Source organism: Cryptomeria japonica, chromosome 10, assembly GCF_030272615.1.
Source record: "Cryptomeria japonica chromosome 10, Sugi_1.0, whole genome shotgun sequence".
Taxonomy (NCBI): domain Eukaryota; kingdom Viridiplantae; phylum Streptophyta; class Pinopsida; order Cupressales; family Cupressaceae; genus Cryptomeria; species Cryptomeria japonica.
The window spans coordinates 701,949,428-702,237,785 of record NC_081414.1 but is presented as its reverse complement, the minus strand read 5'-3'; the positions used below and the strand labels follow the sequence as shown (position 1 = coordinate 702,237,785).

General features: G+C 36.3%; 1 protein-coding gene across 3 annotated transcripts; it reads left to right on the top strand.

Annotated features, from left to right (window-relative positions):
* The first annotated feature begins 140,093 nt into the window (after positions 1-140,093).
* On the top strand, positions 140,094-252,170 carry LOC131078192 (SWR1 complex subunit 2). Of its 3 annotated transcripts, XM_058015853.2 has the most exons (13): positions 140,094-140,208; positions 140,321-140,450; positions 140,570-140,705; positions 143,983-144,052; positions 197,782-197,853; positions 197,944-197,984; positions 198,104-198,362; positions 203,082-203,157; positions 213,814-213,933; positions 214,200-214,268; positions 215,564-215,606; positions 249,522-249,587; positions 251,433-252,170. In XM_058015853.2, the coding sequence occupies exons 3-13, from the start codon at positions 140,638-140,640 to the stop codon at positions 251,968-251,970; spliced, it is 1,422 nt and encodes a 473-aa protein (XP_057871836.1). In that variant the 5' UTR covers positions 140,094-140,208; positions 140,321-140,450; positions 140,570-140,637; the 3' UTR covers positions 251,971-252,170. The 3 variants fall into 3 exon arrangements, with proteins under 3 accessions (XP_057871836.1, XP_057871835.1, XP_057871834.1); XM_058015852.2 differs by lacking the exon at positions 140,321-140,450 and having other exon boundaries at positions 140,123-140,320; XM_058015851.2 differs by having other exon boundaries at positions 140,123-140,450.
* Positions 252,171-288,358: the final 36,188 nt, after the last annotated feature.

Sequence of the window (288,358 nt, the reverse complement as noted above, 5' to 3'; positions counted from 1 at the left end):
CCTCCATCAAATTCTCTCAAAGTAAGAAACTTACTCCGGTCACCGGTCATGTGGTGTGAACAACCACTGTCTATAATCCAATCATCGAAACTATCCATGAGAGAGACTAATGCCTTCTGATCTTATGTCTCTTCTTTAATAGAAACAAAGAAAATATCCTCATTTGCATCTTCTTCAGATTCCTCATATGTAATCCCTCCATCCACTACAATGAGACAATCTCTTTTACCTTTGCCTTTGTACTTATACTTCTCATGTTTCTTCTCTTTATCTCCATTTGGACAGTTAGCAGCAATATGTCCAATCCAGTTACATGCAGAACATTTCAAAGGTAATTTGCCTCTATACTTACCGGTACCTTTGGGTAACTGCTTGGCCAACAATACTTCAAGATCAATCAGACTATCTTCATCATCAACCTCTCTGTTGGATCTAGACTCATGACTGTAACTAGCTTCACTGCTTTTCCTTACTAGTGGATTTGAAACTGAGGCTCTAAATGCAGATTCTGATCTCTGAACACTTCCATCAAAACTATTTAACTCAAATGGAGTTAATTTACCAATGATGGAGTCAAGAGTTACCTTTGATTTATCAATAGACTTGAGTTCTTGAATGGTTGTAACTCAGATAGTGTAGACCGATAGAAGGGTTCTCAACACCTTGCTAACCACTGTAGTATCCTCCACTATACCACCAACACTTTTGGTCTCACTAACTATCTCCTTGATCCTTTGACCATACTATTGAATGTTTTCACCTTCAATCATCCGCATATCATCAAATTTACCTCTCAGACTCTCCTCTTTGGCAATTTTCACATGCTCATCACTGCTATAGATATCCTCAAGTTTCTTCCACACTTCAAAATTAGTCCCCAATCCATGGACATCAACATACTCTGAATCAGACAAGGAACTGATAATGGCCTCCAATGCTTGATTATTCTCCTGTTGCTCCTTCTTTTGATCATCTGACAAAATCCCACTAGGCAAGTTATATTTAGTAACAACATGTTCCTAATATTGAATTCCTACTCTCTTGATATAGATATTCATCCTATCACTCTATATTTTTTAGTTTTCCCTATTAAACTTCGGACCTTCTTTCTTCATCATGTTCTCCTAGATCTTTACCTCAACTTGTTAAGCTTAAACACAAGAGGACCTGAAATGCTTTGATACCAATTGATGATATCATGAATCAATAAGAATCTGGTCAACTACTGAGGGGGGGTGAATCAATAGATAGAAAAAAAACTAAATTTTCACCAAACTTAAACCCAACTCATAAAAAACTTGCAAAACTAACTGATTTACATACTGTACCAAAACTGCAACTGCACTGTCAAGTTTAGTAGTTGACTAGAATACCAATATAACAGTGAAATAGGTCTGAAACTCACATACCATTTAACCAAAACATTAACCACTTTACTAACATCAGTAATAGCTCATTTCACATCACTTCCGAACATCTAAACATATCTAAGTGGCTTTAACAGTTAAACATATTAACCATATCAAAACATATAACCACAAAATCATTCACCACTTGACACGATGGTTTTTGACGTGGAAACCCAAATGAGAAAAAACACGGTGGGGATGAATACCCACAATTATTCTAAACTCTTCTGAAGTTCGCCCTGTTAGGAACCAAGCCTTGTTAGAAGCTTTACAAAAAAATGTCCTATTAGGAACAGATCCGGTTAAGGACCACCCGGTTAAGGGATTGACTACAATACCCGGTTAATGGATCGCCTAGTTAGAGGATTTAGAAAGCACCAAGCCTATTAAAGCTTACTCGATTAAGGGATTTAATTGTTGTAATGGTTAGAGAACAATAGGGTCTTTGTTGATCTAGTAATAGCACTACTCTATTTAATCAAATATGTTTGTGCTCCTATCTGCCTTCACACATTCTATAGATACTCCTTCTGGTTCGGCAATCAATCACACTAGCACACTTAACCAAATTTTGAACACAATTATAAACACCTCATTGACCTTAAAAAGAAATACAATAGGTTGGTAACACATCACAAAACCTAAGATCACATAGAGATTAAAAACATATTGGTTCAAACATGACCGTTGGATTACATATCAATCAACAAAGCATTGTTCAAGATAACTTTGACTGCTCCTAGATCACCACACATTGGATCCTGTAACTCATCACGCATTATTCACTTCATGCTACGCATTTGTTCATTCCCAAGATAAAATAGTTATCTCTACGTGCCAAAACCACTTTGAAACTCATCACGTGCATCATGCATGCATGGCATCATCATCTCTAATCACCATTTGATCATATATCAACACAATTGATTCACCAAGCTCCATCATTTATGGTTTGGCATATCAATAGGTTAGGGTTACCGGTTGATCTCTCTGCTTCAATAGTAATACTGGTTTCCTTCACTGCTCAACTATTGGTTGCATTACTGCATCACTACTGGTTGCTATTGACATCAATAACAACACTCTACTTCATCAATGCAATCTTCATGCAATGTCAACAAACTTAGGATATCAAGCCATGGAAAATTTATTTAATGATATGTGATGTAAATGCAATGTTAATCTAATGAATACAAACCTGATAATGAATGCAACAAAGCTATCCTTTCGGTTATCCCACTGTTCTTTTTTATCATCATTGAGCTTTTAAAATGTTGGAAGATAATACAAACATCAAGGTATAATTGAACCATGATGACCTGAGTACTTCTTACATGGATTTTAATTTTGCAAGTTTTACAAGCATCTCGGTAGATTAACCGAGATGACCTGAGTATTGTTTGCATTAAATAGACAAGAGTTAATCATTTTTATATATGAATTAAAAAGGTCCTCGATGATCATTTTTTGTTGATTTTGTCCTCAGATCCATTCTCATATGTCTAAAGATCAACTCACAAACAACAGACAAAGAAAATATTGTGTCCCATCCTTGCTCCTCTAGTCAATGACATCCTTGAGTTGCTTAGGAAACATGATAACAAAAATCAAGATACCGCAGATGAACATTCATGCTTATTCATGTCATTTGTCAAATAAAATCAATTCTGCTAGTTGGTTTGAAATTTTGATTTTTTTTCTTTTTATACGTGTGTTCAAGGTTCGATTTAATGTCCACCATTGGTTCTCGTGATCCTTTTTTTGTGATGTCAATCTTGTTGTTTGGTTGTGTTTGTTTAAGCTCAAAGCGGATTGCCCTAACTAAGCTCAGGATTTTGCCCCCAGTCCAGAAACAAACCTCTTATTATGGATATGTACAATGACCACCAAGCCATAGTGAGGTGTTGCTTGCAATCCCTGATTATTTACACAAGGATTTATTATAGATATGTATAATGATAACAAAATGTGAATGCATGACATATGTACCAATAGATGGAAGAGCCAATCTATCACAAATAGCACATGTTTCCAAGTTTTCTCCACTTGTTTTTATTGCACCTTTTGATGTTTTATGATTTTTTTTGTATTTTTTTGCTATTTTGATCTTTTTGTATTTTTTTCTTTTTTGTTTTTTTGGTATTTTTTTGCATTTTGCATTTTTGTATTTTTCACTTTTTACTCGTGCATTAGATGACTTAGGTGTATAACTTCTTGAGGTGGATTCTATTGATAGGCTCTTCAAACAAATCCCCTTTAGGTGTAGACAACTGATATACCCTAGATCCATATGCAAATACAATGACAAAAAGACCTAGCCAATTAGGCTCAAATTTTCCCTTCTTTTCTCAATCCTATTTATTATCAGTATTCTCCTTTAGTACCAAATCACCAACTTGAAACATTCTTGACCTTACTTTGTGGTTATAGCTTTTCCGATATCCTTTTTTGATAAGCTTTTAGGTGATCAAAAGCATGTTGGTGATGTTCATCTAGCAACTCCAACTCTTGTAGTTTGGATACCTAATACTCTTCATCTGGGATGAGTCCCTCCAATGATACTCGAAGTGAAGGTAGCTCAACCTCAATGGTTTAAGATGGCTTCTGATCCATACATAAGGGTATATGGTGTGGCTCCAATAGGTGTATGGATGCTAGTATGTTATGCCCACAATACATAGTTTAGTTGGATGTGACAATCGTGGCCCACGTCATCAACAGTTTTCTTTAGGATTTTTAGAATGGTCTTGTTTGAGGCTTCCACTTGGCCATTCCCTTAGGGATAGTAGAGAGTGTAAAATTAGTATTGGATATGGAATCTATCACAAAGTTCTTGCACATCTTGATTCTTAAAATGTCTACCATTATCGGTGACAATGGAGATAGGAATGTCATACCGACAGATAATGGAATTCAAGATGAAAGAGGCAATTTGTTTTCCAGTATTAGTGGTTAATGGGATAGCTTCAATCCACCTTGTAAAATACTCAGTGGCTATGATAATGAATTTGTGGCCATTAGAGGAAGAAGGATGAATCTTACCCACAAGGTCAAGGCCTCATTGATAAAAAGGTCATGTAGATGTCAGTGGTTGCAACTCCTGTACTAGTGCATGTATGAGGTTTCCATTAATTTGACACTTCTTGCACTTTCTAGCAAGCTAAAAATAATATTTCGCCATGCTTAGCCAATAGTATCCCATTCGTAAGAGCTTCTTAGCTAGAGTAGGACCACTTGAATTAGTACCACAAATACCCTCATGAAATTTTCGTAAGGTAGTTTCAAATTTGTCACATTCAAGAAATCTAAGGAGAGTACCATCAAGACCCCCTTTGATAAAGTGTATCAACTATTAAGGTGTATCGGGCTACTCGACAGATAAAAATTTGTTTTTGGTTTTGAGATAGATTGGGTGGAAGGGTATTCTCTTTCAGATATGTACAGATCTTCCCATAGGTTAAGGAATCAGAACCAACTAGATTGTAAATAATTTCTAAATTGGGACTACTGTATTCTAGAGTGAATAATTATTCAACCAGTCATTCGTAATGATTTTGCTTTTTCAGGAATTTGTAGAAGCGAAGCAATGGTTGTCATGGCATCTGCATCTTTGTTGTCTAACCTTGGGATTTGTTCAAACTTAACCTCAAAAAAATATTTCTTGAATTCATCTACCATTCTTGTGTATGGCATCAGCTTGTCATCCTTTGTTTGATATTCATCATTCACTTGCTTGATGACTAGCTAAGAATCTCCATAGACCTACAATTTTATGATTTTCCAATCTACTGCTACCTTGATACTGGTGACTAATGCTTCATAGTCGACCATATTATTTGTACAAGGGAACATCAACCTATAATATTTTTGAATTGTGTGTCCTTGAGGATTACAAATAAGATTTCAGCACTTGATCCATGTTGAGTGTAAGACCCATCTGTTAGGTCCCAGAAACAACTGAGAGGGGGGGTGAATTAGTTGTCTATAAATTTCAAACCAAATATAACTTATCCAAACTTAATCCATAATAACAATAAACCAAACTTTATGCCGGTAAATAGTTTTAACAGTTAGTTGCAGTACCAGTAAAGTTTAATGCATGAAACAGAAAGACAAATAACATCCACAACACATAACACATATATTTGTACCTGGAAACCCTATAAGGGGAAAAACCATGGTGGGAAACTTTACCCACAATCAGATGATACTACTATAGATAGTATGTGTGTACAATATGGAGTCTACACATGCAGAAAGGACAACTGCCTAGAGCTCACTGCTCAATCACAAAATGGAAGTCACGCTGACTACAATTGGATGGTTAAATCAAATGATAATGTATTGCTCAAGACAGCATCTTCATATGTTGGATTCAGTACCGGTTAAGTTTTGTTTTGTCTTCTTCAAACCTTCCTTGAATCTTGAATGATGTCTAAATGTATAGCTATGCTTATATTTGCATATACCTGATTATATTCCTCTTCCACAATCACACTAATCTCACAAATGAGATCTTATATATATACCAAAACCTAAGACCAAATGAGTAGGTCGGATCACTAAAGATATTACAATAAAATCAATTACAAATGAATCAATATGTGATGCATCATGTCGCTTCAATGCATTTACAATAATAACAAATCATCTTCATAACGTGTCGTGTTGATCTGGAATAGATAATGCTTGTCGGTGCATAACCTAGACCTATTTGTCGGTAATAGCAAATATGAAAACCCAATTAGATCAATGACCAAATCACCAAAACAAAGTGTCCAAACAATGTCTTCGACATAACCAAGTAATCTCCAAGTCATTCCTAATGTCGGTGAACCAGCTACTGGTGACTGTGCATAAGTCACTGAACATGTCGGTGAACATAACCAAAGATTCCCAAGTGCTGATAGGTGTTGACAAGTGTTGACATCAATGACAATACCAGTGCAACACATCCAAAATACCAACAATCTCCCCCTTTGGCATTGATGGCAACATAAAATGGAAAAACCATTAAAGTGCCAAAACAAAAATGCCAAAAACCAAAAACCAACAATCTCCAAAAGAGATCATTAACCAGAAATCAAAATACAGATACAGAGAGTAACAATCTCTCCCCCAATGAATAATTTCTCATCAAAAGATAATGCGTTTTTCCATAGATATCTCTCCCCCTTTGACATCAAATGCCAAAGCAATACAAAACCAGATTCAAATACCAACTTATTACAAAATACCAACTTATCAATTTATCCAACTATTCCCCCTGAGAAGTAGCTCTCCTCATCAAAGCCACAAAAAATATTTCTCTGTTAATCCTGCCAGTTGATGACAATCATCAATTGTCTAAGTCTCTACTGGTGGGGATATAACCCAAAGCTGCTCTCTAAGATATTCAAAAGTTTCCTTAGGCAAAGGCTTAGTAAAAATATCTGCAATCTGCTCTTTAGTATTCACATAAACCAATTTCACTTCTTTTGCTTCAACGTTCTCTTTCAGAAAATTGAATTTGATAGAAACATGTTTAGTTTTTGAGTGAAATACTGGATTCTTAGATATATCACTTGCTACCATATTATCATAGTAAATAGTTATAGGTTCTTTGCATTTTACTTTTATGTCCTTCAACATTTTCTTAATCCATAATACCTCGATGCAATTAGTTGATGTTGCAACATATTCTAATTTTGTTGTTGATAAAGATGTGCAACTCTGTTTCTTGCTCAACCAAGAAATCAATCTGCTACCAAGAAAGAATGCTCCACCAGTGGTGCTTTTTTTGTCATCTACATCTCCTACCCAATTTGCATCTGTGTATGCACATAAATCAAAATTTTCATCTTTTGGATACCATAAACCAATATTTGTTGTCCCTTGTAGATACCAGAAAATCCTTTTCACTGTTGATTCATGATTTTCTGTAGGATTACACTGAAATCTTGAAACAATACATATTGCATTCATAATATCAGGTCTTGTTTGTGTCAAATATAGTAAACCTCATATCATAGACTTGTATCTAGTCAGATTAATAGGTGTTGATTCATCCTTCAATGATAGTTTATCAGTTGTAGTCATAGGTGTGCTTACCAATTTAGAGTTTTCCATGCCAAATTTCTTTAGTAATTCCTTCAAATACTTTGATTGACATATGAATATACCTTTATTAGTTTGTGAAATTTGCAATCCTAAAAAGAATATTATCTCCCCAATCATAGACATTTCAAATTCTTCCTACATGTTATTAGAAAAGTCTTTACACAATCAATCTTCTCCTCCAAAAATTATATCATCAACAAAAACTTCTATAACCAAGATGTCATCATTAGTCACTTTGAAATATAGATTGTTGTCAGCATTACCTTTAGTGTAACCAATCTTCAAAAGATACATGTCCAATCTAGCATACCAAGCTCTAGGAGCTTGCTTTAATCCATATAAAGCTTTCCTTAACCTGCAAACCATATCTTTGTCATTTGTCAATGAAAATCCATCAGGTTGTTCAATGTAAATTTCCTCTTCAAGATCACCATTTAGAAATGCACATTTAACATCCATTTGATATACTTTATCGTTCTTGTGTGCTACAAAAGCTAAGAATAATTTGACTGCCTCAATTCTAGCTACCGGTGCAAAGGTTTCATTATAATTAATTCTTTCTTTCTGTGAATATCCCTTACACACTAATCTTGCTTTGTTTTTTATTACCTTACCATCTCCATTGAGTTTATTTCTGAATACCCATTTAGTTCCAATTACATTTTTGTCTTTAGGCCGGGGAACCAATGTCCATGTGTTATTCCTTTCAATTTGTTCCAATTCATCTTCCATAGCTTTAATCCAATGTTTATCTTCAGATGCCTCATTAACTGATGCTGGTTCAATTTGAGAAATTAGACATACCTCTTCATTTTCTAGTATTCCTCTAGTCATAACACCTTGATACTTGTTTTCAATTATCTAACTTTCAGAGTGATTCAATCTTACATACTGGGGTATTTTTACTTGCTATTGTTCTTCAGTCACTATTGAATTTTCAGATGATGTTGGTGTGACTGGATCAACATTCTATATCAGTGTACTCATTGTAGGTTCATTTGATATTATCTCTATTGCCGGTTCAGAGTCTGTGTACCTTGAATTACCTCTAAACTATTCATCAAACTTCACATTTGCACTCTCAACAATTTTTTGCAATCTCTTATTGAAACATCTATATGCCTTGCTCTTAGATGAATAACCAAGAAATATTCCTTCATCACTTCTAGGATCAAATTTGCCAACATACTCATCTCTTCTAATATAACATTTACTTCCAAATATTCTGAAATATTTAAGAGTAGGAGTATTACCAAACCATAGTTCATGAGGGGTCTTACCGGTTTCACCTTTGATGTGAACTTTGTTGAATATGTAAACCGTTGTACTCAATGCTTCTCTCCAATATACATGAGGTAGATTTGCTTCTAATAACATACTTCTAGTTGCATCCAGAATAGTTTTATTCTTTCTTTCCACAACTCCATTATGTTGGGTGTCTGAGGTGCTGATAACTTTCTCCTAATTCCAATCACTTCACAGAATATATTAAATTCCTTAGATGTGAATTCACCTCCTTGATCTGATCTCAAACATTTGATTTTCTTACCAGTTTCATTCTCTACCATCACCTTGAATAGTTTAAATTTCCCAAAAGCTCCTGATTTCTCCCTAAGAAAAGTAACCCAACACATTCTAGAATAGTCATCAATGATTGGCATAAAATATCTATCTCCTTGTAAACTTCTAGTTCTTGCTAGACCACATAAATCAGTATGAATTAAGTCAAGAACATTATTGGATTTTTTGGAATACTCTTAAAAGTTTCTCTAACTTGCTTTCCAAATTAAAATTCCTTACATACCTGATTGTGAGGTTTAACAATCTTAGGTAAACCCATACTGCCTTAGTTGTACTAATTTTCACAATGCAATCAAAATTTACATGACAAAGTCTCTTATGTCATAACCAACTTTCATCAATATGTGCAATCAAGCATGCTTTCTCATTGTTATTCAAATGAAAGATATTACCTCTAGTCTGATTACCGGTAGCAATTTCTAAGCCAGTTCTGTTCATTATTTTTCATTTACCATTCTTGAATTGTAACTGAAAACCTTTTTCAACTAATTGACCAACACTCAAAAGATTATGCTTCAAACCTTCAACTTAGTAAACATTATCAGTATTGTGCTTACCATCAAAATATATAGTGCCTTTTCCTTTGATCAAACAAGCTTTATCATCCACAAATCTTACTAGACCTCCATTGTATTCCTGAAAGGTTAAGAATTTACTTTTATCACCAGTCATATGATGTGAACATCCAGAATCAATGATCCATTCATCCTTATCTTCAATTTTAGCTGCTAGGGCTTGCTTTACCGGTTGAACAATAAGTGTCGGTTGATCTTCTATTATAGCAACAAAAACCCATCCATTATCTATCGATTCTTCATCAGAATCATCAGTAACTCCTTCATCAGCATAGTAACAAGATTTGTCTCTATTCTTCTTAAATTTGTATCTCTGATATTCAAAGTTAGGCTTATATGTTCTTTTAGCTTCTTCTTTCAATCTTGCATATCTATCAGGACACCTAGATGCCATATGAGCAATTTTATTGGAGTTAAAACATTTAAATGGTGCTTTACCTTCATACTTACTTCCAACTGGACCTTTAGGCATTTTCCTTGCAAATAGTGCTTCAAGTTCTTCCAATTCTTCATTCTCTTTTCTGATTTCTTCAAGTTCTCTTATATAAAATGTTTTTCAATCAAATTTATTTGATGATGATGATGATGATGATGATGATGATGATGATGATGATGATGATGATGATGATGATGATGATGATGTTGTAGATGATGATGATGCCTTGAAAGCTAAATATGTCTTAATTGTAGCAACAGGACCAAATTCCTCAAGTTCAAAAGCTGAAAGTTTTCCAACCAAAGTGTCTCTAGATACTGATGTATTAGGCATTGTTCTCAATTTATTTATAGCAGTTACTTTCATTTTATATGCTAGTGGCAATGCTCTTAAAACTTTAGAAATAATTTCATCTTCACTTAAGGTTCCTCCACAACATTGTATACCAAAAACAATTTCATTTACTCTTTCCATAAAAGCGGAAATCCTTTCATCTTCTTCCATTTTCAGATTTTCATACCTGACCCGGAAGCATTCCAGTTTTGCAATTTTGACTATGGTATCACCTTCGTTCAATGTCTCCAATTTGTCCCAAATAGTTTTAACAGTAGATCGGTCTGATAATCCCATGATTTATTGATCTGACAATGCACTCAAAAGTGCTTCTCTTGCTTTGCAATCATTCTCCTCATCTCTAGCCAAGGTTGGTGGATTAGGTTGACCTTGAGTAGGACCAACATAGCCATTCTTTGTAACATCCCATATGTCCTTTCCAATGCAATTCATATGTGTCTCCATTCTGATCTTCCATATTCCATAATTAGTTCCATCAAGTTTCAGACTGTCCTTCCTAAAATAGTTAGTAGACATAGGATCTCCTCAAGCTGTTAAACTTTTACAAAAAGAGAACTAGGCTCTGATACCAATTGTTAGGTCTTGGAGACAACTGAGAGGGGGGTGAATTAGTTGTCTATAAATTTCAAACCAAATATAACTTATCCAAACTTAATGCATAATACCGTTAAACCAAACTTTATGTCGGTAAAGAGTTTTAAAAGTTAGTTGCAGTACCAGTAAAGTTTAATGCATGAAATAGAAAGACAAATAACATCCACAACACATAACATAGATATTTGTATGTGGAAACCCTGTAAGGGGAAAAACCACAGTGGGAAACCTTATCCACAATCAAATGATACTACTGCAGATAGCATGTGTGTACAATATGGAGTCGGAACATGCAGAAAGGCCAACTGCCTAGAGCTCACTGCTCAATCACAAAATGGGAGTCACACTAACTACAATTGGATGGTTAAATCCAATGATAATGTACTGCTCAAGATAGCATCTTCATATGCTGGATTTAGTACCAGTTAAGTTTTGATTTGTCTTCTTCAAACCTTCCTTGAATCTTGAATAATGTTTGCGTGTATAGCTCTTCTTATATTCACATATACCTTATTATATTCCTCTTCCACAATCACACTAATCTCACAAATGAGATCTTACATATATACCAAAACCTAAGACCAAATGAGTAGGTCGGCTCACTAAAGATATTACAATAAAATCAATTACAAATGAATCAATATGTGATGCATCATGTCGCCTCAATGCATTTACAATAATAATAAATCATCTTCATAACGTGTCGTTATGATCTGGAATAGATAATGCTTGTCGGTGCATAACCTAGACCTATTTGTCGGTAACAGCAAATATGCAAACCCAATTAGATCAATGACCAAGTCACCAAAATAAAGTGTCCAAACAATATCTTCAACATAACCAAGTAATTCCAAGTCATTCCTAGTACCGATGAACAATTTAACCTGTCGGTGAACCAGATACTGGTGACTGTGCATAAGTCACTGAACATGTCGGTGAACATAACCAAAGATTCCCAAGTGTTGATAGTTGTTGACAAGTGTTGACATCAATGACAAAACTAGTGCAACACATCCAAAGTACCAACACCATCAAAGTATAGTTTCCAAGGATGTGCAGTAATTGTAAGAACGTCTACATCAGGGAATTCAATGCGCATGGGATGATCATCTTGCAATGGTGCTTCAGCTAACTGATCTATGATTACTTGACCCTTGATTGCTCTTCTATCCACATATTCAATGTCAAATTCACTTAGTATCATTACCCACTTTTCTAATTTGCCTGTTAATGTGGCTTAGCTGAGAAGATATTTTAGTAGATCAATCTTGGCTATTAGCTTGACTGTATATATCAACATATAGTGTCACAATTTCTGAGAAGCAAAAACCACTGCTGAAAATTCTCTTTCAATGAATGTATAATTAAGTTCATAGCCACTTAATGTCTTGCTGCTATAGTAAATAGCCCTTTTTTTTGCTTGTAGAATCTTCTTGTGCTAATAGAGCTCCCAAAGATACCTCAGTAGCTAATACGTAGAGTAAAAGTGGCTTTCCTTCTATTGGTGAAATCAATATAGGTGGATTCATCCAATATTATTTCAATTTATTAAAGGCTTCTTCACATTTTTTTATCCCACTTGAAAGGAGCATTCTTAAGTAACAAATGAGTAAAAGGGTAACATCTTTCGGCCAGTTGTGAGATAAATCTTCAAATAGATTGTAGCCTTCCTTATAAAGACCTTAGCTGACTGATGTTCCTAGGAGTTGAAATTTCCATGATTGCTTGAATCTTTGCTAGATCAACTTCTATGCCTTTAGCTGAAACTATGTATCCCAAGTTTTCTAGATGTGACTCCAAACACACATTTTTTTGGATTGAGTCGCACATTGAACTTCTCTAGTCGCTGAAATATCTTATCTAATATTTCCAGATGTCCTTCCCTAGTGAATTATTTTTCTAGTAGGTCATCTACATAATCCTCCATGAATATGTGCATCATGCCATCAAAAAATATAGTCATTGCACGTTGATAAGTTACCCTGACATTCTTTAATCCAAAAGGCATGACATTCCAACAATACATACCCTAAGGGCATGTGAAAGTTGTTTTTATCTTGATCTTCAGGTGCTATTTTTATTTGATTTTATCTTGAAAAACCATCCATAAGCAATAGAATAGCATGGCCTATTGTTAAATCTACAATGATGTCTATGTTGGGCAAAGGAAAATCATCCTTCAGACAAGCCTTGTTGAGATCCCTGAAATTTGTACATACTCTAATGCTCTTGTCTGGTTTGGAAATAGGTACAATGTTTGATATCCACTTTGCATAATCAATTGGTCTGATGAATCCCATATCTAACGGTTTCTTCAATTTTGTTTTCACTGGTAGAGCTATTTGTGGGTGCATCTTTCTTAGTTTCTGCTTTATTGGTTTTGTTCCGGGAGCTACGGATAAGTGATGCATTATCAAATTCGGATCCAACCCTAGCATATTAGCATAGGACCAAGTAAAATTGACATGTTTTTGCTTGAAAAAACTTGATGAAATCTAGTATTTCTTGCCTCTCAGTGATGCAGCTAGGTGTATGATCTTTGTTGTTTCTTTAGTGTTGATATTCATTTATTTTGTAGAATCAATCAATATTGAAGATCTTTCTAGATAATGTTCGGGAAGAGTGTCAAGTCTCTCATCCTTTAGTGCCTTTGCAAGGTTTTCACCATTGGATATACCCTTTCTTTTTATTTTTTCATGATTTAATACTACCATTGCATGGTTTTCGCCATTAGATCTATTGTTTATTTCATTTATTTTGCGAATAAGAGACTTGGCACTCCCCCGATTGTAAGATTCATTATTAAATTCACTGGTGGAACTTGTTTCGATATTTACAGAACAATGATAGCGAACAATGACATCATTATCTGGAAAGGTGGGTATATCAAAAGATTATTTTTGTTCCCAATTAGTGAGTTTTGGATGTACCAAGGGTAAAGAATTGTTCAGTTGGTTAAGGTCAAAGGTTGTAATGGTCATAATAGAAATGTTTTCAAGGTTTTGAATAGTAAAGTTGAGGTCTATGATGTTACTCTCCTCAATATTGTCTATCTCAATCGGTATCTGATCATCCTCACTAGAGTCATTATCAATATGTTGTGATACAAATTCAAATGGTCGAGACCGTGATCTTTGTCCCTCATAGAGTATAGGTGCATATGTTTGTACCACATCAATGCCTTTTCTTTCATATGATTCTTTAGAATCCTAATCCCATTCATTTGAGTCTGTTTCAGAACTAGCTTGCAATCTAAGGATTTGTTGATACATATTTTGGGTGGCTTCTTCTTTTATCTCTTCTTTGTATCCTAGTCATTTATTTTCTCTTGCATCAAAAGAATTAGGTTGTATTTGTTCTACAATACCTTCTTTTCTTTTGCCTATAGGACCTTTTCTATCATGTCCTATTTTTTACATGATCTTGAAACCATTACCATATTGATCTATAGGTAACTTGATATTTTGATAAGGAATTAAATAGACTTTAATTATTTTCATGACTTGAGGAACTAGAAGCAAGAGCTTCCCTATTATGTGGTACAATAACATCTTGGACTAGTTTGAGATTGTTGCAATATTGAAAAGGATTAGAGTCTACTGAAATTGTAATTTCCTAACCATTGTAAGGAAACTTCAAACATTAGTGGTATGTTGATGGTACTTGAAGAGGATAAAAACTAGCAAGGTGAATTCAGGTGGTTAGTATGCAAACAAAACACTAAAACAAATTTAAAATATGGAACATAAATCAAACCACATGAAAACATAAAGACAATGCTTATACCTTGCAAGCTTATACCTTATCCCTCAGATCGAGCTTGATGAAGTGAAGCCGCCCCTTGATGATGCTCCACTTGATATGATCCTTTGAGTGATTTGAATGTGGTTGGCTCTCCAATATTGTGCACAAATGGATGTGATGGATTAAGGATTAAAGGATGGAATGGCTAAGCATGGATGAGTGTTAATTTTGGCATGGTAAGGATGCAAGGATGGCTTCTCGGACACAAACTAGCAGCATGGATTTACTAAACTTGGAGATGAGATATGAGGGGATGGAGTCCTCAATTTATAAGAAAAGAGGAGGAGAAATGGAGGGCTAGGATTGACCCAAGATGGAGGGTCATGAATCCTTGTGAGCCCATACAAGGCCCAAGAGGAGGTGTGGAGACCAAGAGATATGCCTTAAAGGTTTTTTTTATCTCCACACTCCTCAAGGTTCATTGGGAAGACTTCCCAATGTGCCTTGGGAAGAACGAGGGATAAGATATTCCTTGAGGGATAGAGATGAAGAATTAAAAATTCTTAAAAAGGGATGTTCATGGGGATTGGAGGAATAAGGAGGAATTAAAAATTCCTTGGAGGATGGGATGCCTAGAGGAATGTGAGATTTTGAAAATCTCATATTCACCTAGGAAAAGAGCATTTAAGGAGAGTGGTTGGATGGAAGGGACAAGGAGTTGACTTTGTGGCTAATCATGATGATTAGCCACTAGAAACTCATTAGGAGAGGGATTAGAAGAAAGATTAGGTGGGATTAGGGTAGATAAGATTTGTATTCCAGGATTTGACTAGGAGAGAGAATGAGTGGAGGGAATTAAAAATTAGAAGAATAATGCTAAGTGAGTTTAGGGAGTTTCTAGAAGAATTTATTAGGTTAATGATGGATTAGGAAAAAGGTGATTTGTAGGAATCACTTAGGCTAACTAATTAATTGAAATTAATTAGTTAAGAGGAGGAATTTGAGGAGATTTAATATTGAGGATTTTTAAAGGAATAAAAGGGGATTGATTTATTAAATAAATCAATCAACAGACTATAGTGACAATATTAATTATAATTAATTAATATTGAGGAGGAATTAAAAATTGGCATAATTAATAAATTAATTATGTCAGGAACTTAAAATAATTAAAATAATTATTTTTAAGTGTCTACATTTTTCCCCTCTTTTACGCAACAGCAAGCTTGGCGGTGGGTAAAAGATAGAACAAAAAGAAATAGATGCCCCAACATAAAGCATGGGAGGTGTATGCCCCCTCGAGAATTTTGTCAAAAAATTGACGAAAAATTCTCGTAATGAAGAAGAAAGAATTTGAATGGAGGAGATAAGTGAAGGAGAAAGAGGGAGCAAATGTAGAAAAACTAGAAGAGATAGTGAAGAGAGACTGTAGGGGGAATGGGCCCTCGAGGGGGCCCATATAAGCAACAGAGGGCCCAATTAGGAGTCATTGTTACACACAAGCCTTGGAGCCAATCAGGGACTAGAAAAGAGAAGGAGAGATGGATCGCATTCCCACACATGATCATCATGCTAACAGGATCTGATGGTACGATAGACCCACCAGCTATGGACCACCAATATGTAGGACTATCCCCCCTTGTTAATTTTTTAGGTTAAGGGTAGAAGTAGGGCTTATAATGGGGCCAAGATATGGTGAGGCACATGATTTGATCGCCCTTTCAGCATGCACACCTATGGGGTAGCGCCAATGCCAGCAAACAGCGTGAGCGCTCACAGGTAATAGGGGGATAAAATAGGTTTTTGGGGGGGGCAGTGTATAGCGCGGGTGCTCGCACATCCACGCGGGTGCTCAAGGTGTTACGCGAGTGCTCAAGGTGTTACATGGGTGCTCATGTTGTTGTGTGGGCACTCATGTTGAAGGAGGTTGCAAGCAGGGGGTGTGGGCTAGGCTCTCTGGTAGCGTGTGTGCCATGGTTTTGGCGCGAGCGCAGGGTAAATCAGCATGTACGCTGGGGAGGGGAGAGATTAGAGGTAGGCTTAGAATTTTTGGGATAGGTTGAGGGTATGGCTGGACCCGGAGGGTAGAATAGGACTTGAGGACACATAAATAATAGATTGGTGTGTTGGATGTAGGTTCAGTTGGGGTCATTGACTTCGAGGGAGCATTGGCTCGCTACCATGAGTTTATATCGAGAGTTGCGGATTGATGATTTGGAGGTGTTAGCTGCTCTAGGGTTGCATTTTGTGGGCAGGTGGCTGAGGATACATGCTCATAATGTGATGATGACAGCATTGGTTGAGAGGTGGGATAGTAGGTATAACACCTTTCATCTTCCTACTAGCAAGGCGACAGTGACCCTTTTGGATGTATGGAAGATCTTGAAGATCCTCGTTCGTGATGTTATCCCAGAGTACCATTTGGATGTAGTAGATTTTTATCTTCGGGAGGCTTGTGAGTATGAGACCCCACTGATGTTGGATAGGAGTAGGATACACTTGGGTAGGGCGATTGGTTTTTGATGTATTCCTCACGTGGTACTGGTGATTTGTGGAATCTTGAGCGGGCAGCTTATACCTGATCTGGGAGGGCATGGCTTTCCTATCGGATGGAGCACTTATCTTTATTTCCTGGTTCATGATGGCATGCAGTATGCGTGAGGAGTCACGATGTTGGCTCATTTATATCATGATATGCATCTAGTAGTGTATAGGGAGTATGCTAGCTTGTCCGCAGGAGTGACACTTATCCATATCTGGGCTTGGGAGCATATTGCAATTACTCGGCCACTAGGTGTATGGGACCAGCGGGACCGTCAACCATATGTGAATAGGTATAGAGGGGCTATTGCATTACACTCAGATAGGGTCCATATGATTTTGGCATCGGATTCTTGATGAGCTTATGGAGTTTACATGGCGGCCATTTTTGGGGTGTGAGAGATGGAGGAGGGACTGGCAACTACACTTGGTTGGAGTGGAGATGTGGATATTCGGAAGATCAGTATACATTATGGAGTATTATGCACCCTATAGAGTGGTGAGATAGCTTGGGCAGGTTTAGGATATAGTGGGGGACATCCCATTATATCCTCGGATTACATGGGAGGTGAGATTTTGGGGCCCGATAGCGAGTCCATTAGAGGGCAGGACCAGTTTTTAGATATCGTCTCATTTGGTTTGGGATGAGCAGATGGGGGCGAGTGAGGATCCAGGGATGATAGGGGGATACAGGAGTTGGTGGTAGGGGCACTTGCCAGTATGTCTTACCATTCCTAGGGTGTTGGAGGATGATGAGCTACATCTGACCATAGATCGGGTAGTCGGTGGGGAGGATGACGGGCCAAGTGAGAGATTTGTGGTTGGTGCAGGGCATGGTGATGGTGGACAATAGAGGAGGGTCAGGGTTGTATGGAAGAGGGATCCTGAGAGGAAGAGGGAGAGGGAGAGGGAGCACCAGCAGGAGAGGCCATAAAGGGAGTGGCTAGCGAGGGAGAGGATTTTGTACCTATGGATGTTCTTGTTGGCATATGCACACTCCAATGAGACATTGAAGGTGATTGAAGGTTTTGTCATTGATGGCAACCTTACAATCCTATGGCACCGGCAAGGCATTCACTGGCACTAGCAAGATCAGACTCTACACCGGCACATAGACTACTAGCATTGGCAGAGATTGGAAGCATACCGGCACAAAGGCCAACAAGATTTTTGTTATATTATATTTTGTTTATTATTGTAAAAACTTTGTAAGCCGACTTGGTATCATTGTAAAATGACTCTTATATATAAAAGACCATTGTAGGACATTTGATAGGAGATAAGAAGAAGAATGTAATTAGGCAAAATAAGGCAGACCTATTATGCAAATTATAGGATAAAGGTTTATGTAAGAAGCAGAGCAGAAACCGGTACTAGATCTGGCATTATAGATGCTATTATGAAGCAGTACAAGATATTGGATTTGTATAATCCATCATTGTAAGTTAGTGAGACTTCCCATTGAGCAGTGAGCTCTAGGCACTTGGCCTTCCTGCATGTGTAGGCCCCTCTTGTAAGTAATATTCTCTTATTGGCCAGTAAGTGAATATTGTGGGTCACAAATCCCACCGAGGTTTTCCCCACACCGGGTTTCCTCGTTAAATCCTTGTGTTATGGTGTGTTTCTTATGTGGTTGCTTTCATTTCTGTTTATTGCATTATTTCTTACATACTGGTACACTGTTATAATATGCTCTAAATATTTTGAGTTAAGAAATTCTATTCACCGGTGTGGGAATCCTAACAATTGGTATCAGAGCCTGGTCCTCTATTTTCAGAAGCCTAACAGCTTGAGGAAGATCTTGACACCGGTAGAGATGGAAAATCTGATGAAGCAACTAGAAGAAGCTCTCTTAGACTATGATAGAGAAATTGAAAAACATCAAACTTGAAGATGATCTAAAGGCAGCTCAGGATATCATTCAGGCACTTCAAGAAAATTTTACTATTGCAAGAAACAAAAGAAGAGAACTTTGTGAAAAGATGCAATTTGAGAGTGATGAAAAGGAAACTCTTAATGATATGATAAGAAAGCTGAAGCAAGAGAACATGATAACAAAGAATGAGATGCAGGACATGACTATGAGATTTTGCAAGGAAATTGAAGATAGAAAGAAGAATGAAGAAGATTTGACTAGAAGATTAAGTGATGCAGCAAATGAGAACACCAGACTTAGCTATGAAAATGATTTGTTGAAGACTGATCTGATGCATACACAGAATGACTCAAATGAACTCATGAGATAGAAAGAATTCTTAGAAAGAGAATTAGATACTGCAAATCAGCACAAAGATAAATTCAAGAAAAGCTCAGAAGAACTTGGTGACTTGTTGAAAAATCAGAAACCTAATGGTGACACTAATGAGATTGGCTTTGAAGTTGGTGAAATCTCTAGTACTGCAAACACTTAGGATCATAGCAAACCGGTAAGACAACCTAATGCTTATAAATTCAATGGCAAATGCTTTAATTGTAATAAGTATGGTCATAGTGCAAATCAATGTAGATCTAGAAATTATCAGAACATCAACACACCCACCGGTCAATGTTCAAAATGCAACAAAGTTGGTCATAACTCTGAAAATTGCAGAATGAATGTAAGATGTTATGTTTGTGGAAGATTTGGACACTTATCTAATCAATGTAGAACACAAACCGGTATAGGTTATGGAAAGGCTATTTAGAAAAATAATGTGACTTGTTATGCTTGTAACAAGATTGGGCATATTGCAAAATTCTGTACAAGTAAAGGATCACCGACAGACAACAAAAGTTCTAGTTTGAAGGGAAAAGAAAAAGTTGAAGAGGTTAAGAAAGAATTCTCTAAACAATGGATTAGAAAGTCAGATAATCTTGGAAATACTCCTCCACTGGTAGAACCAATCAACACTCCACCGGCAGGACAGAGTAGTGCTCGACCGGCAGGACAGAGTAGTACTCCACCGGTAGGAAGCTCTTCATCAAATTGAAGAAAATTTTCTTTGAGGGTTTGGTAATCAAATGAGACATATGCTATTATTCCCTCGGTTAAAAGTGAGAAGTTGAAAATTACTTCTATATCGGCAGACAATGTTAAGTGATTACTTAACCGGCATGCATTTATTATGGTAGTTGGCAAAATAAAAATTATAAATTTGTGGTTTTGGCTCCATTTCACTTCACTATGAATTCAAACACTCGAAGAGCGCAAAATCTCCAAAGCAAAGGCATTTCAAAGTGAAGAAGCAAAGGATTTCAGCATTCATCTTTCCTAAGGCAGAAAAAGGTATTTATCATCATGGCATCCACCTCTGCACTTGAATATATAGCAAACCCTACTATAGTCAAGGTTATAAAATGCCCTAGGCCCGTATTTCAATTAGTTCTCGAAATAGCAAAGAAGGATGACAATGTAGGTGCATTCTCCCAAATTCCTAAAGGAGTTGTTTATGCAGAAGACCCGTGAATTTATATCCACTGTCACATAGAAGAACTAGGAGATGAAGAAGTCAAGGACATGTACAAAATAGTTATCTGTGATGATTCTGGAAATATAAAACCTGAACATAAAATTGTTGAAACCCTAGGATTTACTGAAATCCTCTGCATTCCTGAATTTCCCAAGGATGTGATTAGGATAGTTTTGAGCAGGGTACATGGTGAATTTTTCTGGTTAGATGCAATTCACAAAATTACCAAGGAAGCTGTGAAAGTTGTCATAGGGTTACCTTCCACCGGTAAAAGGCCAGACAAAACAAAGAAGGTCTCAAATGACCTAGTAACAAATCTAACTGGTGCAACATCCGACAAGAGGTCCTTGAGAGTCAATGATGTAACTAACACAAATGTGAGATTCATCAGCATGATTTTAGGGTACAAAGCAACTCATGCTAATAGACTTAACTCAGTTTCAAGATTATGCATAAAGAGTGCACATGATATGGTTAAGGATAATGCAAAGATTGATGTCTGTGAGTGGTTAAAAGATGAATTGATTGATAACTTAGGAAAAATCAAGAAGGAAAAGAAAGGAACTTTTAGATTTGGTAATCTACTTGTATGCTTGATGCTACACATAACCAAATAGGTTCCCGGTATAGGCCATAAAGAGCTTGGATTTGATATATCGGTAGGGAAACAATTGTCAAACCTACTCAACAACATGGGTGAGAACAAGGAAAAGAACATTACTAAATATTTTCAAGCACTTAAAACCAGAATGAACAAAAGGATCAGACTGTCACAGAAAATTGTCAACAATTACAAAGATGATATATGTTTTGTGATTAAAAAGGATGAGATCTAGATGGAAGCAGTAATCCCAAGAACGGTTTGGGTTACTCAGATGGGTTATGAGACCGATGATCACATCATTGAGACTTATGCAAAAGCCCTTCTTGAAGCACCCAGGGAACCAAAGGAAGAAGTATTCGGTAGTGCTAAGACCATAGAAATCCAAATTCAATCTAAGAAGAGAGTGAAAAATGTTGAGGCAATTATGAGAAGAGGCTCTAGATAGGCAAAGGTTATTAAAGAAGATGTACTGAAACAAACTGGCATCACTGAGGATGAGTTAGCAACATTACAGCCTGAAACTCACCTATCACCGGTAGCAACTTCTTCAGAGAATGACATGCCAGTAACATTCAAAAGAGTTGTAAGGAAAAGGGATCCTTCACCGGCATCCACCCCCTCGCCTAGGAGAACTAGATAGAAACAACAGGCAATAAGGTCACTGGTAAAGAAGACAACACCAAAGAAAAAGCTGACACCCAAGAAGAAGAAGAGGACTCAACAAAACATGGCCCCTCTTGACAAACTGCTAAATGAAATCACAGAGGAAGGGAAACTGAAGAACGTAAAGAAATTGTATGATACTTTGACTGCAAATGAAAAAGAACAAGTGGAAAACAGTGTTATTTTACACCTAGACATGTATAAGAAGTTTTTAATGAAAGTGGTAGATGAATTGTTTAAGAGATTGGAAGCAAGAAGACAAGTTGTTGTAGAGCTTGATAAGAAAATCAAAATAGAAAAGTTACTTGTTGTTTAACCAGTAAACTCACCAAAGGAAATAGATGACCTAATTTCAGAAGCCAACCGGTCAGTATTCTCTACTGCACACCGGCATATTGCTTTAATGGTTGGAAGAGTCAATGAGGTAACTGAGGAAACAGAAAATGCATGGGATATATTCCTAGTTGAAAAAGAAAAACAGGAAGAATACATGAACCCCAAACCAATAAAGGTATACCAGAAGGAAAGGGACAAAGGAAAAGGAAAGGTTGGTGGACCTCCTAGCATCAAGGTAAAGGATAACTTACTCCCACCACCTCTGATTACATCACCAGTAATAACAATTATTGAAAATCAACCGGCAGTTGAGAGTATGGATATAGAGGATACTAACCCTAATCCTGAGGTACTATACACAGTTAATGTTGATACTCAAACAGTCAACATTGTAGTAGACAAGGACTCAACCAGAAAGACTGACATGGCTAGTGAGCCACCAGTAACTGACAAAGTTGATAACACAGAGAAACTGGTAGTTGACTGCACCGATCAACAAGAAGAAACTCAAAAGAAGAACAAACAGGGCAACAAACAAAAATACAAACAGAGAAACAAGCAAAGCAACAGGCTCCTAAACAGGAATAGGAACATATTCATGTGGAAACAGTGCCACGGGCAACTGGTGAACAAGGCAAACCCTTGCATAAGGAAATGGAAACACAGACAGACCTACCAGAGGTCACTACTAGCAAGGTTAGTGCTCCCACCGGCGGAATTCAGAATATAGGTTCCTCCTTAGCAGGTTACAAATCTACAAATGTAACTGAAGTACTTTTGGACTCCATCAAAAGGATAACTGATTGTAGTTCACAGGCTTATAAAGCTATAGATGATACAATCCCAGTTTTGAAGATGATAGCTCCAAACTGTAACATAGATAACAAGGATTCTTTAAGTCAACCTGACACCTTGTCAAAGTACATTACTGAGAACACAGTAATGGTTAACCAAATAAAGGAAGATGCACTCAAAGAGAAGTTGGAAAAAGAAAAACAAAAATTATTTGAAGATCAAATAAAGAAGTGTACCAGAGAATTTGACACACTTCTACTAGAACTATGCAACTTACTGAAGGAATTCAAAACTCTGTACAAAGACATATGCAAGACAAACCTACTAACAGCCAACATAGATAAGCAGATGAGTAAGGTACAGGATGAAATAAATAAACTTGCAGACAGTTTTGTTAACTCACCTGATACATTATCAGTATTTGAACAGAAGATAACAAGTTTTGAGGAAGAGTTACTTAAGCTAGGAAGAGAAAAGGACAAAATAGTAGATAAGGCAAGGAATTAGAGACTAAGACTGAGTCCAAGATTGGACTATCTAGCATTCATGCGGAAGGAAATATCTGAGGCACTAGTACAGGGACAAAGAACACCGGCAGAGCATATGCAGCACCTCATCGGTATAGTTCAAAGAATAGAGACAACAATAAAGGATAGCAAGAAGTTTATGGAGAGTATAAACTTGATTTTGGCAGATCTTTTTCAAATTGTAACCACCCAGATACAAGGTTGAAGACTACAACTCTATTGACACCTTGACAACCTTTGTCATTGATGCCAAAGGGGGAGTAGTAGTATGAGAAAATAACTGACAGAAGATTCATCTACTCAGGGGGAGTTCACACATTTTTGGTTCACATATTTTTGGACACATATTTTTGGATAACACATTTTTGGATTTTCTCATGAGTGTTGCCATCAATGCCAAAGGGGGAGATTGTTGGCATATGCACACTCCAATGAGACATTGAAGGTGATTGAAGGTTTTATCATTGATGGCAACCTTACAATCTTATGGCACCGACAAGGCATTCACCGGCACTAGCAAGATCAGACTCTACACCGGCACATAGACTACGGACACCGGCAGAGATTGGAAGCATGTCGGCACAGAGGCCGATAGGATTTTTGTTATATTATATTTTGTTTATTATTGTAAAAACTTTGTAAGCTGACTTGGTATCATTGTAAAATGACTCTTATATATAAAAGATCAGTGTAGGACATTTGATAGGAGATAAGAAGAAGAATGTAATTAGGCAAAATAAGGCAGACCTATTATGCAAATTATAGGATAAAGGTTTATGTAAGAAGCAGAGCAAAAACCAGTACTGGATTTGGCATTATAGATGCTATTCTGAAGCAGTACAAGATATTGGATTTGTATAATCCATCATTGTAAGTCAGTGAGACTTCCCATTGAGCAGTGAGCTCTAGGCACTTGGCCTTCCTGCATGTGCAGGCCCCTCTTGTAAGTAATATTCTCTTATTAACCAATAAGTGAATATTGTGGGTCACAAATCCCACCAAGGTTTTTCTCACACCGGGTTTGCTCGTTAAATCCTTGTGTTATGGTGTGTTTTTTATGTGGTTGCTTTCATTTCTGTTTATTGCATTATTTCTTGCATACCGGTACACTGTTATAATATGCTCTAAATATTTTAAGGTAAGAAATTCTATTCACCAGTTAGATACTGATTCACCCCCCCCTCTTAGTATCTATGGGAATCCTAACAGTTCTTGAGGCACAAGTGGAGGGGAGGGTAGGAGTATCACAGGCTGACCTTGATAGAGTGCAGCAGGAGAGAGATATGACCCTGGCAAGGCTCCATTCCCTTGATGATGAGATACAGATAGAGAGAGCTGGGAGGGAGAGTCTGGAGGTAGAGGTGAAGCAGCTACAGTGGGAGATAGAAAATTTTATGGAGAGCCTCCATACAGGGAGGACAGAGATGGATTCTCTTAGGGAGGAGAGGGAGGAGTCTGAGTGGATACTAGAGGAGGCACGGACAGGGACAGCTATAGAGGCCCTTCAGGATGTTATCTGTCAGCAGGATGATGAGCTAGAGGAGCTATAGGATAGAGTGCAGAGAGCAGAGGCAGATGTGATGCACCTACACAGGAGAGGAATGCAACCCAACAGATGTTGGTTCCTGCAGGGCCTAGGTAGATGTACTCTGATATGATGCAGCAATGGGATAGGGCAGAGAGGGCAAACAGGGAGACAGGGTACTAAAGGGGACTCTATCATGGAGTCATACCTGTGACATAGGGAGCAGCTTCATACACTGAGAGTGTGTGATCTCATAGGACACAGAGTCAATGGCCCACACATAGCCAGCAGACAAGTGGATCGGTGGGTTTCAGGCCACCAAGAGGAGGGAGAGCAGGAGGATCAGGTGGAGGAGGTATCGAGGAGGGGGTGGAGAGACGAGAGGGGAGAGCTAGCTCCATTTTGGCTTGTGTATCATATTTTGACCCTTCGAGGTGATCATTGTACCATTATAGACATGTTCATCTTTTTGAGCTTATATATATATATATATGATTTGTGGTGATGGATGATGTGTGTACTTTATTATGATGGATTCTATTTATTTTCTTGTTATGTGATGTATGGATGGATATGTTGTGCTGACCTATTTATGATGCAGTGTGGATGCTTATATATGTATGCCTATGATATGTTGTTGACATGTTTATGGATGTAGGATGAGCGATCATGCTTTTTGATGTGTATATATGCAAATGTATGATGGATATGTAGATGTAAATGATTTGTGATGAATGAATAATTAGCATAGGTGCAATCTATATGAGAAATGAATGTAATGTCATTTATACAGATATTGCAAAGTCACCAATGGTATGCAAATGATGTGATCTAAATGAGTAATGAAATATAATATACGTGAGTGAATTGATGTCCTCTATTATAAATGGATAAATGATGTATGCAATGAAATCTAAGTGCAACCTTATATGGTAAATGTTTGTGAAAAAATGACAATCTCAATGAATAGTGTAATGAAATGAATAAGTAATGCAACCTAAATAAAATCTATATGAATAATGCCACCTATATTGCTAATTTGAATGAATAATTCAAAGAGGGAATATGACAATAGTAATACAATGATCTTAGATTAAAAATAGAAGAATATGGAATAGGAGGGGGGGGGGGTTAATTGAGGACTCCTTGGGATTATTAGATTAGGACTTTATGGAATGATGGTGAGAGTTGTGCACAAAAATGTGGAGAGCCAACCTAGTTTGATATTGCCCTGGGTGACCTGCACCACTGATTATAGGAATCAGGATGCCATGAGAAACCCACAGCGTGGACTAACTCATAGTAAAACGGGAATTCCTTACACACAGCTATGCAAGTGTTAAGAAATGCTAATACAAAGTTGTGGGTACATGCAAGGAAACCCTCAAATACATCGATACCTCTTGTACACAAGAGGGTAAGTGTTGATAAACGCTAGTACCAGGTCACTGGTTTATACAAGAGAGATCCAAAACACGCCATGCTATGAAAATATGCCCCAGTATGCACCTATTGTAAACATACTTGGATATGGAAAATCCGAGCAGTCGTAAATAGATGTAGTCATATGGAAAAAGATGCAAGTCTAAATGAAAAATCCAAGAAATCAAACAAGTCATTCACTCATGACCAATTGACACCTCTTGCCAAGAGTAGGATTAGGGTGGAGGATTAAGTTGCCAAGCGAGGGAAGGATTCATCCCTAGGGCAAAGGGCAAAGCGGGTGGACTTTTTGGATTAGGAAAGTGATCATATGGCCTTGAAGATTAACTTGTGGACTTAGGACTGTTCTCAAGACTTCATGAAGCTCACACAAAGGCACATTAGCTCAGTTTGATGGGACATTCCTTATTCATGGTTTAGGAGAAGACTCATCATCATACACATGATTTATTCAGAGGTGGAAGGGAAGGATGTTGTGATGGGCGGATTGGATAGTGAGGGTGATGGAGCACCGACCTAACAGACAATGGATCCAGTTTATTTACCTTAGCGCCTAGATGGAGGTTTTCACCAAGGTACTTGTTCATAGCGCCACAAAGTGGTTTTCACTGATGGACGAATTGATTTATTTTATTTTATTTTTATTTTTTTTTGTCATAGGGTGCCTGTTTGCCAGGTTTTCACCAGAGTGATGATCTTTTTTCAGGATCTTTTTCTCATTTTTATGTATTTTTCATGATTTTTTAATTTTTTTAATTTTTTTGATAATTAATGACTTTCTAAGGACTAGGCATGGAATCTTTTTAGGTGCATGATATTCATTGGATCGTCTAGAGGATCTCCTTCTAGAGTAGCCAACTGATAGGCCCTTGATCCATATTTTGTTGTGATTACATATGGTCCAAGCCAATTAGGCTCAAACTTGCCTTTCTCTTCTCTTTCTTGAAGGTTTTTCTGATTCTCCATGAGGACAAGATCACCAATTTCAAATTCTCGGGTTCTGACTTTCTTGTGGTAACTCATGCATAGACGATTTTGATATACCCAAAGATGGTTCAAGGCCTTGAGGCACCTTTCATCTAACAATTATAGCTCTTGTAGGCGAGTGATTATGTATTCTTCATCTGGTAGGATATTTTGCAGTGATACCCTTAGAGAGGGGATTTCGATCTCAAGGGGGAGGACGGCTTCGGAGCCAAAGACAAGGGAATAGGGGGTGGTTCCTGTGGGTATATGGATGGAAGTGTGGTAGGCCCACAAAGCAGGATGGAGTTGGAGGTGCCAATCATGACTAGCTTCATTAACTGTCTTTTTGAGGATTTTGATTAGGGTTTTGTTAGAAGCCTCAACTTGACCATTACTTTGGGGGTAATATGGGATAGAGAAGCGATGTTGGATGTCAAATTTCTGGTAGAGTTCTTTGACATCTTGGTTTTTAAATTGTCTGCCATTATCTATAATGATAACTTTTGGAATGCCATAGTGACAGATCAAGTAGTTGAGGATGAATTTGGATATCTTCTTACCAATGGTAAAAGTAAGAGGGATAGCCTCTACCCACTTGTTGAAATACTTAGGGGCAGTGATAATGAATTTATGTCTGTTGGAGGATGAAGGGTGGATTTTCTCAATGAGATCGAGCCCCCACTATGAGAAGGGCCTAGGTGTAATAAACGGCTGCAATTATTGTGATGGTGCATGGATCTTGTCGCCATGTTGCTAGCAAGGGATGCATGTCTTCACATAGTTATATGCATCTACTTCCATTTTAGGCCAATAATATCCTGTTCTCAAAATATTTTTAGCCAAGGTGAGCCCACTTGAGTGTGCCCCATAAATGCCTTCATGTACTTCACGTAATGCCCATTCCGCCTCTTGTTTATCTAAACACCTTAGGAGGCAACCATCAAAATGCCTTCTGAATAGGGTGTCTCCAAGGATGGTGTAATGAGCACATCAGTGAATGAAGGTTTGTTGTTGGGTTTTTGTAAGGTGTGGGGAATGGTGTTGTGTTTTAGGAAATTGAAGGTTTCTTGGTACTAGGGGAACTTGGGACGAACAAGTACACACACCATTTCGGATTCCGATAGATCATATATCAAAATGAATAGTTGCTCAACCAAGAACTCACACTTCTAACTATGTGTTGGCATCTGAAGGAGGGAACCAATGGTGGCCATTGCATCTGCAGCCCTATTGTTTGTTCATGGGACTTGATCAAACTTGATTATTGTGAAGTGCTTCTTAAGATCTTCAACCATGGTACGATAGGGGAGAATTTTGTCATCTTTTGTTTGATATTCATCTTTGACTTGTTTTATGACAAGTTGGGAATCACCGTAGACTTGTAATTCCCATATCCTCCATTGGATAGCCAAGTTGTTAGGTCCTGGAGACAACTGAGAGGGGGGGTGAATCAGTTGTCAATTAATTTCAAACCAAATATAACTTAACCAAACTTAATGCATAATACCAGTAAACCAAACTTTATGCTAATAAACAATTTTAACAGTTAATTGCAGTACCGGTAAAGTTTAATACATGAAACAGAAAGAAAAATAACATCCACAACACATAACACAAATATTTGTACGTGGAAACCCTGTAAGGGGAAAAACCACAGTGGGAAACCTTACCCACAATCAGATGATACTACTGCAAATAGTATGTGTGTACAATATGGAGTCTGCACATGCAGAAATGCCAACTACCTAGAGCTCACTGCTCAATCACAAAATGGGAGTCACACTGACTACAATTGGATGGTTAAATCCAATGATAATGTACTGCTCAAAATAGCATCTTCATATGTTGGATTCAATACCGGTTAAGCTCTGATTTGCCTTCTTCAAAACCTTCCTTGAATCTTTAATGATGTATGCATGTATATCTCTACTTATATTAGCATATACCTTATTATAATCCTCTACCACAATCACACTAATCTCACAAATGAGATCTTACATATATACCAAAACCTAAGACCAAATGAGTACGTCGGCTCACTAAAGATATTACAATAAAATTAATTACAAATGAATCAATATGCGATGCATTATGTTGGCTCAATGCATTTACAATAATAACAAATCATCTTCATAACGTGTCATGCTGATCTGGAATAGATAATGCTTCCCGGTGCATAACCTAGACCTATTTGCTGGTAACAGTAAATATGCAAACCCGATTAGATTAATGACCAAATCACCAAAACAAAGTGTCCAAATAATGTCTTCGACATAACCAAGTAATCTCCAAGTCCATCTTAGTGTCGATGAACAATATACCTATCGGTGAACCAGATGCTGATGATTGTGCATAAGTCACTGAACATTTCGATGAACATAACCAAGAATCTCCAAGTGTTGATAAGTGTTGACAACTATTGACATCAATGACAAAACCAGTGCAACACATCCAAAATACCAACAATATCCCCCTTTGGCATTGATGGCAACACGAGATGGAAAAACCATATAAGTGCCAAAACAGAAATGCCAAAAACCAAAAACCAACAATCTCCAAAAGAGATCGTTAACCAGAAATCAAAATACAGATATAGAGAGTAACAATCTCTCTCCTAATGAATAATGTATCTCCAAAAGATAATGTGTTTTTTCATAGATATCTCTCCCCATTTGACATAAAATGCCAAAGTAATACAAAACTAGATTCAAATAGTTCATAGAACTTATTACAAAATACCAACTTATCCAATTTATCCAACTACTCCCCCAGAGAATTAGCTCTCCTCATCAAAGCCGGAAAAATATTTCTCTGTTAATTCTGTCAGTTTGATGACAATTATCAACTGTCTAAGTCTCTACCGGTGGGGGTATAACAAGATGCTCTCTGAGATACTCAAAAGTTTCCTTAGTCAAAGGCTTAGTAAAAATGTCTACAATCTGCTCTTTAGTATTCACAAAAACCAATTTCATTTCTTTTGCTTCAACATTCTCTTTCAGAAAATTGAATTTGATAGAAACATGATTAGTTTTTGAGTGAAATACCGAATACTTAGATATATCAATTGCTACCATATTATTACACTAAATTGTTATAGGTTCTTTGCATTTTACCTTTATCTCCTTCAACATTTGCTTAATCCATAATACCTGGGTACAATTAGTTGCTACTACAACATATTCTAATTCTGTTGTTGATAAAGATGTGCAACTATGTTTCTTGCTCAACCAACAAATTTATCTGCTACCAAGAAAGAATGCTTCATCCGTGGTTCTCTTTCTATCATATACATCTCCTGGCCAATTTGCATCTGTGTATGCACATAAATCAAAAAATTTATCTTTAGGATACCATAAGCCAAGATTTGTTGTGCCTTGTAGATACTGGAAAATCCTTTTCACTATTGATTCATGATTTTCTTTAGGATTACTCTGAAATCTTGAAACAATACATACTGCATTCATAATATTAGGTCTTGTTTGTGTCAAATATAGTAAACCTCCTATCATAGACTTGTATCTTGTCAGATTAACAAGTGTTGATTCATCCTTTAATGATAGTTTATCAGTTGTAGTCATAGGTGTACTTACCCGTTTAGAGTTTTCCATGCCAAATTTCTCTAGTAATTCCTTCAAGTACTTTGATTGACATATGAATATACCTTTATCATTTTGTGAAATTTGCAATCCTAAGAAGAATTTTATCTTCCCAATCATAGACATTTCAAATTCTTCCTACATCTTATTAGAGAAGTCTTTACACAATCCATCTTCTCCTCCAAAAATTATATCATCAACAAAAACTTCTATAACCAAGATGTCATCATTAGTCACTTTGAAATATAGATTGTTGTCAGCATTACCTTTAGTGTAACAATTCTTCAAAAGATATTTGTCCAATCTAGCATACCAAGCTCTAAGAGCTTGTTTTAGTCCATATAAAGCTTTCCTTAACCTGCAAACCATAACTTTGTCATTTGTCAATGAAAATCCATCAGGATGTTGAATGTAAACTTCCTCTTCAAGATCACCATTCAGAAATGCACATTTAACATCCATTTGATATACTTTATAGTTCTTGTGTGCTGCAAAAGATAAGAATAATCTGACTACCTCAATTCTAGCTACCAGTGCAAAGGTTTCATTATAATTAATTCCTTCTTTTTGTGAATATCCCTTACACACTAATCTTGCTTTGTTTTTTATTACCTTACCATCTTCATTAAGTTTATTTCTGAATACCCATTTAGTTCCAATTACATTTTTGTTTTTAGGCCGGGGAACCAATGTCCATGTGTTATTCTTTTCAATTTGTTCCAATTCATCTTCCATAGCCTTAATCCAATGTTTATCTTCACATGCCTCATTAACTAATGTTGGTTCAATTTGAGAAATTAAACATACCTCTTCATTTGTCAGTCTTCCTCTAGTCATAACACCTTGATACATGTTCCCAATTATCTGATTTTCAGAGTGGTTCAATCTTACATACCGGGGTGTTTTTACTTGTTGTTCTTCAGTCACTGTGGAATTTTCAGATGATGCCGGTGTGACTAGATCAACATTTTGTACCGGTGTACTCATTGTAGGTTCATTTGATATTATTTCTATTGCTAGTTCAGAGTCCATGTGCCTTGAATTACCTCTAAACTACTCATCAATCTTCACATTTGCACTCTCAATGATTTTCTGCAATCTCTTATTGAAACATCTATATGCCTTGCTCTTAGATGAATAACCAAGAAATATTCCTTCATCACTTCTAGGATCAACTTTTCCAATATACTCATCTCTTCTAATATAACATTTACTTCCAAATATTCTGAAATATTTAAGAGTAGGAGTATTACCAAACCATAGTTCATGAGGGGTCTTATCGGTTTCACCTTTGATGTGAACTTTGTTGAATGTGTAAACTCATGTACTCACTGCTTCTCTCCAATATACATGAGGTAGATTTGTTTCTGATAACATAATTCTAGCTGCATCAAGAATAGTTTTGTTCTTTCTTTCTACAACTCCATTCTGCTGGGGTGTTTGAGGTGATGATAACTGTCTCCTAATTCCATTCACTTCACAGAATGTATTAAATTCCCTAGATGTGAATTCACCTCCTTGATCTGATCTCAAACATTTGATTTTCTTACCGGTTTCATTCTCTACCATCACCTTGAATAGTTTGAATTTCCCAAAAGCTTCTGATTTCTCCCTGAGAAAAGTAACCCAACACATTCTAGAATAGTCATCAATGATTAGCATAAAATATATATCTCCTTGTAAACTTCTAGTTCTTGCTGGACCACATAAATCGATATGAATTAAGTCAAGAACATTATTGGATTTTTCTGGAATACTCTTAAAAGTTGCTCTAACTTGCTTTCCAAATTGACATTCCTTACATACCAGATTGTGAGGTTTAACAATCTTAGCTAAATCTCTTACTGCCTTAGTTAAACTAATTTTCATAATGCAATAAAAATTTACATGACAAAGTCTCTTATGCCATAACCAACTTTCATCAATATGTGCAATCAAGCATGCTTTCTCATTGTTATTCAAATGAAATATATTACCTCTAGTCTGATTACTGGTTGCAATTTCTAAGGCAATTTTGTTCATGATTGTGCATTTACCATTCTTGAATTGTAATTGAAATCCTTTTTCAACTAATTTATCAACACTCAAAAGATCATGCTTCAAACCTTCAACATAGTAGACATTATCAATATTGTGCTTACCATCAAAAGATATAGTACCTTTTCCTTTGATCAAACAAGCTTTATCATCCCCAAATCTTACTAGACCTCCATTGTATTCTTGAAAGGTTAAGAATTTACTTTTATCACCAGTCATATGATGTGAACATCCAAAACCAATGATCCATTCATCCATATCTTCAATTTTAGCTGCCAGGGCCTGCTCTACCGATTGAACGGTAGGTGTCGGTTGATCTTTTGTTATAGCAACAAAAACCCATCCATTGTCTATCGATTCCTCATCAGAATCATCAGTAGCTCCTTCATCAGTATAGTAACAAGATTTATCTCTATTCTTCTTAAATCTATATCTCTAATATTCAGGGTTAGGCTTATATGTTCTTTTAGCTTCTTCTTTCAATTTTGCATGTCTATCAGGACACCTAGATGTCATATGACCAATATTATTGTAGTTAAAACATTTAAATGGTGTTTTACCTTCATACTTACTACCAACTAGACCTTTAGGCATTTTCCTTGCAAATAGTGCTTCAAGTTCTTCCAGTTCTTCATTCTCTTTTCTGATTTCTTCAAGTTCTTTTCTATAAAATACTTTCTGATTAGAATTTTTAGATGATGATGATGATGATGCCTTGAAAGCTAAATCTATCTTAATTGTAGCAACAGGACCAAATTCCTCAAGTTCAAAAGCTAAAATTTTTCCAACCAAAGTATCTCTAGATACTGATGCACTAGGCATTATTCTCAATTCATTTATAGTAGTTACGTCCATTTTATATGTCGGTGGCAATGATCTTAAGACTTTAGAAACAATTTCATCTTCACTTAAGGATCCTCCACAACATTGTATACCCAAAATAATTTCATTTACTCTTTCCATAAAAGCATAAATCCTTTCATCTTCTTCCATTTTCAAATTTTAAAACTTGACCCGGAAGCATTCCAGTTTTGTAATTTTGACTGTGGTATCACCTTCATTCAATGTCTCTAATTTATCCCAAATAGCTTTAGCAGTAGATCGGTCTAATAATCCCACAATTTTCTGATCTGACAATGCGCTCAAAAGTTCTTTTCTTGCTTTGCAATCATTCTCTTCATCTTTAGCCAAGGTTGGTGGATTAGGTTGACCTTGAGTAGGACCAACATAGCCATTCTTTATAACATCCCATATGTCCTTTCCAATGCAATTCAAATGTGTCTCCATTCTGATCCTCCATATGCCATAGTTAGTTCTATCAAGTTTCGGACTGTCCTTCCTGAAATAGTTAGTAGACATAGGATCTCCTCAAGTTGTTAAACTTCTGCAAAAAGAGGACTAAGCTCTGATACCAATTTTTAGGTCCCAGAGACAACTGAGAGGGGGGGTGAATCAATTGTCAATTAATTTCAAACCAAATATAACTTAACCAAACTTAATGCATAATACCGGTAAACCAAACTTTATGTCAGTAAATAGTTTTAACAGTTAATTACAGTACTGGTAAAGTTTAATGCATGAAACAGAAAGACAAATAACACCCACAACACATAACACAGATATTTGTACATGGAAACCCTGTAAGGGGAAAAGCCATGGTGAGAAGATTTACCCACAATCAGATGATACTACTACAGATAGTATTTATGTACAATATGGAGTCTGCACGTGCAAAAAGGCCAACTGCCTAGAGCTCACTGCTCAATCAAAAAATGGGAGTCACACTGACTACAATTGGATGGTTAAATCCAATGATAATGTATTGCTCAAAATAGCATCTTCATATGCTGGTTTCAGTACCAGTTAAGCTCTGATTTGCCTTCTTCAAAAACTTCCTTCAATCTTGAATGATGTCTATGTGTATAGCTCTGCTTATATTCACATATACCTTATTATAATCCTCTACCACAATCACACTAATCTCATAAATGAGATCTTACATATATACCAAAACCTAAGACCAAATGAGTAGGTTGGCTCACTAAAGATATTACAATAAAATTAATTACAAATGAATCAATATGCAATGCATTATGTCGGCTCAATGCATTTATAATAATAACAAATCATCTTCATAACGTGTTGTGCTGATCTGGAATAGATAATGCTTGTCGGTGCATAACCTAGACCTATTTGCCGGTAATAGAAAATATGCAAACCCGATTAGATTAATGACCAAATCACCAAAACAAAGTGTCCAAACAATGTCTTCGACATAACCAAGTAATCTCCAAGTCCTTGTTAGTTTTGATGAACAATATAACCTGTCAGTGAACCAGATACCGGTGACTATGCATAAGTCACTGAACATGCCGGTGAACATAACTAAGAATATCCAAGTGTTGATAAGTGTTGACAAGTGTTGACATCAATGACAAACCCAGTGCAACACATCCAAAATACCAACACAAGTGTAGTCCTATAATGAGTGCCTCATATTCTGCGATGTTATTGGTATATGCAAAAGCTATCTTGTATGATTTTAGGATGCAATCTCCTTGAGGTGTGATTAGCAATATTCCTGCCCCCGATCCATTTTGGGTGCAAGAGCCATCAAAGTATAACTGCCATGTGGAGGATGTGATGAGAGTCATAATGAATTCATCTAGTAGTTCTGTAAGGATTGGATGGTCACCTGGAAGTGGAGCGTCAGCCAGTTGGTCTGCAATAACTTGTCCCTTGATTTCTTTTCTATCTACATATTCAATGTCAAATTCACTTAACAACATGACCCATTTAGCGGTTATGCCAGTGAGGGCCACTTTTGACAAGAGATATTTGAGAGGGTCAATTTTAGCAATCAGTTTTGTTTGGTTGTTTAGTATGTAATGTCAGAGTTTCTATGTACTAAATACTAATGCCAAGCATGCTCTTTCAATGGGGGTATAATTGAGTTCATACCCCACTAGTGTTCAACTTATGTAATATATGGCATGTTCCTTCCCTTGATCATCTGTTTGTGCCAACAATGCCCCCAATGCCACTGCAGATGCACATATGTACAAAATAAGGGGCTTCCCAGGAGTAGGAGGCATAAGCACTGGAGGTGACGCCAGATATTCTTTGAGTTTTTCGAAGGCTTTTTGACACAAGCAATCCCATTTGAATCTTGTATATTTGTGCAACAGGTGTGCAAATGGATGGCACTTATCTGCAAGTTGTGAAATGAAGGGTCTAACAGATTGGAGTTTTCCCTGGAGGTTGCGTAGTTGTCTGAGAGTTTTCGGTGGAGGAATTTTCGTGATGGCTTTCGCCTTTGCAGGATCGACCTCGATGCCTCTGCGAGAAACAATGAAACCTACTAATTTTCCTGATGTGACACCAAAAACACACTTCTTAGGATTCAGGTGCAATTTGTATTTTTCTAATCTTTCAAAGATCTAGTTTAAGATAGGGATGTGTTCCTATCTTGTCTTTGATTTGCCTAGCAGATCATCCACATAGTCCTCCACAATTTATGCAAGAGGTCATGAAAAATTATTGTCATGGCACGCTGATATGTGTCTCCAGCATTTTTGAGGCCAAAAGGCATGACCCGGTAACAAAAAGTCCCCCATGGTGTTGTGAAAGCAGTTTTATGTTGATCTTCATTTGCAATTCTGATTTGATTATATCTAGAAAATCCATCCATAAGTGATAGCATCTCATGTCCTGCTATAAGGTCCACAATCATATCTATGTTGGGGAGCGGGAAATCATCTTTAGGACAAGCCTTTTTTAGATCTCAGAAATCAGTACAGATGTGGATGCCCCCAACAGGTTTGCCGACAGGTATAATGTTGGATACCCATTCAGCGTAGTCTATTAGTTTGATGAATTCTATGTCCAACAACTTTTGGAGTTTTGCCTTGACCAAGAGTGCAATATGTGAGTGCATTTTGCAACTTCTATTTTACAGGTTTTGCATCTAGGCAGATAGTGAGATAATGAACCACCAAGTCAGGATCTAGACATGGCATATCAACATAGGACCATGCGAAATTGATTTTTGTCTCTGTGAGGAAATTGATGAAGTCTTGTTTCTCTTGCTCTGTGAGGGACTTGGCAATGAGCACATTTTTTGGAATGCATTCGGTGCCCATATTGATACTGTTTGTTTATTCTATTAACAAATTTGACCTGTCTTGTGGAAGATAACCAATGGTAGGGAGGTCAAGTCCCTCATCCTCAAGTGCCTTTTCCAAGTTTTCACTTTCGGATACGCCCTTTGTTTTTGCTTTTTGCTCATCCAAAGGTGCCTCAGAGAGGGTTTCACCTAGGGAATCATGTCTTTTCTTTTTATTATCTTTTTTCTGTGGCTAAGGGCATTGACCTAACTACCAAAGTATCCCTATTCATGTAGTTGAATACTGTCTACTCTGTTGCATTCTTCCAAATTTTGCATAGTCAGGAGAGTAATGAGAGCATTATCATCAACGTAGATATCTAAAGTGGGTTTGTCTCGTTGGCCCCAGTCTATGAGTTCAAGATGGACAAGATGTAGCTCGTGTAAAATGGGAGGGGTTATGGGGGTGATGGCATTGATGTGAGTGTCAAAGAAGATGTCATTTTTGTATTCGTAAGGCATTTCATGGTGTATATGGTGAAAATGGATACAACAATATTGAAAGACTAAATGAATTCAAGCACAAAACCCTAGCCTAACAACAACAAAGATCCACCATAACATATGAAGATTACCTAAGACAATGCAAATCAAATGAAATCACAAATATTATACCATCACATGTCCAATAGGGTTTGAATCTTCATTCTTCCTATCTCCATTGATCTTGCTTGATATATTTGCTCTTAGATTTATGTGTGCACAAGAGCTCAACAAAGAACGGAAATGTGGTTGCAAGTAGGCTTGATCGCATATGAAAGTTTGAGTGCTAGAGTGCTTGGTTAGGGTTGATAATGAAGGAAGCATCTCCTTATATAGAAGACACTATAAGAAATGGAGGGATAAGATTAAGAGGTGTAAAAGATAAATGGTCGGCTATAATTAGAGGGTAGGTAGAGAAAATAAGAAAATAATAAAAGGGTAGGTAGTGTAGGAATTAAGAGATGAATGACATGTGTCATAGGTAGAAAAGGTTAATGAATTAATTAAATAAATAAATATTTATTTAATTAATAGAGGAAGTGGGATAATTAAATAAATAAGATATTTATTTAATTTAGGAAAAGGGATAATTTAAATAAATAAAAGTATTTATTTAAATGAGAAATAAGGCTAGAAGAGGATAAATGAATTAATTAAATAAATAAAGATTTATTTAATTAATAGAAGAATTAAGCTTAAAATAATTAAATAAATAAAGATATTTATTTAATTAGACGGGACAATTTAAGGTGTCTACACATGGAACTCCTCTTCATCAAAGTTTTCGATATCCAAAGAAGGACTTGGAGGGGCACCAGTGATAGTAATCTTAGGCACTGGGGTGTACCCCAAGCCTCTGTTGTACTTGTAGGAGGTAGGATTTATGGCTTCTTTTCTTCCTTTCTCCTCTGGTCCCAAGTCGTGTCCTTTGTAACCCATTTTTTTTACTATAGTTGATGCTTTTGCATACATTTTTTTAGGTATTTTCGTTGGGTCTTCATCTTCTTCCCGGTACAGCCATGAAGAGACATATGTGTTGAGGCTCTCCTCATCAAGTGGGCCCCATTGCTAGAAGGTGGTATCTTTGCATTGTATAACTAGATTTTGATCTTTTTTGAGTTTTTGCCAAATGACTTAGGAGATAGGGGGAGGTTGCCTATTAATAAGACATCCTCCAATTTGTATTTTCCACATCCATTATCCAGGATTTTGATTTATGGGTCTGCTTGGGATGAGGTGGAGGCAAAATTTGATGTGTCAGATGGAGGAGTTGGCAAGGGTCTATTTAGTGGGAAATGATATGGATGTTTCCCCTCTAAGAGCTTGCAATATTGAAAAGGTTGTGGATCACCTTTAGTAGTGATCTCTCTTCCATTGAAGGGGAATTTGATGCATTGGTGATAAGTGGAGGGTACGGCTTGCAAGGAGTGAATCCATGACCGACCGAGAAGGATGTTGTAGGGGAGATCAAGATCTAGTGCTTGGCAAGGGGTTTCAATTGTGATAGGGCCCACTTGAAGAGTTAAGGTGATCATGCCCTTTGAAACTCTTTCTGCATCATCATATGCTTTTATTGTGATCCTTTCTGATGTATCTACCAAGTCCTCAGAAAGTCCCAATTGTTTTATTAACTTGTATGTACACAAATTAAGTTTGGATCCACTGTCTATCAAGATATGTTTGACCTTGTGCTTATGGATAAGGGATTCGATGTGCAAAGGTTTATTATGGTCTTCATCTATAGGAGCATCATTGGAAGTGAACACAAGGTGTTGTTGGGCGGCAAGGCTTCCAATGAGAGCTTGAAATTGAGTAGCATTGATATTATCGAGAATGCGAGACTTGAGGAGGGCTTGTTCCAAAATTCTTTATGGATAGGGGAAGTCTTGAGAAGTTCTAGGATGGAGATCTGTGCGGGGGTCTTCCCAAGTTGGTCAAGGAGGTCATATCGACAGGTGGAAGACATGGGGGAGGGTTTGGTGGGGGAGGAGCTTCTTGCATGGTGATTCTACCTCGACAAGTGGTTACATTGCAGTCATTTTGAGAGTAGGAGGCAGAAGGTGTGGCGCCTTGAATGACTATCCTAGTAGGGTTAGGTCTACTTTGGGGAGGGGGAGGGTTAACTCCTTGGATAGTTATGGCATTGACATGATTGTCTGCAGGCTCAATGCGACCTACTAAAGAGTCAAAGTTGGTTATGTGATTAGTGTAGTCATAGTTCACTGCGTTAGATGATGATCCTTTTCCTTTATCATGTTTTGGGAAGGGTTCTTGGTACATTTTGAGTTTGTCATTGTTATTACCAGGTTTTGCATTTGCTACTTCAATTTCACCCCTATCAATGATATCTTGTATGTAGATTTTAAACTTCATGCATTTTACGTGTATCATTTCCCTTGATACGATGATACTCATAATATTCATTCTCATTATACCACCTAGGTTTGGGTTGATTGGGATCAAACAGGCAAGTAATCGGGAAAATCATTGTGCCTGCTTGAACAAGCTTTTGAAACACCACTTCAATGGGCTCGGCAAGAGGAGTGAAGTCTCTTGGAGTCCTGTTATTGGATTAGGGTGGTCGCCCTTGGATTGAGACATTGTTATCAGGCTTTTGGTATTGATTTTGATTATTTTGATTGTTGAATTGGCGATTGGTGGTGGTGGGTTTTGGAGGAGTGGTCATAGTCTGGACCCGTTTTGCATCAGTTACACCATCATTGACTACGTTCTTATTCTTGGACCAGAATTTTGGTTTATCATTATGATAAGAGGAAGAATTTTGACTTGATCTTTAGTAGTGTTTTAAGGTTCCTTCCTCTAACAAGACACATTCAAGGGCTAGGCTCTTATCAGTCAATTTTTAGAAAGATTTTATACATTGAGATGTCAAAGGCCTTGATAGTTTGGGCACCAAATTCTTTTGAAATAATTCTATTTGGTGTTGTTCTGGCATATCCAATTGGAATTTCTTCATGAGGTGTTGCCATCTTTACAAGAAGTTAGCGAAAGTCTCTCTGGGCCTTTGCTTTGTGTTACACAAGTCCATCATGGAAACATCATTAGCATGTTGTAGGCATAGTGAGCCACAAACTTCTCTGCCAAGTCTGGGAAGGAGATAATGAAACCTCACAGTAAGGACAAGAACCATGCTAGGGAATCTCCTATGAGACTCTTAGGGAAGATTCTTCGAAGGCATAGGTTACTATAGGAGACTTCTTGACATAGGATGTAAAATTCCTGGACATGGTCACGGGGGTCCCCTTTGCCCTCATACTTGGTGAACTTAGGGATCTCAAACCCTGGGGGGTAAGGTGCAACTGATATAGATGGGTCATAAGGAAAAGGACAAAATTACTCAAAGGAGTAAGGTTTCCTTTTTTTAGTCCCTTCTTTCATGTCCTTGATGATGTTTTTCATGTCCTGAATTTTTTTAATGAGGTCCTATTGTGGATTTTAGAAATTATGGATTGTGTTTGCCCCTAGAATCGGATGAGTCATGGAATGTGCACCACCACTAATGTATTGATATGTTGAGGAAGCAGGGATGTGAGATGTGATGATCGACGTCATAGGGACTTGAGTGACAGTCGGTTGTGACCCGCAAACTGTTGTGATAGGATTAAGTGTGGCCCAAATGAAGCTAGCGACATTGTTGATGGGAATGAAGGTTTGTGGCATAGAAATATATGGTTGAGTAGAAGAAGATGGTAGGGATGCATGTTGGAGAATAGATTAGATCAGATTTGATAGTGGTATAGATGGTAAGGGGGAAGAAGGTGGAATGGAGACCACAGGGACAGATGTCGCAGGCACTATTGATTGGGGTTGGATGATTGACGGGGCCGCAATTGATTGAGTTTGAATAATAGGTGTGGTAGTATGAGTGGGAGCGACGTCTCCTTGTGGTTGTTGACTAAGGGTGGATTTATCAAAATCAGGTGGGAGTTGAGCTCCATTTTCAAGGAGGGTCTTTAGAAGTGCACTAGGATTGTGTTGGATAAATTTCTCCAACATCTCTTGATTATAAGAGTCTACTAGGAAAGTTTGCACTTCCGGAGAGAGTTCATCTTGGTCAACCATATTAGGATGTTTTCTTTGATTTTGAATGCTAGGTTGCACACTTTGTGTAGGATCTTCATATAGGACACCAATGTCTAGCATACCATATTGTTGTTCAGCCATCTTTTTCTTTTGAGATCGAGTTGTGACCATACAAGAATAACCTTAGAAAAGATTGAAGGAGGAAATTTTTGATGAGAGGACTTAGCAAGGTTCTTGTATTTTAGGATTTGAATTTGATGAAAATGAATTTTGCTGATTGATAGGGTCCTTGGATTAGGACACTGATTTGATTAGGATTTACACCTTAGTCCTTGGATGAGGATCTTAGGCGGGAGATGTTGATGAAACCACAAGTGAGGTAATGACCAAGTTGGGTAGAATTTAGACCTTGGAATGATGATCAAAAGCCTTTCTTCCACTAAGGGTTGACTAATGACCCTAACTAAAGCAAAGACATAAGATAAGAGTCTTGATTGAGTCAAAGGATAAGGCAAAGGTGCTTGGAGAGGATTCTTCTTCAAGCACAAAGCCAAGTGATTAAGGATGACGTCTAAATGAAACTTCATAAGGCACGCAACCTTAATGTGAGGTTAAATTGGATTAAAGGATGATTTGATTTGGATTTTGAGAATTGGTTTGATAATTGAAGGTGATTGATTTTGTGATTGATTAATGTACTAAGTCCTCAGGAAAAGATTGAGGATGATTGATTGAAGAGGGGTGATAGTGATGATTAGAAGAAATTTGGTGACTAGGTTATCCTTGGCATGAGTATGACTCAATAGATGATTGGTTCGGATGGAAAGTTGTACAAAGGGACACGACCACCCTGATTTTGATGATAGTTGGTGTTAAAAGACAAACCTAAACCTTGATGGAGGGCACAAACTCTTAATTCATCAATAGCATCAAACTCATTGCTATGACCATGGACATAATTGTGGTAATGATGCAAGAAGGTCCTATGTTTAAGCAAGAGTTTGCGGTTTGTGTACCAAAATTTCTAACGTCTAATGAGTTGTACTTGTGTGAGCTTCCTCTTCTTGATAGGTCGGTGGATTAACTTCTTAGGATGCTTATACAACTTAGGCTTATGAAACGTGAGACAGACAGAGTTTTGACGTAATTAGGACTTTGTGTGGATGGTGACTAGGATGTGACTTGGGTATGACTATGTTTGGGATTGTGACTAGGACCTTGACTTGGATGATTGTTTGTTTTTAGACAAGTGCTTTTGAAAAGTGTTTGAGGATAATGATGTGTTTAGTCTACTCTTGGCAAGTAAGTATCAAGCAAAAAAAGCACAATAATCAAATGAATTTTATCTCAAATACACTCATGTTCATATACAACATTCTTAAGGCTGGCAAGGACAATAGTCATTAGATCCCAATTGGTTTCCTAGCTATGCTTACCCAAAGTGGACACTTAGATGCTTGACCCTACTGTCACCCCTCCACGGCACTCACTTCTCCAGGGCAGCCAAGCATCAATTCCCATGAAAACTCCTCATGGTGAACTTTGTGTCTCTACTAGGGGCCGTAAAAATATGGGTAGCTTCAGAGGTCTGACCTCCTGCACCAATGGCTAGAAGGTTTTTGGCCACTATACACAAGGTGTTTAATATGTCTTCCCGTTAGGAGCTACCCTTCATAGTTGCGCAAGTGCAATTGAGGCCTATGGCCCAACAAAGCACCAAGAACTTAGTAGTCACGCAAGCGTGATTAAGATCTCTAGGATCCTACTAAGCACCCAATCTGAGAGTGAACTCTCATATAGCCCCAACCATTGACCCTTTCATCATCAATGGCCTATTTATTATAGTGAGTTGGGAACCCCAGGTCTGGGTGTACTCACTTGGGTCGTTCCCCTCTCACCGGCTCAAAGAGCAAGTTGGGAGGGCAAGCCTGCTAAGGGTAAACATGCAACAAACATAAAAAGCTTGGAGGGTCTAGATTTCTGATCGTCTAGCTAGACGAGAGCATACTCTCCTACCTTTACGCTTTTCACAAACACAAAAGACAATGGTTTATTTACCCCTTAATTAGATCTAGGTGCCTAGTTAAGAAAAAAGACACAATGTTTGGTTGGAACTCCTAGGCAACTTGCAAAATAATTGGATTAGTAGTTTTTATGTTTCTTAGGTCTTGGACAGTCGAAGAAGCAGCAACACTCATAAAAAAAATATCAATAGCTACTGGCTTGCAGAAACAGCGCACGCAACTGAAATGCAGTCAGTCGTGCTGAAGCACCTGAATAGGCGCTAAAATGCCTACGTACGTGCTGAAGAGGCCAAAAATCCAAACAAATTACAGAAAATGAATGTAAACAAGACTGTTGATTTATACCTGACTATCACGTCGTTCTGTAACGCTCGCACTGAAGCGCCTTCGCATACGCTGAAACACCAAAAAAACTTGCAATAAAAATTAGCGGTTAGATTTCAAAATTCAATTTATTTTTAAAAAAAAATTGCAGAGGGCGGGATTCTGAAAATACTCACGCTGATACAATTTCTCACGCACTGAAACGCGGGCGTATGCACTGAAACGTGAGCACCTACGCTAAAAAGACCAAAAGAGTTAGCAGATTTCAAAAATGGAAGCAGGAAAAAAAAAATTGAATTTTAAAAGGCTCGCGTTGGTGCGCTTGCGCACGCACTGAAATGTCTTTCAGTCACACTGAACTCAAGTCGCTCGCGCTAAACCCGAGTCACTCGTGCTATTCTGATACTTGCGACTTGCACACTCACAAAATCTCACAAAAAACATTAGATTTAGGGATGTGGGTCCCACCGGGCGTGCCAGAGTGAAGAGGATAAAAACCAGCAAGGTGAATTCAGGTGGTTAGTATGTAAACAAAGCACTAAAACATATTTAAAACATGGAACATAAATCAAACCACATGAAAACATAAAGACAATGCTTATACCTTGCAAGCTTATGCCTTCTCCCTCGGATCGAGCTTGATGAAGTGAAGGCACCCCTTGATGATGCTCCACTTGATATGCTCCTTTGAGTGATTTGAATGTGGTTGGCTCTCCAATATTGTGCACAAATGGATGTGATGGATTAAGGATTAAAGGATGGAATGGCTAAGTATGGATGAGTGCTAATTTTGGCATGGTAGGGATGCAAGGATGGTTTCTTGGGCACAAACTAACAGCATGGATTTACTAAACTTGGAGATGAGATATGAAGGGATGGAGTCCTCAATTTATAGGAAGAGAGGAGGAGAAATGGAGGGCTAGGATTGACCCAAGATGGAGGGTCAGGATTCCTTGTCAGCCCACACAAGGCCCAAGAGGAGGTGTGGAGACCAAGAGATATGCCTTAAAGGCATTTCTTGTCTCCATACTCCTCAAGGTTCATTAGGAAGACTTCCTAATGTGCCTTGGGAAGAATGAGGGATAAGATATTCCTTGACGGATAGAGATGAAGAATTAAAAATTCTTCAAAAAGTATGTTCATGGGGATTGGAGGAATAAGGAGGAATTAAAAATTCCTTGGAGGATGGGATGCCTAGAGAAATGTGAGATTTTGAAAATCTCACATTCACCTAGGAAAAGAGCATTTAAGGAGAGTGGTGGATGGAAGGGACAAGGAGTTGACTTTGTGGCTAATCATGATGATTAGCCACTAGCAACTCATTAGGAGAGGGATTAGAAGAAAGATTAGGTGGGATTATGGTAGATAAGATTTGTAGGATGATTTGACTAGGAGAGATAATGAGTGGAGGGAATTAAAAATTAGAAGAATAATGTTAAGTGAGTTTAGGGAGTTTCTAGAGGAATTTATTAGGTTAATGATGGATTAGGAAAAAGGTGATTTGTAAGAATCACTTAGGTTAACTAATTAATTGAAAATAATTAGTTAAGAGGAGGAATTTGAGGAGATTTAATATTGAGGATTTTTAGAGGAATAAAAGGGGATTGATTTATTAAATCAATTAATCAGCGGATTATAGTGACAATATTAATTATAATTAATTAATATTAAGGAGGAATTAAAAATTGGCATACGAATTTAAAATAATTAAAATAATTATTTTTAAGTGTCTACAGTACTACTTGCATGTCATGAATCCAAGGTCTATCCAAGAGTATGTTGTAAGACAAGTCTATGTCTAGGACTTGGCATATTGTATCTTTTTGAATTGGTCCCACTTTAATTGGTAACACCATGAGTCCTTTAGAGGATCTTTCTTCATCATCATAAGCCTTTATGGTGATCTTTCTTTTTGTATCTATTGCAATTTCTGAAAATACTAATGCATAGATAAGAGTCAAGGTACATATATTTAAACCGGCTCCTCCATCTATTAGGATACATTTGAATCAATGTTTATAGATTAGGACCTCAATATGGAGTGGAGCAAGGATACGTCATCTTTCTCAGAAAATGATAGATAGTGAAGTGTGGTTAAATGTCCCACCATGGCTTGGAATTGAGTAGTATTCGAATTGGTAGGTATTGTGGTATCCAGTAGAGACTTCTCTAGAATATATTTGTGTGCAAGTGAGATTTTGAGAAGATTTGACATAGATATTGTTGGCATGATTCGCATAATTGATGCAGATGAAGAATGGTGACTGAACCGATAAAGGATTGTTTATGATGACATTGTGATGAAGAGATTGAGATTGCATGAATAGATGACTTTGATCAAGTATTTGTGTTGTCATTGATGGAAACTGATGTTTACTATGTTGTATTTTGTCATCTAAGTCTTTTTTGTCTACCGAAAATGTCTTACCAGTGTTATAGACAATGAACTGGGAATTAAGACCTTAACCGGTAAATGAGGAATGTTTTGATTTGATCTGACGATTGGTGATGATTGAAGTGTTGTGGTTTGGAATGTGAGGTTGTATCATTGTAATATGTATCTAACCAGAACAACATCATGTTCTGGTTATCGGAAATCATGTTTATGATTTCTGTTGTATTTTTGCTAGGGTTTAAGAAGGATTTAAGGACCGATGAAGAATTCTCTTAACCGTTAATGATTTTTGGTTTGGTGGTGATCTACATCAAGTTCAAATGTTGGTGATGATGTGGCACAAACCACATGAAGTGTTTGAAAGATGTTTTGGCACGTTTGGAGAGAGAATTTCATGGGAATATGCAAAGTGCTTAGCGGAGTGTTTTAAGGGTTTGAATTTGTATCGGATCAAGATGCAATGATCATTCAATGGTTGTAATTGATTTGTAATTGATTGTAACAATTCATATGATGATCAATCATGATCTGTAATGAGTTGTAAAAGATCTGGGATGATCTATGTTGTAAGTCTTAGGGTTTTGTAACCGGATAAGTTGAAAAGGTTATTTATATCGGTACAGTTGATGTTTGTTGTGTCGGTTGTTTTGAGAAAAGTGTGAAGCCGAACCAGAGTATGAGATCTGCCAGAGAGTAGCAGATTTGGAGCTTAATTGGATTTGATCAAGCAAGTAGTTAAGTGCTATACCCAGATCATTCATTGTTGTTCTCTAATAATTGAAGCAGTCAAAATCCCTTAACCGGGTAGGTCCTAACAGGTCTTACATTGTAAATCCCTTAACCGGGTAGCTCAACATCTAAGTGTTAAATCCTCTTGCGAGGTTGATCCTAATAGGGCTCATCATCTAAATGCCTTAAGCAGGTGACTCCTAACAGGGTCTGCTCCTAATAGGGCATCATTGTAAGCTTCTAACCAGGCTAGGCTCCTAACAGGGCGCATTTTGAAAGAGTGCACAATTTTTGTGGGTACCAATTCCCACCGTGGTTTTCCCCTATTTGGGTTTCCACATGAAAAACTTGGTGTTAATATGGTGAATGTTTTTATGTGTTGTTATGTTTTACTTTTAGTTTATGCATATTGATGAACACTTAATGAGTTATTATGATAAACCGGTTTAACAGTTGGTTATCGGTGATTACCGATAATGGTAAAGAGTTTATTACTGGTTTATGTTTGATTTGAAGAAGTTTTATAAGTTCAAGTTTTGAATTTGAAATCATTGTTAATACTGATTCACCCCACCTTTCAACATTAATCAGATCCTCTAAGATTAACAGATATCAGCATTGGAGTCTTTTTAAATTGATCCAATATTTTCTATTGGTTTGGAGGTGGAGAATTTTTTGATGTGGTCCCTTTCAAAATGACTTTATCTTGGCCTCTTGTTGTCACATTTACTGGTACATTTTCTTGTTTCTATTTGATTTTGATCATATTAATTTGCAGTCAGATGTTGAAAGGTGGTTAATCACATTGTCATAGATGTAGTTTACCTTGGCCCCTTTGTTTCTTGAAGAATATTCTCCTTTTTCATAATTTAGAAGAGGGTTTTTAAAGGCTCCATGTACATCATTTGTCTTATGTCCCTCAATTATTATGTCAAATCTATCTATCAAATCTTGTACCAAATGTTTTAATCTTTGACAATCATTTGTTCTATGCCCCTTGCTTCTATTGTATTCATAATAATGTGTGTCATTCTACCATGATGGTTTGACTCTTGGTTCAAAATCTCGTGTATTAGGTAGTGTTATGAGATTATTTGCAAGGAGCTTTAAAATTTGATCCAAGTGTTTGTCCCGAAGGTGTGAACTTCCTTCGAGGTCGATTAAAGGGTAGTTTAGGTTTATTGTTCTCTTGGTTTTTCGTGGGTGTGCTACCTGATAGATTTAGGATAGGTTATTTTAGTTTTACGTTGTGTACATCAATCATACCATCATTAACAATTTTTTTGTTCCCTGTCCAAAAATTTGATTTGTCATTGTTGTTGTTGTTTTTAGGATTATTAGAATAAATTTCCCCTTCTTGGAAGATCTTTTTTTCTCCTTTCTTTACCAAGGATTCTTCAATTTTGATTTCATTCTCAATGAGTTTATTGAAGCTAGGTGAACATTGCAATTGAAGTGCATAGCTCATCCCATTGTTTAGGTTGTGAATAAAAAATGTTCATCTTCTCTTGTTCGGTTATGGGTCGAGGATATTTAAAAGATAATTGTCTCCACCTTTGTATGAAAGTGAAGAAAGGCTCTCCACTTTCCTACCTTGCATTGCATAAATGAAGCATGGTCACTTCATGTTCAATGTTGTATGAGTAATGAGTGACAAATTTATCTAAGAATTTTGGGAATGATTTCATATCAAGAGTAAGCTTTGAGAACAATTCCATGGCTTGTCCTCCTAAGCTCTTTGGAAATAACCCCATCAAGTAAGTGCCTTTGTGTGATACCTCCATTCTTTCTGCACAAAACTCTCTAGCATGGTCTTGTGGATCTGTTTTGCCCCTGTATTTGTAATATTTAGGGGTTCCAAAATTAGGAGGAAATGGAATCATTTGTAAGCTCCCATCAAAAGGATATGGACATATGTCTTCCAAGGAGTATGTCTTTGTTATTCCTCTTTGCATGTCAAGCATTTGTTGTTGGAGCGCTTGAATTTGTTGAGTTAAGGCATCTAATGGATTGTTGTCAGTATTCCTTGAATCAACATCTCTTTTCCTTTGATCTTCATTTAATTTGGTTACATTGAAATCAGAGGGTAGTTTAACACCTGGATGTGCCAACATGACAAAATATTTCTCTTTATCAAATTCTAGGACCTTTTCCATGAATATATGAAATGTAGGATCATATTGAGCCTCTTGGATCAACTCCTCGATTATCTCCTCTACATCCATGTTTACCGAAGCTTGATATTTTTTAAAAGGGTTATCTTCTCTACTTTCCATGATTGGTTGTGTTTCCTTTTCCTTCTTTTTGAGTTTTTGTTTCTGAGTTCTAGTCAAAACGGGCATACAAGTGATCCAGTTGTGATTGTTTTGAATTATTTTTTATTTCAAATACTTGTTTGTATCAAGTTTACAAAGTCGGAATAGGAAATTTGATGTTTTCCTATTGAGATGACTATGTATGTCAAGGTGTTAATGAAGTTTCCTGATTTAGGATGATAGATTTGTTATCCTTATTTTTGTTTTGTGTGAAAACAAATAACCCCTACAAATTTTTCTTAAAATTCATTCTCATTTCTCTAAATTGTGAGTTTTAAAGCATTTTTTTCGCTTCACTCATCTTTGAACACTTTATGTTTGAGCTTGGAAATCTTTTCTTCCAAGTTAAAATTCAAATTTTAACTTTAAAACGAGTTTTTCCTAATTGGTGTAAAGTTGGGGTTTAAATCCAACTCTACATCACTTTTAACTTTTAAGTGTAGACTTGGATTTTAAACCCGATAGTGCACTTGATTGTCCCATTTTGGTGCAAAACAGACCTATAGGTTTGATTTACACCTTTTAAGTTGTGTTGGGTGCAAATCGGGCCTATAGGCTCAATTTACACCATTATTATGCACATATTGGCACAATTTGGCATTTATTGTTTTGAGAGTTTGATTCAAATTGGGTTTCATACTTCTTATATTATTGATTTATGTCTTATTGTTTTTCATTATTTTTGAGATTCAAGGCGCTGGTTTTCCTTTTGAGTCGGATTTTCCAACTCGAGGTATGTTATTTTTTCACCCTACCTCATGTATTTATAACTCCAAGCTTTATATTGTTAAGATTTTGATCTATATTATCATTTTTGTTGTTCCCTGATTATATATTATATGAATTTGGTTTGAAACTCAACACATACCAAAGATTTTTCTTGGATATGTGTTGGATTTCAATCTCAACCCATACCCAAGTCGTATTTCCAAGTTCCATGCCCTTCACGGTGGATGGCAGGATTGTGTTTGTCATACACCATAGCATGCTCTTTTTGGTGTGTGGCAGGCATATAGCCCCACCATTCACCATGTTTTTCTTGTTATATTTGATAGTGGTGTGGGGCGGGGTTACTAACCTGACTCCTACCACAGTCTTTGACTGTGGTGGTGATCGGGGTCATAACCTCGACTCGCAGTCTCTATTTTCTTTCACTTTGCTAGTGTCATTCCTTGGTGCATGGAGAGGATGTAAACCCATCACACACCAAAGCTTTATTTAGTGGTGTGTAGCAAGGTTACAAACCTGCCACCCACCATTTTTATTGCCTTCCTTTCCTTTGGTGTTGATCGGGTTTGAAACCCCACTCAACACCACTTGGTTATTTTAACTCGTGTTTTAGGTGTTAGTTGGGGTTGTATCCCTGACTTACACCATTTTGGTCCCTTTAGGTGTAAATCAAGGTTACAACCCTGATTCACACTATATATTATTTTTTCCCTTATGAAGTGCAGGTCGGGGATATGTAAACCCATTATGTACCTTTGGTTTTTCCCCTTCTTTCTTAGGTGTAGATCAAGGATATAAACCCAATATACACCTAAGTTGGTTTTTAACTATCTTCAAGTGAAAATCAAACTTATAAGTCCAATATGCACTTGTTATTGATTTTCCACTTAAGTAAGTCTGATTTGCACCTAATTCACACACTCACAAATTGGTGGTTTTTGGCCAATTTGTGATTGATCAATCGCATTTATTTTATCAAATGAGATTCCTATGGAGGATATTCATCTCAATATGGTGATAAAATTTTCATGTTGCAGTGTACTTATTGCAAATGACAAAGCCCTCACCTAGTAAGAGATCAATGAAGTTCAAGAAACAAGATATTCATCCAATTTTTCCTCCATCTATATCATCCAATATTGATAATATAAGAGATACATAGATTGGTCATGTGGATCTTGATGAATTTTTGAAAAGAGTCAAAGAGCCACCACTATCTTAAAAAATGGAGCCCACCATCAATAGTGGAATTCATCTGGTGGCGGCCTTTCCTATGTCAGCTCATAATCCAGAATTTGTGTTAGCTCTTGCTAACAGGTATGACCCTACAAACATATTAGTGAAGGACACAAATGGAAAGAAGACGCTCATTAAGCTTGATGAGGACTTATTTGATACAATTTTCAAGTGGCCACCCATAGAGAAGTATGCCAATATTGATATGCAGACAACTATGACCTACTTTAACAACAATTCAGATAAGTGCATGAGGAATATGAATGATAATTGGTTAAAGACACCTAGGCCTACAATTGCAAGGTGGCCAGAGACTCTCCCTCATAGTGATTTCATTGAGGAGGTCAATGATCTCATTACTCTTCTTAGTAGGGTGAAATGTCTCCCAACTTCCAACACTTACCACAAGTGGATGTATCAGTGCATTCACATTATCAGGCAAAATAAAAAGTAGATCTTTAGGGGCAAGAAAATTCCAAATGCTTTGTGTGAGTAGTTGACCAAAGTGCCCACCACCTTGAAGCTTTATATGACTTCTTATATTTTTTATACAGTCGCCTTGATGAGGCATTTTCCAGGTTTATCTACCACAAGTGATAGGAGTCAGGTTCCTATTTACAAGTACTTCACTCAGTTGACTCTCAAGGAGAGTTTGCACCATTTTAGGAGGGTTAATGATGCCATCTTTTCTCATTACATGTGTTTCTTTGACAAAGATCTTTAGAATGAGAGTGTCAGATGAGGCTTGGAAAGTGGTGAGTGAATATGGTTGTATTTTCTTACAATTCCCAATATTTACATATATTAATATTGGATGCTTTGATGGACAACCCTTCATGCTTCCAAGGTATTTTTTAGATAAGATTATTATTATGGAGATAGCTCACCAAATGATATCAATTCATGAGCGTCAATCTAGAGCTCATAAGACAGTTCTCCATCAATGTAGGGAGATATTTCATCAAATCCATCTACAAGGCTTGTGCCATGGAGGAGGAAATGATGAGAGTGACCATGAGATTCTTCAAGGCCAAAAAATATTTTGATTACAGGGGCATGAAGAACAAAATCAAGAAGAGTTACACCCATGTCCACCGAATTAAAGATGTATGGATTGATTGCAGAACCAAAGAGGACATCTGAAGACTTGATTACTATTGATGTTCTTGAGTGTCTTGAAGAGGATGGAGACATCCTTGATCCTATGTATGAAAAGAACAAAGCTTCTAGATCACCTTTGCCTCTTATTCAGTGATCCCAAAAGGAGAATACTTCAATAAGGACCAAATTCCAGAATATCATTGCTAATACTAATGTGTGGTTGAACCTGCATGGTGTTCAGTTGTAGCCTTTCCAAACTAGATTCGAGGATGAAACCATAGGACTTATGGGAAAGACTGCTTAACTAAGGACCAAGAACAGATAGGATTCTACGGCTCCTAAAGGTCCAAAATTCAAGTTTACTATTGGAAAAGGTAAGAGCTAAGGTGAGCCTTCAACTCAAGAGACTCAAGCTCATGAAAATGTTAATGAAGGAGAAGAAGAAGAAAATGAATATGAACATCAAGAAGAGGATGAACTTGAAAATGAGTAGGAACCACAAGTAGGAGAATTTGAGGAGGAGGGATTACTTGAAATCCCAAGTACTTCCTAGTCCCAATAGATGCAAGAAGGTGTTCCTCCTACATCGTGTGATATCACAGGTGCTACTTCAGTCTCAGTACTGATACTATTCCTCTAGGTTCCATTGTGTCATTTTCTTCGCAAGCTCTTGAAATTCATGTTAATCCTTCTACTTCCAAAAGTTAATCTATCCTTGATACACCTCATGACAACCTTTATACTATTTTCCTTCCCAATTTATCTGAGGTTACTTCTTCCATGTTGGAATATTTTGATAAATTCATTTAAGAAACCCAAGTTCTTCCTTAGGTTTCTATTCCTCCAAATTCACTTGCCATCGTTACCTCGACTCCACCCATTATTACTACAAGTGTTCAATCTCATGAGTTGTCACAATAAGTGCTGACTATGGAAGTGGATGATGACACATCTTTGCCATCATGGATAGTGTTTAACACTCCTAAAATAAAGAAACAATCCATCTCTCCATATGACTTTTTCAGCCAATCGGTGCTTATTAGGCTCAAGGTCACAAAGAAGGCCAAGACTTTGTCCAAATTGAGAATAGATCAATCAAAGAACAAGTATGTGGAAATGGCAATTCCTCCTCCAGATATAAACTTAGATAAAGTGCAACCTATTGATTATGTCATTAATAAAATTGATTTGGGCAAGAAAATACACGAAGGTATAGCTGAGGATTCTCAAACTTCTTTCCAACATCTTGTGGCAATGTTCAATGAAGAGAAAGTCAAGAAATATAAGTTGAAAAAATAGGTTGATTAGCTCATAGAAGTCCTAATCAAGATTACCAAATCATCAGAGGTGGTTGAGCCAGTCACTTCTTCAGGATGAACAAATTGTTAAACAAGCTAAAAAAGTCAATTCTCATGGGAGAACAATTGGCAAATGGATGGATAGATTGTTGAGCCAAGGAACTCATCTTCTATGTTCAACAGTTACTCTTGTGAACAACTTGGAGGAGGTAAAAATTAAAATTGATAAACTTTGAATTTTTTTTCAAATGAATTAGAAGCATGTGAGAAGGACTTCAACTCTTGGTTGAAGTTAGAGGATTTTCAATTGGATGTTATGGTTGACAATGGAGTGCTCCCTTCAAGGGATATGTACATTGAGCAAAGATAAATACTGAAACATCAAATAAACACAATAGAGGTGCTTATCAAATATTTAAGGAAAGCATAGAAAGAATGTGATGATAAAGGGAAAGACATCATTGAGAAGATATTAGCTCTTCCTTGTACTTTCCTTAATGAGAACCAGAAGCCCCTTCATGAGGATATTATTGTCAAAGAATTCAATGTGCTAACTGGTAAGCAATCTTTCTCATTATCCTTAATTGATAAGTTTATCAACATCCAAGTAAATCTAGTTGATCTAGCCTCTATTTTGAAAAATCACAAGAAATGCTACATGAGCCTTGGAGATTCTATCACCCGGGTCAAGGTCATCACGAGTCACACAAAAGGACCTGATCAGGAATAGATGAAATCACTTCTACAAAAATTCAAGGAACTCATGAAGAAAGATCAAAATGGAGTGTATGGTGACACTTAGTATTTTTCATAGTAGATGCATTTTTAAATAAGACTTTGACACCTCAAGTGTCATTGTGCATTTAGTTTTTGCACTTAGGAAATGCACGAGTCCGAAGTCAATTAGGACTCTTCTTTGAATTAGTCATAGTTTTTCCTAGTTTTTCTCATTGCACGTCTCCTATATATATATGAGGTTTCTTATTGTAATTTCAAGAGATATTCTTTAATCTATATGCCAAAAACTCTGCCGAAGTGAAGAGCAAAAGTGAAACTTTGTGTTCCTATTGTGATTTTACAAACTTGATGAAATAAGAAGAAAGCTTTGGCATGTAGACTTTGTGTTGGATTCATTTGTGGTTTATGGTGAGAGTGTTCTTATGTCATTTTCATTATAAATTCTTATTTTGCTCAAGTAAAGGCATGTTGAGAGAATATTGTTAAAGTGCAGAGGCAATTGTTAATTTGCGAACTGTGTCATATTTTGACTCTTGTTAATAGAATTAGGAATTGTTGATAGTGATATCATTTTGAAGACATTGTGCATCATAATGATATTTTTAAATTAAAGTTAGTTGAGATATATTAAGGTAACACTTTGAAGACTTTGTGCATTATTGTGTCATCTTGGAAAAGGAAATCATAACTTGAAGACTTTGAGCTTCATATTATCATTTCAAAAAAAATATTATTAGAAGTTGTAATTAGGAATTAGGTTAAAGACTTTGTGCATTACTTTGATTTTCTTAATTAACTCATTTTGTTACAAAAGTATTTATAAAAAGGTTGACAGGACAGCAGTGAGTTTTAAGACTTTGAGCTTAAGCACTCTTTCTCGTCGTGGAGAAGCAACAAAGGACTTTGCACCTTTATAGAAACTTTGCTTCTTTTCTTATCTATATTGTATCATTCTTGCATTCAAAGTTAATTTGTAACTGTATACACATAAAATTGGCTATGAGCAATTAAATAAATATTATATATTTATTTAATGATTATTCTTCTATTAAATAGTTAATTTAAAAAGGTTAATTTATTTAATTCATTTAATATTCTTCTATTAATTAATTGAATTGAAACATTTTATTAATTAATTCATTTATATCCTTTTCTTCTAAACCAATAAATTAAATATTTGATATTTAGTTATCTCCCATCTACTATCTTATAGTCTCATCAATTAAATAATTTCTTAATTATCTAATCTTCCTTCTCCAAATCATCTCATCTCCACATCACTTCATTTTTGTCAACTCGTCAATCATGTGGCTAAAGATATTAATATTTTAAAATATTAATTCATCATTATCTTCAACTTCCAAATCATTCTCCAAATAATGTGTACATACACACATTTCTCAACTTCCCTATATTTTCTCCAACCTTCTACATCTTTGGAGGGAGTTGAGTCCACTTGTCCTCTTATCCCTAAATATTCTCCAACTATCCTATATTCTCTCAATCTTCATCCTCAGTCAAGGTGATCTTTCTAACACTTGGCTTCTCTTCCCACCTTTTCCTCCATCCTATAGGTGTAGGAGGAACATCTTCCACCTTTATCTCTCACATCTCAACCTCTTGCTCATAGCCATCCGAATTCCAAGATTTAATCATGACCTTTGATCTCTACCACCTAAGCTTATGCACTCAAAAATATATAAATAGAGGTCTCCTAAGCCATTTTTGAAACTAATAGCTAATCTCATAGTCAATTAGGAGTCTAAATATTTGCATCTGTGAGTTCCTTTGTTTAGCATTTTAAGAGTTTTTGAGCAATTTAGCATAAATCATTTTCATAGCATAATTGTGCATATCATATCATCTATCACTCCATTCCACACTTGCCATCTTGAAAAATATCAATGCTTGTCTGAAAGAAAATCATCTGCAACCAAGAACAATGGGGTTAGTACACAATGAGACATAATCAATGAAGGTATAAAAAATTTATTTTACTTTTATTTCATGTTGTTTCATTGGTTGAAGCTTGTGTTCCTGTAGCTATTTATTTGTATGATGGACTAACAAGTTCCAGGTTAAATCTCCGAGGTGAAAACTTAAGTCAATACATTTTGGCGCCCACCATGGGGCTCAGGCCTCGCACATCATTTTTTTCTAATATCCTGTCTAATTCTTGTTATAACATAATGAATTAACGCTTTTGTAAACCTGTTTCATGCCTGTGTGAAATGTGGTAGCACTTTTACTGCCTAGGTTAACACTTTTAGTACTCAGGTTAGCGCTTTTGTTGCATAGGTTAGAGTTTTTGTCATTCAGGTTAGTGCTTTTACTTCACAAGTTAGCGCTTTTGTTTCTTAGGTTAGCACTTATGCTTGTGAAATCATGCATTTATTATGCAGGTTAGCGCTTATGCTTGTGAAATCACACATTTATTACGCAGGTTAGCGCTTTTGCAACACAGGTTAACGTTTTGTTCTGCAGGGTAGTGCTTTTGCTTTACAGGAGAGAGATATTTTGTTGTTTCAGCATTTCCATTCCTATTTTCTATAAAATTTAAAAATTTTGCAGTTTGTCAGCTAACAGATCTTTGCAGGTTCGAGTGTCCAAGAATAAATTTGTGCAAACTACTGACTTGTGTGCATGCAGGTTTATCTTGAGCAATTTGGATGCATTTTCTCACTTAGTTTAATTAGGGGTTCTTTTAGAAAGTAAAAGATCATACATGTTTCATCTAGTTTAACTAATGGGTTAATGAACAACATGCAACTTGCATCATGTGTTTTCAGTAAGGTAGTTGCACATAGGTAATCTAAAGGTTAAAAGAATCATTGTCTATCGTGTTTGTTTAAAAGTGGTAGGTGAGTATGCTCTCACGCTAATACGATTATTAGAAAGCTATGATAGTTCTGATACTTAATATAAGTACAGATCCAATAGCCAACAAGATGAGAGGGGGGGTGAATCATACAAACTTAATCATCCATAAAAACATCAGATTCAACCTCGGTAACATATATATCAGTCATATAACCAAAAACTGTCAAACATGCAAACTCAAAAGCATATGAACAATATAAACCTCATAACACCAGATTTAACGTGGAAACCCAAATAGGGAAAAACCACTGTGGGATTTCGGACCCACTAAGAAATATACTCTTCTAGAGTATACTCGATTAAAAGCAAATCCTGTTAAAGATTACAAACACATTGCTAGATGTGACCCGGTTAAGGGATTTCCCTCAGATCTGTTAGGATCTTCACTTTGTTAGAAGTGACCTTGTCAAAGGATTTCAAACACTCAATCAGAATGTCACCTTGTTAGAGGATTTGCATATAAGACTGTTAAGTCCACTCAGTTAAGAGATTTCTTGTCACTTTCACAAAATAACAGTAATACAATCTATATGCAACTTCACATCTAAAATGCTAAAGCAGATTCCTATTTGTTCAATACAATCTAGACATAGAACTAATATTGTCTATCTGTTGGGCATCAATACTTTGTTATTCTAACAGGTCTTCAAGCTTCTGTGCTCGGTAATCACTATGTAGCATCCCTGTGCATACACTTGCCCGCATACATTGTTTATCAACAGTTTCCTATTTATAAACAATCTTCTAACCACTTAATCTCCTTGATCACATTTCCCATGATCAATCATAGCCATTAGATCTTCAATCTTGTCCAGGTTCATTGTATCTTTTGATCTAAAAATGTTTTACCCCACCTTGGAACTTGCACATTCACCTTGGAACTTGTGTTAGGGTAATGCAGTTCAATTTGAGCTGTAGATCTTCTTGCCGACTTTCCATTGCCTTCGATTCATTTAACAAACTTCTTCCACGGCTTGCCAATCATTGATCCGCTCCAGCTCATCAACTTCTTTCATTAAATATCACATGTAAACATTTAATGCATTCTATTATAGCTTGGTTACAACTCGGTGAATACTAAACTTCACTCGGTAGACATTCTGTCTTCATTAACCGACTGCGATAACCTTAGGGTTTACCGACTAGGTTCTTTGCTTGATAACATAGTATAGTATTAACCTTTACATTTTACAACATATGTATGATGTTAAAACAATCTAAAACATCAAGATCTCATCATTGTCTGACTCAGTAGAGTTGCCCATTGAATAACTTATCCCTTTATTCATCATATTCTTTCATGTGTCTTTACCGACTCATTTATAATCTTCATATCATATTTCTCAAGATATGGCAACATCATACTGAATTAGAAAATCAATTTCTTGACATCAATGAAAAAATAATAATATCAAGATAGTAAAACATCTTTAATCAGTTATGTCCATAATCATCAACAACCTTCTCAATATCCTTATAATGTAATATTGCCAACAAGCTAGACTTGCTTTTATTGTATGCCTTACCTTTAGAGGGCCTACCTTCCCGAACTACCTTGAGGGGGCCAGTGAGAGGGGAACGACCCAAGTGGAAACGGGCTGATACCGAGTCCTTCTGATCCACTTTAAATAAATCATGTCTATGACGAAACTCATGGGCAACATGTGGTGATTAGTCCATACCAACACTATGTTTCCCCATAAACCCTATAGAGTGCAACCTCTGTAGGCTGGGAACCTTTTGTATTTATAGAGTTTAGAGTGTTGCATGTATGGCCACATGACTGGAAGCCCTTACTAAAAACCATTTTGTCTAATTGCCAAAATCCTTTTAAGTGTTGGCACGAGAGGTTAGACCTTTGAAGTCGCTCACACACATACGGTTCTTAGTAGAGATATGCAGTTTGCCATGAGGAGTTTTCATGAAAACTGGTGCTTGGCTACCCCAGAGAAGTGAGTGCCAAGGGTGGATCCAGTGGGATCAAGCACCTAGATATCCGCTTTGAATAGCGTAGCCTCAGGGGAAACCAGATGTGAGATTCAACAATTATTGTCTTGGCCTACCATAGGACGTGTGCTTGCTTGTGCACTTTGATTTTCCAAACATTGTGTCTTTTGTGTCTGCAAAATGTTCTCAAAATGGTCAAAAAATTGACAAATCATCATCCTGAAATGAGTAAAAAATCTGAAAACTTGCTGGAAAACTAAGAAATTCAATCAACACAATAAGAATCACGCTTTTACAATGCAGAACAGTGCTTTTACACATCAAGACAACGCTTTTTCTCAATAGTATAGTGCATTTGAACCCTAGGATCATGCATTTGTTTAACAAGATAGTGCTTTGGCTCAACAGAACAACGCATTCACACTATAGGATCTCACTTTTATAGCTACAGAGCAGCTCTTTCATTCAACAAAACAATGCATTTGTTGTGCAGGACAACGCTTCCATTTAACAGGTTAGCGCATTTGTTTTCTCGCATCTGCAATAGTGAGCACTTCCTCATATCATACCAAAATTTCAACATTAGTTTCAGATACCCTTTTTCGAAGAGGTTTGTTATCAAGTGTCATAGATCTTCAAACTAGTCAAACAATCGAGTTTATCAATCAAATAGGTTATTTCCAAAGGTTTTCATAAGCATAAACATTCAACAAGTTATTGATTCAACCATCTGAAGTAGAAAATCATTATCATCATCAGTTTCTTATCAGGATACATCAAATCCTTTATCACGAAACTAGATCATATCAACCTTTATTCATTATCTTAGATATATCATTCCTATTTGGACCTAGGTTATATGAAAATCAAAATTAAATTCACTTTGGAATCAAACAACTTGTAAATCATTTAAATGCTTATATGACTTTTCAATATCGCCTCAAGGAAGGCTATCTTGAAGAAGAGGAGATTCTTATATATCAATTGCAAAATAATGTTAAAACATAGAACATTCCTACACCGTTTTTGTAATTATTTACGTGGTTATGGAACAAAGTTTGACGAAGAAATTTTACAAGCACGTGTTTTTCAACAAAAATATGCCTTATCACAATGCACTAATAGGGGTGGTAAAATCAACTTAGCTTATCTTCCTAAACCAGTGATCACCTATTGAGTTGTATTTAGAAAATTGAACTTGGGAAGTTTTCAAATCAATCATATGCCATTTTGGACTAGAGCTCAACATGAGCAAATGAGAAGACTACAAAAACAAATGGAAGAGGAAAATCCAATGCTTCATCAATTTGGATATATAGATGTCGATGAAGAAGTGGGCAATAACACCATTAGAGACTTTGAACAAGATTCTATATTTGACAAACTAATGGGAAAACTCTTGGAAAAATAAAAGCAAAAGTATATCCTAATGTTGGAAAATTCAACAGCAAAATTGCCACAAGGTTTTAACATGGAAAGTTTGAAACAAGATGCAGAAACAAGTCATAATCAAAACACTGATGATCCCAATGACAATGATGTAAACTGAGTAAACCATGAAGAAACAAGAGGAGATAGAACAAGAAGAGACCATGATGATGCAAGGAACCAAGATGAAATAAGAAGAGAGTGTGGTGACAGAAAAACTTATGAGGATGCAAGGAGAACCCATGTTGATAATCCTTTATTAACTCTTACTCAACAAATGCAAACTTTTCAACAAAAAATACAGGATATGCAGAATGGAACAAGTTCCAAGAAATATTCATTGGAGGATATTTGTCCATATCCTTTTGAAAAAAATTTAAACATGATACCATTCCCACAACATTTTGAAATCCCTAAATACAATAAATATAATGAGAAATCTGATCCTCGAGATCACATTAGGGAATTTTGCACTATGAGTATGGAGTTTGCACACAATGAAAATTACCTGATGCGTCTATTTCCTAGAAGCTTAAGCGGACAATAAATGGAATGGTTCCCAAGATTACCATCTGGGATTAAATCTTTTGAAGAACTTGTGAACAAATTCATCTCACAATATTCCTACAACATAAGAAATGAGATAACGATGCTAGATCTATGCAATATCAAACAAAAGAATGGTGAACCTTTCATGGTTTTTCTACAGTAAAGGAGATGACTATTTAATAGGTATCCAAGGGATGTACCAGATCAAGAGAAAATGGACATATTCATTGACAACCTTACCAATAAAATGGGTTATCGTCTCAAATTGAAATGTTCTCCTACTTTTGCAAAAATGATTAAAAATGGTCTAAAGATAGAGGATGCAATGGTAGAGAAAGGAGAGTTATAACTCCACAATAGTTCCTATAACAACAATAAAAACAATTCCTATAACAACAATCATAACAACAACAACAACAACAATGGTAACAATAACAATGACAAACCTAAATTTTGGTCAAAGAATAGGAACGTTACCAATGGAGGAAATGATGATAACAACGCTGCCAAACAACAACCAATCTTTAACATATCAAGTCAAGTGACAAACAACAACGATCACGAGAATAGTAAACCCAAGTCTTTCTTCTCCAATCCCCGTAGGAAATTCACAAACATTGGGGAACCATTGGAATCAACTTTGAAAACTCTTCTTGCGAATAAAATGATTACCTTACCAAAAGCAAGAAATTATGAGCCTCAAGTCAAACCTAGTTGGTGGAATGATAATCATTTTTGCAACTATCATCGAAACAAAGGACACCAAACCAATGATTGTCAAATATTAAAACACCTTTTTCAAGACATAATTGATAATGGAACTATCACAGTGGATGGTCATAAAATGAATGAATCGCATATAGCATTCAAAACTCCACTCGCAAATTATGAAAAAGGTGAACAATCCAACTCAAAGGATGACAAGGAAAAATCCAAGGTAAACTATACTTACACATATGATGATGTGGTCAATGTCATCATTGTCAAAGACAAAATAGCTTCAAAGCCAATCAATGTCATTACTAGAAGCAAAGCAAAGGTTACATTTTCAGGTATAACCAAAGAATCAACATCTGCTTCGAGATAATACAATTTAGTGGAACAATTACAAAAGATACCTGTCCAAATATCAATTTTGGAGCTCCTAAAAGTTTTACCTATGCATAAGGAAATATTAGAGAGAGCTCTAGCAGAATCAACTATCTCAAAAGACCTGTATGTGGATCAATTTCAAAACATGGTGGGACACTTCATAGCCCCTCATTATTTATCTTTTGTTCTGAAAATGATGACGCATCCTTACAACACTCTCATAATGCTCCCCTACATATTGAAGTCACCATTCATACAACCCATGTCAAACACATACTCATAGATGGTGGAGCTGGCTTAAACATTTGTGCATTAAGTTTAATAAAGGCTTTGGGATATTTAGAGAATGCAATGGATCCAAAGAAGAAAATAACTATCAAGTCCTATGATGAGGAAGAGCGTTCTTCTAAAGGTATTGTGGTGTTGCCAATCAAAATAGGACCAGTAGAAAGAGACACATTGTGGCAAGTTCTAGATTTGAATCTATCTTATAACATTCTTTTGGGAAGACCATGGATTCATGACATGTAAGCAGTTCCTTCTACATACCATCAGTGTGTTAAGTTTCCTCATAATGGACAAGAAATCACTATATCAGCAGACTCCAGTCAATATTGCAATAATCTAAAACCAACACGAGATGCAAGGGTTCCACATAATAGAGAAGCAGTCTATCGCACTAAGGAAACAAGAAATTTTATGGCAAAACTTTTTTAAAAAGCTAAAATTAAATGATGAAGGGATGGGGAAGTACTCTTTGCATAACATACCACTTTCACCTAAATCATATGGAAAACATACAAATGCTCAACCACGGATCCCACAAAAATCAATTGAAATATTTGATGGAGCATTTGTTAGAGCCGGAACACTTTCAGAGGAAACTGAAGATGAGGACATTCTTAGTTGGTTGTACGAAGATAAAAATGAAACTATAGCAACAATTTCAGAAGTCAATATTCCCATAGAGCAATATGGCAATGGTTACAAAATCATGAAAAAGATGGGATATGAAGGAAAAGGACCAATTGGCAAGCGCTAGGAAGGTATTTCAGAACCCATTTCTCCTCACACACAATCTAAGGAAGATAAATCAGGACTTGGGTATTTTAAATCAAAACAAAAGTAGCACAATCATCAACACCCAAAGTGGAGAAAGAAAGCAATCCCTAAAGAAGAACCATGGCAAGATAGGCTACATCAAGCAGTAGAAACAATGGCCAATAAGCATAAACAAGAAGAACATGAGAGGCAACAGGAAGAGCTTGCTATCAAAAGTGAAGAAGAATCTTGCAAACAAGTCCAAGGAATACAAGCAAGCATGGAACCTGATCAAAATATTCCAGGAGTAGTGAAAGAATAGATGACAAAAATCATAGAGTTATTCTCACCATATAACATTCCTGTCAGATATAGTGGTGTGATTCTAGACTAATTTGGAGACAGATTCAAAATGAATGTGAATGGGGTCCAGATCCATTATCCAATGCATCAAGTGAAGAAAATGATGAGGAACAAGTTGTTGTTACAAGTGAAGACACTTTTCACAAAATAAAGAATAGAGCTAGAAAGAAGGCAAGAATAAATTAGATTTCAGATAAAAGAGGCACATGCAAGACAACAAAGAAAATAGAATGAGAAGGATCAAGAAGTGACAACACAAGAAAAACAAATAGTCACTAATCAATCATCAGAAGATCAACAGAATATTAGATTTATATCAAACATTGAGCAAGAAACACCAAGGTATGGAAGAACTCTAGAAGAACTAATAGAAAGTCAAACAGGAATGACTATTAGTCCAAAAGAAGTTGAGTTCAAGAGAAGGCAAAAGCTAGCAAAGAAATCCTCTACGCCATGTGCACAAGTATGTCAACTTCAAGCCACAAATGAATCTAATGAAATTGACCTGGACGGAACCTGCAGTACCAAAGATGTATGTATTGATATAATTCATTCATTTCAGGGACAAACGTCAGATGATGAGTCACTTGAGAATGAATTGCAAAATACCCATCCTAATTTCGTTAGAGCTAGTTGGAGAGAACTTGGGAGAGATTATCCTCAAGAGAGTTCTATCTATGACATCACCTACTCAACATCAAATTATGACTATTATGTCATGAACATTGAAATACCCAACGATGACGATGACTATGACCTACCCATGCTTCATCCAGAATTGATTGATTGGGACAACTTAGAAAACCATGAATTGAATGTCTTTTTCAATGATCATGACTTAGTCGTATATCTTAATTCCATTAAACCAATCACACCTAAGATATCTTCCATTGAACCAATCACACCTAAGATATCTTCCACCAATGAATCAAGTAATGCTTCTTGCAGTCAAGAGAGTGTCAAATTGTCCAGTCGCAAAATTGAAATAAAACAAGGAAAAAAGCCTAGTGCTGAAAACCATTTCATGACAACACTAGATCAATCAAGAGGAAAAATAAAGGACATATTTGACGGTGAAAACCTCCTTGAGGCACTGGAAGATGGAAGGTTTGACACCCTCCCTGCATATTTTGAGGAGAGATTTTCCATATTGATAGAGCCAATATAAGCAATAAACATTGGCACACTAAAGGATCCCAAGGTCCTTCATCCTGCTACATCATTTTCAAATGAAGAAAATAAAGACTACATAGAGTTCTTCAAACAAAGGAAGATAAATTTTGCTTGGTCCTATGTAGACATGCCAAGAATTGATCCAGATCTTATCATGCACCATCTCAATCTAGATCCAAAAGCAAAACCAGTTAAGCAAAAGCTAAGGAAGATGCATTCATGTATCGCTCTCCTTGTCAAAATAGAGCTAAAGAAACTATTAGATGTGGGTTTCATAAGACCTATTGCTTATCTAGAGTGGGTCTCAAGAATTGTGCCAATGTCAAAGTTGGATAAAAGCATAAGATTTTGCACTGACTTCAGAGATTTGAACAAAGCATGTCCCAAAGATGATTCCCACTGCCCAACATTGATATAATTGTAGGCTTATCAGCAGGTCATGAGATATTTTCCTTAATGGATGGATTCTCGGGGTAAAATCAAATAAAAATTGCTCCTGAAGATCAAGAGAAGACAAAATTCACTTGTGCATGGGGTACTTACTGCTAGAATGTCATGCCATTTGGGCTTGAAAATGCAGAAGCAACTTATCAATGAGCCAACAATTTTCCATGATATGATGTACACAATAATGGAAGACTATGTAGATGACATACTTGCAAAATCTCATACAAGGAAATAACACTTAAATATCTTGGGCAAGATCTTTGATAGGCTTGAACAATATCAGTTAAGATTGAACCCAAAGAAATGTGCCTTTGGAGTTACCTCAAGCAAACTCCTTGGGTACATTATATCAGCTCATGGAATCGAGGTAGACCCTGAAAAAGTTAAAGCTATCATGGGGATGGAATCACCATAAGCCAGTTGCGTTCTCTACAAGGGAGATTGCAGTCAATCAGAAGATTCATTTCTCAGTTAGCAGATAGATGTCATCCCTTCACTCACTTATTACACAAGAATGTTCCATTAAAATGGGATCATAAATGTGAGGAAGCTTTTATGTAAATCAAGGAATATTTGGTGAATCCTCCAATACTAGTATCACAGATCAAAGGGAAACCATTGTTGCTTTACATCTCAGCAACGAATGTATCACTAGGAGCTCTCTTAGCACAACATGATGATGAAGGAAAAGAAAGAGAAATGTATTACATCAGTGGAACATTTGTAGGCTATGATTTGGACTACACATAAGTTGAGAAGACATGCCTAGAAGTTGTATTTGCAACTCAGAAATTGCAACATTATATGCTGACTCATTATGTGAAATTGATAGCAAAAATAGATCCATTGAAGTATTTGCTAAGCACCAACTTTGACAGGCAGATTGGCCAAATGGGTTATGATACTAAGTGAGTTTGACATAGAATATGTTGATCGAAAGGCTATCAAAGGACAAGTAACTGTTGATCAATTGGCTGAAGTACCCCTGCAAGATGATACACCATTGCATATTGAATTTCTTGATGCAGACATTCTGATAGTTAACACAAATTTTTGGGAGTTATACTTTGATGGTTCCTATACGCAACATGTATCAGGTGCAGGAATCTTGTTCATAACACCTCAAGGCCACACAATTCCAAAATCATATAGATTGTGATTCTCATGCACAAACAACACTGAATAGTATGAGGCATTGATTATTGGGATCAAAATGGCCATTCAATGGAACATCAAGGAACTACATGTTTATGGAGATTCACAGCTCATAATCAACCAGATAAATGATGATTATAAAACCAAGGATGACAAGATGATGCCCTATAAGCAGCTGGTTGAAGATTTTAAAGAGTACTTTGAAGAAATATCATTCACTCAGATCCCAATAAATGAGAACAAATTGGCAAATGCAATGGCTACAACATCATCTCTTTTGCAGAACCAAGAGAATCAACAACATTACGAATTCCTAGTGGAAGATATCTTGTATCCTACTATTGAATCCTGGAATACCCACATGATTTGCCATATATCCAGAACTGATCAATCCTTATATAGCCAAACTTGTCGATACCTAAAGGAGAATATCCTTCCCTCTGACCTATCCCGCAATCAGAAAAGAAATTTTATCCATCAGTCATCCTGCTATACTATCATTGCTGATACTTTATATAGATGAGGTCTAGATAGCACTCTACTGAGATGTCTCAAACAAGAGGAATCTGAGAAAGTTCTCAACAAATTCCATGCAGGTATTTGTGGCACGCACTCAAGTGGCTTAACATTGGCTAAGAAACTTATTCGATTGGGTTATTATTGGCCTACTATGGAGAGAGATTCATTTACATATGCCAAAAAATGCAAAGAATGTCAGATCCATGGGAATCTCAGCCATGCACCAGCATAAGAACTACATCATATGGCAAGATCATGGCCATTCTCCCAGTGGGGTCTTGACCTAGTGGGTAAGATAAATCCTTCATCTTCTAATGGACATAAGTTCATTTTGACTGCTACAGAATATTTCACTAAATGGATGGAAGCAGTGCCTTTGATAAAGGTGACATGAAAGCAAATATCATCATTCATTTTGAATTACATAATTTGCTGCTGTGGAGTCCATATGACCATCATCACTAATAATGGGAGGCCATTTAAGAATCAAGATGTGAAGGAACTATGTGAGTGATTCCATATCCAACATAGGTTTTCCACACCATATTACCCACAAGGAAATGGTCAAGCTAAGGCTACAAAATGTGGCAAATGCGCTACAAAATGTGTCAAATGCGATATCAGAATGGTCAAATGCACAATAATAGTGATCAAAGTCACTATAACAGAGATCAAATGTGCTAGTAGAATGGTCAAATGTGCTATCAAAAGGGTTAAATACGTTGTCAAAATGATTAAATGCACTATCAGAATGGTCAAATGTGCTATATCAGAGATTGAATGCGCTATAATAAAGATCAAATGCACTATCTGAATGGTTAAATGCACTAATAAAATGATTAAATGTGCTAATCTACTGTGTTTCTGGGAGTTTTTCATATTTTTTCAAATTTTAGGTGAGTTTTCTAATTTTTTGGTCTTTTAGCAGGATGATTTTATGAATTCTGACAAAAACACAATAAACAGATATGAACAGTCAATGAGGTTTTCACTAATCTAAACATCAATAGTATGTTCTAGGATCTTTTCAAATCCCATTGATTTCCATGGGTTTTGAACAAATGAAGATAAATCAATTAGACTCTTCTATTCTCAAGGGTCATCATAATATCACAGCCCATAGCTTAGAATCTCCATCAGCTCAAATAGCTTTGTCACACCCTAGGGTGCGCTCGGCTTTTTGCCTTTTGTTAGAAGTTTAGCCAAATAGAATTTCTCCTCAATTGGATCATTTTCTTGGGAGCTTGATGGTGAGTGCTTGGGGGCAGATTCTTCCCCACCCTTGCATTGTGATATTATAATGTTTAGCTATTGACGCGACTAGATTCTACACTTATGGCTCATAGTAAGGCTTTTTGTTTGGTGCGTCAATGATAAACTCCCTCGAGAGACCTCCCAACCTTTAGAACAAAGGTTTTACGTATCACAAGGATACTGGGGGGTTATCAATGAACACTGCCATTGGAGGTGATTTTCATCACAATCGCATTTGATTGTAGTGGGTTGGAATAACTTGACTTTAGCCATTCCCACTTAGGTCATTCCCCTCTTACCCAGCCTTATGGGCTACTCAAGAGGGTAGGCCTTCTAAAGGTATTATCCTAATGCAATAAATTGAAAGAGTGAGTTTGGCTTTTTGGTCACCCAATTAAGGAGAGAGCATACACCTATCACTCTACAAGCATGGTAGACAATATTTAATTAGCCCTTTTATTTAAGCTATGTGCCTATTTTAAGCATATGGATAAGATAAATAAACAATTGCTTTGAAAAGATCTCCATACTAGGTCCTACAGCACACTGTCAATAGTTTGTATTCTTCTCTATTTAGCTTTTAGTTATCAGAATTTCACTTGCAAAACAAGACATAAGCACTTTATCAGAGAAATTCTAGTCTCTGTATCAAATGTGCTAAAATAACTGTTAAATGTGCTACAATATGTATCAAAAGTGTCACAAGAACTGTCACATGTGCAAAAAGAAGAGTCATATGCACTAAGACAACAATTAAATGTGCAAAAAGAAATGTTAAAAGCGCTAAAAAATTGTTGAATGTGGTAGAACAGAGATTAGATGTGCCATAAGTTATGTTGATGTGCTAAACTTTGTGCTGAATGCGCCAAAGTGAAACTCTAGATTTGTATTTGTCAAAAAATTTCAATAAAATGTTAAAAATGGAGCAATGCCCCACGGTGGGCGCAAAAAAAATGTGTGCAGAATTATGTGTCAATCAAATTAAACACTAAACACATCAATGAGACTAAATGTTGAAAAGAAAATAAGAAAATGAAACTCAATTTTAGCCTTCTTAAGAGTGTCCCATTGTCCTCTATCTCCAAGGATTTATTCAGCCATGCTTTCTCTTAGATTTATGCACTTATGGCTTTCAAAATGACAACCTAGAGAATGAGATTAAATTAAAATGCAAGAAATTCTTCCTGCATTTGTATGATGCTAAGCTAGATGAAATGCAAACTTGATTCTACATGATATTAAAATGCACTAATGATCTATGTTAAACGATAATGCTATGTTATGATATAAAATGCTTAAAGATTACTAAAAATGTTGGAAATGCTTGATGTATGCTCTTAATTCTAAATGGCTAATTCTAGACTCTAGACCTTGATTTGTGATGGTTTATTTATAGATTTTCCAAGGCTGATGTCCTAGGTGGTAGAGATGAATGCTCTAGATTCTATTTGAGAAGATGAAGGGTTGGAGATGGAGAAGTTAGAGAGAAAAGTGGATCATGTTTCCTTCAGAGGAACCAAGTGATATGTGGAGGATGGAGGAAAAAGGAATGTCAAGTGTTCCTAGTTGGTTGCAAATGCCATGTGTCTCTCTAAGTTTGTTGAATTGGTTGAAGATATTTGATAAATTAAATATTTGAGAATATTTAATTTATGAGGCACATGTTGATGTGGCATGATAAAATAAGTTGATTAGATGATGTGGAAATGATTTTACGATAGGAATAGTAAATGCCATGAATCATATAAATAAATTTAAAAAATTATTTATAGATAGAGGAATTAGACATTAGACATTAATTAAATAACATGTATTTAATTAATTTTCTCAAGCCAATTTTAGGTGTATACACAAAGTATACATCTATTGCTTAAATATAAAAAATGATAACAAAAAATTCTACAAAAATGGACCTTTTGGTTCATTTGTCTGATCAATATTCCATCCATGTTGTCCATCCAAGAGGACCCTCCTTCCATTTGATGTTTATGATCTAGTTCATTGGTTCAATAGCTAAATATTATGTTGTCATTGTTGCTTGATTAACCTATTGTTGTGCATACATTTTACTACCTTCGAGCTAAGCTATTTCATGAAAGACACCAGCGTATTCACAAATGACGTTCTTTCTTCTTTGTACGTTGCCCAAGTGTATCCATGGGAAATCTATAACAAGTATAGTCTAGTGGTACCAACTTCTATGAATCTTTCAAACTTCTCCTTTGCCAGCCTCATGACAATAGTGAGCCACATGTCAACATTGTAAAAAAATGAGTCTTCTCAAAGACTTAGTAAACAACCCACCCTTGCCTTGAAATTTCTCCTCGTTCCTAAGGGACCAAAACAACTATAGAATCTCACAAAAAAGAGAAAACCAAAATAAATTATTGTCCTTTTTAATCCCATTGATGAATCTAAAAACAACATCATGAATGAAAAACTTATCAGAAAAATTAATGCCAAACATATTCCATATTTCCTTAGCTACAACATAATCAACGGATATGCAAAATAGATTTATCAATCCTACATATGTTATTTTTATTAATGCTTTGTTGTTTATTTTTAATAGGCAATTTGTGTAGAGCAAATAACTATTTAAAACATTTATTTTTGGGCATAATATTATTGCCCCATGAATGAGAGAAAACCTTTTGGCAATCATTATTATTGTAATTCAGATTCCACACTTATTAATGTGATTGATTAAATCAATATTACTACACAGAGCCTCATAAACAACTTTAGCTTTGGTATTCATCGATGGAGAGCCATCAATCTATTTTAGATCCTTATAATTGTTTTCAACAGAGAAGCTATCCTTGGTAAAATAGATACCAGAACATGCTTCCTTTAAAACAAAGTAAGTTCTTAAATTAGATTTAGGTAGATTAAATTTTTGACTAAGAAAGCTCTAGGACACCAACAATCCATTGATAATGATATCGTTAAAACAACTATTACCTCTCATAGTCCATTGCTTGGGTGAGCATCCCTGCAATACAGCAAGAGGTTTTCCTTTGTTAGAGAGATTCCACCAAATAGATCTCTTACCACAAAGAATTCTATTATCACTATCGTTACCCTTATGTAGAATCAAGTCTCTGAAATAATCTGACACCTTCCATACAACCTTAAAGACATTAGAACTAGCAGGAGACACATGAAATTTGCTAGTAATAAGATCACTAATGAGAAGTAACTTCTAGGTTTTAGCTTTTTTGAGAATAGCTAACTTAAAATTTGTTAGACAAATCAAATAACCAGAGGACAATTGAGAGGGGGGAGGGGGGGGAGGGGGAGGGGTAAATCAGTTGTCACTGGATTAGAGAACTTTAAGCATTCAAATCCTTATTACCGGAACATATAAACTTAATACCGGAATGCATAAACCAAATACCAGAATAACTGTTATAGCAATTAAACATAAACATAAATCACAGAACAGTTACCATCCATCCATAACACATGACACCAAGATTTGTAGGTGGAAAACCCAGTAAAGGGAAAAACCACAGTGGGAAGAGTACCCACGGTCAGAGAATACTTCTGCAGTAAGTATGTGATTACAATATGAGGATCTTGCACATGCAGGAAGGCCAACAACCTAGAGTACACTACTCATCACATAAAAGAGCCTCACTAACTACAAAAACATCATACTACAATCTGGAAAGAAGAGTGAACTACAAAGATGGCATCTCCTATGCCTGAGTATAGTTCTGGTTAAGCTCAATACCAGAGGTCTTAAACTCTCTTACAAACCCAACTTGATCACCTATGATTGACCAAACCTTCTGTATACGATTACAACATTATTTGTTCCCATATAACCATAATCCCATATGCCCATGATCTACAAAGAGATCTTACATCATATTTATACCAACCTAGGACCTAAACAATTAGGTTGTCCACCAAAAAGATAATACAATAAGTTCATAACATAAACTCACAATCCAATGATCAACCAAGTCGGCTTAGGCTGAAAACAATGTAAATCAATCATTAAATCCTGTCGATAATGCATCAGGAACATTCTCCAACATGTTACAAAAATCGGTCCATAACCTAGATAACACCAAACCCAAAATAGGTCGCCATAAACCAAATCCAATGCCACCGATGAACTGGAACATGAACATGATAACCAACATCATCCTAAGAACCATCTAGAAGTCGCACCAACACCACTTATCATGTGCATCAAAAGATCTTCAACAAAGATCTGTCGGTAAAACCTTTGTTGGTGACCAAAAGGCTTACAAGAACAAATGATAGCTCCCGAGTCATCAAATCCTGAACCAACTAATCGTGATACACATCTAAATAGCATGAATGACAGATCCAAACCAATTCCACAAACCAAAGCATACCTAAGCATACCGGATCAATATCATAAACCAACCACTCTACCAGAACCAACCAGAAACCAGTAAACAACCAAAACAACCAGTGTTGCCATCAATGACAAAACACCAATGCAACACATAATCAATTCCTCCAAATTGCCAACAATCTCCCCCTTTGGCATTGATGGCAACACTAGATGTGAAAAATATCCAAGCGCCAAGAAATGCCAAACAAGTCTCCCAATGGAAGACAACCAACAATCTCCCACAAAAAGATATAGCAATGAAGCTCTAAACCAAACTCCCCCTAATGAATATATCTTTGTTAAGATCTTATCTCTCCCCTTTTGACTGATATTTTGTTAAGCTTTGTTTTTCACATATATCTCTCCCCCTTTGACATCAATGCTAGAAGTTTGACATAGACATCAAACAAAAATCATAAATCCTCTTAATCTCACAACTGACTACCCCCCCTAAGTAGTAACACCACACATCAATCTGGAATGATTAATAGCTATGATAATACATACTAGACTGATGCCAATCAACATCGCTCAGGTCTCTACCGGAGGGGCAAAAACCCCCAATCTATCTCTAAAGTACTCAAATGATTCTTTAGGCAAAGGTTTAGTGAAGATGTCTGCAATCTGCTCTTTAGTGTTCACATAAACCAGTTTGAATTCATTTGCTTCCACCTTTTCCTTCAAAAATTTATACTTGATAGATATATGCTTTGTCTTAGAATGAAATATTGTATTCTTTGATATATCAATAGCAACAAAGTTATCACAATGAATAACTATCGGTTCATTACAATCCACCTTTATATCCTTCAACATTTGCTTCATCCATAGAACTTGTGTACAGTTAGTAGCAGCAACAACATACTTAGCTTCAACATTAGATAAAGAGGTGCATGACTGCTTCTTGCTAATCCATGAAACAATTTTATTTCCAAGAAAGAAAGCTCCACTAGATGTGCTCTTCCGGTCATCAATATCTCCAGCCCAATCTACATTTGTACATGCACATAATGTAAAGTCATCATTTTTAGGATACCACAAACCATATTCAGTTGTTCCCTGCAAATACCTGAAAATCCTTTTCACTGCACTCTCATGATTTTCTCTAGGATCACTCTGAGATCTTGATACAATACAAACTGCATTCATTATATCCGGTCTAGTCTGACTCAGATATAACAAACCTCTAATCATAGACTTGTACCTTGTAGTATTTACTGGTGCAAATGCATCTTTCTTTGTCAATTTCTCACTTGTAACTGTTAGAATATTTAATCTTTACTTGGCTTAGATTTATTTGTATTTAATTTGGGATATTATGTAATTTGTCCTCTAGTACATGCGTAAGGACAAGTCATTTCTTTTATTTTCCTTTATTAAAAAATATTAGATTTCCTCCTTAAGAGGATGTGGACACATGACACACACATTTTATGAATGGTGGCATTCACAGATTTGGGAGTTACTTTGTAACTCCTCTCCTCATCTCTATTTAATAGATGTCTCCTCTCTCATTTCTTCTTAATGATGTTATTGTAAAAGAGCCTCTCTCTCTCTCTCTCTCTCTCTCTCTCTCTCTCTCTCTCTCTCTCTCTCTCTCTCTCACACACACACACACACACACACACACACACATTTTAGGAATCGCCTCATTCATAATATCACAAGGGGTTTTTTTGTTTTTTTCCCTTTTCAAAAGTTCTTGTGCCTCCTTCACATTTGGGTGATTGCTCCAAGGTTTTTGCATTTCTCTTGGTAACATTTACTTCATCAATAAACTTATTTGGATTTTTTTTTCTTTCCTCTTGTATTTCCTTTCATGGTATTAGAGTTGTATTCCTTTCATGGTATCAGAGCAGGTTCTAATCCTTGCTTCAAGTTTAGATTGATGAAGGTTACCATTTTGTGGAGTTCACCTTCTTTGAGGCATTCTTGAGAGAAGAAGTAGTTCTTTCTCTAATATTTTCTACTGTGCAGGTTTTTATTTCAGATTTTAAATTTGTTTTCAAACTTGTTAACAAGTTTGCCTGCAGGTTTAATCTTCTTAGATTCTAGTTTTTTTTTGTTTTTTTTAAAGCTTTGGAAGGCTTGCCGCCAAAGTTTCTTCTTTCTGGTTTAAAGTTGTGGCTTTGGAAGGCTTGCCGCCAAAGTTTCTTCTTTCTAGTTTAATGTTGTGGTTTTGGAAGGCTTGTTGTCAATCTCATTTTCTATTTCTTGTTTTGGAAGGCTTGCCACCAAGACATTCTCTAATTTGCTTGCAAGTTCTAACATCTCATTTTCTTGCAGTTTTCTGATAAAAATAAGTTTCATACTATTAGTTTTCTGATCTCATTTTCAGAATACTAACTCTATCTTCATTGTTTCATTTTGATCTATTTCAATCTTTGTTTATGCATATTTCAATCTGATTTAGTTGGTTTCTCTATCTATTTTAACCCTCTTCCTGTAACGCCTTTGCTATCTTATCATATTTTACTGTTATTTATGCATCATATTATAATATCATCTATGTGGTTCCTCTGACTGTAACATCTCATCCTTTCTCTTGGCATTCTGAGTTTGTTTAGGGTTGTTTACATTTTTTGTCTCTTTATCTACATTAAAGGAGGCTCACAGTATCTTCTACATTAGAGGTTTGGCTATGCTGGTCGTTGCCTTTTTGCGCACGTACTCACTTTGCTTCAACAACTCTGCAACTTCTTTAAACAAGGAATTGAAACGTCTCTGCAAGTTCTTCATAACATACCTTATTTGCACTTTGTATAACGTCTCCTTGTTGTTTGTTTGATTCACCTTTATTGTGCCTTGCACCTATACTGATTATTGCATTTCATTTCTCATTAATATTACGTTTCATTAAAATTAAATATTTAAATCATTCATGTTTCCGTTAGTTTATTAAACTTAAGTTTAAGTCCTGTCACGTATCTCTAAGTTTAGGGGTTTATATGAAAAAGTTTTAAAAAGATCATATTCAAAACTTTGAAAAGTTTTTTATATATTAAAAAGTTTAAAAGTTTTTGTTAAAAAGTTAATAATTTTTTTTTAAATAAAATTTTTGTTAAAAAATTAATAATTTTTTTTTAAATAAAGTTTTTGTTAAAAAGTTAATAATTTTTTTTTAAATAAAGTTTTCTTTTCTTCACCATTTGTATATTTTTAAAAGTCTAAACACTTTATAAAGTTAATATCTAAAGAAGTTTTAAAAGTTTATAACCTTCTTTTAATAAAGTATTTTACTTTATATAAAAACAATCAATATAATTTTAATATAATTTTTTTTAATAAAATAATTAAAGTTCTTTTAAATATAAACTTTACTTAATTTAAGTTTTTTTTTTAATTTAAATTTGTTATTAAAATTTTAAAAATTAACATTTTTTTGATAAAAAATATATATATATTTTTTAAAAGTTATTATTCAAATTTGTTTTAATTTTTAATCAGAGGGGTATCTTTTCCATACTAATCATAATTTATCCATTGTTTTGCTATCATGTCTACATTAATTTCAGAAATTAAATTAAATAGTTCAAATTATCATTCATGGAAAACGCATATCTTGTTTATTTTTCGTTTCAAACACCTTTTAGATGTTGCTACTGATAAAACCTCTAAGCCCGCTACAACTGCTCCTCAAGCCGACCAAGACAGATGGAAGGCTCAAAATGAGGAAGCACTTGGTTTAATTGGTATTTCGATGGTTCCTGATTTGTATGTTCTAATTGGAAATTGTATAAAAGTGTATGAAGCTTGGGAAATTTTAAAAACAACTTATGATAGCTCAAATGAATCCCGAAAAATTCAACTTCAAGATCAACTCAAAGATCTCAGGTATACGGATTATAAAACCATGGATGAATTCTTATCACAGTTTGATTCTATTAATAGTCAATTAACTGGTTTAGGAGTTACTCTAGCTGATTTACGTTTAATTCATCTTATTCTTAAAAAATGTCCTCCTTGTCAATTTCAACAATTTATTACGAATATTCATGCTCAACTTGCAATTCCTAGTTTAGTTACTCAATTAACTTATGATATTTTTCATAATTTATTAGTCAAGAGGAAGCTAAATTAATTCAATTTGGTACTCTTAAAAGTAGTGAACATGCTTTTAAGTCTAAAAATCAAAATCATGATAATTATTTTAGATCCAATAATAATAATCATAATCATAGTAATAATCACAAATCTTCTAATTATCAATCTCATTCTAAATCCTATCATAACAATTCTCATAATAATACGTACAATAATCAAAGGAATAATTCTCAAACAAGGCCCCATTGCACATATTGTGGGAAAGATGGACATATTACTAATAATTGTTTTAAGAAGCCAAATGGTAAAAAGTTCATGAACCAAAATAATCAAAATAATCAACAACATAAACCTCATTATAAGAAAGGTAATAATAATGGTAATTCATCTTGTCATGCATTCACATGTACTTATAATGTTTCTCAACCACTTGAGTGGATTATTGATTCTAGTGCATCTCAGCATGTTACTTCTCATAAAGAATGTTTTGAATCTTTGCATCTTGATACTTCCAATATTCTTGTTCAATTAACTAATAATCATAGTTGCAAAGTTGAAGCTATTGGTGATGTGAATGTCCCTAATGGAAAATTACATGATGTTCTTTATGTTCCTAAATTAAAATCAAATTTGCTTTCAGTTCCTAAACTTTGTCAAGATTATAAGATTAACTTTTATAGGGGCATGTGTTCTATCATTGATCCAAAAACTAATCATGTTATTGCCACTGCTAAAATGGATACTAATAACTTATTCAAGTTCTATGAATTTGCTCCTACAAAGTATTCCTTGCTTACTACTGTTGATTTTACTATATGGCATGAAAGACTTGGTCATCTCAATTTTGATTATATTTCATTGATGCAAAAAGAAAATATGGTTGATGGATTGCCTATTATTGTTCCTTCTCAAATTGTTTGCAATGGTTACATGAGTGGTGAGATGCATAGGGAACCATTTCCTCATGGTCAATCTTGGAGGACATATACTAAATTGCATCTAGTTCATAGTGATCTCTTGGGTCTCATGGAGAATCCCTCCATCCAAGGTTCAAGGTATTCTCTTACCTTTGTTGATGATTTTTCAAGGAGAACATGGATATATTTCCTTCATAGTAAGGACCAAGTGCTTGATGTGTTTACTGAGTTTCATATGTTTGTAGAAAGGCAATCTGGTTCTAAAATTAAGATTCTTCGTACTGACAATGGAAGAGAATATGTCAATAATGCATTTAATTCTTATTTGAAATCTTTTGGAATTAAACATGAGCTTACCATTCCTTATATACCACAACAAAATGGTGTGGCAGAACGGAAGCATATGACCATTGTGGAAATGGCAAGATGTTTATTGCATGCAAAAAATATGGATTACAAGTTTTGGGTTGAAGGTATGGCTTGTGAAACTTATTTAATGAATAGAACACCTACCAAAGCCTTAAAGGATAAAACTCCTAAAGAAGCTTGGTTTGGTAGAAAGCCCAATTTGCAAAATTTAAGAATTTTTGGTTCCACGGCTTATGTTCACAAACCTAAGGAGAAAAGAAAAAAGTTAGATGCTAAATCTTCTCCTTTTTATTTTGTTGGTTATGATAAAAATACCAAAGGTTATAGAGTTTACAATCCTATTACTAACAAGGTAAAAGTTGCAAGAGATGTTTGTGTTGCAGAAAAAGGCATTCATGATTGTTCTAAAGTGGAGGATGATGAACTTGCTCAAAGCAAAGTTGTGCTTGTGGAGGACCAACCTCCTTCTCTTAATCCTACTCCTAATGCATCTCTTTCTATTCCTTCTAGTGATAGTGATGATGATAATAATAAATCTACTCCTCATGACTCGTCTTCTAGTGATGAATCCATTACTTCTAAAAGAAGACCAAAATGGTTTAAATCTTTAATTCAGGATAGTGATGAATTCTTAGTTAGAATGGATAGACTTCAAGCTGGAAGAGTTAATTATTATAATTATGCTTTAATTTTTGCTATTATGAATTCTAATGATCCTAAAACATTTGATCAAGCTAAAAATTAACCACATTGGCAAAAAACAATGAACGAAGAATATGATACTTTAATTTCTAACCAAACTTGGGATTTAGTTCCCTTGCCTCATGGTAAAAATCTTGTTTCTTTTAAGTGGCTTTATAAAACTAAATTGAATGCTAATAATCAAGTTAGTAAATTTAAAGCTAGATTAGTTGCTAGAGGTTTTTCTCAAATTGAAGGCTTAGATTATACTGAAACTTTTGCTCTTGTTCCTAAAATGCCTACAATTAAACTTGTGCTTGCTTTAGCTTCTAGAATGAATTGGCGTATTCACCAAATGGATGTTAAAAGTGTTTTTCTTAATGGTGATTTACATGAAGAAATTTATATGTCTCAACCTGTTGGTTTTATTAAAGAAGGTAATGAACACTTAGTTTGTAAGTTAAAGAAATCAATTTATGGCTTGAAGCAATCTCCTAGGGAATGGTATTCTAAGATTAATGCATTCTTTCTTTCTCAAGGTTTTATTAAAAGTAAAAATGATCCTAACTTATATATTAAACATAGTGAAGATGATATTATCATTATTATCTTATATGTAGATGATTTGATTCTTACCTCAAGTTTCAATACTTTGAATTCTGATATTAATTTTCAACTTAATCAAAAATCTAAAATGACTGATTTAGGTCTTTTACATTATTTCTTAGGAATGCAAATTTGGCAAACCTCTAAAGGAATTTTCTTATCTCAAAGTAAATATGCTCAAGATCTCATAGATAAGTTTAAAATGAATTATGCTAACCATGTTTCAATTCCTATTGAATTAGGCACTAAGTTAATGCTCGATATGCAAACTCCACTTGTTGATCCTACTTTGTCTAGAGAATTAGTTGGAACTTTGAATTATTTAACTCTTACTAGGCCAGATATTGCTTATAGTGTTGGTTTGGTTTTAAGATTCATGTCTAAACCTCAACAAACACACTTTAAAGTTGCTAAAAGAATTTTAAGATATATTAAAGGAACTATTAATGTAGGTTTGTTTTATGATGCAAATTCTAATTTTACTTTAAAAGGTTTTACTTATTTTGATCTAGGTGGAGATCCCAATGATGGGAAATCTACTTGTTGTTATTGTTTTTTTGTTGGTTCAGGAGCAATTTCTTGGAATAGTAAAAAGCAACAATCTACCTCTCTTAGATCCACTGAACCTGAGTACAAAGGATGCACTAATGCTTCCAAAGAAGCCTTGTGACTTAGAAGACTACTTGAAGATTTGGGTCTACCTCAATACAAACCAACTCAATTGTATTGTGACAACCAAAGTGCCATTGCCTTGGCTAAAAATCCAGTTTTCCATGCAAGGACAAAACACGTTGCTCTCCAACACCACTTTATTAGAGAACAAATTGAATACAAGCAAGTTGCACTCCTCTATTTAAAGGGGGAAGACCAATTTTTTGATATTTTGACCAAGCCACTTTGTAAAGAGAAGTTCCAATTTCATTGTAAAAATCTTGGTTTGCAACCCATTGAAGGGTTTGATGTAAACTCCCCAAGTAAAGCTTAAGGGGGGGTGTTAGAATATTTAATCTTTACTTGGATTAGGTTTATTTGTATTTAATTTGGGATATTCCTTTGGAATCCCTACATGTAATTTTTCCTCTAGTACATGTGTGAGGACAAGTCATTTCTTTTATTTTCCTTTATTAAGGAATATTAGATTTCCTCCTTAAGAGGATGTGGACACATGGCATAAACATTTTATGAATGGTGGCATTCATAGATTTGGGAGTTACTCTATAACTCCTCTCTTCATCTCTATTTAAGAGATGTCTCCTCTCTCATTTTTTCTTAATGATGTTATTGTAAAAGAGCTTCTCTCTCTCTCTCTCTCTCTCTCTCTCTCTCTCTCTCTCTCTCTCTCTCTCTCTCTCTCTCTCTCTCTCTCTCTCTCTCTCATTTTAGGCATTGCCTCATTCATAATATCACGAGGGGTTTTTCTTTGCTTTTTCTTGTGCCTCCTTCTTCACATTTGGGTGATTGCTCCAAGGTTTTTGCATTTCTCTTGGTAACATTTACTTCATCAATAAACTTGCTTGGATTTTGTTTTTCTTTCCTTTCTCTTGTATTTCCTTTCAGTAACCATCAGAGTACTAACCGATTTACAATTTTCCAAACCAAATTTCTTCAACAACTCTCTAACATACTTAGTTTGACAGATGAAAATACCTTTATCCATTTGAGTAATTTGCAAACCTAAGAAAAATTTCATCTCCCCAATCATAGACATCTCAAATTCATTCTTCATATTGTTAGAGAATTCCATTCACAACTTATCTTCACCTCCAAAAATGATATTATCAACAAAGACTTCAATAATCAATATGTCATCATCGGCGATCTTATAATATAAATTACTATTAGAATTACCTTTAGTGAAATCAAGCTTCAAAATATATTTATCCATTATTGCATACTAAGATCTAGGGGCTTGTTTCAATCCATATAAAGCTTTCTTTAACCTGAAAACCATGTTTTTGTCAGCTGAAAGTGAAAATCCATCAAGTTTCTCAATACAAACTTCCTCTTCAAGATCACCATTCAGAAATGCACACTTAATATCCATCTAATAAACCTTGTAGTTCTTATGTGTAGCATAAGCAAGAAATAATCTCACAACTTCAATCCTAGCTACCGGTGCAAAGGTTTCACCATAATCAATTCCTTCCTTCCAAGAATATCCTTTACAAACCAATCTAGCTTTATTCCTCACAACTTGTCCATCCTCATTCAATTTATTCCTAAAAACCCATTTAGTTCCAATAACATTCTTAATTTTTAGGTTGGGGAACTAAAGTCCATGTGTTATTCTTTTCTATTTGATCCAATTCTTCTTCCATAGCTTTCATCCAACTTTCATCTTTATAAGCTTCAATTACTGATGTCAGTTCAACTTGAGAAATAAAACATACCTGATCAGCTGCCAACCTTGTTCTTGTCGTCACTCCCTTGTTTTTGTCTCCAATGATTTGATCTTTTGAATGATTCAACCTTACATACCTAGAAGTCTTCTGATTTTCTGTTCCTCTGTCCTGATCTTCAGTTACTGTTGAATTTTCTGATACTGCTGGAGTAACTGGTTCAACATTTTGTTCCAGTGTAGGTGCTACCAATTCAGTTATGATCATTTCCACTGTCGGTTCTCTCTCATAAGATCTGATTTGACTTCTGTTATGCTCATCCACCTTGACATTTGTGCTCTCCACAATTCTCTACAATCTTTTGTTATAACATTTGTATGCTTTGCTTTCATTAGAATAACCAAAAAATATTCCTTTATCACATCTAGGATCAAACTTTCTAATGAAATCATCTCTTTTGATATAGCATTTACTGCCAAAGATTTTGAAATACTTAACTATCGGTGTATGACCAAAATATAACTCATAAGGTGTCTTATCGGTATCTCTTTTGATATGAACTCTGTTTAATATGTATATCGTCGTGCTTACTGCTTCTCTCCAGTAGATATGAAGCAGATTATCTTCCATCATCATAGTTCTATATGCATCCAAGATAGTGATGTTCTTCCTTTCCACAACTCCATTATGTTGAGGTGTCCGAGGTGCAGACAACTGTCTACTTATCCCATTCTTCTCAGAATAGCTGTTAAATTCACGGAATGTGAATTCTCCACCCTGATCTTCAAACATGTCTTTGTCTCAACTTTAGCTTTAAAGATTTTAAACTTTTCAAATGCTTCAGACTTCTCCTTTAGAAAAGTAACCCACATCATTCTTGAATAGTCATCAATGATTAGCATGAAATATCTATCACCTTGAATTTTTTTTATTCTAACAGGACCACATAAATCAGTAAGAATAAGATCAAGAATATCATTAGATTTGTCTTGTATACTCTTAAAAGAAGTTCTGACTTGCTTTCCCATTTGACATTCCTTAAATACTCGATTATAGGGCTTTACAATCTTAGGCATATCTCTAACTGCCTTAGTAGAACTGATTTTCATAATGCAATCAAAATTCACATGACAACCTCTTATGTCGTAGCCAACTCTCATCAATTTGTGCAATCATACATGTATTCTCACCAGAGTTCAAATGAAAGATATTACCTTTAGTCTGTGTATGAGTTGCAATATCCAATCCAGACCTATTAATAATCTTGCATTTTCCATCCTTGAACTATAACTGAAATCCCTTATCCACCAACTGTCCTACACTCAAAAGATTATGCCTTAAACCTTCAACATAATAAACATTATCAGTGTTATGCTTACCATCCAATGATATCGTTCATCTTCCCTTGATCATGCATGCTTTGTCATCTCCAAATCTAACCAGACCACCATCAAATTCTTGCATAGATAAGAACTTCCTTTTATCTCCAGTCATATGATGTGAACATCCACTGTCAATTACCCATTCATCCTTGTCTTAAATTTTAGCAGCAAGGACCTTCTCTTTAGGTACTGGATCATCTTCCTTGATAGCCAAAAATACCCATTCCTTTCCATTGCCGGATCCACTAGCTGAATCTTGTGTTGGTTCATCATCAGAATCAGTCACACCTTCCTCATCAACATAGTAACATGATTTGTCTTTGTTTCTCCTGTACTTATGCTTGTTCTGATAATCATGGTTAGGCCTAAAAGATCTTCTAGCTCCTTCTTCAAATCTTGAATTCCTTCCAGGACATCTAGATGCAAAATGACCTATCTTATTACATGTAAAGCATTTAAAAGGTGATTTTCCTTCATACTTACTTCTTGTCAGTCCTTTAGGTACTCTTCTAGCAAATAAGGCTTCAAATTGCTCAAACTCTTCATCTTCTTTATTCATATCCTCTAGTTCCTTCGCATATAGAGCTTTCCAATCACTCTTGCCGATAGATGATGTAAATGCATGAAAAGTAGGTTCAAATTTCAGAGCTCCAGAAAGTCCAAATTTGTCAAGCTCAAAAGCAGATAATTTACCAACCAAGGTATCACTATTAACAGAGGTCTTTGTCATAGTTCTCAACTCATTAATTGCAGTACCTTCTGTTGGCATTTGATGAACCGGTATGTTGGCATATGAAGATATGATGATAATGTATGTTGTCATTGATGTCAATAAGTACAGGTGAACCAGTATGAAGATTGGAAGAAGTTGGTATTGATGTTCAAGTTGGAGAACTGGTATAAAGAGATGTAGTGAACCGGTGTCAAGGTTTCACTAAGTGTGATTATCGGTTGGTAATCTCAGCTCTAGGGTTTCCGGTTTGGCAATCTAGCTTATGAGATGCAACCGGTGATATTTTATGATGAGTTAGCTAAGAGATAAGGATAAAATTGAGATGTCACATCAATTTTGTGCACGTGAAGGATTTCCTTGAGGATCTTGCATGTGAAGATTAATTGCATTAAATGTCTACCTCAAGAATGCACATTCTTCTTAGCGGTATGTGAAGAGAGCGTGATGGGTTACTGATTTCCATATGCGGTGGAGAATAGACGATGCAAAATGACTTGTGATTTGTTTGAGATTGTTTCCATCTATGCAGACTGTTTTGTACGGTCATGATTGGACCGCTTGTAATTGTAAACCTAAATGTTTAGGGTTTAGGGTTTATGCTACTGACCTAATTGTTGTCTATAAGGTATATGATGTTTGGTATTGTTTATATTGGAAAATGTTGTGTTTGTATCTGAGTGATGAGATACTTGTCAGACCAGTGAGTGGAAAACTACAGAGTGTGATTGCAAAGTAGAGGTGAGTGGAAAATTGCAGAGTGTGATTTCAGAGTAGAGGTGAGTGGAAAACTGCAGAGTGTGATTGTAGAGTAGAGGAACTGAAAAGGATTTTCCTTACCATGTAGTGTTGTTATCAAATCAGAGATTTACCTGTTGTCTTCTAACCATTTCAACAGTTGGAAATCCCTTTACTGGGTAGCTTTAACAGGATTATTGTAAATCCTCTAACTAGGTGACTCAAGTTCATTGAGTTCTTCAAATCCTCTAGCAAGGTAACCTTTAATAGGGTTTTAACCTTTAACAAGGTATATATCCATCCCTTAACCGGGTGATCTTTAACAAGATCGGTTCCTAACAAAACCTTATTGTAAAGTCTTTAACCAAACTAGGCTCCTAACAGAGCGAGCTTCAAAAGAGTTCAAAACAAGCTTGTGGGTATTCATCCCCACAATGGTTTTTCCCATTTGGGTTTCCACATGAAAAATCTATGTGTTATGAGTTGTGCATTTTTATGTGATGACTGAGTATTCTTTATTTAGGTGATTATGAATGCAGAGCTAATAGTTATGGTATTACTGATACAACACATGTATATGTATATTGGTGAAGTTGTTATCAAGTGTTGAATGATATTTGAAGTATTCAATTTTACTGGTTTAGATGTTTGAATTCTTACTGTGTTTAACCGATATTGCCATGGTTCAGTTCAGTGATGAAGACAATCGGTTATCATTGTTTTAACCTGATAAGTTGTTGATAAGTTTTTGTATGTACTAATTCACCCCCCCCCCTCTCAGTACCAGTTAGGGTATTTATTGTTCATCATTATTCATCAATTAGTATCAGAGCAACTTTAGGTCCTCGGTGATATAAGCTTAACCGCTTGAGGTAAAAAAAATCTTGCTTTAATGATGAAGAGGGAAGGTCCTAAATTCAATAGAGATAACTTCAAAATATGGAAGGACATAATGAAGATTTATATCAAGAGTTTGGGTGCTCGACACTAGAGCTATGTTGAGAATGCCTATGTAATCCCCACTAGCACTCTAACCGATGATCAGAAAAAAGAGATTCAAGAAAATGGATAAGTCATGGAAGCCCTTATTAGCAGTTTGTCTGATATTGAGTTCATTGATGTACAAGATAAGGACACTCCTAAGGATGTATGGGACACTCTGGAAACCATTTATGGCAGTGATGAGCATGTCAAGCAAGCTAAAGAAGAGAGCCTTAGAGGAATATTTGAAGACATGAGGATGGTTGAAGGAGAGACCATTCAGCAGTATGGCATAAGGATCAAGACTATAGCTGGAGATATCAAGAGCACTGTTGGAACAATTGATGATGCTATGATCATTGTTATCGGTCTATCCAATTAGAGATGCTGCTATTCAGGAGTTAAGATCTATCGACAAGATAAAGGTATCTCTAGACTCTATTATTGCAAAGTTGATTGCATATGAGTTGAATAGTTATGATGGCAGTGTTCAGAAGACTGAGTCAAATTTTAGAGCATCTGTTGCACCAACCAGAGAAGGAAAAGAAGTAAGCACCAGCTATGAATCTAGGCCAAACATAGACATGGATGATGAGGAGATTCTGATGGAGTTTGAAGCTCTTCTTGCCAAGAGACTTCCAAAAGGCACCGGAAAATATAGAGGTAAGCTTCCTTTAAAATGTTTTTCCTGCAATAAGATAGGACATATAGCTGTTAACTATCCTAACAATGACAATAAGGATAAACCAGAGAGGTTTAGAAAGTATAAAGGAGGAGGTAGAAGAAATTGTCTTGTTGCAGTGGATGAAGGTGCTACTGATGAAGAATCTAAGGATTAAGTGAATGAGGATATAGTGTTTGTAGCTGTAAAGGAAGAAATGTCTGACAAGAAATCCCTTGTCTCTCGCATTGACAACTCAAATGAGTGGATCATTGATAGTGGGTGTTCTCACCACATGACTAGTGACCGGAGAAAGTTTCTGTCTCTGGAAGAATATGATGGAGGTGTTGTCCGGTTTGGAAACGATGCACCATATTTGGTGAAAGGTAAAGGATCCATCTCACTTAATGGAAAGAGCAGTGCGCATGATGTCTACTGGGTAGAAGGTCTTAAACATAACCTTTTGAGTGTTGCTCAAATAAATGACAAAGGACTCATTCTGGAGTTCAAAAGTGGAGTTTGCAGTATAATTGGATATGGCATAGGAGACTTTGTCATATGAATTTTGATAATATTGTAAAGGCAAGTAAGATCAAGGTAGTAAGAGGATTGCCTTTGTTGAACAAACCGGTAAATTATTTGTGCAGAGAATGTCAACTTGGTAAGATGTCTTCCTCAACTTTCAAATGTGTCTTTTTCAGCAAAGAACTTACTTGATCTTGTGCACACCGATCTGTGTGGTCCAATGAAAACTGGAAGTATTCAGGGAGATAGGTATTTCATGATTCTTACTAATGACTACTCAAGAATGATGTAGGTCACATTCCTTAAAGACAAGTCTAAGGCATTTGAAAAGTTCAAAGCCTTTAGAGCATTGGTAGAGAAGGAAAGTGGTCAAAGGATAAAGTGTCTAAGAACTAATCAAGGAGGTGAATTCACTTATGATGAATTCAACAAGTACTGTGAAAAGAACAGTATCAAGAAACAGTTGTCTGCCCCAAGAACACCACAATAGAATGGCATAGCAGAAAGGAATAACATAACTGTAGTTGAAGAGGTCAGAACAATGCTAATCCAAGGAAATATTGCTCACACTTTTTGGAGAGAAGCAGTGAGCACTGCAGTCTATACTATGAATCGGGTACTCATCAAGAAAGTTAAAGATAAAACCCCTTATGAGTACTGGACTGGGAAGACTCGCACTGTGAGTTATTTTAAAGTCTTTGGCAGTAAGTGTTACATCAAGAGAGGTGAGCATCTGAGCAAGTTTGATGCTAAATGTGATGAAGGTATATTTATAGGATATTCCACTAAGAGCAAAGCTCTCAAATGCTACAACAATAGAACTCAAAGAATTGTTGAGAGCATCAATGTTAGGGTTGATGAATCCCTTGAGAAACCTGAGGAAACCTGCAGTGAGCAAGTGGAAGATGAACCGGATGTAGCCTTCTAGGAACCGATTAAGAAAGAAACAAGCAAAGATCTTAATTTTCCTGTACCGGTAGAAGCTATAGTAGGTGAAGAAGAAGATGAAGAAGAAGAAGAAGAAGAGGAAAAGAAAGCAGAACCAGCTAGAATCATTCCTAGATATGTGAAACTAAATCATGATCCTAAGCAGATCATAGGAGATAAAGATGCAGGGATACTCACAAGAAGAAAGGTGAAAGAAAACTCTTGCATGATTTCTGAATTTGAGAATAAGACTACTAGAGAGGCACTTACAAATGAAGACTGGATTAAGGTAATGGAAGAGGAGCTAGACCAGATAGAAAAGAATCCAACATGGTCCTTGGCACCTAGGCCAGAACACAAGAATGTCATAGGTACCAAATGGGTCTTCAGGAATAAGCTGAATGAAGAAGGCACAGTTGTAAGGAACACGACAAGACTTGTATGCAAGGGATATGCTCAAGAAGAGGGAGAAGAATATGGAGAAACTTTTGCCCTAGTGGCTAGACTGGAAGGTGTTCGAATGCTACTTGCATTTGCAGCATTTAAAGGATTCAAGGTATATCAGATGTATGTGAAGTCTGCGTTCTTGAATGGAATCCTAGAAGAGGAAGTGTATATTGAGCAACCAAATGGGTTTGCCTTATCAGAAGATAGTGACATGGTGTGTAGATTACACAAGGCCCTGTATGGATTGAAGCAAGCACCAAGGGCATGGTATGAACAGTTACACTCTCATCTTGTAAAGATAGGATTTTAGAGAACAAGTGAGGACAACAACATTTACCTAAAATCTGAAGGAGATCAGATTATGATATGTGAAGTGTTTGTAGATGACATAATCTTTGGAGGAGATGATGAAATGAGTCATGCATTTGCAGATGAAATGAAGAAAGAGTTTGAGATGTCTCTGATTGGAGAGATAAAGTTCTTCATTGGTCTACAGATTCAGCAGATGAAAAAGGGTATCTTTATTACCCAGTCCAAGTATGTCAAAGAGGTATTGAAGACCTTTGGCATGGAGGAGAGCAAACAGATTGGTACACCGATGGTGACCGACTGCAAATTGACTAAGGAAGATGATTCGGCGTTGGTGAATGAGAAGGAGTATCGGTCAATGATTGGTAAGTTGCACTATGTGGTACACAGCAGACTGGATATTGCTCATGCGGTGGGCATTGTAGCCTGTTTTCAGAAAAAATCCAAGAGAATCCCACTTGGTAGTAGTTAAGAGGATTCTTAGATACCTGAAAGGGATAGTTGATTATGGGTTGTGGTACCTATACAATGGTAATTTTAATCTTAAAGTATTTACTGATGCAGATTGGGCAGGTAATGTGGACGACCGAAAGAGAACAATCGGTGGAGTGTTCTTTCTTGGTGGAAGACTAGTCTCATGGACAAGTAAGAAGTAGAGTTGTACTTCCTAGTCTATAGCTAAAGCAGAATATGTGGCAGCATTTATGAACTGCACTCAAGCAATGTGGATGAAGCATGTATTGGATGGTTTCAAAGTACCTATATTTGAACCGGTGAGTATATTTTGTGATAACACAAGTGCAATAAATATTTCCAAGAATCCAATATTGCATGCTAGAACTAAGCACATTGAGATCAAGTATCATTTCTTGAGAGAAAGGGTTCAAAACAAAGAGGTTGTATTAGAACATGTTTCCAGTAAGGAGCAGCTAGCAGACATATTCACTAAGCCCTTACCGAAGACTATATTTACCTATTTGAGAGGTGAATTAGGGGTTATGCCCCTTCATGAATTAAACTAAAGCTTTGTGCTCTACATCAGACAGGTATTACAGTGTCAAATCTTTCAGGGTGATGTGTTGAAGGATGCTACTCCATAGGGGGAGCAACATGGTGGAAAATGGAAGCTTGTGCCTCCACTTTGGCATTGTTGTCAAAGGGGGAGAAGATATTTGATGTAGGGGAGAAGATATATGATGTATGGAGGAGAAGATATTTATTGATGAAGATATATGTTATAGTTGCACTGGTCTATGTTGTTTATAGTTGCTATTGCCATCAATACCAAAGGGGGAGATTGTTGGCATTTGATGAACCGGTATGTTGGCATATGATGATATGATGATAATGTATGTTGTCATTGATGTCAATAAGTACAGGTGAATAGGTATGAAGATTGGAAGAAGTTGGTAATGATGTTCAACTTGGAGAATACTGATGTTCAAGTTGGAGAACTGGTAAGAAGAGATGTAATGAACTAGTGTCAGGGTTTCACTAAGTGTGATTACCGGTTGGTAATCTTAGCTCTAGGGTTTCTGGTTTGGCAATCTAGCTTATGTGATGCAACCGATGACATTTTGTGATGAGTTAGCTAAGAGATAAGGATGAGATCGAGATACCATGCCATTTTTGTGCACGTGAAGGATTTCCTTGAGGATATTGCATGTGAAGATCGATTGCATTAAATGTCTACCTCAGGAATGAACATTCTTTTTAGTGATATATGAAGAGAGCGTGATGAGTTACTGATCTCCATATGTTGTGGAGAATGGACGATGCATAATGACTTGACTTGTGATCTATTTGAGATTGTTTCATTCTATGCAAAGTGTTTTGTACAGTCAGGATTAGACCGCTTGTAATTGTAAACCTAAATGTTTAGGGTTTAGGGTTTATGATACCGACCTAATTGTTGTCTATAAGGTCGATGATGTTTGGTATTTTTTGTGTTGGAAAATGTTGTGTCTGTATCCAAGTGATGAGATACTTGCCAGACTAGTGAGTGGAAAACTGCAGAGTGTGATTGCAGAGTAGAGGTGAGTGGAAAACTGCAGAGTAGAGGTGAGTGGAAAATTGCAGAGTGTGATTGCAGAGTGGAGGAACTCAAAAGGATCTGCCTTAGCATGTAGAGTTGTTATCAGATCAGAGTTTTACCTATTGTCTTCTAACCATCTCAACAGTTGGAAAATCCCTTTACCAGGTAGCTTTAATAGGCTTGTTGTAAATCCTATAACCAGGTGACTCAAGTTCATTGAGTTCTTCAAATCCTCTAGCAAGGTAACCTTTAACAGGGTTTTAATATTTAACATGGTATATAGTCATCCCTTAACTGGGTGATCTTTAATAGGATCGGTTCCTAATAGAACCTTATTGTAAAGTCTTTAACCAGACTAGGCTCCTAACAGAGCGAGCTTCAAAAGAGTTCAAAACAATCTTGTGGGTATTCATCCCCACCGTGGTTTTTCCCATTTGGGTTTCCACGTGAAAAATCTGTGTGTTATGAGTTGTGCATTTTTCATGTGATGACTGAGTATTCTTTGTTTAGGTGATTATGCATGAAGAGCTAATAGTTATGGTATTACTGATATAACACATGCATATGTATATTGGCGAAGTTGTTATCAAGTATTGAATGATATTTGAAGTATTTAGTTTTACTGGTTTAGATGTCTGAAGTCTTATTATGTTTAACTGGTATTGCCATGGTTAAGTTCAGTGATGAAGACAACCGGTTATCATTGTTTTAACTTGATAAGTTGTTGAGAAGTTTTTGTATGTATTGATTTAAACCCCCCCCCCCCCCACTCTTAGTACCAGTTAGGGTATTTATTGTTCATTATTATTCATCACCTTCATCTTATTAGCCAGTGGTAAAGCTCTTAGTACTTTATAAACTATTTTATCTTCGCTCAGAGATCCACCACAACATTGAATTCCCAAAACAATCTCATCAACTCTGTCCATAAAAGCAGTAATCCTCTCATCTTCTTCCATCTTCAAGTTCTCATACCTCACCTAGTAACCATCAAGTTTAGCAATTTTAACAGTAGGGTCACCTTCATTCAGAGTTTCCAATTTGTCCCATATAGCCTTTGTAGTTGATTTATCAGTTAGTCTCATTATTTGTTGATCAGAAAGTGCGCACAAAAGGGTTTCTCAAGCTCTACAATCATTCTCAAGCTCCTTATCCAGACCTGTCGGAGGAGGATTGCCAGATGCTGAATTAAATGATGTAACATCATTCTCAGTGATCTCCCAAATCTCCTTTCCAAGACATATCAAATGAGTCTCCATCTGAATCTTCCATACCCTATACTTTGTTCCATCAAGCCTGGGAATTTCTCTCCGGAAAATCGCTGCAGATGTATTTGATGAACTTGAACTTATAGATTCCATAGGATCTTCCTCAAGTGCTTAAACTTTTGTAGAGAGGACCAAGCTCTAATACCAATTGTTAGACAACTCAAATAACAAAAGGACACTGAGAGGGGGGGCTTGAATCAGTTGTCACTGGATTAGAGAACTTTAAGCATTCAAATCCTTATTACCGAAACACATAAACTTAATATCAGAATACATAAACCAAATACCAAAATAACTATTATAGCAATTAAACATAAACATAAATCACAGAAAAGTTACCATCCATCCAAAACACATGACACCAATATTTGTACATGGAAAACCCTGTAAAGGGAAAAATGACGATGGGAAACCTACCCACAGTCAGATAATACTTCTGCAGTAAGTATGTGATTACAATATGAGGGGCCTGCACATGCAAGAAGGCCAATAGACTAGAGTACACTGCTCATCACATAAAGGAGCCTCACTGACTACAAAAACATTAGACTACAATCCAGAAACAAGAGTGAACTGCAAAGATAACATCTCCTATGCCCGAGTACAGTTCCGGTTAAGCTCAATACCAGAGGTCTTAAACCTCTCTTACAAACCCAATTTGATCACCTATGATTGACCAAACCTACTGCATATGATTACAACATCATTCACACCGAGATAACCATAATCCCATATGTCCATGATCTACAAAGAGATCTTACATCATATTTATACCAACCCGGGACCTAAACAATTAGGTCGGCCACCTAAAAGATAATACAATAAGTTCATAATATAAATTTGCAATCCAATGATCAACCAAGTCGGCTTAGGCCAAAAACACTGTAAACCAATTATTAAATCATGTCGGTAACACATTAGGAACATCCTCCAACACGTTACAAAAATTGGTGCATAACCTAGATAACATTGGACCCAAAATAGGTCGCCATAAACCAAAAAAGGCTTATCAGAACAAATGATAGCTCCTGAATCATCAAATCTTGAACCAACTAATCGTTATACACATCTGAATAACATGAATGATAGATCCAAACCAATTCCACAAACCAAAGCATACCGTATCAATATCATAAACCAACCACTCTACCAAGAACAACTGAAAACTGGTAAACAACCAAAACAACCGGTGTTGCTGACAAAACATCAATACAATGCATAATCAATTCCTCTAAATTGCTAACAAAATTATGCCTAATGAGAACCTTCCAGAACTCATTACCTTCTAGTGCATGAAAAATCCACTTTACAACCATGACAATCCCTTTCAATTTAAGATCTTTAAGACCCAGACCTCCCATATTCTTGCAAAGGCAACACCATTACCATTCAACAACATGGTAATTCTTATTACCTTTGCCATTAGACCAAAGAAAATTCCTGATCAGCTTTTGAATATTATTGATCTGATAGTTTCTAAACATCCATATTGAAGCATAATAAATCTTGTATAAGGATAGAATCTTCTAAAAAACCTGTAGTATTCTAGCCAAAGATAAATACTATTTGTTCCACTCACACGATTTATGCTCAATCTTCCCTTTAATCCATAACCACATGTCCTTAAGAGAATGGTTGATTGTAAATGGGATATTGAGGCATCTAGCCTACATTGAGGGGTCACTCCATTGATAGTTATATTTATTATACCACATGGGGGGGGGGGGGGGGGGGGTGGTCTCATCCCATCCTAACAAGATGGATTTTGCTAAGGAAATCTTGACTCCTGAGGCTTCACATAATAGATTAAGTTTTTTGAGTAAAGAATTCATATTGCCTTCTTCTAGTTCCAAAAAAAAGTGTAGGGTGTTTTGTAAACTATATGTTATTCAGGTCTTTGTTTTTGGGTAAGGAGATGCCCTTAATCCTTGGGGAATATAAGGAGTCTCTAAGGAGATATAAAATGGCATATGATGTAATGACAAATAGCACCAAAGAAAGGGGGCAACCTTGCCTGATGGATCTTCCTAGAGTAAATGTGTGTGTGCATGATCCATTCACTTCAATTTGTGCAGAGGCATCCCTTAACAAAACTTGAATCATTGATAGAATTGCTTAGGAAAGCCAAAACCTTCCAACATCATAATAATAAAACTCCACTCCACCTAGTCGTATGCTTTTCCAAAATTAATAAGAAACATAACTACATTCTAATTAGTGCTCTTGGCCCAATCCATGCTTCCTAGCTGGTTAGGAGGTTCTCAACTATGTATCTACCCTTGACAAAACTGGTCTGAGTGTTACTAATAAATTTGGGCAAGTTATCAACTAGCCAAAGCACAATAATTTTAGCCAATATCTTGTATGACACATTAAGTAGTATAATGTGCCTTTAGTTTTTTATGAGGGACTTATCCCCATCTTTAGCGAGGAGTTTAATAATACTTTTGTTGATTTTAGTTTCCAAAGACCCCTTATTAATGGTTTCATTATAGACTTGCATTAGGTCATCCCCAATCCATTCTTTAACTTCTTTGTAAAATTTAATAGGTACCACATTAGGACTAGGAGATTTTTAATTATTAAGTGTACTAATAGGCTTGAGGATTTCCTCCAGTGAAATTGGTTTCTTTAACACATTACCTTCTTCTTTAGAGATTTTCTTTGGAATAAGATTCTTGCATTTCTCTCTAGCATGATGGCTAATCAAGGAACTCCCTTTAGATGTAAACAACTCCCGATAATATAAGAGGAATTTCTCTTTAATATCTTAATGCTCAATCATCTCTACCTTCCTCCCATACCATATTTATCTCTCTTTGAATTCCTTTTGTCTCCAAAGATTAAAATATAATGTGGAACCCTGATCTTCCTGCTGCATCCAATTGATTATGGCTCTCACTTTCATTCCTTGAATCTTATTTGTATGTAATCTTCTAAGTTGATCTATACTGTAAGACAAAGAAACATAAATAGTTTGATTAGAAGGATCTAGTTGGCTTTGGGACTCACAAAAGAGAAGGTTCTCCATGAACTTTTTTTCAACCTCCTCTCATCCTTAACCTTCTTCTTGCCCACTATTTGGAAGAGGGCTTTCCAACTACTAATATTTTGGTTCCATCTATTAATGGTAGATGGGATATTGTTGGCCCATTTATTAACTTTCCCAATTATATAAATCGCACACATAATGTCTTGATCCTTCAAAAGACCAATATTAAGGATGAAATTATCCTTTCTAGGAGAGTGCTTACTAGCATAGATAATCGTGGAGATCAAAGCTTTAATAACATGGTGATCTGAGAGGGTGTAGGGACATACTCTGATCATGGTACCATCATCATTATAACTAAAAGAGAACAAATCCTCATTGGCATAAAATCTATCTAACCTACAATAAATCCTCTTCCTCCCTTGTTGGTAGTTACACCATATATACCAAATTGACTTGTAAATATTCCATTTGCCTTCTAGGGGATCAAATAATCAAATATTCTCCTTCATCTTGTTGTAGTAAAAAATTGCACTGCTCTTCTATCCCATGTCCACCCCCTAGCTTATCTTCCTAATGTTCAATCATATTAAAATCCCGCCTATGATCCATGACACTTTAGGGAGGGTAGACAACCATTTCAATAAGTCTATTCTCTCTCTATAATCGTTAGGGGCATGTAGAGAACACACTCTAAATTTGGAGTCCTTATTATTAATAACGACCTCGGTTTCCCTATTACAAGGGAAAGTTCCATTATCAGTAATCAAATTACCCCATTTACCATTAAGAAGGATGGAAACTCCATCTTTGCCTCTAGTATGCTTGGTGGTAAAATGAATTGCATCTTGTTAAGCCAATTTGGACAATTTGGTAAATAGGGGTAGAATGATGTTTGTTTTGGTGTTTTGTAGGATTTTAGGGTGTGTAGGTGGTGTTTGGTTTATCCAAGTTGTGTGGATCCCAAACCTGGTTTGGTTGACAACTTTTGTCAAAAAATGCAACTTTTGCAAGCAAAAGTGCAACATTTTGAACTTCAGTTGATGTAAGCCTCTCAATGGCTCCAAAACCTTCAAAATTTGGTTGGAAACTATTTGGAGAAGGTCTATATACCTTGTGGACATGATTCCCAAGGTTGGAGTCATTGGTGATTGAAGTTTGAAAGCATAATAATACAGAAAACTGAGTTTTTCCCTAAAATCCTAAACTTGTTGTTGTTGTACGTCATTGTACGGATTGGTTCTGACAAAATTATTCATGTAGTAGATAGAGGATTGAGTTACCTTTTTTTTGGTAATGGTTTGAGGTCTTGATCCTCTGTGAGCAGTGAGAACCCTTTGATTTACTAACTGTAACCCGGAAAAGCAGGGTTTGGCTAGGGTTTCGCCAAAAAATGGCCATATCTTGCATCTCACCCAACTAGAAGTTATTTCCTTTGGTGGAATGCAATATTGGTCAGTGTATTTTAATATTTTCATGGGTTTTTGCAGGGGAGGCTTTTTCGTGAAGAGAATGAAGCAAACCTAGGTAGGCATCTCCATGTGGCTACCTTGGACAAAATTAGGACAGTCATCCTAAAATCTCAGAGCGATGGATTCTGGGTGTGAAACCCTGGAATTAGAGGTTATTTTTGATTCCCCACATTATCATGAAGTTGGTTTTGTGTTTGAGAGTCTATAAATTGGAGTTGCTTTGTAAATTAGGCCTAATAGCCCTAATTAGGCCTCTCAGGTTCTAAAGGGTTTAGACCCTTAGATTATAGATCTTGCTAATCCCTTTTAGGGATATGTGTAAATCCATAAAAGGTATCTGGAATGGTGAATATTTTTCCAAGTTGAGTTCAATATTTTGGAGTTAAGGGCAAAATACCCGTTGCATAGGGCTACTAGCTAAGGGGGTCGGTTTCCAAAGGAAGTATAGGGCATTGATGCCAAAGTCCAAAACCAATCTTTGGAATAGTTCCTAGGTGTCATGAATTGACCAAATCCAAGGCCCCCAAGAGAAAGAGTCATGGTGAGGCATGTTGGAGATGCTGAAGCCATTTACTCATTTTGAGTAGGTCCTAGTCTTGAGTAGTGGAGAGTAGTTCAAACCCTTAAGGCGTGGAGTCCTTTTTGTAGGATCCTTGCTATCACTTGAAGGGGACTAAACCAAACCTTTTGGACTTGTCCTTAGAGGTGAGAAGGGCTCTACATCAAGTGGTATCAGAGCTTAGGAGTGTCCTTTGGACCGAAGAAGAAGACAAGATTTCAGAGGAAGAGGGATCCCAAGATCTCCCATCAAGGATGACCAATGCTGAGTTGAATGTCCTAGTGAAGAAGCAAATGGAAGAGAGTAGAGCAATCAGGGCTGAGAATCAGGCCTTGAGGGATGAAATGGACTGGTCGAAGGACAAAGTGGAGAGGGGAGAGAGAGACTTTGGAGGAGTTGAAGAAGGGGATGAAGAGGAGATCCCTAGGCAGGAAGAACCAGAGGTTCCTGCAGACCAGAGACCCCTGATGAAAGTCCTCAAGTCTATGGAAAGAATAACAATGGATGTGAAGTTGGATCTGCCAATGTTTGCATGTAAGATGGAACCTGATACAGTGATGGAGTGGATAGACTCCTTGGACAATTTCTTTGAGAGTGAAGACATACCAGAGAACCAAAGGGTGAAAATGGCCCAATCCAAAATGAAAGGGGTTGCATTGACTTGGTGGACTTTCATCCAAGATGATAGGGTGAAAGAGGGTAAGAGAAGAGTTGCTACTTGGAAGAAGATGTTGTCTTTGGTGAAGGAAGCCTATGTTCCAGTGGACTATAATGTCCAATTGCACAAGAGGAGTCAAAACTTGAAGCAGAAGGAGATGGATGTGAGTTCCTACACAAAGGAATTCATGAAGTTGTGTGTGAAGACCAAGGTAAAGGAGAGTAAGGATGAAAAAGTGGCGAGATATCTCAATGGACTGAGATTTTCCATCCAAGAAGATTTGAATCTCCACACCCCAGAGACAATCCAAAAATGTTTTTAGTTGGCACTTAAGGTGGAAGAGAAGCTAAAGAGAAGGCAGGAACAAAATAGCAGAGGCAAACAGAGATAGAAAAGAGGGGGAAGAGGCCCTTTAAGAGGCAAAGGAAATGGTTTTGGATACCAAGGTGAGTTTGGTCAAGAAGGCACTAGAGGAGAGAGCAGTTACACCCAAGGAGGAGGCTACAACCAAAGAGGGGACTTTAGGGGCATAAGACCATCCTCTAGAGGGAGATCTCAAGGTAGAGGACCTCCTAGATGCTACAACTACAACCAAGAGGGACACATGGCCAATAGGTGTCCGGAGAAGGCTACAAGCTCCATGGGAGAAAGGAGGAGCAACTTGGTGCAAGAATCTGATTGCCAAAGTGTGGCAAGTGCAAACACCTATCAAAGTGTCAATGCTCCTAATAGCTATGGCTACCCTGAAAGAGGAGAGGCTCTGATGATTAGGAGAGCAGTGACCACCATGAAGGTACCCGATAAGGAGCCCCCACAAAGAAAGTCTCTTTTCAAAACTACCTGTCGGGCAGGAGGAAAGGTATGCAAGGTCTTGATAGACTTCGGGTCTACTGAGAATTTTGTGTCACTTGAAATGGTAGAGAATCTTAAGTTGAGAAGGTTGCCACATCCTTACCCCTACAAGGTCTCATGGCTCACCCAAGGTCAACAAGCAGTGGTAGAAGAGCAAGCTTGGGTAGAGTTTCAGATTGGATCCTACAAGGATAGGTTGCTATTAGATGTAGCCAAGATGGATGCATGTCATCTCTTATTTGGGAGACCATGGCAGTTTGTTTTGAAGGCTCATCATGATGGGGTTACGAACACCTATTCAATCACTAAAGATGGTAAAGTGATAGAAATTTTACCTCTGACGGAGAATGAGATGGGACTAAAAGGGAAGGATGCCAAAGTGTTGATGGTAGAAGGAAAGCAGTTCATGAAGGAGATTGCAGAAAAAGATGCAGTTTGCTATGCCCTCATTCCCAAATCCAAGGTGACAAAGAAGGAGCAGTTTGCAGAGAAGAAAGAAGAAGGACAGAGGCACATAGACCCTGCAATCAAACAGTTGCTTGACAAGTACAAAGGCATCATCTCATATGGGATTCCAAGGTCCCTGCCACTGGTAAGAGACATAAGTCATTGCATAGATCTGATCCTTGGATCTACCCTACCAAATAAAGAAACATACAAGCTTACTTCAGACCAAAATGTAGAGATGGCAAGACAAATTAAGGAGTTGCTAGAATCAGGGCTAATTGGCAAAAGTCTAAGCCCATATGCAATACCTGTTGTCCTTGCACCCAAGAAATAAGGCACTTGGAGGCTTTGCACAAAATCAAGGGCCATCAACAAGATAACCATAAGGTATAGGTTTCCAATCCCTAGGATAAAGGATTTACTTGATTGCTTGGAGAGTGCAAAATATTTCACCAAAATGGATCTAAAAAGTGGATACCATCAAATTAGAATAAGGCCAGGGGATGAATGGAAAACAACTTAAAACCAATGAGGGGTTGTATGAGTGGAAATTCATGCCATTTGGGTTGTCCAATGCCCCTAGTACCTTCATGAGGTTGATGAATGAGGTCTTGGTGGAGTTCATAGGAAAGTTTGTAATAGTATACCTAGATGATATCTTGATCTTTAGCCACACAAGGGAACAACACCTCAAACAAGTAGATATGGTCCTCAAAAGGTTACATAAAGAGCAACTAATGATAAATTTGGATAAGTGTTTGTTCATGCAGGAGGAGATCATTTGCTTAGGCTTTGTAATCTCACAAGGTGAGTTGAAAATGGACCAGGAGAAGGTAAGTACTATTTTGTCTTGGCCAACACCTAAAACCATGAATGATGTCTGAAGTTTCCATGGCTTAGAAACCTTTTATAGGAAGTTTATAAGGGGTTTTAGTCATGTTTGTGCACCAATGTTTGACACCATAAAAGGAGGACAAAAGTGCAGGTTCAGTCGGACCAAGGAGGCAGATGACTCATTTGAGACTTTGAAAAAGAAAGTTGCAAAACAACCAGTCCTTGCCCTACCAGACTTCAACAAGATATTTTAGGTGGAATGTGATGCAAGCCACATGGATATTGCGGCAATACTCAGTCAGGAGGGAAGGCCAATTGCCTTTTTTACTGAAAAACTAAATGATGCCAAGAGGAGATATTCATCCTATGATTTGGAGATGTATGCCTTGGTTCAGCCATTAAAGAAGTGGAGGCACTACTTATTACCAAAGGAGTTCATAGTTTTCATTGATAATTAGGCTCTAAGTTTCATAAACAGTCAAGAGAAGTTGAATCACAAGCACATGAAGCAGGTAGAGACCCTACAAACCTTCACCTTCACCCTCAAGCACAAAAAGGGGGTCAAGAACAAAGTTGCAGATGCCTTAAGCAGGAGGGTCTTAACCATCAGCCAAATTAAGATGGAAAGTGTTGGTATTGACTCCTTAAAGAAAATGTATGATGCTAATGAAGATTTTGGAGAGATCTACAGGGTATGTGAGTCTTTTGGTGAGAAGTATCATGTTGAATTTTTTGAGTTTTTGATCCAAGAGGGATTGATATTCAAGGGTGGATAGTTATGCATACCTGAGTGTTCAATGAGACTGAATATTATTAGGGAGAAGCATTGTGGAGCAATGGTAGGTCATTTTGGCCTTGACAAGACACTTGACCTTGTGAAAAGACACTATTACTGGCCTAAGTTATAGGCAGATGTTAGGAGGTTTGTAGAAACATGTGTGATTTGTCAAAAAGAAAAAGGGAAATCCACCAATGTAGGTTTGTACCAACCTTTACCCATTCCTTCTAGGCCATGGGAAAGCATAAGCATGGATGTTATGTTGGGTCTTCCTAGGACAAGGAAGGGGTATGCCAGTGTCTTTGTAGTGGTGGATAGATTTAGCAAAATGGCTCATTTTTTGCCATGTAAAACCTCTTGTGATGCCTCATATGTTGCAGACATGCTTTTCAAAGAGATAGTCAGGATACATAGGTTACCCCTAAACATAGTCTCAGACAGGGATGTGAAGTTCATAGGGCATTTTTGGAGGACCCTTTGGAAGAAGCTCGGAACCAACCTAGCTTTCTCTGTTGGTATTTTGGATATGTTGATATAGTTTTGTCATTGATGTCAACACTTATAAGCACTTGGCGATTTTGTTATGTTTACCGTCAAGTTAGTGACTTATGCACAGTCACCGATATTTGGTTCACCGGCAGGTTATATTGTTCACTGACACTTGGAAAGACTTGGAGACTACTTGGTTATGTCGAAGACATTGTTTGAATACTTTGTTTTGGTGATATGTTCATTAATTTGATTGGGTTTGCATATTTGTTGTTATCGGCAAATAGGTTCAGGTTATGCACCGGCAAGCATATCTATTCCAGATCAGCACGACACATCAAGAAGATAATTTATTGTTATTGTAAATGCATTGAGCCGACATCATGCATCAGATATTGATTCATTTATAAAAGATTTTATTGTAATATCTTTTAGTGAGCCGACCTACGCAATTGGTCTTAGGTTATGGTATAAATGTAAGATCTCATTTGAGAGATTAATAGAGGTTGGGAAATAGAATTGTAATTCGATATGCGAATATAAGCAGAGCTATACATGCAGACATCATTCAAGTTCGAAGGAAGGTTTGAAGAAGGCATATCAGAGCTAAACTGGTACTGAATCCATCATATGAAGATGCTATTTTGAGTAGTACATTAACATTGGATTTAATCATCCAATTGTAGTCAGTGTGACTCTCATTTTGTGATTGAGCAGTAAGCTCTAGGCAGTTGGCCTTTCTGCATGTGCAGACTCCATATTGTACACACATACTATCTGCAGTAGTATCATCTGATTATGGGTAAGGTTTCCCACCGTGTTTTTCCCCCTTATAGGGTTTCCACGTACAAATATTTGTGTTATGTGTTGTGGATGTTATTGTCTTTTTGTTTCATGCATTAATCTTTACCAGTACTGCAATTAACTGATAAACCCGTCTACCGACATAAAGTTTGGTTTACCGGTATTAAGCTTTAAGTTTTGGTTGAGTTGATTTTGGTTTAAATTTATTGGACAACTGATTCACCCCCACCCCCCTCTCATTTGTCTCCGGGACCTAACAATTGGTATCAAAGCCTAGTCCTCTTTTTGCAGAAGTTTAACAGCTTGAGGAGATCTAATGTCTTCTAACTATTTTAGGAAGGACAGTCCTAAACTTGATGGAACTAACTATGGCATATAGAAGATCGGGATGGAGACACACTTGAATTGCATTGGAAAGGACATGTGGGAAGTTACAAAGAATGGTTATAATGCTCCTACACAAGGTCAACCTTATCCACCAACTCTAGGCAAAGATGAGGAAAATGATTGCAAAGCAAGAGAAGCACTTTTGAGCACATTGTCAGATCAACAAAACATGGGATTATCAGAGAAAACTACTACTAAAGCTATTTGGGACAAATTGGAAACATTGAATGAAGGTGATACCACAGTCAAAATTGCAAAACTTGAATCCTTCTGGGTCAGGTATGAAAATCTGAAAATGGAAGAGGATGAAAGGATTTCTGCTTTTATAGAAAGAGTAAATGAAATTGTTTTGGGTATACAATGTTGTGGAGGAACCTTAAGTGAAGATGAAATTGTTTTAAAAGTTTTAAGAGCATTGCCACTGACATACAAAATGAAAGTAACTGGTATAAATGAATTGAGAACAATGCCTAATACATCAGTAACTAGAGACACTTTGGTTGGAAAACTTTCAGCTTTTGAAATTGAGGAATTTGGTCCTGTTGCTACTATAAAGATAGATTTAGGTTTTAAGGCATCATCATCTGCTTCATTATCATCATTTGATAAATCTAATTGGAAAGCCTTTTATGCAAGACAACTTGAAGAAAGCAGGAGAGAAAATGAAGAACTTGAAGCACTATTTGCAAGGAAAATGCCTAAAGGTCCAATTGGAAGTAAGTATGAAGGTAAAGCACCCTTTAAATGTTTTAACTACAATAAGATTGGTCATATGGCATCTAGGTGTCCTGATAGACATGCAAGATTGAAAGAAGAAGCTAGAAGAACATACAAACCTAACCCTGAATATCAGAGATACTGACAAATGAACCTACAATGAGTACACCGGTACATAATGAAGATCCAGTTACACCGGCATCATCTGAAAATTCCACAGTAACTGAGGAACAGCAGCAAGCAAAGACACCTCGGTATGTAAGATTGAACCACTCTGAAGATCAGATAATTGGGAACAAGTATCAAGGAGTTATGACTAGAGGAAGACTAGCAAATGAAGAGGTGTGTCTTATTTCTCAAATTGAACCAGCATCAGTTAATGAGGCATGTGAAGATGAACGTCAGGTTAAAGCTGTAGAGGATGAATTGGAACAAATTGAAAAGAATAACACATGGACATTAGTTCCCCGGCCTAAAGACAAAAATGTAATTGGAACTAAATGGGTATTCAGAAACAAACTTAATGAAGATGGTAAAGTAATCAGAAATAAAGCAAGATTAGTGTGTAAGGGATATTCATAGAAAGAAGGAATTGACTATAATGAAACCTTTGCACCGGTAGCTAGAATTGAGGCAGTTAGATTATTCTTGGCTTTTGCACCACACAAGAACTACAAAGTATATCGGATGGATATTAAATGTGCATTTTTTAATGGAGATCTTAAAGAAGAAGTTTATATTGAACAACCTGATGGATTTTCTTTGATAGATGACAAGGATATGGTTTGCAGGTTAAGGAAAGCTTTGTATGGGCTAAAGCAAGCTCCAAGAGCTTGGTATGCTAGATTGGATAAATATCTTTTGAAGATTGGTTTTACTAAAGGTAATGTCGACAACAACTTATATTACAAAGTGACTAATAATGACATCTTGGTTATAGAAGTTTTTGTTGATGATATAATCTTTGGAGGAGAAGATGGATTATGTAAAGACTTTTCTAACAAAATGCAGCAAGAGTTTGAAATGTCTATGATTGGGGAGATAAAATTCTTTTTAGGATTGCAGATTTTACAGACTGATAAAGGTATATTCTTGAGTCAACCTAAGTATTTGAAGGAAATACTAAAGAAATTTGGCATGGAAAACTCTAAACTGGTAAGCACACCTATGACTACAACTGACAAATTATCATTGAAGGATGAATCAGAACTTGTTAATCCTGTTGGTGTAAATAATTATTCATCATGGATATTATTACACTTACTTAAGTTTACTTAGGATAATGCATTTCATAGTAGTTTGGATATGAGACACTTGGGTGTTTGTGCCACATTGGGATAGTGTGTGTAGGAGAAATTCCACCTTTTATGGTGTTGATCTTGTTATTACACTATCATATCCACTTATTGTGGAGTGATAATTCCACCTTCGGTGGGTGATCCACCTCATGTGGAATATTATATTATTTCTCCTACCTACCCACACCTATTTCCTACCTACCCTTGTTTCTTATTGAGCCACATGTCATATTTGTGTGCTCATACATATCCCTAGCCTTGCCTATATAAGCAGGCTCATCTACATTGTATGTAACAATTATTGATCATTTTCTATTGATGAGAATACAGTTTATTCTTGTCCTATATTGTGTCTCTATCTTGTACATTTCATTGACCTCTTGATCTTGGCAAAATCCAACATGGTATCAGAGCCATTGGGGCTTCATTGATTCGTCTTGAAGAGGTATTATTGCGATGTCAAGAGGCAGATTTGAGGAGCAGCATCTTTTGGAGGCGTCCTAAACCAGATCCGACCTCTCCATTGCGTCCGGAAAGCCGTTTCCATGAATTTTGGTTATAAAGTTGGCCTATTTTGGTGAGAAAAATTTTTTCTCCATTTTTGCCCTATTCGTACGGATTTTCGCAATATAATTATTTTTTTTCGAAATTTTTTTTTCATTTCTGAAATTTTTTTTCAAAAAATCAAAAATTGTAAAAATCAAAAAAATCAAAAAAAAAAGAAAGAAATAAAAAAAAAAGTTGTTTTTTGGGGGGTCCGCAGACCCCCCCCGTGCCCCGTGACTCTGCAGGTCCGCAGATTCTCTGTCGCGCCCGTACCTTTTCTGCAGGTTTGTGCGCAGTGTACGTTCCGTCTCGCGGCCCGCAGTGTACCGATCCCGCCGTCGCCTCGTCCACGACGCCGCCGCCGCCGCACCGACGCCCAACGTCCCCGCCGGTTCACGCCTGCCCGTCTACGCCGACGCGCCACCCCCCGACCTCGTGCCGGCCGCTACATCTCCTCTCCAGCGCCCTCCGCCGCCGCGCCGAGAACTGCTATCTGCGCCCACCGGCGCCCACTCCTCCACTCTGCACAACTGCGTCGCCTCCAGGCAGCGCCAGCTTCTCCGCCACGCGGACAAAAACCGGAGGACCGTGCCCGCCACGTGGCAGGCGGCCACTGGCCCGCGGGAAAACCGTATAGCACAGTCAGGTTTTTCATACGCCACATCAACCGTACGGATGCCACGTCACCTGCCGAATCAGCCTGCACAGTCAGCATCATCCGTACAGTACGGATCACACAGTCAGCCTGCCACGTAATCTGTCCGTACAGTACAGACGCCCAGTCAGCAGAGGGTGAAGTTTTGCGACGGTCATACGGCCGTCAAATTTAATCATGTGACTTGCTGACATCAGCGCCACATCAGCAGGGTTTGAAAATTTTTGGACCCCCTCTCATTTGCATTTTTGATTTTGCAGTTCAACTTCAAATGGCCATAACTTGCTCATTTTTGCTCCTTTTTTGGTGCAATTTTTTTTGAAATGGGCTAGAATTTCGTGCTCTTCGCAGTGGTGAAAGAATTTTTTGATTTTGATGCACAGATTTTTCAGAAAATGCAGTTTTTGGTGACTGTCCCTGAGTAATCCCAGTTTTTGCAACTTCAGAGGCTTCGTTTGGGGTCATACGACCTCCTTTTTAGGTGTCATTTTTTTTGAAAGTGCGTATTTTTTCATCTAATTTCACATGATGCTATCAGATTGATGTCATTGTAAGTAGAAAGTGTACTTTCAGATCTTGGCCATTTTTGGCTCTCTTGGTACTTGTATGTTTGCTTGAATCTCAATTAGATTCATTGCACTATTGATTGAAGTCTCTTGTATCTCATTTGAGAAGTCGTAAAATTTGCATCATAAGTCCACTTTGTCTTGTTTTGCAAGTGGCTCATTGTAATCGCACTAAGTATAAAGTGCCAAAATCATCACTTTAGGGGGGGTACTTTGATTGATTGAATTTGGGGGGTGTCTCTTGTGCTTTTGTGCTCTTGTGTTCTTTCCTTTTTGCTGCTATGGGTTCTTCTAAGTTTCCTCTCTTAACTCCACATAACTATGCTACTTGGAAAATTGATGCATGGAGTAAACTTATGGAAAAAGGACTCACTCATTACATTGATGGAACTATTGTTGCTCTAGTTGATCCTAAGGCTAATCCAGTTGGTCACTTAGATTGGCTCACTAAAAATATCATGGCAATTGGTACCTTAAGAAAGTATGTATCAAAGGATCTCATTTTTCATATTGAGAAATGTACTCTAATCAAGGATGCTTGGCAAAAGTTTCAAGACTTGTATGGTCAAGTTGATGAGATTAGGGGATATCAAATTGATAGTGATCTCACCATGTTAGATCCCAAGAACTTTGATACTATACAAGATTATGTCACTAAGGCAAATGAGTTGAGGGCACAACTCAAAGATTGTGGCATTGATAAGAAGGATACTCAATTGATATTCAACTTGATAGGGAAGCTTCCACAAGAATATGCAGCATTTGTTTCTAGTTTCCAAACTCATAGGATGACAATGGGTTCAAGCTACAAAATGCCTACATTTGATGCTTTCAATGAAATGTTGTTGATGGAACAAACTAAGTTGATAAGCATGGGCATTCTTAAGGCTTCTTCTAAGTCTCAAGCATTAGTGGCAAATCAAGGGAACAAAGGAAATCAAGGAAAGGACAACTCAAACAAGAAGAAATGGCAATCAAAGCCTAAAGAAAAAGCACCATCTTCTCCACAACAAGGAGATTCATCCTCTTCCAAGAGAGATAATTCACCAAAGAGGGAAAGACCTACTTGTGCTTATTGTAAAAAGATTGGTCATGAGGAGCATCGTTGCCATTCTAAGAAGATTGATGAACTCACACATATCATCAAAAAGCATAACATTGATTTGCCTAAAGTCTACAAGAAGGATGATTCATCAACTTCCACTTCCTCACATTCAAAAGGAAAAGGGCAAGCATTCATGGCTTCTACAAGTGGAAAGACTCACTCTTTTGGAACAAGAAAAGGAAAAGCTCTATGTGCTACTATCAGTCATGATTCAGAGAGATGGCTTCTAGATTCAGGGGCTTCTCATCATATGGCATCTTCACAATCTATGTTCTCTACATTTGAGCCTTGCACCATGCCACATATTTTGATGGGCAATCATACATACATGGATGTGATTGGGAAAGGATCTATTGATATTGGAGATAACTCCTTCAATGATGTGTTGTGTGTACCCCACTTGACAAACAATCTCCTTTCTATCTATCAAATCACACATGGCACAACTAAGAGAGTTGTGGAGTTCACACCTGACTCATTTTTTATTAGAGACATGGAGACTAGAGCTATCATTGCGACTGGGGTGGTTGATCATGCATCTCGGTTATACTCCTTTTCAGATTTTGTTGATGATGATGATTTCACATTTGATGATTCTACACATGATATCACACTTGTTGTGATGGTTCAGATTTTGAGGAGAACTTTGGACACTTGAACATGGGGATTCTCACATGTAACCCAGTTCTTGAGTCTTGTATTTCATCTCCTCATATTGATATCACATCACCTATTGCACCTGATGATGCAGATAGTGCGACAGTTTTGCCTTCATGTGATTCAGTGCAGCAGGATATTCATTGTCTTCCAGCTTCAGATTCATGGGATGATTACTTGACAGACATTGCAGGTTTATTTGTGGAATCCTACATTGCAGATTTGGGAGACATCATTGATGACATTCATCTTCTCTTTGATGAAGACGATCCTTCTTCGATTGTTGCGAGGGCACACTCTGACCCTCTTGTTCATTCTCTACATGATCATTCTTTCGAGATTGACATGATTGTGGATACTTATGTACAGCAGTTGGAGGAGGTCTTTTTATTTTTTGAGGAGACACATGAGTCTTTGGATATTGTTCTACATTCATCTCCACTAGATCTTGGAGTGCCTTTTTCAGTAGTGTGACACAGTTCACCACCTTTGGAGGGGGTATCTTTTAGCATCGACATGGGGACACTTGAGCAGTTTTCAGAGATTCCTTTCATCATGAGTTTTCTTCATACATCTTCCCTTCATGATTGGGGAGGCTTCATGGATACACCTTTGGTTTTGTTTCTTCCTAAGGGGAGGAATGTTGTTCGACGTTCGTGGAGCAGTTTCTTCATACATCGAGCTTCTATCATTGGTGTAGATTCTTCATTGAGGGAGGATCACAGTTTGACTTCTCTTCTTCTCTCATATGGGGGGGACTTTTTCCTCACATGGGGTTTTGTTCCTCACATACTTCTTTGAGAGTTTTTTGTATAGCTTTCATCTCTCTTTTGGGGGAGGGTTTTTTCCCATTGGGTTTTTCTCTCTTTCCCCACTTTGTGAGAGGTTTCATTGCATTGGTTTGCATGCATTTGCATTTGTTCATGGGTACCTAACATGGCCTCGTAGCCGGGACCCATCTTGCATTGCTTAGTTGCATTGTAGACTTAAGTGCATTCCCCTAAGTTGCACTTAAGGGGGGGTGTTGGTGTAAATAATTATTCATCATGGATATTATTACACTTACTTAAGTTTACTTAGGATAATGTATTTCATAGTAGTTTGGATATGAGACACTTGGGTGTTTGTGCCACATTGGGATAGTGTGTGTAGGAGAAATTCCACCTTTTATGGTGTTGATCTTGTTATTACACTATCATATCCACTTATTGTGGAGTGATAATTCCACCTTAGGTGGGTGATCCACCTCATGTGGAATATTATATTATTTCTCCTACCTACCCACACCTATTTCCTACCTACCCTTGTTTCTTATTGAGCCACATGTCATATTTGTGTGCTCATACATATCCCTAGCCTTGCCTATATAAGCAGGCTCATCTACATTGTATGTAACAATTATTGATCATTTTCTATTGATGAGAATACAGTTTATTCTTGTCCTATATTGTGTCTCTATCTTGTACATTTCATTGACCTCTTGATCTTGGCAAAATCCAACAAATCCAACTAGATACAAGTCTATGATAGGAGGTTTACTGTATTTGACACAAACAAGACCTGATATTATGAATGCAGTATGTATTGTTTCAATATTACAGAGTAATCCTAAAAAAAGTCATGAATCGGCAGTAAAAAAGATTTTCCAGTACATACAAGGCACTACAAATCTTTCAAGAGATGAAAACTTTGAATTATGTGCATACATAGATGCAAATTGGGCAGGAGATGTAGATGACAGAAAAAGCACCACCGGTGGAGCATTTTTTCTTGGTAGCAGATTAATTTCTTGGTTGAGTAAGAAACAAAGTTGCACATCTTTATCAACAATAGAATCAGAATATGTTGCAGCAGCAACTAATTGCACACATGTATTATGGCTTAAGAAAATGTTGAAGGACATAAAGGTAAAATGCAAGGAACCTATAATAATTTACTGTGATAATATGGCAGCAATTGATATATCTAAGAATCTGGTACTACTTTCAAAAACTAAACATGTTTCTATCAAATTGAATTTTCTCAAAGAGAATGTTGAGGCAAAAGAAGTGAAATTGGTTTATGTGAATACTAAAGAGAAGATTGTAGATATTTTTACTAAACCTTTGCCTAAGGAGACTTTTGAATATCTTAGAGAGTAGCTTGGGGTTATACCCCCACCGGTATAGACTTAGACAGTTGATGTTTGTCATCAACCGACAAAATTAACAAAGAAATCTTTTGTTCCGGCTTTGATGAGGAGAGCTACTTCTCAGAGGGAGTAGTTGGTATTTTGAATTGGTATTTTGTATCTGAACCTGATTTTTGTATTGCTTTGGCATTTGATGTCAAAGGGGGAGAGATATCTATTGAAAAACACATGAAAAACACATTATCTTTTGAGAAACTATTGGGGTGAGATATCTTGGAGAGACTATAACTTTGGGGAGAGATTGATTACTCTCTGTATTTTGATTTTTGGTTAATGATCTCTTTGGGAGATTGTTGGTTTCTGGTTTTTGGCATTTTCGTTTTGGCACTTTGATGGGTTTTGCATCTTGTGTTGCCATCAATGCCAAAGGGGGAGATTGTTGGTAGTTTGGATATGTTGATATGGTTTTGTCATTGATGTCAACACTTGTCAACACTTATCAACACTTGGAGATTTGGTTATGTTCACCGGCAAGTTAGTGACTTATGCACAGTCACCGGTATTTGGTTCACCGATGGGTTATATTGTTCATCGGCACTTGGAAAGACTTGGAGACTACTTGGTTATGTCGAAGACATTGTTTGAATACTTTGTTTTGGTGATATGTTCATTACTTTGATCGGGTTTGCATATTTGTTGTTACCGGCAAATAGGTCCAGGTTATGCACCGACAAGCATATCTATTCCAGATCAGCATGACACGTCAAGAAGATAATTTGTTATTATTGTAAATGCATTGAGCCGACATCATGCTTCGGATATTGATTTATTTGTAATTGATTTTATTGTAATGTCTTTTAGTGAGCCGACCTACTCAATTGGTCTTAGGTTATGGTATAAATGTAAGATCTCATTTGAGAGATTAATATAGGTTGGGAAATAGAATTGTAATTCTATATATGCAAATATAAGAAAAGCTATACACACAAACATCATTCAAGTTTGAAGGAAGGTTTGAAGAAGGCATATCAGAGCTAAACTGGTACTGAATCCAACATATGAAGATGCTATTTTGAGAAGTACATTATCATTGGATTTAATCATCCAATTGTAGTCAGTGTGACTCTCATTTTGTGATTGAGCAATGAGCTCTAGGCAGTTGGCCTTTGCATGTGTAGACTCCATATTGTACACACATACTATCTGCAGTAGTATCATCTGATTGTGGGTAAGGTTTCCCACCGTGGTTTTTTCCCTTACAGGGTTTCCACGTACAAATATTTGTGTTATGTGTTGTGGATGTTATTGTCTTTCTGTTTCATGCATTAATCTTTACCGGTACTGCAACTAACTAATAAAATGTCTACCGGCATAAAGTTTGGTTTACCAGTATTAAGCTTTAAGTTTTGGTTGAGTTGATTTTGGTTTAAATTTATTGGACAACTGATTCACCCCCCCCCCCTCTCGGTTGTCTTTGGGACCTAACATTCCCATCAGCCTACCATCCCCAAATGGATGGACAAACTAAAGTTGTCAATAGGTCCTTGGGGAACCTATTAAGATGCTTGACAAGACAACATGGAGAAAAATGGGACAATATATTGTCACAGGCAGAGTTCTCATACAATGACACCATAAATAGAAGCACTAGGAAATCTCCTTTCCAAATTGTGTATGGCATCCACCCAAGGGGTGTGTTAGAGTTGAGGGATTTACCTAAAGAAGAGTCCATTAGTGCAGGTGGTGAAGCTTTTGCCTCAACCATCAAGGAGGTACATGATCAAGTGAAGTCTCATCTCCAACAATCTGCAGAGAAGTACAAGTCTCGTGCTGACAAGAAAAAGAGGGATGTGCAGTTTGGTGTTGGGGACTTAGTATGGGTGCATTTGAAGAAGGAGATACTCCCAAAAAGTAAACACACAAAGCTTGTGCAAAGGAAGATTGGACCATGTCAGATTATGAAGACGTGTGGGCAAAATGCTTATGAAATCCAACTTCCTCCTAATCTTGGATTGTCACCCATTTTCAATGTGTGTGATCTAACACCTTACAAAGGCAATGGTAATGAAGAGGAGGAACCAATGCAGGTTGCAGCAGATGATGATATTCCAAAGCATGATACACCAAAATTGAGCAAGGTTTTGGACACTAGAGTCACAAAGAGAACAAGGAACAAGGAGTACATAGAATATTTGGTCGCTTGGCAGGGCAAACCAGACTCTGAAGCAATTTGGATGACAACAAACCAAATCTCCAACCATGGTGTAGACCTCCAAACCCTAATCTCAAGTGGGCTTGAGATATCTTCTCCTGGGGAGTATGGTGCAGGGGCACCTCTTCAACAAGCCATTCATGGATCAGAGGATGAGGAGTAGGATCTTAGGATCATTTTTTAATGTCTTTTGTTTATGCATTTTCATGTTTTGAATAAGGACCCCACCTTGTAAACCAATGTCCCAAATTAGGCATCTTGTTAAGCCAATTTGGACAATTTGGTAAATAGGGGTAGAATGATGTTTGTTTTGGTGTTTTGTAGGATTTTAGGGTGTGTAGGTTGTGTTTGGTTGATCAAATTTATGTGGATCCCAAACTTGGTTTGGTTGACAACTTTTGTCAAAAAATGCAACTTTTGCAAGCAAAAGTGCAACATTTTGAACTTCAATTGATGTAAGCCTCTCAATGCCTCCAACCTCTTCAAACTTTGGTTGGAAACCATTTGGATAAGGTATATATACCTTGTGGACATGATTCCCAAGGTTGGAGTCATTGGTGATTGAGTTTGAAAGCATAATAAGACAGAAAACTGAGTTTTTCCCTGAAATCCTGAACTTGTTGTTGTTGTATGTCATTGTACGGATTGGTTCTGACAAAATTATTTATGGAGTAGATAGAGAATTTAGTTACCTTTGTTTTGGCGGTGGTTTAAGGTCTTGATCCTCTATGAGTAGTGAGAACCCTCTGATTTATTGACTGTAACTCGGAAACCAAGGTTTGGCTAGGGTTTCGCCAAAAAATGGCCATATCTTGCATCTCACCCAACTAGAAGTTCTTTCCTTTGGTGGAATGTAAGATTGGTCAGTGTATTTTAATATTTTCATAGGTTTTTTCAAGGGAGGATTTTCTGTGAAGAGAATGAAGCAAATCTAGGTAGGCATCTCCATGTGATTACCTTGGACAAAATTAGGACAGTCATCCTAAAATCTCATAGTGGTGGATTCCAGGTGCACAACCCTATAATTAGAGGTTATTTGTGATTCCCCACATGATAATGAAGTTTTTTTATGGTTGAGAGTCTATAAATTGGAGTTGCTTTGTAAATTAGGCCTAATAGCCCTAATTAGGCCTCTTGACTTCTAAAGGGTTTAGACCCTTAAATTGCAAATCTTACCAATCCATTTTGGTGATATGCGTAAATCCATAAAGGGTATCTATAACAGTGAATAGTTTTCCAAGTTGAGTTCAATATTTTTGAGTTAAGGGCAAAATAACCAGTGCATAGGGCTATTAGCCAAGGGGGTTGGTTTCCAAAGGAAGTATAGGGCATTGATGCCAAAGTCCAAAACCAATGTTTGGAATATTTCCTAGATGTCATGAATTAACCAAATACAAGACCCCCGAGAGAAAGAGTCATGGTGAGGCATGTTGGAGATGTTGAAGCCATTTACTCATTTTGAGTAGGTGCTAGTCTTGAGTAGTAGAGAGTAGTTCAAACCCTTAAGGTGTGGAGTCCTTTTTGTAGGATCCTTGCTATCACTTGAAGGGTAATAAACCAAACCTTTTGGACCCACTCTTAGAGGTGAGAAGGGATCTACATCAATCAATTTGGTTATGTTGATTCAATAATCTCTTGACCACATATTTCGTGTCTGGGGATTCAAGTCCCCTTACATTCCATGAAATACAATTTAACTCCATAGGTCACATTAATATTTAAGAAGATCTTTGTGGCTATCCTTTTTCTTAGGTAGAGGGGAGCCCTTTCTTTTAGGCTTTCCTCTCTTCCTCTCAATCTTAGTGATTAGTCCATTCCTAACAGGGATAAACACATCATAATTATTTTTCCCACTGGTATTGCTGATGCTTTGGTCTAGAAGTTGCTCCTCCCTAACAAGATTATGATTGGCTCCAAACTCAGTGTCTTGGTCTGGTTCTATTGAGCGAATCTCTGACAACATTGTGTTGGGGTGTACATAAGTATTATTGTGCGGTACTATGGCTAGGTCATGGACTCCATTGGAAGCCTCATGACCAAATAAGGGGATTAGTAGTGATAATGTCAAATAATGCCTCATCCTTGCTATCCCCACTTTTGAAAGAGGAGGGGCGTAAAGATTCTACAAGTTCAAAGCACTGGATATCGACACCAAGGGCCATTCTATTACAAGGTTGACTAGGAGAGGACATTTGATTAATCTCAAGTGGAGAAGATTTAGTATCCTCTAATAAAGGTCCAAATTCTAAAAAATTACAGGCTTCTCAATTGGAGTATTCTCAAGAACATTGAACTTGTTAGATAAATCTAGAGCATCAGTTCTCCCCTTGGGGTTAACTAGAGTATTTAATAGAAAGGCTCTTGCTCTCAATATCCTTTACTATAGACTTCACAAGGGATACATTACCACTTTCATTCCCACTAACTACAAATGACATAGATTGAAAGACAACATTCTCCAAGGGGGAGGAAAGAACAATATCATGGGAGTCATTGGACAAATTAGCCACATCTATCTTAACAACCACATTCCTCCTAATATTCTCTAGATCCAATTGTCATGCATTCTTTCTTTTGGCCTTACGAGCCCTGGGGTGAATAAATTGGTCACAATCCACCTTCTTAGCCTTTCTAATTTGAGATAGTGAGACAAAAATGGTTGAGTGTGTTGGATATCATTGAGAAGTTTGTTGGAATGATGTGTTGTCATTGATGTCAACATATTCTTCTGTGTATTCCAGTGTTGCAGTCAGATTGGATGAGTTGGTTTGGTCAGTGTGTTGCAGATGAGTTGATGTGGTTTAAAGGGTTTTTGGTATGTTGTCTGTAGATGGTTGATTCCCATTTGTAGTGGTTCGCATGATGATTTGATTGTGTTGTGACATTCGATATTGAGGTTGTTTATTCTATTGTTAGTGTTATTTGGTATTTTGGTTTGTGCTTTGCATTGCTCAAGAATTTCTATATCTTGGTTTGTGGATCTGGCAGAGTGTTTGGGATGTTCATATGTGTCCTCAATTCAAATGGTTCATGATTAGAAAGTCCACAAGTGAATCTTTCAGTTTGACAATCAGTTCAAAGTATGTTCTTGAGGTTCTGTATATTAATGATGGAGATTCTAGTAAGTGGTGTTGTTGCAGTTGTTCCTGGTGTGATTCACGTTACTTGTGGATGTTTCTAGATTAGGTCCTATCCGTGTTGATGGTCTGCATTGATCGTTGTGCACATTATTGATCATTTTCTTGATCCGGTGTTATTCTTCATGTTATGCGACATTCATGATGATTGTAGCATGTTGCAGATGATCATGGTGTAATTCTTGGTTGCGGTATTGGTTTGGGTCCAAACTATGTCTTAGTTGATATTGTTTTGATTTGCATGTATCGTTGTGGCGTGTGAGGTTATTTTTTTGTAATTTGTATTGAGGGTTTAACCGACCTTGAAATATATGTTGATGATTTGTATAAATATATGTAATATTCATGAGAGAAATGTATGTCATGTGTGAACAATGTATTAATCATTCGACAACAGAGGATAAGTGCGAAGAAGTGCGAAGGAAGAGTGAAAGAGCATAGTTTGAGTATGTGCTTAACCAGAACTATAATCAGGCATTAGAAGATGCTACTTTCTCGGTTTATGTAATCCAGATTCTTGTTTGAATCTTTGTAAGGCAGTGAGCCTTCCTCAGGGTTGTAGCCCTTCTTGTATTTGAGCAGTGAGCTCTAGCCACTGTGCTTGAATGCATGTGCATTCCCCATTGTAATATTTACACTTACTTCTAATAGGATATTATCTTATTGTGGGTAGGTTCAAACATGGTTTTCCCTTAACCAGATTTTCCACATCAAAAATCTTGGTGTTAGGTGTAGACACCTAAAAATGTCTCATTGGTCATGTACTAATTATTCCTCTAATTGATTAAATAATTCTTTAATTCTTTAATTAAGTTAATTAATCTTATTCTTCTAGTTTCATATTTCCTCATCATCTTACTAATTATTCTATTTCTTATTCTTTCATCATTTAATCATTTTCTAAATATTAATTAAATATTTATTATTTAATTAATTTTGATTAATTCCCCAATTTAAATAATCTTTATTATTTAAATAAACTAATTATCCAATTTCTATCTCTCAATCATCTAATCATTCAACCCTCTTCTAAATATTAATTAAATATTTATTATTTAATTAATTGTGATTTAATTCCTTTAATTCAAATAATCTTTATTATTTAATTAAAGTCCATTGCTAAATAATTAAATAGTTTCTTTAAATTATTTAGTTAACTAATTAATTCTTCTAGTTCCTTCAAATTCTAATTTCATTTAATTTCTTATTTCTTCTAATTCTTTCATATTCAAATACATGTGCATTATTTCAAAAACCAAATTGAAAATCAAAGTCAAGTTCTAAATATATTCAAATGCTAAATTGAATTAATAAATTCAATTATTTGAATAAAAATCTCATGCAAAGATTAAATTGAAAATCTAAATCTAAATGCAAGCACATGCTAAATTAATTAATTAATTAAATGGTTTATCTCTCCAATCTCTATTTCCCTCTTTTAGTTAGCTTTTTTTCTAAATTAAGCTCTTTGTGTCATCCTCTCTATTTCCTCCAATCATTCTTTTCCTTCCTTCAGTTAACTCTTTCATCAATCAGTTGACTCAATTGATTTGTTCAATCTATTTTGTTTCACTCCTACAATCAGCAATTCAACTATCAATCAGCATGTGAATTCACCTGAGTTCCACCTCTTGATCATTTTGTTCCACCTTTCAATCAATCTTTTCCAATTTTCTATAAATTGAGCATCCAATCTTCATTCTCAATAATCACAAACTTTGAATCTTTGTGTCACTTGTAGGTTACCAGTGCAATATCTGAGAGCCATCATACCACAGAGAAGAGAAGAGCAATGGAAGCTATATGCAATCTTGGAATAGGGAGTTTTTGATTGATTTGATTTATAATTCCTATTTCTTGCTATTGTGTTATTTCATTGTTAGTTTGTTAAGAATTCTTTGATTAGATAGGGATTCGTGATTTCCCTTTGATTCTAATTGATTGTTTTAGATTAAAATGAATTTTATAGACGACATTTTGGTGAACCCGACGTGAACTAACAACAATTTAACCTTTTCTGTGTTTTGTGTGATTTTTGTAGATTGGACGGATTTTTCATTTTTCTGCAAGTTGCACGAATTTTGAGAAAAGATTTTTTTGTCACGTAATCGAGCTTACATCATCACACAATCGCATATATAGAATTCGACCCCTCGGGATCACGCATTCATTCTGACAGGGTCACGCATTCGCCCTATCCAGATCGCGCAATCGCCCTTTCTGCATCACGCATTCGCAGGGAGAAGTGTTGTCTAATTTTTTCTTCTATCTGTTATTTGTTTTATTTAATTCTATCTTAAATTTGGTTAATCCAGGATCAAATTACTTTGTATTTCATGATTTGATTAACATAGTTTATGGCAAGAAAAGTTCAGTTCAAGATTTCAGGTGCTAGAAGGACGAAATAACAAAGGAGAGAAGCTAAACGATATAAAAAAGTTCTCCAGGCAGAAAAATTGATACAGGATTCGGAAGAACAACTGGCCTTAGACAGATATAATAGCCTAGTTCTTTCTTATACAGTTAAATATGATCTAATCAATATTGAATGGATGATGAGGGATTTGGCTAGGGCTCCATAATTGGTTTTGCAGGTTCCTGATAGGGTTTAGTTTTCTTTTATTTTTTAGTTTCTAACTTTTCTTTGTTATTGTCTGCATTCTGTCATGCAATCGACCTGATAGTGCTATGCAATAGCCCAAATATCATCACGCATTCGGTCAGTTAGATTTACGCATTTGGTCTATCAAATTTACGCATTCGGTCTATAGGTATCACGCAATTGCTCAGGTAGTATTACGCAATCGCCTCTGTCAAGTTTTGAGTTTCTGTTTTCTATTGGTTTAATTTTACTACTAATCTTCTGTTTACAGCCTGTGGCGGATTTGCAGAGAGGATTAGATTAGTATTTTTTTTGCATGCACACTTCACACTTCATTTTTTGTGCTTAAAATCAACAACAGTTGAAATTGACATGCATGGATAACCTCACACTTCATTTTTGGTGCTTAAAATCAACAACAATTAAAATTGACATGCATGGATAACCTCACACTTTGTTCTTGGTGCTTAAAATAAACATGGGTTAAAATTGACATGCATGCATCTCACACTTGGTTTTTGGTGCTTAAAATCAACAAATGGTTAAAATTGACATGTATGCCTTCATACTTGGATTTGGTGTTTAAAATTGACATGCACATGCGTATCTAACACCTAAATTTGGGCTATAAAACGAATGTGAATCAGGCTGCATTAGATTAAATCATTTTGCTTTTTCTTAAGGTAAAGAACTTTTTATTGTGTTTGGGGTGGACCTACTGTTGCACTAACTGACTTTCCACCCGCCTTCGAGGTCTTGGGAGAAAGAAGGAAGGTGACAATGACATCCAAATTTTTCTTTTATTCTATGTAGTGAGGGGTATCTTTGACTGGGGATTTCATCATCTCACAGAGGTACTTCGAATTGGGATGCATTGGGGATATCATCTCTCCCAGCATACTCTCAAGCGGGTTTTTCGAGCCACTATATAAATATGCTGGTCAGGCGGCTAGAGTGTTGAGTGAATTCGACGTATGTGGGGGCCTTCCCTGCACTGATAAGCTCAATTAAAGTCTTAAGTGGCTTGCTTTGAGAATCTGTCATTGGATCGAGACCCCTCAAAACCTAATACTAAGAACCAATTTAGCTGCCAAAAATCCTACATTCAGTGATTTCGGGAGTGCGGATCATACCCCATAGATACCCCTCATGTACCTTACATTATGAGACAGAAATCCCTTGGTGATAAGATCTTTGAATCTTCGGGGTAAGAGAGATTGACATGCCCGAGAAGTGTGTGTCATGGAGTGGAGCCACTGCTGCCAGACTCTTTATCTGTTCGTTTTGTTTTGGTATTTTGCTGCGGGAGCCTCACTAAATGGTGTCCACTTTCCAACCTAAGATTTTATTCCATGCTTTTTTATGTATCGTTGTGATAGACCAGTATTGAGTCAGTCCTTTGGGCTATTTCAGGTCTTATCCCACGTATCTCTGAATTTTTTGAGATTGTATGCAAATTGAGTCAGTCAGCTATACATACCTACCAGCGATTGTTCTCAGATTTGGAAAGCCACAAAGCATTGTCCTACACACGAAGTTACAGAAAACAAAGTCCATTTTGAAACCGAAACTCAAAAAAATCCTTACATACTTGTGACCCTAGGAAGTCTTTTGCATAGTCCCACTTACGTCCTCATTATCGTCCTACGTCTTTTGCATAGTCCCACTTACATCCTCATTATCGTCCTACATCTTTTGCATAGTCTCACTTACGTCCTCATTATTGTCCTACGTCTTTTGCATAGTCCCACTTACGTCCTCATTATCGTCCTTAGTTGATTGTCCTATATCTTTTGCATTATCATCCATACTAGCTACATAATCCTACATTACCATTTACGTCTTCATCTAGACCTCATATACATCTAAGTCCATTATCCATTATAGAGTCATAGCATGTGCCTTCATGGGTCTCCCAGGTGATGGTTTGCTCCCTTTTGAGCAACCTAATCTAGTTCCAAACGATGGTCAATGAGAAATCATTGATGGTCTAGCGAATTTGGCTTGGGACTTAAGAAGAAGCGCACCTCAATATATGGGAGTCATACACGAAATAAACATTGAGTCTAGAATTTCCCATATAATTGATAGAGAGATTGAGGCCAAACAACTTCGTCAACAAATGGAAAGACTTGCATTAGAGAAATCTAGAAATGCTCAAAGAGTCTCACGTCAAAATCCTCAATAAAGAGTTTATTGTAGTCTTGCATACCTCATATTTATGTCTACAGTCTAGTGTCAAATCATCGTCTTGCATAGAACCATCTCATATAGTAGTTTAGATGCCCATCACAAGGTCACAAGCAGCGAAAGGAATAATGGATCCAAACAACACACAGTCTGTAAACCCTACTTGGAATATGAATATGTCAACAGGTCAACACTCAGGAACTCAGACAATGTCCAACTTGAACGAATTACAACAACATTTGACAAAGGAAGAAATAGAGTCTGCTCAACAAGATCCACATGTTCTCATGATCCTAGACGCACTTATACATAGTGATAGGGACAAGTATCTCTCATTGTTAATACAAAATGGGGCAAAACTACCTGAAGATTTTGACATTACAAAGATTTTACCACCAGGAAAAACTTTAGGTAAAGATAACAGTCAAACTCCACCCATGACACAAATACAAGCAACGACATCCATTTTTCCTCAAAACGTACCTATCCAAACAAATGTCAACACAAATGCAAACTTACAAACAAGTGCGTCACCTTTAGCGATCAATGCTAGTAAACCAATGCAGATTATACCAATCGTATCAAGTGTCTCAGCACCTATTCAAACACAAACAACAAGTGCAACCCAACCTCAACTTTCCTATTCTATGGGATCTACATATAGTCATCAAAATGCAAATCTAGGTCTTACCAATGCAACAAGTATAACTCAATCAAACGTGGGTTCGCATATCACTTATTTCACAGTACCTAGTGGAAAACACAACACACAAGGTTACAATCTTGGTACCTTCCAACAACCTCCTAGTTATGCAACCACGAATTCTTTTGTGGGACCTACACAAACACAAGGTCTACCTTTGACATAAAATAATATTATGACACAACAAATACAGAATTTGCAGCAACAAATGACAACCATGTAGATCGATAACGATAAAAAGAGCTACACAATGCAGGACTTGCGTCCTTATCCATTTGATCACACATTATACATGTCGTCGTTCCCACAACATTTTGAAATGCCTAAATTTGATAGATATAGAAGGAAGGGTGATCCTAGAGATCATATTAGATAATTTTTTACGACATGCATAGAGGTCGCCTCATAAGATACTTATCTAATGAGACTATTTCCTAAAAGTCTTGGAGGTCCAGCTCTAGAGTGGTTTTCACATTTACCACCAACCATCACATCATGGGGAGAGTTAGTTGAACAATTTATTGCAAACTTCTCACACAACATTGACACCCCAGTTACTTTGATGGACTTATGTGCCACTAAACAATATGATAATGAAACATTTGCATCCTTCATACAATGATGGAGGGCTCTCTATAGGAGATGCAAGACAGTTATCCCCGAAACAAAGCAAGTAGACATGTTCACAGAAAACTTGATTCCGAAGATTAAATATCTGATACAAATGCAATGTTTAACCACATTTAAATGAATCAAAGAAAAAGCTCTCAAATGTGAGAAGGGATTAATAGAACAAGGAATTATTAAGTATGGCAACACCACCAACAATGACAAATCTAAGTTTTGGTCAAAAAACAAAAATGTGACCAATGATGGTATTGTGGACGCCAGAACGATAAACAGAACTCAACCCGTTTTATCTTTGGGAACAAGTCAGTCATCTAATCCTCATATAGGGAACAACATGACCTCTTCAAATGTCAATGCAACACAAAACATGAACACAAGATATCCTAGGGTGAATGCTCCACGAAGAAATTACACACCTCTAGGAGAACCTATTGAGTTAGCACTTAAAAAGTTAATACAGACAAACATGATTACTTTACCTGAGGTGTGAGTGTATGAACCAGGTCCCTTCAAACCCACATGGTGGAATGATAATGATTTCTGTGATTATAATCGGACTAAAGGTCACAAAACATCCAATTGCTAGAAATTGAAAAACTTGGTCCAAGATATGATAGATCAAGGGGACATAACAATTAATATCGATAAAACCACAACAAACACGAATCATACAATTTTTAAGGATCCTTTTGTTAAGCATGACAAAGGAAAAGCTACCACATCAGGTAACCAAGACAATACAGCTAACTACACAAAAGTCTCATATGACTGTACTATTCATGCTATTAGCTCAGGAGACATAACAAACGATGATTTACAAGAAACATTTGAGCAAAATGAATGATATCATGACATTCACATAGATAATAGTCAAATTTGTATGATGTCAGAGGCACCAAGGTATGACGATGATAGAAATCTTTGTCTCAGAGACTGGGGGCATGATCAACCATCTCATCCAGGATGGTTTGAAGATGAAATTATAGAACACATTATGGATGTCAAATATTCACATAATGACTATGAAGAGGGATTTAATATAAACCTTGATAAAACAACTTATGATACTGACAAATCCTACATGTCAAACAATACAATAAGTAACTTTACAAGGAATACCACCAAGTCACTCACCAGCAGTAAGAACTTACAATGTTGTCAAACAACTCAAGAAAACTCCAGCACGGATCTCATTATTTGAGCTATTGTGTATCTCACCCACTCATAGAGCTATACTAGATAAAGCACTTCAAGATTCAGTAGTGGACAGAGATATAGATGAAAATGCTTTCCAGTCTATGGTAGGGAATTTGACACAAGGCACACGTATTGCTTTCACAGAACAAGATATCCCTAGAAATAGACCGCTTCATAATGACCCACTACATCTAGAAGCTTATGTTCATAAGAGAAGAATCAGAAGAGTACTCATAGATGGAGGAGCTGGTCTCGACATTTGCACTTTAAAGCTGGTTAAGGCACTAGGGTATTCTAAACTTCACATTGATGCTTCCAAGAGGATAAATACCAAGGCATATGATGATGAAGAGCATCCATCAAAAGGCATTGTAACACTACCTGTAAAAGTAGGACCCATAACAACAGAGGTCAACTTTCAAGTCTTGGATAGTGCCATCCACATTTCATCAGTGTGTCAAATTCCCATACAATGGTATTGAAATCACCATAAGGGGCGATCCAGATCCCTTTCAACATTGTAATTGCTTGAAAGAAAGTGTGGATAATCAGGTACCTATCAATCAAGCAACACACATCACTACACAATTGGAGGCATTAAAAACCACAGAAACACAAAAGGATATGCTTACAACATTCTCCTTACAAATAAAAGATATGGGTTGTGGAGAGTATTCTATTGCAAATACTTTAAGTGGGAAACAATTGTCTCTTTCTCCTAAGTCTTTTGGGAAACCTCAAAATACAGTAGAAAAGAAAGACAAAGGAAAAGAAATTGTCAGATACATAAACTCACTCTCTTTCATTAGATGGGGTGACTTACAAGATGAATCCCTGAATCAAGATGTTAACCATTGGGTATATAGAGAAGAAGATCACATGACAATAGCCAGGATACACACAGATTAGAATGGCAAAGGATTCAAAATACTCCAAAGACATGGATATGATGGTACCACAGGACTGGGGTTACAAAAACAAGGGAGGCTAGAGCCTATTGTTCCTAATGATAATCCAGGAAATCAAGGATTGGGATATAAGCATGTACAACATATCACAGAAGCAAGACAACGTACCCTCGACATACTAGATCGACCAAGCACACCGTCAGACTACATATCACAAAGGGATTTGTCCATGCAGGTGTTCCCACCTTCCTCACAAACAAGTGATCAGATGCCCACATCGCCTAGTGCAGAATTAGATGGAGAATGCATGAGACAACTATTGCAAGAACCTACCACTAATTTACAACATGATGCAATGAATGACACAACAATACAAGTCAATGTAGCAACAGAGGCAAGGTTACCACCACCACCGGAATCTCACCCATGGCTATTGTCACAACTCCTACCATGAGAAGCAACTCAGGCACAACCAAATGAATCAGATGAAGAGAGATTGCAAAGGCTTATGCCAAGTTTAAGAAGAGTAACTAATGTACACAGAAGACCAGTCAATCTACAACAGAATCAGAGGCAGGAATAAGAAGAAATTAGTGATGATAGCTCACATGATGAAACTTGTACGGAAAGTGAGACAGACTCTCATGACTACGAATTCTCATCATTACATGACTCTAGCCCAACAGAAAGTGTAATATCAAGGTACCAAATAAGGCTTATACAAGACGAAAATACACAAGGTCATTCAAACAATCAAGTCCTCATGTTATCAGAGTCTCATAATGATTTACCTCTAGTACATTCACACTTGATTGATTGGGGGCAAGAAGGAAAACCCACATTGGACTAGTTTGAAAATGATGAGGCAATCTTAGAATTTCTTGGAGTCAAAGAGGGATTTCCACAAGGAGATCATAAAGTAGGGTTTGTTGTATACCTGGATAGAACAACACACTTTGGAGAAGAAAGTGCTTCTACACTAGAAGATGAGGATCAAACTACCCGTAATGGCAAGAATGACTAGGGTAATCTTCCTATGGAAAAAGAAAGTTCAACATTGCTTATAGAGGAAACAAAAGAAGTAAACATAGCAGAAGGGGAGGTTGTACACAACATTCATCTGGCAAAATCACTAAGAAAAGAAGAAAAAGACAAATTCATTCATTTTTTCAAGCAACGACCTATCAATTTTGCTTGGTCCTATTCAAATATGCCTGGCTTAGACCTTGAGTTAGTGTTGCATCATTTACCTCTAATACCAGGAGTTAAACCTTACAAGCAAAAAATGAGAAAAATGCATCCAAGTATTGCATTATTTGTTAAAATAGAACTACAAAAGTTGCTGGATGTAGGATTCATAAGACCTATTGATTATGCAGAATGGATATCCAACATGGTACCTATGACTAAACCAACAGGAGGAATAAGAATCTATACAGACTTTCGGGACCTAAATAAAGCTTGTCCTAAGGATGACTTCCCATTACCCAATATTGATATGATAGTGGACCTAACAGCTGGAAAAGAAATGTTGTCCTTAATGGATGGTTTCTTAGGGTATAACCAGATTAAGATTGCACCAGAAGATGAACACAAAATTACCTTTACATGCCCATGGGGAACATACTGTTGGAATGTGATGCCATTTGGTCTTAAAAACGTCAGAGCAACTTACCAAAGAGCTATGACAACATTGTTTCATGACATGATCCATAAGATAATGAAAGATTATGTGGATGACATATTGGCCAAATCACAAACAAGAGAAGATCACCTCACAGTCCTCGCACAGATATTCGATCGGTTGGAGCAGTACAATGTCAAATTAAACCCGAAGAAGTGTGCATTCGGGGTAACAACAGGTAAACTATTAGGGTTCATAGTATCAAATAGAGGAATTAAAGTGGACCCTGCCAAAGTCAAAGCAATTAATGAGATGCCACCTCCTTCAACACTCAAACAACTCAGAGGGTTACAAGGAAGACTGCAATCCATAAGGAGATTCATAGCGCAATTGGCAGATAAGTGCCACCCATTCCAGCATTTACTCAGGAAAGGAGCTACTTTTAAATGAACAGAACAATGCCAGGAAGCATTCCAAGCTTTGAAGGATTATCTTGTCAACACACCAGTGTTAGTATCACCAACTCCAGGAAAACCTCTATTGTTATACATATCAGCAACAAACTCAGCTCTAGGAGCTCTGCTGGCACAACATGATGAGAAAGGAAAAGAAAGAGCCATTTATTAAATAAGTAGGACTTTGATTGGCTATGAGCTTAATTATACCCCTATAGAACAAGCATGTTTAGCAGTAATCTTTGCATCCCAAAAGCTCAGACATTACATGCTAAGTCATAAGGTACAACTCATTGCATGCTTTGATCCACTCAAGTACCTATTAAGCATAGCAACATTGACCAGGCGATTGGCTAAGTGGGTCATGATATTGAGTGAATTCAACATAGAGTACATAGACAGAAAGGCTATTAAAGGAAAAATCATAGCATATCAATTAGCAGAGGCTCCTTTACAAGACAATCATCCATTACTCATAGACTTTCCAAACGAATCAGTGTTTACATTGACAGCATCCCTAATGTGGAAATTATACTTTGATGGGTCATATACAAGCCATGGATCTGGAGCAGGGATTCTCTTCATTACTCCTCAAGGGGATTCTATACCTAAATCATTTAGGATAAATTTTCCATGCACAAACAATATAGCCAAATATGAAGCTCTCCTCATAGGACTTCGTACAGCTATGCAGTGGAGAATATAAGAATTACAGGTCTATGGTGATTCATAGTTGATTGTAAACCAGGACAATGATGATTATAACACAAAAGATGACAAACTCATGCCTTGTAAGAAGCTAGTGGAAGATTACAAAGAGCACTGCAACAAGATCACCTTTGAACAAATCCCAAGGATACAAAACAAGGCAACAGATGCAATGGCTACCATAGGATCTCTAATCAATATGCCTACCAATGAAACTCAATTTGAGTTTATCATATAACAATTGATGCTACCGGCTTATGAGACTCCTTCAGCAGAACATGTGTATACAATTATAGATCCACAATCTCCTTAGTACAATGAGATATATACATATTTACAAACTCAATACATGTCACTAGATCTGTCCAGGTATCAAAAGAAGACATTTATTCGTCAGGCATCTAGGTATACCATTATAGCTGATACTTTGTATAGAAAAGGTTTCGATGGAACTCTTCTCCGATACTTGGATGAAAATGAGGCACACATTTCTTTAAAGGAAGTCCATGATGGAATTTGTGGGGCTCACTAAAGTGGTCCGCCATTGTCAAAGAAATTGCTGAGAACAGGTTATTATTGGCCAACCATAGAAAAAGATGCTTACAAATATATGCAGAAGTGTAAACAATGCCAAATGCATGGAGACCTCATTCATGTACCAGCACAAAATCTTCAACCTATTACATCACCATGGTCGTTTTCACAATGGGGATTGGATCTAGTAGGTAAAATCAACCCCACTTCTTCCAATGGGCACAAGTTCATCTTGACAGCCACTGAATACTTTACCAAATGGGTTGAGGCAATTCCTCTTACATACATTACTAGAAAACAGATATCAAAATTCATGTTCAATTACATTATATGTAGATATGGAGTTCCAATGTGCTTTGTAATAGATAATGGATGTCCATTTAAAACCAGGAAGTGAAGGGATTATGTGACAAGTTCCACGTACAACAGAGTTTTGCCACACCATACTACCCACAAAGTAATGGACAAGCAGAGGCTACAAATAAAACGATATTGAAGATTCTTAAGAAAGTAGTCACTAACACAGGATGAGACTGGCATCTCTAGTTAAATCTCACTCTTTGGGCTTACAGAATAGGAGTACGCACACCTACAGGAGCAACACCGTATTCTTTGGTTTATGGTACAGAGGCAATACTCCCCATTGAAGTAGAAATACCGTCTCTAAGGGTTTCCTTACAGAACATCATATCAGAAGAGGACTACAGGGTAGCAAGGTTACAAGAACTCGAAACCCTTGATGAAAAAGGACAAACAAAGTTTAACCATCTACAAAGATATCAAAATAGACTGAGATAGAGTTATAATAAAAGAGTCCGCCCATGAGCCTTTAAAGTGGGAGATCTAGTACTTAAAGAAAATCAAAGGAATCTAGTGGAACGAGAAAGGCCAGGGAAATTCGAACCTAACTGGCTAGGTCCTTTCATTATAACAAAGGTCATAGGCAATGGGGCATATAATTTGGCTACCATGGAAGGAGATCCACTCTCCGACCCTATGAACAACATGCACCTCAAGCGATATTATACCTAAAGGTTGTATAGTTTAGGTTTTATTTTTTGCATTGCATATCATATCATTTAAAAACTTTGTATTACATATAGTTTCCTTTCAAATACATCACATTCACAAAATTTCTACATTGGCATATAGCAGCATCAATAAAACAAGGCAACTGTTCAAGTTTATCATTCGTTGCATTCAAGAAAAACAAGGGTCATCTCCTTTCTTAGATATTCAAACATGAAGTCTTTGAGGTCCTAAGGTCATTCATTTTCAACATTACCCTGTGACGACGCTTTACTTCTGGTTGGGTAATGATTTCACTATTTGAGACCTGTTAACCCACAATCTATCAATTACTATATCTCAAACACAATAAATCTCTAATTCATTCTAGACACCTACTAGTGAAAAATCTAAAATTCTGCTTCAGCGCTACTATAATTGTCACACCCAAGTAGGTTTCATTACTTACAAGTCAAGGCAAGAAAATAAAAAGAAAAAGAGCTATGCCAAATATCCATCTCAAGGCAAAAGAGCAATGATATATTACTGAAATATCACGCATGCAAGTGTGACAAAAAGCTTGACTATGGGAACATGCAAGTAACTCCATCAGGGCTATGAACACCTACTGGCAATGGAGCAATATTTGAGAAATTACAGTTTATAACCTCGTCAGAGCTCTCAAGGCTTGCTGGCAGCGAGGCTCTATTCGGGATGCTTTTGAAGTTAGGATAATCCATGTAGCTAGTCATATAGGATGCTAAGGATCTTTAGTGAACACAAGAGCAAGAATTAACTCATCTGCACACACATGTGCAAAAGAAGATCAAAGTTTCAAGAACCAATGAAGAAGTTTTCTGCGCCTCCATTTGTAAATCCTAGTCACTAAGTCTGTTGAGTTGAATGTTCCAAAGGACCTTAGAGATCATTTGACCGCTTATCTATGAAACGTTTTGCACCTCCAAGTCAATTGGTGTATTACAAATGTTAAAACAAACACGGTCAACCTTGTTCAAATAGGAAATGCATCTTTATCATGCATATTGCATTCACATAGGTCATGTCAAAAATTCATTGTCGCCACATCCATTCTGCAGATCATCATGTGCACTGGGGGCACAACTGAAAAAATCCCAAAAATCATATAAAGTCCTGAAAAAATCCTAAAAAGCATATAAAGTCCTAAAAAAATCCTAAAAACATTCATATAAAGTCCTAAAAAAATCCTAAAAACATTCATATAAAGTCCTAAAAAAATCCCCCCAAAAAAAGCATATAAAGTCCTGCAAAAATTTAAAAAACAATGAAAAAATCAAAATCCAAAAACAATGAAAAACTCAAAAATAACTAAAAAGCATATAAAGTCCTGAAAAAATCATCCAAAAACATTCACATATGGAAAACATAAAACATCAAAAATATCTGTAAAATGTCCCGAAAAAATCAATCAAAAAACATTCAAATATCGATCTACATAATCCAAAAACATCAAAAAAGCTCTTGGAAAAGAACTAAAAATCGAAAGGCAATCAATTCAAAAACTTGCAATAAAATGTCTTGTGAGAAACAAATACCCTAGCAGATATCCAGCAAACACTTCGCACGAAGTTAACAAAGGATACAACTATCTAGTCAAACATCTGCAATCAACTGATCAAACTGTCTTATCAATCGCATCATATCCATATCAACATGATCATTATCTTGTCTTAAATAGAAGAGGATACACTCGAAATCAGACAGGTCAGTCTTAAACGGGGTCCGCAACTTTCTGAGATAAGACATTATCAACCATCACATCAAGCAACTGAGAACGAAGGCACAAGGTCAGTATAGCTGCTGAATTTTGTATGGGTCAGTCTTTATCTTTTTATCATTTGGCGACAGATATTGTTCCTATGCTACTCAAGGATGTCTACAAGTGACTAGAGGAGCTATGATGGGCATTATCTTTTTCTTTGTTTGTTGTTTGTGATGTGAACCGATGAAATTCTAGGGAAATAGCTCTAGTGGGTGTCTGTGATAAGAGCCTTCACATCAAGGTGAAATCACCACACATACGTCGACCCCTAGTGTAATTCCCAGAATGGAGGGTTCACTCCTTGTCTTCTACGTGTTTATTTTCTTCAATGAGATATCTTTACATCTTGGCTCCTTATACCCTGATGTGCTAAGCTTCATTGTTCAATAATAAGGCTCAGTGATGAATATATATTGACGCAATAAAATATGTGACAAAGGTTCGTGATTCATTCAATTTCATTCTCATCTCATTTGCTTATTGATAGTTTGTTGATTTCTCATCTTCGGTCTAAATCACATTCTTTCTAACATTCCTTCTGTCATTAATTCTTCTTTCTATCATCTAACTAACATTTCTTCAAGGTATATCTGAGTTAAAGTTGGTTCAACCATTATCAAACATAAAAACATTCATTAGAGATTCGTTTAGATTCATTTGCATTCATTATAGATTCTTTTGCATTCATATACATTCATATAGATTCATTTGCATTCATTATAGATTCATTTGCATTCATATACATTCATATACATTCATATAGATTCATTTGTATTCATTATAGATTCATTTGCATTAATTGGAGATTCATTTAGATTCATTTGCATTCATATAGATTCATCTACATTCATTTGCATTCATTTAGATACATACATGTGCTGCCATTGCATTCAGAATCATATAAAATCAAATACATAAGCATCATAAAACTCATAGCATCATATAAACATACATGAGAAGAAAAACATAAATAGATCATTACCACAACCTGCATATCATGTATATATAACTAAAAAATGGTAATGTGTATGAATACAATAAATAAGCCCGAAGGCTCAGATAACATGATCAACCAACATTGCCTCTATCAGCAGGTGGATCCTATCCACTAGATCCTGCCCTAGGATGTCGAGGTGGTCCCATAACGCCACCACTACTAGTCCGTCGTGAAGTAGATCTACTCGATCTCCTCCCCATAAATCCACTGAAGTTAGGCTCTCTCTGACTCTCAGGGATGACTCTCTCATAGGCCTGTCTATAATAAATAGCCTCCTATGCAGCAATGAAGTATCTCTCTGCTTGGTTGCGCGCATCGGTACCTGCTCTAAAAAGTTGATCGAAGGCATCCATGGTAATCTGACCTCTACCCCAACCCTAGAGCAATGGCTGAAAAGCATCGAACTCAGTCGAAGCAACATGTGGTTGAATGCACACACCCCAATCAAATACCTCACAAGATACACGAGCAAAATAAGCAGTAACCACAGGTATCACCTACACCTCACCAAACTGTCTGAGAACCCGCCCAGGAAGATACATCTTAATGATCCGCTGAGTCTCAAAAGTCCTCCCAATAAGATATCTCTGCTGGCAGCAGAAAGGCAAGTGTACTGCATCATCGGGCCAACTGGGACAATCCAAGTAAGGTCTCCAAATAAAATGCTGCAAGATATCCAACTGGTGTCTCCAGTATAAGGTGTTCCCGGAACCCCTGTGTCCAATACCTGCTGTGTACCTAAACGTATAAGGCTGACCAGGCTGCAAATCAACATGAATAACAGGCCTTGAGATATAAATGTGCTCCCACGCCCAAGTCTGGAGCAATGTCACACCACAACTGATAGAACGATATCCAAGATAAACAATCCCATGCATCTGATAATATAATATGGCTAGTAGACATGGACCCCACACATACAGTCGTCGATGAACAATCATATCATGAAGCACTCTACCCCATCCAATAGGGAATCCATGATCTCGCCTGTCAGGTATCAGTAAACCACCGACAACACTGCATAACACAATGGTCAAGTCATCATATCTAACCAGGCCCATGGGATGTCATATCGGCCACTGATTTGTAAGTCCTGTATCTCACACTCGAAAAGTGCGCATAACCCAGCAATCCCATCGTCATGATCATACACAACTCTCTCGCCATGGATCGGAATACGTAGTATACGCCATACATCCTCTAAAGTGATGGATGCCTCACCATTCGAAAGATGAAATGAACAAGTCTCATAGTGCCACCGCTCTATCAACACTGTAATCATGGCCCTGTTGGCCGTAATCTCTGGCAAATGTAAAACATGATAAAGACCAAGCTATCGGATATGCTCAATCTCCTCATTCGGTAAGTCCGCACAAAGATCAAGTCCACTAGGTCTGCTCTGTCGGCAGTATAGCACTCTAATGTTCTCCTGCAATGAGAAAATGTTCCAAATATTAGATAATGGATATCGAAAATCAAAAAATATTTTCAATATGCATGACAATCACTATGCATAAAACAAATGCGTAACAATTATGACTAATGCGGAACAATAATGACTCTTGCGTGACGTTTGATGCTAATGTGTAATGATATAAGCGCATGCGTAACATTTAACACCTATGCGTAAAGAAATAAACGAATGCGGTATATTTATAGCTAATGCGTGACACTAGAGGCGAATGCATTACATTTAGAACGTTTGCGGTACATTAACAACGAATGCGTAAAAATCGACAAGCGATTGCGTGACACAATGGAAAAATTGATCATGGAATTTTTTTGGAGAATAGGCATAAAACAGGCAAAAAAAAAAGGAAAAATTTGGAAAAATACCATGCCGCCAGTCCCAGGAGGTCTCTAATACGAACGTACTCGGTCAGATAAATGCGAATGAGCTCTATAACCAGCCATGACGATCAAATACTCAGATAAAAACACACAAATTGCAGAGAAAATCAAGAAATTTCCAAAATACAAATGGGCAAATGAAAACCTAAAAATCCCTATTTATAGCTCAAAATTAGGGTTTTTTGACATCTCGACGCCCGTGGTCCTTGCCAGCTTCAAACACATTGTAGCGTACTCATTTGATCTCAAAATTGCACGAAATTGCACATGCTTACTCATTACACCATTATCGAAAACATGGTCTCAATTTTTGAATTTTTCGACCACATTTTTCGAGGGGGCACATTTACACTATACAAAGTACCAAGGCATACTGAGGCAGAATTTTTCATTTTCTTTGAAACAATGTCATTTCGACATTGTCTCAAAGAGGGGCAAATGTAGACACCTAAAAATGTCTCATTGATCATGTACTAATTATTCCTCTAATTGATTAAATAATTCTTTAATTATTTAATTCAGTTAATTAATCTTATTCTTCTAGTTTCATATTTCCTCATCGTCTTACTAATTATTCTATTTCTTATTCTTTCGTCATTTAATCATTTTCTAAATATTAATTAAATATTTATTATTTAATTACTTTTGATTAATTCCTCAATTTAAATAATCTTTATTATTTAAATAAACTAATTATTCAATTTCTATCTCTCAATCATCTAATCGTTCAACCCTCTTCTAAATATTAATTAAATATTTATTATTTAATTAATTGTGATTTAATTCCTTTAATTCAAATAATCTTTATTATTTAATTAAAGTCCATTTCTAAATAATTAAATAGTTCCTTTAAATTATTTAATTAACTAATTAATTCTTCTAGTCCCTTCAAATTCTAATTTCATTTAATTTCTTATTTCTTCTAATTCTTCCATATTCAAATACATGTGCATGATTTCAAAAACCAAATTGAAAATCAAAGTCAAGTTCTAAATATATTCAAATGCTAAATTGAATTAATAAATTCAATTATTTGAATAAAAATCTCATGCAAAGATTAAATTGAAAATCTAAATCTAAATGCAAGCACATGCTAAATTAATTAATTAAATGATTTATCTCTCCAATCTCTATTTCCCTCTTTCAGTTAGCTTTTTTCTAATTAAGCTCTCTGTGTCATCCTCTCTATTTCCTCCAATCATTCTTTTTCTTCCTTTAGTTAACTCTTTCATCAATCAGTTGACTCAATTGATCTGTTCAATCTATTCTATTTCACTCCTACAATCAGCAGTTTAATTATCAATCAACATGTGAATTCACTTGAGTTCCACCTCTTGATCATCATGTTCCACCTTTCAATCAATCTTCTCCAATTTTCTATAAATTGATCATCCAATCTCCATTCTCAACAATCACGGACTTTGAATCTTTGGGTCACTTGCAGGTTACCAGCGCAATATTTGAGAGCCATCATACCACATAGAAGAGAAGAGCAATGGAAGCTATATGCAATCTTGGAATAGGGAGTTTTTGATTGATTTGATTTATAATTCCTATTTCTTGCTACTGTGTTATTTCATTGTTAGTTTGTTAAGAATTCTTTGATTAGATAGGGATTCGTGATTTCCCTTTGATTCTAATTGATTATTTTAGATTAAGATGAATTTTACAGACGACATTAGGTGTGTTATTGATGTGGTCTTGATTTATGCTTTTATTGCTCATGATTTGATCTAAATGTAAGTTTGAATTGAGTAAAGCTTTGTGAGCAAATCAATTCACCCCCCTCTCTCAGTTTGTTGCATTGTTTCTAATAGAGTGGGGTGGGGGGGGGTGTCTGCATTAAACCCTCCTAAATTTAGTGATTTTTCCAAAATGGGGACATCAATGGCCGAGGCTATTGTCATGGCTTGCACACCATCCTTTACAAAGTTGAGTCATTTTAAAATTGGCCCTTGAACATCATTAGGACTCTCAATAGGTGCATGCGAGAGAGAATAGGCTAGACTGGAATGAAGGACCTTTGCATTACTAGAGTTTAGGGAGATAGCATTAGGGCCTCCTATGGGTTTGGCAAGTGATGTCGTTTTAGCAAGAAGAGGACAATTCCTACAATTATGCCCCTCTTGTCTGCACAAAAAAACAAGCATTGATGCCACCACAAGTTTCAATGTTACAGGTAAATGGCTGATCATCTGTGTTAATCTCAATGAACTTTGGAAGGTCCTTCCTTGAATTGATAGATATAAGCACTCTAGCATCCATGCGAGGGATAGGCATCTAGGAATTGTCAACCCTAAGGACCTTCCCCACAAATTCCAACATTTGCAAAATTAAATTCCAAAGTAAGTGGGGGAGATTCTGTTGGCATTATGTGAACCGGTATGACGACATGAACCGGTATAAGGACATGATGACATTGTATGTTGTCATTGATGTCAATATGCTGAAGAAGAGAGAACCAGTATGTTACCAAGAACCAGTATATGTGAGAACCAATATAACATTGTGAACCAGTATATGTGCCAAAGTGAAGCCGTATGTTTGTTCAAGGTGAACCGACATGTTGATATGAGAACTGGTACATGGAAGCTTTGTATGACTACCAGTTGGTAGTCTCAACTTCGGGGTTTTCGGTTGAAGCGCTTCAAGTCTATGTGACTCAATCGGTGACTTTATGTGATGAATTAGCATTGTAACGAAGAACAGATCGTGTTGCCACGTCAGCCTTGTGCACGTGAAGGGTCTTGCACGAAGGAGATTGTTCCTATCTACATCGGGAATGTGCGAAGTCTGTAAACTGTGAAAACGTGTGATGGGTTATCAGCCGCCATGAAAGCGGTGGAAAACGAACGATGGAGAACGTCTTGAGATCGGTTCAAGACTGTTGCATTTAATGCAATGTGCTCAACGGTCAGGATTGAACCGTTTGAATTGCTTAACCTAACAGGTTTAGGGTTTAGGGTTTATGCTACCGACCTATCTATTTCCTATAAGGTCGATGTTGTGTTTCTTTCTAAAGTTGCTGGCAAAAGTTGTGTGTGTGTATCCAAGTGAAGAGATACGCGATTCTTGCCAGACTAGAGGAGAGAAGTGATACCTGTAGAGTGTAAGTGCAGAAGGTGAAGAGGAGCTAAAGCGGATCTGCATTGGCATTGAGTGCTGTTACCAAATCATTGTAATACCTGTTGATCTCTAACCACTCCAACAGTTGGGAAATCCCTTAACAGGGTAGCTTTAACCGGCTTGTTGTAAATCCTTTAACAGGGTGACTCAAAATTATTGAGTTCTTGAAATCATATAACAAGGTTGTGTAGGAGAAAAAGTGACACTAAGCAAACATGCCCTAATCTCACTTTCAATCACACATTTGTGGAATACGAAAGAGCCTAGAGGTATCACACAATTGGCTACTTCTTTTTGTGGAAGAGAGAGCCACGGGCTACCTATTAGGATTTCTATTCCTTTGTTGCAATTGAAAGATAGAATGATGCAAGTTTAATTCCCAACCCCAAAGTGCAAGTATGAACTAATAACAAGATTGCAGAATTGAGATTAAACAATGGAAAGCTGTAAACACAAGGACAAGATAAGAATGCAGATGTGTACCCGGATTTAAAATCTGAGTGAAAATGTTCGGGACGGGGGCGCAGGCGCCACTGTCCTGATTTTGCTCCTGAAACTACTGTTTTACAACCTGGAAAGCTGTTGAAAATGCTAAAAATTGTTGTCTGTTAGGAGGACCAGGGCGCCTAGCACCCCTGTCCCAGGGACCAGGGCGCCCCACACCCCTGTCCTGGTCTTTTGCTCTGAAATTTGGTGTGAAGTTCTATCTCAGTCTGCTTCCTTTGGATCTGCAACTTGCGGCGTCGTCTGAATCTCGAAACCTGCACTTATATCTGAAAAGGTATGGTGGGCGGCTATATAGGGTTTTGCCTTAGTCAAACCCCCGCTTTGGTGATTTCCACCTCCACGAATAGCCAAGTTGTATTGTAAAAGTAGTGTGTGAGCAGATCTTGTGTGTGTGCAAGATCCTAAAATGCAAGTAAGCAAACTAGAGCAACCTAGAAAGTAAACCCTAATTGCTTGTAAATGATAATGTAAATGCTCCAAATCAAGATGCAAAGTGATCTAAAGCATGAATACAAATGATATAATGAGGCTTATGCAAAGACATGAAAACAACATGAAATCATACCCAACCCTCAAGGGAGGAGTACAAGCCAATCTTCAGTTGGTAATCTCCTATTGTTCTTCAATGTCTTCCAAGCCCTAAATGGATGGATGAAATTGATAAATGCTTGATAGAAGGATGTTGAATGTTGTTGAAGTCTTCAAAGATCTGCTCTTTCGCTGCATATGAGGTTCCTGAAAACAAAAATCGGATCCTTTCAAATGAAGAAAGAGAGCTCTTATATATGAAACCCTAGGTCTTAATTTCAACTTTTGGCCGACCTAGAGATTGAATCTCCTGCCAATTTCTTGGGGTTAAGCTTTATTTTATGATTGGATAGCGCTCCCAAAATTTCGGGAAAAAATGTCCAGGACCGTGTGCACTCCGGGCGCCATGGTCCCGACAACTTTTCACCAAATTTTCAGGGCCGTCGGATATGATGATTTTAGAGAGAATCCCGAAGTTACTGGTGATTTCGAGATGTTTTGACCCCCGAAATCAGGCCTTAAAGTTCAAAATAGGACCTAATTAGGGTTTTTGATTAAATGATGTATTGGAGGAATAAAATGAAAGGGGCACACTTTAATGAGAAGGGCCCAACTTTATGATATGGGAGATGATAAAATAGGACCTTAGACCTAATTAATTTAATTAATTAAGTGCTAAAGGGGAAATGCAATGCAAATGCAAAATGCGCCAAGGCGGGTGCTAAACTAGGTGTGAAATTGTACCACCCTAGCAAGTGCGTACAATTTATGATGCTACAAAGGTAACCTTTAATAGGGTTTAACCCTTAACCGGGTATTCTAGCCATCCCTTAATTGGGTGATCCCTAACAGGATCTGTTCCTAACATAACCTATTGTATAAGTCTTTAACCGGACAAGGCTCCTAACATAGCGGACTCCTAAAGAGTTCAAAAACAGCTTGTGGGTTTTCATCCCCACTGTGGTTTTTCCCAGTTGGGTTTCCACGTGAAAAATTTGTGTGTCATGTGTGGTGTTATTCATGTGATGGTTTAAGTGATCTGTGTCTGAAGGTAAATCATGTTGATCTAGCTATTTATATTTTTGATGATAGATTACCTATCCATGCACTAGGGTGAAATGGAAATGAAGTATTAGATTGTATGAAAAGATAAGTGTCAACCGGTTTATGCTTGTCTCAGTTATTCTGGGTTTTGCCGGTTGTACTCTGTTTAAGACTGGTGTTACTATTTGTTTGTCAAAGCGCAGTGTCTACTGACAAACCAGTTTTGGGAATGTGTTTTTGTCTGTACTGATTCACCCCCCTCTTAGTACCAGTTTGGTACTATTCATTCATCATTGAGTTATCAGATTCTTGACTACAATCCATCTAGGCCAGGACAAAGCCAAAATTTCATCATTAACAACCTCAAGCGACCACTTGAGAGTCCTATAGATACAATTATCTATTGACCAATATTGCCTCTCTACCACTGATGTCAACAATTTAGTCTTTGAGAAAAATAATGAAAAACCCCTTTTGAATCATTCTACAAAATGAAAACTGAAACCCTAAAGTTTTAACCCAAACATTCTTAAGCCATTTATCTAAAAATTTATGGGCCAAGCATTTACCAACATTCATAGTCGCAAGAAATATAACTACATTCTTTAATTGAGTTTTCTCTTTATTAATCACAGTAGCCATTTCAAGGTTAGGAGTAATACAAAGCCTATAAATAGCACAGGTAGGCTAGTTACCTCCTACACTATCAGGTTGTCCATTACCTTCCATCAGGGCAATAACATTGGATTCAAATTTTATTGACTCAGGAATAGAAACTGGAGTCTCAACCAAAGTCATTTTGAATGACTTAGCATCAGATGGTGGGATGCCATTAAGATTACAAGCCTCTTCAACTAAGTTACTGTCCATCCTGGCTAGTATCCTTCGACATGATACAACACATTTAATGCCCTGAATCCCACCCATGCAGACTAAAATCCACACCAACACACAACAAACAAGCAATATTTACATAGAAATGAAGGGAATGATGGGAAAATTACCTTGGTGGAGGAGCCCAAAGCCCTCCCCCACAGTGAGTACCAACCCCTGCAATGGAGTTTCCTCGTTCTCCCTCGCTTCCATATTATTTTACTTTTTATTTTTTTTATGTATTAAAATGAGATTAAGATTACGAGTAGAATTCTACTAGGAACTATGCTGATAAAGGATTATTTAAGGAGGGAGGGTTTGGAGAGCAACGAGGAGGAGGAGACGATAGTTGGCTCAAAGATAAAAGAAGAAATGGTAGAGGGTGGTGACGAGGATGACCCCTTTCATAGTGTGAAATTGCTAGCCCATGAGGATTGCGGTCCATAATGCCTAATTAGAGCTCGTGTTGAGGAAAGGAGAAGGATGAAGATGCCATAATGAACCTGGTTTGCTCTAATTTTTTGAAATGTCTTTGCATGTTGTAATAGGATAATGATGGTAATGCCTTGGTCCAAGATTGATGTAATCAAGTGAACAAATCTCTTTTTGATCTTACTTGTTGGGGTCACCTTTTGGAGCTGGTGACCCCATTTTGGATATATTTGGGTATCTAGGAATATAGATGTGCTAAGGGCACCAAATTTGATTAGTATAACAATACAAAGCTCGACCTCTGGTAATAGGATTGATAGGCGACATGACTATGAAGTTGTAAATGTAACCTTTTTTTGATAGTAATTCAAAGGGTGTTAACCATAACAACTATTAATTTAAAGTCATTAGATTTCCACAATCCATGTTTATCAATTCCAAAGCTTTTGGATTTGACTGTGTATTATTTTTGCATTAACTTTTCGAATCATACTCCATGATTCATCATCAGAATGGAGACCCAGAGAAGAGCTATTAATTTAACAAAAAAATGATTACAAATAAAATTAATTATATTTTTTTAATAAATTTTATAGTAATTATATTTAAAAACATATAATAATAATAATTATATATATATATATATATATATATATATATATATATATATATATATATATATATATATAATGCCTGGTAAAATTTTTAATGTGACTGGCGACGCTAGCATGACACGGCCTCCAGCTCCACGTGAAACGCTTTTGACTCGGAGCTATGAACCGGTGAGGCCACAACTGGGGGACCTCATCCCCACACTTCACTTGTTCAAATCCGTGAGCATAACGACCCAGTGAAGACACAAGGCCTGTGAGCACAATGGCCCAACAAAGGTTTGAACCTTGATGATCGCTTCACCAATGAAATGTTTTAACCGCGACACAACATGTCCGAAGGCAAATTATAATTATTTTAATAAAATATAATAAATTTATTAAAATTAGAATAATTTTCAAAACAATTTTTTTGCAGTCTCCCATAATCCCATTTTAACTTTTTAGAGTTTTCCTTTCGGACGGGCGCCCCCGCTCCCCAAAACTACAAAAAAAAAAAAAAACAAAAACTAAAATTTCGCTCCAAACATTCCAGATCGATAGGTAGTCGTTTTTATGTTCATCGTTCACAAACTTTTCGTTCGCATTCGCAAGCGTCTGCAAATTGTTTTCTTATTTGATACCTTTTAGGTTTTGGTCTGAACATTTATCACAGGTAAGGGTTTGAAGAATTCGCGGAGCTTTCGGCATGTTCAAAGTTTTAAATATTAGTGGGTTTAAGGGCTTCTAAATTTTATGGAGACAAATTTTTTAAGATTACCGAGCTCGCCGATTTAAACAGCGAAGTATTGTTTTTTTTTCCCTGGATCACAGAAAGAGTATATTTATTTTATTCTGTGAAAACATTTTTTAGCATTAGATGTATAGAGGAGATGAAATCTGACTACAGTGCTTTGATTTGCAGGGTTTTGCATTGCCCACAAGAGAAATTGCTGAAGTGGTGTAGAGAAGAGAGGAAAACAAAGCTGCAAAATGGCGACCAAAGAGGAGACACCTGTGCAAATTCTCGATCGCTCAATGCGTAAAACTCGGGGAAAACGGTTAATATTCTTACAACCAGAGGAACACTCGATTATTTGATTAAAAACTTTCAACTTTAATATGCGGTGCATATATAATCGACTAAATTCGTCTTAGAACTAATGACTGAGGAGTTATGGCCTGCCAGTAAAGTAAGTGCTTGTTTTGCTCACAAAGAGCTCACTCTGTATATATTATTCCCCTGTGTAAAAGCCCATTATCACGGTAAGTGATGGCGCTGGGACCTGAGTCGGGGGTGAATTAGCATTTTTTGAATTTGGTTGTATGCTTTTTAGAATACATCAGATTGGACAAAGTTATGTGTTTGTTCACAGCACTACGTACAGTGAAATGCAATGGACTCTCAATTATATGCACTGAGCGGATCCTCTCAAGTTTGCAATAGTTGTTGATGGGTTATAGTAATTGCAAGCTACTTAGTAGTTACATGGAAACGGAGCTTTTTTCTGAGAGTGATTAGGAATATTTTGCATTTAAAATTTTATGCTTCCCTTCAAAAATTTCAGAATACAAAAAACTGGCAGTACAGAAGTTTAAAAGTAATGGAAACAAATAAATCTCAAAACCATATTACTAGAGGCTTGGAGATAAATTTAACTCAAGCAAGTACCATAAACCATGTCCTTTTTCTGCAGAGCCTACTCAAAAGGTCCCTACCATATGAACTGCTGCTCCATGTTTATTGGTTAATATTCGGATTTTTTCTTAATGCTCTATTAGGAAGTTCCACGGATCATCTGCAGGGTGAAATTGGAGTAGCAGGTCGCTTCATTGCACTACTTCCGTAAACCTCCCTTTTTTAAATTTGATATCGGAAGTTTTCACACCTAATGATAGGTTCTGATGCAATGCTACACATACCTGGTTCAGGAGGACACGTGTCTCTTATCAGCTCCTTGAATTCATGGTTGCTGTGCTTCAGCTCAAGTTTGTTAATAGTTTTGTGGTCCAAGACTCTCAACATTACCTTGCTAAAATAGTATTTGAGCATGACTTATTAGCTTTTGACAACCTTACTTACTAGTTTCTGATTTTTGGATTGTCAGTTTTTTCGTATTATTACAATTGGAACTGTCTTATGGAGCTCATCAAACAGGCTGCACTTAATGAACTATAATAACCAAAGTATGGATGCAGATGGCCCATGCATAGTAAATCCTCACTATTTTGGGGTTTCAAGGTATATCAATTGAGAGATTTCAAAAAGACAGATGTATATGCAACAGAAAGAAAACACATTACATAGATTTATTCAGCAATATTAAAATTTATGAGTGTAGGTCAATAGATTTAATTCAAGTCATACCAGAAGCATTTTCTACTCTCTTTCTGCAGTTTATAGAAATATTTTAGTATTCATCTAAAATAAATGTCTATTCTAAGTTAAATGGAACAGAGTTAGTTATGGACCACACACAGGCGAGATTATAAGTGAAGATATTTGTTCTAGACTTTTTCCTCTCAAACGATCCATTCGAGTGTAACCAGAAGGGATTCTGAGATGATCCACAAATCGCAGTAATGTGAACCTGGCACGGAATTTAGGACTGTAAGATTCATTCCCCAGCACTTACAGCATTCTTCTCTATGTTTGTGACCTAGGATCATTTTCACCCCAGTGATTATCATTACAACTTATTATACATTGTGAGACCCATTGATCTGTTTTGGTTATTTGTGGAAAGTAAAATAGTTCCCTCCTTGGGGAATGTTTTAAAAGAAACACCATCTGAGGTTGGATTATTGATACACATGTATGCCAGTTCACTCAAAATTGACACAGTTTTTACACAAATTTCCCTGAATGCAACATCTCTGCCCCTAATTCTGCCCAACTGTTATTGGATTGTGTTGCCAGCAGGCCATATGCAAATTTTTGAAGTCAGCCAATTTGAAGTCAGCCAACTAGGCCCTCAGACTTGGATATGTTGTAACCACATATCTAGTGTGAATTATAGTACGATACAGCCCATTTGCATCTCAGATATGCTGGTGGTAACCACTTTATCAAGCCATCCGGAAATAAAAACACTTTAAGAGACAGAAATTCCAAATGCAGCTCTCTCACATAACTTTATTTCCTATCTACGTTTTCTATTTTTACTATTTTTAATCATATTTTAACATTTAGTAATACTAATTGAATTTCTGATGAATTTGGTATATTTTTGTATTTATATATTTCTAATTTTTAAAAATGGATATAATTGGGATAACCTACTGTACCGATAACTGTGCATAGCTGATCTGAAATATATAGCAAACAATATGGATAATTAGTGACAAACATACTTTGTTTTTGCCTAAGCAATTCATGCAACATTTAGGTGAATTGAGATGAAGTAAAATCAGATGAAATGTTCCTGATTACAATCTTGAAATGAACATATTTATTTTATACCGTGTTATCCATTTTATAAAATATTGTATTACCTTCTTGCTAGGAGTCACTGTCTTGAGAGTTAGGGAGATGCTACAATGCATGCATAATGTTTTCATACATAACATGTTATGTATATAGGCAACAGAGTTATGCTATGTGTAGAGAAATCACATCTTTCATGTGTTGAATTATCAGATTGCATATAATGCTTCTTAACTTTTAACCCCTGGAAATGATATTTGTATCTGCTGTTTTTGAATAATAATGTTCTATTCAGACATTGGGCCTTAAATTGGATGTAGTGATGCCTATTTGTCACTAGGTGATCTCATGCTATGTATAATTGATTGCATTTCTCACAAATGATTTTTAAAGGGTCAGAAAATGTCACAGTCCATTTATGAGATCCTGTAATTTGCTTTATGTTTGATGCGTTATGAGTCAGGAGGAAACACCCCGGAACAAGACCCTTTCTCTCTGGATGTATAATATTTTACACAAGGATGGTATGGTTGACCCATTTTTTTGTCTGCCAACATTTTGGATTTCAGTTTGCTTGAATTTTTATACCAGTTATTTTCAATCAGTTCATTTGGGAAAGTAGCATGATAGTTTGTATGGTGAAGATAATTTTTTTTATTATATATATTCATAATGTGTTAAGGTTCAAATTGTTATGTAAACTATACTGAATATACTGAGGTCTTCAAATGACATAATTAGCTATTTTATTGGTTTCTATTTATTGAGTTATATACCCTGACCATTAAGGTTCAAATTGTTATGTAAACTATACTGAATATACTGAGGTCTCCAAATGACATAATTAACTATTTTATTGGTTTCTATGTATTGAGTTATATACCCTGACCAAAAATCTGCTCATTTATCAGGATGTCAAACCTGGTGGATGATGAGCTAGAGACCGATGAACAGTTTTGGGGTCAGGAGGCCTTTAAAGAGGTATGGATGTTTGTTTTAATTAAATTGCATGCTGTTAATTATGGTCACTGGCATGCATTTGAATAAAATAGTGTTAACCCTCAGAATTGCAGTCTGTGCAATCTGGGAATAATCCCTGTAGATAAAATTGTCTTGTCAATTATGAAAAAAATTGACACCCTTATTTAACTCCCATGTGGTTGAGTGGGAGGCCAGACTATAATTGCATGCGGGTAGACCAACTATCGGCTGAAGAGATTCTGTATGTGAGCACAACAGCAGTAGTTGAAGAGATTCTGCAGTTTTTCTTGAATTTATCTGTTTCTTTGGCAGATTCCACGAGAGGTGATATAGAGGTGTAGTTAAGAAGTGCTGTGGTGAAGATATTTATTCTTGTATATGTTCTATGCAATGATATATAAGCAGTGTTGAACATTGAAAAAGTAAATCCTTTGTTAGGAACATGACTTAAAGTTATATATTTTAAATGCTGTTTTGTTAAGATTTTCCCTTGGGACTTGAAATTTAGGAAAAACCTATGTTCCACCAAGCTTATGGGATGGAGATGGGGATGGGGGACATGTTTTGGGGATGGACTATTTTGAGGCCATTTTAGGGGATTGCAAAGGGGATAGCTATATAAAAATATGGAAAATTTAAAAAATGTCGGGAAATTTCAAATATTCACATGGTTACATAAATAAAGCATTCATTATATAGTAATATACATTATAGTTCCTTTATACACAACATTAGAGTTGAATTGAGAGTTCACATGAGGGTCAAACAAATTAACATTTGTCAAAATTTAATTGCTCTCATAATTCACTGTCGATGTGCATATGATATATTAATATATTATATGAAATTTAAAAATACAACAAAAATGTCCAGACGTTGCAACTCTCAACTACAAAATAATGAAAACATATAAACTATGTTACTGCCCCTTATCAGCATCTGCTAGCATTGCATCAAAATTGGAGTTTGACTCTAATTCATTGCCACTCCTAGGGATTGTTTCATCCAGTATGACCCTAACCAACCCTAGTGTGCCTCCTCAACAACTTGGGTGGCATCTTCGGGATCAACATCCAATTGTAAATCTGGAGTTTGTCGATACTCAGAAGTTTGATAATTCTAGAATCACAAGACAACGGCCACCAATTTCTCTACTCGTCTAGAGGTAAGTCTTTTTCTCTTGATAGGTAAGTCTATTTTCTTTGATAGAGTGGATGAAGTTGTATGTAGACCAATTCCTTTCTACATGCAAAAGAAAGTGAATGACAAGCACTCTCAACTCTAGTGTATCGCTGTAATGCTATGTTACCCCAATTTTTTGGGACAGGGGGACGGGTTTTCAGTACGGATTTTTTTTTTGGCCATTTTTGGGGACAGTAGGGGACAACTATATAAAAAGTAGGGAAAGTTTATTATATATAGAGGAATTTCAAATATTCATATGATAACATTGATAAATTATTCATCATATACATTATTCATAGGAATTGAGTAGAATTGAGAGTTCAAATGAGAGTTGAAATTCATACATACTTACACATGATGTAACTTAATACATGAAGGGACGTCCCCCTGTCCCCGGGATGTTTCCGTTTTCGGGATGCCTAGTTTTACCCAGGAAGTGCGTCCCCGGGTAACATTGTTGTAATGCCATGTTCACCATCCAATGAGGTTAGTTTGAGCTAATGTAGCTCCATCTTTCTTCACATCTAGTTTGTTAAATGTTGGATTGCAAAGATTAGTAAAGACAAGCCATTGTGAGTGAAGTATAATTGACTCCTCACTTAATACATTTTCAAAGGGTCTTAATTTACCTATTTTTCATCTGTTCATCATTATAAGGAGGCAAATTCCTAGCCTTTTGGTGCATATCATTTGGGGCTTAGAGCAAAGGCTCCATATGAAATAGGGTGTTCATGGTGTTCCATTGATGCATCACAATGAGCTTAATATGTTACTCATATAATCATTAATTAGGATCCCTATGACAAATTGCTTGCTTCATCTGCTCAAGCATGTTGCCAAATGTCTCACAAATCTCTCCAAGACTAGGAAAGCCCATATCAACATATCTAATGACATCGACAATAGGTGAGATGGAGGAGCAAGCAAACTTGTAAACAAAAATTTCAAAAGTGAATAAGATGCAAAGTTAAATGAGCAATTAATTAGTAAAATCAGCAAATTGTTAAAAATCAACAATTTTTGACATCGCAATGGATCACCAATAATCATCATATAGCTTTTGTTTGATAGCTTTTCCTGTGGTGGTGCTTGTAATAGTTCATCTACTCCAATTAAGAACCCCAATTAGGGATGTTCAATATTCAATTTGATTTCACTCCATGCGATACCAATGGTTAGATCTTATTTCAAAATTTGTTTATCCTAACATACAATTGGCTTATCAGAATATGCAAAAATGAGTTGTAAACCCTTCGAAATGAACATAAATTCACAACAACTATTTATTCCTCATCGAAATGGAAGATCATACGTATAGTCTATGTCACAAGGTTTGTGTTTGAATTTGAGTTCAGCAAGGACAAAATTCGGATTAAATTCAGTAACAAAAAAAAATTGTGATTAAATTTGCCTAATATTAAAAAATATTAATAAGTATAACTGCTTTAAATATTTTAAATTTATTTATTAACTATTAAAATATTAATAATTAAAAATTAAACTCTAAATTAATTTTTGAATATTTAAAAACATTGAATTTCAATATATTAATTATATATTGTTAATATAATAATAACTAAAAACATTTATTATTGGCAATTGTAGGAGACCTCAAAATATTTTAAATTAAAATCAAAATAAAGATAAAGTTGTACAAAATATTTATCTTGAGCATGTGACAAATATAGTAGAGCCTAAGCCTATTCTTAATCATTGCCTTTTCTCGAAGGTGCTCATATAGCGAATTGCTAGTTAGTCCTCATGCTGTTTGCTATCTGCGGTTTGCTCAATTTGAGAAGAGCAAAATATCTAACCCCGAATGATAATAGAGTCTCTTGAGTTGTGCCGTAATGCATTATTAATATCCAATCACAAATGATAATAAGAGTCACCTGAGTAGTGCCGCAATGCATTATTAAATGGTTTTTCGGGAGGAAAGAAGATAGGTCCTTGCACAAGTGGTCAAAAATGACCTGAAAAGGGAGTGAATGATAGGGGCCCTCTCTGCGAACCCTAGAGAATTCACATTAACAAAGAACTCCTCGCAATTTTTATTTTCTCACAGAAAATAGCAAATTAATGCTTGAGATTAGTGTTTTCTAATGCAAAATCCAAAACACCTAACCAAAAACACATGGAAAAAAAATATTTTAATTTGAATGCCATAAACCCTTTTTTGTACAAATTTTAGTCAAATTTAAACGATTTTTTTGTATTTATTCAAGTTCACTAAAATTGTACTTTTTGTTTGAGATTTGTTGAACACTATGACATAGCTTATAGTTAATTTAATTGCCAAAACGAGAATAATGATATAATTATCATAAGTATAACAATTCATATCAAGTGGGTGCTATAGAAGGCATCGCCACATTACGATCCCTATTCATTGAGAGAGAGAGCCACCTAACTCGACAAATAGGCATTGACAGGAGCTGCTCGAATAGCAAAACAATGAAGCTTGGATACAATCCTTGAATGGAATTGCTTGATGTTAGATAGGGGTTTTGGTCCAGTAGCTGGCTATGGGGATTAGTGGGTTTTTGTCATCTAATATCCAATGTCAAATGAATAGGATGTCCAATTTGTTTGAAGAATAATATTATACAAATCTGATGATGTCATTGATCTTTGACTTAGACTTAAATAGGTCATTGAGTGCTCGCTTTCCCTACAAAATGCAAATTCAAATCTTCTTTTATTTGTTCAAGGAGCCCCTCTTACACATCCTCGACCAACAACACTTAAAGGAATAAAGCCTGATTACATAATACCCAAAGGGCCCTATAATCTTAAGCACACGTACAATAGGACACACCAAATTATTACAAAGTCGTTTCCTTAATTTATTTTCTCAATGTTTCCTTTTTCAAAAGAGTCTTGAAAAAAGCAAATGATGTAGTGGGTGCAAATGAACATTTAAATTTTTGTACCTTTTACCATCACTTGCTTTATTCAATTTATGTTATCTCTGTCTTTTGATGCATTTTCCCATGCACGAGCACAACACGAAGTCCAAAAGATGTGCTTGTAAGCACTCTCCAACATCATGCCAACTAATTTGCACGTGTTGAATTAGGGGCCACTTGTACACCATTTGAGGCTTCAACCTCCTCAATGACCTCTTTCAAAACGTGAAATTGGAACTCCGTATCGTTGTGCTTACTTGAACAATCAATAGCTCTAAGAAAATAATAGCTGGTTGTACATATTGTTAATGCATGGTAGCTTATGCAAGATAAGATATTTCTAACCTTTCTAGTTTTGTTATTTACATGCTTCATGTCTAAACTTATATTGCATATGATTATCGTGTTTTACAAACATTGCTTAGTAAGTTATCAGGTTATTAGCCGATACATACTTGCTATCGGGTGCATAACTATTGGCACCGATCCACATTTGTTATCGGGCTTAATACATACACCGCTTCATTTGGAATTAACAGTGGTTAACAACTGCACCAGTTGGATTACATACATCGTGCATTTTGAATCATTGGTGTTTACATGAACCGATTCATTATCTTGATCAATCATTATATTATATTACAATATGCTATCGAGGTTTTGAACCGATAAACAGACTTGTGTTAATGGTATAATTACAAAGGCACCGATCAATGGGTGCATTGATCGGTCATGCCTAAAAGGCATGACCGGTCAATACACCAATTGACCGGTTGCCTAAATAATATATATACCAATTGAAGTCATTTGGAGGAGACATAGAAAACATAAAATGATCTCTCTCTTTCAGACCTGCAGATAAAATCAGAATTATTAGACATCAACATAATTCCTCATATACATTTATAGCATACATAGTTCATAACTTGTTCTTTAATTGAAATTGAGATAACTTTACACATATGACTATGATGTTGATGGGTGGTTGATGTTTAGTAGTGTTGCGACCATCCATGACAATAGAGCAGCCCAACCTAAACCAAGTTTTCTTCATGTCCATCAACAAAGTCACCTTAGAATATTCTTTGACAAGGAGGGTAGTGTGTAGGTTCTATTCTCTACAGGAGTCAAATGAGGGACCAATGTAAGCCACATCTTTGAAAGGGTAGTGTGCAGGTTCTATTCTCTAGAGGAGTTAAATGAGGGACCAACGTAAGCCACATCTTCGAACATTTGTTTAAAATAAGAACATGCCACATGAAATGGGATGGCATGGGCATAAAAAAGTTTGGCAATGGAAGACCTTGCTATGTCTCATGCATGCATATTGAACATACCTACAATTATCTACAACCTCTCACTAGCATTTGTCTTTCACTTTCCTATTGCAAAAATATTACCACTACCACTAGCAATAGCAACCATGGATGGCATAGGCATAGCTCATTGTGTAGATTGTATTGAGTCTATTGACATTGGTGCACCCTTAGACCTTGCTTTTGCTTGCATATGCAATTTATCAATCTATACCTTCCAACCCTCCTTTATAGCTGAACACGCCTTAAACTCATGTCCTATATAGCCCAAGAGATGAGAATATATCTTGATGTAGCTCCCTCTAAAATTTGTCTTGCAAATATGACAACCTCATTCTACTAACCTTCAAAATTTTCATTTTTTTGTCTTTGTCTAGGGCTATCACAAGTCAGAGGAGATTTTTTAAAATTAAAAGGGCTCTTTGCATAAGATTTTAAGATAATGGAAGGATATTGAAATGGGTTTTGCGTACGTTCTCCTTCTCCTACAACACTCCCACACTTCGATGATCTTCAATAGAGGCGGAAAGCCTGTGACCTATTGGAATATTATTAAATAATCATTAGGAGATAAGACTTACTTGTGTAATAAAGTCACTTTAGAGAGTCAATTTAGATTAGTTTATTTCTATTTTTAATTTGCTATTTTTGAGTAGTTGTCATGCATTGTTTTTTTTCCTTCCGAATTCTGTATCATAGCAGCAAAAAATGTTTTTGGGAAAAAGATTGGTAAGCCAAAAGTATAAGATATTTTGAAAAAATGGGGAAAAAATCAGATTTAAAAAAGTAAAAAATTTAAGAAAAAGAGACAAAAACTACTTTTTGAAATTTAAGGGCATTTCCATAGTATAGAAATATAGAGAGAAAATAAAATAAAGAGGTTAACTTGTGAATTGTAGAAAACAGATTTTGGTTGTTTATATTCATATCACTAATCACATTACATTGCACAAGACATATTTCATAGCGAATACTTAAAAAATTATAACTATATGGTGATAATACAATATGGTTTATAACTTTATACAAAGTCAACCTATATACTCAGTACATAGTTCAAAAAAATCAAATGTAGCCACATAATAGAGCTACACTAGAGGTAGTGTTGATGTGTCTAAAATCGCATTGCTACGACTTCATCTGGCCAACGCATAATAGAAATGCTAAGAATCCTATCCTCTCTTGAGATAAGGAAATCCCTAATGCTGTGTTAAATTGATCAATGGGGATGACCTCAATGTTTCGGTTGTCAGATCTTGACTGCAAGATTACTCAGTGATTGATGTGATTTGTTGGGAGCACAAGGTGTCTTACGATTTTGTAACTAGCTGGTCTGCTGTGATTCTCGGGCTGCGAAATAAAAAGCAAAAGGGAAGGGTTCATGAAGTCTAAGGACAAGGATGATAACAATTGCTGCAGCGGGTAGACAAATTTCGATAAACCAGTTCTTGTTTCGCCAGAGACACCCTCACAACTAGACAAGAACGGTGCAAGCTCCAAGGGATGAAGGATTTTCAGACCGGAGACACTCGTTTTAGGCACCCAATTTTGGCGCAGCCTAAGACGAACACCTTTAGTTGAACTAAGCACAGTTTGGGTTCAAACTAACCATGCCCGGTGACCTACAATCAACAGACCCCCAATGGTATGAACCAGAAATGCATTAAATACCCCTCCACACTTCACCATTAAAATCCCTGCAGTCTACAATTTAACCAGCTGAAAGAAACCATGCAAACAGACTAAAACAAAGACAACAAACACCATATTTCAATGTTCATATATTTGCTTTAGACTAAAATCTAACCTATTCTAACTCTAAAATCTTTGTACAAAATTCTAACCCCAAAATTCTAACTGTCTAACCCCCAAAAATTCTAACCCTTTACAAAAGAAAGGCCACTGCCTTTTATAGATTTTACAATATGAATCAGAGGCTAGGATGGATTGCATCCAAGGGTTCTGATTTGCCTTCCAGAAGCTAGCATCCCTAACCCATGCCCATTAAACTCTTAGTCATCTATCCAACCACTATCCCAACTACCCACAATTGTTTGGGCATTAATTTGAGTTTATCCGGTAGTTGGACATGACTGTCCACAACTGACTTGTTTCCCCTTTCTTTCAAAATATCTGAGTGGGGCCCACAAGCAGTTTTACAATAAAACGATTTCAGTTTCAAAAACTAAACTTTTGGAATTAAATCCAGTTGTGTATTTCTCGAGAATGCCTAGACTTGCAGCGTTCAGAGTGTTCTTTGGTCTTGGGTCCCGGTGGTGGACTTTAGCTTTGTTCAGCGACATGCTTCCCAATGCTCGGTTGCTCTCGCGCTCCTGCAGTGCATTCCTACATCTTCTTCTTCAGCTTTCAGCGCTTGGCTCCTTGACGTTTCAGGTCTTCTCCTGTTTCTTTTTGATGACGTCCTGCGACCTGCAAACAATTGATTTCACTTTAATAAATTAATTTGAAAAATTAAATAATTTAATTTAACAAATATTAAATTTTATTTACGACATCTGGCTCGAGAAGCTCTTTGTGAGATGTATCTTTAAAGGTTTTTCGATTGATAGAGGTGAGATGATCGTAAGTTTTACCAAAACTTTGGGCCGCTTGCACAAAATGTGCGATTTTGGGAGATTTGACTTTTACTTCCTTTCGGCCAAAAGAAAACGAATGTGCGATTTTATTTGGCTCTTCTTGGTGTTTGCCAATTTCAAAGCATTTACCCCTTTTGCACGACTTTGAAGTCATTCAATATTTCGGCCAACTTGAGGGTTCTGCGCGAGCTTAGACATTTTCGGCCTAAAAGGCCACTTTGCAAACTTCTATAAAAATAACGCCCTTCCCTCTATCTTACGATTTTCGGGCTAGGAGGGCTTTTCGGGCAAAAAGCATATTTTTCACGATTTATGACATTTTCGGGTTATGAAAGGCTTTTGCAAATAAAGTTGTTAAAATGCCCTACTTTACACTTCCACGAATTTGTTTATTTTCGGCCTAGCAAGGCTTTTTGCAAAGGTTCAAAGTTTAAAACCTCTCTTTTGCGTGATATCGGACTGAGGAAGACCTTTGAAAATGCTTTATAAAAACGCCCTTTTACTTACTTTCGGGCTAAGAGGCCATTTTTAAAGGTTTATAAATCAAACGCTTTACCATGACTCCATTTTCGAGCTAAAAGGGGTTTTGAAAAGTTTTTGAACAACACCCCTTTCCAAACATCGCGCGAGGCCTTATTTCGGGCTAGGAAGGTTTTTGTAAAAGTTTTTAAAGTTAAATGCTCTCCCTATTTTCGTGATTTCGGCCTGGAATGGTCCTCTGCAAACTCGAATTTATGTTAAACGCTTTACCTTATCACGCGATTTTCGGCTTGTGAATACCTTTTGAAAAGTTTTATGTTTTAACGTTTTTCACTTCATGCAATTTCCATTTTCGGCCCGAAAGGGGGTTTAGATTTTAAAACGCCTTATCTTCTCCCTTCGCGACTTTGGGCTTAGGAGGCCCTTTGCAAATTTTTATAATGGTTTGACGCCTTTCTCATTACCTTCACGATTTTGGGGTTGGAGTTTGCAATTTGGCCCCAGAGGCCGAATTTGGCTTCAGCGACATTTGACTTGGGCTTTCTACCGCGAAGATCTCAGAGACGGGGGTCCCCATTTGTAGAGAATGGGGGTGAGGTGTGCAATATGCACGATAGGTAGGAGATCCTAATGATGAAGCTACTGTGTAAGAGCCTCTCCTAAGTGGTTCAATATCACGAGGTGTAATGTCCCCACTTTGAAATAGAATTTAATAATAAATATTAATAATAAAATTAAATTATTAAAATTAAATTAAAATATAAAATAATATAATTAAATATGACTGACTAAAAATTAATAAGGTTAACGAAAGGTTAAAAGACATGGAAGGAAAAGTTGTGACTCCTTCAACAATGAGATACAAAGGGGAGAAGATAACCTCATCTGAGAGGGGGATAATTTGGAAATCAGAAGTGCAGATCCGATTATGAAAGGTTGTGTCTCTTTCAAAGGGCAGAAATAATGAAGAGTTGCACTCTTTCAAAGGGTTGCTAATGGTGAAAGGGTGTGTCTCTTGCCAAAGGGCATACATGATGAAGAGGTGTGACCTCTCCCTCCATTGAGAGATACAAAAGAGAAGAAATGAAAAGCATCTAGTGACATTACCTTTGGTCAGATCAGATTAGAACTGTCATTAAGTTACAGGAGGTAACATCCTTCTTCTTGGTGGTATGCATGGGGATGTGCTTAATATATGAAGCCTGATGATGTTGTTATGCAGAATTTAATAGTAATATTAATTTGGACTGCAATATGTACGACAGTCATACTTAATTTCATATATATTCATAATGCATGAGAAGTTAGTATATTTATAGGCTAATTCTTGTTATTTCTGTCAGTACCTAAGAAGAAGGGACTGAATTGTTTCCAAAGAGGGGCAGTCTAAATCCAATCAAAAAGATGATTCCCAAGATAGGGTAAGGATCAGCGTCTCGTAAAATTTAAGGGCATGGTCCCAAGATAGGGTAAGGGCTTGGATCCGTAAGCTTTGAGGGAGCCTATTGTATTTTGGTCTCTAAGCACTTTGGTAACATAGACATCCTTTTCTTCCTTAGAACTGAAGTAGTAACAAAGGTTGACACTTGCATTAAGAATTATGGATGATAAAATTAATTATCTAGTATGATAGAATTAATTATATAGTATCTTAGATGAACAATTTACTTATCAATAATTGATAAATTAATTGATCTATGGAATATCACAGATTTGATTCATGTTAAGATAGGTTTGTCTCCTAATCAATTTAGTTTAAGTCCAAGTATACTGAAATAGATTAATTATGTTTAAAATAGGCCTATACCTAGTAGGGGATATTACAAGTGGTATCAGAGCTTTGATCTGCCACCCTAAGGGTAAAGAGAAATAAATGAATCATTCTAGTCAATGAGAAGGAATCTAACAATATGAGTATTTGCGCGTATGCTTTGTGTTTGCATATATCCATGTGTATGCTCCGCGTTTGGTTCATGCCTGATATGTTTGCAGCATGTTTATTCCATTTTGTTTCCAAAGCCATTTCATATTGGAAGACATTTTGAACACTCCATGATCATTGCTTGAGGACAAGCAATCTTGGGTGGGGTGGACTGTAATGTCCCCACTTTGAAAATGAATTAATAATAAATAATAATAAAATTAAATTAAAATATAAAACAATATAATTAAATATGATTAATTAAAAATTAATTAAGTTTATGAAAGGTCAAAAGACATTGAAGGAAAAGTTGTGATTCCGTCAACAATGAGATATAAAAGGGAGAAGAGAACATCATTTGAGAGGGGGATAATTTGGAAATTAGAAGTGCAGATCTGATTATAAAAGGTTGTGTCCCTTTCAAAGGGCAGAAATAATGAAGAGTTGCACTCTTTCAAAGGGTGCTAATGGTGAAAGGGTGTGTCTCTTGCCAAAGGGCATACATGATGAAAAGGTGTGACCTCTCCCTCACATTGAGAGATATAAAGGGAAGAAATCAAAAGCATCTAGTGACATTGCCTTTGATCAGATCAGATCAGAACTGTTATTAAGTTACAGTCTGTAATTTATGTTCTTGATGGTATGCATGGGGATGTGTTTAATATATGAAGCCTGATAATGTTGTTATGCAGAATTTAATAGTAATATTAATATGGACTGCGATATGTATGACAGTCTTACTTAATTTCATATATATTCATAATACATGAGAAGTTAGTAAACTAATAGTCTAATTCTTGTTATTTCTGTTAGTACCTAAGAAGAAGGGACTGAATTGTTTCCAAAGAGGGGCAGTCTAAATCCAATTAATTGGATGATTCCCAAGATAGGGTAAGGATCAGCGTCCTGTAAACTTTGAGGGCATGGTCCCAAGATAGGGTAAGGGCTTGGATCCGTAAACTTTGAGGGAGCCTATTGTATTTTGGTCTCTAAGGGCTTTGGTAACATAGACATTTTTTTCTTCCTTAGAACTGAAGTAGTAACAAAGGTTGATACTTGCATTAAGAATTAGGGATGATAAAATTAATTATCTAGTATGATAGAATTAATTATATAGTATGATAGATGAACAATTTACTTATTAATAATTGATAAATTAATTGATTCATGTTAAGGTATATTTGTTTCCTAATCAATTTAGTTAAGTCATAAATATATTGAAATAGATTAATTATGGTTAAAACAGGCCTAAACCTAGTAGGGGACATTACACGAGGATCCAAGTTGGCCTTAGTTAGGATCTCAAAATCCTTTGGGTAAAGAAATTCATCATCAACAACAATCTTCTCAGACCGTGGGTCAATCTTATCAAGGTCAATTGGCTTGTCATCCTCAATAGGATCTGTTTTAGTCCATGCAGAAATTAGTCTTTGCCTTACAAGTGAAAAACATAATGAATACTATTTCAATTGACTGCAAGTATATTAAAAGTCTAACCTTGAGCTTTCTTTAGCTTCAAGCGGAGGTTGTGGTGAACAAACACCAAGTCATTCAATCATTGTGTTAGGTGGTTGCATTTCTTGGAATATATGCGTTCAAAAACACTCCAAGTACTGCTCAAGTGGGCGAATTGCATGGCTGGTTCAAAATGAGTCTCGCCATCCATCTAAGATTTTTGGTTTCGTGACCAAAAAAATCCCATTATTGCGTTGATAAACACATTACATGGAGATAATATCATGTAAGAATAACTTAAAATCTTAACACATTTAATGGTCATGTCCACAAAATAGAGAGACTATCAAAAGTTTCTATAGTCCATGTGGTTAGAAGGTCTTTTTGCCTTCCACGACAACCATAGATGAAAGAAAACACCTTACTTGCTTATGCATTGGCAACACTGCCGTAGCTGCATGCATTTGTTTTGTGGTAGGAAACATTTTCTCCATGCCTATGAACAAGCCCTATGTGATCTCAGCATCATGATGTATGAATGAAGAGTGGTAGAACAACATTGGATTGAGATAGTATCCTGCAACATGGAGAGGAGAGTGCATCGGTCAATCCCATCTTCTATCAATTATGCCCCATAAATGCATATACTTGTCCCTGTTATTGTCCATCCTACCCCTCATCACCTCTATGGCTCTATCCATGGCCACATAAAAATATCTCATAGGATTTATCTCCATCCACTAGTCTTGAGACTTTTACGGTAGGCTTTGAAAATTCTACAACTTGTTCAACCACATCCCAAAATCTTGTAGAATACTTGTACTTTGACATTGCTATGCCGTCAACTTGATTTGTGAAGCCAAACTACATCTTGTTTGAAACAAACATTCTTTTCAAATTTATTTTTTGTTGGGAAAGAGTTTGTAGTGCAAGGAAGTTTGTTACAAATTTTGTATTCCTTCGTTGAACTAGCTCCTTGCCCTTTGTGTAAGAGTGCATCATACACAAAACCCTTGTGTGATTTGGATAAATTTGTAAGTGTGGGATCCTTTTGCAATACCTCTTTTACCCATTTAAGTTTTCCAATGTCCTCTAGGGTTAGATCAAGGCAATGTGTTGCACATGGGGTAAAAAACAAAGAGGGATATTTGTTTGTCAAGAGTTTACCAACAACAACACAAGTAACAACATTGTTTGTAGTGAATTGAACCACCTTCTGACCCTACATCTATGACCACTAGGTCCAACATCTCAAACAATGTAGCTGTAGTATTGATTGTATTTGATGCATCCATAGATTTTAAAAATATCATGCCAATATCACAAAAGAGAAGGAAGTTGATGAGGGTTTGGTTCCCTTTTATTTGTCCATCCATCCGACGTAATGGTGCAACCACTATTTGACCACTCTAATTGATGCTCATTAACAATATCATTATCATCTTGTATTGCATCATTCAACGTACCAACCCTCAATGTATTGTAAGATGGGGCTTGAAACTCAGAATCTGTAGTTGCAATAGCATCTACAATACCTAGCCAATATGGAATGGCAAGCTATTGTAGTACCAAAAAAATGCAATCGTCTTCTTTGCTTGTGCATGGACATTCTTTCTCCATCTTGTACTCTCCAAAGTGGTTTGTGATCCTGATGTAGTACAAGGTGGAAAGAAAGCATTGATGTTTCCTCCACTTGTGTTGTAGAAGTAAGTTTTGATCTAGATTCCTTGAAAAACTCCTGTGCACCATTTTCCTCATCCAATCATTTGTAGAATTAGAACTTGTTTTAACCTTGGTTCTTGTCTTTTTTGCCTCACCCTCAAAAAGCGCACGAAGAGCTTGTTTTCCTTGATATGTGACATTTGCAGGGCATTTTGTGCAAATGGTGGTGTTTTTCCCTGCTTCTCTTGCCAAATGCCATTTGAATCGATAAATTCCACCACCGATTTCACCTTGACACTAGTTGCATTTGACTTTTGCGGTACTCTAGCGATAAATCATGTGCAATGTGTCCACGCAAAGTCTTTTTGACATTGCATTATAATGATTCATATCAATTTCAGAGCTACCTCATTCAAATGATTTTACATTATAGTTTGACATCAAAGGCAACAAGAAAGTTTGAAGGCAAGGATAGTTTTTTGGGCAACATGATTTTAATCTTAGTCTAAACTGCAATTGCTATTGTATTCATGGCTAGGTTTTGGATCCAATTTTAAATAAAATTGTGGGTTTGCAAATGGCAAGGAAAGCGTTTCAACATATTCTTGTAGGTATTGTCTCAAAGTTTATTGTGCAAGGGGGTGTTAAGGTTTAAATTTTTGAATCATTTTTTTTTGGGTTTGTGTAAATTCTAAAAATGGAAATTTCATTGGATAAATATTCTTCCTTCAATTTCCATACTTGGTAAGTAAAAATCTAGATGCAATTGATGCATAAGAACCCATGGGGAATCATAAATGGAAATGAAAACTTACCTATAAATGTGAGCAAGCTACGAGAATAGCAAATTAGATGTGATAAAGCCAAAGCCATTTTTGGTCTTGAAATGGTAATTGCTTGAAAAACGATAGTGTATATATATGCAATTATAGGACGATGTTTCTAAATGAAACAAACATAACAAAAACTAAAATAGAAACAAGTAAACTAAACTATCCTAAATGACCATTAAATAATATAATATTACTTTAATACCCTCCCTTAATGATCATTCTATCAACTACACCAAGTTGCCCCCTAAATTATATAAACTTGTCTGGATTCAAAAACTTGGTGAGGATATCCACAGTCTGTTCCTCAGTTGGAAAATACTGCAACTTCATTGATCCATCTTCTACAAGTTTTGGATGAAATGACAATGAAGCTCAACATGTTTGGTGCACTCGTGGAAGACTAGATTCTTGGCAAGTTTCAGCACCCCTTGATTGTCATAGAACAAGGGTGAAAGACCTGCTTGAGACATTTTCATGTTAGAAAACACCTTTGAAGCCAAACTGCCTCACATGCTACTTCTACTTGTTGTGATGTATTGACACATCGCCCCATTGCAAATGGGGACCCCCACTTTTTTTCGCTTTGTAGGATAGTGTTTAGGTCGTTTGCTATTAACCTTTGCATTGGAGAGGTAGAAATGGTCAAGAAGCCAGGAGTTAGAGGAATAGCCCTTTTGTGATGTGTGAAATGAAGTAATGTGAGATGAGGAGTCAATTCAAGAGTTTGATAGAGGAGCCCCTTAGGCCAAGCCTAGTCGACTATGCAGGTGATTTCTTTATCTTTCAAGTGACCCAATTACACTTAAATGGGAGGTAAGATGCGGAGTCAAAATTTGACTAAAATTTCCTTTGCTCCAGACTGGAGCGAATTTTGCTTCCATTGCTCCCCTTTAGGAGCAAGATCCCTCTCAAGCCTTCCAAATCACCTAAAACTACCTCTAATCATCATGAGATGTCTTGGTTTGAGCAATGAATGCGATACTGGATTAGGGAAACCTAAAATTGGCTAATTGCAAGGTCATTTCCATTGCTGCTCTCCAAGAGCGAAAAACACTTCCTTTGCTCTCTTCCAAGAGTGAAAAACACTTCCTTTGCCCTCATCTTGGAGCGAAATTGCTAACCTGAGCACATTTGAGGAAAATGAGTGAGTTTTAATGCCTTTGACACCATTTTGATCATAGAAGAGGTGAAGTTCATCATGACTTTGGCTGAGGAATGGAGGGAAGATTGCAACTTAGGGTCACTTCCATTGCTCATCTCCAGAAGCAAAATTTACTTCCATTGCTCTCCTTTGAGAGCGAATTTCCTCTCATTGCTATTGGAGCCGAGCAAAATCACATTCAAGGTAGGCATTGAGGTTCTTTGGTGCATAGAGACTGAAACCTAAGTCAAAAGTGATAAGACCAAGCTAGAGGATGAATTTGAAGATCATTTCCTTTGCTCCCAAATTGGAGCAAAATCCTCTTCCTTTGCCCCAAGATGAGAGCAAAAGTCCTCCTAAGACCTCACATTGAGCATGGTTTGACATACTTGAGTTGGTAGAATGAAAGGTTGATGAGTAAAAGGGAGATAAACTTCAACTTGGAGTCATTTCCATTGCTCCTCCTTTGGAGCGAATTTCACTTCCTTTGCTCTCTTCTAGGAGCAAAATTCTCTCTAGAGCTTTCCTTAAGGCTAATTTGACATATTTACACATCATGAAGGCAAAATCACAAGGTCTAAGTTGATGCAAAGGCAAGGAATTGATAGAATCTATTTAAGAGGTGAGTTTGAGGTCTACTTCCTTTGCTCCCTGACAGGAGCGAAAATCTCTTCCATTGCTCCTTGTTGAGAGTGAAATTTGCTTCCTTTGCCTGAGTTTGAGAGCGAAATTGATCTCAAAGCCTTCTTCAAGGATGGGTTGACTCCTTCAAGTGCATAAATGGCAAAGTACTCAAATATGAAGTGATGAAAGACAAGATTGAAACCATTTCCTTTGCTCCATGAGAGGAGCGAAATTTACTTTCTTTGCTTCTTCTCAGGAGCGAAATTTGCTTCCTTTGCTCTTGGTTGAGAGCGAAATTGATTCTAGAGCCTTCTTTGGAGTCAATTTGACATATTTTCATGCATGAATGGCTAAAGAACTTAAGGTTTGAGTTGATAAATGAAAGTAGGGGGATGAAATTGAGCAAAGTGTCCAACTTGCAAGTACTTCCTTCGCCCCTTGATTGGAGCGAAAAAACGCTTCCATTGCTCCTTGTTGGGAGTGAATTTCACTTCTATTGCTCCAATCTTAGAGCAAAATCACCTTCAAGACATTTGGTGAAAGAAATTTGACAAAGCTTGCATATGAAAGGATAAATTGATGAAGGGAGAGCATGAATTTGGTTAAGTGTCACAAAATTTCCTTTGCTCCTCTCTAGGAGTGAAAACTACTTCCTTTGCCTCCCTTTGAGAGCGAAAATCTCTTCCTTTGCCCTTAGATAGGAGCGAAATTGTTTCCAATGTTCTTCTTGAGGTTGTTTTGACACACTTTCATGCATGAAGGGTAGAACTTGAGTTTTGAATTGATGGAATGAAGAGAGAGATTGAAATCTTGCTTAGTATTTAAAAACTTCCATTTCTCCTTGTTAGGAGCGAATTCTACTTACATTGCTCTTCTTTGAGAGTGAAATTCCCTCCTAGGTACTTTTGATGACCACTTGAAGCATTTCACATAAGAGAGATGATGAGCTTGAGGCATAAGATGGTGAAATTGATAAAACCTAACTAAGTGGCGAGTTGAGGGTTATTTCCTTTGCTCCTCCTTAGGAGCGAAAAGTGCTTCCATTGCTCCTTCTTAGGAGCATAATCACTTGTCATTGCTCCTTCATGAGAGCGGATTCATTTCTAAGGCACTAATTGAGGGCAATTTGATAGTTTTTACACAAGGAGACTAAAAAACAAAAGGAATGAACGAGGTACAAGAGATCAATTGATGAAGAGGTGATGAAATTGCTCCAACTTCCATTGCCTATTCTTAGGAGCGCCTCTCTCTAAATGCACTCATCAAACCTGCAAATCACATAAAATCAAAGTTTATATCGAATTAGGAGATTATATAGAAGTTATATAGTATGTATGCTTAATACTATCTTTGTTTATTATGCAAGTGGCAATATCAAGAACAATTCAAAAGCATGGAAGAAGATTCAAGACGCTGCAAAGGTGAAAAGACTTCAAACATTTCAACCAAGATCAACATGAGGAAGTCAAAACCTTGGAGCATGGAGGAGACAACTTATTTATCAAAGAAATGTTTTACAATCTTGAATTCCCTTCAGGAATCCAAGAATCAAAGTCAGTGCATTCAAGAATCTAATCCAACCAGGTGCACCATTCATCAAATATATCACGAACAAGGGAGGATCAACCAAGGTCATCACACAGTCTATATCAAGCATGATCAAGGAAGCAAATAGTTTCAAAAGAGTTAATCAAAGTTAGAAGATCATCATCATCACTACTGAAGCTGGATAATGTCAAGTATTAAGAAATGTTATTCAACATTCCTTCATGATGATCTACCAAATCTACAAGCAAAATGGGATGGCATCCTAGTCATCGTCCCAGTCACCACTCACCAATCAGAGAGGGTCCTACATCAGCATGTCTTGATTCATTGAACCGAGCTCACCCATGGGAGCGCAAACTTGAATGTACCTACTCCCACTATCTATTGGTCGAATATTCTAAAGATGACATGTGCCAAATCATTGTAATTGTTTCTTTGGCCAGAATAAAGTTTGTTGTAACAAACCCTAATTAGGGTTTCATTGTAAAATCTCGGCCATTGATCTCAAATCAATCCAAGCCATTCATTGTAAAATGAGCTCTCTATATAAAGCTCAAGCTCTTCATTTGTAAAGGTTAATAGAAGAATAGTTAAGAGTCAATAGAAAATAGTTAGTAGTTCGATAGCAAATAGCAGCTAGAGTAGAGTAGGAGGAGAAGGCAGAAATTGTTGCCAAAGTTGTAAATAAACTTCTTTTTCATTGAAGTTATGGTGGAATGTGTTGTTTCTTTACAAAGTGCATGGTTTCTTGTTGGATCTTCATGTTAGATGATGAATAATTAGATTGAATGGAGGAATTTGTTGAATGCATTTGTGTGGAATCCGTTTAGTCCATACCACTAGCCTCTTGCTAATTGTAAGTGTGCCTTGCGTGGTCAATTGGAATGATATAAGCCTAACTTCAATTGTTATACATCCATTGTTTATGCATTAACTTGAATGGTAATCAATGTTTGATGTTAATGATTTGAATATCTTTGAATTGTCCCTTAGAAGATTGCACTGAGCTTGCGTCAAATCGTTCAATTTGATGGCGAGACCTTGCCCAATAGGGTTTCATCTAATCATTCACTCGTCTTCTTGTATTCTAGGCCTTAGAATAGACTTCCTCAACACTTTTCTTTTGTCTTTTTTTTTCAACTCGAGCAAGTATAGGAGAGAAAGCATCCCATGAATGCAACATAAGATGATCAAGTTCCATCAATTCAAGCATTCATGTACAACATAAGTCCCCTTGTGATACTAGCAATCACAACAACCAACTGTGCTTATCCACACGTCGTGACCCGACATTTATGAACCTTGGAGTTGTCTCAAGTGATCCTTAAGCTAATCTTCAGCATTTGAGTAACTTTGTTCAAGAGAGGATAAGATACTTTTGGGTATTTTATTCTATGTTTGCATGTGCCTTAAAAACACATCAACACTACCGTTCCTCGATACCGTGCCTTTTTCTCGCTTCTTACTGGTCCATGTTATTGCACCCAAACCAAGACTAAATGCATACCCAAAAGTAGACATCTTGTCATCAATAGATCCTGCCCAATTTGAGTCTGTAAAACCAATCAGCCGAGAATCTTTGCTTCTGCTATGTTCTGCCTTAGGGTCTGTTATGAAATGAGATATGTAGCTCATAGCATAACTAGGATTAGGCTAGTGGCTGTAAGATAAATAAGGCTGCCAACTAGTTGCCTGAACGTTGATTCATTCATGACAGGTGAATTTGATTTGGCTGATAATTTCAGCCCCTTTTCCATAGGTGTAGACAAAGGTTTGCAAACTTGCATTGTGAACTAATCTAGTAAACTCTTGGCATACTTCAACTAAGAAATAAAAATGCTGCCACTTGTCTGCCAAACCTCTACACTGAGACAATAATGTAAAAGCCCCAAATCTGTCATATCAAATGTCTGACACATGTTTTGTTTGATTTGTTCAATTAAGTGTTCTCCACTACCAATAATGGTGATATCATCAACATAACAACTAGAAAAATGATGTCATTACTAGCATTTTTGACATAGGAGTTGGGATCCAAAGGACTTCTCTGAAAGCCCCGTGCAATGAAATGTTGACCAATTTTGATGTACCAAGCCCCGGGGGCTTGTTTTAGGCCATAAAGAGCCTTCACCAGTCTACATACCTGGTGCTCTTTGCTTGCAACCTTAAAACCTTGAGGTTGCATCATGTAGACTTCTTCCTCCAATTCACCATTGAGGAAGGCACTCTTTACGTCCATTTGATGGACCTTCTAGCTAAACTGTGTTGCAATGGCTAGAAGCAGTCAGATGGTGCTCATCTTTGCTGTAGGAGCAAAGGTCTCCTCATAGTCAACTTCTTGCTGTGAGAAGTCTTTAGCTACCAATTGAGCCTTATATTTATCAAGTGTTCCATTAGCCTTGTATTTCGCTTTATAGACCCATTTGTAGTGAATGAGTTTCTTCCTTGGTGGAGGATCTGATAGAACCCATGTTTTATTGTTTAGAAGACTATAATGTTGAGCTTCCATAGCCTTTTCCTATTTAGGTATTCCTTTTGCCTCTAAATGAGGCTAGGGCTAAAAAACACTGAATTTTGGCCATAAGAGCAAAATTCGTTGTGTTCGTCTTGCTCTTGCTTCTAGCTGATCTACTCTCAACAAGTTCATCATCATGAACATCATCAATGGTCTTTTCCCACCACTTAGGTTGTAGAGTAGAAGCACCTACATCCAAATCTGGCGTATCAAGAAGACTTGGGCTGCCTGGAACAAAATCGTTTGGATATGGATCTAGGTTTTCCTAAGGGAAATCTGGTGGTGCAATGTCATGCTTAGGAGATTCCATAACTTCAAATTCAGAATTATCAGAAACCCTCCCTTTAGGTGGAGCTAACGGAAGTCTCCTTCAAAGGCTGATTTTCAGGGCTCAAAACAAGAGAAGAGAACTGAAAAGGTCCACCTTCTTCGTCAAACATGACATCTTGATTGAATATGAGACAATTAGTGTCCACATCTATTAGCCGATAAGCCTTATGATTGTCATTGTAGCTTGTGAACATCAATTTCTGGCTCTTGGATTCCGGTTTTTATCTCTTTGCATCTGGAATCCAAACATAAGCTGTAGAGTTGAAAACCTTCAAATGGCTGATTTTGGGCTTCCTCCCAGACCAAGTTTCCTCTTGGGTCAACTTCTTAACGGACTGTGTGGGAGACCAATTCAAAAGGTAAACTGCAGTGTAGATTGTCTCAGCCCATAATTGCTTTGGAACATTTCTATGCTCCAGCATAGACTGAGCCATCTCAATGATTTTACGGTTCCTTCGCTTAACAACACCGTTTTGTTGAGGGGTATCGGGTGTGGTAAGTTGACGCTTGATTCCATGTTTAGTACAAAAGTTTGAGAAGTCATTGGAACGAAATTCCCTCCATTATTTGACCTAAGAGTGATGATGTGATATCCTAACTCTTTTTCAACTAAGGCTTTAAATTTTTGAAATTCATTAAATATCTTTGATTTCCTTTTAAGGAAAAGCACCCACATTTTCCTACTAAAATCATCAACAAATAACAAAAAATACTTGGCTCCAGTGATTGATGTAGTGTTCATTGGGCCACAAACATCTGCGTGAACCAGCTGCAAGACCTTGGATGGTCTCCAATTGTTCCCATTTGAGAGAGGAGTTCGATGCTGCTTTCCTGTCTGGCAAACTCCGCAGAACTAGACTCTCCCGGGTCAACTGAGAGAGATAGTGAACACCGAGATGACCATATCATTGATGCTAAAGAGTGCTGATGGAAGAACCTTTTGCAGTCATAACATGCTCTAACCTTTTGCAACCATAGCATGCTCTTGAGAATCTCCAATGTCAACAAGTAGTTCAAGTCTCCTTGTCAACAATGCTGCACTTGTGTGCATTGAAGATGACATCCAGCATCAAACAATGGCACATAATCTGACTGATGGATAGAAGATTTAGCTCCATGCCCAAAACGTAGTATACGTTGACAAATATCAGTTTTCTCCCTCCAGATGTAATTTGAACATTGCCCTTGCTAACAATTGTATACTCCTCACCTCCTCCAAAGATCACAGAATTGGTGAAAGCTGCTTACTCCATGAACTAATCTTGTTTCTATGTGAAATGTTGAGAAGCTCCAGAATCAATATACCATGCAAATGATTTGATGGTCTTTTGGCTATAAGCACACAAAAGGCAAACTCCTTTTGCTTATTATGCTCCAAAACATGGGCCTTCTGTTGAGATCCCTACTTTGATTGTTCGACAACCAATCACTTTCTAAATTCTTTCTTCATTTGACCAAACTTATGACAATAATTAGATGTGATATTTTTCTTGGAGCTCTCTTGTGATTTGCCTTGTCCTTTTTGTTGAGAGGACTTGCCTTTGCCTTTGTCTTTCTTCGAGGCTTTAGTAGTAAATGTTTGATCAATTGAGGGTGTACCACTATTGCTCTCGAACTGTTGTTTCCGTTTATATTGCTGTAGAAGCTTGTTGTAGAGGTTAGGAAACTTGAGATCAACACTGGTGGAAGTAATGTTGAGCGTCTGAATGAAATGCTTGTAGGATCGTGGCAAGATTTTTAGTGTAATGACCACCATATCCTCTTCTTCCATCTTGCGACCAATAGCCTCCAGTTGACCGTGAATGTCCCTTATCTTCATAAGATGCTCCTTCAGAGACATCTTCTCATCCATAATGATGGAGAACATGTTCTTCAGAAAGATCGCTCTGCTTTTGTCTGATGTTTCACGAAGCTCCTTAAAATGAGTCCATATCGCTGTAACTGTCTTGCATGACAGCACTTGAGGAAGCTGATCATCGGTGACTAATAATATGATGAGCTAACCGCTTCTCAATTTTGCTCATCGTATTTGACTTGGTCTTTTCTCGTCATTGTGGGACAAGCAGTCATACCCAAAACAACCTGATCAAGGCACTGATATTCAAATATTGTAAGCATGTGCTGTTTCCATTTGTTGTAGTTGCGGCCATTGAACTTTTGACTGCTTTCCAGCATGCTATTGGTTAATGATGCCATCGCTCCCACTTTCTAATGCACGAAAATTAAGGAAAAACAAATTGCAAATGCTGCAAAAGTTTGATGGATTGTTGAAAATCAGTCAATGCAATTGGCACATATCCCAATGCATTGCAAATTTTTTCAAACTTTTGGCACAGATCCCCAAAAATAATTCTTCTTAGGTCACGGCTCTGCAGAAACTCTAGAAAATGGTAGTTGCAAATAATGATCTGAAAAGAATCGTGGGAATGAAAAACAACACATGCAAGATGCAGAACCGACAACCCTCGTTTACGTGAATTAACCCATTGAGATACTGTCTTAAAAAAATAAAATTTGTGTCAAACCCTTCGCGAATTGATAAATACCACAAAAACAAAACTTCGACCCACGATAATGTTGGAGAATCCTGAACTGGGTTCGTGTGGAAGAAGCAGAAGTTTCGGGAAGAAATTGAGAGCAAACAGACTATACGTGGGAACGAAACCCTTGAAGAAGCTCACATGACAAAGACTTAGAAAACGGCCCTTCACAATCAGAAAATCACGATGTGCAGCAGCTAGACACGAAAAAATATCCATGTTTTTCTTTAAAAAATCGTCAGAGAGATAAATAGTGTCGAGTTGCGGGCAATCTGTAGCAGGCACCTCCATGATTCAAACACATAAAAAAACTTTGTGATGTTTAAAAAAAGCTTTTTGGTGCCCACGTTTTGCAAAACCAAAACACCCTCGATTTTATGAATTTCGCTTTGCTGGAAACCCACAAAGTTTACAGAGACTTTGATTTTTAAATAAATGTCGATTTTTAATTAAAAAGCCAAGCAAAAATTTCTGAAATAATTTCAGGATGATCATTGCCAAAAAATTTAACCTGTGCTCTGATACCATGAAATGGTAATTGCTTGAATCAATTATGACAACGATAGTGTACATATAGGCAATTACAAGATGATGTTTCTAAATGAAACAAATGTATACAAAAATCAAAATACAAACTAACTAATTAAACTTAACTATCCTAAATGACCATTAAATAATATAATATTACTTTAATAGGTCTTGCCCTCTCCAATTTAGAGTTGGCAAAACGATATAATAAGAAAATTTCAATTTGGGAAAATTTGAACACATTCTTTGGAGCAAAAGCGGTTAATGCGTAATTTTCTTTAAAGCTTTAGCTTATCAAGTTTAAGATGACTGACGAAGTCACTATGTCAAGACAAGTGAACAATTTGAGATCTCTTCTTAAAAAACTAGAAGAAATCAATGTTGCAGTGGATGATGAGGATGTTAAAGGCATTGAATTAAACAATTTATCTTCAAAATTCGGCAATGACTTCACTCTAAGTCAGCTCTCTTTTAGAAGTCTGGAAGATATGATTTTTACTTTCCTAGTTGAAGAAAAGAGAACTATTGTAGGAGAGACAAAAGGTGATTCTCAAGCCAGGGTAGCATTATACTCAAACTGTAGAAGATGTGATAAGGGCAAAAGGGGGACATAATGCTAGTATTGCAATAAAATGGGTCAGATAGCTGATGTAGCCATTAATGAAGATCCTCTAGATGTTGACAATGGTGAAGAAGTTTCTTTTTATGCATGTCAAAAAAGTCTAATTCTGTAAAGATAGGTACACATTTATTGTAGATAAAGCTCAGAATGTATGGTTGCCTAGTTAGTTTGGGAGTTTGTGGATCTTGAGAGTCATACACTTATGAGGGTCATGAGACAACTTGATGGAGATGTGTAAATGTAGCTTAGCATGGATTGTTGTCTAGTGGTGGTAATCTGAGAACTTGGGAATTCAGCTCGGGATCTACACCTTTACAAGGGTTTGAGGCAACTTGATTTTGTACTTTTTATTTTTGAGTGTTTTGCTGTGGTCCTTGCGGAGTCCTTGTGTTTTTGGGACATTTTTGGCATGGCTTAGGGCAAGTTTTTTTTCTAGGGACAACACGGAGATGCTTCGGAGGCATCCTCGTTTCCCTATAACATCCATTTATGGGGGTGAGGCAAAAATCCCACGGACATGTCCAAACGTAGGAAAAAATGTAAAATGGAAGTAAGGTGCAAGGAAAATGCTTGATTGTGTATTTTGACCTTCATTTGTGTTTTTGTTTCAATACTTCTGTCCATTTGGATTTCTCTAGCCATATAAGTCCTCCATTATAGTGGTTGGGCTTGTCCCATTGAATATGACTTCAAATGTTGTGTTGTAAAGAATTGTTGAACCCTTGCATGGTACTGAAATTTAGGATAAAATTGAGGTGCAAGGAGAACAATTAAAGTCCAAGATTTGAGTGGTTGTTTCATCTTTCAGTAATATATTTGTCCCAAAAGCTTGTTACACCAAACCAAGCAATTTTCCTTGTCGTTGAATTGTTGTCCCTGTGGAGATTCTGTCTTTAGATTTTCTGTATCAAGTTGTCTAGGATACTCAAAGATGGCTTTCATGGCAGATATCCTCTGAGGATACTCATTTTTCTCAATCACAACCATGAGATTGATGTTGGAGAACTAGAGCCCAAATTCCTCATAGACATCTTCAGCTAGAAAAAAATTAATGGAAGCCCCCAGTAGCAATGTGGGTTTGTGTCTTTTCTGCCTTTCAAAACATCTTAAGCTAAAACTAAAATTGTTCAGCTCTGATGGAAACCTTTAGTTGATTTTTACATCTGCTTTTAGGATCAGGTAACTGGTACTGAAAATAAATTTATTTTCTCTTCCAAAGAAAATTGTTACATAGAAAACCAGTTTGTCTTAATGTTTCCTTTTATTAATTGTAAACTACAGTATCTTTTACAGTATCTGATTTTTTTCCAATTGTAAACTCTCTTTCTTTCTCCATGTTTTATTGACAAAGTGTTTGCAATCTACATATTGTTGTTATCCTGATGATGGATTGTGAAGTTTGATCTGAAACTTTATATCTACTCTTTCTGTGATGTAGAACCTCTTACCCAGTTATAGCCATAAGCACTCTTAAATACTATTGTGGACTGTGGAAAGATTATGTATCTTATACATGTATATGGGTTTGATCTCCTAAGAAGCCATCAAGGTTTGCATTGTCTGCACTCTGCCATATCTTCCATGTGAGTTTTGTACATGAATAGGGAAGAAATATGCCAAAGATTAGTTATTATCCTTCTTCTACCACAATGCACTAGTGCCATGAATTGTGATCGAAATTCACAAATGTTTTGTAGCAATATTAGATAGCATTCATATGAGAGGCATCAAGCCTCAGCCTTATTCCTTCATTAAATAATCTTCATGTCACCAAATAATGTAGTCATACTTGAAGACCATGATGTGATCACTGTTGCTTGTAAAGGAAGAGTTATTATTTTCAAGGGAGGGATGCAATTTTGAATTCGGGGAGGCGCAAACTTTTAGAATTCAAGTTTATGACAGATTGAAAAACATTTGTTTGAAGACCAAAGATTGATTGCAGAATCTTGGAGTATTTTACATTGAGACATTTTTTGGGTGACATTTGAGTCATCGAATTAATTAAATGCCAGTCTTGAGTGGTATGATGTCAATTGTCAAGGTCAGGTTCTAGTTCTAGTAGTAGTAATTGTTTTTGGTTTAGTTGAAAATGAAATTTGAGTGACGTTTTTGTTGAGTTTGTGCAAGGTCAAAATTTCTTTAAGTCAGGATTAAGGTGTAATTCCAAGATGTATTTATGATGTGGGAGCATCCAGGCTTGACAGGGATTCTGCACAACCAAAAAGATTACAAATTTTGGTTTTCTTTTGTTTTGTTCCCTTTTGTTTGTGTTGGCAGGTCCTTCAGTGTGGTTTTCTTTCCTTGTTTCTGGTCTGACCTCTCTTGCTGGGCTATAGCTTCTTATGTTCCAATCCTGTTCTATAATTTAGCTATTTCATCTAATTCTGGGGTGGCTGCAGTCAATATTGAACATGGAATTTAAGGCATTTTATCATAATTTCCAAGAAAAGTTATTCCTTGCAGACTTTGGCACCTGGGTCTTCTGCAGTATTTTGTTTGTCAATTATCTTCAGAAATAACACTCTATGCTCCTTTATGATGTGACAATGCACTTGATTGGGATCATGGGTTCCCACAAAACAGCTGGGGGCACTGACACTAGTGCCTGATGTGGCTGGCAGTTATTTAATCTCTGATCTGCGGTGACAAATGACTGCTCTATTTTTGGATTATGTTCATTCATTAGGACTGGGTGGCCTAATCATCTCTGGGCTGGAACATGGGGTTGACTAGCAGCAGCTATTCCTGGATACTGGTGGCGGCTGCTAACAACATTTTCTGCTGGACGCTCTTACAGAAGAAATAACCTGAAGACAGAAGAGTGAACAATTTTGGATAAGAAAAAAAAGATTCTAAACTTTGGTAGTGTGGCTAAGGTCTGTTAGGATACAGATTTGTCTTTTCTTAATGTGGAAATTATTGATCTCTGTAGAACCCTCAAATAAAAGACAAAACGTATCAACAGTTGGATAATCACATAAGTAATTAACCTCTGTATACGGGTACAGCTTCCCTTGAATAATTTTCAATGAATGGAAATATTTAAATAACTAGAATATACTTTTAACCAGAAAGTAATAAAGGAGGCTAACATTCACACACATGCATGATATGAACGCGATCTCTATATGAATAATTCTTGTAAATAGAACCTACAGATTCTATCATTAACTTCAATATCTTGACTTATGGAATTTATAAACCAACCACATCCATTAAAATATACAAGAGATTTTCATAGAATTCAATGATCACTACACTGAAAGCTAAATTCACACAGAAATTCACTTTCATGAACTTAAACACACAGATTCAAGTCTGTAAGAAAACATTCATTCCCTTTATTCACAGATAAAGTTTTTATGAAAATCCCACATATTATGAAGTATAAAACAGTAAGTCTATATTCTTCCACAAATTTTTCGGACCCTTTTTCCAGGTTTCCGTCAGAGTATATATAGCCTCCAGGCTAAAATTGTTCGTTACAAAAACAACCAGAGTAAAACTTTAACTCTCTCCAAGAGTTAAAAGAAATTTCAGTTATAGAAAACAACTGCCTAAGACTTGAAAAAGAAAACGGCATAAGCCACATGCGATAACTATGAGATCACGCTTCAGCAGTCGAGGTGGCATCCTCCTGTACATCTTGAGGTGGAGGATTGCTACGAACATTATGCCACTCCAGATGGGCTGCGGAAAAATTGAGGATGAGCTGATAATGCGGCAAGCCAATATGTAATATTCGCTGTTTCCAGACCTCTTTCTTCTTGCTTACTTGCATGACTTTGCCTTTATGAGTCTCAAGATGATCAAAACAAACATTATCATAGACTCAATCTGCACAATCTTAGAGAAATCTTCAATGATTAGGGATTTTGCTTCTTGAACTTGTTGAATCCGATTCTCAAAAGCTTGAATCATCTTGGCGGAATCTTCAAGTGTTTGCTCACCTTCTTTCAGGAGTTGAATATCTATGCATTTCATGTCCTTTTGCATGATATTGATCAATTCTTTTAACTCCTGTGACAGTTTTACTGATTCTTCACGCCCCTGCTCAATGATTGAGTTTCTCCATTCGATATTTTCCTTACATACAAAAAGTATATTATCATCTAAACCTTGTACTGGTTTCTCTGCCAAGAAATTCATGACACCATATCTCTGAGTATCTCTCATCTGTTTTGACACAACCACCCATTTATTTCTTTCTTTTTCCCAAGCAAGTATTTCCGTTTCCAATTCTTTACTTACAGATTCTGCACTCTCAAACACTTTAATCAAGTCAGAAATATAGCTCACTCCTTGCTGAGCAATTGATTTCAGCCAATCACTAAAGACATCTGTTACCATTTGACTTCTTTGAACCTGATCCAGTAATTTCTGGTTCATGGGTGATTTGGGATCAAAAGACACAGGTATTTGAGAAAGTGGCTGAGGATTAGGATCTTGCAAAGCATTAATATACTGAGCCATCTGCACTATACTCTGTTTCATCTCGCTTTTATCTTTCTCATCTTTCCAAGTCCTCGTGAGCATTCTTTTGGTAGAGGTCTCCAGGTGCTTGGCATCTGTAGCTCGAGAAGCCACTCCTAGGTCAATCTTATCAATAATGAAATTTTTCTCAGTAATTGTTTGAGCATCTTTATCTGCTGGAGGTCGGGCTACTTCTGCCACCCAATGTCCTGTTTGCTCATCTACATCAATCATGGCTTCAGTTTTGACTTTCTTGCTTTTTGATGCTCTTCCCAAACACTTATTGACCATATCCTCCATTGGAATAGAAATTGGTACATTTCGCTTCTTGCTAAGAGAAGCACTTAACCATTTCGGAGTTGCAAGTGTTTCCTTGGCTGAAGGAATTGATTGACTCATACCGTAGACTGTCATGGCATGAAGAGGGTCCTCTGTTTCTTGAACCTCTGTTTCCTTATCTGTGGTAGCAATAGTTGGATTTTCTGATACCTGAGTATCCATCACTCCTTGATCTTCTTCCTCTGAATTTAAATCTATTACAGGAGTATTGGGAAGGGATATCTGGCTGTGCTTTTTGCTGCGGGAGTGTGTAATGCGAATAGGGGATGGACTTTGCGAAGGTTCTTGCAGACTAGCAATTTTCACTGTTTTAGCCCTTTGCTTCTTATTACCTGCAATATCAATAACAGAGTTAGAAGGAAGAGAAGAAATTTGTGAGGTTACACGAGTATGTTAACATGTTTACTCCTTGGTGCTAAGATGGACTGTTGTTTAAAACATCTGTCCCTTAACCATCTTTCAGTTCGTCTAATAACATTGAAAGTCTTTGCCTGAATGGTGTCATCTCCCTTTCTGTTCCAGTCCACTTCAGGAATAGGTTGCCCTTGTATCTTTTCACAGAACTCGGAGTCAACAGCATCCTCATCATTGTCCTCCTGTACACCGGAAACATTAATGGGTAACTTTAGTGTAACAACCTGTGAAACTGTGAGCCTTGACCATAATCTTTTTCTAACTTCAAATTCATCAGAGCAGTTTTCCCAATAGTCTTCTAACTGAGGTTCATGACAAAAATCACTGCCCACATCTAAGCTTTTTATGGCATAGTTCTGACTATCAAATCTGTGTCTAGCAACATATGACTGTAGGTTGAACTTTCTGAATTCTAACTCAAGGTTCAAGGCATCTGATACAGATTTGCAACTATAATAACCTAGTTCAACAGGAAAAACAACTCCAGACTTCCCTCCCCTCTCTTTGTCAATATGAGCAAGCTGTCGACTAACTTCAATTAGAATGTAACTATCCAGGGCATATCTAGGTAACCTGAAAGGTTCTCCTTGATAACCACCAACTCTAACATAAGTAAACTAAGCAAACTGAATAAAGAAACTTCCATAGTTACTTACGAACTCCATTGCTTCTGAAGACAGTCTTTTATTTGTATTTCCCTGCAATTCATAAACCAATCTTCCTGCAAAAACATCATTCCATCTCATAAAACTCTCGGCATACCTTTGCTGCTGCAGGTGAGGATAATATTCATAAACCCTTATTCCGTCAACCTAGGGTTCATGATATAAACCGTGCCAATCTTGAGCACAGGCCAGCATGTAGAATAGGTACGAGGACATATGAAAATCATACATTCCTACAAATTTGTTTAAACTTTCATGTAGCCTTTTTGCTATAACCTGCCCCCAATCTAGATAAGCACTCCCATTCAACATAACCTGAATGTAAAAATACATCCAATCTTCCCAGTAGAATGCATGAGCATTTCCTTTTAATCTATTCAGCAAAATCACAATAGCCCATACCTCTGTTATTAAATGTTCTCGGGTGAGTGGCCGTGGTAGCTTGGAACCTCCCTTTTGAACCTTTAGTAACCAGTTTCTTGCAATTATGCTCTTGTATATACTCCGTTTCTCAGAAAAGAAAGAATATGAAGTACCAATCGTCCAATCTTCATATGGCTCTTTGTGTGGAATTCCCATAGCTGCAATCACCATCTCTCTATCTATCTTCAACAAGACCTCACCGGAAATTGTCCTAATACATTTGTGCTTTGCATCATACCGATTCATGCACTCTATCACCAATTCAGGACATGGCGCCGCAATGGGAAAAGCAACAGCTTCAATTAAACCACTTCCCACAATTTTCTCCATCATAGAATTCTGAGCAGGATTCTTCGCCCTTTCTAAGAAATCAGAAAGGTCCGCCTGTGCTAATGAAGTATCACCAATTTCTGGCAGACAACTAACCAAACTGGAAGTACGACCCAACTTTGGCAGAGTCGGTCTCATAGGAGTCCCTCTCATATTTATCAAGCAATTCAGGAACCCAAAACAAATTTCCGCAACGGAAATGAACAGCAGCTAGTTTTTGAACAAGAAAAGACAGAGGAGTAGAGATGATTGAAACTAACCTGATTTGGAAAGCAAATCCTTGGAACCCTTTAATGCAGATACAATACCTCCGACTTCTTTCGCTCTTACGGCTACCATGAAAATACTTCAGGAGATTTGCACAAGAAAAAGAAACAAAATCTCGTTTAAATCCGCCGGCCGCACACACTTGAGTAAATTCGTGTGAACTGACACCCATTTAATGATCATTCGGCATGCATTTAATTCCGAGCCATTCCATTACATGTCTCACGAGTTGCTGTACTCATTTGCCATAATTAGAAATGACATTCCTGAACGTGCCATAATACTCCTTACTCGGCCATCATTTTTCTCTCCAGGGCGCGCCACTTGCGGATGTGACTTTTACTGTCAAAGTGAACTTTGAACTTTGAACCTTGAACTTTGAGTTTGAAAAGGTTCAACGGTTCAAGTTCAACGAGAAAGAAAACAATTGCAATACACAACAGCCTCAATGGTCTTAAAGCAAGGAACGAACAAGACAGGACTGACGCACAACAAACCTTGAACCTTGAACCAAAATGGTTCAAAGGTTCAAGTTCAACGAGAACTTTCTAACATGAGCGCTCACCTCTATCATAAAACAAAGCCACGGGGACAAGCAAAACTAAAGACGAGTAATGAACTTGAACTTTGAACTTTTTAAGGTTCAATTACTTAAGTTCAAAGGGGAAAACAAACATTTAAAGAACACCTTTGAATTTAAATTTAAAGGGGAACTAACAAGGTCAACGCCTCAAATAGTAGAGATTGATTGTCTGAGGTTATCTAATTGCTGGTTGTAGTTAGACATTATGCCTGTAGGTAGCTGAGGCAAAGTGGTATTACATTTTATAGGTTGTTATTCACTCATGTGAGGTATTGGTATCTGCTGATTTAAAAACTACCTTTTTGTCATAATGTAATTGTTTAATTTACTGTTATTTACATGTTGCTGTTGTCAATTTTTGAAAAATAATTGAATCAATAATTGAATGATATTGAATTAATTTCTAACGAATATACAAGCGTATATAAAGGAATTACAAGATGGTGTTCTAAATAGAATGAACCGTTAATCTAAAGCTTCAACATGAAGCTAAAACACTTAAAGTGCTAAATAAAACTAAAAGCTAAATTCTAAAATCTAAAAAGCAAACTATGCGTTCTTATAAAAGAAGCAATAGTTTCACTTAACGAACTTAAAAACAAAAAGCTAAATGAGTCGACAACTAAGATGACCATTATAGAATAGATATAATATTATTTTAATACCCTCCCTAATGGTCATCATACTCAATACCCTATAGAAGACACCGCAGGTATGTTGATCATAAATTCAAAGAACACTCTGTTGCTACAGAGACCCTACCAAGATCTACAAAATGTTAATGACCAAGAGTACAAGAAGCCGTCCAACTTGATGTAATCCTCTGAAGCTTGAAACCAAGATTTTGAGGAATAATCGGAAACCCTCCAAAGAGAAACAAACACGATTTTAGCAAAAATTGCAAAAACTTTGCAGAAGAGTACTAAGCACTGTTTGCTCTAGCGACTCCAAAACAGATTGCAAGATACCGCAGTTGCAGATGTTTGCCCCAACAACGCCAGGTGTGACCGAAAACAAATTGCAACAAACCACGATTTTTGTGGAAAAAACCGTCAAACCCTGAAGCAGGAACTCCTCAAAAGAGAATTCACGATTTTTGAGGACAAAATTGACAAAGCCATAAATCTGAGGTTACAAATCATCGTTTGTGTGGAAAAATGGTAAAACCCAGATAACCAAAATCCCATGCAAACATCGTGAATTACAATTGATAATTTTTAAGGAAAAAATTATAAACTCTACGAACAATTTTTGAGATAAAAAATCGTGAAAACCCTAAAATTTAAAAAGGAGTTTTGGTGGTGAGTGCTTTGCAACTGGTATGAATCCAGGAAAGTTATCTATTCACCCTCCTTGGTTTTCGGACTTGGCTTGCTACCGCTCGTGTGTTTCCCTTGGTGTCTTGTGTCATGTTTGTGTGTGATTGATGTCTTGCCCGTGTCGCCTCTGTGGTGTTTGATTGGTTTGTTCGGTGGTTGCCTTGTTTGTGGTTATTTCCCTTTGCTTCTTTGTTTCTGTGGTCTTTTTTCTCTTTGCATGATTTTCAACAGTTGCTCTTGGGCTTAAGACGGTCGTGACCCTTCCCTGAGGCCGCTTGTGTGAAGGTGGATGGGTAGTGTTAATGATGGCGAGCCCAATTGCAAGAATGATGAGGAGCATATTATTAATAATAGTGGGAGTTTGGAGAATGAGATTGTTAATCCGCAAAAGGGCAAGCATGAAAAGCTCTCATACAAAGCAGTGGTCTTGGAGCAATCGGCCACGGTTTGCCCTCCTTCTGCTAATTTCGATGGAACATTTTGCGGTCAGGAGAACATGGATACAGAGAACGGTCCGGGAGGGTCCTCAACCGATGGAGATAGACTCGGAACTGGTGGTGGCAGCGCGGCCGACGACCCCAGAGGGGGAGGAAATGGTAAGTCTCGTCCTCTCGGGTTGAAGATTCTTTCCTTTTCGCGAAATGAAGATATGATTAAAGCTATTAGATTTGAGCAATCGTGTTTAAGAAATATTACAATTTTCTTTGTCTGTATGGATAGAGTCTTTGCCTTCGCGGAAATTTTTTTGATGAGGTGCAAATGTTTGGGGTAAGAAGTTAGGTATTCATGTTAATTTTTGTAGAATGCTTCAGATTGGTTTATTTGTGATTTTTTTGAAATCCCATAATATGCAAGATAGGGTTTTGAAGAATTTTTTTTGGAATGTGGGGCACTCTTTGTTTAGGGCATTCCCTTGGTCCCCTAAAGGGAATGTCGAGCAGGTTATTGCCTGTTCCTCCCCTAATTGGGTTAAAATTAAGAACCTTCAGCTCAAATTTTGGCCATTTATTCCTCAGATTCTGAAACCGTTGGGCTCTTGTAGCGCTTGATCCTGAGGTTGTCTTTCGCGACATTATTTCTCTTGATTTTGAAGATGAGAGCTTTGCTTGGGAATTGTCCATGTTGGGCAATTTGGGGGCCTGTTTTTTTTGCAAAATCAATGGGCATATGAGGAAAGATTGCCCTTCTCCGAAAAATTCTCACAGTGCCAATTTTAACATTGCTTCTAAAGGCAATTTGAGAAGTGATACTAGTAAAGTGCATAACTCTGTTAATAAAACTAAAGAAGGTAATAACTTACTAGTGGATATCACATCTGATAGTGGCATTGAGAAGGTCAATTCGGGTCTTGATTGCTCGACTGATAATAGTAATGGTATCAAATTTGTTAGTCTCTCCAATCCTTTGTTTGAGGATGAATACGAGGTTGTCCAAGCCTCCGACATGGCTGCTCCCTCCAACATCCTTGTCGGATGTCACTCAGTACAAGCTAATCTTCCTAATTGTGGTCAAGTGAAGGTTGATAATCTCCCCCCCCCCCGCAGATTGAATGCACAACAACTTGCCCTTGCAAGTATTAAAGAGAAAGCTGGTTAAATAAGGAATGCCTTCCAAGTCCCCTTTGAGTTGAATATGAGTAACTCCTTACCTGGTATCATGAATTCCATGGTGGATGTATCTTCTGATAAACAAATTGTGCCCTTTGGTGCTGATGGTATGGCTATCAGCAATTTTGAGCAATTTATATAGGTTGTTAGTAAAAAGGTTAGAAAGAAAAGAAAAACATCAGACAAATAATCTCTCTCTAATGACAATAGTAAAAAAGGCAATGAAGTGCCAAAATGTTTTAGTAGGTTGTACAAGAATCAAAAACCCTCCACCAAATAAATTTATGATGATGCACATACATAGTTGGAATGTTAGGGGCTTGGAGATGTTTGATAGAAAATGTGGTTAGGAAATGGTGTAACAGTATCAAGGAAAAAGACATTATTTGCCTCCAAGAAATCAAAGTGGTAGGATTTCATGCCTATACTATGTTGAAATTTTTGTGGGGTCAGGCCATAGGGTTCCACTCTAATCATGATAGGGGTAAAGGTGGTACTGCCATTTTGGTTGGTCCTAAGTGGGCAGAATAGATCATTGCTAATGGTGTTTCCCCTTGCCAAAGGGCTCTGTGGGTCACTTTTAAAGAGAAAGACACTGTCTTTGGTATCTGCAATATATATGCTGCTAAGGATTACACAGATAGAGCTACTTTTTGGGATTGGTTGACAACCGGTCTCCCGAATGCCCATTGGAGTTTTGTGGGTGATTTTAACATGATAGAACATGGTGAGGACAAAAATGGTGGCAATAAGCATTGTTGGAAGGGTAATGAACACTTCTTCTGGGCTAAGTTCAAGAGGAGATTTAATCTGGTAGATTCTCTGGAGAGGAAAAAGGGCTCCTTTTCTGGTATTTGGTTCACATGGTGTAATAATCAAAGTGGTAAGCAGAGAATGTACTGTAGATTGGATAGATGCTATGTAGATGCTTCACTTTTTTCTTTCTCCTCACAGGGGGGGCATGCCCCTATTTGTGTTTCTCCTGCTAGTATTTCGGATCATTCTCCTATCTCTTTCATTGTAAAACTGGACCCTGATCCCTCCTCTGTGATCCAGCCTAAAAGGGAGAATGGATTCAAACTTAATGTCTCTTTGCTTAAGGATGAGGACACTGGTGATGCTATTAAGATGGTCTCCCAATTGACCAAGTTTTGTATTCCTGATCTCAAACCTAGGGAGCAATGGGAGACTCTCATTGTTACTTGGAGGAAAATGTTCTGGATCATTGGTAAGAAATATGCTATGGACAGATTTAGGGAGGAGTCTTATCTTCAAAATAGGCTCAATGGTATTGAGAAGGAACTTCAGAGTAAGGGGCATGACCCGACCCTAAAGGGAGAGATATCTTCGATCAAAAATCTCTTAAGGAAAATACAACAATTCAAGATCCAAGGGCAGAAGGTAAGAGCTAAAATGAATTGGCTTAAAGGTGGTGACAAGGGAACCAACTACTTCTTCAATCTTATTAGAGCCAAGAATAGAAGGTAACTTATTGAAGATATTCAAGTCAATAACTCTCTCACCAATGATCCGGTTTCCATTAAGGAGGCTTTCTACAATGGCCTCTTTTCTTCTGAACATGGTGCTATGAATTGAGAGGCTCTTGAGAAGTGCTCGTTGTTAATCCCTAGGAAAATTTCCTGCGAGGAGGCTAAGTCTCTGCGCCATAAGATCTCACTTGAGGAGATTAAAGGTGCTATCAATTCACTGGCCAATGGTAAGTCCCCAGGGTTAGATGGGTTACTTGTTGAATTCTATAAGATGCACTCGGATTGGATAAGCTTGGAACTGTTTGCCCTGTATGAAGATGTATTTAATCAGGGATCTCTTGGAGAAAACATCAATAGATGTGTCATCAAATTGCTACCTAAAGGTGGGGATAAGATTCTGGTTAAAAATTGGAGACCTATTACTCTACTGAATATCTCCTACAAGATTGTTGCAAAAGTATTAGCAAGGAGGATTGTTGGGTTATTGATCAGCTTCATCTCTGCCACTCAGATTGGATTCATCAAAGGAAGATATATCCTGGAAAATTTGGTTACTAGTTGGGAGGCAATGCATTGGGCTAAAGCTGATAACCAAAATGTTGCAATGATTCTTCTAGACTTTGAGAAAGCATACGACAGAATTGAGTGGCCCTTCATTAGAGGAATGTTGCAAGCTTTTGGGTTTCCTTCCTATTTCTGTAGATGGTTGATATTCTTTTTAAGGACTCCTCCATAGTTGTTGAGGTTAATGGTGAACCCATCCCCCTAAGGAGGTCTATCAGGGAAGGTTGCCCCATTGCCCCGACCTTGTTTGTCATTGCTGCTGATGCACTTTTCTACATTCTAAGGGCTCCTGCACTCGGTCCTTCTATTAGAGGGCTTACTTTACCTAATTCTGATGATCTTATCAATGCCCAATTTGCTGATGATACTACTTTATTTTTGGTTTTGAACGAGGAAAACTTTGATAATGCTATGAATAGATTATAGTTTTTCTGCTTGGCTTTTGGAGCAAAGGTAGCTCCTCACAAATCTACAGTTCTTGGTTGGTCAAATGTTCCTTCAAGTTGGGTCTCCTGCAAAGGTTGGTAGTGGGCTGGAGCGAATTCTATTGTTAGGTATCTTGGTATTCCCTTTGCTATTAACCCTTCTATTCAAGATATGTGGCTTTAGTTATATACTAAAATTGAGAGGAAGCATTTAAAATGGCAAACCCACCTTCTCTCCTTGGTTGGAAGAGTGCAAATTGTGCAAAAGGTTCTTTCCTCTCATCAGATCTACTGTGCCTCTGCATGGGTGTTTGCTAACTATCAAACCAACAAGCTTGAGAAGATCATGAGGGATTTTCTATGGTCTGATGGGATGGGTCATAATAAGTGACATTGTGTGAATTGGAATTGGTGTTGCAGACCAAGGATTATGGGTGGATTGGGTATCAAAGATATCAGGGCCCATGGCATTGCCTTAGCCTTTAAATGGATTGTCAAAGCTTTGTATGGTAATGAACCATGGAAGGTGCTGATCAGAAACAATATTGAAAGGTCGGTTATTAAAAAAGGCAAAAAGTGGAAGAATATCTCTTTATGTGATATTGTATTGGAGGATTATAACTTGAAGGTGTTTGGTTCTAATGTATTTGCTTCACTATGGAAGGCATGGTCACAGGTAAGGAGTTTACTCCCTTCTAAGAATGCTACAGGTAATTCTCTTTCATATGTTGTTATGGACAGATCTATCTGGTGGGGGTGAACTTAAATAACAAACCTCTTGCTCTTACTCAAAGTTGCTCTGCTAAAATTTGGAATGAAAAAGGTATTTCTCTAATTAGCAATGTAATGTTTGACAACCGACTAGGATCTTGGATTGAGATCAGCTCTAAATATGGGATTCCTCCCTCACAAAAGAAAACATATTCTGTTATTGTTAAAGCTATTGGTTGTTTTTTCCCTGGCAAGATTTTGGATACTGATTCTTTTTTGAAACAACTAAAATGGTTGGATGGCTTTTCTTTTTTGGACATTTCTACTAAGCAGATTTACATGATGTTGAAGGATGATTACTCAACTTCACTCGAGTCAATCAATGTTGGGGTCTTGACTGACCTAAGTCCAGGTGGCAATTTGTTTTTGATTTTTTTGGCACTCCCCCATTGATCCTAAGAAATCTTGTTTTAGATGGCTTCATCTTCTGAAAAAGTTAGTTGTTGATTCTTTTTTATCCATTGAGGGTCCTAAACCTATTAGGTGTGGAGTGTGTAATGTCCAGGACTCTTTTGAGCATTTGTTTTTTGAATGTGATTTTGCCCGTGGTGTGTAGTCCATTTTTCTTGGCTCTCCTATTGTCTGGAACCATCAGCCTGGTCCTTCTTGGAGTGAAATCCTTGCTGGGTTTGTGGAGTCTTTTGATCTTAGGTTGAACCGGTTCTGGTTTGTTTTGTCTTGTGGAGTCCTGTGGTTTATCTGGAAAGAAAGAATGGAGAGGTTTATCAAAACAAGAGGAGGCTTACTGGGTTTAATAGTAAACTCACACACTTTTACATTATGTCTCAGGTTTCTGTTGTTTTGGAGATCTCTAAAGACAGGTTCATGATTTTGGTCCGGGAGGGTGTTCTTCGCATTTGCAAGGCAGATATCTAGTCTGTTCAATACTTCAAGAAACACATGGATATGCTACACCCAAAGGAGATTGAAGCATTGGCACAATATATGCAGAGGCTCAAGATTGAAGATGGAGATGATCCTTCTCCTAGGATTGGGGAGAATGTTTTAGGAGCTCATTGACCAATGTGTATTTTTTTTTTGCTATATGTATATTGACACAGGAGGCAATTTTGTTGTACAAAACCTCTTATATATTGTACATGATGTAAAACCAAGTGATCTGACATAGGGCTATGGCTTTTTTTTTTTGAAATACATGTAAAAATGATACTTTAGGTAGTAAAATACATGTAAAATGTAGGACACCAGTTTGATGACATCTTTAGAATGGATATGATGTATATGTTGAATTATTTTAATATTAAAAAAACACCTAAAATGTCTTGTGGTAAAACACTAGACATCACGCGACAAAGCTATGATTTTTGAGAAAAAAAATCAAGCAAAACCCTCCCATGATTTTTTTGGAAGAAAAATCAGAAAACCCAAAAAGATAATTTTTGTGGAAAAAATTAACAAAACCCAGAAATAACTTTTTTTTTAAGGGAAAAATCATAAAAACTTGTAATTAATTTTTTTGAGGTGAAAAAAAAAAACTATAAAATCTGCCAATTAAATTTTAATGGAAAAATTATAAAACCTTAACACAAGCTAATATGGCTCAGACAAAATCGCGCGCAAAATAAAATCTCAAGCCCAAAAAAATCCATAGAAGGAACCCTCGTCGCCAAAATTCATAGAATCGTGACTGCAAAAAAAAATTGAAAAAATTTGTAGACAAGTTGGGAAAGGTGTAGGGGCAATCGCGCACATGACCAGGAGCGAGAACATGTGTACAAAACCCTCCCGTGAAGAAAAAACGCCACGAAAAAAACTACTACCATTATGAGAAAACCTGACCAAAAAAAATGCAAATCACACTAAATAACTAGTCGTGTGCTGAAAAAATTGTGTAGAGTCGCGAAAATCATGCAGCCAAAAATTAAATGCCTAGTCACGAATGAATGCAACTGCTGTGAGTAGAGACGCAGGTAGAAATAGGTCGTTGATTAAGTTTGTAGAAAAAAAGTAGTCGGAAAAAAAGAAAGCGAAATCCGTCACACCAAAAATCGTGAAAATCATAACAAAAAAAACGCAATAAAACACCAACGCCTTCACAGAGCACAAACAAAAACACAAAATAAACTCGTTGTGCAAGCCAAAAAATCGTGGCCCCCCATAAACCCTCGAACTATAGAAACGCCCTCAAAGAAAATGAACCTCGAATCTTAAAAAGGGATGCCCGCGAAATTCGTAGAACAAAACTCACGAAAATATTCAGAAGATAAAAACCATCGAAAATTCCTACACAAACACTCCACTATCCAAAGGCAGCAATCAACATGAAGGTAAAACACTTAAAGCGCTAAATAAAACTAAAAGCTAAAATCTGAAAAGCAAACTATGCATTCTTATAAAAGAAGCAATAGTTTCACTTAACGAACTAAAAAGCAAAAAGCTAAATGAGTTGACAATTAAGATGACCATTATAGAATAGATATAATATTATTTTAATAATTTTGTATAAAAGGCTGCTTGGTTTGTAGCCCTCAACTGGGTTCACAAACCCTTTCTGCATTAATTTGAATTGGATTATGAAAGAAGACTCATTGATTGTGTTATTTAGTGTTGAATCTGAATTGAACAAAATTCAGATCATAAATTTGCAATTTATCAATGTGTTAGGTTGCTCAGACTGGAAACTTGAAGAGGCTGGTGATTTCTTTCAGAGTCAATTTTTTTGTCAAGATTGAAAAAAATAATTGGTGGAAGACTAAGTAATGATCCTGTTATTGATTTGATTCAGGTTCTCCTGTTTAATTTTGCATATTTGGCCAATTTTCTTTTGGGATTGTTTTTGTTAGCACAAAAACATAGAAAAACCATAAATATATACATATTTACAGTCTAAAATCAAGAACATTAGATACAATCTGTATAGTTCCTAATAATTTTAATGTATAGTAATATTTACGAGCCTTTGTGATGTCCCCACTTTGAAATAGAATTTAATAATAAAATTAAAACATTAAATTAAAATATAAAATAATATAATTAAATATGATTAATTAAATATTAATTAAGTTAATGAAAAGTCAAAAGACATGAAAGGAAAAGTTGTGACTTCCTCAACAATGAGATATAAAAGGGAGAAGAAAACCTCATTTGAGGGGGGGATAATTTGGAAATGAGAAGTGCACATCTGATTTAAATAATAAGTGCAGATCTGATTATGAAAGGTTGTGTCCCTTTCAAAGGGTAGAAATAATGAAGCGTTGCACTCTTTCAAAGGGTGCTAATGGTGAAAGGGTATGTCTCTTGCCAAAGGGCATACATGATGAAGAGGTGTGACCTCTCCCTCAGATTGAGAGATATAAAGGGAAGGAATCAAAAGCATCTAGTGACATCACCATTGATCAGATCAGAATTGTTATCAAGTTACAGGCAGTAACATTTGAGTTCTTGGTGGTATGCATGGGGATGTGCTTAATATGTATGCTTAGTATATGAAGCTTGATAAAGTTGTTATGCAGACTCTAGTAATAATATTGTTATAAACTGCAATATGTATGACAGTCATACTTAATTTCATATATATTTATAATGCATGAGAAGTTAGTGTACTTATAGTCTAAATCATGTTATTACTATCAGTATTGAAGAAGATGGGGATGAGATGTTCCAAAGAGGGGCAGTCTAAATCCAAGCAATAGGTTAAGTCCCAAGATATGGTGGCGATCAGCGACCAATAAGCCTTGAGGGTATAGACCCAAGATAGGTAAGGGCTTGGATCTGTAAACTTTGATGGAACCTATTGTAGTTGGTCTCTAATCGCTTTGGTAACATACGTAAACCCTTCTCCCTTAAAAATAAAGTAGTAACAGGGTCTGATATCTATATTAATAATGATATTAATCATCTAATGAGGAAAATAGATAAGCACTTGTTAATAACAAATTGAAGAATATCAATCAATTTTAATATGTTGAAATAGATCAGGTAGGGGACATTACAAGTGGTATCAGAGCTATGATCCTGCCATCCTACAGGGTAAAGATGAATCATTGGATCATTCTAGTCAATAAGAAGAAATCTGACAATACGTGTACTCACGTGCATGCTTTGTGTTTGCAATTATTCATGTGTATGCTCCCTGTTTTTGGTTCATATTGGTAGATGACTTAGTTTGAGAAAGTTAAAATCGACATTGCTTGAGGATAAACAAATTTGGGAGGGGTGGACTGTGATGTCCCCACTTTGAAATAGAATTTAATAATAAATTAAAACATTAAATTAAAATATAAAATAATAATTAAATATGATTAATTAAATATTAATTAAGTTAATGAAAAGTCAAAAGACATGAAAGGAAAAGTTGCGACTCCCTCAACAATGAGATATAAAAGGGAGAAGAAAACCTCATTTGAGAGGGGGGGATAATTTGGAAATGAGAAGTGCACATCTGATTTAAATAATAAGTGCAGATCTGATTATGAGAGGCTGTGTCCCTTTCAAAGGGTAGAAATAATGAAGAGTTGCACTCTTTCAAAGGGTGCTAATGGTGAAAGGGTATGTCTCTTGCCAAAGGGCATACATGATGAAGAGGTGTGACCTCTCCCTCAAATTGAGAGATATAAAGGGAAGGAATCAAAAGCATCTAGTGACATCACCATTGATCAGATCAGATCAGATCAGAATTGTTATCAAGTTACAGGCAGTAACATTTGTGTTCTTGGTGGTATGCATGGGGATGTGCTTAATATGTATGCTTAGTATATGAAGCCTGATAAAGTAGTTATGCAAAATCTAGTAATAATATTGTTATAAACTGCAATATGTATGAGTGTCATACTTAATTTCATATATATTTATAATACATGAGAAGTTAGTGTACTTATAGTTTAAATCATGCTATTACCTGTCAGTATTTAAGAAGATGGGGATGAGATGTTCCAAAGAGGGGCAGTCTAAATCCAAGCAATAGGTTAAGTCCCAAGATAGGGTGGGGATCAGCGACCAATAAGCCTTGAGGGTTTAGACCCAAGATAGGTAAGGGCTTGGATTTGTAAAATTTGAGGGAACCTATTGTAGTTGGTCTCTAAGCGCTTTGGTAACATACGTAAACCCTTCTCCCTTAAAACTGAAGTAGTAACAGGGTCTGATATCTATATTAATGATATTAATCATCTAATGAGGAAAATAGATAAGCACTTGTTAATACTAAATTGAAGAATATCAATCAATTTTAATATGTTGAAATAGATCAGGTAGGGGACATTACAGCCTTATACAATCTTAATAAATTTAATATATAATATCGTAATATACTAATAAAAACTAGTATAGATATCTTAAATACATATATCTAAAAAATGCTGAGAGATATCAGTTTTGAGTAATTATATTTATCTAAGAGTTATTTAATTTATGTTAGAACTATTTACAAATTAATTAATTTATTTACGTTTACTTTATTTTTATTTGAATAACTATTTTTTATTCAGTTTTGAGCTATCATATTTATTTAGGATTTTATTTTATTTTAGAGCTATATAAAATTATTTTAATTGTTTTTGATCTGTAAGTTGTAGGAAGAGGGCCTTCACCCTTTATTAGAACGTAAAAAGATTTATATTACATCGTAGCCTGGCATGTAGGAATCAAGGAAACAAAAGAGAGAGGAGAAACCAAAGGAAACAAAGAGAAAGAGAAGAAGCCTAGAAAGAATTAAAAGGAAAGAAGAGGACTCTAGTCCACGAGGAATCTACGCAATAAGGAAACAGCTAAAGGCTTCAGGCCAAAGAAAAACTAAACTCTCTTATTTTTTTGAGTATCCATTGTCCTCTAGGAGCCCTCCTCAACGGCTTCCTTACCTTCCAAGCGAAGTTTTTCCTTCTTTGAGTTCCTCCCTTTTTTCTTCTTTGAAGTAACAAAATATAGTTTAGGTTTATTGCTCACAGTTTGAGAGATCCCACAGTTTATTGAAGGAGCCAACACAATGTAACAATCAAAATAATCCAGATTCAAATAATTCAAATCCTCCATGAAAGGAAAGGAGCCTTCTGAGTCAAAATCATCCTCCTCCACCCTAGATGGAAAATGTGTTGTATTATCATGAATAGGAAGAACAGGAGGACGTGAAGACACTGTAGGCTACATTGAAAGTAAAGCCTCCGTAGACTGCACAGGAACTAAAGACTCCGAAGGCTGCATTGGATCAAGCTCTAGATCAGAAATTGGCTTCGTAAACTTGCCATGATTTCTCCAAATGAAATCAACATCCGAAGTTCTAGACTTCTTAACCCACTTTTTGAGGTTAACAAGCATAGAGCTAGGCAAATGTCGGAAAGTGCAAGCATCAATTTTGTGATCCAGGTTATTGCACTAGAAGCATCTTAAAGGAAGCCCTTCTAATTTTAAGTTGTGTCTAGGAACCAAAAGAAGAATTAATTTGGAGAGAATGAGAAAGAGGTTTAGATATGTCTACCATAGCACAAGCCCTGATGTACCTATGCCCAGAAACCAACTCTTTCATGTCTAGCTTAACAAAGGAGCCCACTTGATTGATCATGTTGCTGATGAGATTGACATTCCTCATAACCAAGGGTAACTTGTATTGCCTGATCTAGATAGGAACATTCAAAATCTTGGTTGTGTCTGGGTCAAAGAAAGGGGTCCAAGGAGTGATGAAGAGCCCTAATTGACCAAAAAACCAAGGACTAATTTGAACCATGAAACTACTATTAGCAGTTGAGTTGAATGTTAACTAGAAAAAACCCAAAATCCAATGATTCAAATACAAGGGTAGACAGTTTGCTCAAGGTGGATTTGGTCCATTCAAGGACCAGATGAAAGGACGGGTGCCTCTGCATAAATCTCAAAAATTAAAGAACACCCACCAATATCAATAGCAATCATGTTGATACAGTCATTAAAAATGAAAAAAATCCTTTGGCTTCTCAGAGATAACCACCTCTGAATCCCTTATAGAAAAGAAAAATCCACCATTTGGATGGGTAGAGTCTATAATGGGAGAGGAAGGTGGATTCGACGGTGGCAAATGAATAGGGCTAGTGTTTACTTGATGAATTTGCTCTAGGCAATAAGAATTCCACTCATGAAAGGGGCTAGCTTTGTTTTTGCATGCCCTTAGGGTTTTTGGGTCCACGTTGGGAGGCTCCTCACCAGTTGCATGCGGCTTACCTTGAGCCGAGCCTAGTGGATCAAAGGCGAGATGGGGAGAAGGGGAGGATGGATCCCGATTCACCAATGACAAGTTAGGTTTGAGCGAATATCATTTTCGCCCTTGACCAATTGCAGCACAATCTCGACACTTCTTTGCACCCATGTGTTTCTTGCTCTTCACACCCTACCATTTGTGTTAGCCCTGGAATTTGGCTTCTAATTTTTGCTCAAAACCACTTGCGTTCGGAGCTGGAAGACCGGCTCTGCCGCTGCAACGCTCCCTTGGACTCCCTTCACACATTGTGTGTTTTTAAATTTTTTTTAATTTATTTACATTGTTTATTTTTATTTGAATAATTTTTTATTTGGGGTAGATCCCTTTTCAACCTTTACAAGATGCAGTGTAAACTAACCCTTAATTAAGAAGGGCATAAAATTAACTTAACAAAATTAATACATCCAACGGGCAAGGGTAGTTATCCCTTCTGCCATAACATTTAAGCACCTCAACTAAGAGGCAGAAAACAGGTCTCCATGTTTGCTGACAGTCAACAAAGGGAACTATATCAAAATTATCCAGATCCTCTCCATACAATTTCATAGCCTATGCGGCAAACATTATCTTCCCCACAGCCTCTACATCAAATACACCAGCAATGAAGCCTTTCGTAGGATTGGTCTTCGTTTTTGTCATTGCAGTATTTACTGCCACTTTCAGATCCTCCCTCAGAAGCTTGTTAGCGAATCTAGGCCCTTTGCAATTATAATTTCTTTATTTACTTGTTTAAGAATTATTTATGTTTATTTACATTGTTTGGACTTTTATTTGAGTTATTTTATTTAAGTTACGTAAGAGTTATTTTATACCTTTATTTTTTAAAAATATATGTTACTATGTTTTAGTTTTTGTTAACATGCTCATGCCACAACACTTCACCTCTTGCTGCTATTGTAGTTATACCTCTTGGCATAATGAAGTTAATATTAATTATATTAATTTATTTTAAATATTAATTAATATATAACCATTATTTAATTTTTTTAATATGTCAATTCTGCACTAAAGGGCCCATTCCCTAAAAATAGTCAGATAATGCATCAATGACCTGACCAGAAAGCGAAAGAAAGACTAAGAAATACATCATCTAATTGGCCAAAATGTCCAAATAAACCAGAATGACTAACCATACTCCTCTATGCCCGTATCCTCTACCATCACCTCCACAAGCACTTGCCTTGGTGCTGTGAAAAGAGCCAGGATAGCTGATCTACCCACCACCCTTGCATAGCCAACCATCTCCTTGAGGAAGGCGATGTCCTTGCTCACCTTCAGCCGCCTAGCTTCCTCGTAGTCCTCCCGTGCATAGATGAGGAAGGGGATTCATGACCCATCATAGTGAAGAGTGAGCCCATAGCCATACCCCTTCTGCTAGATGAAGCCCAAACCCCACAACTGCTATGTCCAAAAAATGCCACATTTCCACTTGCCATTTTGCCTTGACCAATTTTTGCATTAGGAATTTGACCATGCTCTTCTCCTCCCAAGCTTGCAGACTTGCAGTAACTAGTCCATGAAGAGGGAAGCCGCATCGCTGTTGACTTTGAACTGGCTGGTGGATGATAGGAAGGCCTCCCCAAGGATATCCTTGATGCCCTCCATTTCCTTAGGCTTCATCATGTTGAAAATCTTCTTTAGTCTTTGGCCTATGACCCTCTCGTGGAAGGCCTTTTGCCTCTCTATTACTCCCAAGCAAATCATTGTTGTTATATTGTAGAATGCCATCCCCTGGTTTACTGGGGTAGACAAAAAAACCCGCCGTTCCTTTTCTCGACTTATTAAATGCTCCCTCACTTCAGACGATGCATTGCCTTCAAATGTCCTCTCCTCTCATCCTATGTCCTCATGGAAAGGATTGATATCTAACAAATATAGTCGAATATGGGTGGAATCATTCTGATTGCCGCTTTTGACAACCTGTCTGCCTCACCATTGCCCTCTCGGAAGATATGTGTTAATTTGAAGTCTTCTAGAAGGACCAACCTTTGCCAAATTTGTGGTAGGAGCTTTTTAAGCTTCCAATTTGGTCTATCTTTACACCAAACTCCGTTTATCACAATCATCGAGTCTCATTCCAGGTGGAGTTTCGTAAACCTCATTTAGATATAGAGTAGGATCCCAAACCACGTCGCCAATAGTCTGAGTATACAGCCAGGTCCAAACAGGCTTGGGTTTCCTCTAGCAGTCCATCGAAGTTCACTTTGATCCAACCCACTTCTCGTGGAATCCATTGGACATTTGCTCTTGGATTGAAGGGTCAACCCTTTGAGACCCATAAATGGGGATCTATTAGTTTTTACTATTAAATAATCATGCTATTAATTTTTTTTACTTAATTTTTTATTGTTAATAATAACATAATTTGTATAACAAATATTATTTTCTTTTTGGATATGAGCTCATCGATATCATATTTTTCCCATTCAGATGTGAGAGCATAGATGACAGCTGAAACACTTGAAGACATTAAAAAAGTATTTGATGCAATGCATGTGAAATCTAGAAAAACAATAAGAAATATCAGGGTAACTATTTCGAGCCCCTCAATCACATCACAAGATTTATGTCAGTCTGTGGGATGCCAAAAATCATATAAGGTGGTTAGTATTTGCATTATTGAAACTCAATTGAGAATAGGACTATAACATTGTTTTAAGTACAATTATAAGCCCTGCATGGATATACAGAAACATATTTTCCTAATGTCTTCAAGAGTATTAGTTGCTGTTCTGATTGTGGGAGTGAACTTTGCAACTGGCTGCATCAAGGTTTTCACCCTTACGTGTTTTCTTTCTTAAATTGTCAAGACAGAAAGAAATGACAGGTTTAAAAAAAATTCAAGGCAATATACAGTGGGGCTCAGCAGGATACTGATTTTTCTGCCAAGTTCCTTACAGGTTCACATAGGTCCGTTTGGGACGAATCCATAGTTATCAATATGGGCTCTAATAGAAGCCCCAGAATGCAGATTAATTGGTTCTGATTCTGGACTGGGTCCGAACTGGTGCAGGAGCAACTAGTTTTTAGTGCATTCTAGATTTTGGTGTGATAGTCCTTATTTTGGATTAGGTTTGTGAATAATGGACTACTCAGAGGTCCACATGTGTGTTGGATATGCATTTTGAAAAATAAATTGAATGAATGATTCAATAATCGGATGATTACATTGAACGATATACACACGTATATATAGAGGTTACAAGACGATGTTCTATAATTAGAACATAATGTTAAAGTAAAAGATTAAAGAGCTAAAAGCTAAATTAAGCTTAAAAGCTAATTAATGAAAAAGAAAAAGCTAAATGCTAAATAAAGCTTAAAAGCTAATTAACTAAAAAGCTAAATAACCATTAAACAAGGAACTAAATATAGGTGACTAAAATATAATTAAATATTCTAATACCCTCCCTTAATGGTCATTCTATCTACTAACTACCCTATAGAAGACACTGCAGGTCTTTTGATCACAAATAAAAAGAACACTCTGCTGTAGTGGAGACCCTCCCTGGATCTGAAAAGTGTTAATGACCAAGAATACCAGAATCCATCCAACCTAACGTTGGGTAACCAAACTGAAACCATGATTTTGAGGAAAATCGGTGAACCCTTTTGCAGAAGAGTATCAACTCCAAAACTGACTGCAAGATACCACGGTTGTAGATGTTCGCCCTGGCAGGTGCGACCCAAATTAACTGCAACAAAGCATGATTTTGAGGAAAAAACCGTCAAACCCTGAAATGGGAACCCTCGAAAAGAGAATTTACGATTTTGAGGAGAAAATCGAAAAACCAAGAAATCTGAGGTTACAAATCATCATTTTTGTGGAAAAAAATGGTAAAACCTAGATAACTAAAATCTTACGCGAATATTGCGGATTACAGATGAGATAATTTTTAAGGGAAAATTATAAACCCTGCGAACAATTTTTGAGGAAAAAATCATGAAAACCCTCCCATGATTTTTTATGGAAAAAATCAGAAAACCGACAGACAATTTTTCAGGAAAAAATCGTGAAAACCCTGGGCCTTGTAAGACGAGGTCTGGCCTAATTCAATCTGATCAAGGCAACGATATTCAGATATCGTGAACATGCACTGTTTCCAAGTGTTGTGGTAGTTGTTGAACTTTTGTTTGTGTTCCAACATGATGTTGGTCAAAGATGTCATCACGAAAATGGAGGTTGAACAAGGTCAGCCTAGTGAAAGCATGAGACAGAAGAATCTGATTCAAAAATCAGAATAGAAACAACTGCACAAAAATCTGAAACCCTGGAGGAGAATTCTGGCACAAATTCCAAGGTGCAAATTTCAAGGTTTGGAAGAAACCCAAAAATTAAAATTTTCTGCAAACTTAAAACAGCATAAATGGTGCCCAAAAAAAACAGCAAAAATCCCAACATCCACAGAAATAGTAGAAATTGTGAACTGTTTTAAAATTCCAAGGCAAATTTGCTGGCACAAAATTCGAGGTGTGGAAAACGAGGCACCCACAAAAATCTGAGACCAACCTAGAAAAGCTCTCAAAAAACCCACCAAGAATCTGAAAACAGAATGCAAATCTGATGGCTCAAAAATCGAGGCATGGAAAACAATGCACCCAGAAAAATCTGATGACGACCCAGTTGAGCTCTCGAAAAACCCATCAGGAATCTGCAACCAAAATAAAATTTCGACTTGAACAGAAAGGCCAAAACCCTAGTCGAAAATTGCAGAAACCCTAGGAAAATTGTCAACCTGCAAAAAAAAAACTGCCCAGGAAGAGAAAAAAATCTACTTTAAAAAAAAAAAAACAGTTTTAAAAAAATCTCTTCAAAAAAAAACTTTGAAAAAATTTAATAATAAAAATTTTCGAAATTTTTAATTTCCATGCTCTGATACCATGAAAAATAAATTGAATGAATGATTCAATAATCGGATGATTACATTGAACGATATACACATGTATATATAGAGGTTACAAGACGATGTTCTATAATTAGAAAATAACGTTAAAGTAAAAGATTAAAGAGCTAAAAGTTAAATTAAGCTTAAAAGCTAATTAATTAAAAAGAAAAAGCTAAATGCTAAATAAAGCTTAAAAGCTAATTAACTAAAAAGCTAAATGACCATTAAACAAGGAACTAAATATAGGTGACTAAAATATAATTAAATATTCTAATACATTTGAATGATGTTTATCATCTAGGTTACTTGTTTGCTCAAATTTGGCCTACGAGCCCTTGCAAGCCTAAAATGGCATAAACTTGCATTTTGATGTAAAATGTCTTGGAAAGCCTCATTAGGCATTTTGGCATGTCATTTTAATGTTATATAGTCATCCTAGGTGGTTTAGGATGAGTGGCAATGCATAAAATGTAAAAATGCACATTTTGACAAAAGTTGTTATTGTTGCTCGACAACATTTTGCAACTTTTGAACAACTTTTTGCATTTTTGAGCACATCGGTGGTTAAGCAATAGGATCCATATGGCATATAAAATGCTCTGAGAATGAATGTAAACGGGTGGGCAAATGCCTCAAGCAAGTTTGAATACATTGTGAAGACTTTTTCTAGATTTTACCTTGCATTTTCTTAAATTTTGAGCAGCAATCCGTACATAATGGATTGATTCGTCTGCTGTTCTTTCATGATTGCTTTATGTATGACATTGTAAAATCTAGGTTACTTGTTTGCTCAAATTTGGCCTACGAGCCCTTGTAAGCCTAAAATGGCATAAACTTGCATTTTGATGTAAAATGTCTTGGAAAGCCTCATTAGGCATTTAGGCATGTCATTTTAATGTTATATAGTCATCCTAGGTGGTTTAGGATGAGTGGCAATGCATAAAATGTAAAAATGCACATTTTGACAAAAGTTGTCATTGTTGCTCGACAACATTTTGCAACTTTTGAGCAACCTTTTGCATTTTTGAGCACATCGGTGGTTAGGCAACTGATGAAGAGTTGGTTAGGATCTATATGGCATATAAAATGCTCTGAGAATGAATGTAAACGGGTTGGCAAATGCCTCGAGCAAGTTTGAATACATTGTGAAGACTTTTTCTAGATTTTACCTTGCATTTTCTTAAATTTTGAGCAGCAGTCCGTACATAATGGATTGATTCGTCTACTGTTCTTTCATGATTGCTTTATGTATGACATTGTAGTGCTCAGGAGGTGTTTGTGATTGTTTGTAGTGCAGGTTTGAAGTGTATTATTGATTTTACATTGCTCTTGGCCTGAGCAAGGGTTTAAGAGCCCAATTATGGTTCCAGCTTGAAATCCTTTCAGTTTTGCTCAATAACCCTCGGGACTCGAGCCATGGAACCCTTGTACAGTGTAAATAAGTTTTGTTTTGGCCTGGAAGTTGTTGAAAGGCAATTTGTCATCATTTCCTAGGCAAGCTCAGTCATAGCCCGGTTAGGAAAATGATTGAAATGTTGCATATGCTTGCAAGGATGATTAGTTATGAAGATGCCAAGTGTTTGGCATGAGTAAGTAATGTGTGACAGAGCCTATGTGGAAGGTTGGAGGTGTGACAGAGTAGAGAAGACAACAAACCCTTTGGAGAAGACTGCAAGGTCCCAAAACCCTCTATAAATGCCAGTTTTGGGTTCCGTACCAGTACTGATAGACCTGAATATCTCACCTGATGAATTCAAAAGTTCATTCAAAAGGGTACTCAGATCACAAAATAGTTTGGTAGGTTCTTTGAGTGATTTTTGATCAATTCCCCAAAAACTGGCAAGGTAGGGCTAATTGGCGCTCTAGGGCTACTAGGCCTAGAAAATAAGAGAAAGAGGGAACAATGAAGAAATGAAGGAAAGCCAATTGTAAAACCAGATGAAAGGCATGGAAACACCTTTAGAACACCTGTCACAACCCCTGCAAGTACATGTTAGAGGATTGCATAGCTTTGAGGTTGGATTTACCCTTGTGAATCTCAACCATGCTTGAGCAACTATTGAGCACAATTTGATAGGGAGCACTCCTATAGAGTTTGAGTGTTTTGGTTTGTTAAATGACCAGAGAAGATTGAAAGGAGCCCACTAAAATATCACTCAACTTCCTATTGAGCAAGGTGAGACTCTCTTAGAGAACCCCTCCCCATCACAAACTGAATCCAGATTCAGGCACTTTGGGGGCTGAACTGGCAATGTAGGTGTATTTACCATAAGAGTGGAAATTTGCACCTTTTGTTGTGAATCAGTTGAACTGCCTATCCAATTGATATTCTGGCCAATAAAGTTGAAAATGTTACTGGTAGAGGTGCCTTTAGATGAAGAAGAGATCTAGTTTGGAAAAAGAGGTGAAGCACACGATGAAATGTGGAAGCAAATAGTATGATTAGAGAATGCTTGATTCCTTTGATGATTGGATTTTGAAGACATTGGGATTTTTGAAAGTGTTGAGAGTTGTTTAAGATCTGGTTAGGAGCTGAATTTCTTTTGCTTTGTCGATATTAGTTCTAACTTCTATTAGCCTTTCTCAATTTTCAGTCACTGTTTGTCCTTAGGCCTTGTGACTGCTAGTTGGCTGGGGGTAATCCTAAATCCTGAGTCTATGGAATAATAATAGCTTATGGTCAGCCCTAAACCTTTCTTAGATAAGTTGAAAGGTTGAGTGAGGTTTTCTTGAAGGTTGAGTTTGTCTGGTAAATGTCAGACATATTGCTCTCAATTTTTGTTGGTAATTTGAGATTCTTTATTCAAGTCCAGTTTGGCAGGCAAATGGTAGATTGGACTTTTTTCCCAAAGCGACCTCATAGCCAAATGCAGATCTACAGGTATTGTGGTTACTTGGTCTGGTTACCAAGGTAGACTTGATAAATGCCTGCAGTGCCATTAAGTCTCAAGGGAAGACAAAGAAACTGGCGACTAGTATGCAACACTTAAGATGGAGTTGGATAATTAATGATAGTCCAGGCCAGCTATGAAGTTACATGTTAGCAGTCCAGATTTAATTCAGATTCCATTGAGCTGATTGAGATGTTTTAAAGGTTGACTTTATGGACATCCAGGACATGTGATGGTTGCAGACACATAAAATGTTTATTGGCATTGCATTTTAAATTGTCCTTGGCAATTTGTCTTACGTATCTTTGAGTTATTAGTATCGTGTCATACTATATTATGGTTGGTTATAAGTGAAACATATGGATCATGATTCATGTCTAAATCACATGAGAGTCAAATAATTTAATTTGTGCAAAGTAGGCTGGAATAATAAGTGTTGCCTAGAGATATTTTGTAGAATTTAGATGTTGGTGAGTATGGAGTCATGTTGAATTGTGTAAATTTATACCACCACATCTATTTACAATTTGTACGAATTTTTTAATTATTCACACATCTATTTATAATCTGTATTCCTTTTCATCAATTGTGCTTCTTGATGTGTTTTATGTTTCTGGTTTGCTTCAATTTTATGGATGTAGAGTTGTAAATGTCTACAAATTAATTTAGTACTTGCCATATTGGTTTTCTTATCTGAAAATTACAATTCCGGGTTATAAAAGCTTGTATTGTGTTTATTGCAAACCTGGTTTCATAAAAGTGGCTAGAGGATTTTGTTTCTAGAATCAACTTATGTGTGATTTTCTCATGTATAGGCATTTACTGAAATGAAAATATATGTTTTGAGTTGAAATGACCTTGCTAATTCAGAATATGAAATGCTTATCTTGCAGGAAGACAATGATGATGAATATGAACAAGAAGGGGATGCAGTCGATGAGTTTGACAGTGATTTTGATGATGATGTAAGTGTATTTGGTTTGGTTTAGCAGAATAACTTATTTGATTGAAGGATATCTTTTTATATTTGGCTTTCCTTTTGGTCCACATTTCAGGAACCTGTAGCAGATGAAGAGCCTGTAGAGGCAGAAGAAAGGTATTATTGATTTGCCATTTGCCTGCACCCTTAAGTATGTGTTGTCATTTATTATTGGGTGCTTCACATAGTTTTGAACTATACTCATATTTCTCTTGTTGATGATCTATGCTATATAGGACTGTCAAGAAGAAGAAGTTCCTTCTGGGGACAGTCGTCAAGAAAAAAAGCAAGAAGAAGGTTTTAGCTTCTTTAGAGATTTCCCCTGAAACTGCAGAATATTCTGCCCAGGAATCAAAACCTTCTCACTCCAAAGATCAGGAGACGGCTATTGATCTGGAAGGAGAGAAGACAGTTAGAAAATCTACAAGAACAGCAGTTATAGTGCGACAAGCTGAGCGAGATGCTCTACGGGCAGCTCTACAAGCATCGATAAGGGTTGTTGTCTATCATATGAATTTAGCATAAGATGCACTTTCCAATCTCATTTTCTTTCTTACATTGCTAATCATGCATGTATAATTTTTATGCATATCTCCGTTTCTAAGTTATAAAAATAAAATTGTTCAATAAATCCTATTGTTTACAAATTTTCATAGTTCTGAACCAATAAGAAATATTATTAAACACAAACTATTTAAGCTTTTAGAAATTGGCAAGATGTGTAGGCATCACATAGTGCATAGGGTTGGAAATAGACTGGAATATCTGGTACATTAGTACTGACTTCATCATCCTCCAAACATGAATATCTGCTATGATACCATTGACTTCATTGTGCTTCATATCACTGCACTACAGTTTAAAATTAGCATAAGATGTGTTGGTGCTATTTTTGGCCCTGTTGAAACCTTGAAAATCCTTAGTTCTGGTAGTTATCGTCTTGTGAGGCCATTTTTAACCCTGTTATATTCTTGCCTTGTGTTGGCCCGTGCTATCTCTCCCTGGATTGAATTGTGACCATAGTTTCAGTTGAATGAACTAGTCATCCAGATCTCTGTTTTACCTTCATCCCCTAGAACGCCATCATTCTCCTAGTTGTCACTTCATGTACTCCAACAGTGCTGCGATTGCGTTTGCACTGTCATATGCACTCTTGTGACGTATGTAGATAATTATGTGGTTGTGAGTTCTTGTTCAAATGGCTTGCAGTTGGGAACATAGCGACACTGGACTTCAACAAATATCCATGGTAGACAGCAACATTTGAAACTTTCCACAACTAACTCTGTACTGCATGTACTCCAACAAGTGCTGTAACTGCACTTGCACCATCATACACACTCTAGTGACATGCTTGGACAATATGTGGTTGTGAGCACTTGTTCAAATGACTTGCAATTCGGTACATAGCAATATTGGACTTAGACAAGTCTCCATGGAAAATTGCAACATCTAAAAATCACTGCAACTAACTCTAGCTATTTACTAGTTCGCTATAGAACTCTTGATCACAAACTTTTTCCATTGGAAACTGTATCAGAAATTCTTTGCAAAAGAATAGCACACCAAAGCTCCAACATGTTGAACAACACCATGGTTAACCCTTAAGTGCGGGAAAACAAGTGTGAATCATCCTGATTGGGTGTGCCTTGTTTCTTTGGCTATATATGTTGGCCTAATTCTCTTAGTCATGGTCTTTTGGCAAATTTATGCATTTATATTTCCAGTTTTGTCCCAAGTGTCAACTGTGTCTAAGTTTGGAATAGCTGCTGGTTTTTGTCTGTAAAATCTTGTGAAGGCAATTTTTAGGAAATCTTTTTGTATTTGCAAGTTCTGCATGGGCAGAATGGTATTTGTGGATGTATATGTGACATCCCTAGTGGATCACATTTGCCCATCTCCTGGTAACCTTTGATTAGTTTCCAGTGTTCTGAGTGGGCTTCCTGCGAAGAAATGCTTAACACTTGGATGTAAGAATGCTCATTCAAAATAATCGTAAGGATATCCTAGATAATATCATGGATTATGAAGCATTTTGTTTATTGCGTGATGTTTTCAATTCGTGGAGGAATCTTGTCACAAATAAATTTGGAGCAAGACTGGTTGGAGTCTTGTCTCGAATAAATTTGCAGCAATACCGATTGGAGTTTGGACAAATTCTTGTTAACACACTAGAGATTGGTTACATATTCTTACATGCTTTCTAGATTTTAGATTCCATCACCAGTTGACAAGGAATTGGTCATATAAGTGTGAGATTTTGCGAGAAGCGAGAAGCGAGCCAAGATTTGATGTCGGTCGTAGATCACATGCAACTCCTCACACAACAGATGATCAAAGATCAAAATAGCTGAATGAAGATAATTTCGATATGAGAGAGAAATAGAGACAAAGAAGAGAATTTGGAGAAGACTCTCACCGAGCTATCACTTCACTTGCTTGACTAGTGAAGGTGAGAGTATAGTGCTTATTATATAGAAAAATATAAGCATATACATCCAAGGGGTGCATTAACTCCTATTCCCCATAAAAAGTGGGAGGTTTTACCTTCTTGGTAAATGCCAAAACATGTGGCATAACCTCCTTACATGAAGACAAAAAAGGAGTTGAGAAAGTTGGCACATAAGGCCAAAAGAGGGTGTGAAACCCAACTACCCCATAACCCACTTAGGAAATGACAAAATAGTGGTTATGAGAGGTGGCACAACAAGCCAAAAGAGGGTGTGTAACTCAACTACCCATGTGAGGTGGAGAGCTACACATGCAGCTGAAGTATTTCGCCACGTGTCCTCATATAAACCACTCCTATTAACCTAAGCAAGCTTAAATAATATATGTGTAGGAAAAATAAATACCCCCTAACATAAGGAAAATAAAAAACCTACACTAACAATAAGCAACTGATCATGTTCAAAATTTTCAAATCATTCTTTGCGGGGTAATCATTACTCTTTGTGTCATATGAATCTCTAGGAATTTTGCTTATGTTGCATTTATAGACAGACTGTGTTAAACTGGTTTTACTGTCTGTTACTTTGAGATCCTTGCCTGCATTTATGGACAGAATTTGCTTTCCTTGTCTCAATGCAACTCTAATCGCACCCTTAGCTTTGTTGGTGGCTTCAACAGAGGCTTTTCACCATCCTCTGAAAGAACTTTGACTAAAAGATCTGAGGGCTATCACATTAGTGGTGTTTTGACTCTTAAAATCACTCTAAAATGTTCATTCGATCTTTATTCCTTTTGTATTTTGAAAGTCCTTTATTTGCTAAGAAAAATCCTTTCTAGATTTTCATTTTGCTCATAAATAAGACTTTCATTTTGCTCATAAATAACCTATAAGGAACTTATTTTTTGTGGTGAATAGTATGAGGTTAAAAATAGCATGTTTTCATCAGTTTGCTGATCTATGGCTATTATACTTCGTTACAACGTCTATGCCATGGACCACTAAAGTAGTTCAAAGTATGGTAAAATATTTTCTATTTAATAATTAATCATAGAAAGTTTTCTGGAGTTGCTTAGTTAGTGACATCTTCTGTGATATTTAGAGAACATTTTGTGAGTCCTCTCATGGAACCTCCTCCAGTAAATCACACGTCAAATTTGTAGTTTTATCTTTTCTGAGCTGCCAACATATTGTCAAGATATAGCATTATATGTGGAAGCAATAAAAACATTGAACAGCTCCTTTTTTCCCTAATTTGGCTCTGCTCCTCACTACATTTATCTACAGCTACAGATTCATTCAGTATCACCCTCTGATATTGTTATTGGGCCTTGAACCCCTCCACAAATTGGAAAGGAGTTGATCTTTGATGCTGTATATTTATACCCTTGCAACATTGAATGACAGGTTCAAGTGGAACCAAAACATGTTGATTGCTAATCTTGCTTAGTCATGTTGGGCCCATTTTGAACTGGTGCTTTAAGTAAGAGGTTAGCATTGATAGTGGAATGAACAAAAAATATGAATGTGAATGGGTGCAAAAAATCTGCAGTGTAAATAAATATTGGTCATTTTTGATTGATGAGAATAACTCCTTGTCTGACAATCTCCATGGTAAGTATTGGTAAGAAATTGTTTTTGACTCTTGCTCACCTGTGCAAATTATAGAAAGCTGCCTGAAACATGAACATGTCATAGCATAATTTCAGTGCTCTAGCGTTTCTACTACTCCTGCCCTGCACAAGGAACAGTTAAATGAAAAACTTATTGTTTTGCTTTTTAGTTATGACAGTAGTGTGAATTTTCTGTCTTGGTCTCTGACACAAACTTGGTAAGTCACAGTGTGAACCTTATGAGTATGACTAATTTGAGGCTAAAATTATCTTTTTGAATGACTTGCCAAGGTGAGTATGAATGTTTTGAAAAAATGGGGAATTCCTAAACCATCCGTTTGTTGTGTCTATTATGTTCAATTTTCTTTGGAATTTGATATTGCATCCATCCAGAAAACTTAATAGGACAATAATTTGGTTGCTAACTTGCTACACAATCACCATTATAACTTTATATTGTTGTTTTCAAAGTCATTTTACTCCATTTTTGTCTAGGCGCAAGCCTTGGTCAATTTCATTTTTTTTTTCCTTAAAAAGTTTATTTTTCTTATCCTTTTTGAACCCAATAATTTTTTATTATAAGCTGGCAAGATCAAGCCTGGAATATGAGTCACTTACATGCAAGCCTTATACTTTCTAGACTGCTTTAAGAGTGAACAATAGTCATTTTGCTCCCATACGCGAAGTTTTATTGTTCTGTTTACTCATCTATCCTCTATACTCTGTATTTAATTTGGCACCTTCTTTGGCATATTGCAAGGTGGACAAGCTCTTTTTTTGTGTGCATTAATTGAAGGTATGCCCTACCTATTTACCTGTTTGTTCAGAACATGCAAAATTAGTGTTACTTAGGGTAGTTAAAAAATCGTTGATTCTTCCATATGCATATTTGTGCAATGGTTTGCACCTTAAATAATATTTTATGAGAAGGATTTTTTTTAGATGTAACTATTTCAATTTGGATAGGGATGAAAAGTTTTAAGAATCATGAAGTTCAGGCTAGGTGCTGGAGGTTTATAAACTATGGGGGTTGTGTTGCAAATTCTGCTTTAGACCTTGGTGTGTTATACATCATGAAATTGTTGAATTGCTAGATTTGTAAGATTCTTTTTGATCTATTTTTTTCTAATTTAATTTACGAAAAATGTTCAGCCTGTGAAAAGGAAAAGGGAGGGAGAGGATAGGAGAATGACACAAGAAGAGATGCTCCTAGAAGCTGCACAAACAGGTGAGATGCTTTTTCTTTTCCTTTTTTTTATTAACAGCTGTCTGGAAATTCTGCTGCTAAGGACCATGCAGTCTATAATGTTGGGACATTGTTTTAGGCATGGTAGAGGGCATAGTTGAACTACTCGCCGGAAACAAAAATTTGCCAAAGCCCGAAAAAAAAACTCGGCAACTTAAAAACTTGCTTAAATTTAATTAGGAATGCATTTTTTTTGCAAAATTCAGTGAGGAGATGCATCCATTGAGTCAATAAATGAGTACACAAAAGAAACAAGCTGAGTCTAGATATATTTGATTGATTTAAATGCAAATTTGGTACAAAATGGCATGCTCTTGCAGAATGCTGATGGCTGATAGACTGAAACAAAATGAAATAGCAAATTGTTTTTGTAAAACTAAAATTAAATAGTACATCAAAAACATTTTACATCTTCCTAGGACTCTGATGTGGCTCCTCGACCTCGCCAAAATGAGGTTGAGGGTAGCAGCCCTCACGGGGGTCTGAGGGTGAGAGAGAGAGAGGTAGAGAGATAGGTCTAGATCTTGGGGGAGAGAGGAGAGAGTGAGATAGAGTGGTAGAGAGAGGGGATAGAGGAAGAGTGATTGGGAAATAGATAGATCCAGAATTTGGAGCAGATAAAGTAAGATAGAGAGAGCAAGAGAATGCCGATAGGAGCCTATTGATTACTGATATTTGACCAAGTCTGAAAATTTAGAAGATCTTCTAAAACTTAGAATTTGTATTATAACTCCTAGAGATCTGAAACCACTCTCAAACATCTTGCCAATATATACATGAAATATAACTTAAAGTTCAATGTCTTTTTCCTTTCTTATACTAAAATTTATATTTCATGTATATATTATGATGAAGAGAATGAGACTGACTTGAAAAAAAAATTTAGATAATTTTTTGACATGTTTGGGCCTCTTTTTTTATGCGGCCAAGTTTTTGCTAGACTCGCTGAGTTTTTCGCAAAAACTTGCCAAAAATTCTGTGAGTTAATGGCGTAAATACTTGCCAAGCAAAAAATTTTGCGAGTTTTTCAAAACTCGCCGAGTACTTTCTGAGTATTTCATCTATGGTAGAGGGTGCTATATGTGGCTGGATCCTAAAATGCATTCTCATTTTTCAATTTAGATTTATATTGTGACATGGATTTAAAAACCATTTTCTAGGCTCTATATATAAAAACGCTGTGGTTTTTCCTAATCAACTTAAAATATAGAATGGAAAATAGTTCATAAAAAAGAATGAGCATCGGAGGTAGACCTTTTTCTTTATAAAAAAAGAAGAAAGGTTTTACTTATTCATAGAAAATAGTTTCAAAAAAAGTAAAAAAGACGATTGACATTAGAGTCAAAATTTTGGACTGAACACCAAAGCCAGTGGAGTGCTTAGAGGCCATCAAGGGTGTCATCTCCTTGGGCTTGAAGATGTCTTATACAGGTTGAATGAGGAAATAATTGTATGCATTCGTTTGCCTTTTTGCTGGCAAGAGAATTTAATTTTCTAGGAATAAGCTGCCAGCTGATCTGGTTAAAATCTTGAAGAATCTTTGAAACCTGATCAAACAAAAGATGAAGTTCTAGATCTAACCACCTGTTTACCTGAGAGTCATTGGATTATTAATTTATATTCCCTAGAATGGTAAGATTCTTGAGCTTCTCTTTGACTTCAAGAAGAAGGCTGAATACATGAATTCAGCAACATTGATGGATGCCTGTTTGATATTTATGCTGAAGTCTAATATCTTATGTTTAGGTTAAGACTACAGCACACCACAGCACTAGTAATGCTGTTATTAGCTTTCAGGTACTGTAAAAAAAGAGATCATTTTATTTGAAATGAATTTCTGGAGGGGGGAAGCTAGTTGGGAGATGCTGATGAAACCCACATGTTCCCACTTTTTGAGAGAGTGAAGTAATGCATTAGAGAGCACATTCACATTTTGATTTTTGTTGAAATGGACTTTTACATTTTCCACCATAGCCAAAAAATCTCACTATTTAGTATTTTCTTATGTTACCAAAACTCTAAAATAGGTGGAGCCCAGATTCATCTTGGTTTTTGAAAAAAACATATGGGGCAGTGACACAAATATTTGACTAGACAATCCACAATAGTAAGGCCTTGAAAATCAACCAAAAGTATTTTACTATTCGTTTGGGCTTGTTAAATGAAAATTTTGGTGCAATTCCAAACTCATGTCAATTTTGTTTTCTTGCGAGCTTGTGATTGAATAGTTGTTGCTCCAACATTTTGGAAGTGGATTTAAATTTCAGCCATTTAAGTAAATTTTACAAGTGAAATTTCGGCATTTTAAAGTAAATCACTAAAACAGTAAAAACATTGCAGTGATTGCATTTAAAATTAACAATGATGGGTGGAGGTTTGGGGTTTTAGCCTCCAACAGGGTGCACTTATCAATTTGACAAGAAATTTTGACTTTGTTGTAGAACATCTTTGCCTTTAATGGGGTGTGTGCTCATGCACTATATTACAAACTTTTGTGAACTTCAAAACATGTTTCACTTCATAATGGTGTGTTCAATTATATGTAGTTGCAAATTTTAGTTAAAACTTCTTGTTGATGCTGTCTGTCGAGCCTTAGTAGTTTGTCATTCTTGAAGTCTCAAGGCACCATGAACTGTAACTAGTTTTTCAGCTTGTTTTGAATTAAGCCTGTTTCTCTTAATGGAGTGGATGAAGCCATAGGTGGATTGTTGAGACATGGACCAGCTAGGACTCGAACCTAGGACCTTCCATACGCTGTTGGAGTGCTCTACCACTGAGCTACTGGCCCCTCTTGGACCAGTCCATCGTCGGTCTGGGGGTGGCTTATTTCCAACACCAACACCCCCCCGTAAGCCACACCTTTCGTGTGCTTGGGGCTCCTAGCCTGGACCTAGCTTTGATACCACTTGTTACAAGCTAGGGTTGCCGTTGCACCAAAAGATCAACCTGTCAATGCCCAATACAACCACTAGACTTATAGAATCCACAGGAGGCTGTTAAACCATGTCACAAATCCCCGCGAGGGACGCTGGCCCACTGCCAACATGGACCAATTCCTCTTTGTAGTAGAGGAACTAGCAATTTGGGAGAGCAAACAAATGGCAAGTTGTTTCAAATTCAGTGCGTCCTTCCCATGAAATTTCCACCATCCATTGTGGTTTTGTTGTGCAATGGTGGCCCTATTCATCCTAGCCTTTAGTTTGCTGAATGTAGGCCCCTAGAGATAGGCAAACTTAACCATTGCCCTCGAAAAAGGGTTGCCTACTTGTTGCTGTATATTTTACGAAGGGTTGCTGTAAGCCTCTGTATCACCTCTTCATCCTCAAGAGGAAGCATTTGGCTAGGTAGGTGCATACCACTTAAGATTAAAAGAGCATAGGCAGGCATATGGAGAGGAGTATTCATTGTGTTCCACCTCTTTGTGATAATAGGCCTAATATGCTCCTCATAGTATTGCAATTTAGGATCCTTTTGACGAACCACTTACTTCATTTGATCAAGCATGCTATCAAAAGTTTCATAGATCTCTCTCAGGCTAGAAGAGTCCGTATCAACATATCGTATTACTCCCACAGTTGGTGATATGATAGAGCAAATATACTTGCAAGCAAGATTTAAAGATTAGAACTCTTAAAATACAGAGTGTAACAAATTGAAAAAAAATTAAAGTTTTAGATTTCTTACTTGATAATGGCCCACCAAGACTTATAATGTACTCTCTCTTAGTGCCTTCCCTTCACCTGGCTTTGATTGAGGCCACATTTCCAGTCTGGACAAACAACGATGGATTGTAGAGCATCTTGCACCTCCAACATCCTCTCCAACAAAATAAAATAGCTATCATATCTGGTTTGAGGAATTCTTTCTTTGAATAAGACCGGAAAAGTGCAAGTGAAGTGTGATGGTTACATACAAACATTTGTATGTCTCTAGCCTCTACCACTACTACCTTCACCCAATCTACTTTACCAATGTCTTTCAAAGCATTATTCAAAGCACATACACAACATGGAGTCCAAAAACATGTTTGTAAGCACTCTCAATCATCAAATCAGCTAACTTATAAACACGAGCTAGGTTTGTCACAACTTGTACAACATTAGAAGATCCAACCTCCTCTGTTGCCTCCTTCAAAATGGCAAACTGGAAAACAGCATTTTTAACTTTTCCAGAACAATCAGTAGCTCTAAGAAAGTATGAACCAGCAGGGCATGTAACAATAACATTAATGAGTGGCCTATGTTGAATATCGTCCATCCATCCATGACAATGAAACCTTTTCCACTCACACAACAGATGGCTTGTAACCCTAGTATAACTCACATGGTAATGAGTGTTGCAAACATGACAAAGCCACTTCTTGATGCCCCCTGTAGTTTTACCCTTGCTTGCAGTCACATTCGTGGAAAACTGAAGTAATGGTATGGTTTCTTGGGGCTGAAAGCACCTTTTGCAAATTTTTGAAGGGAGGGTGTAGGGCATGCATAAACAGTTGTGGAATAGAAGTTGAGGTTGGATTTTCAGAAGTAGAAGAGGGGTTTATTGACATTGTGTTGACTTTATTTTTACTTTCACTACCCTAATGACTGTCACCACTGTTGTTGCTCATTTTGTTGTGTTTTTTGTTTATGGTTGAAAGTCTGAAACCAAATCAATGAAAATATTTTTCAATCTACAAACTTACTAAGAAAACAAAAAAAAAATAACATACCTTGGCTTTAGCTTCAAATTTGTAGCAGAGAACTTGTTTTAGGCTTGAAGCAAAACAAAAATTTATCCAATATCTCCTTCTAATCAATCCAATCTCTCCTCTAGATAATGCCAATCTCTTCTCCAACAAACAAACTCTCATAGCAAGGAGCAAAAATCGAGAAAATGAAAGAGGAAAAATGGTTGCTGGGTTAGTGTTTTGTTTTGGTTTTAACTCTTTTGGTCATTTTAGGGTTCCTCTTTGTTTTATAAGACCTTGTGCCCCCCCACAGATCCATATAAGCATGTAAAATTAAAAAACTTTATTTTGTTTTTGTTTTAACTCCTGGGAGTGTTTCAGTCACGGGGGATGGCTAGTTGCCCCTGGGACGACTGAGGGACATTTTCGATGTCCCCCAGCCGTCTCAAGGATGGCTAGTCGTCCCTAAATGGCTGGGAATGATTCTTGGTGTTTTAGAGCGATTCACGGGTAGCAGGGATGAGCAGGGATGACACGAGGTATTCCCTAGACATCTTGCAGTTCTTGAAATGGCTAGGGGACAGGGACGCCTGGTTCTGGGGCAGGGGATGCATCCCCATGTAAGCTTGGTCTCAAGTTGTTTATTTGCTACCTAAGTTGTTGGGTATGCCCCTATGGGGTCTGGTCTTGTATTGTCTTTCGATGAGAGTGGCCTATGTTTGCCTAGGGTCTTGCCTAGGCACCTTGGTGAACCTAGGTCGCTCCTGGGTGAACCCAAGGGCTGCCCAAACAAAAACTAAAAATAAAAATCATTTAAATTTTGTTTTTATAAACAAAAATGTGTTAAACACCTAATTTCAAAATTTTGAAAATGGAACGTGCCATGAAGGTTTGTGTGTTTTCAGAAGCCTTAATTTGCGCTTGGTGGTGGGGGCTTTGCTCCTTGACCTTGCCTTGTATTGTGACAAGAACATGCCAATGACACTGCCGTTGAACCCTATGATTTGCTGCCCTTGAATTGTTGGGTGTGTTACCCCTAGACCCCCACGAGGGGCATTGCTCCTCAACCACATTGGAGGCATGCCATTGACACTGCCCTTGAACCCCATGATTTTCTGCCCTTGAATTGTTGGGTGTTACCCCTAGACCCCCACGAGGGGCATTGCTCCTCAACCACATTGGAGGCATTGTCACTGTAATGTCCCCTACTAGGTTTAGGCCGGTTAAACCATAATTAATCCTTCTCAACATACTTATGACTTAAATTACATTGACTAGGAGACAAAACTACATTAACCTGAATTCAATTAGTGATAACATATTCTTCTTCCTGATGTTGAATTGATAATTCAATCAGATTAATAATCTCACATTTACTTGTTCATTCAAATTACTGTTTCTATATATATATATATATATGTATGTTCAGATAGTATTACACTATATTTTTAACTGCAGAGTAGTTCTTTATAACGTATTATTTGCTAATCAACTCTTGTTATATATGTATAAATAAATAAATGAGATTATATAAATTACTGCCCATTTACTAAAATACCAAACATTATTCCACTTAGTAACTGTAGTGGCAGACCAGATCTGACGTGCAGAAGATGTGAAATTACATATTATAGTTTATGTTAATATCATTATTATTAGATTCTGCATACAAACATCATCGGGCTACATATATTAATCCATTCATATTAGGCACATCACTACCACCAAGAACAAATATGTTACTGCCTGCAGCTTAATAACAGTTCTGAACTGTTCTGATCTGTGATCATATATATAAGAGCAATCATAACAGCAGTATAATGTTAATCATAAGTAAGCAGAAACGTATGTATTTTGTACAACACTTATTAAGCTATGCACAGAAAACTCATACCAAACTGGGGTAACCGGATGAAATGCCAAATATTTAACATCCCATAAATATCCCATAAAAAATTCTTCAATATAATAATTAATGCAGCCTATAATATAACTCATACCAAATTAACTTTATTAATGCCTAATCGACGGTATGCCAGTAGAATTGTCATTTCACTATGTTATTAATTAGAATCCTAGTTCTCATTATCGTTATAGGTAGTTGATAGTTACCACAACAGTTATACAGAATACAAATCTGTTAAGGTTATTTACTGTGTCATCATGTGATTCATTGCTTTATGAATCTGAATGTAATAACATATTTACACAAGCTAGGATTTCTGATGATTTAGTAGATTAATTCCAGTTACCGACTAATGGAATCTGGATACAAATATGACATATTAAGACTTAGGAAGAATCTTAATGACTGTATACTGTATCCACGGTACAATGGTATTATCTGTTATACTCATTTGATATTCTACTTTCTTAATTTCTGAAAAGACTTACCCAGTTGATTCTCTTCTGGAGTATCCCCGACTCCTCTTTCTTGCTGACTATACTTCTTTTCCATCCACCTACCCCCCTGTCATCTTCTACGGGACCTCGTTTATCTATATGGAAGAGCCACCATCCATGAGGATATTGGGACTTGACCTGTTTGGGCATGTCTCTTCAGCTCTACTGCCCGATAAAGACTTGCTTGTTTATTATGTTATTAACAATAATCAATTAATGGTTCTTATTAGTCATGGTCTATTCTTTTGTATTTTAATTGTATTATTATTTATTATTGAATATATAAATTATGTTGATAATTTATAATATTTAAATTATGTTCATAATATAATATTAATTTATTTTTATTTGTAAATATTTCAAGGATATTATTAGTAATAAATATTAATTAAATAATAATATTTAATCAATAAATTTCAAATAATCATTCGTTGGTAATTATTATATTAATTAATAATAATAATAATTTCTTCATTTAGGGTCTATATATATATAACGATCAAGGAGGGGACATGACCCTAATTTGGGCTTGGTGGTGGGGGCTTTACTCCTTGACCTTGCCTTGTATTGTGACAAGAACATGCCAATGACGCTGCCCTTGAACCCCATGATTTGCTGCCCTTGAATTGTTGGGTGTGTTACTCCTAGACCCCCACGAGGGGCATTGCTCCTCAACCACATTGAAGGCATGCCAATGACGCTGCCCTTGAACCCCATGATTTGCTGCCCTTGAATTGTTGGGCGTGTTACCCCTAGACCCCCACGAGGGGCATTGCTCCTCAACCACATTGGAGGCATTGCCACCCATAGAAACGAGACTCAGACTCAGTGCGGACTTGGCGAGGGTGACTCGACTCAGGACACGACATAAAAACTTGTAGCAGACTCAGCAAGTGAAAAACCCAAGAAATTTAGAGATTTCAATTGATTTAAAACTTGTTTAATCCACCCTTTATTAAATAAACCTTAAAGACATAATAACATCATTGAATAGAAACTAATTTGATCACATACACAAGTATACATCAATCACATAAGTATAAACACAAATTGTAGTTGAAGGAAATAACACACTTAGATATATAAATATTGTCAAATCTATACAAAACTCATGGAATATGAAATCCATAACATCAAATGTTCCAAACAAATATCAAAACAACTAGAAGTCTATGGCTCAGAGGAGTTGCATCCCTCCCACAAAGGCATCTAAGGTAGGTCTTGGATGATTTAGTGGCCATAATTTTTTTAACTATGGATATGCAAAGATTGGCAACAAGGGATATGTACTATGTAGATTTTTATGACAATGATTCATCATTGGCCTATTACTTGCATAGACTTATAGTTTGATGGGGGTTCGGGGGGAATACCAAAACAAGGTTGAGGGTAGTGCCCCTCACGAGGGTTTGAGTGAGAGAGAGAGAGAGAGAGGTAGAGAGATAGGCCTAGATCTTGGGGGAGAGAGCAAGGTAGAGAGAGGGGGTAGAGCAAGAGTGATAAGGAGAGAGATAGGTCTAGAGTTTATGGCAAATAAAGTGAGTAAGATATAGAGAGTGAGAGAATGTGCTGATAGGAGCTTGTCAATTACTGAAATTCGACTAGTAGAGAGAGGGGATAGAGGAAGAGTGATAAGGAGAGAGATAGGTCTAGAGTTCAAGGCAAATAAAGTGAGTAAGATAGAGAGAGCGAGATAATGCTAATAGGAGCCTACCGATTACTGAAATTTGACTATTAGAAAATTTAAGGCAGAGACAAAGAGCCTGCTACTTAACTGAAATTTGACTAGTAGAGAGAGGGGATAGAGGAAGAGTGATAAGGAGAGAGATAGGTCTAGAGTTCAAGGCAGATAAAGTGAGTAAGATAGAGAGAGCGAGAGAATGCTAATAGGAGCCTTCCGATTATTGAAATTTGACTAGTAGAGAGAGGGGATAGAGGAAGAGTGATAAGGAGAGAGACAGATCTAGAGTTCAAGGCAGATAAAGTGAGTAAGATAGAGTGAAAGAATGCTGATAGGAGCTTGTCAATTACTGAAATTTGACTAAGTCTGAAAATTTATAAGATCTAAAACCTAGAATTTGCATTATAACTCCTAGAGATCTGGAACCACTTTCAAACATACTGCCAATATCTACATGAAATATATACTTAAATGTTATATTTCATGTATATATTTTGACAAAGAGAATGAGACTAACTTGAAGATAAAGATGGGGAGTTAAATGTCATATTTCATGTATATTTTGGGGGCATACATAAACCAAAAAAGCATTCAAATTTTGAAATTTAAAAAATAAAACTTGATTTTGGTTGAGTGCAGGAGATAGGACTTACTCGGGAAAAAAGTATGAACCAGCAATAACGCCGAGTCCGAGTTCAAGTCCGAGCCCCTAGGACTCATCGAGGGTGACTTTACTCGAGACTCACCGAGTCTAGGCGAGTCACAAAACTCTGTTGCTGCCAGACCTTATGAGGGGTGCTTATGAAGTAAGCATTATGAAATGCAATGTGATCAGCGATACAAACAACAAAAATCTTTATTCCCCAATTGATGGGCTAAACTCTCAATTTTATTTGCTCTCATCATCTCTATGCTATTGAACTTTGAAATACCTTCAAATTTTTAGCTACATTTTTTAATGTTTTTAAAATCTGATTTTTCCTTGTTTAAATCCTGATTTTTTGAAAAAATCTTGTGCTTTTGTTTTGATGATTTTTTCCCCTAAAGCTTTTTGCTGCTATTCCCCAAACAATGAATTGCTCTAAGGAACTAAGGCTCCTCACATGTGACCATGATATTCATGAGTGGATGGTGTCTAATGTCCGTCTAGTCATCCATGATAATACTGCATCTATGGGAGACCCATGAAGCCTGTATTTTCTCCTCCAATACATTTATCTTGAAATATTTTTTATCCAAGAAAGTAGTACATCTATATTGTCCTGGGCTTCTGTATCAACTATCAAGGCTTAATCTAATAGAAGAGGAGGGAGGCCCTTTAAGGAACTACCTATGATTGGTTAGGTTCTTCTTTTAGTGTTAGCTTCTTTGAAGGCCATCTTGATATAATTTTAGTGAATAAGTCTGCCATTATTTACAATCTCAGCAAACATCTTAATTTCTCTAGAGAACCAACACTCTTCAGAGCAATCTCTAATTATAGCTAAAACCTTTTTTTTAGATGCAAGATTCACTAGATAGATCTGAAGGCTTGCAAACAAGGTCCAGACCGAAAGAAAATTTCATGCCCTACTACAAATGTTTAATTTACTAGTGAACAATCATCTGATTTGTGACTTGCCTATACATAAACGATTTGATATTTAGCAAATCTCATGAAAATATGTTCAAGTAAGATTTCTATTGTTGGGCAATAATATTTTGACTTCACTTCAAGTTTGACAGTGCCAGTCTGCTGTCTATTGTGTTTTTTTTTAATTTTCTTTACATTAAACAAAAAGTATGTGATTTTTTATGAATAGAATTAAGAGCATCATATATTTGAAAAGACATCTTCTGTTTGGTTTTCTTTTTGAGCACTGAAAGGAACTTAATGCTTTTACAGAGATCATGAACATACGGCATTTGGAAAAAATGCTAGCACGGGAGGAAGAAGTTAAGAAAAAAGCCATTACTAACAAATCTGTATATTCAGGTCCAGTAATACGCTTCCATTCAAAGGATGGTAAGTATCTTCTAAAGATGAACTAGCATTTTATTGCATGCTTGGTACGACAATTCTAGTTTTGAAGTCTAGGATTGCTTGTCTGATGTGCTTCCACAGAGCATAGTATTTTTTTTCCTATATATCTTAATTTTTTACAATTGAAATAGCATTATAGCAAATAAATCTCCATATAGGATTATCATGCTTTGATTTAGATTCTCTTTTTATTTATTGTACTTAAATTATAAGTCTTTGGTTTCCTTTAACTAAGTTGCTGACTTCAGGGAAGAACACTTTGGAGTTTACTAATGTGTCAACATTTCCATCAGAAATCTTTTCAAAATCTGTCCCCTGTAAGTTGATCTTCTCAGCTCAGTTTAAGCAATTACAGGCATGTGAATGATCTTAGATGTTTCCAAGTAATACTGTTGTTTGTCTTATAATGTTTCAATAAGAAGAGGATGTAAATCCACACAATTTACCTGTTTATCATTATAGTTATGATTGGAGATCCCTCGTACAGTTAGTGCACCCATCTAATAATGTGTTGAGTTTAATTCTTATAAAGTATTTTTTGTGTTGAAGATAAAATGGTACTATATTCACCATAAACTGCTTAATATCTAAAACCATCAAACAAATGGGGGATAATCATGACCAAGTGGATTACCGGGAAGAATTTTAGTATTTTACACATTTCTGTTTTGAATTTTATTTCTTAGCATCATCTTCCAGTTTTGTCTGCCCTCAGATGTTAGTTCTCTATGGGCGACAGGTGTAATTTTGATATGTTCCATTCTGTGGTCGTTATTTCAATTTGTGATTTGGGTTCCTCTGACATATCTGTGGTATTTTGTAAATGGTATGACAAGGAATTGACATCATTGTCTCTTTATCAATGGATGATTTTGTTGAGGCTTAGCCTTTGTAAATTACATGTATATATGAAAACTTGATACTTCACCTGTGTTTTAGTATTGTCTAAAATATGCATAATGTTTCTGTATGTCATGTTAACATGGATGCATTAAATTGGACACACCCTCATAAATTATTTTAGGTTTTCAGGGTATGTGATTTAAATAGAAAACTGTTTTTCTGAATGTCATGTTAACATGGATGTGTTAAATTGTACACACACTCATAAATTATTTTAGGTTTACAGCGTCTGTGATATTTAAATAGAAAATCTGTTTATGATATGCTTCAGTCTCTATTTCATTTAGAAAGAATTTGGGAAGAATTGACAGAATAGGGCTTCACTGCTAAAGTGAAAATTGAAGGAAAAAATGGAATAGGGTGATCCTTGCATAATTTACAATTCATTCTAAATTCTCTATAATTGACTAAATGATGTTTGCTCAAGATCATAGAATAATAGCAATCCAGCATTATGAATTTCTAGGAATGCCATATTAACAATCTAGAAACGTGATAAATTTTTAAAGCACACTGTTTGTATTGAATAAGTCTCTTTAAATTGTTTATACTTCTTCTAGTGTTGGTCCTTGGAGAATTTCAATCCATCAATCTCTTTATCTGATGAAAAGAAGTTGATGCAATGTGACATTCTATATTTTGACTGTAATTTTAGTATTGGATTGCACAAAAGCAACATTGTAATGGAAAATTCTTGTTTGTTATACAGATCCAGAACAGCCAGTATGTGTTGTTACAGGCCAGCTTGCCAAGTATGTAAGTGACATTTAAATTTGTTCTTATTGGTGCAAAACAAATAAGAGTTAATGTATAATGTGGTGAAGATGTTAGATGAACTTGCTATCCGAATTTGAACATGTTAATTCTTGACTATTAATATAAGCATTAAAAGACAATAATGTATTCATTTTGAATCTGGCAGATTTTTAATTTCTACTGGTAATTTTTTGTAGATACATCTCTCTCTCTCTTATTTTATAGGGAATATTTGGAGAAAGATCTCTCTTCCTCAAACTCAAATATATGGTGTTTAAGATGTTTGATTAATTATCTAAATAACACCGTTTTTCCGAGTTCCAATGCGATTAAAATTTGTTTTCCTTGAATGCTTAAAAATAATTGTTATTTGTGTTTGAGCTAATTTTTATGAACTGTTCAAAGTCTTGGCCTAGTAAGTCTCTTTGCCAGGAAAATTGCTGATGAGTTTCAGGTGAGTACTATCCAAACCAATGATGAAAAACTCTTAATCGGCAATAAATCTTTTGGCCCAAAATTTAAAAAAAATTGGGATTTGGCAAAAAAATTGGGAAAAAACCGGCAATAAATTGGCAAATTTATCAAACATTTTAAAATATATAATTTCTTAAAATATTCTTAAAAAAACACACATATACACTAAATTTATAGAACATAATAACTAATTACTTGAGTGCAACTTCTAAATAAGTTTGAGTCAAATACATATTGTAGAGTCTAGACCACAAAACAAATACAATCTCTAAAGTCTGAATACATATTAAGTTCAAGCTTTCGTATCAATGAAAAATAGAAATCATAGATTTTGTCTACGACTAAAGCTCTAAAAACTTTGTTGCTGCTGAGTGGGTGCTGAAGTAGATGGTTCTGCTGCTGCAATATCCTCAATAGGTGAGGCAATTGCCTCTTCTGGATCAACAAACTCATCTCCTGCATCCTCACGTTTTGCCACTTTTGCCGCCCATTCAGCTGTCTCCCTCTCGATCTTAGAATGATCGTTAGTGAAAAATGGTTCCACATCAAAATCACTAGTAGCACCATCTAGTTCAGCAATCCAATCCGCTGAATATGGATCAATCTCATCTAGGTCAAGTGTATCATATGAACTGTTACCTTGTACCCTCTTTTCATGCAATCGAAGGTTGTACCACACATATACAAGGTCATTCAAGCGCTTTTTTTGTGTGAATGGCTTCAAAGACACTCCAATTGACCTCACAACCGGAAGCACTACAAGGCTGAGATAATATGTGGATTGCAAGCCTTTTAAGATCAGGCATTTTGGCACCATAATCTTCCTACCACAGATCTGCAAGGGTACAAATTGGCATTTATAACTTGGTAGAGATATTTATAAACTTAAAGATTGAAATGAATGGTAAAATGAAATTAAGAATACATTTTTTTTTACCTGGCAGCAAGATGTCTTTCTTACGAACACAAATAGGTGACAAAAACAATAGCCTATCTTCTTACAACTCTGTAACTCATCATGAATGAGGTCTTGAATATTTTCATCAAAAACTAACCTTTGAATACATGCGTCGAGGCCAATTTGAACCTCTGCATCTACTTTGAAAGTACGAGAGTAAAAGAACTTGGGGTTCAAATACTAGGTAGTAGCATGAATATGTTGGTGGAGTTGTCGGTTCTACCTTCGATCAATTATGCACCATATGGGTTCATATTTGGTCTTGTTTGACCCATACAAGTGCTGAATTGCCTCTTTGTCATTATCCATGGCCTCATATAGATATCCTATGGAGTTTTTATCTCCATCCACCATCCGCAGAACCCTCACCAACGGTTTTGACAACTAGACATGAAAAATTTAACAAAAATCAACAAAGTGTAATATTAGAAAATTAAAAAAAAAATCATCAATCGAAGTTTGAAAACTTACATTGATGATCTTCATGACTTTGGCAATCTATTAAAAAAAATGGTCTCACGACCTTCTCTGCTTTAGATTTCTTAGAATAAGGACTCTCCAACCATCTTTCTCTCACAAACATTTGCTTTAGGTTGGGCAATGCATGTAATATGCTCTGTAAGTTGAGGAAATTAGTTGCAAAACGTGACTCTTGAACGCACAAGATCCTTACCATCAGTGTCTTGTCTTATAAGCTCTAGGACCGATGTGTGGTTGTAGATGTACTTTGCGATTTCCCTTCCATCTTCAACCACATTCTTCACCCAACTTAGTTTACCTATGTCCTCAAGGAGCAAATCAAGGCAATGAGCAGCACAAGGGCTCCAAAATAATGTTAGATGCCTAGCTTGTAGAAGTTTGGCGACTGCCACATATGCAGTTGCATTATCGATCACAATTTGAACAACATTTTGCACTCCCACTTCTATCACCACCTCATCCAACATGTTTCACAAGGTTGCATTCTTCACTTCATTTGAGGCATCAACCGATTTTAAAAATACTACTTGTCCCCTTGAAGCAACTAGAAAGTTGATGAGTGTCCTATTCTTGCCATCCGTCTACCCATCAAATAAAATGGTGCAGCAATTCCTTTCCCAAATCCTCTTTTGGTGTTCCACTAGTTGTAGTGTGCTTTGGACCTCATTCTGCAATATGGCCCACTCAACTCATAACAACTTGGGGCCTTGAACCCCTTACTTGAGATGGTCAATGCATTGACCAATTGTTCCCATTATGGACTATTTGCAATACTAAATGGAAGACTGTTGTTATACCAAAATCTAGCACATGCCACCTTTGCTTGCTAATGCACTTCCTTATTCCATGAAGTACCTTGCAATCCAAGTTGCGCACTAGGAATGTTACGGGGAATGAAAAAACTAGACAAATTGCTGCCCACCTCCATGCTTCGCCATCTTGTAGAACTGAGATCTCTCATGAGGGTTGTGTTGTGACGTTTTCACACATCGCCCCATTGCAAATGGGGACCCTTGCTTTTTGCTTTTGTAGGGTTTGTTTTTGGTCTTTTAGGGTTTTGTTAGTTAGCCTTTGCATTTTTGAGTGCTGTTGGGGAGATCAATAGGATAGCAAGTCCGGCTTGAGTGAGGTCCTGATCCTGAAATTTGGCTAAGTCGGGAATGTCTTGATCCTGAAATTTGACTAAGTCTGGAAACTGAAAAACCTCAAAAAACTAGATTTTGCAATATAACTCCTGGAGGTCTGAAACCACTCTCAAACATCCTGAAAGTATATATGGAATATAACTTAAAGTATAAGTCTTATACTTAAATGTTATATTCCATAAAAATTATCTTGATAGAGAGTTCAAAAAGTCAAATTTCGCTCCTGTCCTTCACTGAGGATCCACAACGAATTTCGCTCCTGTCCCTCCCAGGAGGACCAAGGCGAAGCGCTCCTATCCCTCACCAAGGGACCAGGGCGAAAATACTTATTTGAGCCATTCCTGGCCTTGTTTGGTTAAATTGAGACATCAAAAGCATGGTGAAGGACGAAATGAGCATGATAGAGCATCCAGACTTGATCAAAAACAATGAAATGATGAAGTTTTTGCCTAGAAGGTCAAATTCGCTCCTGTCCCTCACTGAAGGACCAGAGCGCTTTTCTTTATATGCACAATTTTAGACCTTTTTTGGACATTAACTTTTATTCATAGCATGAAGTAAGATGATATCTTCCTTAGCCAAGACATTTTTTGATGAAAATTGTAACGATTTGGCCTAGAGAGCAAAATTCGCTCCTGTCCCTCACTGAAGGACCGGAGCTTGAATCCCAAATTTGCATTATCCTCACAAGACTTAAATAATTTTGCGATTGGAAGAGGCCAAGGGGAGTGTGCTCTGTCCGTTGAATATAATTTAAGTGGGCCACAAAGGAGAAAACCAACCTAAATGACAAGTTCGCTCCTGTCCCTCACCCAGGGACCAGGGCTATTTTCAAAGGGCGCTCCTGTCCCTCTCCAAGGGACCAGAGCGATTTTCCCTCAAGGCAAGTTTTTGGCAAAAGGAAAGCAAGTTTCGCGTTTGAGGTGGGTGGAGGAAGACACAATCGATCCGTTGAAGATAATTTTCGAAGCTAGCAAAGGACGAATTGGCTTGTAATTGCAAAAGTGCTCCCGTCCCTCACTGAAGGACCGGAGCTTGAATTTCAAATTTGCACTGTTCTTGCAGGATCAAGACAATTTTATGATTTGAAGAGACCAAGGAAAACATGATTTATCCATTGAATATAATTTGGAAGGCTAACAAAGGACGGATAAGCTTGGATTTGCAAAATAGCTCCTGTCCCTCTCCAAGGGACCAGGGCGAAAAACCTAATATCCAGTCCTTCTCGCCAAGTTTGGACGAATCTAGGCCAAAGCACAAGTTTGGAATGATACTTAAGGTGCTTCGGGGTGGAATGGAGTTGCAAGGACCACAAATTTCGATGACAATTGGCAAAAGCGCTCCTGTCCCTCTCCAAGGGACCAGAGCGAAGTTATCAACATTCGTTATTTTTTGCCTTATTTTAGCAAATCGCATTAGATGCCAAATTCGTTAAAAACTTCAAAATATTTTAAAAAATTTCAATTAAATTGGCATTTAATAAAGGCGCATGGCATTTAATAAATTAATTTTTGAGCCTTAGAAAAATTGAAATTTTAATTATAAAGGCATTTAAAATTAATTTTTATTAAATTAAAATTAAAAGATGAAGTGCTTGAGGTATTATTTTTATTCATTTTATCAAGTCGGCCTCTTCCTTTTTTAATTTTATTTATTTTTTGCCTTTACTTGCAAGGTCGGCCTCATGGGTAAGTGGAAGGTGAGCGCTTTATATATTGGAGGTGTTTTTTTTTTTCACAATTCAAATCATTCTTGCATTATCTCTCATACGAACTTGAAGAGCAATTTGAGGAAGGCGAAATTCACCTTGAAGGCTATTGGAGAGGCGTATTTCTTGCTAGATTGGAGGATAAATTCCAGATGTTTTGAAGGTATTTGAAGGCGAATTTCCAGATTTTTGAAGAGGAAGGTGGAGTTCTTTTCCAAGCTAAAGGAGGTGCATTGTATCCAAGGGAGAGCTTTGATCTACACTTTGCCTAGCAAAATTCATCTATTTTTACATCATTTCTTAGAGTTAATTCTCAAGAAGAGGTATGGCAAAATCATCTTGACACCCTTATTCAAGGTTTGATTTTATTTAGACATTTTTTAGAAAAGTCTAAGTATTGCATGGTTAATTAGGAAATGATAACTCAAGATTTATCATAAGGTTTCCTAATTAAAATCTTGAATCTTCCTTTTAAAGTTTAATTTTTAGATTTCAAGATATATTACTAATTTTGAAATGTTGTGTAGGTATCAAGATGGTGACTCCAAGCTCGAAAGATCTACAAGTCGGAAGACTCTCCTCAAGGAAAATCAAGCCAGATCAAGAACGATCAAGCAAGGACAAGGACGACCTTCTTCGCTCTAGCCTAGCATCGACAAGGACGACCTTCTTTGGACTAACATCATCAAGGGCGACTTCTCCAATCCAGTATTCCAAGGCGAGGTACATCATCATCCTGCAAATCAAGGACACAAGAAGTCAAAGCAAAGGGTGCGTTGAAGAAGCAGATAGTTCCAGAAGAATTAATTAAAGCTAGCTTCTCAACAACATCAAGTTGAATATCTACCAAGTTCCAAGTGTCAAATGAGGTGGCATCCTAGTCATTGCTCATCCAGTCAGTGTGGTCCACCTCAGCATGTCCAGATTCGATGTACCTAACTCATGGGAGGTGGCACAAACTTCGATGTACCTACCCCGGCTATCCATTGGTCGATTTTTCCAGAGAGGACATGTGTCCAAGCAATACAATTATTTCATTGGTCGAGCATTAAATGTTATGTAATGGTTGTAACAAACCCTAATTAGGGTTTTCATTGTAAAATCTTGGCCATTGATCTCGAATTGATCTAAGCCATCGAATTGTATTGAGGGCACTATATAAGCCCTGGCATTTCATTTGTAAAGGCATTAGATAGATAAGAGATAGATAAGTAATAAGATAGAGTAGCAATTAGAGTAGAGTAGAGAGAGAAGGCAAAGATTGTTGCCAAGATGTTGTTGTAAAAGACTTGTAACTTCATTGAAGAAATGGTGAAATTTATGGGTCGATTCGACAATTTGCATGGTCTCTATACTTCTCGTATTTGATTTCATGTTATTAGATGAGTGGAAGAAATGTGCTTGATTGATGGTGAAATTCGTATATCCATACTACTAGCAGTTTGTTGATTGCAGACTTGCCTTGCGTAGTCGACTGGAATCATTCAGCTTAAGCTTAACTTCAATTGTCGCTTCTTCATTGATATGCATCAACCTGATGGTGTCTATGCCTGCAGTGATAATTTGAACATCACAAAGCTTTCCTTCGAAGATCGCACTAGCCTTGTGGAGATGGTCCTGCGATGTCAAAACAAGACCTAGTTAGAATTTCATCAAAGATCAATCATTGCTCCTACATTCCTTAGTATTAGGATTAGATTCTTTCCTCACCCTCCTCTTTTTTCCTTTTTTTCAAGTCAAAGTTAGTAAGAGCCTGTGTTCCAGCAATATTCAAAGCAAATCAGAAGTTCAGGCATCAAATGTAAGTCCCCTTGTGATTCCAGCAAATCACATCGTACCACAGAGAGCTTATCCACACGTAGAGACCCTACATACAAGAACCTTGGAGTCATCCTGATTGATCCTTTTTCGCGATATCTTCAACAATCAGAGGCTTTATTCAAGAGAGGATAAGGTACCCTTGGGTATTTTATTCTGTGTTAGGCAGTGTACAAAATACACGTCAACAGGTTGCCATTGCCTCTGCTGCCCTCTTTTTTTCTGCCGTCTTTTGCTCATATCTTGAAAGCCTTGTGTTTGTCTACCTCTGAACCTCTTCAGGGCGATTTTCACATAGCGTAATATTCTGACTAGTGATCTATGCAAGGTGATACTCTACCCTCTCATTGTCTTTTATTTCTTTACAAACCTTGATCTTGTGGTTTGTAAAATCCAATAGATGAGAATAGACTCTTGTGTAGCTCCCATTAAATTTTTCTTTACAAATGTGACATAACCACAATTTACTACCCACAAATTTTTCTTTATGTCTTTGTCTAGGGATGTTGCCATTTGAAGAAGAGGTTTTTTTTCATAGTTACCAGGAGACCTGCCTCCTACCCTTGTAGACATGTCTCGGAGATGGAAATGTCTCCGATACCAGAGACGTCTCTAAAAACTTCTTGACGCATAGGGTGCTTTTGGTTGCTATCTCCGAAGTCTTCCAACCAAAAATTGATGTCTCCTACCAGAAAACTTAGGGGCCAAATGCAGTAAAAGGCAAAACAAGAAATCAAATAAATAAAATAAGGCTGCAGATAAGCAAAGTCATAGGGAAATAACTAATAAGGAAACTGTGTCGCATGAAGACAAAAATCCATGCAAAGTTATATTGATCGGATCTACTAACAATGTAGACTTTTTGAGAGGGACATAAACGGTTGTATGACTGATTTCTTGTCATCGTAATGGTCTAAAGAGGAATTGCTTTTACTATTTAGCCAACGATATTGAGTGTGCTCAACACCTATATTACCTTACTTTCATTAAACCATTTAGACTCACTATGGTATTGAAAGTATAAGCAAATTTAATTTTAACTTTTGTTCAATTTTAAAGTTAATGTTAAACTTTACCACTATTCTTGTTTTCAAAGCTCTCTATCATGATATTTTTTGGAAATTATTAATTTTTTAAAAAAAATTGGCGTCTCAAAGTACCCGACTCCTATTTTTGAAAATTAGTCGTACCACAACTATTACCAGTCTTCGAAGTCTCCAAGTACCACTGTCTCCTGGTAACCTTGGGTTTTTTAGTTTTAAAGGGGCCTTTTGCATGTCTTTAAAACTTCCAAAGGGCATTCAAATGGATTTCTTTGAGGCTGTCCCCTTCAACCAATTGGTTTTTTTCATTTTGTTCTTCCATCTGAACTTGCCCACTACTTTCACTACTACTGCTCATTTCATACTTTTCATCATTTAAACTTAGAAAAAATTGGAAAAAAGGGAGAAACGGGAGAATAACATATATCTTTCACTTTTCTTGCTGGTTGCTGCCTTGATGCTTTCTGTTTTTGCTAGCGAATGCTGGTTTTTGTTCTCCAACAACACCTTCAAACCCTCCTCTATGTCTTTCTTACTTTCTACTTTGCAGAATTTTTTTTTGGCATGTAAAAATGAACTCAAATGCCTAAGAAACCAAGTTTTATGTTTTTATTTTAGGGTTAGGAGGGGATGGGGTCCACTACGGCCCTAATATATAAATAAATTATAAAGTTTGTGAGTGTTTTTTATTGAAATGCAGCTGAAAAGAAGGGGATGACCCATCATCCCCGTGACGTTTTTGAGACGTCCTTGTTGCAAATCTTTTATTTGGGATGCTTTGGAAACGTCCCCAAGGTGGGACATGCGCTAAAACCCCTAGGACCTGTCCTTGTGTACCCCTAGAATTTATGATAATATTCATATCAATAAATCGTAGCACAATACCCAAAGTTGATCAAATTGTGAATTCTTTGGAAATACTTTGTGAATTTGCTGAATTAGAGGGTTTTGTCCCTAACTCAACAATGGCAATACCAAGGATCGCGTCCCTAGCTTGCTAAAGAGCATGAAAGGATTGCTATTCTTCCAACTCTTAGCCCACCTTGGAGGTTTTTGTCCTCCTTGACCAAGATTTGGATCCAAACTCAGTAAGAACATGAAATTTTTTTTGTCCTTCCAATTCTTGTGAGCCCGAAAGGGATTTCGTCCTTCTGATTCCCAAATACTACCTAATATTCAAAACCGATAACTTGATGTATTTGCTAGACAATTGCTGATTAATATTACTCGATGGCTTGACAAGTCAATCCTTTGATAATTCTTGAATGCTTTAATCAAAGAGTGCTGCTTGAATTTATTTTCTGAATTATATTTTTGAATTGATGCCTCTCCCAAATGATTTGTTCTCCCTTTTATATCTTTAAATGAGAGGGAGTCACATCTCTTCACTAACATCATAGCCTTAGTAAGGGATACGCCCCTTAATAATTAATCGTTGCCTTGGAATGTTTATTTAGTTATGCTCCATGGGGACGCATCCCTTGCTCCTACATGGGAGTTTCCTATAGAGGATGTTTCGGGGATGCGGGGACACCCAAGAAATATTCCCTCCCCGTGTCCCCTTTCTCTACAAAATTTTGTAAATGTGTTGGAAATGACAAAATGTGGCACAAGGGATGTGGGGATGACTAACTGTTCCCAAGACGGCTAGGGGATGGCTAAATGCCCCCCATCTGTCTTAGGGATGGCTACCGTCTCCTAACATACCCAAGCACAATTTATGTAAATAACAAATAAAACTTACAACCTTTCAATGCTTGTTTGGTTTATGACATGTCCACTAGGATTTACAAAAAAATATGAAAATGGTGTTCACCATGAAGGTCTTTGTGGTTTTGAAGGTTCTACCCCTTGACCCCGATGGGGGTGTTGCCCCCAACCCTAGCAAACTATGAGTTTAACCAAGTATTAGACCAATGATGAATCATGATCACAAAATTTCTGCAAAATACATATTCCCTATTGCAAATCTCTACATCTTCACTATCAAAGCCACAATCAAGTATTATCCTGTTTCATACAATGATCAACTTGTTTAGTATATAAGGACTGCTATGACAAAGTTGGCATGCTATATTCAATGTTCATTTTACTGTTGAATGCAAGTTAAGTCGTAGTCGTAAAGAAATGCCATTTTCATAATGCAAAAATGTATTTGCAAGTACAATATAGAAAAACCCCATTTAAGGTCAATTGGGACAACCAATTATTATTTTACTTAACCATTTCTCTTTGTTAATAAGTTTGACATCAAAACACCCAGTCTTGAAGGCTTTAGATTCTTAGAAAAATATGAACTCGTGCTCATATATATATATATAAAGATCATAATGCATATTCAATTACCTATACTCACAAAAGTTCTATAATGTCTATGATGAACGCTTTATCAATGTTATTGTATGAATATTTGAAATCCACTTATATTTTGAAGATTTCGTTATATATTAATACTAATAGCTAGTCTTGTCTCCTTTTACTTTTCGAGTCTTTGTGTTTATCTCATCATTCACTTAAACAGTTTTGGTCCCAAGTCGCGACTTTTATACATTCTCAAACCTGGTCGCCAATCCCTTGCATTTTCTAACCATGTCGTGGAGTTATAAGTTTTCATAAGTTCCCAATTGCTCGACTTGTCCCCTTAAATCTCTCCTCTTGGTTGCTTTGGCGGAAGTTATTGAAAACTCTGAAGTCTTGATCATTGGTCGTGGAGTTCTAGTTTTCCACGACCATGCAATCTTTGAACCCCGCCTCGATTTTTTGTGCCACCGCCTTGTAAAGTAATTTGTACAGACTAACCTTGATTTGCCTTTAATAGGTACATGCAGGATAAAAGATCGCTTTTCAAGGAATGAAATTAAATGTAGCATTAAATGCATGTCATGTCTTGATAACTACATGAACGGGGTGGCGAAAAACTTTTGAACCTGCATTTCATTTTCACTTGTTCCTTTCATGCAGTATTTTATTCCAATAGTTTGTGCCCATGTAGAGTGGAATTCAAAATCACTGGGCTGGCATAAAAGATATAGAGATTGAATACCTTGATGTTGAGAAGTTCTTGGAACAACTTGAAAAAGGTGATAGAACCACATTGCGAGACAAAATCCTCCAGAGTGGCCTAGCGCATGTAGGAGGTTTCCCGTCTGCTATATCTAGTGCTGATTTAGTAATTGCATGCTCAAAAGGATATAATCCAGCGACTCAAGAAATCCGAGCTGAAGACGGAACGGTAATTGGAAGAATCACTCCTGAGAGCATTTCCCGCGCGCTGTGTATCCCAAAACTTCCTCTTGAAGAAATGTCTGTAGTTGCGGGGGAGGAATATTTCAAAGCCCACGAGGACTGGTGCAAGAATTCTATAGCTAAATCTTGGTTGAAATCCGAAAGAGGAGGTAAGTCCCAATTGCCCGTTAAACTTAGAAGAGTGCATTTTAGGGATGAAATTGCAGACATTATTGCTTTGTTGCACTATGGTGTGAAATGTCCTTTCAGATACTTTTGAGTTCTGGATGTGTCGTTTTATATTGATCATCTGTAGTCAGAAGAATTTTGTTAATTGGGCTGCAATAATTAGCTACTATCTAAATGAACAGTTGAAAAACCTCTGGAAGACCTTCGTTTTCAACATGTGTTAACATTTAATTTATTTTTTAGCTAGCCAAGAAGCTGTGTGGCTAGGGTTAGAATCACAAGGTCCTCTTGCATCAAGTGTGCTTGTTTATAGAAAGTTTCCTCAGCTCACCATGTGTGTTGGGATGAAAATTTATTCTCGTGTTAATGACGCTTTTCTTATGGAAATTGTTAGATGACTTGAAGGAAACCCTGGATTGCGGATTTCACATGAAGTTGCTGATTTGATAATGTAATTTGGGACTTTTTATACTCAATTTGATAGGTTCACCTACCTCAGAATTGGGGGTTTTGAAAAAGCTCCGTTGAAGCTACCCGGTTTCCTAGTGATTTCCTTGTTTTCCTTGAAGTGTGTCGGCAAATGGCCGTGGTTAATGTTAGATATTTGAATATGGGAAAGAAGGGGTATGCATTTCCATTATCTATATCTTTCTTTTCTTGCAAAACCAGTAGTGATGCCAAGGCAATTGAGAAGACCCTAGATGAATTTCATTTTCAGTACTTGCTGGCAAGGGTTAATTTTGACAGCAAAGGATATGTGAAACAATGCTTATATGGAGCCAAGAACTATGTGCATCGTCCAGATATTGAAGATTTATGGGAAGATTGCTTAGAAGATAGTGAGGTATATAAAAGGAGTTTCATGAGGCTGACTCTAGAACAAATATGAGCCTTTGGTATTTCTTTTAATGTCCCCAATGATGCAGAGGAAGATGAGGTCATTATTGACCCAGAGTATCATGCTCTTGTTGCCAAGCCCCCGTCCAAAATTGATTGGTCAATAGATGAAATTTCAGATTTGATGGTTCGTTCTGCCCTTGTTTTCAGAAGAACTTCAGACGGGTTAAATGGAAAGTGGAGACAAAATGTCAGTCTTGCTCAAGAATAGAAATCCTCATCAAGGAGAGAGCAATAAGTCATGTCTACCACTACTGTGAAGGTGTCTGTGGGTAAGTCCGCAACAAAATCGTCCAATCAAAGCTCATAGTCGGGAGTTGACGGCAATAAGCCTGAAGAAACTGGAACTAAGCTCAAAGCAATTTGTGAGCAAGATGATGAATCTGTACGGACTAAAGGGAAAACGACACTTGTTGACTCTGAAGCCATCTACCAACAGATAATTGATGATAAATCTTTCCCTCCACTCTTGAAAATTCCCACTTCTCCTATTCAGAATACCCCCGTGAATGCTCAGTCAACGAAAGTTGTGAGGAATATAGACGCCACTAATAAAAGCACAAAAATTGACCCTAATATTGTCCAAAAGGTTAAAAAGAATCTCGGATATGCCAAAGCTGTAGGTGAATGGATAGATGAGTTGTATCAAGGTGGTCTTCTCTATCTCGCCAAATTCAGGCGACTGTACGTTAATGTAACTAATAAGAGAAAAGAATTGGTGGTTGAGCTTCAACAGGTCAGAAAGGAACATGGAAGCACATATGTACTTTCAAAAGAAATCATGGAACTCTTTTCATTGAGTCATGCTATGCTAATGACAAAAAAACTAGTAGAAAATCCTATGGAAATTGGCCCACCTGGGTCGAAGCTTTGTAATGGAAGGTGACAATTTATGATGATTACATAAAAGACATCAACAAGATATTGGAACAATACTTTGAGATCATGGTGAAAATAAAGGGGAATTTCAATGCCTTGGAGGTAGACCTTATGGATGGGTTCGAGGAGAATGTGCGAGATCTCGAAGAAATGACAAAGCAATACAAGGAAATATATCATAAAGAAATCGGAGATCCTTAAACAACCACCTCAGATGCATTCATGAAGCTAAGCAATTTGCAGGTGTATGCGGTGTCATTTGAAGTGAAGATCGATTGTTAGAATTCATGATATGTGAATCCCACAAGTCCAGTTATCTTTTGCAAGAATACATGTCACAAATAAAAAGAGAATTGAACAACAAAATAATTGAAGACAATAACAATGGAATTGATTGAATTGCTTGTATTGCTTGAGTTACAATGAAGGATATTACATCCTTATAAAGAAATCTAACTCGAAAGATAGAAACCCTAAATGGTGGAGTCTACAAGATAGACTGAGAGTTTGAAACACAATGCATGAATTGGTCATGTATGCACAAATAGCATAATAAATTAATTAAATGCATGAAACTCTCGAAATCTAAACATAGTTTGCATTATGCATGGAGATAAATATTAATTAATTATCCGTATTAATTAATTAACTAAATAATAAATCCCAATAATTAACTACTAATTTTAGGCACAAATTATCTAGTGAATTAATGCAATTAAGTGAATAATTAATGTATGAATTATTTACTCCAACATCGATAGCATACACAGAACTCTTGCTGAAGCAGATAATGCTCTCTCAAAATGGAAAACAAGGCTACAGATTACCACCACACTAGGGAGCAAAAACATCGCCACAATTGTCACCAGATACCGAGAATACCTGCAAAGAATCAGGGCACGGGAGGCGGCACAAGACCAACAGGAGGTGGAAGTGGTTGAGGTCCAGGATGTTGGAGATACGGTGATCATTTAAGTTTCATGGCTTTAATTGCTTTCTTGATATTGGCCGTTATGACATTTTAAAAGACTTGGTTTTAAAACAGTTGTCTACAAGAAACCGCTACTTTTATGCTCTTTAAATAGTAGGACATGAACTAAATTTAGGATCTTTTGGGCAAAGTTTAATTTTCTCATTAGAGCAAAAAGACTTCTGTTATATTTCAAATATTTTCTGTTTTTCAGTTAATTTCAATATAGGAAAGACACTGGTGAATCTTGAATATGCATGATCTTTGAATTATGGTATATGGTTTCATTTTGCTTTTGCTGAAAATTTGATCAGTGGATAATCTGGTATTGGAATGGTGAATGCTTAATTAGTATTTATCACTGTGAAGTATTTATCTGTGAATAATGCTTTCATGGTGATGAGCTATTATTATTTGAAAGTTGAGTAGTTCAAATTTGATTTTGCATTCGTGTGCCTTTCAAAGCTTTTTGGTTAAAAGCATTTCCTTAGTTTGCTTTCTGTTTAAAAGCAATATTGTGTAGAACATCATTCATTGAATATTTGATGAAGGTAGCTGCCACCTTTTAAAATAAGCAGAGAATCAGTCAGAAACTTATGATTGGAACTGGTTCAACTGTGGTTACATTTGTCACCTTTGTGGGCATAAGAATATAGAGTTAGGTGATAAATCTGTTAACCCACAGTAATCACTGATGTTTATCTTCCCTTTAATCTTAGTTGTATCCTCATCATTCAATCGCTGACCTCTTTTAATTTTATCATCCAAATTTATTTGCATGATGACCTGCGATTTGATTGGTAAATGCTGTGATCTCTTGGTGGGGGCATGACAAAGAGGGGTGTTTTACCTCCAAGAGTTTGATGGGAGTTGTTGGACTTGTTGAGTAGGTATCAAAGACTTTTTGTCTAGGGGTAGAGGTCTTATGCCTTAAAATGAACTTGGAAATAGCTTTGATGGTAGATGTAATCACATATTTGTTAAGATGCTGTAAAGAACATAAAACATGCTTGCTATTCTTAATCATTCGAAAGCTAGTAGTTCACTTGGAGTACTCTATGCTTAATTAAGATGTTACACAACATTTCTAAAGGTAATAGTTCACTTAAAATAAATAATGTGAAACTGTAAAAAAGTAATATGAAACTAGAAACTTTGCAAGAGAGTAGTTTTATGCAACCTTCGAATACAATGATGAAGAGGTTTATTGAAATGAGGTTTTATTTAAACTCATTTTACACTCCAATCCTGTCACTCATGATTAGATCCATATCATTCTCTTTTTGAAGCCTTTTGATGTTTAACTTTCAAAATTTTAAATTAATAACACTTTTAAGGGATGCAACTACAGTCTTACTCAACCTTTGCATATGGTGTCTAAGAGAATTATTCAAATGATGTTTTACTCAAATCACCATTACATTCCAATGCTGTCACTCAGGACTGTATCCAAATCATTCTCTAGATGAATTATTTTGACGTTTAAATCAATAGCAGGCTTAATGTGGGCAACTATGGCCTAACCATCAGCATTCCTGTTAAAGATCATTCCAAGATGCATAACAATAAATCGAGTATTTTTCCTAGAATCTGGTCTCAATAATGCTCCAGCACCATAAGCATCTGGGTGACTTGTAAGCTCAATTGAATTTAGTTTGATAAGGACAAGGATCCTTTTACTGAGGTTAAACAAAAGTCATTGGATCATTGTAATAAACAACCCTGATCTTGGGTTGGTTGCTTGAAAGGTTTTGTTGTGTTCTGTCTTTTGTAGTTTTTCGTTGTCCTTTGCTGTCTTGCTGTCCTTACGGTTGAATCTTTTGGTTTGTGAAAGGGTCTGGGCCCTTTCAAAATTCCTGCTTACATAATCAAAAACAGAGGATGGTGGGTGTAATCTCCTACAGATTTGTAACACTAATATTTCTAACTTTTTTTTTTTCTGGGGATCCATGCTACATACAAGTAACCACAATGTCATGCCTCTGCCAAAGATATTGTCATGAGTGTCCCTGATAAGACATTATCATGCTCTGCTCCTTAAGTAAGGGATAAGCAATAAAAAAAAATGTATATTCTCTCCTGTTTGGCAATCTGTTTAAGCAAAGGGTTATTTATCTTTAAACAAATCCTAAGCAGAAGCGGTTCCTAGAAGAGTCATGTGGATAAAGGGGTGCAGGTTCCAAGAAGAGTCACGCTTAGATGAAGGGGCAGCAATTAATTTAGAGGAGATGCAACATTTCTGAAGGATGGCACTCTTGGTAAGAGTTGTGAATTTCTTTCCCATCTTGAGGACTGCATAAGGCAACCCACTGCTTGGAGAAAAGGCATTGATCAAAAAAGAAATCTGAGATCTGAGATCTGAGTTTTGTTAATTTTAAGCAATCAGATGTTAATCTTAAATAATCAGGTTATAACAGAACAGTAACAGCAATAAAAACACAAAACAAGACACACCAATACCCTGGGAAAACCTCCTTCTTGGAGGTGAAAAACCCAGCCACAAGGTACAATATGTATTATCTTAAATGTAGGCAATTACAAGGCAAGTATGCTTATCTCAGATTGCTGTTCAACCAGCAAGATAGCAGATCTGAATTCCTCTTTATATGATAATGGAGATTGCAGCCCTTATCATCAGCATCAAATTCACTCAAGGCAAGTCTTCATTAGCTTCGCAAGATCTTGATAGTATCACCTAACAGCCAACCTTCACACAATGGATGAGGAGCAAGTTCGCACAAGAGAGAGAGAGAGAGAGATCACCAAATGTTGGAGAGCAGATTAGATGTGTTGACTGCCCTAAGAATGATTCGCCTTGCATATATATTGATTCATTATGACATGCAAATGACTTGCTTAAATACTTGACTTGTGGTGTCAAGTCTCAAGTCAGCCTGCCTTGTTAATTTAATAATAATATTATGTATATCGTCCAAATAGGTCTTGACCTATTAAGACGTTATTGCTTGATTGCCTTTATCACACACTACATGAGTTTGGGCCCAACCCAATTACATAATCGCTCAAAATACATATTGGGCCTACCCTATCTACAAGTTACATTCAATATAGGACCACAAGTTACATCACCCAATTAGTGTCAGACCAAATTACAAGTTACATTTATAGGGCCTGTCCTATCCACAAGTTACATTATATATAGGTCTTGCCCAAGCAAGACATAATTACAAGTTACATGTATTTGGGCCCAACCCTAAGTTCGATAATAGATAATACATGTGTATTTTAATTGTCATTGACAACATTAAAATACAATAGATAGGTATCCGAGCTAGCTACTATTTCAACACTCCCTCTTAACTAGGGAGGATAGCTGCCACTTGTCATGATCCATTCATGACCTTCATTTTGCATTGCCCGCAAGGATGAATGTATAAGCTCCATAGAGTATACCTGCAATGAAACACATAAATATCATGAACTCATTTCATGATGTCCACCTTGCATTGCCCGCAGAGGATGGATCCACCTTGCATTGCCCGCAGAGGGTGGAAGAGGTCTTACACCTCAGCCTTCTCCTAGAGAAGGATACAATGTCATAATTTTCCATCTTGCACCCAAGCGTAGAGTGAAAACATAGTCCTCCATCTTGCACACAAGCATAGAATGGGATCTAATAAACATAATCCTCCATCTTACACACAAACAAAGAATGGAATAAACATAATCTCCATCTTGCACACAAGCAAAGACTGGATCCACCTTACATTGCCCGCAGAGGGTGGAGAGGATCTTTTCTACCATCGTACATTGCTCGTAGAGGATGGTTACATTTGATCTTCTCCCTGAGAAGAGTACAATACCACCTTGCATTGCCTGCAGAAGGTGGTTGATACAACACAATGTATCACTGAGGTTGAGACTCCCTCTCAACCAAGGCGATGTTCTCCATAGCTCCAAGTGTATCTTTTGAGGTACTCAAGCTTCAAGAGACTTGGTGAGAACATGTGCAACACAAGATTGTCCTGCCATAAAACACTGAATTGTCAGGTATCTCTATACGACCCTGATAATAAATCAAAACAACATAACAAAATTTTTGAGAAACCACAATGCTTCTCTTGATGCAACACTTGCAACAATGTATTTAGCTTCAGCAATACTCAATGTAACTGAGGACTGTTCCTGTAGGTCCAAGAGACTGCAGCGGGTGAATGCTTGAAGTGTTTTGCTTGTCCGTAATAGTTCTTGACCAATTTGAACCAAAGTAGTCTTCTAATGTGATGGCAGCTTCAGCCCATAATCAATTGTGTCTTGCAAATATATCAAGATATGTTTGGCTGCAACAAAATGCTTAGCTTTGATTAGCTGAAGCACTCACCAATCAACCTGCCTCTATTCAGATGAATCTGCAAAATCATAGTTGGTTGCAGACATGCTCAACTTTCTTCAAGTTAGTTTCCATATAGGTTTACATTCCATAATTCTAACTCTCTCAACATATCAATAGAAAACTTGACTTAGAATAATTTGATTAGATCCTTGCCACACTTATAACCTAGAAGTAATGCATTTTAGATTTAGATCTTCCATCTCAATTCTGAGCTAATTCTTTGTTATATCAAATTATGAGACTATCTTTATCAGTCAGAGTTAGATCATCCACATAAGAAATCAGAATTATCATTTCAAATACTTTAAGGAATAGGTTAGAATCTTTACAAAACCCTAGGCGTATCAAGAAATTGTCAACTCTTTCATACCAAGAGTTTTATTGAAGATCATAGGGCTCCCTCTTAATCCTCAATATCAGACTGATAGCCAAGCATCATAGTATCATAAGTATTCATAAACAAGGATGAGAAATGCCAACTTCACCTTTTATGAATTGGACCCATGGCGTAAATTATGATCATTACATATCTTCAAACTTCTTCTAATTGAGTGCAAAGATCCTTATGCCTTATTTCAAAGCTCCCTCTGAAGCCACATCAATCCAAGCTTATGGATTTCTGATGTCAATATGGCCTTGGCCCTCACCATACATCATCTACTATATGAGGTTATATAAAAATGACCTTGGGTGAGAATCACAACATTCATGATAAGTTAGATGCATACCTTTAACAATATAACCAATGATACATAGAATGCTGAGACAATACTTATGTGACACAAATTAAAAAAGAGCCAGCCTGTAACAAACAACCTGAAACTTGTACATCACCATACAGGTTATAACAAAAATCTAATTTTCATGAAGGATGTACAAAGAAACTCATAAGGGTTAAGTCATGTTCATTTTCTGCCTCACCAGGGTTTCCACAGATTTGAGAGTACATGCATTCAACCATTAGCATGACCTAATAGAGTCTACAATTAGCTCACAAAAGTACGATAGTTATCAACTAGAACAATTCTAAGTCAGCAATTGAGGATATAGTGTATATCATTAATTTTCATAATACTTCACACTTCATAATAACAAATACTCAATTGAAAAGTCAGTTTTATGTAACTATTATAGATTCATTCAATTGATAGTCAAAACTCAATCAGATCATAGATGAGGAAGTACTAATACCTTTTAATAATGAAGTACCACATGATGGTGACATAGAATGTTTACAAGGAGAGTGAAGTATATTTACCAATGAAGATACTAACCAAGCAATGATAGTGAGAGCCTAATAGAGAACTATACTTCCATGAATCAATAGCAATTAGTAAGCTGCAGTATATATAATCAAATTGACAAACCAGCTAAGGTTGATACATGACAACCTATAATGTATGCTTTCAAATCACAGGGCTAGAATCAAGCTACCACGGTGCCATAGCTCATGACATTCATTGAAGCTATCAATGGTACTACCAACTATGCATGGAAAGTCAACGGGAGAGATCTTAACATTAATATATGGTTGGTAATTGAGTTGTCCCAAAATGGCGCAGGAAGGACAATATACTACCGTCTTTTCCAATCCTATATCTTGAACATAATTTATCATGTAGGAATGAAATGTTGCAATAGTATTCAACAGTAAACCTGCGAGAATAACCTTGCAACCTAAACAGTAACTAGACTTCCAACAGTTTTCAGTTAACTTGTAGATTCAAAATTTTCAGATTAAGCATGCAGATTCAGAACATTAGCTCAGAGAATTTTTATTCGCTTAATTCAACAATTTCAGACTCAATTCAAATCTTAAACACTACATAAATATGCAGCCCAAACGAAATAATAAACCCTTAACAACAGCCTTAATTAACCAAGAACCCTCTTATAATATTCGGTTTAACAAGGACTAAATAGAGATTTTTTAACAAGTAGTAAATATAAGAATCTCTCAATAAGATGACTTTGATGACAATGAAAACATTAAATGTTAAATGAACGAATCTTTTATTTTAAATTATTGAGAGAATACACCTGAATGTGCCAGATTCACTATCAACCTGACGAAGACTTCCACACAAATTGCAAATACTACCATGTAGGCTTCTCCATTGGTCGAAGGTGAATCATATCCTAATTGTTGCAAATGCACCCTCATTTGCATTAGGTTCGCTGATCAATGAAACTTGTTTCCAGCCTAAGGAAGATGTTCACGGTTTGACGACCTAATTCATTGATCAACATGCCACAACCTAATTCTTTCTTTTGGTTTTAGTGTTGCTTCAGATCTGATTTCTATTTGAACCTGTCACCAAAGAAGGAAGGAACAAGAGACTGAAATTACATGATTAAATCTGATCACTGGTTAGTACGAACTTGGCTTTGATACCATGTTAATTGTAAGCAATCAGATGTTAATCTTAAATAATCAGGTTATAACAGAACAGTAACAACAATAAAAACACAAAACAAGACACACCAATTCCCTGGGAAAACCTCCCTCTTGGAGGTGAAAAACCCAGCCACAAAGTACAATATGTATTATCTTAAATGTAGGCAATTACAAGGCAAGTGTGCTTATCTCAGATTGTTGTTCAACCAGCAAGATAGCAGATCTGAATTCCTCTTTATATGATAATGGAGATTGCAGCCCTCATCATCAACATCAAATTCACTCAAGGCAAGTCTTCATTATCTTCGCAAGATCTTGATAGCATCACCTAACAGCCAACCTTCACACAATGGATGAGGAGCAAGTTCACACAAGAGAGAGAGAGACAGATCGCCAAATGTTGGAGAGCAGATTACATGTGTTGACTGCCTTAAGAATGATTCGCCTTGCATATATATTGATTCATTATGACATGCAAATGACTTGCTTATATACTTGACTTGTGGTGTCAAGTCTCAAGTCGGCCTGCCTTGTTAATTTAATAATAATATTAAATATCGTCCAAATAGGTCTTGACCTATTAAGACGTTATTGCTTGATTGCCTTTATCACACGCTACATGAGTTTGGGCCCAACCCTATTACATAATCGCTCAAAATACATATTGGGCCTACCCTATCTACAAGTTACATTCAATATAGGACCACAAGTTACATCACCCAATTAGGGTCAGACCAAATTACAAGTTACATTTATAGGGCCTGTCCTATCCACAAGCTACATTATATATAGGTCTTGCCCAAGCAAGACATAATTACAAGTTACATGTATTTGGGCCCGGCTCTAAGTTCGATAATAGATAATACATGTGTATTTTAATTGTCATTGACAACATTAAAATACAATAGATAGGTATCCGAGCTAGCTACTATTTCAACAAGTTTGAATTCAGAAAAAGCAGCAATTTACATTTAATAAAGTAATTGGTATGCAATATTGTTGAACCTATTGTTTTTTATGATATCTCTATGAACCTATGATTTACTTATTGAATTAAATTGCCAATCCATCAAGAATTATTAATAGTTATTCAATTAATTCTCCTACATGCAATTTTATCTGGAATTAGTGAGGAAACATGATAGGGAGGTGCAGCAGTACCATTTTTTCCCCAATTAAGTAGCCCACCTCAAGCTGGTTAGCTTGTGGGCCAAGGGGTCGAGTTGATTTGGTTGGTTGTTCTGTGCTCTTGGACTTAGTTGTGAAGAACTAGAATCCGGGCATCCTTTAATTAAAGCGCCCACCCCAAGTTAGTTAGCTTGTGGGCCAAGGGGTTGAATTGACTTGGTTGGTCGACGTTTTCACACATTGCTCCATTGCAAATGGGGACCCTCCCACTTTTCACTTAGCTTAGATATCTCTGCTAGGTCGCCTTCAGGATTGGTAGGAGTCTCCTAGTCGCTAACCTTTTCTATTGAGAAGAGATAGTTTGGGTCAAGGTTGAAAGTTGAGGTCATGTTGTCAATATTTCTAGGTTGAGGAGTTGCTAAGATGCCAATGATGTTAGAATGCAAGATGTCATTGGGTTGGATATTTTGGTAAGTAGTGGTAAAATTTGCTTGTATTTTCGTCAGGAATTGCAAGCATATGCTTAGGGTCTTCAATTTCAAAAGTTCACCTAATGCAAGGTCTAAGGGGTGAAAAAACATGAAAATTTGCATAAGAAAGAATTTGCCCTCTCAAATCATGTATAAAAGTTGTGCAAGGCACTCATCAATATGTGCTCAACAGGGGAAAATTCTTTTAAAATTTGGTTAAGTAAAAGTTTACCCCCTTGTGGCATGTATGCAAGGATAGCTTTTGAGTGCGCTTTACATTGCCTTGTCTTATGCAAAGCTCTACCTATCATATGCGCTTTATGAAGTGGAGTGAAGATTGGATGTAATTTTAATCAAGTAGAACATTTGTTCCCTCTCCTTTTGTGTTGTTCAGGCTAGGTTCTTAAGTGTGCTCAAGGAGGAAGAAAGTGTGAAATCAACTAAGTCCAAACTTTGTGCATGTCACCTAGTCAAACCCGCCATACAAGCCAGCACTTGGAATGCGCTCAGATTTATGGGGTAAAATTGTTCAAGGCAGAGTTCAACCCGTCTACTTCATGTATAGATTTTTGCAACTCAGGCCTTCAATCCCGCCATTTATTTTGAAGTAAAATTTGCATTAGGTAAAATGTTGTTCAAAGGAAGAAGTCTGCCAATGAGTTTGTATGCCAAGGCAATACTTTGCAAGTGACCCCTTGAATCTCACCATGCAAGGGCATTTCTTACTTGTGCCCAAGAAGAGGAAGAATTGATGAAAATTGTCTAAGGCAACTTTGTGCACTTGACCTCCTAAATCCCTCCAATGCATGGGGGGGGGGGCTGTTCTCAAATTCACTCTTGCACAAGTATGCAAGCCTACCTTAATTTTTTTGCAAAGGTGAGTATCATATGCGCCGTAGGTGTGGAAAGAGGTTCAAGGTTAAAATTTTCTTGGTAAGAATTTGCCCCCTTTGGCATGTACAAAATTGTGCAAATAACCCCTCCAAGTCTGCCATACATATAGGGGGTCTATATGCGCTCAAAGATTATCAAAACTGCCCCCTTGTAGTATGAAAAACGTTTGTGAAGTGCAAGGTGCTAGATGCGCTCATTTCATGTATGCATTCGATGCGCTCAATAACCTTTCATTTGTGCACACCTACTCTCTAATCCCACTCACATTTGTGCAGAGGTGTATGAAAATCCCGCCATACCTTAGGTTTATGCAAGGGTAGGGTTCAAATCCGCTCAGACTTAAAGAGCATAAAGATCAAACTCAGAAATCAGTCCTGAGGGTGGAAAATCAGACCTCAAAACGTGAGAATTTAGAAGTCAGACCTAAACTCAGACTTAGATCAATAGATCAGGCTTTAAAACATCGTAAATCAGACCTTAAGGTGATGTGAAATCAGACCTTGAAAGATGAAATCTGATCCTCAAACCTGCTTATGAACTAGTTTGTGCAAATCAACATGCTAGATGCGCTCAGCCAGAAGCTTTTTGTGCAGAGACCTATGTAAAATGCTCTCTAAGGAGATTGTGCAAAGCAGGGCTTGAATCCTGCCCAGGTTTGTGCACTTGAGAACCTAAAATGTGCTCCAGAATCATTGTTTGCTGGCCTAGGGCTAGTATGCGCCATGAGATGATGAAACTCAGACCTAAACCTAAATCAGACGTAGACCTGAGGCACAGGAGTAGACCTAATTGGAAGAGCAGATATGATTGATTTGCAGTGTGAGCTGTGAGGAATGGAAGAGCTTGAACATTTAACCTTTTTTAATACCCCTTGAAGTGCAATTATGCCAGCCAACTTGTTGTGCAAGTCAACGCCAAAAACTCGGTCTACTTTATGCCTTAAGCTGTTCTAATGTTTATGCAGACATCAGCTTCAAATGCGCTCCATGTTTTGTGCATTGGAGAGCTCCAAATGCACTTGTACTAGTGCATATAAGCCTCTCAAACTCGCTCAGGGGTAAAACTAGCCCTAGGTCGGCCTAGGTTCAGAGGAAAATAAAGATTAATAGGGACAAAATAAACAATTTCAGGTCAGCCAACCTAGTGTTGAGAATGCAAACTCAAGTGTGAAGGTTGCGATATAAAGGAGGATTCAACCCTTCATTTAAATATCAAATCTATTCCAATACAAAATTGAGGAGCAGAGCGAATTCAAGAAGCAGATTGAAGTTGACTTCATGAACAGATGTAAACAGGAAGCAAGACATTAAAGGTGAAATTCATCAGCACATGAGGCGAAGTAGGGGCAGAACAAGGGCGGATTCCAATCAAAATAATGACAAATCAGACTTGAAGCTATCTCTTCATCAATAATTTTTTTATGCATGCTAAACCTTTAAACCCGCCATGCAACATGGCACTTTGAATGCGCTCAGGTTTGAGGTTAAATTTGTTCAAAACAACAATGATCAGACCTGATGTGCTCAGCAGGGATGCGGATCAGACTGAGAAGCGTGAGCAATCGGGCCTTAGAGGTCACATAAAATAAAGATCAGATGTTCATGTCAAACACCAAATCAATTTTCCAAGGCAGAGCGAATTATATCAGGCCTATGAAGCAAATTGGAAGCAGATCTACAGAGAAATCAGAGGTAGATCATACCAGATTTCCATCTAAGGAAAAGGTAATTTCAATCGGACCTGGTGTGAGTTTGACTGAAGGCTCATTTGAAGTACATTTCAGGCTGATTTCCATCTATTTCTGGGCTTGTTTTGGAGCAGATAGCATAAAATCTTAATGCAAATTAGGCTCGAACTGATTCTGATTTTCGAGACAGAGGTTAGGCATTCTGATCTGAGTGAATTCTCCTCACTGTTGGACCAGATTGTAAATAATCAGTAGCATTTCCAGACATAGAGATTATGGGGTTTTGAATATTTGACTAATGAAAGATTGATGTTTGGGTTTATTTTATTATTTCTGTATCATTGTGATTCAATATGGTTTTCTTCTTCCAGGTTTGATGCGAGGAAGAGAGGATACGACTTGAAAGACATCACAAGGATTCACAAGAACATACAAGTCAACTAAGGGACTCAGCAGCAAGGTTATTCAAGGAACTGGATGGATTCATCCAAACAACATTAAAGGTACAAATCAGCACCATGGAGGGTTTACGCATCAAGATCAACATTCAACATTAAGATCTACAAGTTCAAAGATTCAAAGGCTACCATGGCAATGTGAGGAGTGTGATACCTTCAAAGCTCTCATTGTATCATGGTGACATGAAGAGGTCAAGACCCCAAGGTGTGAAGGAGATATCACACTCACTACATGAAGAGAGAGGCTTGCCCAACAACATGATAAAGGATATCACAATGATGCAAGGAAGAAGTAACATTGTCCTATAGGTCATAACATCAAGATTCAAAACATCACCATGAAGATGAAGGATAATTTGACAATCTTGAATTTCCTTCGTAAATCCAAGAGCAAAGGTCAGTACAAGGAGATGGCTTTGGTTATGCAACATGGAGTTACCCTACATCAAGGCAAGGAATTTAAGTCAAAACAAGGCATAGAGGAGATCATGATTAAGCATGAATATCACAAGGTTTTACATCAAGCATCATCTAAGTCAGAGCTACAAGAAGATCAATCCTCATCAACACAAAGTGCAACCTGTTGATGTGTTTTTTATGCACATGCGAACACAGAATAAAATACCTAAGTATCTTATCCTCTCTTGAACAAAGTTCCCAACTGCTGAAGATCTCGCTGAAGGATCAGTCGGAGTAACTCCAAGGTTCTTTATTGTAGGATCTCTATGTGTGGATAAGCTCTCTGTGGTATGATGTGATTTGCTGGAATCACAAGGGGACTTACACTCAATGACCTGAACGTCTGATTTGCTGGGATCACAAGTCCTACTAACTAACTGGAAGACAAACAAATGGCAAAAGATGCAAGGTTCATTCAGTCTACTCTACTACCTAGAATGCGAGAAGATGGATGAATGACTAGGTGGAGTCCCACTGGGCTAGGTTTCACCATCAGGCTTGAACAATTCGACACCAACTCAATGCGATCTTCTAAGGGGTGCTTCCAATATGTTCAAATCGTACACCTTCAGACACTGATCACCATTCAAGATAGTGCATGAAACAATAGATGTGTAACGACTTAAGATTAAGCTCATTTTATTCCAGTTGACCACGCAAGGCGCACTTACCATCAGCAAGAGGCTAGTGGTTTGGATTAGACGGATTCCACACAGGTGCATTCAACAATTTTCTTCATTCAATCTAATCATCTACCATCTAGAATTGAAGATTCAACAAGAAACCATGCATATTGCAAGAAATGACACACTTCACCATTACTTCAATGAAAATGGAGTTTATTTACAATCAATGGCAACAATTTCTTGCCTTGTCCTCCTATTCTACTCTAATTGCTATTCTATCAACTGACTATTCACCTTCTAACTACTAATGACTAACTATTCCTTAACTACCTTCTATTAGCCTTTACAAATGAAGAGCCGAGGCTTATATAGTGCCCTTAATACAATTCAATGGCTAAGATCAATTTGAGATCAATGGCCAAGATTCTACAATGAAAACCCTAATTAGGGTTTGTTACAACAAACTCAATTCTGACCAATGAAATAATTGTATTAATTGGACACATGCCTTCTCTGGAAAATTCGACCAATAGATAGCTGGGGTAGGTACATCGAAGTTTGTGCCATCTCCCATGAGTTAGGTACATTGAATTTGGACACGCTGAGGTGGACCAAACCTACTGGAGGAGTGATGACTGGGATGCCACCTTGTCTGACACTTGTAACTTGGTAGATATTCAAGTTAATGTTGCTGAGAAGCTAGCTTTAATTAACTCTTCTGAAACTGTCTGCTTCTTCAACGAACCCTTGCTCTGACTTCTTTTTTATCTTTGATGTGCAGGATGATAATGTACCTCGTCTTGGAATGATGGATTGGAAGAGGTTTTTCCTGATGATGCTTCATCGAAGAAGGTCGTCCTTGTCGATGCTAGACAGGAGGAGGTCGCCCTTGTCTTGACTTGATCTTCTTTGATGAGGGTCCGCCAAGTAGTTGATCTTCCGACTCCGGGGTCGCCATCTGATGCCTACACAAAAGATTAAAGTTAGTCTTTGAGCATCAAACCTTAAAGCATGAAATTTAAGACCTTTCAAGGGTATAACTTAAGATATTAATTTGAAAAAGACATGATAAATCAAGAATTATACATTTTCAAATTAATTATGAATGGAAATTGGATTTTCAAGACTTAGACTTTACAAAATTGCTATGAAATCACAATAAGTCTTGAATAAGAACTTAAAAAAAAATGATTCTTCATACCTTCTCCCTTGAAAGCTTAACTATAAAACCTTGGAAAATGATGAAAGAAGACCGGATTTTGCTGGACAAGGGTTGAATTGTGGTCTTCCCTTGGATGAATTATGCCTCCATTAGCCTTCAAAAGAGCTTCTCCTTCTTTAGCCTCCAACACTTAGCAAAATCTGGAAATTATCCTCCAATCTAGCAAGAAATTCGCCTCAAATTGCTCCTCAATTTCGCACTTAGAAGGGATGAATGAATGATTTGAAACTTGAAGCAATACTCTCCCATTATATAGAGCGCTCGACCTACTTAACCATGAGGCCGACCTAGTTTTTTAAATAATAAAATAAGATAAAATCCCACCTAAAAAGGAGGCCGACTTGCTTGTAAAAGCAAATAAATGCTCTTGAGGGCTCACCTTTTATTTTTTTTTAATTTCAAAATTAATTACAAGGCCCAAAGGTGGATTTTTCATTTATTTCAAGGCCTAAAAAATTAATTTATTAAATTAAAAATGCCTTTAATTAATGCGAATTTAATTCAATCTTTCCAAATGTTCTAAATTTGGCAAATTTGGCGAAATTTGGGAATATCATGGTTTGACTGAGGCTTAGTGAAGCTTCTTCAAGATTTCGCCTTGGACCCTCTGGAAGGGTCAGGAGCGATTTTTTCAATTTAGGCCAAAATTCACCTTAGCTTGATTATTGAACTCCTTCAAGGCGATCTCTAGGGTTCATTCACCTCCATCACTGGGCTAGCTCATCAAAAATTTGAAGGAAACATTGCATTTAGGGGAATTTCGCTCTGGACCCTTTGGAAGGGTCAGGAGCGAAATTCATAATTGGGCTCAAAATTTTCATTTTTCAAAGTTCACAACCCCTTCAAGGCATCCCAAATAGGCTTTTTCATTGCATTCCAGACTTAGCTTTATTCAACTTAGGAGGAAAAGTGTGATTTTAGGGTTTTTCGCCTTGGGCCCTCTGGAAGGGTCAGGAGCAATTTTTCCTCCTTAGGTTTACTCCTTCATCATCTCAACTTCAATCCACTTTACAAAGATAGGAAATAGCCCTCTTCATTCACCCAATCCAAGTTTGATTTGTTTTTGTAAAGCAAAATAGGGGATTTTCAAATTTTCGCCCTGGACCCTCTGGAAGGGTCAGGAGCGATTTTCCCTCCTGGCATCAAAACTTGCATTTTTGGCAACTCAATTTCACTCTAAGGCAATTCAAAAAGTCCTCTCACACCCATGTCTAAGCTTGGTTTAGCTCAAAATTCGGAAGAAAGGATGACTTTGAGGATTTTCGCTCTGGACCCTTTGGAAGGGTCAGGAGCGAAAATCTCTTCTAGGCTCAATTGCTTCATCTTTGACAATCTCAATTATCTTCCAGGGGCAATTCCTTCTATTTTTCACCTTATCCCATACTTGCCTTAGCAAAAACTTGATAGCAAAGAGTGATTTTGAGAAAATTCGCTCTGGACCCTTTGGAAGTGTCAGGAGCGAATTTCATGATATGGGCTTGATTCTTCCTTTTTCCAACTCAAAATCACCTCAAGAGGCAACTAAACATCATCCTTCACCCAAGGGATAAGGTCATAAGCCAAAACAAGGTCAAAAGAATAGGCTTGCAAGGAATTTCGCTCTGGACCCTTTGGAAGGGTCAGGAGCGAAATTCACCTTCTTGGCTAAAATCCTTCATTTTCATTACTTCTAAACATGCCCAAGGGTTTCAATATGCTCTTTCTTCCTTTCATCATGTCTTAAACACCTCAATTTGACCAAAAAAGGTAAGAAATGACTCTAATAGAGATTTTTGCTCTGGACCCTTTGGAAGGGTCAGGAGCGAATTTCTCAATTCAGGCTTATTCCATCATCATTTCAAGTTGATTTCACCTCTCAAGGAAAGAAGACACTATTCCTCTCAGACCCATGTCTAAACTTGACTTGATTCTGCAAGGAAAACAGGTGATTGAGGTATTTTCGCCCTGGACCCTCTGGAAGGGTCAGGAGCAAAAATTAGGTTTTAGGCAAAATCCTTCATTTTTTCAAGTTGAAACTTCCTCAAGAGGCAAAAGGAGTTGTCCTTGTTTCATTCATGCCCAAAACTTGACTTTTTTCATTGCAAGATGAGAGCTATTGGGAATTTCGCTCTAGACCCCTTGGAAGGGTCAGGAGCGAAATTCACCATTTTGTCAAAAAAATCTCCATTTCACATGCTTCCAAATCTTTAAATGATGTCCAATCTTCACTCCAAAAGACCCTACACATCACAATGTAGCCAAAATTAGTGAAAAATAAGCTCAAATAAGATTTTCACTCTGGACCCTTTGGAATGGTCAGGAGTGAAATCTTCATTCCGGGCTAAACTCCATCATTTTTCAAGGTTTTCAAACATTTCCAAAACATGTCCACTTTCCCCTTCAAAATGCCTCGCAAATCAAAATTTGGTCAAATAAGGCAAGAAATGGATCCTAGGTTGATTTTCGCTCTGGACCCTCTGGAAGGGTCAGGAGCGAAATTTGACTTTTTGAACTCTCCGTCAGGATCATTTTATGGAATATAACATTTAAGTATAAGTTCTTATACTTTAAGTTATATTCCATATATACTTTCAGGATGTTTGAGAGTGGTTTCAGACCTCCAGGAGTTATATTGCAAAATCTAGTTTTTGGAGGATTTTCAGTTTTCCAGACAGTCAAATTTCAGGATCAGGACATTCCAGACTTAGCCAAATTTCAGGATCAGGACATTCCAGACTCAGCCAAATTAACTTGACCAGCCAAATTTCAGGATCAAGACATTCCAAACTCAGCCAAATTAACTTGACCTAACTCAAGCAGAACCTGCTATCCAGGTGATCCCCTTGGCGACACTCGAAAGTTAAAGGCTAACAGACAAAACCCTAAAAGACCTAGAAAACAAATCCTAGAAAGCAAAAAGCAGGGGTCCCCATTTGCAATGGGGCGATGTGTGAAATTGTCACAACACAACCCAAGGTCAATATTGCCAAGTTCGAGGATGTAAGAGCGAATGAACATGATCAAGCAGGTAGTTTTAGAAGAGTTAATCAAAGTTAGAAAATTTGCTTGATCACCCAAGATGATACATCAAGCGTGGACAATGTTGAATATCAAGAGATATTGCATAATCACAAACATTGTGATGATCTACAAGACAAGGACGTTTAGGTGGCTTTCAATCGTCATCAACCAATTAGGTTCTTCCAAGTTAGGGTGTCCAAGTTTATTGTATTTGACTCATTCAAAGATGGAGCAAGCGACGCATGGCACTTTATCAAATAATTTTTCACATACCTAACCTCAATTCTTAATGGTGTACATTTAAAGGACATGTGTCCATCATATTGTAATTTTCTCATTGGCTAGAGGGAGTTTGTTATAACAAAACCTAATTAGGGTTTCATTACATAATCTTGGCCATTGATTCACAATCAATTTGGGCCACTCATTGTAATTGGTATGCCTTTAAAAGGCCTAGCCTTCTCATTTGTAAAAGTTAATAGTGAACAGAGAATAGAAGGCAATTAGTAGCTGTAGAGTAGGAGTAAAGGAGATTGTTGCCAAGGCTTGTTGTAATAAAACATACTATTTTCATTGAGTGATGGTGGATTTTGGTGTGCTATTTCAACTTGTTGCATGCTCTCTACTTTTCATAGTGTAAATGTTTGTTTGATGAATGGAAGATTTTATTGTTGATGAATGGTGAACCTATGTTTGTACCACTTGGAGTTTGTTGATTGCAAATTGCAGTGTGTGGTAAAAGTGAACTTGATCAAAAGCATAACTTCAATTACTTTATGCTCACTGTTCATAATGTTGATGTGCATTGGTAATATGAAAATCATTTGCTTGTCCCTAGGAGATTGCACCATCTTTGTGTTGTTGTTCACGCATGGCGAATCAAAGCTTGGTTTGGTGTCACTGATTCAACAATCATTTTCTACATTCTTAGGATTAGAATAGGATCTCTTAACACTTATCTTCTTTTGTCTTTATTTTCCACGCATGTTGGAATAGATTCCATGTTCCAGCGTAGTTCATAAATGTAAGTCCCCTTGTTATTCCAGCAAAATCACATCACAATCACTAAGTCTATCCACAACATTTACGTCGCATACTTCACATTGTAATCCTTGAAGTCATCTCATTTGATCACGTTGTATAGAATATGAGGTTTCTTTTTTCAAGAGATGATATAATGCCTTGGCATTTTATTCTGTGTTTGAGGTGCATAAAAAACACATCAACAAGTTGTTCTGCTAAGGAATAGTCTCCGGGCATCCTACCAGGCCTTCCCATTAAATTCTTAATTTGGCTAGCTGTTGGAAATATGCTAAAAATTGGATTCAATGCATTTAGGATACTATGTTTTTCAATAGAAATTATTTGTATATGATCATAGATCCTTGATATCAATGTTTGATATTGATTGATTATAATTTTCTCTAAACTGAATTGCAATTATGTACTAGGACCAAGGATGAAAATATCATCAAAAAATCGCCAAAATCGTGATATATCGGGAGGCAAATGGGCGGCCGATTTAATTGGCATTAAAATTGCCCCCGATTTTACCTAAAAAAATCGCAGATTTTTTCCAGAAAAGATCAGGGTTTTTTCAGTTTAAATCGCAAGTTAAAAATAAAAAATCGTGCCTTCTAAATTCGTCAGAAACCTTGAAAGCTGTGTCATCACATTTGTCGAATTTCAGTGATGAAGTTCGAAATTCGACGGATTTCAAAACATCGATAAAAATTCGGTTAAATTTGCCATATATTCAATAGGCTAAAGGGCAAAAATTTGTTCTAGTAAAAAAAAATTTACTATCATGGCGGAAGAAAACTCTGTTGTGCGAAGAGAAGCTCCACCAGTTGCCTTGCACTTCGTCAGCTTTTTCAAGGAAACTCACGAAGAGGCTGACTAATTTTTTAAGTTCCGTTCTTATTTTAATTTCTCTTTTTCAAAGTAAGTTAAAATTATTTTTACTTTATGTTTTACATTTATATAATTTTGTTTATTATTCAATATGTTAAAAATATTTAAATTAAACTTATTATTATTTATTAAAATATATTTATTATTTTAAATTTTTATATCAATAATATTTTAAATTAAATTTTTAAACATTATTTATTATTAAAATCTCACAATTTTGCTCATTGTTTACATCATTAAAATCTCTCTAAAATATGTATGCTCTGTAATTTAAATCTCTCACTATTTTTACTATTTTTAAAATTTATTAAACAGTAATTTTTTGTAATAAATTTAATAACAGTTTTTAATTTAAGAAACTACTAATAAATTTATTATAAAAATTACTAATACGTTTACTATACATTACTGTTATATATTCAAATTTCATATTGATTACTAATTTGTAATTAGTAATTACTGTTATAAATTTAGAATATCTATTAGCATTAGCATTAAAACATTGTATATGTGTGTATTTTTAGAATATTTTAAAAAATTATATATTTTCAAATGTTCGATAATTTTGCCGATTTTTTCTCGATTTTTTGCCAATTCTTGATTTTTAAAAAATTTTTGGCCAAAAGATTTATTGCCGATTAAGATTTTTACATCTTTGACTAGGACTATTTGTAAATAAATCATTTTGTGTGAATTGTTATTTTGGGCCAAGACAGGTATATCCCCAAAAGGGGACATTACACACAATGCTTCCATTAACCTTTTGGCTTGTTTATCCAATGATTCCTTTTTAAGTCTAACCAAAGTTGCAATAGTATGTTTCTTCAAGGAAATTTCTTTCAAAATGATTGAGTGGAGTCTTTGAAGGTGGGAAAATTTTATTGAATAAAATCATATATACCTGTTGCAATTTTATCATTTGATTGGTATGTTAATGTGGGACACAAGATTTGTGAGCCCCTGCTGTGAGTTTGATTAAGGTTATTAAAATTACTGATCTACCATAGTTTAGAAAGCAACCAAAAAGAAGCTTCTGCACTAGAGAGACTTGCAAGTCTAGTTGAGTTTTTGTAATCAAATGTGTCATTGGGCTAGTTAATGTCAACATGATTTATTTCTTTGAATGATGATTTGGGTTAATATATGTTCTGTTATCTGCCAGTAGTTTGTAAGGTAGCCAAATTCATGGTTATGTATCAGAGATACCTATGAGGAAGACAAGGATTTTGGAGACAAATATGCTTTTTAGTTTGTCTAGTTAGTATCTTTATTTCATGTTCATTGGTAAGGCCTACCATTAAATATCTTATGCCATTGTTTGAAGAAGTGGAAATATCTCATGCTGTTTCAGGTTTATGCACCATAGTATAGCTTGATGTTTTTAGATTAACGGGGAAAGACACGTTTTTAAAGTAAAGCTTTCTTTATAACACCAGATTGAAACAAAGTCATTTTCAATGTACTTGTTGGTATTTATTTTCTTGTGATGACTTTTTCTGGCCTCAATGTATGCAGGTATCTTGACCCAAAGACTGGAATGCCTTATGCAACAAAGGAAGCATTCAAAATCATTCGAGAAAGGTAAAATTCCCTTCTGTTCTGGTTTAAGCATTTCTTGATTTTCTGTATCGGACATAATGGTAAGTTTAATGTTGAAGGGGTTAGCTCTGTTGAACAAGGGGAAAGGTTCAAGTTCCATACAGAAGGATTATATCATTTGTTTTTACGTGGTTGTTTTTACTAATTTGTTTTGCATTTCCCTTGTTTTTTACTGATTTGTTTAGCATTTCCCTTGTTTTTTCTTTTGTCCCATCATATTAGGTTAGATTGTCTCGACTCTCACGGTTAAGATATAGATAATCTTAATTTTTGGTCATTGGAATCCCTTCTTTTGAATCTAACAACGTTTTAGGTTAGTGGTTGAGTTTAATATAACCAGATCCCTTGCCCCCTCGTTTGCAATGATGACTGAGATGACTGTGGTGACGTGTTAAAATTTTGGGTCGTCTACCAAAAGTGTGTAATTGATTGCGGCTTTCTTTAAAAAATGAAAGGGAGAACTGGATATACTCAAAGAAATCTGTTACTTGCTTGGCATGCTATTCTTGATTTGGTGAAGATGGCAACATCAATCTTAAGAGTACTTACACAACTTTGCATTAAAATTAGCCATAGACTCACACAACCTTCTCTGGGGTGTTTAGCGTTGTATCCGCATAAGCTAGGAAATAATGACTCGTTGGACTATTATTTGGATTGTTGTCATGTAAATTGCTGTCTCACACCACTAGACCTTAGATGATGGTTTCACATATGTATGAGTTTGATATATTCTCTTAGTTTGACTTTATTTTAAAGATTGTGAGAATTATTGTGGCATTTGACATCAAGTTACAAAGAGTGTTAAAAAGAAGTCCAATAGCTGGAAAGTAAGCAATGGTAAAACAAGGAAAAATCCTAACTAAACAAGGTGATCCCAAAATGCATAAACCGTAGAGAAATTCATAAGTGATAAAGCCTTAATGATATATATTAAAATGGAAATAACTACATGAAAATAGTTTCCTTCAATGAAACCAAGTGAAAGGGTTAATGGGGACACAGTTCCGGAGATCAAACCTAGCATTGATTGTATTAAAGTAGAGAACAGGATCAATGCATTATCAAACAATGCCTTTGAGATAATGACTTGGGCTTGCGAGGTTACCCAGATAATCTAAAGTGAAAGCAGGGTGGTACTGATATAAATTCTTCTATTATCTGTGGCTATAAGCTGTACGATACAAATACAAATAACCATGACTGAAGTTACAGATGAGTCTGGAGACCGAAGTTAGTTGTAAGAAGTATTATAGTATAGAGCAGAAGGACCAATACCTTCCTTGTCAATCTCAACAAATGGGCCAGTACAGAATGTGCTGCTGTCTATATAAAAGTAACTTGAACTAAACGAGGCTTGGATTTTGGCACTCTTTGCATTTCATGAAGAGTAACATTGTCTCATCATTGGTCCATCTGTTATTGAAATTGTAGTATTGAAAGGGTGTGTGGCATTGTTTTTACGGAAAGTGGCCAAGGCTAATTTCATGAAGAGAAACCATGTCTCACCAATTTATGTCTGTCTCTTATTGAATTTTTAATGCGACACCTTTAATGTTAGAGGAAAACTATGCATGTTTTCCGGGTCAAGCATGCACATTTTTTGAAATGAGAAAATAAAATTCATTGGCTATCATGTAGGCAGATAAAAGAAGAATTATGTAATGAGTACATTTGTAAGACTGCTTTTTGTGCTTGATTAATTATTTTGCTTATTTTTTTGCAATAATAATTCCTCTTATTTATTGTAGGTGAAACTATTTTGGTTTTGACAATTTTACCTTGCTGAATGTATTCTGTTTGATGTATGTCGTATGATTTTTACAGGTTCTCAGAAATTAATAAACATTTGAGTGGTGACCATGTTTTTGAAAAGGGCTCACTAGCTACATCAATTCTAGGTCAAGGATTTGCTAGGAAAGGAAAGCGGTCGAGTGTTGGAAGGTTTAGATCATCTGCAACTCAACGCAAGAGATCTGAGTCGGAATTACAGTCAGCAGAACTGTTTTTGCCTTCATCTGTGGATATAAATGATGCAAGTCCTGCTGTTTCTGATTTAAAACACGATTTACAGACGAATGCTACGAGAGATCTATCTAGTTTGCCATCATCATCAACATTGCTTCAACCAGCTCATGAGTTCAATGGGCACGATAATGGCGAATCTGATCCCAAAACTTGTACTAAAGAAAAATGCACAGTAACACCACCTGGTGGATCAGTTCCAACATTAAGCATCGGATCACCACTTTCAGGTCCAGAAATGAGACAAACAAGCATGTTTGAAGACTTGGATTTGGGTTTAAGACTTGGTACAGGTTCAAAGGTGCCGAAGGGATTAATCTTCAAGGATCCCAAGCCATAGCATTTTATTTTTCCAAAGGTGTCTTGGAACTTGTTCAAGCATCCGACTTCTCTAACTTTTCGTTGAGCTCTTCAAAGACGTACGGAATGCCTGGGATGACATTTAATGACATTTCGTTTCCCATTTGAAAAGCTAAAACAATGTATACTAATCATGCAAAGGTGCAGTTTTTGTTTCAATTATAATGTTCATAGATCAAACATGACGGTGTTACTTCTTTTTTGCTTATCTTTTCTGCAAATCTTTATGTGGGTTGTCAAAAAGGATTTTCGTTCTTGTCAATGCAACATATATGACAATGTAGTTTGGTTGCTAATGAGATTGAAACTAACTCATCCGGAAAAATACACACTCAAAGATGTTTTTGATATGTAAAGAAATATGCCGGAGTAGATAAAATATTGATTATCTAAAAATAGGGTGGTAGAATTTTGTTAACATGGCAGTCTCTAGAATGTTTTTAATTTTGTGAAATGATCTTAGGTGTGAGCTAACCTGTTCTTATCAATGGGGTCATAGTGATCAGATTGAAAGTGTACTTCAAACTGTCAACATCCCAATGTAATTAAACCGATTAATAATTTATGGCAATCAAAATACGGAGTGTGAATGAATTGTGCAGTACTAATGGTTATATGGTATCACGCAATTTCGTTAAAAGGAATCTTTGAGAGTCACGGGTCTGCAAATGGTCCCCATTACATACTGGAAGTCGGAAGAAGAGTTATTAGTTAGCAGCATGTTAGTTTTTCACGTTGTTTATATTGTGATTAAAGTTTTATGGAAGCGTGATGGTATCCTTTTTGATAGCTTAAACTAGTATTTAAATAGAGAAAATGTAACATTTGCATTATTTATCAAAGACCTGTAAGTAACAAGGGATTTTTATAGGGTGATGCAATTATTAAGGAAATAATATGAAATAGGAGACGTTTTGCTAGGGGTCTTGTAAATTGAAACAATTGAGAAGGGTTGATATGGAAATAATTGTATCCAACAATAAATTTTAATTGGCTTGAAGCAAAAACTAGTCCCTACAATCAAATCATCAAACGGATATTCATAGCATTTCTAGTTCCCACCTAATATCTATAGTGGCATTTTCCTACGTAAATCCCTGGTGACTTGTGTATGTTTAAAGCCCATGCTATTTTGGTAGGGATTTTTTTATATTAAAATTCTTGTATCAGGAGAATGAGAATAAATTTTAGGTTATTAATGCTCCGTGGCACCCTCACAAAAAATTATTGAATTTAACAATTACAGATAACAACTTTACAATTGAGAAAATTGATCATAGATGTAGTAACAAGTGTTCTATAATTTGAGTTAACATTATGCAAATGCCAACACACATTGGAACCAATATGTGCAAGTAATTATCGTGAACACCATGTAATCTTATATGTAAGGTATATTCAAGCATACCATGCACAATTAGTGTGGTAAAAAAATTGTAACCAAATGTATAATCACTCACTATGCAACTTTTATTCACTAATTAAAAAAAGCGTCAAAAACATGGTAGGTCATACATAAATAATAGATTTCCCTAAAATACTGGAGGATACTTGGTACAATATAAACAATGAGTTCCATATATTTCTTGTTAAGATTGATAATCTATCCTAAAATATGTGGGCTTGCCCAATAAATCATAATTGTTTAGGAATAACTATAACAACATATCTTCAATTATCAAAACACATTTCCAATTATTTATAGGGATACTTCTAAATGTGATATTACTCAAGAAAAATAACTTTCTCTTTTCATAAGAATTATAAACCTATTTATAGAAAAGTTAAAATATAAGATTTTTTTTAGCAATAGTAATTTGGAGTATTTATACTTTCAAACAAATAAAGAATTCTTCATTAAAATGATGAAATATCACCATGTCATTTCACATTTAGTCTTGTGCCTATTTAAGAAAATAGATTTGTAAATATACAAATTAATAAATGGAACAATCTTGTGTAAGTTGGGCTCCTTCCCCTATACTATTACTCACACACATTCATGGAGATTTATACACTTTATCCATATACATGTGATTTGATACATCCATCTTGATTATGCATGGACATTTATACACTTTATCCATATACATGTGATTTGATACATTCATCTTGATTATGCATTTATTATGGATATGAATGTAACTATCATCATACACTTGTTATCTATGTAGATGTTACCTTATTTGTGTTAAAAATGATTTTTGTAGGTGCTAGGTCAATCTTACCCTTGTAGGTCTAAGCCTTGATTTTCTAATAATTAAGTTTCAATTTTTTCTATCATCCATTCTTTTCTTGCCTTGATCTAATCAACACATGCTTGCACAAGTTATAGCCACATCCTTGCATTTAAAAACATTTAATTGGATAATTTATAATCATCAAAAACCAAGGAACATCATTCATGTTTAATAAGAAGCATGTTAGAAACACTTATTGATGTAACTAAAATGAACCTAGATTTGCATAATCATCCTAGGAGTATTTGTACGACTAATATATGTTGTTTTTAATCATTGATATGACATTCAAGCAATTTGTTTTACGATGGTTGACCTAGGAGAATATGTCCCCAAGTGATCTTGCAACCCTTAAATCTATTTCTAAATACAACCAATCTAGATAAAAAATAAATAGACAAATCAATGAACTAGGTAGTAAATTACATATAGTTTGAAATCAGATCCACATAATAGAAGATGATCCCCTAAAATAGATGTGGAAATGAATTGTGAGGCATAAATTCAACCTAGGTAAAAATAAGATCCAACATATCTAATAGCAATTCACTATTGGCAACCTCAGTCTTTTGATTTAGTACCTATAATTGATTTTAAGCATCATCTTCATACCTTTTGATTTAGTACCTATAATTGATTTTAAGCATCATCTTCATACCTATAATATAGTGTATTATCCTAGACCATGCTGCCTATGTGAGCAATCAATCGCTTTTCACCAAATTATATTTGCATTTTATAATGGCTATTAAATACATTTTGACATCTTTTCTTTTCAATTACAATTGCTAAAGATAAATTAGTAGAATGAAAAATATTTTGTTTATCGCCTAATTGACTAGATTCCAAAATAAACTAGTATATATTATTTTACACTTAATTTAAAAGAATCAAAATAATAAGAAAAATAATTCTAAATTCAAAATTCTATCTAATAAAAAATATTATTGAAATCAACAAAATACATAAATCAATATTCCCACAATAAATTGTGAAGTAAATAGAGTTTAGTTTTAGAATTTTTTTTTTGATGGAGGGTTCTATGCATGCCATGACAACACTTTGGTTTCTTATGCAAACTTTCCTAAGTCAAGCCCAAGCCCAAACATGTCGACGTGTAAGAGAATTGGATCATGCACCGATCTTTCTTCCTTTGGGAGAATTCAAGGCCACTTCTTTTAGTTGTACCTAAAATTATATGTTTTATAGGTCAATGTCTCAGCATTCAAGAGGATCACTCAAATAGGACTAGTAGAGGAGCATTCTTGTTACGAGGCCATTGGTAACTCTATCAACCGTTTCTCGAAGGTAGATGATTCCACGTCCTCCATGGGTCATTCTAGATTTGCTTGCATTTTAATCGATATTGATATCTTTATGCCTCTCCTTGGGGATGTGGTTCTTATGGTTGGGGATAGTCCCCTTTCGCTATCAAAGATGCTTCTCAACGGGTCACTTAGCTTCCTTTGGCCTTGAGGCTCCTAATCCCAACTCCTTCGAGTCAAGTTTTGGGGTGTTTATCCCAACTCTTGAGTTGAGTCCTTTTAGGTTGTTGATGGTTTGGCAAGCCTTCAACAATGGTCTTCTGACTTGCTGTTAAAGGCATGTCCGACTTGAGCTTGTTTGAGGTCAACACCCTTGTTTTGTTGCCATTCTTATATGCCACCTACATGCTGTTTGTATATAAGGCCAACACCTTTGTTTTGATGCGTATTTTTATCAAAAGCATATTATGAGCAATCAACAATATGACCATTGAGATTCAATTCTAGTAGGATGATAAGGAGTAATTTTTAAAATTATAGGTAAAACAATTCAAAACATGATGTTATCAAAGCAATCCAATTCAATTATCAGTCTAACAAATTTAGTTTTATCTAATCTTTTTTTCTCTTCTAAATTTCAATTTTTTCCCTCCTAAATTTTGGAAACGATTTTTTTTATTTAGAATAACATATAATGCAATTCAAACTACTTAGCAAATTAAAAAAATAATCTAATTTTTATTTCAAATTGTCTTTTTCCAAGGTAAGGTATACCAAGGAGTATCCAAATGGGGGAAGAGTTTTTAATGATTGTTTTAAAAGTTGCAGTTGCATATCTTTTTATTTTAAAATAATTCTAGTTGTAGACAAAGGGGTGTCAAATTGGTGGGGATAAGATAATATCTCCCAAGTATTGAGATTTTATTTTTTGATTGATTGATAGTTTAGGGATCAACAATTTCATGCATTATGTCACATTTTGTAATTGGATGTGTTTTGTATGGTGTGATGAATTTTGAAGCTTGACTACAAAACTTTGGACTTTTGACTTTAGATTATGGATTTTTGAGGTAATTGGAAGTTTTGAAGGTACGTGTACTTGACTTTTGAAATTTAGGGATTAGATGAATTTTAGAAATTTGGAATTTAGATTTTGGAAATTTAAAGATGCAAATGGATTTTAAATTATTGGATTTCAAATTTTATGATTTAGGGATCTTGATAGTTTTCAAACTTTTAAATTTTTTATTTTTGATTTAAGGGGTCAAATATTTGAATTTAGGATTTTGAGGTTGGATTTTAGATGGGGAGACGGGGATTTTGATCCTTCACCTAGATTTATGGCTTCTCTTTACTTGCGACACATATTGCTTTTTTGCTTCCTTTTTGATTGGTGTGTCGCAAATGTGATGTTGATGGTTGTCATTGATGTCAAAATATTGTTTTGGGATTGGTTACTTAAGTTGATAATCCAAAAGATGTGTTTCTTGGAATGTTTTGGTGCTCTAGAAGAGGTGTTATATTTGATATTTAGTGTTGTTTGTTTGCGTTGATGGTGATATAGATTTCTCTATTTACCAGATACAGTATCGATCGATTTCATTCATGAGTATCTTGGTTCCATTCTTATTTTTGCTAAGTTGGGTCTGGTTCAATCTGGAATTGGAGAATGAGTAATGGTATTTGTGTAGTGTACGAGTCATGATTTGGCTCCGACATTTATGATGGGTGTAACGTGTTGATCTGTCCAATGAAGTGCGTTGTGTTATGGTCTACTTCTCATTCCCTTCCACCACATGAATGTTTAGTGTTGACCATTTTCAAATTTCCATTTGGCTGACTTAAAAGATTATGTTGTCTGAAGACAATATAAATAAGATGATGATATGAATGAGTGGATATATATGGAAGATGTGCGAGACTGAAAAAGAAAAATCCGATTGATGTTGATATGTGAAGTGTGTTGTTGTTGAAAGGCATTGGAAGCAGTTCCAATATTGCAGATTGTGTCATAGTGGTGGTTTCTCTATTCTTTTCGTGTTCCTTCGACAATGAACCTTTCTATGCAGTGAGCTCTTCAACAGTGAGCCTATCTGGGCAGTGAGCCCTCATGTAGTGAGCATTCTGACAGTGAGCCACCTATTGTAAAAATCACCTTAACTGGTGTTACCTTAATCGGTGTTTCCCTTCTTGAGTTTTCCACGTCATATCTGGTGTTCATTGTGTGATCTGTTTTGTGTATGTGCTTTCATGTTATATTTGTTTTTAATTCTATTGGTTATTCCAGATCTATGAAATAATTGAAGAAAAAATTAAGTTGTCAATTGATTCATCCCCCCCCTCTTAGTTGCTCAAATATTCAACAATTGGTATTGGAGCTTTGGTTCCTTGGAAAAGAGCTTAACCGGTTGAGGTACATCTTGTTCCGATGGCGCATAAATTATCTATCACTATCTTTGAAGGATCTAACCATATCTTTTGGAAAGTGAAGATGAGAGGTTACCTAATATCCTTGGGCTACAACGCTTGGAAAGCAGTGGAAACTAAGTATGCACAACCGATGAATGGTCTTACCACTCTGGATGAGATTCAATCCTATGATGAAAATGAAAAGGCAAGATATGCCATCTTTAGTGCCTTATCAAAGAATGAATTAACAAAGGTTATTTGATTGAATATTGCTCATGAGGTTTGGGAAAAGTTGAGGGATATTTATGAAGGAAATGATAGAGTTAAATTATCAAAGAAGCTGATAGCTAAGCGCAAATATGATAACTTGAAGATGGAGGAAGGAGAAGACATAACAAGCTATTTTTAGAAGGTTGATAGTGCAGTAAATGAAATCAGAGAACTTGGCAATACCTTGACAGATGAAGACATAATTGAGAAGATTCTGACGTCTCTACCAAAAAGCTACAGTGATAAGATTTCTGCTATTGAAGAAACTTATAATCCGAATAATTTTACTAGGGAACAACTATATGGCACTTTGTTTGCATTTGAGATAAGGAAAATAGGAAAAGACAAAGATAAATATGAGATTACCTATAAAGCCTCTGAGGAAGATCCGAAAGATGAAAGCTCAGATGAAATGGAAGCAAGCTTTGTACAAAAATTAAATAAAGACATCAACAAATATAGAGGTATGTTACCTCTTAAATGCTTTAGATGTGGAAAGATTTGTCATATAGCCGCTAGATGTCCGAAAAAAGGAACAAGACAAAAATTCAGGCAAGATAAAGGGAAGTTTAATAAGAAATCCTATTATGTTAAAGATGATGTTGGTATCTCAAATGATGAATCAAACTATGAAGATGGTGACTATTTTTTTTTTTTAGAAAAGAATGCACCTAAGATTGATGTTTCTAAGACTGTTGCTACTACCTTAAATTCTAGGAGATATAGAAATGACTGGTTAATTGATAGTGGATGCTCAAATCATATGACTGGTGATAAGAGTAATTTCATAAAACTTGAGAAATACGATGGAGGTTATGTTAGGTTTCGAGATGATCAGACAACACAAATTGTAGGAATTGGCTCTATCACTTTTGATGGAAAACATAATACTGACAATGTTACTATGTGAAGGGTTTGCATCATAATATCTTGAGTGTTGGGCAAATGTGCAAAAATTGTTACAATGTTGTTTTTCAGGATGATGGTTATGAGATCAGGAAGGGATCTAGAACTATTATTGCAGCAGGAAGAAGGACAAATGGAAACATGTATCAGTTAGAAGGAGTTGCAAGACAATGTTTGTTATCTCAGTTCAATGATTACTGGCTCTGACACCAGAGGATGTGTAATATCAAATTTGACAATTTGGTAAAGATTAATTCATCAAGTGCAGTGAGAGATCTGACAAGGATAACCAAACCAGATAACAATATTTGCAAAGAATGTCAAGTAGGAAAGCGAACAAAAGAAACATTTAAAAGAAAGGAACAACCGTCCACTGGATTGTTGGCCTTGGTGCACACAAACTTATGTGCTCCTACCACAACAAAGAGTATACAAGATGAGAGGTATTTCATATTGTTAATTGATGATCATTCTAGAATGTCATGAGTTGCACTTTTAAGAGAGAGGTCAGAAGCATTAGAAAAATTCAAGATATTCAAGGCAAGAGTTGAAAATAAAGTTGATAGAAAGATTAACTGTTTGAGGTCTAATAGAGGAGGATAATTTGTTTCGGATGAGTTTAACAATTTTTGTGAGAAACTTGGTATTAGAAGGCAACTATATGTCCCTAGGACACCACAACAGAATGGTGTAGTAGAAAGATTGAATCAGACTATACAAGAGGCAGCCAAAACAATGATCAAAGGAGCAAAACTATCGAAAGTCTACTGGAGGGAAGCAATTCACACAACAATCTACACTCTTAACATAATTCTATAATGAAAAAGATATGGAAATATATCATATGAACTATGGCATGGTAGATCTCCAATATTGAAATATTTCTCAGTATTTGGAAGCAAGTGTTATATCCGGAGAGATGAAGTTAATCTTGGAAAATTTGGTAGCAAAGCAAATGAAGGTATATTCCTAGGATATTTTACAAGGAGCAAAGAATATCAGTGTTACAACAAAAGACTAAACATGATTGTTGAAAGTGAAAATGTGGAGGTTGATGAAGACATTTCTAAAGACTCTAACAAATTGGCAGGATATGAATCTGATGAGTCCCGTGACAGAAAAATGGAAGAGGAAACTAGAGAAGAAGAGAAGGAAAAGGAAACTCAGAATGCTCCGGTATCTACATCTAAAACTCCAAGGTATGTATAAAAGAATCATTTAGTGGATCAGATTATTGGAGATAAGAACAGAGGAATCATCACAAGAAGCAAAGTAGCTCAAGAACAAGTTTTGTTATGTTTACTGTTCGAGACTGAACCAAAAACAATAGAAGAAGCTTGCAATGATCAAAGTTGAATGAAGGCAATGAGAGAAGAGCTAGATCAGATTGAGAAAAAGCATACATGGGAACTAGTTCATAGACCGGCAAACAAGAATCTAATTGGAACAAAATGGGTATTTTGGAACAAGTTGGATGAGGATGGAAACTTTGTGAGAAATAAAGAAAGGTTGGTTTGCAAAGGTTACACATAGGTTGAAGGCAATGGCTTTGAGGAAACATATGCCCTTGTTGCCGAGATGGAGGCTATTAGGATGTTTTTGTCTATTGCGACTTTTAAGGACTTCAAGGTTTATCAGATGGATGTAAAATCAACATTTTTGAATGGAGAGCTGAGAGAAGAAGTTTACATTGAACAACCAAAAGGATTTAAGTAGAGAGATGATCTGAAAATTATTTGTAGAATGAAGAAGGCGTTGTATGGATTAAAAAAAGCTCCTAGATATTGGTATGGAAGGATGGACAAGTACTTGATTGATCAAGGTTTTCAAAGGGATTTGCTGATAGCAATTTATATTTCAAAACTAATGCATGCAAAATATTAATTGTTGTAGTGTATGTTGATGACATAATATTTGGAGGAAATAATGGCATGTGCATGAAGTTTGCTAATGAGATGCAAAAGGAATTTGAGATGTCCATGATCAGTGAGTTAAATTTATTTCTTGGTTTGCAAGTAAATTAGAATAGGAAAGGAATTTTCATTTCTCAGTCTAAATACATTAAAGAATTGTTGAAGAAGTTTGGGTTGGAGAATTCTAAACCGATGTGTACACCTATGACCACCAGATGCAAGTTAACTAAAGAAGACAAATCCCCTAAAGACGATGCAAGTCGATACAGATCAATGATTGCAGGACTGTTATATTTGACTGCTACCAGACCAGATATCATGTGTGCAGTTTGTTTGGCGACTAGATTTCAACAAGAACCAAAAGAATCACACATTGTAGTAGTAAAAATAATTTTTTGATATTTAAAAGGAACAAAAGAGTTTGGTTTGTGGTATTGGGCAGAAATTCAGATTTCAAATTGACAACTTATATAGATGTAGATTGGGTCGAAAGTGTCAATGACAACAAAAGTACAAGTGGTGGAGCATTCTTTCTTGGCTCCCAGTTGGTTGTTTGGTAGAGTAAGAAGCAATATTTTGTGTCCCTATCTACTACTGAGGTTGAATATATTGTGATATCTTCATGTTCCACACATATACTATGGATGAAGTAAACTTTGAAGGATATCAATGTACTATTTAATGGACCCATCTCAATTATGTGTGATAACACCAATGCAATAAATATTTCTTAAAATCCAGTACAACATTCCATAATAAAACATATATCTATTCGCTATCACTTCTGGGAGAAAAGGTGTTGGACAATGAAGTAAAGCTTGAGTATGTACCTACAAAAGAGAAGGTTGTAGATATCTTCACAAAGGATACTTTTGAGTATCTTCAACAAAAGTTAAGGGTATTACCCCTTCCTAATTTGAACTGATGTACATTTGGATGTGCATTGGTAAAGTGAACTACTTCAATATTCTTATCTAGACTAATGCTTGGGCACTTCCTCTTAGGGGGAGTAGAGTAAGTTTCATAGGGGGAGTTTTTCCCACCATTGTCCTTGATGTCAAAATGGGAGAGATGTGAAGAGACGTTGATTTGATGATGTAGAGGGTGTTGTGTGTTTTTCGTTGATGTGTTAGTGATGAATGTTGCCATCAATGACAAAGGGGGAGATTATTGCAAATGTGATGTTAATGTTTGTCATTAATGGTTGTCATTGATGTCTACATATTGTTTTGGGATTGGTTCCTTAAATTGGTAATCTGGAAGATGTGTTTCCCAGAATGTTTTGGTACTCCAGAAGAGGTGTTACAGTTGATATTTAGTGCTATTTGTTCATGTTGACGGTGATATGGATTTCTCTATTTATTGGATATGGTATTGATCAATTATATTCATGAGTATATTGGTTCCATTCTTATTGTTGCTAAGTTGGGTAGTGCTATTTTGGGTCCGGTTCGATCTAGAATTGGAGAATGAGTAACAATATTTGTGTACCGTATAAGTCATGATTTGGGTCCAACATTTATGATGGGTGTAACATGTTGATCTATCTGATGAAGTGCGTTGTGGGTTGTGGTATGGTCTATTTCTCATTCCCTTCCACCACTAGAATGGTTAGTACTGACCTATTTGAAATCTCCATTTGGCCAACTTAGAAGATTACGTTGTCCAGAGACAATATAAATAAGAGGATGATTTGAATGAGTGGATGTATACAGAAGATGTGCAAGACTGAAAAATAAAAATCCAATTGATCTTGATATGTGAAGTGTGTTGTTGCTGAGAGGCACCAAAAGTAGTTCTAGTATTGCAAATTGTGTCACAATGGTGGATTCTCTTTTTGTTCCTCTTTCTTCGACAATGAGCCTTTATGTGCAACGAGCCCTTCAACAATGAGCATTTTTGGGCAACGAGCCCTCCTGTAGTGAGCCACCTATTGTAAAAATCCCTTAATCGGTGCTATATATCGAGAACTAACATTCTTTGTGGTTTTTCCCTTCTTGGGTTTTCCTTGTCATATCTGGTGTTCATTGTGTCATCTATTTTGTGTATGTTCTGCTTTCATATTATATCTATTTTTTATTTTGTTGGTTATTCCAGATCTATAGAATAATTGAAGAAAAAGTTAAGTTGTCAACTAATTCATCCCCCCCTCTCAGTTGCCTGAATATTCAACATGGTGGACCCTTGTTGTTATTTGGATTGATTTTGATTTGATATTGCTTATTGATGCTTTGTGACATGGTGATCCATAGATTCTTTGTTTCATATGCTAGTGCATCCAAATCAATTCCAAAGTCTATTTTATTGGTCCCATGGATAAATATTATCTTGGAATACCATGGATTTTATGACTGCTTCATTATTTTGAAATAAGTCAACTGGTATGTGATTTTGTTGGTTCTAATTAGTGGATTTAGGTGATGGAAGATTGGTCCCATTGGGCTTGCTAACTGTATATGCAAGGTTCAAAACAACATGCAAAGAGATTAAAATAATATTTTAAGCCCTCTATTCTAAACCACCATACCTCTAATCAAGTTAAAGGTAGTTTAAGCAAAACTAAATGTATGATAAATCTTACCAATGCGAAATCCTCTTTGTTGAAGTTGATTACTTGAAATGTAACATATGTAGTTGCTTAAGGACTCATGCAATATCGTTGCAACATGTACCTATCAAGCTCTAAATCTAATATATTTTTTCAGGAACAATTAGGTTGAATTTAAAGATGTTTGGTTGAGGATGTGAAATTTGAGAATTTGATCTTGGATGAACGATTGGGATTGATTGAGATGAGTGAAAAATCTTCATTTACTAAGAATTGTCAAGAAGAGTTATGATGGCTTCTTAGTGGGCTCTTAAATGGGTGACGATAATTAATCATATTTATTTTGGCTAATTATTTGTCCATGGGTTAAAAATAAAAGGGAATCATAGAGGAGTTATAAAGGAATATGAGTGGATAATTAATTTTTTAAATTATTTATGGAGAAATAAGTGAAACTAAATTTGTTTATTTATTTAAGAATAAATGGATGTGTTTTGGTCTAAATAATTATATAATATAAATTATTTAATTAATTAGTGGTGAATGGAAAGGGGGAACTAGAATGGTAATGGTATTATGATGTGATGTTAGAAGGTTTTGAGGATTAAGTGTCTACAATAGCCTTGTAATTTCAAATATGCAATCACTACATTTACCATTGTAGTTTTACCAAATCTATTTATTCCATATACAAGTACAATATGCTTGAGTTTGTGTTGACTTTGGTAAATTTTTATTTTCAATGAAAAATAACCTTGCATAAACAAAAATCCTAGCGCCTAGTACAAATGACTAGTACATCAATCATATTAATTGTTAAATAAATATAATAAATATTTTTTAATAAATATTATCCATTTTAACGACAAACTTCCACAAACCAAATATTGCCTAAACTTGTCAAGTGCATGCATAATTGATAACATTTCTTTATCATAAACAGAGTATACCTTCTCTAGTTTACTCAATTTTCCACTCTCAAAAGCTATTAGACGACCCTTTTGTGTTAGGAAAACCCTATACCTTCTCCAAATGCATCACATTCAATAAAAAAAGTAGAGAAAAATCAGGAATTACAAGCACTGGTTATGAGCTCATTACCTCTTTAAAGTTATTAAATGTTTTTGTGTTTCTTCTATCCAAGCAAAGGCTCCTTTCTTAGTTAAATCAGTCAAAGGGGTAGAAATCTAAGAAAAACCTTTGACAAATCTTCTATAATAGCTACACAAATCAAAGAACCCTCTCAACTAAGTAAGATTGGTTGCTGGTGGCTAATCTAATATTGCATGAATCTTTTACTGGTCAACCCGCTCCTTTAAAACTTATGACATGTCCCATGTATAGAATTTAAATCAAACCAAACTCACATTTCAACAACTTAGCATAGACAAATTACTGCTCCAAGATGCCCAAATAGTATCTAGGTGTTCTTTCCATGTTTTTCTATAAATCAAAATATCATCAAAGAGAACCAAAACATTTTTTTGATATTTTTAATGAATACCTTATTCATGCAATATTGGAATGTTGTTGGACCATTGGTAAGACCAAATGGTATGACAAGAAACTCAAAAATGCCCATAGTGACATCCAAAAGCAGACTTATCCACATCTTCCTTCCTCATGCGAATCTGATGGTACCCATATTTCAGATCAATTTTAGAGAAATACACCGCACCATGTAACTCATCAATGAGTTCCTCTATTCTTGGTATGCAATAACATTCTCATTGTGCCATCAATCTTCTTTACGAGTACCACTAAAGAAGCAAATGGACTAGAACTAGGCCTTATGAATCTCATGTAAAGGAGTTCCTTAATGATCTTCTCTATTTCCTCATTATAACCCCTTGGATGACGATGCATGATAGTTATAAAAAGTTTGAAACCCCGTTCTAATTTGATTACATGCTCAAATTCCCTATCTGGAGGCATATCATTGAAAACTAAATTATGCTTATCAAGAATTTTTTGAGTTTCAAAAAGTAAATTACCTTTTTTCTCAAAAGAACTCATTGGATGGATTATGATCCCGCTTCCCAAGCTACTTGTCCTCCCCCAAAAGTCTTTTCCATATTCTTTGTAGTGACTACTGTAGGTGCTCCATTTGAAAATCCTCTCAACATAATTTCTTTCCATGGTTTGATGATTCATATAATAACCTTCAATAGAGTGCATTTGTTGGACACCTAAAACAATGTCTCTTTCTCCAATACCAGCAATATAGAAATCATCACATAACTCATAATCACCCAAATCATCTTGAGCTATCTAATCAACTAAGTGCAAAGCATGATGTATCCTTCCGCAATATTAACATTGAAGCCTTCAAAACCCTATACTTTAAGCCCTCTCTTCACAACAAATCCTTCACCTAGAAATTTATGGGTAGCCCCATTATTAAGTAGGGTATCCATCCTTTATCTAGCTAAAACTCCTTGAACTTTGAAGGGATGATATCTTAGACTTCTCAATAAAGCTATGAAAGTGTTTCTCTTGCTGATTTCTTTTTTTCCCTCCCCTCCTTCTTAGGTATGATGAAATTTCTCATTACCATTTGATTAAGGATTTAAAGCACTTCAATAAAATGCACTTGTCCTTTACCTAAGCATCTATGTCTTAGAACCCATGGATCTTTGCAAGTGTAAGAAAGATTTTTCCTTTGAAACTCAGTTCTTGTTTTATCATCCACCTTCTTATTTTCTACACTTGGAACATTCTTTGGTGGAGTTAAGAAAGCTTTTTTCTGAAATCTAACCCTACTTTTTCACAGGTTAGGGGATTTTTTGCTTGGTGAGTCACTGGTTTCTTGGGCATAGAAGTCTCAAGCTGCAAGCTTCTTTAAATTGCTTCTTGCAAGGTAGAAGATGAGAAATCCTAAACAAAACCCCTAACAAGTTCTTCAAAAACTTAAAGAATAAGGTATATAATCCTTTCTCTGACATATTTGGTTCCATAACAACTTTCTAAAAATCTTCCACACACTCATTGACAAATTCTATTTTCCTTAGTTTTGATAACTTCTTGAAATATTCTTCTTTATTTTTTAGTTCATATATAACTATCAATATTGACTAAACTCATCAAAAGCATTCACCTAATTATGGCCTTGAGTAGTCATATTACGATACCACCAATCATATGCAACATCTTCAAGGTCTAGAGTTTCATATTGAACAACATCCTTCTCCTTCATAGGATCAAGGGTGAAAAAGGTTTGTAGCTTCTCTAACTAAGCTTTGGCTAAAATCTTTTTTGTCCCAAAAAAGTTAGGAGCTAAGATTTTTCTCAAGTTATTCAACTCTTTTCTATTCAAATCTTGGTCCTTTTTATAACCCTTTCTTGGTAGTAAGGTATTCATCATGTCCACATATTTTTTGAATGAAATTAAACTCTTGAATTCATCATCCAAATTTTTATAGGTAGTCCTTATTGCAACCATATCTCTATAGTTCCTTCCATAGGATTAGAAAATGGGTTTGGAATAGGTGTTTCATATGTAGGTAAGAAAATGTTCTATGAAGTTTTAGAAGAGGTTGGCTTTAAAGATTTAGCAACTTCTAAATTACTTCCTTTCTCTTATGTAGACACTGGAGCTTGAATTTTTTTCTGCCAGCAACCTCATCACCTGTTTGGTCTCAACATGGCTCTTTGCAGTTTTCTTTTGATTATCTTGGATGTCAACGACAAATTTTTTCTGAATTCTTTTAACATCATCTATATTTTTCTTTTGAGTATCCACTTCAATTTCTTCTGATGATGCACTCTCCAAAATCCCTTTATCACTTTCATGCTACAAGTACCTTCTTTTCCTTTCACTTGGTTGCATAAATTCAGTTAAACCCTTAGGTTAGAAATATCACAAATTTGATGCCATTGCAATAACCTTTAGAAAGGATCTAATCATATTTGATGTTCTTTTAAAATATTAAATAAGTGTTTGCAAGCAAACAAAAACTACACCAAAAATTGTCAAGTAAATTATTTGAAACCATGCTGAAAAGTGTCCAAACCACATATAACTCATTATATTGTTAGATAATAAAATTTGTAGCAATAATAGAGTTTCTTTTTGTTACCATAAATTAATTTATAGAACAAACAACACCTGCAACAAGTATTTCAAATTAAAAAGCAAAATATGGCTTTGGAAGGCATTGCCGAAGAATACTGTTTACATGAAACTTTATCCAGCTTATAATGTCTTTATCAAAGGATAGAATATCACTCGAGGACATCAAATAATAGTAATAAAAAATACCATTATATTATCAAACACTACATAAATCTAAAAGTATGATCCCACCACAAACCAATCAAACTACTAACAAACCCATATAAACTACATCAAGGAAAACTATAAATTTTGAACCTTCCTACACAATGGTAGTCGTCGTGTGAGACTTTACCATGGTGAGCCTTTGATTCCCATCCTCAATCCACCTATAAACTATGAAACATCTTGTTCTTGAGCCTTCTTCTCCATAGGTTTGACAACCTCTAAAGAACAACAAGTTGATTAGCAAAATAAGAAGTGAATGAATGAATAATGGGAATCAAAACCTCATAAATATCAAAACACATTCAAACACATGTCTGGGAGCTGAAATCTCATGCCAAAGAGGGAAGATGCCTTGCATGCCAAGAATGCAACTCTCTCCACTTGTCCTTCACCTCCTAACACTCCTCTTTGCAACTCACCACTTGTTTAGTGTTGTCTTATGTTTCTATTTACCATTTAACATACTAAAATATGCTTTCCAATTTCCCATGCCACAATTGAAAAAGTAATTTAATTTGAATATCCTTTGATAACTTAATAACATTTTTATTTAAATTAAACATCAAAATAGATATGATTTTCCAAGTTATCCACTGCTCTTGATTTATTATTTTTGTATAACAAAACTTACTATAAATAATAGGTTCTATTTTTTTGGAAAAAGGGAATATGACGTATTGCTGCTTTTGTTATGGTTCTATGGGAGTTCCTATCTCCTCATGAACCTGTAAGATGTGTTTCAAAATTCCTTAAATAGTTTTCGATACAAGGTATCCTTGTTCATGAGTATCTCCAATAATTCTTCTATTGGTTGTCCTTTTTCTCTGCTCCATTCCTTTAAGGGGGAAGTCTCTTTGTAGGAATTATGCTTCTATTTTCTTTGTGTACTCATTTGGAGGAGTCTCATAAATACTTCTACCAAATTCTCTTTCTATGATAGTGTGGTATACAGTTTCATTTTTGGTTTTAATTTGTTTCCTTTAAACTATGTAAATCCTATCAAATATGCCACTACTTTGAGTCTTTTAGACCTTCGTAGAATAGATGTGCTTTATTCCTCTTGTTCAACCTTAATAAAGCGCCATTTCTCTCTTATTCTTTGTTCTTATCCAAATGCTCTTTGAACTTGTTTTTTTGTCAAGTTGTCCATATATTTTTGGTAGATTGTAAATTTCTTTGCATCAAGGTCTTTTGGTAGTTGAAGCAAAGTTGTTTCATATGAATCAATTTTCATATTTGTGACTTTGTATGGTAGCTTTGGTATTCAAGACATTTTAGGTTCTCTCCTTTATCCTTTGGTTGGATCTATAAATCTGGTGAGCATAGTGGAGTTGTGACAACAACCTCAAGCCTTTACTATTGCTTGGATTTGATGCTTGTGTTCTTTGAATTAGTGCATCTTCACCTTGGATTCTTTCTTTTATTTCGTAGGTGGTGTCTTGGAGGATGAGTTCTTTCTTGGTATGGTGAGCATCTTAGATATTGTAAATATCTTATTGGAGCATGCGAGCATTCTAGAGATTCATGTGTTGTCATGAATGGTTGTGATGATATTTTTTGTTGGCTCCTAGTATTTGAAATCCTAATTTTCTATTCGCTCTTGAGAGGTCTTTGAAAAGTGGGAGAATATTTAAATTAATGTGTCTAAACCTTTGCAATTCCTAACATTAATATTGATTATTAATTATTTGTTTTAGCCTATGTATTAATTTTGTGTCACCCCTATGATGTCACTTTGTGAGACCCATCCCTATGTTGGAATCCTATATGATAGGTGACTAGGATTGCATGCATCTTAATTTAGAGGAGATAGGTGTCACACTTGGTGTACCCCATTGTAAGTTATTTTAGTGAATTTTTTCATAAGTTGTAAACGATATATTATGAAAATGTAAGAGTCATGACAAGTGAAATTGTGGTAGGTGGAAATATTACATGTGGTAGGCACTATGCATGTAAGTGGGACCTCTTTCATGCATTCAAATTTCTTGCATGTTGATATTGGAGTCATTTTCCATAAGCAAGTGAAGGTGAGTACCTTGTATGTTCATCTTGAGGTTCACATGCATGCAGTTAAGAGGATGAAGACATATGGCATTTTTAGGCATCCATCTTGTAGCTCTATTAATAGTGTTTTCTTGATGAATGTAGAGAGGAGAAGTTTTTATTGGAGTGTTTGTTGGTGTAGATGTATAAAATTAATTAAATTAATATTTAATTAATTTAAGCCTTTTCCACATTATTAAACAATTTAATTATGTTGATCCCTTTCCTCGTAAATTAATTAAATCAAATTTAATTAATCTTATCACTATATTCCTATAATTAATTTATCAAAATTAATTATTTCCCCATTCTTCTAAAGTCATTCCAATAATTATTTCTTCTAAAACCTCTATTAGTTAATTAATTTTAATTAACTAAGTTAACCATGTGATTCCTACAAATCACCCTGTTAACCCTATCACTTAGCTGAATTAATTCTTCTCTAATCATGCTTTTCATTTACCTCAATTTTATATTCCTCCACTCATTCTCTCTCCTCATGTCACATCCTCCCAACTATCCCACTTGCACTCTAATTCCCCATCAATCCACCTAATCAATCTCCTTAATCATTTGCACACCCCTAATCACCCTAATTAGGGATGGGCCAACTCTTTGCCATAAATGGATCGTCCTTCTCACCTTCCAAGCATTAAATGCTACCCACTTTGGTCCTTTCAAAGAAATCCAAATTCCTTGAATCTCCCCAAGCCCCCTCTTCCCAAGGAATTTTTAATTCCTTTTCTCATTTAGTCTTCCCATGCAATTTCTTATTTAGGAATTTTTAATTTCTTTGTTCTCCCCAAGGAATTTTTAATTCCTTTTTATTCTTCCAATGTACTTGAGGAACTCTTCCCAATGTACTTGAGGAGTGTGGAGACAAGAAATGCCTTTATGGCAAATCTCTTGAATCCCAAACCGTGACCTCTCAATCCTCTCCCACTTTCTTTCAATCTCAACCCTTCATTTCAAATCAATCTTGGCCCTCCATTTTGGCCTCCTCCAATCTATAAATTAGAGTCTCCTCCCTTTTCAAATCATCCACCTTTTGAATATTGTCTTTTTGTCCATTTGAAGGTGGAAATCCTCCATCACACCCTCATAATGCCGAAAATCTTACCATAGCCAATCCATATCATCCACAATCATCCTTTGAATCAAATCCCTCTTGTTTTGTAGTGGAAAGCAATCCACAATCCACCATCTTAAGGAGCAAATCAAGTTGAGCAATAGGGTGCCTCTACTTCATCAAGCTCAATCAGAGGAAGGGAAGAGAACTAAGGTATAATGGTTATCTTGTGTATTTGAATACATTGTTTTGTGTTTTATTTGATTATACACTAACCATTTGGCATTAGATTTTCCCCTCTTCAGTTGGTATGTGCCTACTGATGATGTTGTTGGGCTCAAATTTTGGTGACTTTGACAACCACATTTTCCCTCCAAATTAATTACGAGGGGAGTGTATGGGGGGAAAAACCCCTTTTATGGGTCCCAAGAGGCTCATCTCCCTCGACAAGGGCCTAGGGGTGGCCCCCATAGTAGGGGCAATGCCCTTAAAGCAAAAATTCTCCATTATTCAAAAAGGATTCGATTATTATTTTGGTATGTAAATCAACCTTTATAAACTGCCAAAAAGGCCTTGATAAATAAGAGGCTACGTGATATGAAAAGCTATGAGATTACAATTTTTTCTTTTTTTGGATAATAGTAGAAAGTGGATGTCTATTTCTTCAAGGATTTAGTCAATAGTGGGTAAACCACACCAAAGTTGTGTGTTATTGTGAATTGTCATTTCTTCCTTTTATTCTACATTATATTTAATATTGGTTATTGCTTTGACCTATCAAAACTTTAATGAGGTTATGTGTCAAATTAAGTTGAGAGAAGAAAGATGTAAATCTCCATGCTAATGCTCATAGCCTACAAGTGTATTGCAACATGTTTGTTGTTGTAGATTAATACTTTTGTTCAATGCTTTGTATTGTGGGGTTTTTTAATTGAAAGGGTTTTTCCCACATTAATTAGTGTTTCTTCTCTTTTGTCTATCTCTCTCATAGTCTTCTTCTTTTATGTTCTTAAAATGTGGATTTTTATGTTGTTATGCCACCAATTTTTTCTTAGATTTGTAAGTTACATTGTCGTTGCTCTAAGAGTTTATGCAATGGAAAATCAACTATATTTGTTTTCACTTTGAAGGCATAATAGTATGTTCTTGTATCAAGTTATTGAAGATCAGATTGAAAACATAGGATGCTAGAAGGTGCATACTAGGTTCATTTTTTGCTTCAATTCTCATATTTTTAATCCAATAAATAAGAGTAAGAAATCAATAACCTAATAAAAGTAGGTACAACCTATGGTCACCCTATCTCTAGCATTCTTGATATCTACACCATTAAGACAACATGTGGTCTTAAACACATTTCTCTATTTCAACAATTTGAAATAGGAGATAGAATGCAAATCAATGCTAGGGAAAGACTCTTGACATAATACATGAATATCAATGAGTCAGTAAACAAATTAAGGGAAAATGTTCAATCATAATTATTATATGGATTCTTCTTTACCTTTGGAATAATATCTAGGAGCACTTGTTAAAGGAGTCATACAAATTTAAATAGGAAACATAGAGAAAAAAATGAGCAAATTTTTTTGGCAAAACAAAAAAAGAAGCAACTACATGGGATTAGATTGAAATATGAAACAACCAAAGCATAGCTAAAATTTAATATCAATATAATGGAAGAGACTCATGGAATAGGTTGGCCTGCATTGGCCAGAGCTTTGAAACATTAACTAGACAACTTGGAGAATTAGATAATTTATGCCTTACACTAATATTTTGCAATGCAAAAATTAGATGCAGAAGCCAACTTGTAAATTAAAAATCTACATAGTTCCACTACATATAAGAGTAAAGGGAAAGATTGTTTGCACAAATGAAACTATTATGGGGGGGTAGTGTCCTTGAGGTTGACACAATTAACCAGTTTTTTACTAGATGCATGAAATAAGAAAACTTCTATTGGGATTGAATCCTCACCTACCAATATTAAGGGACTGTTCATTGAAACAAAGCGCCGCATCCATTGTTACAATAACTCATTCCCTGGTGCAATAGCCAATTCAACTAACTACATAGTATCTATAAGAACATTTTTCTTGAGGGAGTAATTCAACTCTACTAATTTTGTAATATTTATCATTACAATTTTGGCAAGCTACAATCATGTTTTTATTGATAAAAGATCCCAAAAAAGTCTTGAGGAAAAGACATGGTTTAAACTTGAGGACGATGTTGACAAGCAAAGGCACCTCACAGATAAGTTGTATCCATTCTAGATAATAGAAACAATAGTGTAGCACAATAAAATGACTTACAACATTTCTTAGAGGGTACAACTATGTGGGAACAAGGGTAAGGACATGTCATTTTTTATATAAGCTATAAAAGAAGGATGACAATACTACACATGGAGGAGGGTAGAGAACACACTATAAAGAATAATATATAGAGAGAAACTACAAGGAGAATATAATATAGTGAGATCATTGTATATGAGGCAAGTATTGAGAGATTAATGATAAACTAATGACTATCTACCACACATGATATAATGAATATATGATGAGAGTTGGAATTGGGCGTTGTTACCCATAAATTATTAAACTTTTGGTAAGGCATAGATCTTTATTGATTCCCCTCCTTTTTCCTCTTGTTGCGGATGTTTTGAGTTTCTTAACCTTTGTTGTGGGGTTCTGTTGGCATTTGCATGAAGATTGCATTAATGAAATGTTATGTTGTCATTGATGTCAATTAAATGGTAATGTTATTGTTATAATGTTGTTTTGCAACCGATAGGAAGAGCTAGTGAAAGGGAACTATAACCGGTAGGTGAGTTTGTGGAGTGAATCGGTATTTCTAAGTATTGGAGAGTTGAACTGGTAAACCCTACCTGTTGATTTGATAAACCCTAACCGATTAAGTTTTTTGTATTGGTTTATGATCAGATGATGAGCGGTAATGATTATGACACGTGTGCATGTTGTATGAGAAGAGTTTCAAAGTATTTTTGGCGCGTTGAGATAATGGTTTTTATCTTGGGAATGAGCAAGTATATTGCATGTAATGCAAACTACGTGATGAGTTACTGAGTTCGATGAAGTGGTGATCAAGGAGCAGTCGAGGCTATCTTGAATGATGTGCAAAGATTATCATGTAATCCAACAGTCATAATTGAATCGACGTGTTTGTAATATCTATGAGAGAATTAGGTTTTTGTTGTGTTACCGACCTATTGATTTATTTATAAGGTTGATGAGTTGTTTTGTTTTAGAGTTGGCAAAGTTTTAGTTGAGTGTGTGGTTGCCAGACCAGATGATTTATCTGCAGTTTGTGTTAAGGTAGATAGGAGCATGAAAAGGATCCGAACAAGCAAGTGTAGTGCTATTCAAACAAATCAAAAAACCCCTATTGTTTTCTAACAATTACAGTAGTTAAAATCCCCTAACCGGGTAAGCTCTAACAAGATTAGTGTTATTCAAATCCTCTAACCAGGTGGTCCATTAGCTTGGATTTCAAATCCTCTATCGAGGTTACTCTTCACAAGGTATTGCTTCTAATAGGGCATTATAGTCAATCCCTTAACCGGGTGGTCCCTAACAAGATCTGTTCTTAACAAGACTTTTTGTAAAGCTTTAACAGGCTTGGCTCCTAACAGGGCATACTTCAAAAGAGTTCAAAATACTTGTGGGTATTCATCCCCACCGTGGTTTTTTTCCCATTTGGATTTCCACGTCAAAAACTTTGTGTCAAGTGGTGAATGTTTTTGTGGTTATGTTTACTATGGTTGAATTGCTTAACTGCTTAATCCACTTTGATATGTTATGTTAACCGACATCAATCTGAAATGAGGTTTTACTTATGTTAGTAAAGTATTTGGATGTTTTTGAGTTTCAAGTCATTTATTGTTAATCTGTTGTAATAGTCAACCAGTTTAACTTATCAATTTAGAGTTTGCTTTGAGAGGTTGATTCTGAGATTGGTGAAAGCTTATATTAGTTTTTCTATCTACTGATTCACCACCCCCTCCCCTCTCAGTAGTTGACCGTATCCTTATTATTTCATCATACCATCAATTGGTATCAGAGCTTCTCAGGTCCTCTAAGGTCTAAGCCTAACAACTCGAGGTAAAGATCTTGTAGATCATGATGAAGAAGGAAGGTCTGAAGTTTAATAGAGAGAACTATAGAATATGGAGTAATATAATGATAAATTTATATCAAGAGTCTAGGAAGTCAATGCTGGGAACATGTTGGTACTCAATATGTTACACCTAGTGGGATTATGACTGATGATCAGAAGAAAGAGAAACAAGAAAACAATCAAGCACTAGAGGCTATTATCAGTTCTTTGTCTAATGCAAAATATGTTGATGTCCATGGTCTGGAGATTGCATATGAGGTATGGAAGAAACTTGAAGAGATTTATAGCGGTGATGAACATGTGAAGATTGCCAAAGAAGAGAGTCTAAGAGGAAAGTTTGATGACATGTGGATGGCTGAAGGTGAGAATATCCAACAATATGATCAAAGGATAAAAGAGATAGTTGGTGAGATCAAGAGTGCAGGTGGTAAAGTGGAAGATGCCACAGTGGTTAGTAAGGTGTTGAGAACCCTACTACCGGTCTACGATATCCGAGTTGTAGCCATTTAGGAGCTAAAGTCAATTGACAAAACTAAGGTATCCCTTGACTCCATCATTGGTAAGCTTATTGCTTTTGAATTAAATGGCTATGGTGGTAGTGTTCAGAAATCCAAGTCTGCATTTAGAGCTTTAGTTTCTAACCCATATATGAGGAAAAGTAGAGATGTCAGTCACAGTTATGAATCTAGATCCAACAAAGAAGTTGATGATGAAGATAGTTTGGTTGAGCTTGAAGCATTGTTGGCCAAGCGGTTGCCCAGAGGTACTGGTAAGTATAGAGGTAAATTACCTTTGAAATGTTTTGCATGCAACAATATTGGACACATTGCAACTAACTGTCCTAATGGTGATAATGAGCATAAGCGAGAGAAGTTCAACAAGTACAAGGGAAAAGGAAAAAGAGATTGTTTTATTCCAGTTGATGGTGGTATCACTAATGAGGAATCTGAGGGTGATGCTAATGAAGACATTGTTTTTGTAGCCATTAAAGAGGAGAAATCTGATCAGAAGGCTTTAGTTTCTCACATGGATAAATCTGATGCTTGGATCATTGATAGTGGTTGTTCACATCACATGACCGGTGACCGGAGAAAATTTCTTTGTTTAAAGGAATTTGATGGCAGAGTTGTGAGATTTGGTAATGATTCACCCTGCATGGTTAAAGGTAAGGGAACTATTTCTCTTAATGGAAAGAGCGATGTAGATGATGTCTACTGGGTTGAAGGATTAAAGCGCAATCTTTTAAGTGTTTCTCAACTCATTGACAAAGGATATCCATTGGATTTTAAGAATGGTATGTGCAAAATCTATGGGAGAAAAGGTGAACTGATTGCAACCGACAAGCAGACTAAAGGTAACCTGTTTCACCTAAATCCTAAAGTCAACAACTGTTTAATTGCTAAAGTAGATGATAGTTGGCTTTGGCATAAGAGATTTTGTCATATAAATTTTGATAACATTGTTAAAGTGAGTAAGTCCGAGACAATGAGAGGCTTGCCTCAGTTGGACAAACCGGTTAATGCTCTATGTAAGGAATTTCAGTTGGGAAAGATAACATCCTCAACTTTTAAGAGAAAATCTTTTTCAGCGGAACATCTGTTAGATTTGGTTCATACAAACTGCTATGGACCAATAAGGACCAAAAGTATTCAAGGTGAAAAATATTTTATGATCTTCACTGATGTTTCCTCAAGAATGATGTGGGTCACATTATTGAAGGATAAAACAGAAGCATTTATTAAATTTAAGGCATTTAGGGCCTTAGCTAAAAAGGAGAGTGGTAAGAAGATAAAGTGTCTGAGGACTGATCAGGGTGGTGAATTTACTTATGAGGAATTCACTAGATATTGTGAAGAAAATGGTATGAAACAACAACTTTCTGCACCAAGGACACCACAACAGAATGGTATTGTAGAGAGGAACAATCAGCCATTTGTTGAAGCTGCTAGGATGATGTCGATACAAGGAAGTGTAGAGAAAAGTTTTCTAGAGAGAAGCTGTCAGCACAACTGTCTACACTATGAACTAGATTTTGGTAAAAAGAGGTAAGGATAAGACTCCTTATGAATACTGGTATGGTAGATCACCTAATGTTAGTTATTTTAAGATATTTGGCAGCATATGTATTATTAATAAAGGTGACTATGTTAGCAAATTTGAGGCTAAAAGTGATGAAGGTATATTTCCTGGTTACTCCACCAAGAGTAAGGCCTACAAATGTTATAACAACCAGACATAGAGAATCATTGAGAGTGTTGATGTTCGAGTGGATGAGTATCCAGAAGTCTCTGATAGTTTTGATACTAAATGTTTAGTACAAATGCCAAGCTAACAAGATGAGAGGGGGGGGGTGAATCATACAAACTTAATCTTCCATAAAATCAACAGATTCAACCTTGATAACCTTATCAGAAAAACAGTAAAGCATGTAGACTCATAAATAGATAAGATCACAAAACATATAACACCAGATTTAATGTGGAAACCCAAATAGGGAAAAACCACTATGGGATTTCGGACCCACTAAGAAATATACTCTTCTAGAGTATGCCCGGTTAAAAGCAAATCTTGTTAAAGATTACAAACACATTGCTAGATGTGACTGGGTTAAGGGATTTCCCTCAGATCTGTTAGGATCTTCACCTTGTTAGTGGTGACCTTGTTAAAGGATTTCAAACACTCAATCAAAATGTCACCTTGCTAGAGGATTTTACAAATAAGACTGTTAAGTCCACTCGGTTACGAGATTTTCTGTCACTTTACAAAATAACAGTAATAAAAATATATCTGCAACTTCACATCTAAAAATGCTAAAGCAGATTCTTATTTGCTTAATACAATGTGGTCATAGGAATTATCTTGTCCCTCTGCTGGGCTTCTTACTCTGTTATCAAAACAGGTCTTCAAGCTTCTGTGCTCGGTAATCACTCTGTAGCATCCCTATGCTTACACTTGCCCGCATACATTGTTTATCAACAGTTCCTTATTTATAAACAATTTGCTAACCGTTGAATCTCCTTGATCACATTTCCCATGATCAATCATAGCCATCAAATCTTCAATCTTGACTAGGTTCAATGTATCCTTCGATCTGAAAATGTTTTACCTCGCCTTGGAACTTGCATACATTTCTTGGAACTTGTGCTAGGGTAATGCGGTTCAATCTGAGCTGTAGATCTTCCTGCCGATCTTTCATTGCCATGGATTCTTAACAAACTTCATTCATGACTTACCAATCATTTAATCAACTCCAGCTCATCAGCTTCCTTCATTAAATAACGCTTTTAATCATTTAATGCATTCTGTTACAGCTCGGTTGCAACTCGGTAAATACTAAACTTCACTCGGTAGACTTTCCACCTTCATTAACCGATAGCGATAACCTTAGGGTTTACCGACTAGGTTCCTTAGGGTTTACCGACTAGGTTCTTTGTTCGGTAACATAGTATAGTATTAACCTTACAATCAACAACACATGTAGGATATCAAAACAATCTAAACATCATGATCTCATCATTGTCTAACTCGGTAATAGTTGCCCATTGAATAACTTATTCCTCCTCTTATTCATCACATTATTTTTGTGTCTTTTACCAACATCTTTATACTCTTCAAAACATACTTCTTAAGATATGGCAACATCATACTGAATTAGAAAAAAAATTTCTTGACATCAATGACAAAATAATAATATTAAGACAGTAAACATCCATAATCAGTTATATCCATAATCATCAACAACCTTCTCAATATCCTTATTGAAATGCCAACAATCTCTCTTTGTAATTGTAATGCCAACAATCTCCCCCTTTGGCATTGATGGAAAAACCAATTGATTTGACCTAAATGATTCAAATTGCTGTGAAATTTTGAAATACTCTCCCTCTGTCATCAGTCTTCTCCCCCATACATTAGTCTTCTCCCCCTTTGACAACAATGCCAAAAAGTAAAAGAATTAAAACATAATTTCTTCCGTTGAGAAGTGAATTCCTTGCTGTTATGTATCTACTCAGTCTCGATCAGAGCATTTTGTCTTCAATTCCCATTCCCTGTTTTTGTTTCCAGCACACCTTTAGAAAACCTCCTAAAGTGTGTAAATCAACATCAACTCCTAAAAGATATTCTATAGAGTCGTCGAATTGATGCTTTCACCGAACTCGGTCAGTGAGTGGAAGATAGGGGTAGGACCCCTAACTGACTTCTGAGATACTCAAAAGTGTCCCTTGGTAGTGGCTTGGTGAAGATATCTGCTATTTGTTCCTTTGTACAAACATACTCCAACGCCACTTTCTTCTCTTGAACTTCTTCTCTAAGATAATGATATTTGATAGAGATGTGCTTTGTCTTAGAGTGCATAACATGATTCTTTGAAATGTTAATGGCACTAGTATTGTCACAGAATATAGTTACTGGCTCGGTAACTTGCTCATTTATGCCTTCCAATAGTTGTTTGATCCATGCTATATTGGTACAATTCAATCCTGCAACAACATATTCAGCTTCTGCTGTTGACTGTGAAACACATCCTTGTTTGTTGCTAAGCCAACTCACTAGTCTTTCTCCTAAAAAGAAAGCTCCTCCACTTGTGCTTTTCCTGTCATCAATGTTGCCTGCCCAATCAGCATCAGTATAAACTTTTAAATCAAAGACATTTCCTTTCTGATATACTAAGCCATAATCTTCAGTGCCTTTCAAGCATCTGAAAATTCTTTTGATTATTGTCATGTGTGTTTCCTTGGGATCTGAAAAAAATATTGCAACTATACCTACTGCATGTGTTATATTTGGCCTACTGTGAACAACATATTGCAACTTTCCAATCATAGATCGGTAAAGTGTCTCATCAACAGATGCAGATTCATCATTCTTTGATAGTTTACAATTGGTAGTCATAGGAGTACTTACTGGTTTTGAATCCTCCATTCCAAATTTCTTCAAGATTTCCTTTATGTACTTGGATTGAGTAATGAAAATCTCATATTTCATTTGCAGTATTTGTAGACCTATAAAATACTTTATCTCACCGATTAATGACATTTCAAATTCTTTGCACATTTCATTTCCAAAATTCTTGCATAAAGAGTCATTTCCACAAAAGATAATATCATCAACAAATATGGCTGAGATCAGTATTCCATTTTCATCATTCTTCATGTACATATTATTGTTTTCACTTGTTCTTATAAAACCAATCTTGATCAAATAAGAGTGCAATCTCTCAGACCAAGCTCTAGGTGCTTGTTTCAAACCATATAATGCTTTGTTCAATTTACATACCTGATCTTTATTCTTGTCTTCAACAAATCCTTTAGGTTGTTCAATAAAAACTTCTTCTAATTTACCATTCAGAAATGCAGATTTGACATCCATTTGATATACCTTGAAATTTTTGAAAGTAGCATATGCGAACAATGTTCTTACTCCTTCAAGTCTTGCTACAAGTGCAAAAGTCTCGCCATAATCAATTCCTTCTTCTTAAGCATAACCTTTGCAAACTAGTCTTGCTTTATTTCGAATGACCTCACCTTTTTCATTTAGCTTGTTTATGAAAATCCACTTTGTATCGATTACATTTTTGTCCTTCGGTCTTGGGACCAGTGTCCATGTGTCATTCTTCTTGATTTGATCAATTTCTTCTGTCATAACATTTACCCAATCTTCATTGTTGAATGCCTCTTTTACTATTCTCAGTTCAAATTCAGATATCAGACATGTGTTCTGTCTCAGTTTGTTCCTTGTCATCACTGGATCATCCTTATCTCCTATAATTTGACTTGATGCATGATTCCTTCTGACATACTTGGCTAATACAGGCTCGGTAGGCTCTGTATGATCTTCTTCATCACTTGGTAACTGGATATCCTCTTTTTCTTCAGCAGTCTTCTCGGTAGAACTTGTCGGTTGAACATAAACAAATTCTTCATAATCTTCTGGTTCTTTGGAGTTTCCTTCATCATTTCTTTATGCAAATTCATCAATTTTCACATTTGCACTTTCTACTATTTTGTTAGATGATTTGATCAAACATTTAAATGCTTTGCTTCTAGAAGAATAACCTAGAAATGTTCCTTCTTCACTTTTTTGATCAAACTTTCCATTTCTATCATCTTTGTGTACATAGTATCTACTTCCAAAGATTTTAAAATAACTTACATTAGGTTTCTTGTCATACCAGATTTCATAAGGTGTTTTCAAAGTTCCTTTCTTCAGTTGTACTCGATTCAAGGTGTAAACAACAGTGCTGATTGCTTCTCTCCAAAATGTTTGAGGTACCTTCTTTTCTATCATCAAGGTTCTGGCACAATCCACAATAGATCTGTTTCTTCTCTCAGCTATTCCATTTTGTTGTGGAGTTCTCGATGCAGAGACTTGTCTTTTAATACTATGATCATTGCTGAATAAGTTGGACTCATCAGATGTGAACTCTCCTCCTCTATCTGATCTAAGACATTTTAGTTGTCTTCTTGTTTCATTTTCAACTCTTGCCTTGTATCATTTAAACATTTGAAAAACTTCTGATTTTTCTTTTAAAAACATTATTGACATCATCCTTGAATAATCATCCACAAATAATATGAAATATTTATCACCATAATAACTTTGAACTTTCATAGGACCACAAAGATCAGTATGCACAAGATCTAAAATTCCCTTAGAAGTGTAGGACTTACTTGTAAAGCTTGATCTTGTCATTTTACCCATCTGGCATCCTCGGCACATAGCATTCTCAGTTTTTTCCAAACTCGGTAGACCTCTTACTTGGTGCTTCTTACTTAGTTTGATCATATTATCAAAATTTACATGACAAAACCTTTTATGCCATAACCAGGTATCATCTATCTTTGCATAGAGACAATTATTCTGATTTGAGTCAAGGTGAAATGTGTTACCTTTTGTTTGTGTCCCGGTAGCTGCTAACTTTCCATGCTTGTCATGAACTTTGACAATTCCTTTTTGAAACTCTATTCGGTAACCTGTGTTGTTTAGCTGTGCTACACTCAACAAATTGTATTTCAAACCTTCAACCCAATAAACATCATTACATTTAGCATTGTCAAGAAGTGTTATAGATCCTTTACCTCTTACTGGACATGGTGCATCATTACCAAATCTTACATAACCTCCATCATAATCTTCTAACATAACAAACTTGTGTTTATCACCTATCATGTGATGTGAGCATCCACTATCTATGATCCAAGAGTCATTATATTTATATGAGATATTAAAGCTTTTTCTTCATACCTTTCTTCATCTGATCCATCTTTGATAGCCACATAAACAACTTCCTCTGTATCAGTTTCATTTGATTTATCATCATTAGATTCCTCATCAGCTACTAGGCATGTCTTTTTATTTCTTCTCCTGAAGTCTCGGTGTCCTCTGTAATGATTATCTTTTTGTCTATCATCTCGGTAATCTCTCTTTTCACTAGATTCTTTGTTAGGACAGTTAGAAGCCATAAGTCCAATTCTATCACAGTTAAAACATTTCAAAGGCAACTTTCCTTTGTATTTACCTTTTCCTCTCGGTAGCCTTCTGGCTAATAGTGCTTCAAACTCTTCTTGCTTTCTGATTTCTTCATAAATTTTGTGTACCTCCTCCATGTTTTTGCGAAATCTTTCACTTGCTCCACTGTGATTCCCTTCAGAATACTTATACTTTCTGTCATTGTAATCATTAGATTCATCAAGATGGAAAGAACTGAATGCAAACTCAACTTTATTTATCGAAGACCCATTGTTATCAAAGTTACTTAACTCAAATGCATGTAGCTTACCAATAGTAGCATCCAAAGAAACTGACATATTGGGTACAGACCTTAATTCATTGATTGCAGAGACTCAGATTGCATAAGCAGGTAGAAGGGTTCTCAATAACTTACTTGTTACATCCTTTTCTTCAATAGTTCCTCCTGCTCCTTTGATTTGATTGACAATTTCCTTTAGTCTTGTACTGTACTGGGTTATGTTCTCACCTTCATTCATCCTCATAGATTCAAGTTGTCCTCTTAGACTATCCACATTTTCTCTTTGAACATGTTCATCACCACCATACACAGATATGAGCTTGTCCCACATTGCTTTGGCATCATTGCAATTTTCTAGATCATTAAACTCTGAGTCGGTCAATGCAGATGTTATTTCAATCATTGCTTAGATATGTTCTTGCTTTGCCTTTATCTCTTCCATTGTAAATGGATAGGTGCTCGGTGTAATTAAATCATTCTCCAGATAATATACAACATATTCTCCAACTCCTGATAAGTGCAGCTTCATCCTTTTCTGCCATGTAGAGAAACTAGACTTGTTCAGCTTCGGTGCATCCCTCTTATACATCTTTGGATCTTTGCCTCAAGTACCTTTAAACTTTTTCTCCTGAGTCCAAAGCTCTGATACCAATTGATAGTTCTGATACTAAAAGTTTAGTACAGATGCCAAGCTAACAAGATGAGAGGGGGGCGGGGTGAATCATACAAACTTAATCTTCCATAAAATCAATAGATTCAACCTCGGTAACCTTATCAGAAAAATAGTAAAGCATGTAGACTCATAAACAAATAAGATCACAAAACATATAACACCAGATTTAACGTGGAAACCCAAATAGGGAAAAACCACTGTGGGATTTCGGACCCACTAAGAAATATACTCTTCTAGAGTATGCTCGGTTAAAAGCAAATCCTGTTAAAGATTACAAACACATTGCTAGATGTGACCCGATTAAGGGATTTCCCTCAGATCCTTTAGGATCTTCACCTTGTTAGAGGTGACCTTGTTAAAGGATTTCAAACACTCAATCAGAATGTCACCTTGCTAGAGGGTTTTACAAATAAGACTGTTAAGTCCACTTGGTTAAGAGATTTTCTGTCACTTTACAAAATAACAGTAATAAAAATATATCTGCAACTTCACATCTAAAAATGCTAAAGCAGATTCTTATTTGCTTAATACAATCTAGTCATAGGACTTATCTTGTCCCTCTGCTGGGCTTCTTACTCTGTTATCAAAATAGGTCTTCAAGCTTCTGTGCTCGGTAATCACTATGTAGCATCCCTGTGCTTACACTTGCCCGCATACATTGTTTATCAACAGTTCCTTATTTATAAACAATTTGCTAGCCGTTGAATCTCCTTGATCACATTTCCCATGATCAATCATAACCATCAGATCTTCAATCTTGACTAGGTTCAATGTATCCTTCAATCTGAAAACGTTTTACCTCGCCTTGGAACTTGCATACATTTCTTGGAACTTGTGCTAGGGTAATGCGGTTCAATCTAAGCTGTAGATCTTCTTGCTGATCTTTCATTGCCATAGATTCTTAACAAACTTCATTCACGGCTTACCAATCATTTAATCAACTCCTACTCATCAGCTTCCTTCATTAAATAACGCTTTTAATCATTTAATGCATTCTGTTACAGCTCAGTTGCAACTCAGTAAATACTAAACTTCACTCGATAGACTTTTCGCCTTCATTAACCAATAGTGATAACCTTAGGGTTTATCGACTAGGTTCCTTAGGGTTTATCGACTAGGTTCTTTGCTCGGTAACATAGTATAGTATTAACCTTACAATCAACAACATATGTAGGATATCAAAACAATCTAAACATCATGATCTCATCATTGTCTAACTCGGTAATAGTTGCCCATTGAATAACTTATTCCTCCTCTTATTCATCACATTCTTTCTGTGTCTTTTACCGACATCTTTATACTCTTCAAAACATACTTCTTAAGATATGGCAACATCATACTGAATTAGAAAATCAATTTCTTGACATCAATGACAAAATAATAATATTAAGACAGTAAACATCCTTAATCAGTTATATCCATAATCATCAACAACTTTCTCAATATCCTTATTGAAATGCCAACAATCTCTCTTTGTAATTGGAATGCCAATAGTCTTAGGGGAAACCAATGTGGAGAAAAAGGATGAAGATCCTTGCATTCTGTTTTTGGAACCAGAACCTGTGAAACCTGAAACTGGTAAGGAGAATGTTGTTGTACTAGCTCAACCGAAACATTTAGATACAAAAGAAGATGATGAATATGAAGAAGATGAACCTGAAGATAATGATCATGTTAATCCAAGGTATGTGAGACTCAATCACAATCCTGACCAGATTATTGGAGATAAGGATGCTGGAGTGTTAACCAGAAGAAGAATTAGAGAGAATTCTTGGATGATCTCCACTATTGAGCCTAGAACTGTTAAGGAAGCATTTGGAGATGATCATTAGGTCAAATCTATGGAGGAGGAGCTTGATCAAATTGAGAAGAAAAATACATGGACCCTAGTACCCAGATTGGTGAATAAAAATGTGATAGGTATTAAGTGGGTATTCAGGAACAAACTAAATGAAGATGGAATAGTAGTCCGAAACAAAGCTAGATTGGTTTGCAAAGGCTATGCACAGGAAGAAGGATAAGATTATGGTGATACTTTTGCACCAGTTGCTAGATCGGAAGGTGTCCGAACTTTACTTGCATTTGCAACACATAAGGGATTCAAAGTATATCAGATGGATGTGAAGTCAACATTTTTGAATGGAATACTGGAAGAAGAAGTATACATTGAGCAGCCAGATGGTTATGCTTGAACTAATGAAAAAGGCATGGTATGCAAATTGCACAAGGCATTATATGGATTAAAGCAAGCACCGAGAGCATGTTATGAAAGGCTTATTCACACCTGATGAAGATAGGTTTTTAGAGAACCAGTGAAGATAACAACATATATCTCAAATCTGAAGGAGATAAGATATTGGTTAGTGAAGTGTTTGTGGATGATATCATATTCAGAGGCAATGATGACACGAGCATTGACTTTGCAAATGAAATGAAAAGTGAGTTTGAAATGTCTCTAGTGGGAGAGAGAAAATTTTTCATAGGCTTTTAAGTACAACAAATGAAGAGTGGTATTTTCATCACACAGTCTAAGTATGTGAAAGAGGTATTAAAGACATTTGGTATGAGTGTCTGTAAACCAGTTGGGACACCAATGGTTACAGGGTGTAAATTGTCTAAGGAAGATGAAGCCACATCTGTTGATGAAAAGGAGTACAGGTCAATGATTGGGCAATTGCACTATGTTGTTCACAACAGACCAAATATAGCTCATGCAATTGGTCTAGTTGCTAAATTTTAGAAGAATCCAAAGGAAACACATTTGACAACAACCAAGAGGATATTCAGATATTTGAAAGGAACTATTGACTATGGATTATGGTATCCATATGCAGGTAACTTTGACTTGAAGGTGTATACAAATGCAAATTGGGCAGGTAATGTTGATGATAGAAAAAGCACAACTGGTGGAGCATTTTTTCTTGGAGGAAAACTTGTTTCATGGAGTAGCAAAAAGCAGAGTTGTATATCACAGTCTACTGCTGAAACTGAGTATGTTGCAACTTATATGAAATATACCCAGGCTATCTGGATGAGGCACATTTTGGAAGGTTTCAAGATGAAGTTTTCAGAACCTGTAAAGATCTTATGTGACAATACTAGTACCATAAATATTTCCAAGAACCCTATCTTGCACGTATAAACCAAGCATATTGAATTTAAGTATCATTTCTTGAGGGAAAAAGTGCAGAGTAAAGATGTGATACTGGAGCATGTTTCTACCAAGGAGCAACTTGCAGATATCTTTACTAAACCTCTGCCTATGACTACTTTTGAGTATCTTAGAAGTCAGCTAGGGGTTGTACCCCTTCATGAGGTCAATTGAGCATGATGTAGAATACATTAGTCCCGGAGCTACTTGCGGAATTTTATAGCAGGATTGATGTAGAAATGAATTTATTCCATAGAGGGAGCATCAAGTTGCAGGTTGTTGATGTTGAACAATGAAGTTTGACATTGCATGTTTTACTTTGACTTTGGCATTGTTGTCAAAGGGGGAGAAGAACTATGTAATTATGGGGAGAAGAATTGTATGATTGACAAATAGAAGATCTACAACGAACTACCAACTGAAGACAAGGAGAATACATGGTAAAATCTAAACCATGATTCCTATTCACACTCATAGCAATCAATGGTATTTATATTTGTATTGCCATCAATGTCGAAGGGAGAGATTGTTGGAGTTTGCATGAAGATTGCATTAATGAAATGTTATGTTGTCATTGATGTCAATTAATCGGTAATGTTATTGTTATAATGTTGTTTTGTAATCGGTAGGAAGAGCTAGTGAAAGGGAACTCTAACCAGTAGGTGAGTTTGTGGAATGAACCGGTATTGCTAAGTATTGGAGAGTTGAATCGGTAAACCCTACTTGTTGATTTGATAAACCCTAACCGATTAAGTTTGTTGTATTGGTTTATGATTTGATGATAAGCGGTAATGATTATGACACGTATGCATGTTGTATGAGAAGAGTTTCAAAGTATTTTTGGTGTGTTGAGATAATGGTTTTTATCTTGAGAATGAGCAATTATATTGCATGTAATGCAAACCACGTGATGAGTTGTTGAGTTCGATGAAGCGGTGATCAAGGAGCGGTTGAGGCTATCTTGAATGATGTGCAAAGATTATTATGTAATCCAACGGTCATACTTGAACCGACTTGTTTGTAATTTATATTAGAGAATTAAGTTTTTGTTGTGTTACCGACCTATTGATTTGTTTATAAGGTCGATGAGTTGTTTTATTTCAGAGTTGGCAAAGTTGTAGTTGAGTGTGTGGTTGCCAAACCAGATGATGTATCTACAGTTTGTGTAAAGGTAGATAGGAGCATGAAAAGGATCTGAACAAGCAAGTGTAGTGCTATTCAAACAGATCAACAAACCCTTGTTGTTTTCTAACAATTATAGTAGTTAAAATCCCCTAACCGGGTAAGCTCTAACAAGCTTAGTGTTATTCAAATCCTCTAACTAGGTGGTCCATTAGTTTGGATTTCAAATCCTCTACCGAGGTTACTCCTCACAGGGTATTGCTTCTAATAGGGCATTATAGTCAATCCCTTAACCGGGTGGTCCCTAACAGGATCTGTTCTTAACATGACTTTTTGTAAAGCTTTAACAGGCTTGGCTCCTAACAGGGCGAACTTCAGAAGAGTTCAGAATACTTGTGGGTATTCATCCCCACCATGTTTTTTTTTTCCATTTGGGTTTCCACGTCAAAAATATTGTGTCAAGTGGTGAATATTTTTGTGGTTATGTTTACTATGGTTGAATTGCTTAACTGCTTAATCCACTTTGATATGTTATATTAATCGACAACAATCTGAAATGAGGTTTTACTTATGTCAGTAAA

Coding starts and splice junctions, on each gene's coding strand:
- LOC131078192 (XM_058015853.2), top strand. CDS start 140,638: ATGGCGACCAAAGAGGAGACACCTGTGCAAATTCTCGATCGCTCAATG. Junction 144,053..197,781: donor GTCAGGAGGCCTTTAAAGAG/GTATGGATGTTT, acceptor CTTATCTTGCAG/GAAGACAATGATGATGAATA. Junction 213,934..214,199: donor ACGCTTCCATTCAAAGGATG/GTAAGTATCTTC, acceptor TGCTGACTTCAG/GGAAGAACACTTTGGAGTTT.